This window comes from Monodon monoceros, unplaced genomic scaffold (genome assembly GCF_005190385.1).
Source record: "Monodon monoceros isolate NGI ecotype Baffin Bay Population unplaced genomic scaffold, NGI_Narwhal_1 Super_Scaffold_10, whole genome shotgun sequence".
In the NCBI taxonomy this organism is placed as follows: Eukaryota; Metazoa; Chordata; class Mammalia; order Artiodactyla; family Monodontidae; genus Monodon; species Monodon monoceros.
This window is the reverse complement of record NW_021703766.1, coordinates 17,038,366-17,326,723: the sequence shown is the minus strand read 5'-3', so window position 1 is coordinate 17,326,723 and position 288,358 is coordinate 17,038,366. Positions and strand designations below refer to the sequence as shown.

At 39.0% G+C, this 288,358-nt stretch overlaps 3 protein-coding genes and 2 pseudogenes across 9 annotated transcripts in view; 3 read left to right on the top strand and 2 right to left on the bottom strand.

Annotated features, from left to right (window-relative positions):
• Positions 1–22,719, bottom strand: part of TERF2 (telomeric repeat binding factor 2) — a 37,531-nt gene extending 14,812 nt beyond the window's left edge. For all 3 annotated transcript variants that reach the window (XM_029204978.1, XM_029204967.1, XM_029204986.1), the window contains exons 1-4: positions 22,639–22,719; positions 7,962–8,543; positions 7,759–7,854; positions 7,000–7,130 (exon numbers count right to left, since the gene is read on the bottom strand). In XM_029204978.1, the coding sequence (XP_029060811.1) occupies positions 7,000–7,130; positions 7,759–7,854; positions 7,962–8,460 (726 nt within the window). In that variant the 5' untranslated portion in view covers positions 8,461–8,543; positions 22,639–22,719. The remainder of the gene's footprint in view (positions 1–6,999; positions 7,131–7,758; positions 7,855–7,961; positions 8,544–22,638) is intronic.
• An 18,173-nt stretch (positions 22,720–40,892) lies between these two features.
• LOC114907167 (cytochrome b5 type B) lies at positions 40,893–72,905 on the top strand. The gene is made up of 5 exons (XM_029242532.1): positions 40,893–41,072; positions 56,106–56,234; positions 56,775–56,804; positions 65,962–65,990; positions 68,956–72,905. The coding sequence occupies exons 1-5, from the start codon at positions 40,911–40,913 to the stop codon at positions 69,044–69,046; spliced, it is 441 nt and encodes a 146-aa protein (XP_029098365.1). The 5' UTR covers positions 40,893–40,910; the 3' UTR covers positions 69,047–72,905.
• Positions 51,471–55,995, bottom strand: LOC114904808 (annotated as a pseudogene).
• Positions 72,906–157,453: 84,548 nt separating the features above from the next.
• NFAT5 (nuclear factor of activated T cells 5) lies at positions 157,454–283,087 on the top strand. 5 transcript variants are annotated; one of them, XM_029241198.1, is made up of 15 exons: positions 157,454–157,870; positions 230,314–230,439; positions 243,862–243,923; positions 244,376–244,934; positions 249,651–249,843; positions 252,143–252,333; positions 253,851–254,023; positions 259,723–259,857; positions 259,983–260,035; positions 264,401–264,533; positions 268,421–268,504; positions 276,763–276,911; positions 277,719–280,221; positions 280,878–281,121; positions 281,570–282,691. In XM_029241198.1, the coding sequence occupies exons 4-14, from the start codon at positions 244,405–244,407 to the stop codon at positions 281,111–281,113; spliced, it is 4,380 nt and encodes a 1,459-aa protein (XP_029097031.1). In that variant the 5' UTR covers positions 157,454–157,870; positions 230,314–230,439; positions 243,862–243,923; positions 244,376–244,404; the 3' UTR covers positions 281,114–281,121; positions 281,570–282,691. The 5 variants fall into 5 exon arrangements, with proteins under 5 accessions (XP_029097031.1, XP_029097013.1, XP_029097010.1 ...); XM_029241177.1 differs by lacking the exon at positions 243,862–243,923 and adding an exon at positions 159,588–159,641 and having other exon boundaries at positions 157,487–157,870; positions 268,424–268,504; positions 281,570–283,087; XM_029241172.1 differs by lacking the exon at positions 243,862–243,923 and adding an exon at positions 159,588–159,641 and having other exon boundaries at positions 157,487–157,870; positions 281,570–281,719.
• On the top strand, positions 270,961–272,600 carry LOC114906443 (annotated as a pseudogene).
• Positions 283,088–288,358: the final 5,271 nt, after the last annotated feature.

Here is a 288,358-nt window from a genome sequence, read left to right as displayed (position 1 = left end):
TATGAAATCACACAGCTTAATTTTTAAAGGACGTAGCCTTGAGTCTAGCTTCTTTCCCTCAGTATAATGTCCTGGAGATCTATCTGTATTGTTGCATTATCAGTAGTTCCTGCTATCTTATTGATGAAGCAGTGTTCTGTTGTATGGATGTACCAGTTTGTTTATCCATTCACCCACTGGAAAAACAGTTGGGTGGTCTGCAATTCTGGCGATTATGAATAGAGGTGTTAAAACATTTATGTACAGGTTTTGGTATGACCATAACTTCATTTCTCTAAGGTAAATACCCAGGGGTGGGACTGCTGGGTCATTTGGAAAATGCATGTTTATAAGAAATGGCCAAACCGTTTTCTTGAATGGCTATACCATTCTGCACCCCATCAGCATTGTATGAGGGTTCCAGTTGCTCCACATTCACACTAGCACTTGTTAGTGTTAGTAGTTTTTAAAGTTTAGCCACTGTCATAGGTATGTCCCAGTATTCTCTGTGGTTTTAATTTGTATTTCCCTATTGACTAAATGATGAGCATCTTTTCATGTGCTTATTTGCTGTGTATTCTCTTTGGTTGTTTTTTAAAAATAGTGGTGTTTGTTTTCTTGTTCATTTTGAGAGTTCATTCTCTGAACAGTGTTTTTCTCAGAACAAAAGTTTTAATTTTGATGAAGTCCACTTTATGCTCTTGCAGATCTTGCTTTTAGTGTCATATCTAAAAACTTTTTTGCCTAAGTCCAGGACATGAAGTTTTTTTTTTCAAGTTTTCTTCTAAAAGTTTTATAGCTTTACATTTTACATTCAGATTATGATCCACTCTGAATCAATTTTGGTATGAGTTTTAGGTCAAAGTTCATTTATTTTTTGCATAGGGACATCCAATTGTTTTAATTCCAGTTGTTGAAGACTATCCTTTTTCCGTTGAATATCTTTTTCCATTGAAATGCCTTCATATTTTTTGTTAAAAATTGATCAGTCATATTTGTGTGGGTCTATTTCTGGACTCTCTCTTCTGTTCCACGAATCTATATATCTACAGTCATGAGTACTGTAGCTTTATAGTAATTCTTAAAATTGGGTAGTGAGTCCTCCAGCTTCATTCTTCTTTTACAAAATTGTTTTCGTTATTTTAGTCTTTTTTTTAACCTTACCATATGTCTTTTAGAATCAGTATCTACAGAAAATCCTGCTGAGACTGTGATTAGAATTACATTAAATCCATAGATTAATTGGAGAGAACTGACATCTTAACTATATTAGGTCTTCCAATCCATGAACAGGGTATGTCTTTCCATTTAATAGGTTGTGATTTCTTCATCAGCATTTTGTTGTTTTCCAAATACAGATCCTACACATGTTTTGTTAGACTTATACATATTTTCCTTTTCTTTTTTGGAGCTATTGTAAATAACTGTTTTGGTAATTTCATTGCAGATTTTCATTTTCATTTCATTTCACTGCTAGCATATGAAAATATGATTGATTTTATGTGTTGATCTTGTATCCTGCAGTCTGGCTAAACTTACTTATTATAGCTTTTTTGGTATATTCCATGGAATTTTCTGTATGGATAGCCATGTCATCTGGAAAAAGGGACAATTTTATTCCTTGTTTTCCAATCTGTTGCCTTTTATTTCTTTTTCTTGACTTACTGCACTGGCTAGGTCTTCTGGTATGATGTAGAGTGGAAGTGGTGAGAACGGACACCTTTGCCTTATTTTGGATCTTAAGGTCAAAGCATTCCATTCTTCACCATTAACTATGTTACCTGTAGTTTTTTTTGTAGATGCCTTTTATCAGGTTGAGGAAGTTCCCTTCTATTCCTGGTGTGCTGAGTGTTTTTACCATGAACTAATGTTGAATCTTGTCAAACGTTTTTTTGCTTCAATTGATATGACCATATGGTTTTTCCTTTGGACCAACAGGGTAAATTACATTCACTGATTTTCAAATACTGAACCAGCCTTGCATTCCTGGGGCTTTAGTTTCCCTATTCTGCCACACACTAACTGCATCTGCATCCAGGACTAAGCATCAGGATAGACAGTAAAAAAAAAAAGGAATGGAATCCACTTCAAGTTCTGAGAGTCACAACTCCACTGCTAAAGAGAAAGGGTTCTCTTCCTTTAGGTTTAGGTGCCTGCCCTCCTGCCACTGTCATCACTGGGTCACTGCTGCTACCAGTGTAGTAATGCCTGGGTGCTAGGATAGAGAAGGGAAAAAAGAAAAAAAACAAAAACAAAAAACGAGATTTCTTCCACCCTCTCTGATCCTTAGCAGATCCCCTTTCCTGCTCTTCAGACCAGAGAGAGCCTCTCTTGGAGTTCTTTCTGTTCACACCTGGGGTGCACTTCCAGGTTTCAGGATCCTTCAAAGTCCAGGCCTGGTGATACTGGAAAGGTAAAAAATGGTAATCTACTCATCACCAGTTTGGTGGACCTTCATATTCTGGTCTTCTCCATTAGCTTACTACCCTTTACATTTCTGAGTTCTCCATTCATTCTGTCCGGGATTTATACTTGCATTAAGAAAGACAGAAGAAGGGCTTCCCTGGGTCCAATGGTTAAGACTCTGTGCTTCCACTGCAGGGGGCACAGTTTTGATCCCTGGTCAGGGAACTAAGATCCCACATGCCATGTGGTGTGGCCAAAAATAAATAAATAAAAGAAGAACATGCTTATCTATCTTTCCCAGAACTGGAACACAGCTCTCCTACTATGTTTAATTTGTGAAACAAGAAAGGAAATGTGAATGCTTTCAAAATCTTAATTGAAAGTCTGCCTCCGAAGTTTGTACTATGAGCTTTTTTAAAACTATGCATTAATTTCCTGGGAAGTTTTTTCATTTGTTTTTGTTTTTTAAGAGATCAAACTTTGCTTTTTGAAAACTTGAAAGTTTTTGAAATAAGTATAATTTCTTCTCTTATGTTTCTGTTAAGGTTCTTACCATCTAAGCAATAGCAATGGTCTCTGGCTAACTTAAACAAAAGGGAAATTCCAAGCACAGATTTTCAATATAGGTGAGATAGGTTTATGTTAGAGGCAAGGCCAGAAAGGACATAAGAAGAGAAAACCAAACTCACAGAAGTGAAGAAAGGCTAAAAAAGCAAACTCGCCAAAGAAACCAGGCTGTTATGGGAAGCACAGATGCTCAAAAAGCCTTTACAAAGCTTTTTGTTTCAAGAATTAAAGTTTCAAGACATTGTGTCTGATGCACCAGCCCCTCAAATGTGGTAAGGTCCTCAAAGAAAATCAAGGTGCTATTACCAAAGGTACACAGCAAAAGCAACACCTAAATGCTTCCCAAGAACATGCCATATATGTTACTCTCTCCTGTTCACAGAAATCTGAGGCATCTCTCTTTTAGTTATGAAAAGAAAACCAATGTAGTCTCAATATTATTATCAGCTTACAGAAGCAATTCTCAAACTTTTTGGTCTCAGGATTCTTTCTTTATACTGTAAACTGTTAATGAGGACCCCAAAGAGCTTTTGTTTATGTGGGTTATATCCATTGTATTCACTGTATTAGAAATATAAAACTGAGAAAAATTTTAAATATTTATTAATTCATTAAAAAATAACAAACTCATTACAGGTTAACATAAATAACATATCTTTATGAAAAATTACTTATTTAATAAAAGTTTAATGAGAAGGGTGGCATTGTTTTACATTTTTCCAAATCTCCTTAATACCTGGTTTAATAGAAGAAAGATGGTATTCTCATATCTGCTTCTGCATTTCTTCTGTTGTGATATGTTGTTTTGGTTGAAATATATTAAAAAATCTGGCCTCACACAGATATAAAGTTGGAAAAGGGAGTAGTATTTTAATAGCTCTTTCAGAAAATGTGGACATTCTTCTTTGACTCTACACCAAACTTTGGCAAGTGAACTGTTCATCGTTATTACATTAAAATCTGTTAGTCTGTCTTGCACTTTTAATGGATCTGTTACCCATGAATGATTTTGCAATACAATTCATCGATCATTTGGAAATTACTGGTTTACTGAGTCATGATCTTCCAAATGTTGATACATTCATTAAAAATCTTTTTAAAATCACAGTTGTTAATATCACCATCAATCATATCAGAAAAGTCTGAATATTGGGAAGCTACCAAGCACATGAATATAAGTTTTCCAAAATTCTAATTTTCACCTGAAAGCTTGAATTTTACCTCTGCCAACAAATACTGTCACTTGTTTTCCTTGAAGTGACTGCCAGATTACCACATCTGAATAACCAAAGTTTGTCAGTTATTTCAAGTAAAAATGGTACTCCATTACAAAAGCAGCTAGATCAGCAGCATGCAACTCAATCACACAAGTACTTATCCAGAAGAAAACCATCGTGTTTTTGTATGCAGCAGAAATGCTACAGAAAAACTTCCTATATTGTCAGACTAAATACTGGAAAAACGTCTGCTCAAGACTTAATAAAATTAGTAATTTTTACTGCTTCATCAAAGACATTCTTAATTAAAACTGGCTGTTTTTTATTTTTTAAACTGCAAGCATGTGGCAATGAAGAATACAATGACTACCAGTACAATTTACCACTGCCTTGGTCACGGTCACGCTAAGGCACCAGAAATTTTTACCCATCACTGTTTTTGCATCATCAGTGTAAATGTCAGTGCACTGAAAACCTCAACTAACATTTTGGCATTATTGTAAAGATAGTTTTGACCCCTGAAAGGGTCCCGAAGACCTGCAAAGATCCCTGGATCATACATTGAGAAGCTCTAACTTAATAAACAACTTACTTGATAAGCTTTTTAAAAAATTTAATAAACTTTAAGATAAATTGCTGTGATACTTTAGAGATCTTAAAAATGCATCAAAAAGCTTCAATGAGCCTAGGCATTCCAAGGTAACAAATTCTATGACTAAATGAGAAATTAAAAAAATAAATCAAAGAGACGTGTGATACAGTATCATTTAATAACTTGGATATCAAGGTAACTATGGTAGCCAGCCTCTAAGATGGCTCCCAATGATACCCACCTCCTGCATAGTGCCATTCCACCCACAAATTCCAGCTGGTCAGGTCTGTGTGGCCAAGAGCATATGGCAGAAGTGGTATGTCACTTCTGAGATTAGTTTATAAAAGACTACAGCTTTCTGTCTGGGGCTCTTGTTCTCTGGGATCCTCTAGGGGAAGCAAGCTACCTCGTTGTAAGTAGCCCTACGGAGAGGCGAGGAGCTGAAGTCTCCAGCCAACAACCAGCGAGGAAGTGAGTCCTGCTAACATCCATGTGAGGGAGCATGGAAGCAGACCCATCAGTCCTGGTTGAGTCTTGAGATAACTGCAACCCTGGCAGGCAGCTTGACTATCATCTCATGAGAGACCTCGAGTAGGAAACACAGCTAAATCACTACCAGCTTCTTGACTCTTGGAAACTGAGAGATAATATTTATTGTTTTAAGCTGTTAAATTTGGGGTTGATGATAATATTTATTGTTTTAAGCTGTTAAATTTGGGGTTAATTTGTTACACAGCAGTCAACAGTAATATAGTAAGTAACAAGAGATCTGGTACCTGGTGGAAAATGAAAAAGCAGAAGGGAGTCAACATAAGAAAATGGTTGACTATTTTAAGGGAATTTGGATTTTGCTAATAGATTTTTCCTAATGAAGCCCCCAAACAGATCTATGAACTTAAATAATAAATATTCAACTGAAAGATAAAAGCCCATAGACTCTACCAGAAGACAGATCTATACCCCTTGTGTTCTGAAGGAGTTGCATTTCTGAATTAGCTGGCTACTTAACAGTAGTTACATAAAGTACCCTGAACTGGTACCACTTCTTCCCATCCAAAAGATCCTTAGCTATTCTGCAAGTAGCCCTGGATTTCTCCTCCCTTGCTAATATGTCTTTTCTGGCATTTTACCTCCAGCACAAACCTGACTTACCTATACTAAAAGTCTATTCTTGCAATCGTTCCTCCTTGGAATTGGAATTTCCTAAGCATTCTTTGTAAGACCAACAGTAGTTCCTGCCCAAGGTCCTTAACTGAATAAATAAAATATCTGCACCCCACACAGAGTTTTTTAACTGTTGTTTTTTTAAACAGGGTGTCTGAGTACCCAGCACATAGCCAAGGGACAGAAAGTCTTTGCTAAACAAGGTTTTGTCCCTTCCCCCCCCCCACCCCCAAGATCCCATCCTTTTACGAGGTGCTGTTATCTTTTCTTACCAATTTCCTTACTTTTACCGCCAAGGCAATGCTGAGCTGTTGTCCTTCAGTCCCCACCTCTGCATCTGCTTCCACACCCCCAGCCTTGGTTATTGGAGAAGAAAAAGCTTTTTCTGACTGGTTTCCATGGCTGCTTCAATGTTTTAAATATAAATAAGTTCCACTACTTGAAGCTACCTGAGCCATGACATAGTTCCAGTCCCAAATTCCTAGACACTCTACAAGCTTTTTTCTTGTCGAGAACACTGCCTGCGCCAGCCTTCTACCACTACTGTTTTTCAAAATGGCTGATATCTCAGCACCTCTGATTCTGTCTGTTCAAGGGGAATGTTCCCTAAGCCTCTTTCTGCAATTGCATGAAAGAGCTCAAAGCAGTCCCACATTTCCCAAGGCACCAGCTATTCTCCTTGGTCTATAATAAACAAGGGTGACAAGATCCTAGCCCATTTACTTTTAGCCCTTTCACGATGCTGCTCTGAATGGTAATAATAACCTACAAAATGTCATTCTTCAATGCCAACTCACTTCCTGTGTACTGTGGCCCCTCCTGCCAGGGCCACAAGGGAGACCACCAAAATCACAAAAGCTGAGCCATTAACAGTTCTTTCCAAGTCTGGGCTAGGAAGGGGTCACCTGATGAAATAACATCTATGTGTGTGAGTTATGTGTTCTGAGTGTGCTCTGCTCACTTGCTCTCTCTCCATCCCTGTTTGTCCTCCACCCCACACAAAAAAGATAAGCAGATTCCTCAAAGACCTCTGATCTTTGGTAAAAGAAAAAAAAATTTTAAATAGAGCCTTACAGCCTCCTTGACCAGTTTTCTACTGGATTCGACCACTGCCTCTGTCAGTGTAAATTCCGTTTTAATCATCTCCAGCACATTGATAGCTGATTCCAGTGGTGTGAGCTCAGCCTCCATATCAAAGGAACAGTCTAGGACAAAGAGCACAATTTTCACTTTAACCTATTTTCTAAAGAGCAGAAGAATTATGTTCAAATATATATATATGTATATATATATAGAAAAGAAACATGCAAATATAGTAAGATTTGCATTTAATTTGCTTACATACTGGCTACAGGCTTACAAACATGTTAAGGGTCCAAATTCAAATCCATGAATTTCAAGTGACTAATTTTCAAGAAAGGTAAAAAGTTATTTTTTAACACATGCATCTCAAATGGCAGGATCAGATACAAACGGCCAGAAACTAAAGATCATTTTGCTAAACGGCTGTCAAGTTCAATTTAGGAAAAGAAAAAAAAAGTGCTCATAGTTTAAAAACACTCTACTATGGAGGAAAAATGGCCATCTTCACATAATTCACTTTACATAGCAACAAAGTTGGGGCGAGCAAGAAACAGGTGGGAGGAAATAAAAAACATAGAAAAGCAGCCAAGAGAATACTAAGTGGAGAAAACTAAGGCCAGAGAATAAACACCGTGATTGAAACATAGTAGCCCACCTTAACCCTGAACCCTTCAGTCTAGGATGTAAGTTTGAAAACAACGTAACCCTAAATAAGTGAAGCCCAGAGAAGAACATAAAAAATAGCCATACCTAAATTTTCTCCTTCTTCAATGCGCGACAGACACTGCATAACCCGCAGCAGCCGAGACACGGTATGCTCCTTCCCCAAGGGCCTGACAAGCAAAGCTGGGAGAGAAGACATTGTTGGCTCGGCGACCCCCAGCCGCTACACTCGGGCCCCACAGATCACCTTCCCAGGAGCCCCAGCCTCCTTCCCCAGGCCCGGCCCTCACCCTGCATGATGTCCCGGATCTGCCTGAAGTCCCCGTACCGGCTACCCCGAAAGGCCCGCAGCGCCTCGTGGAAATAGAACTTGAGCACCCAGCGGTTGACTGCCTCCTCCAGCCGCGCCTCCCCCGCGCCCCGCTCCGCGGAGCCCCCCAGCCTCGGTGCGTGGCGCCCCCGCCGAGCCCGCCCGCCACTGCGGGACGCCCGCCTGCCTGCAGCCCTCCCGCTGCTGTCGCTGCTCCCGCCTCCTCCCGCCATCGCGTCCGATCGCTGCGCGCCCTCCCTGCCGGGACGCTTCTTCGACTGTGACGCCGCCGGGTCACGCACAACCCCCGGGCCGGAAGCGGAGCCAGCCGTCCCGGCTCCCGCGGCCATGATACGGACGGCGTTCCGAGCCGCCCGCGGGCTTCTGGGAGGGCAAGGACCGGTCGCTCCCAGCCTTCCTCTTGGACCCCGTAGTTCCCGGTGTGCCGGCCGCAATGCTTGCTGGGAGTTGAAGTCCATGCTGCTCAGATGGGTAAACCAACGGCGGTAGGAGGTGTCAAGTTTGCTCCGAAATTGTGGAACGCTATACTAGAGACGCTGGGCTGTGTATAAAATATTGAAAAATAAAATAAATTATTAAACATTTTTAAAATCGTGAAATGTAAAATGCAGAGAGGAAACTTTATTAAACAAGTTTACATTTTAACAAGTAAAGCAAAAGGCCAGTGTTAACCCAGCCGAGGTCAAGAAATAGAATATGGCCGGCACCGCAGGAACCTCTTAAGGCATATAAGACGTATAATTAGAAAAAAATTGTTTTTCTTTTTCTTAAAATTTTTCCCTTTTTAAATTTTTGTTTTTTCTTTTTTAAATTCTTTTTTCTAAGACATAGTTTTTAAATTACAAAAATAAAACATTTAGAACAATTAGAAAAAATAATCAAAACGTTAACATTTAAATCAGCCATAATCCCACATGAAAAGGTAAGTTGGCATTTAGGTTTATAGCATTCCAATGTCTTGTATACCTATTTGTGTGTGTGTGTGTGTGTGCGCGTGTGCGCACGCAACACTGAGATTATACTATGTATATTTTATATAACCTTCATTTTGCATTTTTCCATGTCATTAATTTTTTGTCTACAGTATCTTTAGCAGCTACATAGCATTCCAATATATGGATGAACCAACGTCTTCTTTCTCTAAACCACTACTGTAAGACGTTTAGGTTATTTCAAAATTTTGCAATTCTAGACAGTCTCAATATTAGAAACATCCTTTTAACTGTATCATTGCAGAAATTCATAGTTATTAGGATAATTTCCTTAAAGTAGAATTACTGAGTCGAAGAATACACAGTAGAACACGGATCAGAACATTCACTCATCACTCATCACTCTTCCCTTTTATTTTGAACATTGTGCAGACTCCTTAAAATGACTTCTTAAGCTTGAAGAATTCGCCTGTTTGCCAACCTCATTTTGGGCTCACGTTTTGTGTGTGTGTGTATACAATTTCTATCATTTCCTTTTCACCTACTACTCAATTTGCCCAGAGCCTTCATCTTGTCCATTCCAGCCTAACTAAATCCTTCCTGTTCTTCAAGCCTCACTTAGAAGACATTTCACCCTTTCTTGACTTTCTGGATTAGGTTAAATCCCCTTGCTGCTCCCTCCTTAGCACCTCCTACTTCACCCTTCCTGAAATACATTCTTCACAGTTAGCTCCTTTGGAGGCTGGTACTCTGTCTTCCTTTTTACCCTGCATCCCAGAACCTAGCCCAGGGCCTGTCACATTTCTTGAGGTTGGATGGAATTGAGTAGGTACGTAAGGATTTTGATACATGTTGAAAAACTGTACCACCAGCAAATTATATTTACTGAAATTTAATTTCATGTCCACCAACAAAGTACATTTACTCAAATAGGGACATTCTTACAGCTGCCTCCCATTTCTTACATGTTTGTGTCATGGTTTTCTAGATACAGAACAGTTGACTACATAATCTTATGACTGCACAGGATAATTTCCCTGAGTTCTTTTCTCCCTTTCTATCCTTGTAGATAGGCCTGGAGAGGTCCCTTTCTCCTTTTCAAGTCTGTTCTTGTCCAACCCCAGTTCCAAATCCACTTCCATCCTCCACCTTACTGGACATGTTCCTGAGCCTTACTTACTTCTTTGCAGTTCTGTGATGGATTTGCCACACTGACCTTGGAGAGCCTGTTCCCCACTTCTTCATTGTGTGTATCACTATCTTCCACATCTACCATATCTTCCACAGGCAGAAGAGTGGGTGAGTAAGGGGCATTTCCAAAGGACTGGATAGGCCTGGAGTGGTGTAGGAAGGAAGTGGGGATATAGGATGGAAGCCAACTATCGGTATCTCTGATGCTCTTGGAATTCACCACCCAGTATCTGGACTAAATAGAGAAATCCCATTTCTGGTGGGTGGGTGTGCCCACTCCATGGGAGGCCAAGTAACTGATCTAGCTTCAAAAGCTGTTCTACCAACCCCACTGGACTAGAATCAGTAAAGATCAAGTTTGGGGCCACTAAAGGACAACTCAGGAGGGCAAGTGGCAGCATCAGTGAGGATGTGAAATGACATGATGGATCCTTGAACGAATTAGACACAGACCTTAATCTGTACAGTATCCTGATCTGACAAAATCTTTGTATGGTGAACATTCCAGAATAGGGGAAGAGGCCTCTCAGTCTGACAGATCTTTGGTGAGTGTGGCTACTTTGTGATCCCAGTCTGCCTGCCTTAACCAGGAGCCAAATTACCTGCCTCAGATCCTGACTGTTCCATTTGCTAGACGTGTAACTTTGAGCAAGTTACTTACTTATCCATCTCTGTGCCCCTGTTTCCTCATCTGTCAAGTACAAATAATAGAGGTACCTCATGGTGATTGTATGAAACTTAAATGAATTACTATTTCCAGTGCCCTTAGTGAAGGGCTTGGCTTGTTGTGAGGACTCAGTAAGTGTGAGCTATTTTTATTAACTCACCCGTTGTCTGCCTGAAAAGTCTTTCCTCCTCTTCTCTATCAAAAATCTTCTCATTTTTCTTTTTTTTTAAGTTAAGGTATAACTCACATAAATTGCATAAATATTAAGTGAAAAGCTTGATGAGTTTTCTCCCCATTTTTCAAAGTCCCACCATTATATGGTTGTCCCAACATCACTCTCTTTCTTATCACAAATACCTAACTCTCATCTAAGGAATCTGATTTGAGGAATTTCAGGGCTTCATGCCCTGTCCATGGGCACCAGCAGGAGGCAGTGTGGTATAGGGGAAAAGCCACAGTCAGCATGTTAAGGACGAAATAAGCTTATCCTGGCCCAACAACTTAACAGGAGTACCTCAGAGATGTTGCAGGTTTGGTTCCAGACCACCGCAATGAAGTGAGTCACACGAATTTTTTGGTTTCCCAGCGCATATAAAAGTTATGTTTACACTATACTGTGATCTATTAAGTGTGCGTAGCATTATGCCAAAAAAAATACCTTAGTTTAATAATACTTTTTTTAATGCATTCTTTTATTAAATTAATTAGTTAATTTATGGCTGCGTTGGGTGTTCGTTGCTGCGCGTGGGCTTTCTCTAGTTGCGGAGAGCGGGGGCTACTCTTCGTTGCGATGCGCCGGCTTCTCATTGCGGTGGCTTCTCTTGTTGCGGAGCACAGACTCTAGGCACGCGGGCTTCAGTAGTTGTGGCATGTGGGCTTAGTAATTGTGGCTCAAGGGCTCTAGAGCACAGGCTCAGTAGCTGTGGCACACGGGCTTAGTTGCTCCGTGGCATGTGGGATCTTCCTGGACCAGGGCTCGAACCTGTGTACCCTGCATCGGCAGGCGGATTCTTAACCACTGCGCCACCAGGGAAGTCCCCTTTAATTATACTTTATTGCTAAAAAAATGCTGTCATCTGAGCCTTCAGTGAATCATAATCTCTTTGCAATAGTAGCATCAAAGATCACCATAACAAATATAATGCTAATAAAAAATTTTGAAATATTGCAAGAATTACCAAAATGTGACACAGAGAAACAAAGTGAGCAAATGCTCTTGGGAAAATGGTGTCTGTAGCCTTGTTCCACACAGGGTTGCCACAAACCTTCAATTTGCCAAAAACACAATACCTGTGACCCACAATAAAATGATGTATACCTGTACTGGCTTGGGTAAGAATTTAACCTCTGGAAGCCTTGTTTTCCCAATCAAGGACAAGAGGCTACCAAATGGACCCTTCAGAGGGTTGTGGTGAAGATGAAATAAGGCCTATAAACAATGCCTGATATATTCCAGTTAAATCAGTAAGGTTCTAACAAATAACTAATACCCAGTGTCAGGGAGGGTGCTGTGAAACAGGCACTTTCAGCCAGTGCTGGTGAGAAGGTAAATCAGTACAACTTTTCTGGAGACCAACTCAGAAAAAAGAAAAAAAAAGCAAGAGCCATAAAAATTCCATTTTTTAGAAACTTATCCTATAGAAAAATCATAAATGAGCACCAAGATTTAAGTACAAGGATTTTTCATCACAGGATTACTTATTATGTACAAAAAATTAGAACTGAAACAATCTGATAATAAAATTATTAACTAAGTCATTCATAGTAAGGAATTTTATTTGGTAATAAAAATTATGCCCCCCATAAAATAAATAAATAATTATGGACCCAAAGATTATTTCATGCTCAAGATATAATAAGAAGAGAAAAAGATAGAAACATATAATCTGACAACAAATTTATGGAAATAATAATCATATAAAAATTTTTTTGCACATTTACTATTTATCACTTACTATGCTAGGGTGCCTTACATCTGTCATTTCATTTAATTTTCACCAAAATCCTATAAAAGAGGTCTCATTTTACCAGTGTTAATGATGAATAAACTGAGACTCCAGGAGGTTAAGTGACTTGTCTAAGATATCATAATGAGTATGTTTGAGTCAGATTTTAGATCCAGATATGTTTGCTATTAACCAAGATAGAATGACAAGAGATTTCAAGTTTTTCTTCCTTAGACTTTCCTATGTTTTCCTAATTTTCTACAATGAGTAGGGGGAAAAGATCTCCAATAATGTTATCTTTTATGAAGCCTTAGTATGGTGCCTGACTCATAGAAGAAGCTCAAGAGAGCTCCAGAGTCTAACTTCCTGTCTAGGACAGCATTTTCTGTCATATGTTACATGAGCTTCTCTTGCATGGTGCACCAACATTAAAAATATTAATAATGATGAATTTTTGAAAACATGCACTTGAAATATGTATATATCAATCAAGCCTGTTACTGTTGGATATTATTGCTCAGGACAAAGCTTGAGTAGGTATTTAGGTTAAAAAAATGAGTAATATAAAGAAAATGTGATGTGGGTACAGGTGGCCTGTGGAGGTACCAAATATTGTGACGGTGACATGTGAGTGCTAAAGGTCTGCAAAATACTGTTCTGGCTTCTGTGGGCTGGAGAACAGCAAGAGGGAATGAAGCCCAGCGTGGACTGGAGTTCTTCAGGCCTTTTGATTCAGCACATGGGACGTTTGTGTCAAGCACACACCTGGCTAGTCCCTCCCAACCCCCCCAGGCCAAAGTTCTCTGTGGTCAGCAGTGAGAGTGACAGAAATTCAATAGAGGGGGGCATTGAGGTGGGATTAGAGGCAGTCTAGTTGGGAGGCTAAACGAAGGAATTGTCTTGAAGCCAAGGGCACCAAGCATTGGATGTTAGCTTGGGAAAACACTCTCTGTAACCAAGAATGGAGGAAGGAACTGTTGGAAACAATGGGAAGCTTAAACTGCAAAGCCGAGCTACTCATTTGCTTCACCTCTTCAAATCTGGGTCCCTTATCCATGCAGGTCAGAGACTTGAAAATGGTTTGTTCTCCATGGGCATTTGCTCTATGTTTATTGAGGTCCTATTTTGTGAGTAGAAGCTCTGTAGGTTCTAGGGATACAACTCTATAGATAAAACAGTAATCTTGCCTTCAAGGAGTTCAAGGTCTGGATGGGGGCGACCAACATGTAAAAATAATGACACTATATTTTAATTCTGAGCAATGGTTATGTATTATTTCTATAGTCCCACCACCACCCCATGCCCTGCAAATAAATTCTTCTGAAATGGTTTTTCAAGCCAAAGTGATAAGGAATAAATTATGATTGTATGGGGCAGGTTGAAAGAATCTAGGCTGGGAGTCAGACATACCTGGGTTAGAATTCCATCTCCACCGCACTCTAAACTGGAGGTTTTCAAACTGGAATTACATGTATCCCTGGGCATGAAGCCTTTTCAAGAGGGATCAGCCTTCATGTGTTCTCATTCTTAAAACTAATCTATCTGAGAACACACCAAGGTCAGAGATCCTGAGTGTTTCCCTGTCCCAATCATCTTTCTCTCACTTTGCAAAAGATAAGGCATTACCATCTAAATTTTACTGTGATGTATGATATTAGCTTAGAATCCGAGTTTAGTTGTAAATAAAGGCACAATTCAAAAGACTAACTAAGGTCCCATTAACTACTCTCTTATTCATTAAGAGATGAATTTTCAGTGGGAATAATTTTATGCTGCTTTGATCAGTATTATTAATGTGTAACTAATAATCATAATGCTAACTTAAGCCCAGAGAAAATTGTTGATATTTAGAGCCTTGTGGGCATAATATATTTTTTAAGGTTAAGTTGTACATTGTTGCAGAATAATAAGGTGATGAATAAGGAACTCTCAAACATAAAAATATATTACATCAGAGTAGTATTTGGTGGGAGACATAGATTTCAAGGAGAAAAAGAATGATTTAAAATGTATGGGGAAAAAAACACCTGGAAAGAAAAGGGGAATTTCCTGGCAGTCCAGGGGTTAGGACTCTGTGCTACAGTGTAGGGGGCACGATATGGTCCCTGGTCCAGGAACTAGGATCCTGTATGCCTCGCGGCAAGGCCAAAAAACCCCCCAAAAAACAGCAAAACAACAACAGAAAACCAAATGACTGTTCGATAAGGGCTTGTCCATATCTTTTCATTTATTTATCTGTTTATTTTTGGCTGCATTAGGTCTTAGTTGCTGCACGCAGGCTTTCTCTAGTTGCAGTAAGTGGGGGCTACTCTTTGTTGCAGTGTGCGGGCTTCTCATTGCAGTGGCTTCTGTGGAGCACGGGCTCTAGGCGCATGGGCTTCAGTAGTTGTGGCACGCGGGCTCAGTAGTTGTGGCTCATGGGCTCTAGAGCGCAGGCTCAGTAGTTGTGGCCCGCAGACTTAGTTGCTCCACGGCATGTGGGATCTTCCGGGACCAGGGCTTGAACCCCTGTCCCCTGCATTGGCAGGCAGATTCTTAACCATTGCACCACCAGGGAAGTCCCTGTCCATATCTTTTTTTTTTCTGCGGTACGCGGGCCTCTCACTGTTGTGGCCTCTCCAGTTGTGGAGCAAAGGCTCCGGACGTGCAGGCTCAGCGGCCATGGCTCAGGGGCCTAGCCGCTCCGCGGCATGTGGGATCTTCCTGGACCGGGGCACGAACCCGTGTCCCCTGCATCGGCAGGCGGACTCTCAACCACTGCGCCACCAGGGAAGCCCCCCTTTCCATATCTTTTTATTTTTAAATGGATGATAGTGGATATCAAGTCAGTATGGTATTTATATTTCATTGGATATATTTATGACAGTGATATAACAATTTTATTTTTAAATGTTAAGACCTGTAATGTGCAGAAATTACATCTTTTGTATCCAGTTAATACATGATGAACCACTCCAGAAAGTTCCGTTATGCCTCTTTCAAGTCAGTCTGCATCCCCAACTGCTCTTTTGGTTTCATACATCTTAGTTTTGTCTGTTCTTGAATTTAATATAAACAGAATCATGTAGAAGGTACTCTGTGTGTCTGACTTCTTTTGCATAACCATGTTTTTGAGATTCATCCCTGTTGTTCCTTTTTATGGCTAAGTAGTGTTTCATTGTATGAAAATACACAATTTATCCATTCTCCATAGATATTTGGGCTGGTTCCACCTTGGGGCACTTACATATAAGGCTGCTATGGGCATTCTTTTTTTTTTTTTTTTTTTGCGGTATGAGGGCCTCTCACTGTTGTGGCCTCTCCCGTTGCGGAGCATAGGCTCCGGACGCGCAGGCTCAGCGGCCATGGCTCACGGGCCCAGCCGCTCCGCGGCATGTGGGATCTTCCCGGACCGGAGCACGAACCCGTGTCTCCTGAATCGGCAGGCGGACTCTCAACCACTGCGCCACCAGGGAAGCCCTATGGGCATTCTTGTAACAATTAAAAAAAAAAAAAAAAAGTAAGATGAAAAACTTTTAGATGTCAACTTTAAAATGTGCAAGGAGATACATATTCTTAGGCAGTAGTTTCTTTTCTTTTTCTTTTTTTCTTGTAAAATATAATATACATTCAAAGAATGCCAAGCTGCTTTCCAAAGCAGTTCCATTTAACACTGCTGTCCAAGCCTAATATTGCAGCCGTCTGTTGAGCATATTGCTATATTTGTTGCAAATCTTTTCTCTCACTCTATGGTTTATCTGTTATACTCTTTTTTTTTTTTTTGGCTGTGTTGGGTCTGAGTTGCTGTATGCGGGCTTTTCTCTAGTTGCGGCGCGCGGGGGCTACTCTTCGTTGCGGTGCACAGGCTTCTCATTGCGGTGGCTTCTCTTGTTGTGGAGCACGGGCTCTAGGCGCGAGGGCTTCAGTAGTTGTGGCACGTGGGCTCAGTAGTTGTGGCTCGCGGGCCCTAGAGCGCAGGCTAAGTAGTTGTGCCGCACGGGCTTAGTTGCTCCGCGGCATGTGGGATCTTCCTGGACCAGGGCTTGAACCCGTGTCCCCCGCATTGGCAGGCGGATTCTTAACCACTGTGCCACCAGGCAAGCCCTGTTATACTCTTTATGTAGTATACTTAAGAACCACTGTGTAATTTTAGTGTAATTGAATTTATCATTCTTTTCCTGTATCATGAGCGCTGTCAGTGATTTGTTGAAGAAATTCTTTCCTTCATAAGTCATGAATATACTATTTTCTAAAAAGCTGTAGATTTTTGCCTTTCACCTTTAAGTCTTTATCCACCTGGATTTGATATTTGTGTATGGCGTGAAGTAAGGTCCAATTTCATTTTTTTTCCCCAATAGGTATACAGGGATCCCAGCACCATTTTTTTTTTTTTTACATCTCTATTGGAGTATAATTGCTTTACAATGGTGTGTTAGTTTCTGCTTTATAACAAAGTGAATCAGTTATACATATACATATGTTCCCATATCTCTTCCCTCTTGCGTCTCCCTCCCTCCCACCCTCCCTATCCCATCCCTCTAAGTGGTCACAAAGCACCGAGCTGATCTCCCTGTGCTATGCGGCTGCTTCCCACTAGCTATGTATTTTTACGTTTGGTAGTGTATATATGTCCATGCCACTCTCTCACTTTGTCACAGCTTACCCTTCCCCCTCCCCATATCCTCAAGTCCGTTCTCCAGTAGGTCTGTGTCTTTATTCCTGTCTTACCCCTAGGTTCTTCATGACATTTTTTTTTCTTAAATTCCATTGTGTTAGCATACGGTATTTGTCTTCCTCTTTCTCACTTCACTCTGTATGACAGACTCTAGGTCTATCCACCTCATTACAAATAGCTCAATTTCGTTTCTTTTTATGGCTGGGTAATATTCCATTGTATATATGTGCCACATCTTCTTTATCCATTCATCCGATGATGGACACTTAGGTTGTTTCCATCTCCGGGCTATTGTAAATAGAGCTGCAATGAATATTTTGGTACATGACTCTTTTTGAATTATGGTTTTCTCAGGGTATATGCCCAGTAGTGGGATTCCAGCACCATTTTTTAAAAAGATCTTTTCCTACTCTCTATGGTGCCTCCTTTGTTATAAATTACATGGCCATAGAAGTGTGTCTGTTTCTAGGGATATACCATTTTTCAAAATCATTTGATGGCATGTGCAAGCAGAAAAATTATGAAAACCACTCTGTTAAACAAATTGTGTGGCCTTTGTCTAGTCATTTAACTTCCCTGAGTTCCCTGCACTATTGGGAGAATATAATGGGGTCGCCCAGTAAAACAGCTAGAAGTTTTGACATAATAAGCCTCAGGTAGCAGTAGTAGAAGATTTGTGGTTTTTTTCCTTTTTTCTTTCTGTTGTTATATTTCAAGTGCTATGGAGTACATGGAAACCACACCTGCTTGTGTCAGGAACTGCCAGAGGATGTGACATTTGGGTGGGTCGCGAATTACGGTGGAATCTGTCATCCTTTTTCATGACCGCAATCTGTTGGCTGTCCATGGCGCATTTCCCATGTGTGTTTCATCTGCATTATATTTTATCTGGCTTAGAAGGTCCTAGAGGGAAAGCACTGTGCCCTGCCCCATGTGTTGCTTGTGGGGACCCCCAGTAGCAGTTGCCTAAGAAGACCTAGAATTGGGCTGGCTCCATGTCTGTTAGACACAGACACGTCACCCAGGGCAGGGCTGGGCCTTTTAAAAATTCCTGCCACTGTAGTGCTGCAGGATTCCTGAGTTTCACCCACACACTGCTCCCTCTCCAAACCCCAGCCAACGGCCAGCACACATACTGCCAAGGAACTCGCCCACTCACCCCCAGCGCTACCATCCACTGGAGTGGTGAAATCCATACCACATCCCCTGTACAGTCTTACCTTTGGGAGAGAGAGCATAGGGTCTTGCACACAGTAGACACTCGATAAGCATCAGTTGAATAACAAATGAGTAACCATATTAAGATTAGGATAGAGGAGCACATTTCCATCTGCTGCAGTGTAGCAAGAAGTGGGTAGGTAATGTGCTGTCCCCAGTCCTGAGTGTGCATTGGAATCACGGTGGGGAGGGGAGGGCTGTTAAATATACAGATTCCCTCCCCCCAGCTAATGAATTAGAACAGAGAAGGAATGTGCAGAAAGGAGTTATTTTAAATTAAATTCTCTGGGAGATTCTGGTTTTGATGCCCAGTCAGGGATGGGAATGATAGGATTATTAAACCTCTGGACCCATTCTTCATTAAAGTACCAATTTGACCATCTATCAAAATTTAAAATTTGCATGCCTTTGAACCTACATTTCTTCCTAGATTTTATCCTATTTCCCAAAATATAGACACAAAGTTATTTGGGGCAGCATTTTTTTTGTTTTGGTTGCGCCAGGTCTTAGTTGCGGCAGATGGGCTCCTTATTTGCAGCACTTGTGCTCCTTAGTTGCAGCCAGCGGGCTCCTTATTTGCGGCTTGCTGGCTCGGGGCAGCATTTTTTTTTTTTTTTTTTTTAATTGCTGTACGCGGGCCTCTCACTGTTGTGGCCTCTCACGTTGTGGAGCACAGGCTCCGGACGCGCAGGCTCAGCGGCCATGGCTCAGGGGCCTAGCTGCTCCGCGGCATGTGGGATCTTCCCGGACCGGGGCACGAACCCGTGTCCCCTGCATCGGCAGGCAGACTCTCAACCACTGCGTCACCAGGGAAGCCCTTGGGGCAGCATTTTTGAAACAGAAAAATACTTGAAACGAGGAGAATGCCCATTCATTCATTAAACAAATTTTATTGAGCATTATTCTCATTACAAGAGACAGCAGTGACAACAAGAAAAATAATAAAGTTCTTACTTTTATAGAGACTTACATTTTATTCCATCAAAGGAGGACTGAATGAATAATTTATGATACACCCAAGCAATGAAATATAATTCTTCCATTGAAAGAAACAAGGTTGGTCAATATATACTGCTTTGAGAAGATGTTCAAGATATATGTCTTTTTTTTTTTTTAAATGAGGGGACTTCCCTGGTGGCTCAGTGGTTAAGAATCCGCCTGCCAATGCTGGGGACATGGGTTTGAGCCCAGGTCCGGGAAGATCCCACATGTCGCAGAGCAACTAAGCCGGTGTGCTGCAACTACTGAGCCTGTGCTCTAGAGCCCATGAGCCACAACTACTGAGCCCACGTGCCACAACTACTGAAGCCTGCACACCGCAACAAAGAGAAAGCCCGCACGCAGCAACAAAGACCCAACGCAGCAATAAATAAATAAATAAAAATAAATAAAATGAAGTATAATTGAAATAACGTTAGATTAGTTTGAATGTATTACCTATTGAAAATCAGTAAAATAAATTAAGGAAAAAAAAAGAAAAGCATGTTACAAAACAGTGCATATAGTATTGTCCTATTTGTGTATAAAATATATATACTTATGCATAGATATATACAAATACACATAAGTAGAAAAAATATGGAAGAATATTCCCAAAAAATTGTTAATGACAGTTATCACTGGGAAATACGATTGAAAGGAGGCAGAGTTCATATTTCTCTTTATACCCTTTCATGCTTTTTAAACTTTTTAACCTAAGGAAATATTACTTTTCTAATTTTTTTGACTCAAAGGAAGTCCACATAACCTGGAGATTTTAAATTTCCAGCAGGGGGCAGCAGTGATTCTCAAATATTTCTGATGGCAGTGCAAAACAGCATCAGTGTCCACGGATTTCCAATTCCAGGCTCAAACACTATACTTGCATCACCAGATTATAAAGGAAAACAAAAAGCGATACCACAGAAAACTTAAAATTCTGTAGAAATTGTTGTGACAAAGCAATTCCTATATGGCTCTTTCTTCTTTAACATCTGTACATGCGTCTACACTGCCTTTTCCCTCTCTGCAGCTCACAGTTTTCTCATCTGGTTTTAACAGATTTTAACTGTCTGTTAAAATCGGACAGTTTGACGAGCTAATTTAAAAGATCTCTTTCCAGCTCTAAAGTTCTATGACTTTAAGAATCTAAATCAGCATCAGGAAGAAACAAGCCCCAGTACCCTCTGAAATTAATTGGCTTGTCGAAGAATCTGCTTTACAGCCCTTAGCTGATCAGGATGAATTATTACCGGTTTATCTGTAGTGTAGATCAAAGAATACTTTTTTGGGGGGGAGGGGAGGATGTTGGTATTTATTCACTCCACTGATGGAGAAAAAGGAGAACTCTCCCACTCTATAAATGTTTAGCATGTGTGTAAAGGTTGAAGGTCTGGTGTTTAGAAATTACACACAGGCTTACGAAAGAATCTTCACTGGGTTGGCCAAATTAAACAGCAGGCAGTTGTAGAGAAATAAACACAAGTTAACATTTAACCACTAGTCCCTGTTCTTGCTGCTGAGTCTTTTTCAATAGGAGGGGCCTGAGAGGGTCAGCAGGCCTGCTAACAAGACACTGAACTCTTCTGGGAAACAACGCATCTACCACTTTTGTAAAATACATATTTAATATATGTATTTAAGCGTCTGAATCATAAACTTTCTCAGCGATTTTTCATGTCCCAACAGCAGTGCTTTTTTTAAATGGATAACCCTTAATAAATTGTAACATTTATTTATTTTTTCTTTTAACATTTGCCTAAGATTACACCCCTAAGAAGTGGCTGAGGCAGGATTCAAACCTGTGACTATTGGGTTCCAAGACCCTCACACTTGACCATGGTCCTATATCAATGAAAGGATTCACTTCGTCTGCTTGCTAGCTGGAAACTGAATATCTGCAAGAATTGTTGGGTTTAAGTATACAAGGTGAATGATTTATTGTGTCACAAAGCTCTGTCTAGCTCACGTATATTAAGCACTTACTATGTGCTTGCCAGTCTCCGTCAGATGCTGGGGGTAAGGGTGTCAAAAGATGAATTAGACTTGATCATTGCACTTTAAGAAACTTCTAGTTTTTGGAGCTGACAAGTATACAAACATAACATGTGAAAAATAATAGGAAAACACAAATAAGGAAGAAGAAATCAAGGCAGCAAAGCAGGATGGTTAAATCAGTGGGCTGTGGAGTCCAGTTCTTAGCTGTGGGACCTCTAAGCCTCATTTTTCTCATCTGTAATATGGGGATAGCCTTTAGGTAATTGCTCTGAGGGTTAAATGATGTAATGTATTATTTTTTTAACTGAAAAAGAATTTATTTATTTATTTGTAATGTATTATTAAATTGCTTAACATTGAACCTGGCAGATGGAAAGACTTGTTAAAATATATTGTTTGATAAAGCTTAAGCAAAATAAGAATCATGCATGCCACCACGTTTCTTGGGTGTTGATGCCCCTTTCTCAAATTCTTCTGAATTTCCCAGCTCCAAGAGTCCCATTTCCTTGAGATTTATTGTTTTCCCTGGCTTAGGTACCTTTTGATCCTACTAGGATGTCTCCAGGAAGGAATGATGTGGCAAAGGGGCCCCAGCCCCCATACACCAAAAGCTTGAGCTACATCACAGGGTAGGAGAGCTGAGACTGGGAACAGCCCTCAGGACAGGCAAATCGGGAGAATCATCCCCAAGTGGTTGTTATAAGACGTCTAGGACCCACTCCCGAGATTTTCATTCTGTTCCAAATTGATTTTTGATACATACTTTACTAATATTTGAATATAATTGTAATCATAGGAAGGGTTTCACATGATTTTATCCAGCAATCAGTTCCCTTCCCAGCCCATTTATTTACTGTTTTCTCCCAAACACTGACTCACCTCCTTCATCCTGAGTCAAGGACACTGCTTTGATATGCTACAGTGGCTGCCCCTTTCAGCCTTGGCATGAGTCTTGGCATGAGGACAGATGAGTTCTTTCATCTGAAACCCTCTGCCTCTTGACAGCCATGCATATGCTAACACCTCTCCTCTCAAACCCACTAAAAACTCACCTCCTTCTGGAAGCCTTTCCTGCTGAGTTCTTTACTTTTGCAGTCCTGTTCTGTGCCACAGGTGCAACTGGGGTTGTTGGGATGTAGTCAGGCAAGTGTTCTTGTGTCTTTGTTTTGTGTGTAAGTTCTGGTTCTTTCCACCAGAGGCAGCATGGATTTGTGGAGAGGGCAGGGCCTCCGGAATCTGGCATGAATTTGTACAGCAGCACCACTCGTGAGTTCTCAGATTCATTCTGGCTGTCCTTTGTCACCTTGGGACTGCTGCTTTATTCTCCTGTGAAGTCGTCTTCCATCCTGGCTTCTCCAGGCAGCTGTCCCCTCCCTGCTCCACTTTCCTTCTCTCCCAGAGTGGACAGAGGGCCCTCTTCTAACTTCCCCAAGCACAATTAAGACCATACGTGTGCCCCACCATTTCCTGTAGTGTCCTCTGTCAAGGAGGGTTGATTTATAGGCCCTTCTTCCCTGAATTCTTGTAAGAAAGAAATGCGATCGGGCATGTTCACGGGACTTGGCATGCAACAGGTCATGGCATATACTTTAGACTGACTGGTTTGCTCCAAATCCATTCCAGCCCCGTCCTAGCTCACTTCCCGAACTGCAGAGGCTGGAGAGATAAACATGACAACATTTCTCAAACTCCCTTGCGGCTCTGGTTCTGTTTATGACTTAGATTCCATTTGTGTGAGACTTTAGAGCTATGAGCTACGTGGAGGGACAGGCAGGTGTGAAGCATCCGTTTTGCTGAGGCCGATCATGGCAAAGGCAATGTGATCCTAGAAACATCAGCTGTGGTGGCAGCTTAGCAGTTCTGAAGCTTCTGGATGATGACAGAGGCTGTGGCTTGTTTGTCAATGAATTCTGCAGTATAATTTTAGGAGTCATTCCTGGATGTTTAGCCTAGAGTCTATTTCTTAACTTTCTTACTGATTCTGTGAGCTAGCCATACCCTTTAATAAATCCCTTTGTGCTTAAATTAGCAAGAGTGGAACCTGTTGTCTGCGACCAAGAAAACTGACCGTTATGTAGGTGCTCAATAAATGTTAGCTGTTACTATTATTTAAATACTGTGTTGAAGTCTTGGTAAATTACATTTCACGGAGGAAATTTTATTTTATTTTATTTTTTTATAAATTTATTTATTTTATCTATTTATATTTGGCTGTGTTGGGTCTTCGCTACTGCACGCCGGCTTTCTCTAGTTGTGGCGAGCGGCGGCTACTCTTTGTTGCAGTGCGTGGGATTCTCATTGTGGTGGCTTCTCATTGTGGAGCACGGGCTCTAGGCACGCAGGCTTCAGTAGTTGCAGCACACAGGCTCAGTAGTTGTGGCTCACGGGCTTAGTTGCTCCGCGGCATGTGGGATCTTCCCAGACCAGGGATCAAACCTGTGTTCCCTGCATTGACAGGCAGATTCTCAACCACTGCGCTGCCAGGGAAGCCCCAGGAAGGAAATTTTAAACTAGCAACTGGATAAGACCATGTAAAATGATTTCTACAGTAGCACTGTCCCAAAGAGCTTTCTTTGATGATGGAAATGTTCTATATTTGCACCCAATATGGTAGCCACTGGTTATATGTGGCTATTGAGCCCTTGAAGTGTGGCTACTATGACTGAGGAACTGAATTTTTAATTTGATTTAATTTTAATTCACTTATATTAAAAAATAAATAACACATGAAGTTGGTGGCTACTGTGTTGGACAGCATAGTCCTCGAGTGTCTCAGCCTTACCTTCCAGAAGGGTCTTGACAGCCTTCTCTGTCTCTAGCCAAGAAACTTCTTCATCAGTTCTTCCTCAATCCCCACTCTCAGGCCACATCTTGATAATCTACAGAGGTTCAACATGCCCGCAACAATGACAACTTTGACACAAGTTTAGGGTCTCATTGTCCCCACACTCCATTCCAGGATTGCAAATTGGCTTTTTATTTGCAAAACCCAAATGTTTATGGAAGTACTTTTGCTAAAATGCAATCTGTCTTGAAAGGCAAATCTCAGCTTTCACTTAGAGAAAGAAAACCATTTATTGTATTAAAAATACATATACAGGGCTTCCCTGGTGGCGCAGTGGTTGAGAGTCCGCCTGCCGATGCAGGGGACACAGGTTCGTGCCCCGGTCCGGGAAGATCCCACATGCCGCGGAGCGGCTAGGCCCGTGAGCCATGGCCGCTGAGCCTGCGCATCCAGAGCCTGTGCTCCGCAACGGGAGAGGCCACAACGGTGAGAGGCCCGCGTACCAAAAAAAAAAAAAAAAAAAATTCATATACATATTTCCCATAACATCTAGGTATTGAGTTCCAAAAATATTGGGGTCCTGTATCAGTTAGACAAGTGGTTCTCATATTTTGCTGTGTATTAGAATCACTATAAGAAAGAAACTACTTGCCAGCCACACTCCAGACCAATTAAATTAGCGTTGTAAGAAATGATTAAAGACAACCAAAACTTTATCTGCAACACTCTAATTTTTTTCAAAAAAAAAGAATGTATTCCTATATTAACTAGTAATTAAAAGTTAATAATAATATAAGAAAAATAATGGTAGGATTTTAAAAGGGGTAATTTATTGTGAGATAAGATAAATAATTATAGACCTGTTATTCAAAGCCAAACTGTTTTTTTTCCACTTTGGTTGACTAGAGGCCACAAGGAGACAGTAATCATAGAGCCATCATCCAACAACTCTGGGAAGCTTCTGGAATACAAACATTCACAAAGAGTACAGATTTCAATCAGGCTCCTCTTCCATATAGCCACTTTCACATGTTATATGAATAAACCCAAACGATAAACCATAAGTGTTTTATAGACCTTCCTTCCCATACAACCCAAGGGAAGCTGAGAAAAAAGATAAGAGGTGTCCAAGTTCAGTGTCAGGTGGTCTTTTTATTATTCTCCCCATCCCTCCACTTCCCTACACACAGATGTTCCCTGTGAAAGAACTTGGCTCTATGCAATTCATTCCCAAATGGGATGGTCCCAAAAAGTTTGACGAGAGGAACTCGCATTTCCTGAAATGATTCTCTTGACATTAATTCAAATTTAGGAAAGAGCTGCTTAAGCCTTTTATAAATACTCAAGATTGATTTTATTTCCTTCTGTCCTCCTGGTGCCTCTTTAATCTTCCCAGAGTGATGCTATGACTTTGGTTCATGACTGCAGTGAGTAACAGATAGGAGCTAGCCCTTTCCTCCTGCCCTGATTAAAAAACAGTAGGGCGTTTCCCACAACTTGAGGGCCCAGGTGCTTGGAAATACTGCCAAATACTTATTCCAACTTAAAAAAAAAAGTAATTATATCCTGGGTTATAATTATGGATTATATTAATAATAATTATTATTATTAATACCTAACCCATTAATTCTGGGCTAGGTAACATATTCAAAATTTTAAGCTTCAGAAGATACAAAGAGCATAAAGTGACATTTGTTCCTCTGTCCATGTCCCCCAGCTTCCCAGTTCCCTTCCCCAGTGCTACCAGTTTCTGGAGTATCTTCTCCAAAGTAGAGACTTTATGCATGTTTAAAAGAACACACTGGGAATCCCCTGGCGGTCCAGTGGTTAGGACTCGGCGCTCTCACTGCCAGGGCTCAGGTTCAATCCCTGGTCGAGGAACTAAGATCCCCCAAGCCTTGAGGCACAGCCAAAAAAATAAAATAAAAGAACATATTAATGTTTTCTTTCCCCTTTTATTCTTTTATATTAACGATAACACACCATACAAATATAATTTTCATTTGTTTTTATTCCTTCTACTCTTGCCACTAGAATGGATGCTGCACGAGGGGAGGGATTTTATGTGGTATAATGTTATATCCTCAGCGTGTAGAGTGGTGCCTGGAATACTGTATTGATAGTTTCTCCATAGATATTTGTTGAATAAGTGAATGAACACACACTGTTCCACTTCTTGTTTTTTTCCCTTTGGAGATCATCTCATTTCAGTGCATAGGGAACCTCCTTACTTATTTTCATGACTGGATAGTGTTCCATTGTCTGGATTCATTATGATTTATTGAATCAGATTCCTACTGATGGACACTAGTTTGTTTCTAATCCTTGGCTCTGAAAAATAGTCCTGACATTCATGTCCTTGTACAAACATCATGTCACACATGTGTGAGTATATCTATCTGTAAGAGAAACTCTTAAATGCAGAAGAGCTGGGTCAAAGGGCGAGCTGTGAGGTACATTTTGCCGACTTCTTTTTAATCAAAAGCACCTTGCCATGTCTAAATAGCGTTACTGTGGTACTGTGGTGCATGGCAGTCGATGTAAGCCTGTTCTAAGGAAATCTATCATTAATGAAATTGCTCTGGTTAGGCCTGAATTTACCACTTCTACTTACTCCTGCAAATCCAACAGAAAACCACCACCCAGGTTGGCACTGTTGGAACAACAGATGCATCTCAAAAACACAACACAGAAAGACAGACGTACACCCTGTGTGATTCCAAAATCAAACGAGACAAATCTAGGTGACAGAAATCAGAACAGCGGCTGCCCAGGGTTGCGGGGCCACTGACTGAAAAGGGGTACTAGGCAAATTTCCGAAGAGATGCAAACACTTATATCTTGATTTGGGTGGTAGTTTACACGAGTGTTTGCTATTTTCAAGATTCACTGACCTGCACTAAAATGTTGACATTCGATTTTATGTAAAATAAGGGTTACTCGAACACTGCAATACGATGACAGTCAATCCGATAACCAGGGTCGGCTACTAAGCGACTAACGAGGTAGCATATAGACAGTGGATACTTGGACAAAGGGATAATTCACGACCCTGGCGGGGTGGAGCAGGATGGCATGAGATTTCATTAAGCTACTCAGAATTGTGCACAATTTAAAACGTATAAATTCCTTATTTCTGGAATTTTCCATGTAATATTTTCGGACCTTGGTTGACTGCGGGTAACTGAAACGGTGGAAAGCAAAACCGTGGATAACGGATGGGGATAACATAGAAGATGGCTGGAATGATACGCATACTGTTATAACCTGTATGAATTATTTTGCAAAACTCAGGTATAAGAAAATGCATGTTTCTCAATTTTGCAGGAGTCAAACTTAAATACAACTCTATCTGTACCTTTCCAGGTGATGGTGGGTGATACAACCTCAGTCATTTTTGGCCACACTGCCCACTTGGCCTCATGAGATTAAAGAAGTATCTGGGGTTTAGGAAATTCAGAAAAACTGGAGAAGGGCCTTTGGTCCACGTGGTGGTCCGTGAGATGCTCATTGTTCTGTGTGGTTTACTTGAAGGTGAAAGGCTCAGATTCAGTGTCGGGCTCGATCATCAGGATCCTCTTGGAGGGTCCCAAAACCTAAGAGATGTTTAGTGCTCAGTCTTCCTGACGCCACCAGCCACCTCCGTCCTGCCACCTTCGTCCTGCCACCTTCTGGGGCTCTATGTGGGATTGTTACTCTGGAACTTGCCCTCCCTTCATCCCCCAGCGGGTTTGCACTTTAAAAAAACTATCTTGCAGAGAATGGGGGCAGCTAGAGAGGATTTGGGGAGACCCATTAAAGCTGGTAAATCCCCAAGTTGGACTCAGCCTCAGCTTTCATTAAATAGCAAATGGGGAAACTGGGAAAGGAGAAAGAAAAAAAAATTTAATCTTCTAAGGGTTTTGCAAACAATTAGAGTAATTAAAAGTTCTCAGAAGTAGCCAGTGGTGCCCTTTTCACCGAGGGAATGTGGGCCAAGCATGATATATTAAAAGAGAGGGAGCTGCTCTATTGAAGTTAAAAATAATCTTCTGTCACATGGCTAATTTGTTGGAATGCAGCAATTAAAGGGCTCTGGGCTGAGAGAGCTGGAAGCAGCTGGGGAGCTTGCAGGCAGAGTGCACGCCCTGGGGACTGTTTGCAGAGAGAGAAAACACTGTCACAGCTGACTTGGGGCACCTTATCAGAAAGCCCATAAAGGGGGCAGGAAGAAGGAAAAGTGGGGTTGAGTTCAGAGCCGTGACCTGTGGGTTTATCAGACAGTGAAGGGATGTCAGGACTTGTCACCTGTGCTCTGGGATGCTGATTCACTCAGCAAGGATGAAGGCTTTCCAGTTTCCCCTTCACTTTGAAAACGCATGCCTTTGAATCCATTTCAAAGGAACACATAACCCAAAGGAGCCCTTTGATCCTAAATCCATGAGAAAAACCAATCTATACAGTCTTTAGGGGCAAAGCTCAGGCCAGGAATATAAATCCTAGATTGGGGAGTTGGGGTGTTTTAAAAGTTTTTGCAATTTTTGAATTTTTTTTTGAATTTTTTTTTTTTGAATTTTTGAGTTGAAAGAGTTTTAAGAAAAAAGTTATCTGGTATAATATCTGAATTTTCCAGGTGAGGCAACAAGCTACGAGAGGCTGATTTGTCCAAGGTCACTCAACGAGCAAGTGACAGAAGCTAGGTTCTAACTCGGGTCTTTAACTAGAGAGGGAACATGGTGGTTAGGAAGTGCAGGATTCCCATGACCCTGATGTGGAATCCTGCCTCTAGGGGCTGTGGAATGCTCTTACAAACCCTAACCCTCTCATCTCAGTTTTACCTTGTGTAGAGTAGGAATAACAGTAGTACCCACCACCTAGAATTGTTAAAATGCACGTGAAGTGTTTAATGTCTAGCCTAGAGTAAATGCTTAATAAAGTGCGAGGAATTTCCCTGGTGGCGCAGTGGTTAAGAATCCGCCTGCCAATGCAGGGGACACGGGTTCGAGCCCTGGTCTGGGAAGATCCCACATGCCACGGAGCAACTAAGCCCATGCGCCACTACTGAGCCTGTGCTCTAGAGCCCACGAGCCACAACTACTGAGCCCGCGAGCCACAACTACTGAGCCCGCATGCCACAACTACTGAAGCCTGCGCGCCACAACTACTGAAGCCCGTGCACCTAGAGCCTGTGCTCCGCAACAAGAGAAGCCACCGCAATGAGAAGCCCGCACACCACCACGAAGAGTAGCCCCGGCTTGCAGCAACCAGAGAAAGCCCTCATGCAGCAATGAAGACCCAACACAGCCAAAAATAAATAAATAAATAAAATTTTAAAAATATATAAAAAAATAAAATGTGAGCTGTTGGGCTTCCCTGTGGCGCAGTGGTTAAGAATCTGCCTGCCAATGCAGGGGACACGCGTTCGAGCCCTGGTCCGGGAAGATCCCGCATGCCGAGGAGCAGCTAAGCCCGTGTGCCACAACTACTGAGCCTGCGCTCAAGAGCCTGCAAGCCACAACTACTGAGCCTGCGTGCCACAACTACTGAGACTGTGCGCCTAGGGCCCGTGCTCCACAACAAGAGAAGCCACCGCAATGAGAAGCCCACGCACCGCAACGAAGAGTAGCCCCCCTGCTCGCTGCAACTAGAGAAAGCCCACACACAGCAACAAAGACCCAATGCAGCCAAAAATTAAAATAAATAAATTTACCAAAAAAATCCCAAACCCAATTAAAAATAAAAAAGTGAGCTGTTGTTCTTCCATAGCTTTTTCTACACCACCCTGCATCAATCTTCTATCGCCATTTTGCATGTTAACTTGCCCACACATCCTCTTTGGGTTGGGTGGGATTGTCTTTCTCTTCTTTCTACCTCCAACTCTCATCCGTTACATATAAAGGAAAAGAGGATCAGTCACTTGCTCCCAGCATTTTCTGCATTCCAACACACCCATATTGTTTGTCTTCTCTCAAGCTATAGGCCCTCCAGCCTGTGCTTTTAGTATGGTTTCCAAGTTGCTGGCAAGCAGAAGTGGCGTCAACATGAAGAAACAAGTATTGGTGCCCAAAATGCAGTAGCCAGAGCTATCTGAATCTTTTAGAATAATACTTGATCAATTTTCAAATTTATAAAGGGCACCACTAACAGAAGGGGCTCTGAACATCCAATGGATGTTTGGGCTTCATAGCCTAAGCACCCCTGGAAAGTGGAGGCCAAGTTCTATGTGTGCACATACATTGCAAGGAACAGACATCTGCCTGACACTAGCTTGAGCCAAAAAAGGGCAAATTTAGTGGCTCATGTAACCACAAGACTAGATTTCGTTTCTGACTACATCAAAGGGTCAAAAACATCCCCAGGGCATCTTTCTGCTTTGTTGGGCTCCATTTTTTAGAGTCTTGCCACTTGGCAGACAAAACAGCTGTGGAGAGCTCCAAGCTTTACTTTTTCTCCAGTTCAGTATTCATATAAAGAAGCAGTCTTCCTGCCCTTAGTCCTGTTCCCTGATTGGCTGCCTTCAATCAAGTGCCCATTCCTAAAACAACAGGGCCAGGGAAATGAGCTTCTCTCACTGGACAGATTGGATCACATGCCCCATCTGTAAGGAGGGGAGGCAGAGCATCTGATTGGCAGCCCCACTAGCTTCACATACACTAGAATAGAAACAATTCCTCGCAGGGAAGATGGGGCACAGAGACCAGAAGAAAGGGAAAGGCAGGCAGATATAAATCATTAATACCAAAGCCCAGCACTTATATGCACTTTTCTGAGGTGGTGGTTTATAACTTGCTTTCTATCCTCAAAATGTTCTATAATCCAAGAAATAGTAAGAACTTCGGGAGAGGAAAATGCTTTTCCCTCACTCCAAATATTTCCTTCCTGTAGAGGGTCATCATGCCCCAGGCTCCTCTTCATGCCTTCCCTCTCCTGCACTTAGGGGAAGGAGACCGTTAGGAGAAACTGGGCATGAGTCTCCCAGTGTCTTCCTCTTCCTGGTCACTTAGGATTGAGATGCTGGGAAGGAACACAAGTTCTCTTCCTCCACATGGGGAGGGCACCCTGGTCCACTGTTGCCTGGGACTGTGGGAAAGTCTGTTGAACTAGGATTCAGGGAAGCCTATTGGGCTCACATGCTCAGCTACATTCTGCGATGTATAGCCTTATCAGAAGATAATTCATCTCCTGACCACTTAGACCGCCAGTTGATTCAGAGCCTGAGTAGGGAGGAGGCATGCTATTTATTGAGCCCCTTCTCAAAAGTCAACAAGAACCATCCACTTAGGGTATCAGGCACCCACAGATTCATCCTCTCACTCTCCCCTTCCTGGCTGGTCCCCCACAGGAGGAGCTTGTCTCTTTGGGAATCCACAGAGATAGTGGAGTGCTGGGAGCAGGCTCAGAGGGAGGCCACAAAAATGATCAAAGGCAAGGAAGCTAGGTTTACCACAATAGGTGAGAGAAACGGGGATTATTTCACTTGGAGGGGGCAAAAAGTAAAGCCAGTGGTGGGGTGATTCAGGGGTAGCCTTGACCAGAACCATGCTGAGGGTGTGGCATCACTGGTATTTTTCCACAGCCTCACCCTGACCCTGAGCATAGTCATATCTGTCCCTTACCTCTCCCGTCCCACTTGTCTCCTTCTATGCCCACCTCTTTGAAAATAAATTGTTCCACTTCCACAGAGGTGTATGAGGCACACAAATCAACTTAAATAAAATAACACTATAGTATAATTTCTTTTTGATTACAAAAGTGATACACAATCTGTGAGAAGAACTGAAAAGATACAGAAAATTATAAACATGAAAACTAAAATCAACTCGAAACCCTCAACCCTGAGATAGCTATTAGCTTTTTAGTCTATTATTGTCCAGCCTTCTCTCGCTACATAATTTTAAATGTACTCTTTATTTCTTTAAAAAATTTATAGAAATATTTTAAATAAAATAGCGGCATGTAGTGTAAAAGATGAAAATGGTATATTATGCTATTTCTCTTACTATTATGATCTATGTGTACTATAAAGTGAATATTTTTTATTGTTACCACTTCCTTTTGTCTCTCCTGGCCTTAGGAATGGTTGACATTAATGGCACTTATTTGAGAGGAAAGTACTTGTGTCCTGAGACCCATTTTAGAGACAGCGAACTGTGACTACCCATAGCCACACCCAACTCCTGCTTGTGTGGCCAGGATCACAGGGCACAGAAACAATTTCCTAACATAATAGATAACTGTTGAGAAAAGGGAGTGAAAAAGGTGGCTTCCATAAGCCAGGGTTCTTGACCTTCCTTCTTTATCAGAAATACCCATCAAGGGGCTTCCCTGGTGGTGCAGTACTTAAGAATCCACCTGCCAACGCAGGGGACACGGGTTCAAGCCCTGGCCTGCGAAGATCCCACATGCCGCAGAGCAACTAAGCCCGTGCGCCACAACTGCTGAGCCTGCGCTCTAGAGCCCGCGAGCCACAACTATGGAGCCTGAGTGCCACAACTACTGAGCCCATGCACCTAGAGCCCGTGCTCCACAACAGGAGAAGCCACCTCAATGAGAAGCCCACACACCGCGACGAAGAGTAGCCCCTACTCGCCGCAACTAGAGAAAGCCCTTGCGCATCAATGAAGACCCCAGGCAGACAAAATAAATAAATAAAAAGAAATACCCATCACATCTACCACGGTGGCCTCCCCAGCTCCAAGATTTTGATTCTGGGAGCATATAGCTGCATGTGTTTCCTTACATTAGTTGGGACAATAAGGGGAAAGAATGAGAAGAAATAAAAGGCCAGTTACTCAGGCCACTTTTAATGAATCACCCCCCAGTGTCACTACCCATCCCCAGTCAGGAAAAGCTTGAGTTTTTCCATGCCAAGAAAAACAGAGGGCAGGAAGAAACAAATTACGACCTTGTTTGTGTTTTGTGTCTTAACTATTTGATTTATAGGCCCAGATCCAATGATTATGGATGAAAGAAAATATCCCAGTGTCCCAAACCTAACCTGAACTTAACTGGGGTGGGTCTCACGTCCACTGCTCAAAGTTAATGCAAAGTTAAAATGCTTTAAGAATAAAGGTTCAGGGTTTGGGGCTGCCTGAGCAGGCCAGTGGCAAGGCCAAATTCTTTTCTCATCACCCCAATTAGGATGACTACTATGAAAAAATAAAAAAATAATAAGTATTGGTGAGAATGTGGAGAAATTGGAGCCCTTGTGCACTGTTGGTGAGAATGTAAAATGGTACAGCTGCTATGGAAAACAGTATACAGTTCCTCAAAAAATAAAAATAGAATTACCATAAGATCTAGCAATTTCACTTCCAGGTACTCAAAAGAATTAAAATCAGGGTCTCAAAGAGACCTACACCTAAATATTATTGTTTTTGGTTGGTCTGTTGTTTGCCCAACCATTATTCCTTGTCCTGGGAGGCAGTGGCTAATACATTTGCCTTTAAATCTATTAATGCCCCCCCAGGTAGCTGCCTCAGACTTGGGAGAGTTCTGAGTTAGGCAAAATGAGGGCAAGTCTTTTGATCTGGCCCTTCAGGGAGCCACCAGACTGGTTGAAATGAACAACCACAATTCTTTAAGAATGAGGTCACTTCTACTACCTCCAGGACTAAGAACTTGTACTAGGAATGGGCGCTGTTTTTGTCAAAGCTTCTGCCAAACTGAAGAGTAGGGGATGGGACAGGGTAATTTAAAACACCACAGAGCTCTCTGAGAATCAACTGTTTTTTCCTTGATTAAGCATTCACCTGGTTGTTATAATCTTTTGCTTAGTTTCCAGAATGCCAATAAAGTTGATTTTGAGAGTAAAAAAGAAAAGAAAAATATCATGTAGCCATGAACTCTCTAGAAAGAAAAGAGAATGATGCGTTGGACCAAGTATCCACTTAGGATGTGGTGGCTCACCGAGGCCTCACCCAGGGGTTGACACTTAACCAGAGATTAGAATGATAAACTCTAAATGTGAAGTTGGGCAGAGAGAATACCCCTAAAGTAAGCTTGTGCTCGGCATGTAGAAATCAAACCATCTCAACTCAAAAGAGATTCTTGGCCATTAAGATTATTTTTCAGATTGATCTAGATGGAAGGTTGATAAATTCATTTCTGACTCTGAAGTATAGAAAAAGTTCTTTGACCTCACTCATAAGAGAAATGCAAGTCAGACCTAGAGTATGATACAGTTTTAAAAATGTCTGACTTTTATACTCCAGAAACTTTGATAACACACTCTGTGGGGCTCTGAGGAAACTGGCACTCATGTGCGTTGCCAGTGAGAATATAAATTTGTACAATTGCTATGAAGGGCAGTGAGAATATAAATTGGTGCAGTTGCTAACAGTACGGATGCATGTGCTTTTGGCTTAGAAGTCCCATTTTTTCTTGTACATGTGTACAGTGATATAAGATCAAAGTTATTAATTACAGCATTATTTGTAATTCCAAAACACTGGAAACCCAAATCTCCATCAGTAGGAGACTAGTTAAATTATGATACATTCATATCAAACTATGAATACTGAACTACTGTAAAAATAAATGAGGAGGCACTTTATGTATTATTATCTAAACATATCTAAGATGTCATTAAGTAAAAATAGCAAGATGCAGAACTGTGATGTTTAGCACCTTTTATATATGTGAGTAAAACTAAGTATAAATATTTATATTTACTTGCATTTGCATAGAGAAACTCAGGAAGGATACACAAAAAGTTATTAAGTGATTATCTGGGGTGGGTGAGTGGAAGGGAATGGAAAGTATATAGAAAAGGTGGTCAAGAGACTTTTTATTGAGATGTTTAATTTTTTTTTCTTTTTAGTTTTGAGGCTTGTGAAGTATTAAGGACTTAAAAAATTAAATTTAAAACTTGTTCCCTCTACTACCCCTTATCTTAATTTATTAATTTATCACTTAATCTGTAACCATTGTTCACTGCCCTCAGACACTCCCCTGAGAAAGTGTCTACTTAAATGAATGTGGATGATGGTTTATAAAAAGTACATTAGTGCATATAAATTATATCTTTAAAAATCTGATTTAGGGACTTTCCTGGTGGTGCAGTGGTTAAGAATCCAGCTGCCGATGCAGGGGACACGGGTTAGAGCCCTAGTCAGGGAAGATCCCACATGCCTCCGAGCAACTAAGCCCATGCGCCACAACTACTGAGCCTGCGCTCTAGAGCCCCCGAGCCACAACTACTGAGCCCGCGTGCCACAACTACTGAAGCCCACGCGCCTAGAGCCCACGCTCCGCAACAAGAGAAGCCACCACAATGAGAAGCCTGCGCACCGCAATGTAGAGTAGCCCCCGCTCGCTGCAACTAGAGAAAGCCCGCGCGCAGCAACGAAGAGATTAAAACAGTCACGGAGGAGCTTTCTGTGCCTTGCTACTCATCCTCTACAGACTAGATAAAGGTCACTGACCAAAGACAACTGAAGCATCCTGAGGGCAAAACCAGCCTAAAGGAAACTTTGTGTTTATGGAAACATTACAGTTTTTCAAAGTGGCCTTTGGCTCAGTAGACTGTAGTAAAAACAATGGCATCATCCAGTCTCTGAACTAGACCATCTTTATCAAAAAGAACCTCTCACAGGATAAAGAACTTATAAGTGTTAACGTCTTTTCACATCCATGTTTTTTGTCGGCCCCACGTCTGGGAAGTATTGTAGCCTTTTTACGTTTTTCAGTCCCCTCCTTATGCCCTTCCCCTAACCACTGAATTAGACTTCTAACACTCTTAAGCTTTGTCTGTTTTTTCCTCAACAGCTTTATTGAGATATAACTCACATACCATGCAAATCACCTATTGAAAGTATACAATTCAGTATCTTTTAGCATAGTTACAGGGTTGTGCAACCATCACTGCAGTCTAATTTTAGAACATTGTCACCGCCCCCCAAAAAGAAACTTCATACCCATTAGTGGTCACTTCCCATTTCTCCCAACCCCCTCGGCCATGTACAACCACTAAATCTACTTTGTCTCTATAGATGTGCCTTTTCTCGAAATTTCACATAAATGAAATCCTACAGTATGTGGTCTATTGTGATTGGCTTCTTTCACTTAGCATGATGCTTTCAAGGTGCATCCATGTTTTAGCATGCTATTTTTACTGCTGAATTATATTTCATTGTAAGGACGCACATACACATATACATGTGCATATATAGATATACATAAATTTTGTTTTTGAAACATATGAATATTTAGTACATGTTAAAAACAAAAAACATTAAAAGGAAGAAAAGTGGGTGTACTGAAGCCAGGAACCAAAATCCAGGGTAGAAAGCATCCTTATGGATGGCTCTTTGCACAGCTACAGTTTCTTTTGATTCTAGAAACTGGGCTGGGCTGTGGGGATGGAGCCCCACAGTCATAAAACTCAATACGATGGTTCTGGGGGAAGCTCCAGAAGAGGCTGCCCAACAGGCCAGAGAGGTCAGGCTGGCCGGGGGGGTTGGAACAACACTAGGATGCTTGGAATCAAGTAACTCTCCCCGAGGCCACATCTTGGACAATATGGGCTCTTAACTTTGCAGTTTCCTGAAGCTTCCCTGATACTGGATGGCCAGGCCTGGCTCTGGGAAGGGGAGGAGAGTGTTGGACTGTGATGGCTTTAAGAGTTTGTCTTCCCACTGGCAGGGGATGAAAATAGGTTGTCAGGGGACATAATACCTTGAGAAGGGTGAGAACAGATTTGAGGGCTACCTTATTGTATTCTATTCTTGGAACAGGAAAGGGGAACTTCCCCCTCAAAAAGAGTGTGAGAACCCAGGAAGTGTGTTTGATGTCTGCAAAAAAATGGGACAGAATCCTCGTTCCTTGCTCTATTCTCAAGGAGCATGCACAGTGTCTTTCTTGACAGTTTCCTGTTCCATTTCCACCATTTATACAAAAGCAGTAAAATGAGCTTGCAAGGTAAATAATGAGTACCCTGGAGCAGCATCTCACACACCAGCCTGTTATCTGAGATAAATTTCAGAGCACACAGCTGGACAGCGATGGGAAGAGGATTTTCTAATACATATGTAAAAACAGTGAAAGTAAAATGTTAATGTTGAAATGTTTTGTATGGTAGTAAAATGTTAATGTTAAAATGTTTTATATGGTAAATGACATCTTCCTCTTAAGGGAGTAAATTTCCTTGAGAACTGGGTCTCATTTATAGCACCTAGAAATTATAACTCCAAACTAGCCAGCATTTACTGAGGACACTGTGGCAGGCACTGTGCTGAGTTTTGTTTAATATATAGACACAGTACTTAGCTGTAGTTACTCAGTAAATATTTATCAAAGAGCTTGAAAAAAAACTATCGAAGACAGTCAAGAAGAGAAAACTGGGGACTTCCCTGGTGGTGCAGTGGTAGAATCCGCCTGCCAATGCAGGGAACACAGGTTCAAGCCCTGGTCCGGGAAGATCCCACATGCCCCGGAGCAACTAAGCCCGTGTGCCACAACTGCTGAGCCTGCACTCTAGAGCCTGTGAGCCACAACTACTGAAGCCTGCGCGCCTAGAGCCCGTGCTCCACAACAAGAGAAGACACTGCAGTGAGAAGCCCACGCACCCCAAAGAAGAGTAGCCCCCGCTCATCGCGACTAGAGAAAGCCTGCGTACAGCAATGAAGACCCAACGCAGCCAAAAATCATAAACAAATAAAATAAAATAAAATTTATTAAAAAAAAAACTGCAGAACAACATTCCTCATGAATATAAGCCCAAAGATCCTTAAAAAAATTGTAGAAAATTGAACTTAACAATATATAAAAAAAGACTAACATTGTAACCAAGTGAGGTTTATCCCAGAAATGCAAAGATGGTTAAGTTTTGGAAAACTATTCAAAGTAATTCACCATATTCACAGAATAAAGGAGAAAAATCAAACGATTATCATCCTAATAGATGCAGAAAAAATGTTCAACAGGCTTCAATCTCCTTTTATGATTTAAAGAGAAAAAAAGAAAACACTTCAGGAAAGAAGGTAGATAGGAGAATTCTTCCCTCTATCAGATGAAGAGTATCTACTGAAAAATCTAGACATCATACTTAATTGTGAAAGACTGAACGCTTTCCTCCTAAGATTGGGAACAAGCTAGAGTTGCTCATTTCACCATTTTTATTCAGTGTTCTACTAGAAATGCTAGTGTAAAATAGTCCTTGTCAGTGATATAAGGAAAAAAAAAAAAGGCATACAGGGCTTCTCTAGTGGCATAGTGGTTGAGAGTCTGCCTGCCGATGCCGGGGACACGGATTCGTGCCCCGGTCCGGGAAGTTCCCACATGCTGCGGAGCGGCTAGGCCCATGAGCCATGGCCGCGGAGCCTGTGCTCTGCAACGGGAGAGTCCACAACAGTGAGAGGCCCGCGTACCTCAAAAAAAAAAAAGAGGTAGTGGGGAAAGTCAGTATATATGTGATTTTGGTGAAGGGGGAGTACATGCAATCAAGCACATATTTTTTGCAGAAGTTTTCTGCTAGTCTTGTGAAGATTACTGCTAGTCACGAGGAGCAGACGTCACCATGAAGGATTTTAGTGCTTTTCTAGATTCGAGGAGATGCAAGAATTGGGCTCATAAAATTGTCTCCTGAAAATATCTATCTGAAGACCTGTTCTGCCAGTTTTTCCCAGAGCACAGAGTGCCTCATTCCTGATCTCCAGCCTAACTCCTTTCAATGGGTGTTGAAGGTCAGCAGCTGCTGACTTTCATAATTTGATCCTTGTAGAGGTAGATGGCAAATGCCAATTTGTAGGCGACATCTTTAATCCTAGGCTTCTTCACAGCATCATGAAGCGTTCTAAGATGGTTAAGATGGAAACTTCAAGGCCTCTTGAAGTCTAGACGTAACTTGCACAGTATCACTTCTGCCACAATCTGTTGGCGAAAGTAAGTAACAAAGCAAGCCAACATTCAAGGTGAGGAGGAGACTCCACGTCTGGACAGGAGGGAATCTGCATTTTCTTTTTGTTTTTTGGCTGTGCCACGTGGCTTGCGGGATCTTCACGTTCAGGAATCGAACCTGGGCCCCGGAGTGAAAGCGCCAGGTCCTAACCACTGGACCGACAGGGAATTCCCAGGAATCTACATTTTTAACATAGCCTTCTCAGTTGACTCACGCACACCGGGGTTAAGTGTGAATTGTTCATTTCACATATATGTGTACAGAGCTGTGTCCCTTTGCATTTGCTACAAATCTCTATTGCTAGCACTTAAATTTATATATATGTAAATGTTTTGTTTCTTTCAGAAATTTCTGAAATAGTAATGTGCTTAGGTACTATATGGAGATAGAATCACCGGAGCTCATAATGGTAGCAGTTTGTGAAAAAGAAGGAATTTCAGGACCTTGAAAGGTGAGTAGGCACTGGAAGGAAGGGGGGTATCTTAAGTGGGTGGACCTGGCATGATCACAGATGTGGGCTTATACCGGTAGGTTTAGGGGTCAGTGGCTGGTGCACAAGACTAAAGGGAATGGTGGAAATGGTTGGGGATGGATTATGGGTATGGGAGAGTGACACGATGAAAATGACATCTCGCCATGACCAGTTTGTCTGTTGCAATGGCAGTTAAAAATAAATAGCTAACAACACTGCATAGAAACCAAACTCATAATTCGAAAATGCCGGAACCTCTAGCCAGCGACAGTTGAGGCGAATACTATTTTAGAACACAAAGAAACGAAAACAGTGTACATTGTCCTGATCACTGAAGAATTCGCTTAAAAATCAGATCCCCACACACACACACTCCGCCCTGAGCCTTATTAAGATAAAACTGACATACAACAAAATCAGATTCTTAGTAGTGGCACAGACTTGGGATACTACATATCGTACCCGCAATCACTTTCTCTAGGCCTCGGCCCACCGCCTGTTATTTATGTATTTATCACTATGTGCCAAGCGCTCTGCATGTATGTGTATACACTCTCTCTCACTTAATCGGCCAGATTTCTCTACAGGGTAGAGTGTATCATGCCCATTTTACTGGTGAGGAGGAAACTGAGCCTAAGAATGGATTTGCCATATCACAGCCTGGAGGCTGCAAAAATGTAAAGCTGGGGCTGGAACAGAGGCTGCGCCGGAAGTGGGCGGGGAAACGAGTTCCGCGTGATTCAGGAGGGATCCACGGCGAAGGGAAGGGAAACGCGAAAATGGTGATTCGGCCCCATCTTCCAGAATTCTGCAGGCCCCTACGACAAGTGAAGAAATTTCTCTTTCAGACGACGTGTCTCGCTTAGGCGCCTTTCCAAAATCACGGTATCTGATTGGTGTGATTGGAGGAGATGGATGGTCCTGATTGGTAAGTTGGACCTCGAACCAGGCTTACGCCCCTAGGATCGGGCGAGGAGTGGGTGGGATTTGAAATTGAATCCCCCGTTTCATTGGTGAAAAGAAAACGAACCAGGAACTATTAGGAAGCGTAATTGGCTGTTGCTAGGAGCCTCCGCTGGCCTTATGGGCCCGGGTTACGGAAGCCGGGGAGGACTGAGCGTGAGGTCTACCTGCAGGAAGTTGGCAACGGAAACCGGGATAGCGGTAGAGAAGAGGTACCTCAGGCCCAATGGCGACTGTGGAAGCAAGTGGCAGCGATGGGAAAGGGCGAGGGGTCGAGACCTCCGTCACGTATTACCGATTGGAGGAGGTGGCGAAACGCAACTCCCCGAAGGAGATTTGGCTGGTGATCCACGGGCGAGTCTACGATGTCACCCGCTTCCTTAACGAGGTGGGGCCCGGGTGGTGGGCGGCCCCTGGGAGCTGCAGCGGCGAGGGTGGTCGGGCCCGGAAACGCTGCTAGGGTGTGTATGGGAGGGAAGTGAGGCCTGGCTGAGGGCGAAGAGACGTACGGAAGGGAATACGACACTCCGAGACGGAGATTGGGGGGCCTTAGGTGTGCATGCATTTCCAGCCGTCACTAAACTCTCGTGCCTTGAGTCACATATTGAGCACTTAAGACGTGCTTGGCTAAACTCTGAGTCACCATTATGCCCACTTTACGGAAAGGGAAACTGAGACTCAGGGTCTCTCACCTAACAACCTAGAGCCATTCGAACTCAGGTCTGAAAGCTCCAAACCTCTGCTCTTTCCACTATGCCTTCTGAAGTAATATCATTTTTTGCTTTTCATTTTTTTGAGAAGCTGAGATGCCTCCTCCTTTCCCCCCATTATGCTGCCTTTCTTTTTTCTATTTTGAGTTGACCTTGAGTCCAGAGGTTATGAGTTGATTTTTTTTTTTTTTTTGGCCATTGACTCAGGTTCTGTCACCCTCTTTTGTAAATCAAGCCTGTTGTATTAGGGTTTTGTTTTTTTTGTTTTGTATTAGGTTTTACAAGTTCTCAAGACCCTGGTACAACTGAGTGATTTTTTTTGTTTTGTTTTGTTTTCAAGGAAACAGACTTTGAATTTGTTTAACTCTACTGAGGTGTAATTTACATACAATAAATTGTGCTTATTTAAAATGTACAGTTTGATGAGTTTTGCCAAATGTATTCACCCATGTAATCACAACTTCAATTAAGAAAGAGCGTTTTCATCACCCTAAAAAGTTCCCTCTTGCTTTTTTGCAGTCATTCCCCTCACTCCCAATCCCTGAGGGTTTAGGATATTTTAAATGCTTATTTATTTATTTGTGGTGTGTATTATTTTATTTTGAGTAATAGAGTAATAATCTTGTGGTTAATTCCTTGTAAGTTCTTGCATAATATAATCCTGCTATAACTGAGAAAAAGTTTCATTTCGCTTCATTCTCTTTCTGGAGCAAATGTACCAGCAAAATTTGTTTTCTACTAGTTTGGGGCTTACGGGATAAAGCTCTACATCCTGATTCATAAATCTATAAAAACTTTTAAAACGTAAAATTTCCCAAAAAGAATATTGTTTTATTTTATTATTTTTTAAATAAATTTTTTAAAAAATTTATTTCTTTTTGGCTGCGTTGGGCCTTTGTTGCTGTTCGCGGGCTTTCTCTAGTTGAGGGGAGCGGGGGCTACTCTTCCTTGCGGTGCATGGGCTTCTCATTGTGGTGGCTTCTCTTGTTGCGGAGCACAGGCTCTAGGCGTGTGGACTTCAGTAGTTGTGGCTCGCGGGCTCTAGAGAACGGGTTCAGTAGTTGTGGCGCTCAGGCTTAGTTGCTCCACAGCACGTGGGATCTTCCCCGATCAGGGCTCAAACCTGTGGTCCCTGCATTGGCCGGCGGGTTCTTAACCACTGCGCCACCAGGGAAGTCCCTTTTTTTTTTTGGTCCCCCCCTTTTTTTTTTTAAGGACATTGTTTTAAATAAATCTTTCTAGTGGCCAATAAGTTAACATCTTAGAATTTAGTAACTTCTTGTATTTGTAGGGTGTATGGCATTTATGCTTTTAAAAGTGCTTTCCCGTTATATCAGCCTCAAATTAGCTAGTTGAGAGTGAGTTGGATAGTAGTGAGCCTTATTTTAACAGGGATATAAGAAACAGGTTCAGAGAGATTTTGGTCAGACAGTTGATTAGTGGCAGGGTGTGCTTTAGATAAATACCTTGGTTTCTCTTGTCTACACAGTATTACTTTGGAATTCTAGACTTAGCTATGTCCTTTGATGTATGCCTCATAATAAGTTTCAAGTGTGGCTTGTAGCATGCCTGGTAAAGCATAGTTCATAATGGGCCAGTAATGTTTTTCATTTGTGGTTTCATTTCCCCCCCAGTTTCTTCTTGATTGATTCAGAATAGATAATGAACTTGGAAGGAACACTCAGTGCGTGTAGTGGACATGAGTTTAATCTTTAATAGTGGTTCCCAGCCTGGTTTACCACATGCTGATGGAGCCAGAGACATCACAGGTGTGCCAGGGGCAGCCCTTCAAGCTTGAGTTGCCAATCTTTACCTGTAGTTAGCCATTCTAACTTACCTGTTCCAGCATCTCTGTCCCTGTGTACTTCTTCACTCCAAGTCTAGTCATTCATTCACTTACTCATTCAAATATTTATCAAGTGTCTACTAAGTGCCAGATGCTGTTCTAGGCGCTGAGGATGCAGCAGCGGAGAGTTAAGCATTTATGCCCTCGTGGAGATTACCATCTATGGGAAGCAGAAAATAAGCAGAGTAAATAACTAAAATATATGCTATGTTAAGTGCTAAGGAGAAAAATAAAGCAGGGAAGAGGTCTGTGGACATGTGTGGGGTGAGGGCGTGAAGATGAGGGGTTGAAATTTCAGGTATGATGGCCAGAAATAGCTTGATTAAGAAGATGACTAGAGTAAAGGCCTTCTGTTAAGGGAGCTGGCCATGTGGATATCTGCAGGAAGAGCTTTCCTGGCAGAGGGAGCAAGTTCAAAGGCCTTGAGGTGTAAGTATATCTAGTCTGTTTGACGAACAGTGAGGGAGGTTATGGTAGCTGGAGAGTATTAGATGAGGTCAGTATGATCAAGGAGGGGACAGGTCAAGTACAGCTTTTGTGAACCTCTGTTTAGAAAGAAAATCATATAAAAATGGTTACAATATCTTATGACATTGACTAGAACATATCAAAGTGCATCTCTCTTAGCAAGGGTAAGTATGATTTTGTAAACCTTTGTTCACAAAGCATGTTTTTGTGAACCTTTGTTTCAGTTAATATTCTTGTTTTCTTACTGTATCACAAGTGAGAAAAGTTTGGAAGCCATTGTTTTATGTATAATTAACCATTTCTGAAAAGAGTAACTTAACACATAGTGCTGTTTTAAAGCTTTCTATGTATTTTATAGTGACTGTTGGCATAAGTGGGAATACTAGATTGGAGGGAAAAACAATACAGAAGGGAAGAAAGTAAAACTCTTTAAACCCCAAGAATTTGTTTGAATCCTTCTACATCGTCCACGCATATACCAATGTATACAGATATGTATAAGTAGAAATGGAATCCTAGTATTCCTTAATTGAATTATAGTGTCTATTAATTGATTTGGTTTAATAATAATAGTATTTCTTGGGTGCTTATTATTCTGGTGGCTTACATGTAATTTCTTTTTTAACCCTCCTAACAACCCATTTTAGAGATTAGAAAGCTGAGGAGCAGAGAAATAACTTTCACAAAGTCATAATGTTAAGTGGTACAGGTGAAGTTTGAACTCAGGCAGTCTGACCAGATAACCTATGCCCACTACATTAGGATTTGCCTCAATGTTTTTTCATGGCTATAGAGTATGGAATTAGGTCTGTTTTACAACCACCTTCTTCCACATCTTAGATATAATTTGGAAGGATTGGGAATGTGATAGAGGGAAGTTAGAATTAGTACCTTTTTTCTGGAACCCAGGTAATTTTTTCATTTTTTGAATAGGTCATACGGGTACGTTGTGAAAAGCCTTCCTCCCATCTGCCCAGTTCGACCTCCTCCTAAAGTTAGCTACTGCTGTTTGTGAATCCTTCCAGAGTTTTGTTTTGCATGTACAAGCAAAAGTGAATGTAGTTCCTCCCACTCTTTTTTTTTCACCCATAAGGTAACAGCATACAATACCTGCTGAAATATGCCTTGCTTTTTTCATGTAACTATATCTCAGGAGTCTTTCCATATCCATACCTGGAATACTTCTTTATTCTTCATAGAATTTGTTGGACTGATTATAATTTGTTTGAGCAGTCTCATATTTATAAACATTTAGGTTGTTAGTAATATTTTGCCATCTAAGTTTTTCCCCTGCCTAAGTCAACTCTATTGAGATCTAATGTACATACAATAAAATGTATAGATTTTATATGTGGAGTTCAGTGAGCTTTGAAAAATGTCTCATCTGTGTAATCACCATCACAATCACTGTATAGAACATTTCTACCATCTATGTTCCCGTACAACCACTGATTTGATTTCGAACACTGCAGACCCGTATGTGTTCTTATTTGTCTAACATCTTTCGCTTAACATATCTGTGAGATTCATCTATATTTTTTCTGTGTATCTGCAATTTATTCCTATTTAGTGCTTCTTATTTCATTGTAACCATACTAAAATTTAGCTATTTGCCTGTTGATTGACACTTGGGTTGTTTCCAATTTTTGGCTATTATGAATAAACCTGCTTTGTACTTTCACGTACAAATCTTTGTGTGGACATATGTTTTCATTCCTCTTGGGTAAATAGCTAGGAGTGAGATTGCTGGGTCATATTTTTTTGTTTTTGTCTTTGTTTTACTTTTTAAGCAACTGCCAGACCTTTTCCCAGTCGCACCAGCAATACATTAGTTTTCCAGTTTCTCCACATCCTCATTGACACATGTTTTGTCAGTGATTTACTTTTAACCACTCTAATGGGTGTGTGCTGATATATAATAATGGTTTTAACTTACATTTACCTGATGACTAATGATGTTGAGTATCTTCGTGGGCTAATTGGCCATTTGCATGTCTTGTAAAGTGTCTGTTCAGTCTTGCTCATTTTTAATTGGTTTGTTTTCTTATTATTGACTTGAAAGCAGTCTTTATATATTTTGGATGCAAGTCCTTTCAGAAATATGTATTGCGAGTATTTTCTCACAGTCTGTATTTTGCCTTTACATTTTCTTAAGTGTCTTTTGAAGAGAATTTTGGTGATACACACACACACACACACACATATATATATATATACACATACATACATACATACATACACACACATTTGGCGATATATATATATATATATATATATATATATATATATATAAAAAACACATTTTAATGGCTGGATGTGGGCTTTGGGGTTCAAGAGTCTTGTTCAGTTTCCTACTTTACCGTAACCTTGGGCAGTTGTGCTCTGTAAAGGCCTTTTTCCATCTCCTCAAGGGAGATAATAGTACCTACTTCACAGGGTTGTTGTTGAGACAATTGATTTAGGTTATTCATATAAAGACTTATCATGGTACCTGGCATAAAGAGTTCAGTAAGTGTTAGTGGTTATTTTTATTAATAATAAAAAAATATATTGTTTTCTGTAGCATCTTTTGAGTGCTTACTAACTAGCGCATGCTCTGAAGATTTAAAGGTGAATTAGATGCTTTGGACTTGCTGGGAAGATGAGATCTGTGTACAAGCAGTTGTCGTGTAAGGTAGAGTGGTCTTGCCTTTGGAAAGATGGAGAATGCAGGCTCTGTTTGGTGCCACCCTAGGGTACCCCTTGAAAGCTTCAGTGTCTGACTAATAACAATTCTTACTGGATTTCTCCAAGCCTGGTCAAAAGAAAGTGCAATTTGATCGTTATCTAGCTTGTGGAATTACCAAATCTGTAGAAAGTATGCTTTCTTTCCTTGAACGGTCTCAAGTGGTTGGTCCTAGGGAAGGCTAGAAAGAAGATGAGGCAAAATTTAAACTCCAGCACTGTCTAGGTGAGCTGCCCTGATCACAAATCGACTTTGGTTTATTTATTCGTGCAGCATACATGCCAGAGAGGGAGAGAGGGCAGATGGGAGGGAAGGAGGGCAGAGTGAGCGCCCCCTAGATCTCACTATGTTCCAGGTTCTATGCTATGTTCAGAAATACAGCCATGAATAAGACAACCATGGTCCCTGTTCTTAGGGAGTTTATAGTCTAGTGGAGGAAGAAAGACATTAAATAAATAATTGCAATTGTGATAGTACCATGAAGATGCCTAAGGAATTGTGAGAATCTGTAGCAGTGGTACCTAGTACAGTGGGGATAAGGGTATGTAATCTGGTGGGAATAAGTTATGTTCAGATCTGCAGACCTGAAATTCAGACCGTGAGCAATTGTGACTGCCAAGGTTACACCATTTCTGGCAGCCATCAAGTTAACCTCTCCTAGGTGACACCCCTGCCTTACTAGGTTCTTTCTAATCCAAATGCAAATACCTATGGACCTGCACCATTTCCTGCTGTTCAACACCCAGGTCTGTTATCTTTTTCTGAGTTGTCAGACCGTTTTTTAGGAAGTAGTTTTTGTCCTCTCCAAAACTTTAACACCCATATCTTATTTTGATGAGGTATTCTGCTAATCTGTTTGGGTAGGCTGGCCTAATTTTGCAGCTTCTGTAATCTTAATGTTTCTAGATTTCATTTTCCAAGTCAGGTGATCTTTTGCGGTACACGGGCCTCTCACTGTTGTGGCCTCTCCCGTTGTGGAGCACAGGTTCCGGATGCGCAGGCTCAGCGGCCATGGCTCATGGGCCCAGCCGCTCCGCGGCATGTGGGATCTTCCCAGACCGGGGCACGAACCCATGTCCCCTGCATCGGCAGGCGGACTCTCAACCACTGCACCACCAGAGAAGCCCCCTATTGACATTTTTATTACATCAGCATGGAATTTCCATTCACAGAGAATTTGTGTAATTTTTTCCCGGCAAGATTTTTATTCTGTAACCGTTTGTCATTCTTCACATTCTCCTCTTTTCTGCCCATCTGTCCCCTATCCTTTCCATAGAATTAGTAATCTGGAAGTATTATTTTCTGTTAGCAATTTGTCCTCTTTCTTTTCTATATTAAAACATAAAGTTTCTGTCCTCCTTTCAGTAATACTTAGTAAATGAACTTAAGGAAAAGCCAAAAGGCTTCCCCTGCTCCCTACCACATATTCCGTGGACAATTGCCCGACTAAAAGCCTTCCCAAGAGGACATTACAAAGTTTCCTTTGTATCTAAAGTATTTCACTTGATTATTGCTGGTCTGAGATAGAAATGAATCGATCACAGGCATTGTTTCATCAATTGAAAGTTTATGATCTTGGTTGCCATATAGTTTATTTGAAATATTTGTAGTGTTATATAAATGCTCATGCATTAAAAGCTGAGACAAGATCCATTAGTCTTAAAACACAAAGGCTATCCAGTTCAAAAGAATCGTTTTTGCAAATTCATATGAGATTTAAAAGCAAAGCACATCCTAGAAAAAATGGGAAATGTGTACTGCCTTATATTAGGTTTACTTAATAAAAATAGGGAGAAACTTATGATTGTCCAATAGATTTGAATAGCACTGGTAACCAACCAATCTAGGTGACTGAGGATAACCTCCAGACTCCTTGGTCTTATTTGTTTTGTTTTGCTGTGATTCAGACAAAAGTAAACTTTTGGGCTTATGTTAATTATAGGTATGTAAACCTAGCTTTGTGTGTGTATGTGGTAAAATATATATAACATAAAAATTTGCCATTTTAACCATTTTTAACTGTACTATTAGGTGGCATTAATTGCATTCACGGTTTGTGCAACCAACATCACTGTCTATTTCTAAAACTATTTCATTACCCCAAACAGAAACTCCGTAACCATTAGGCAATAACTACCCTCTCATCACTCTTCCCAAGCCCCTGATACAACCTCTAATTTACTTTGTGTCTCTATGAATTTGCCTATTCTAGCTACCTGATATAAGTAGAATCATACAATATTTGTCCTTTTGTATCTGGCCTCTTTTACTAGGCATGTTTAGGTTTTTAAATTTTTATTTTTATTATGGTAAAATATACATAACATAAAATTTACTATTTTAACCATTTTTAAGTGTACGGTTCAATGGCATTAAGTACATTCACACTGTTGTGTGTCTGTCACCATCAGCTGTTTCCAGAAAATTTTCATCATCCCAAATTGAAACTGTGCCCATTAAACAATAACTTCGCATTGCCACCTCCTCCCAGCCACTGGTAATCACTGTTCTACCTTATGTCTCTGTGAATTTTACTGTTCTAGATGGAATCATACAGTATTTGTCATTTTCGTCTGACTTATTTCGCTTAGAATAATGTCTTCAGGGTTCATCCATGTTGTAGCATGTATCAGGATTTCACTCCTTTTTAAGGCTGAATAGTATTCCATGATATGTGTATACCACGTTTTGTTTGTCTGTTCATCCATTCTTCAGTGGACACCTGGGTTGTCTCCACCTGTTGGCTATTGTGAACAATGCTACAGTGAACAATGGCATACAAGTGTCTGTTTGAGTCTTTGTTTCCAGTTCATTTGGATATATACCTAGCAGTGAAATTGCTGGGTCGTATGGTAATTATATTATAATTAGCTTTTTGAAGACACTCCAAACTGTTTTCCACAGCAGCTGTACCGTTTTACATTCCCACCAGCAATGGATGAGGGTTCTAACTTCTCCATGGAACACTTGTAATTTTTCTGTTTTTCAGTCATAGCCATCCTAGCAGGTGTAAAGTGGTATCTTTTTGTGGTTCAATTTGCATTTCCCTAATGACTAATGATGTTAAGCATCCTTTCATGTGCTTATTCGTTCTCTGTATCTTCTTGGGAGAAATGACTATTCAAGTTTTTTGCCCATTTTTAAATTGGATTGTTTGTCTTTTTGTTAAGTTAGATTTCTTTATATATTATGGATATTAATCCTTGATTAGATATGTGACTTGCACATATTTTCTCCCATTCAGTAGGTTGTCTTTTCACTTTCTTGATAATGTCCTCTGACATTTTGATGGAGTAAGTCCTTCCATATCAGCAGTTACTTTCAATGTAAATGGATTAAACTCTCCAGTCAAAAGACAAGAGACTGGCAGAATGGATAAAAATACGTGGTCTAACTATATGCCATCTGTAGGAGACTCACTTTAGATTCAGAGACACTAATAGGTTGAAAGTGAAAGAACGGAATCATATTCCATGCAAATAGTAACAAAATAAGAGTAGAGGTGGCTATAATAATATTAGATGAAAGAGATATTAAATCAAAAAAAAGCTTTTAATGGGCATAGAGTTGTTTTGTTTTGGCCATACCCTGTGGTTTGCGGGATCTTAGTTCCCCGACCAGGGATCGAACCCATGCCCCCTGCATTGGGAGCACAGAGGCTTTTTAAAAAATAATTAATTAATTAATTTTTTGAGCTGTGTTGGGTCTCTGTTGCTGTGCGTGGGCTTTCTCTAGTTGTGGCAAGCAGGGGCTACACTTTGTTGCGGTACGTGGGCTTTTTATTGCAGTGGCTTCTCTTGTTGCAGAACGTGGGCTCTAAGCATGTGGGCTTTAGTAGTTGCAGCATGCAGGCTCAGTAGTTGTGGTGCAGGGGCCTAGTTGCTCTGCGGCATGTGGGATCTTCCCAGACCAGGGATTGAACCCATGTCCCCCGCACCGGCAGGCAGATTCTTAATCACTGCACCACCAGGGAAGTCCTGGGAGCAAGGAGTCTTAGTTACTGGACTGCCAGGAAGTCCCCATAGAGTTTTAGTTTTACAAGACAAAAAGTTCTGAAATAGATGGTGCTGGTGGTTGCACTGTTTTACATTCCCAGGGTTATAATTTCTTATGTCCAAATCAACACTTGTTATTTTCTGTTTTTTTGATGACAGACATCCTAATGGGTGGGAGGTGGTATTTCATTGTGGTTTTGATTTGCATTTCCCCAGTGACTACTGATGTTGAGCATCTCTTCATATGCTTGTTGGTCATTTGTCATCTTCAGAGAAATGTCTATTCAACTCTTCTGCCCATTGTATAATCAGGTTATTTGATTTGTTGTTGAATTTTAGGAGTTCTTTATATACTCTGGATATTAACCCCTTATGATTTACATATCTTTTGTTCTGTTGGTTGTCTTTTCACTCTGTTGATTGTGTCCTTTGATGTATAAAACTTTTTAAGTTTTATATAATCCCATTTGTCAACTTTTGCTTTTGTTGCCTTTGCTTTTGATGTCATATCCAAGAAAGTATCACTAAGTCCAATGTCATAAAAGATTTTCCCCTAATTTTATAGTTTTGGGTCTTACGTTTAGGTCTTTAATCCATTAAGAGTTCATTTTTGTATGCGATATAAGTTAAGGCTCCATCTTCACTCTTCTGCATGTGAATAGTCAGTTTTCCCAGTACTATTTGTTGAAGCGACTGTCCTTTCCCTGTTGAGTGGTCCTGGCACCCTTGTCAAAGATCATTTGACTATATATAGAGTATACGCAAAGGCAGTTGTGTCTGTGGTATTTTGGAACTTATTTTCCCACTATTTATATATATTCCTAAGATTTAGCCATATGGTGTCACTCTAGTAAGTGACCACATTTGGATAACCACCATCTAGGACATTATAACATCCTGGAACCTCTCCTCGTAGACCCTCCCAATCACTGCCTCCTTCCTCATTCCCAGAGGTACTAGGTCTCTTGACTTTAACACTATAGATTCATTTTGCCCTTTTCTTTTCTTTTTTTTTTTTTTTTTTTTTTGGCAGCACCGTGTGGCATGCAGGATCTTAGTTCCAACCAGGGATTGAACCTGTGCTCGCTGCATTGGGAGCTCGGAGTCTTAACCACTGGACCACCAGGGAAATCCCTCGTTTTGAACTTTTTACAAATGAGTGTCACAGTATATATTGTTTTGTGTCTGGCATCTTTGGTTCAATATATTATATTCTTCTGTGCATATTGCAGTGCCTCATTCTTTTTCATAGCTGATTAGGATTCTATTGTATGATTATACCTCAGTTTATTCATATTCTCCTTATGGATATTGGGTTGTTTCAGGTTTAGGGTCATAATGAATAATGATGCTGTGATCATTTGTGTGTGTGTATAAGTTCATATATGTATACACATTTCTCTAGTATATACTTAGGGAATTGATTTTATTTTTTTAGAATGAAATTTTTATTGAGATAACAAGATTTATATGCAGTTATAAAAGAAATAATAGAGAGATCCTTTGTACTTTTTACCCATTTCCTTGTACTGGTAAAATTTTGCACAACTGTAGTTGTACAAAACAACTCAAGATATTGATATTGATACAATCCACAGATATTATTCTGATTTCCCCAGTTTTGATTACAGTACTCAACATGCAAATTACATTTAACTGTTGGTATAGAATGGCACACTGCCACTTCCCTAGGACATTTAATTCAGACAGAATTATCCCTGGGCAACCGTTATCTTTGTATCTGCCAGCAATTGCCCTATCTTCCTTCTTATAACAATATGTAAACTCTCATATCCAGAATAACTGGGTCTTTAGTTCAACTGAGTGGTTACATACAGTACAGAACCATTGATTTTTTTTTCCCCCCAGTGGATTTGATATATTCTGAGATCCAGATCAAGAATCTCCCATATTTAACCTATCTTTGGTCATCCTGAAGGCACTTGAGAATCCAGCAGTATATCAGGGTCATCAGCTTTCCCTGGACAGTATTAAGAGATATAGAAGGTTTGCTAAGTCTGTCCTGGTCCTGAGTATTCACTCTGAAAAAGAGTTTATTTGAATAAAGTTTTGACACATTTGCTCTTTATGTCATTCTGTAGGCTCAAAATGAACAATACAGAGACTTGTTTTGCTCATACATAGTTTCTAAATTTTCAGTAATGAAAATTATTAGTTTTTTAAAGGAAGTTATAAAAATACTAGCACATAAGTTAAGCATAAAAATACAGGGTATTCGGATCCCAAGAAAACGGGAGTTTACTGTGGTCTAGAAGTCAGGCTGATTGCACATGATAATTAGTTATAATTGGCAATGTTTCTTCCAAAGATTGAATTTTTGCTAAGTTTTTATATATTATCACTAGCTTGAGTTTCCCCCCTTCTCTGCCTTTCATTTCTGCAGGCACCAGAAGGAAATTTAAAAACATTTAAAAGATAGCTCTTTCCTTATAAGTCACCCAGCACACAGGCCTCGTTTCTTCTAGTTTCAAACATAAAAAAGAACCTGGGTCAGACAAGAATGATCCTTGTTGCATGCCCACCAGTTCATGCATTTTCCTTTTTATTCTGTGAGTCTCCAGTGCAAACAAAAGTTAAAAGGTTAAGGACTACTCCAAGTTCCCAACAGCTAATCCCTGGTTGACTTTCAAAAAGAGGTCTGTAGGGCTTCCCTGGTGGCACAGTGGTTGAGAGTCCGCCTGCTGATGCAGGGGACGCGGGTTCGTGCCCCGGTGCAGGAAGATCCCACATGCCGCGGAGCGGCTGGGCCTGTGAGCCATGGCCGCTGAGCCTGCGTGTCCGGAGCCTGTGCTCTGCAACGGGAGAGGCCAAAACAGGGAGAGGCCCCGTGACCCCAAAAAAAAAAAAAAAAAAAAAAAAAAGGTCTGTTTCATTTTCGAATATGCCTTCCAGGTGGAGGCGTTTGGCCATGTGCTCCTCTTTGACATCACCTGGTGCCCTCTGGTGATCTGTTAGCTCCAAAACTTTTCACTTTGTCTTGAAAGCTTTCTTGGTATCTGTGGTGGGCATGGCCATGGCTGCTGCAGTCATCTGTGTCTCCATCATTCCTGATTGGTCATTGGCATTATCCCACATTTGGAGAGTGAATGCTCTGAAGCCCAAATACACAGCAGAAGTACCAGGATGCAGCTATTAATAATGGGTAGTTCGATTCCTTTCTGTAGCGTAAGCTTACATAGGGTCATTGGAAATAGCACTTTGTGATAAAGCCTAAGAATGTCACGTTGATCCATCCACCAATAAGAATCACAGCGAGGACATTTGTGACATTCTCTTTCATCACGTCTGTGAGCATCGTGGGATCAGTTGTAGGAGAAGGTGGTATTATTTTCCTTTTTTTTTTTTTTGAAAACTCCATCCTCTGGGTTGTTGAAGTAATATTTTTATGTCAAGGACTGTTTGGGAATATAATTTCCATTTTCCCTGAGGACTGTGCTTTGAATTAATTAATTTCAGATATTTGCTCCTGGTTGAGCTTCTTGTCACTCTGCAGTAGGATAGACACCTAGTGGTAGATCACACCCCCAGGTGATGATAAAGATGGGCTGGACCACCCAGAGGCTCATGTTGGAGTTGAGCAGCCCACTGAGAGCCAGTCCGACCAGGGTCACGGGGCTTCTCCTCCCTGGGACACTGGGGCTCCTCTTGGGATTCTCCTCAGGGACTTCTTCTGTCCTGCAGCCTGGGCATTATCTTGGCTCAGGGCTGGCCTGGGCTCTGCTGTGGCCTCAGGCCTAGTGCATTGCCTCTGTCTGGGCTGCTGTTTGATTTTAAATAATGTCTGAAGTTTATAGAGTTCTAAAACAGTAACGAAGGGTTCCCTGAAATATTTTTGCTTGCTCCAAACCATCTGTATTAAGACCACATTTTGGAGTGAGAGTTATTTTACTGAACCCTTTTTTTTGACCGCTCTGACCCTCCTTGGCCTCTATGAAAAATAAAAAGCAGGCTATAAAACAGTATATACCATATGAACTCATTTTTATGAAGACACAAAACCTTTCATCACTGCCTAGTACATTAAATTGTAAGTATTCAATAGAAATTGAAGCATAATAATTGGAATGATTGAATGGACAGGAAAAATGGTTTTATGCACCAAAATGTTAACTAACTGTACTTATTTCTGTTATAAAGCTGTAGTTGATTCCTTATTCTTTTTTTCCCCATACAGTAGGAAAAAAAAGTATTAAAAGAGTTGCTTATTTATTTATTTATGATGAGAGATTGGTGAAAATGAAAATACTTTGTAGTTGTAGAAAGAGCTATGTAGGGAGTCATAAACTCAACCATTCTCTGGAATATCTCAAACCACTAAGACATTTTGTTATCCTTTTACTCTGAAAAGGCAGCATAATAGTTGGGATGTGTCATAAGGAAAAGATGTCTTCCATAGTTTAGGTACATAGAGCAAGTTGGGACGCAATTCCAAAAATAATAGCTTACCAGGGCTGAGAGGGTTCAGATGTAACAACAGATGAGTGGCAGCTGTCTAACTCTTGCTTCAAAACAGCATGCTTAATGCTGGGGTGGGAGACCCATCACTGGGTGGAGACCTTTTAGGAGACAAAAATAGAAGTTTGCTTATCCTCACGGAGCTCAGAGGCAAGTGACTGACTGGGAGGTTACACTTAGAGTTTTTGTGCTTCTGTTGAATTCATCTTTAAAATAGGGATGATAATATTATTCCTGCTTAAAAGGTTGTTATAAAAAGTAACTACTTAAAAGCATTACTTGATATTCCAAAAATATAAATCTATATATGTCTAATAGTGTAAATTCTAAATTTGCTAGTTGTAAGTAAATGTTTTTTTTTTATTTTAGTAAATGTTTATTGAGTGTTTAAGTCAGGGACTGTGCTAAATGCAATTTTTAAAAAATTATTTTCTGAGTAGGTAATACTGTACTTGCGAAACCAGTTTCGGTAGGGTGTACAGTGAAAAGTCTTCCTTGCACCTGTCTCCCAGCCACCAGGTTCCCTTAAATGTTTCCAGAGAGATTTTATGCATATGCATGCATATTTGTATCTGCTTTTTAAAATGATAGATGGTAGCACATTATACTAACTATACCTTTCTCTTGTTGAGTACACAGTATTTCCTATCCTTATCTCATATAGTACTCACAATGGTAAAGATAGGTACTCATATTGTCTCCATTTTACAAATAAGGAAACAAAGACATCTCAATTTCTTAATAACTTATCCAAGGTATATAGCATGTAAGTTATAGATAGAATCTACTTTCTAGGTATAGAGGCAATTATGTTGGTATTATTTATTAATTTAGCTTTAAAGTTTGAAACCATTTCAAACTTACAGAAAAGTTGCAGGAATAGAATAATATTCTTTCTTTGGCTTTCCTAACCTTGATATTTTTGGAGGTCACAGCTGGTCGTTTCGTAGAATATCTCTCAATTTGCGATTGTCCTAGGTTTCCTCACAGTTAAACCCACATTATGCATTTTTGGCCAAAAGACACAGGAGTTACGTTGTGTTCTCCCCATTGCATCCTGTCATGGGGTATGCAGTGCTGATTCGTCCCATTGCTGCCATTAAAGGGAGAAAGGGGAAAAGAGGAGAGGGGAGGGGGAAGTAGCTTACATTAGTTAGCTTTTCAGACAGCCCTCTCTTCAGTAAATATCTTTTCCTTGTAGCATCCTGGCGGAGAAGAGGTTCTGCTGGAACAAGCTGGTGGAGATGCAACTGAAAGTTTTGAAGATGTAGGCCACTCCTCTGATGCCAGAGAAATGCTCAAACAGTACTATATTGGTGATGTGCATCCGGTAAGAATTAGCTGAGCTCTAGGAGTGCTTGTAGAGAGAGGAAGCTATCCAATAGCCACAGATCATGATGAGGGAATGAGTTACTAAAATGGAAATTCGTTCAACCCAGCCATTAGGCTAAATTTTCTCCAAAATCATCTAGCCTTACTGTGCTAAGATAGAGCTTCTTGTCTGTAAATCAACACGTATAGTGTCTATGAAAAGGAACTGATTTTGGAGGTGGGATTATTTTTGATTGATTTTTTTTGTAATGCAGTTAATATCTCTACCTAAAATAGTAGTTTGGTCTTGCAAATTCATTGCTAAAAGTGGTAACTATGGACTTTTAAAACCATACCATTCTAACAAGGGACCCTGATACGCTCAGAGTCAGGGGTGCAGGGGTGGGGGAGTGGGCAGTACCCTTCTGTAGACCCTGGCATCTCCCAGGGAATTACTACTACCAGAATGTAGTCTCATGTTCCAAAGTTAGAAATAAGCAGGTAATGAGAGTTCATTTAGATGTGTCTTAAAATATTATTTGTTTTCCTCTTTAAACAGAATGACCTTAAACCTAGAAGTGATGGCAAGGTAAGAAGTCCTCTGTTTCTCTTGTGTCTTTCAAGTGTTTATATTTCTATTTACTCAAATAAAATTGCTTTTTTTTTTTAATGTATTGTAACAAGAGAAGTGTTTACTTTTCCCCCAAACAAAAATCCTGTTTTTCAGTACCATCTCAGGAAAAAAGTATAGCTGAGTCTTGAACAGTAGGAACATTTTGTTCATGCTTCTATTCGCTTTTCTAAAAAACTGAAACTCTAAAGCCATGCCCCCTATTGCTTTGAAAGAAATTAGTTTATAGGTTCAGTTGTAGAAAAGTATTTCTTGTTCTTACATTTAATAGTATAGATGATAATAATTGCTTCTGTGTTGGAAAAAGAATTGGAAGGTCGGTTTACTCTTGCAAGTCTTAGAATGAGTTGTAGACTGGAACAATTGAGTAATTGACTGGAACAGGCCTTACTGTCCCTATTCCCCTATGGTGTAGGCTCAAATAGGCCTACACACCCTTCCCATTCACACAGTGATACCACAAAAACAAAAGATTAAATATTTGAAAACCTTAATGTGTACTGCATAATGTACCAGGAAGAAAATATGAAAGCCTTTTTGCTTCCCACAAGCTGGATGGTTCATCTCCCTTATTCCCCCACTTTTTTCTCGCTATTTTCCTTGACTTCCCCTACCCTCTAATTTAAAGGGACAGCAGTTAGTTGTCACCCAGAACATCATGGAGGCAATGCTCCCTCCTCTTTTCCTCCTAGCTTCTTGTTTCCCTTTCCTCATTGAGCTGGTATTACTGAACTCATATGACACAGCAATTAAAGTTGGCCTATACATAAGAATTCTTTCAGTTCAAGAGATTGCTTGATGGTATCTGCCACCTGTTGCTCTGCCATCCAGAGTGCTTGTGTAAATTAACGCTTCCGTCTTGCTGCACTCTGCTACTCTGAACTGTTGAATTGTTTATGAAGGGGGCATGAAATAGTTCCTTAAATGCTTTGTGAGCACTGTTGGTTTGTTTGTCCTCCCCTCCTAACACATGTACTATCCATTCTTGAATCTTCACTTGTGTAATTAAGGTAAAATTTGAACTAAGCATGGCTTGTTTGGTATATTGAACATGTCCAGAAACCATTGCTTTCAGAGGTCAACATTTGATTCAAGGGATGTTCCCATTTGTACAAGAGATGCACCTTGTATCCAGGAGGCATAACCCACTTCTGCACAGCACTGTGAGAACACCCATTATATTTAAGACAAAATTGTGGGGGAGTTATAACGTCTAGAAGTCTACAAATTGCTTCTTGTTGTTATTTTTCTTCCTTGGTAGTATAGTATGTAGTTAAGACCATTCTTAGGAATGTAGAGCAGTGTTTTTCAAATTCTATTCCTTGTACCACCTGTATTGTAATCTCTTGGCATGTTTTCTGAAATGCATATTTCCTGGGCTGCCATTACTACTACTGATTCATGATCCCTGGAGGTGGGAATTTGCACTTAACGTAACCCAGATAGCCAAGCACCAGACTGTGCTGAATGACATGCCCATCTTTTCATTTGAAAACTTAGGGAACTTTAGTTCTCTTCTTTGGAAAGCACTGTCTGCCTTCTATATATAGGCCAAAGAATTAACTAGAGATGTCTCAGATAAATTAAAACTGTTGAGCCTTGGACTTTTTGTAAGAAGTAAAGAAAAAGAAACCCTTTTAGCTGGTGAGATTTGGTGAAATTCTGTAAAAATTCAGAAGTCTCCAAATGTAGTTTGGCCCCAGCCTGGCTTAAAGAGTGCTTAAAGGCAGTGTTTTCAAGGCTGTTTTTATCATGTCTGCTATACCCAAAGGATAGTCTCCATTAAATAGAGAGTTTGATTATTGAGTGTTTCCAGTCACACTGCTGTACTTCAGGCAGATCCAAGACCACCTACATAGGTTGTCATAGAGCTATAGTCCAGCCTGATTTTAGTTCCAGGAAGAAATTCTTGATCCTCCATATTTATTTCTTACATGGGTTTTAAAGAGGCACTTCTGTGTCTAGGCTGCAGGTGTCTCTTTTCTCAATTTTTTTTTTGCGGTACGCGGACCTCTCACTGTTGTGGCCTCTCCCGTTGCGGAGCACAGGCTCCGGACGCACAGGCTCAGCGGCCATGGCTCACGGGCCCAGCCGTTCTGCGGCATGTGGGATCTTCTCTGACCGGGGCATGAACGCGCGTCCCCTGCGTCGGCAGGGGGACTCTCAACCACTGCACCACCAGGGAAGCCCTCAATTTTTTTTACATTCACCATGAAGAAGTAAATGTAAAGTTCATTTCATTAATACTTTCCTTTCTTTTGGTTAAGGTTTCAGAACCTCTGTGAGGAAGTGATTTTTTTTTTAATGCCTAATTAAGAGATGTCTTCTGCCTTATGCGACAGAGTTTTCATTTTCATTCTTCCTTTATTTTTCTGCTTCTCTCCTCCCTCCACAGCTCCAAGCTCCATGTCTCTTCCCTGCCTGAAACTACCTCTCTACCCCCTCAAAAAAACTTTTTTTAAAAAAGCACCCAGAACATGCTATTCCAGAGTGTAAATCAGAAACTTCTTCCCAGTATTTTGGAAACTACCTTTCATACTGCTTTTGCTATGACATGAGTAAATAAATAATTGTTGGTCACCTTGTTTCCTTGTTAGACTGATAATGCCTGGGGTTCAAGACCCTGAAATGTTTGTTACAATACTAAAACTTAAAAGCTTAAAAACTACAGATCTGGCAACAGATGTTTTTCTTACCTGCTTCAGTCAAAGATAACTAACTAGAACTAAAAAACCTTTTTGTCTCTAAATCTCTTCCTGGCTGGATTAGTCCCCATGCTGAGAGCCATCAGTCTTTCATTCATACTTAACACTTTTCTGGTCTGCTTTGAGTTATGGAAACTCACCTTAGAAACAATGTTTTCTGTGCCAGTTTGCCTGCCTGCCTACTGTGCTAAAGTAACCTAGACACATTTGTGGTCCATGAGGTCTCTCTTTGGATTATGGGTTTACTTCTTGGTTAACATTTTTATCACTCAGTCTACCTTCAGTTCAGGAGATAAGGAACATACAAATGCTAACCTGACTAAAAAAAGTGGCACCATTTCATTCATTTATTCAACAGATATTATCTAGGTGACAGTTCAACTGCTTCACTGGTCAAATCTCATTACGGTGCATAGACCCAATAACCTGACCATTTTTCCATTTAACTTTTTTGAATGGGTAGTTTGTGGTGTACATGGTTAAAAATTCAAATAGTACAAAAAAGTGTACTATAAAAATGACTGCCATCGCCAACTCTGTCTCCCAGTTCCCCTTCTCCTGAGGTAACCAGCTACCATTTTCTTGTTTACTCTTCCAAAGAGATTCTGTGCATACATAAATATAAATAGGTGGATGGATGGATAGATAGACTGATTGATCAGTAGACAGACCAACCATCCCTTGCTTTAAAAATCTCATAGGTGCTATTCTGCCCCTTCTTTCTACTAAAAATTTTTATCTTGGTGATTGTTCCTTATCCATTTATAAAGATCTCTCTCATTCTCTTTAATACTTAGTATTCCATAGACAAAAGCTTTGATGAGATGACATTTGCTATAACAGGATTTGATCTGTTTTTTTTTTTTTTAAGGAAGTAAGATTGTCTCTATAAAAGCTTAACATGGTTTTTTTTGTTTGTTTGTTTTTTTGGTTGCGTTGGGTCTTCGTTGCTGCACATGGGCTTTCTGTAGTTGTGGCAAACAGGGGCTACTCTTCATTGCAGTGGCTTCTTGTTGAGGAGCACGGGCTCTAGGCACGCAGGCTTCAGCAGTTGTGGCACAGAGGCTCAGTAGTTGTGGCTTGTGGGCTCTAGAGCGCAGGCTCAGTAGTTGTGGCACACGGGCTTAGTTGCTACGCGGCATGTGGGATCTTCCCGGACCAGGGGTCGAACCCACGTCCCCTGCATTGGCAGGCGGATTCTTAACCACTGCGCCACCAGGGAAGTCCCTTAACATGTTTCTTAAACTTCATTTTTTAACTTAAAAAATTTAACTTTTGAAATTTAGTAAACTCCATCTATGTTAGAAGCAATTTATAACTTGCATTTAAAGGCAGATACATTTTTTTCTCCCAGATGCTACAGACTTTTATTATACAGTTTTCTGTTACACGTACGTAAAGTATTATACATACATAACATTCCGCTTACCTTCTCTTTTATGGGAGGGAAACTAAAAAGAATGCATGCTTTATAGTTATGTAATGTAGTTAGTTGGTTGCATCATACTAAAAATTTCCTTTTAAGAATTGTTAAATATTCCTGTCATATCTACAACCTAATTTATTAACGTTTAAAATGGGTAGGCAGATGTCCTTTAGATGAGTAGTGCTTGCTATTTACCAAAGAATTTTGTATGATGGTTTCATTGTTGCCTGGTTTTTTTTCCCCTAACATTTGTGTTTTGTAACGTAATCTTTTGAAATAAAGCATAGAATGTAATGGCAAGATCACTCTTGAAAGACAAAATACCCTTTCTGAGGAATCTGAAGGCTTAGTGTCTTCTTGTAATGCTTTATTTAGAAATGATGTGTAGTTTTGCAAAGCAAGATGTCAGAAGGACAAGGTAACATCTTTTGCAAATCAGCCCTCCAATGTTATAACAAGTTTTTCACTTCTTAGGTCCCAGTAGAAATTAGTGTCTGAGTGTTTTAATTTTTTTTCTTCAGTGATGTCTTATGTATCTTATAATGGGTTCTTGAGAGAGTCGTATAGAAATTTGTTTTAGCAGGTGTTTTTCATCTTTGAATTTGCCCTTATGTACAGGGAAATATTACTTATATGACTGGGCTGACTCTAGGGATTTATGCTTTACAAGACAGTAATTGTTAAACTGTATTCTCATCTAGAAAGAAATTTTAGTACATTAGAGCGTCATGAGAAGGCTGTCCTCAAGATCCACACCACATGGCCATGAAAATATTGAAATCATACACTTTCAAAACTCAGACTTTTTAGGTTGTATGATGAACCTAAAACTAAAATTCATATAGTGTTAGCTAATGTTACACAGTCCATTGTATTATGGGGGGAAAATCCTTTGCAGTAGTGTTTGAAGCCCAAAGTTCCCAAGTTGTTTTTCATAAGTTTCTGGCCACGTAGAAACCAAATTATTCTAAATAAAAAGCTGCAAAAACTACCAGACCACCCAGATACTCATTGAATTTGCTGAAGGTGTCCTATGGTTTAAAATCCACTTCTTCCAATTTTAAATACTTGGAATCCTCTTGGAATGGCTAATATTCAATTTAGGAATTAAAACATAAGCTTCTTATATACCTTATATTTCCCTTTTTTTTAAACCTCTGAAAGTCTAAGTATAAACTGTTTAGGCTGAAGATACACGTAACTCTCTGTCTATATGTTTGAATGCTTCAGAACTATAATTTTGGCGCATTGCTTCCTACGTTTATGTTCTGGTGACAAAGTACACCATTCCTTAAGCATGTGTTCTCCTCCCATGTTCTTTTCATAAACAGGGTTCATAGTGAAATCACCCCCCACTGACCCCCAAATCCCTTCCCATATGTTTGCCAATTATGACATTTCTTTGTCATTCTTTTAACCACATCAGAGAGGGTTGGTACTCACGGCACACTGTCTCAGAAGAGTATCTGAAAGAACACACCTTTACGTACGTGCTGAAAAATAGAAACATCTCTGTGTGATTGTGCTCCTTCAGACTTCCTTCTTGGATGTGGGAGAATGGTTTAACTTCTCTCTAATCTTTAAAAGTCTGCTCTTGTAGGTTTTGCTAAAATGCCCTTGGGTTGGAAAATTGTGTTGAGTTAATTGAATATGACTTTAGAATTCAGGTTCATCTGATTTGAGCCTTTCAGTTCACAGGTGAGGAAACTGATTGAGGATATTAGACATAATTTCAGTTATAATCAGCTTTAATAAAAAGGTTACTCAAATATTATGAAATATTTCCTCTTGTTCTACAAAGTCCATGTTTAGTATTTGTATGTATATAAATATATTTATTTACTTATTTATTTTATGACGGAATTAAAGGCTTAATGAATCTTGAACTTTAGGAACCACTGTATTTAAACAGTTAATTTCTGTTAATTTTGAACTAAAATCAGAGTAGACTTAAAGCAATCTGGTTGTTTGGAATTGGATTCCAGACTCGTTGGAGAATAAAGAAGCATGCATATTAATCACTTGGTAAGGCTTTTGGTAGAATTCTGGATTTGAACTGCTCTCTTGTAACTAAAATCATATAGTATTGCAATTACTACTATACATGCCAAAGATGGAGAGCAGTCACTTCTCCTGACCAATCTTGCATGTAAATTAAAATGTGGGCAAGAACATAACCAGCCAAGATATGCCTGAACACCCACAGGGGTAAATTAAAGTCAATCATAAACTGTAGGAATTTCACCTAAGCATCTGTTAGATGCAGCACAGAGCTCTGGAGTGGAAATGAGAACGGGGGAGCTGTACACGGAAAGAATGGAAGGGTGAAGATGAAGGAAGGTTTTGTGTTAATAGAACCCTTTTCTTCTTAATTTTGTTAAATTAAAAATAACTTATTTGGCTTCTTTCCAAACTTGGCCAAGACACTTGGCTACAAGAGCAGTGCCTTAAAAAACTCTTTCATTTATAGCTGATTAAAAGCGGAGTCACTTTGGCATTTATTTGGCTCTTCGTATTCTAAAGAGGATAAGCTTCCTTCTCTTTTCTTTCCTAGATTGCTCTTAAAACAGGGGTTGAGGTACTTAGTTAAAAGAAAGGGAGGGAGGGAGGCAGGGAGGAAGGAAGGAAGGAAACCATGTATATTTTAAAATTTTTATTGCTTATTACGAACTATTACAATTTCAGTATATTATGGTCTTGATTCTTCTGGCCTCTCTCTCCCCCCTCTCTTTCTTCTCTCTTGCTTACTACGTTGTCTGAGGCTCACTCTAGTTAGCACACACCAGTGCTTTTGGTTGTAAAAGAGGCTAAAAACTTTGAAATCTACAGAATCCATTTATATGAACTAATGGATTTAATGTGGTTATAGATTAAACATCATAATACATATATTACTCCGTTTCGCTTTCACGTAAGCCTTTCAGATTACCTCCGCTTTTTTTTTTTAATACTAAGTCTACATTTTTTTGTTCCATAAATCATTGGTATATGTGTGGATAAAGAAAGCATAAAAGACCGTGGAATTTTCTTGATAGAATTCAATTATTTCTTGGCTACTGTAGTGGAATATTTAAAAAGGCAACGTTGGGCTTCCCTGGTGGCGCAGTGGTTGAGGACCCGCCTGCCAACGCAGGGGACATGGGTTCGAGCCCTGGTCCAGGAAGACCCCACATGCCATGGAGCAACTAAGCCCCTGCGCCGCAACTACTGAGCCTGTGCTCTAGAGCCTGTGTACCACAACTACTGAGCCTGTGTGCGTAGCCCATGCTCCACAACAAGAGAAGCCACCGCAATGAGAAGCCTGTGCACCGAAACAAAGAGTAGTCCCCTGGCGAGCGGGGAGCTCGCCACAACTAGAGAAAAGCCCGCGCGCAGCCAAAAATAAATAAATTAATTAATTAGTTTTTTAAAAAAAGCTTTAAAAAGGCAACGTTGTAAAAAAAAAAAAAAAAGCCAACGTTGTGAGATGCACACACAACCGTCATTACCACCCCAGCCTTCCAAATCTGCAAAACACTTGCTGTATTTCTCAAAGATTGACTGTAACATGTTTTAGCTAGCCTGACTCATTCTATTCAAGGAGAGATGTCCCAGATTGTTAACATCGGGGTCTCAAAGAAGTGTAGTAGTATATTAATAGGATTTATCTAAAACTTTTTATTAGAAGTTTTACTTGCCTATAGGCGATTTCTTTCAGGTTTGGGGCATGTGTTCATTTGCATGACAATGTTTTGGGTATATGAAATTAAAATTTATCTCATGGTCTGCTCTAAAATATCTAGGCCAGTATGTATGTAGGGTTTTTGGGAATCTTGGAGGTTACTGAAATCTGTAGTTATGTGTGCATACCCTGGCATGTTATTGCATATTGGCAAAGATGATCTTTTGGGCAGCAGTAACTTATGCTAATGGGTTATTGTCCTCTGGCAGTAAGTTAGCAGGCTTTTTTGTACTATATAGCTAATTACTGAAATCCATAACTTCATTTGATATTTACATAAAGTGAATTTTAAAATTTAGTATCAGCTTTATTAAGGTATAATTCACATGCCATCCAGTTCACCTATTTAAGATGTATAAGTCAAGGGTTTTTAGTATATTCAGAGCTGTGCAACCATAATCACAAATTAATTTTGGAACATTTTCATCACTCCAAAAAGAAACCACGTAACCTTTAGCAGTCATTTTCCATTTCCCTCCAGCTCCTCTTCTCCCAGCCCTAGGAAACCACTAATCTACTCTTCTGCCTCTCGGTTTGCCTATTCTGAACATTTCATGTAAATGGACTTTATATAATACATGGTCTTTAGTTTCTTTCAGTTCACGTAACATTTAAGGTTCATCAGTGTTGTCGCATGTATAAGTACCTTGTTACTGCCAGATTTTTGTTTTTAAGTTTATTTTGGTATTTTCTTTCCCCTAACTCCATTCTTGGTGTTTTCATTGTGAAATAAGCCCTAAGGTCTCTAATCGTAACTATTTACGATTTCAGAGAGTAAACCAGTTCACTTCTCTAAGCCACAAAGCAGTCATCTGCATGCTTTTGAGCATTTCCCAGTTGATCTCTATGTTACAAGACAGGAGTTCTTATTTTTTAACAGTGTTTTCACAAAATGTCATCTTAGCTACAGCCAGTGGCAAGCCACAGTGAACCAGGCTTACCATTGTGACTGCAAATTAGTTCATTGCAATATAGTTTGTACCAGTGGCTCTTTTTGTTTGTTTGTTTGTTTTTTACAAATAAAAAGAGTTTAGGTCATATTTCTCTATGCTTTCATTAGTGGTTCTTTACTAGGGAATACCTGTATATTATCAGAAAAAGAATTCCTAGTCCTCCCATCACATATGGATTTGTAAACATCAAATGGCATGAAAGATGAAGTTCTGTTATTAGCTTCAGAGTTTGCATGACTATTCGAGAAGATTTATATACTCTGTGTTAATCTTGTTTGTTTGTTTGTTTTTGAATATGCATCTTCTTCAGGACCCTCCGAAAAATAATACATGCAAAAGGTTGGTATTCCCTTAATAGATTTCCTTATGCTCAACATACTGTGTGGCAAAGAGGTTCTTCCATAAATATACATGTGTAACATAACTTAGAGTACAGTTTGACAGCTCATTCTTTTTTGGTCAAAATTATTACAAATTCAGTAGTTCCTTAGCTTTAGAAAAATTAATTTTTACAGTTTTAGTCATCTGAGTAATCTCAAAAAAGTTCTTGCCTTGAGTAATTTTTAAATCTTGTTGTAACATAAATTAGAATCACATGTAGTAAGAGGTAAGTATGCATGGACAAATGCTACTGTTAATTCAGGCCCACAGTCTCTGTAGCTCAGCCAAGCTATGCAACTTCCACTAAAAACTTAATCTCAAAAAAAAAAAAAACCTTAATCTCATTTAATCCTCACAACCACTCTGCACCTACCTTACATATTATAAATGTAATAATAAATGTAAAAATGTATTATTACATTTTACAGAAGAAAAAAATTGTGTATTGCAGTCATGTTCAGGAATGTGTGCTTCCTCAAAGGTTTACTTATCCCTTGCAGTAATGTTACTAACACAGTAGAATTAGCCCTGAAAGGTATACATTTGTCATCCCTTAAGTGTCTCTACTTGAGATAAGTGTAGAATCCTTGGCTTGTAAAAATTTATAGAGATTATATAGAGCTGTTTTATCTTTCTGAGATCCCACTTAAAGCATTTCATAGAGAGAGAGAAAATGTGTCTTTTTTTCCCCATAAAAGTACCATGTCTTTTTTGTTTGAGGTGATGGACAGAATATTTTTAAAAAGTGGAAATTAAAGGAAACTGTTAGTAAATTCAGCTTTCTTAATATTAAGGATTTATGCTCATCCAAAAGCTCCATAAAGAATTTGAAAATACAGGCCATAAACTTGCAGTAGACTTACACTACACTTAAAACTGATTAAAAATTACTATGTAGAATAAATGAAGAATTTTTACAAATCAATTAAAAAATAACTTAGTAGAATATGAGAAAAGGACTTAAACAAACACCTTACAGAAGAGGAAGCACAAATATAAGCATATGGAAAAAAAAAGGTTTAATTTCATTTGTCATCAGAGAGATGCAGATTAAAATCATAGAGTATATTTCACACCTGCCAGATTGGTGAAAATTTTTAAAAATTCTAAAAATAAGAGGCGTTGTTTAGGAAGTGTATTACCAATAATCTTAGGCCCTCTTTAGGGTCTTAGGGAGATGTAAAGGGGTACAGTCCCTGTGGAAAACAATTTGGCATTATTAAGTAAATTTGACAATATAATAACTTCTGACCCAGCAGTTGCATTTCTAGGGATATATACATACTCAAGAGAAGTGTGTGTACAAGTATACCAGTGAACACGTACTAGAATGCTCACAGCAACATTATTCAAGATATTAAAATATTGGAAACAACCCAAATAACTATTCATTAGTAAAATGAATGAATTCATTCTGGGATATTCATGTAGTGGAATACTTCAAAGCAATAAAAATAACTGAGTCACAACTATGTGCAATAACCTGAATAAACCTGAATGAAGAGAGTTCTGTATTATGGCCAGGAAGTTGTTGAATCTGTATCTCCTTTGGTGCATTTCCTCTGGTTCTGTTCTCAGTGGCCGTAAAGTTACAAAGGATTATATGAGGATTGGTGGTCAACCATTCTCAGTCTTGTGCACTGAAGACTTTATCTTCCGTGTTTTGAACTCTTTTGTCCCTTGTGGCTGCTCTGGAAGATATCTGAATTCATTACTTTTTTGGGGAGATTACTTTTTAAGTTTCCCTGTGCCATATTGCTGTTGTACATACTGACCAACTTGCTTGTGTCTTTAAACAAAGCTACCTGGCTGACGTTCTAAACGTGTCCAGAACAGCTTTCTGCCATACTTAAATGTACAAAGTGCTAGGCATGTTTAGGCAAAGAGAATCATTTTTATTATTGAATCTTAGCTGGCTTTTTGGGCTTCAAAGCCTTTTAATACCTAGACTGCATATGTCATAAGTGGAGGGGCAGCCAGGTCATTTGGATCATGGAAGAATTATACCTTAAAACTAGCAGAGCTAATAAGCTCTGTTAGAGAAGAAGGATCTTTTCAGCTGTGTGGCTTGCGGGATCTTAGTTCTCCAACCAGGGATTGAACCTGGGCCACCGCAGTGAAAGCGCAGAGTCTTAACCGCTGGACCGTCAAGGGAATCCCCGGGAAGGATTATTTTAAGGAGAATAATGACTGTCCTGAAACTCTGAGGAAAGCTTCTTACAGGACTTTTTAAGCCAACTACCATTTATTTAACTTTATTAGAATTATCAGTATGTTTTGTGTGTGCATGTGTGTGTGTCCTTATTAGTGTCTGAACTTAAGTAGGGATTAAGAGGATGGGAATCAGGATAGGAATCAGACTGCTTGACCAACTTCCCTTTGTGATTTTGGGTGCAAAGCTTGTATTTCATATATAAAATGAGAATAATAATACCTGTTTCATAGGATTGTTGTGAGGATTAAATTTTAAAAATACATGTGGGGCAGATGTAATATTCAACAGTTGTATCATTGGTTCTAAATTTATAATTATATACATAAAATGGTGACTTTTTCATGCTCAAAGATGTTAATTGTAGAATATGTGAAAAAGCATAAAGAAAAATTTAAAGTCTCCATAATCCTGTAACCCAGAAATAACCACTTTATGTCTTTGTGAAAACATATATACTGAGGTGTGTATGTATATATATTTTTGGTATTACACCATACATTCCATTTTTAATCCTTTTAAAATTATTGTTTAACTTCAATCCAGATCTTTGGATTTTATTTCCCCAAATAAAATTCTTTGCTATAAAAATATTAAAATGTGAAAAATGTTTAAAATATTAAAATGTGAATGTTGAAAGATAGGGTACATTTGATATGAAATGTTCACAATTTTATTGCTTCTCCCCCCTACCCCCCCCCAAACGTCTAGCTACTGGTCGTATTGGATCGTCCCCATCGTAGGTGCTATTCTCTTAGGTTTTCTGTATCGTTACTACATGGCGGAGAGCAAGTCCTCCTGAGGAGACCTTGTTGAAGTCTGGAAAGCACATCTACTTGGGAGTGAGGACTAGACACTTGTTTGGAGGCTGCAGCGGTGCCCTCTTCTCGAATCCTGCCAATTGTATTCTTCTCCCTCAGACCCCAGACTGTTGGCCAGACATCCGCCTCAGCCCTGGGGCCAGTGTCCAAGTCATTTCTCAGAGCCTTACTCTCAAAGCACCTGCTCGTTGTGTCCTTGCCTTTGTTTCCTCTCTTTACTCTTTTCCACGAGCACCTTTATGTTTCAGAACTTTCTTTTATAATTATAGTCTACAGATTCTAGTGACATTGCCCTTTGGTAAAATTGCCTGCTTCCCAATACTTTGAATGCACATTAGACATACTTAACAGGGCATCACACTCTGGTTTTGAAGCTTTTCTTTTTCCCTTTTTCTTCTAAGTAAATATTATTTTTAAAATTATGACTTAATTATCATAAGAGGTTTAATTCATGAAGTCAGGTTGCACACCTGCGACTTAAAACACAACTGCAGAATGATCTTGTTCCTTGTTTATATTTGTTAAAACTGAGTGTAGCAGGGAGCCCTTGCCACCTCCTAAGGCCACCAAATGGTGCTGGGCAGAACTCTGCTTCACTTTTGTTTATGGGGAGTGGAGAGAAACAGGGAGAGGAAGAGATGAATTGGGATGATAGAGTGAATTCACAGTAATCTTTCTTTTGAAAAATATTGAAAAACACTACTTTTAGGACAGGAGTTTAGAAAAAGCACCCAAAATTTTATCCTTTACTTTGGCACCAGTTCCTAGCCATCTTTTTTCTTTTCTTTTTTTTTTTTTAAAACCCCTTACCATCTTGTATTGGTAAAATATAAATTTATAAGTATGTGTTTAGAGCTTTACAGTTTTGTTAAAGGATTTTGCTCTTTTTTTGTTTATCAACTGGCAATTTTTTATTCCCCTTTTTACAAAAGAGACTCCAAATTGATCAAAGGTACAGTATTTAATCTTCTGTTTGCCCCAGTAAAATAACTCCCATGGTAAAGCGGCATTCAGAGGGGGTAGATCGGGACAAGAGAATGTTTTCCATTTCATGTGTATTTTACCTCCATGGCTCCAATTTGTGGTTTTGTTGTTTTTTCCATTGAGAATAAAAAACTGGTAGTTTTTTGTTGTTGTTGTTCTCAGATGACTGTTTCATTGAGGAGAAGGTTATTATTTAGAGTTATGTTACTGTTTCTCCTTGGTTCGGACTTTCTCTGGTGTATTTGACTGCTTTTTCCCCCCCATGGAAGCACCTGAGGAGGCCGTCCACTGGGAGTTTTCTGCCGACAACTGTGGTGATTTTTCTTCCCATCCTTTGAGGATGACCAGTCTACTCTGAGCCATCGTCACATGCAGCAGGAAGCAGCGTGGTTCAGGAAGGACCATGGGCACTGCTCTGTATCCTCCCCTATTCCTGCTTGCCAGGCACTTGACAGGACAGGAAGCTACACAGCACACCAGTGTCTGCCCATGCAAACTATTTAAGAAAAAGTTCAACCCAGGTCTTGTATCCTGTGATTTAGCAGTTGAGTGAATTCACAATTTGTAAAAATCATGTTAACCTGCTAATCGCACACTTGGTTATGACATTATGGAGAAATTTTAGGGGCTTTCTGGCTGACTTTTTATGTCAGGGATATGGGTAAATTTTTTAAACATATCTTTTTTTTTTTTTTTTTTATGTGGCCCATCTTTTAAAGTCTTTATTGAATTTGTTACAATATTGCTTCTGTTTTATGTTTTGGTTTTTTGGCCACAAGGCATGTGGGATCTTGGCTCCCCGACCAGGGATCGAACCTGCACCCCCTGCATTGGAAGGTGAAGCCTCAACCACTGGACCGCCAGGGAAGTCCCTAAAATTTATATCTTTAGAAAATGTTTTGTATGTATTATAAGATGCCAGTGTAAGACAATTTTTTGAAAGAAAAATCTTTGGTTATTGTGTAACAGAGGTGGTGTGACTTGATGCTCCTCCAGGAAGGCAAGGAAGGGTTGCCTTGAATAAGAATTGATATATAATTGCTGTAATCATTAAGTTGCATGATCACATGGGCCCACACTGGGGTAGAAAAGAACAAAGGAGTATTGAGGAGCTGGAACGGGAACATTCAAGCTAAAACTAAGCCAGAAGATAACTTGGGTCAACTAAAAGTGCATTGGCAGTCCCCAAAATTGAATGAAAAACATCTGGCTTAGAAGAAATGTTAAAGAACGATATTCTTAAGTAAAATTTGTGTTTTTTTGATATTTTTAGGGTAAAGACCAATGCAAAAGGTATGTTTTTCTATTTCATATTTGTTGTCTTCTCCTGTTTATATCTGGACTTGTTTTCGTTCAGAGCCAGAGGAAAAGATTTTCAGACTTCGTCTCAACCATCCATGAAATCCATCCAATACCCAGGGCTTCTTTTGATCTCCTGCTAATATCATGTCACTTTGTATTATAAAAACCACTTTTGGGTCCATTTACTATTATTCTGCTGCCTACATAAACAACCAGGTAGAGCTTGTGTGAGTTTGCAGAAGTTTTTTTCTAAACAATAAAGTAATATAGTATGTTAACCGAATCCATCAAAAAGCACTTTTGTTTTAAGAAGTAGACAGGAATTCTCGAAACAGTTTCGACATTGGTGGGTCGTGAAAACCCCTCTGGAGAGACAGTGGAGCCAGTCCCTGTTGGCCAGCCGGGCCTCCTGGGATGTCTCTGGGGTGTTTGGTTGTTTATTCCCAAGGAAGGCTCACTGCTGCTGCTCACCATACTGTACACATAATGGCTGGGGAGCACAAGAGGAGGAGATGAGGGGAAATTAGTGCCCCCAAAATAGGGATGTTAGTGCTGGGTCCCAAAATTTCCTGGCCCTGTCTCTCAGGAATTGGTTTTGGTTTCCAAATGACTTACATTTGTAAAGACAGGAACGTGGTACGGATAAAGTTTATACTGTGTTTAGTTCTAATTTGACCACTTAAGCAGCAACAAAAATGCATTGGAACCTATAATTTGAGCCGTAAAGTTCTTTCAGCTGTTGTCACAAATCCACACGTTGTGAAATAAGAATATTGTTGAGTATATACTCAGTTCCCAAGTGAAGCAGTGAAAAATGCTTTACAGGCCAGATATATCATTACTTACATAGTATCTCATGCTTAAAATCTTAAGTGATGCCTATCTGATTAAATTCCATTTTAGAAATGCAGAACTTTAATGTTCATTACTTCCTTCTCCAGGAGGAATGGATTCAGACATGTCTGAACAGGAGATTGATCTTTTTTTTTTTTTCTTTTCTTTTTTTAACCATCTCGTTCTTTTGCCAAATACCACAGAAGTAATGGGAAGTTTAGTCACATTTGATGGTTGTGCCCTGGAAGAGCTTGGGTTTAGAATTTGTGGGGGTGATCTCAAAGGGAGGTTTCAAGAAGCAGAGAGGTATTTGCCAAGTCACCTACCCTACATCTAGCATCCCACTCATGAATTTTAGGAGCTGCTTTGTGCCTACACCTATATTCTACATTTGCTATTTAGGCAAAACATTATTATGATTATTTAATTTCCTTTTGACTTCACCCTCTGAGCGAGTAATATTAACATTCCTTTTGTGTATTCAGTAATGAAGTTTGTTTACCTATTTTATTTCAGCATATTTTGAACAAAGATCTTTGTCTCTTTCTGCTGGAATGTGCACACAGTGAATGTTTGTTAGAACTACACACAATAAAGATACTGTTTTCCTTTTCTCTCCCTGACTACAGTTATTTTTTTTTTTACATTTATTTAGCTTTGCTCTTATATTTAATTTTTGGCTGCGTTGGGTCTTCGTTGCTGTGTGCAGGCTTTCTCTAGTTGTGGCGAGTGGGGGCTACTGTTCATTGCAGTGCACAGGCTTCTCATTGCGGTGGCTTCTTTTGTTGCAGAGCACCGGCTCTAGGCGCGTGAGCTTCAGTAGTTGTGACACGGCTCAGTAGTTGTGGCTCGTGGGCTCTATAGTGCAGGCTCCATAGTTGTGGCACACGGGCTTACTTGCTCCACGGCATGTGGGATAGTCCTGGACCAGGGCTAGAACCCGTGTCCCCTACATTGACAGGCGGATTCTTAACAACTTTGCCACCAGGGAAATCCCTACAGTTATTTTTTAAAAAAAAATTTTTTTTTTTAAGTAGAAATGTTGGTCCTGCAATTCTCAGGTGTTCTGGAAGAAAAGAATTTGAGAAGCATAAAAGTCACCTGTATCTATGCTACTACTGGGTTTAGTGTAACTGGATGGGGAGTTCTGCAGTTTTCAGGATTCTTACTGCTGCTCTTTCCTTGACCTGAGTTGCGCGTTTGATAATCCTGAGAGGCAGAAATCAAGACTTTTGCTGTATTAATGGATGTGAAGTGGCAACCAGGTAGACAGGTTGGGAGTTCTGTTTTTACTGAAACCATCTGGTAAAGAGAAGCCAGTTCAAGGTAATAATATGTTGTTATCTGTAATGCCAGTCTTCAAATGGTTGTTTTTCTTGGAAACAGCTAAACTGTTGGGGAAAATTAAACATTGAGATCGAAGTTCTAGTGACTATGTTAATAAAACAAGGTAAATAAGCCATTTGTATAATTACCTTTAAAACATACTGATAGCATTCTAACATAACCAATGAGACATCGTTCCTTAGGGCTTGGTTATTTCACTATCACATGAATTGAGGATTACTAACAGGAAAGAAAAGTCCCATTCTTATTACTAGTGTTTGAATCTAATGTTTAACCTTCAATCATAATAATTCACATCACTCTTCCTGATACTGAGTATTTAGCAGGTACTTGACAAATCCTGGTTGATTCCTGAAAACTTGAGGTCGAAGATTGTCATTTCAACTATGTAAATTTAAGGTAAGAAACACCTTACCTTAAATTAAGAAACAAATGCAAATACAAATGCTGTTTGTTACAAGTGTGACAAGTGGCATTTTTGATCCATCAGTGCCAGTCTCAGAGCCGTTTCCTATTGTTTGTTCCTGGTTCTAATCTCTGTGACTGAAACACCATGGACCTGGAAAGAGAAAAATTTTTAAACCCAGGTTCCTGAATTTCATTTTTCTTTAGAGAAGCTTACTTTTGGGATCTTTTTTTTTCTAGTTTCTTCATCGACGTTTTTCAGAAAAGGAGGTGGCATTACTTACAAAACAATAGGATGATGTTCACAATAAAAACGAATCTTCTCACAAACCTGCCCACTCTGATTTATTACCCAAGAAATCTAATAAGGAGCAGCACAGGAAAATGAGCTTTCTAAGACTTCCGATGTGACCCCCTTTTTCTTTTCTGAATCTTTTTTTTTAGGTGTTTTTTGTTTGTTTGTTTTTAGTTTTTGGATTTTTCCTACACTCATTCTGCTCCATCTTGCCCCTTTAAACTGCATACTCTGTCTCATGGTTTACTAATAAGTGACACCTTAGCCACGCTTCTCTTCATTTTTAAGTATTATGGTCCAAAAATGTACCCACTAGCCTGTTGTGGAAAACATTTGGAAGAAATTAAGCTGATTTGTTTTTAAGCCAGACCATGCATGTAAACTAGTGCAGTTCTGTTTGAACATCTTTATTAACCTTCATTTAGGGCTAAAAGTCTACCACTGGACCTTTCATGTATGAGTCAGTAAATTTGCTTTTTGTCTTAAGCTAGTTCAGATTTAGTTTCTAAAACATATCCTAACTACAGTGGCCTCTGCAGCTTACCTGACCTTAAAATGCCTGCCTTGGTAACAAAGGGTTCTGCCTCTCCAAGTATACCTAAGCTCCCATAGGGCAGAGACTCATTTTTTTATTCTGTGCTAAGTCTCTTTGCAAAGAAGAAATATTCTTTACTTTAAAAAGATACACACTCATTATTTTTGTCATAGAATAAGATACATAAGTAAGGAACCTATTTAAGCTAACAGGTAAAAGGGAACTTACTTGTTATGAATCAGTTATGAATGAGCATCTGATGGAACTCAGGGTTAGGAAGCACAACTGGACCTCATGAGAACTAGGACCAGGAATCAGAAGACCAATAGGAATCAAGGTGGCTACGTTAGTTTCCAGTCCAAACCTCTTATGGAAATTAATTCTTAGAAGTGAGAATGTAATTGGCTAGACAGTGTCAAGAGTATCCATTTCTGATCCCATCAAGGGCAGGGGGACCCATTCCTCAGCTTTGAATGGTGGGGTGGATCATAGGGGAAGCAGATACCCAATGCAGATGCTGTTATCACATACTTTGTGTATTTTGTTTAAGTGTCTTCATTAATGGACTATACAACCTCTGAAGGAAGCGTCTTTGCATCCCTCAGGGTGCCCTGCTTTATGCTGGGCCATAGGAAGGGCTAAGCAGATTCAGTATGGTTTATCATGCTGTGTCTGAACGAACAACCTATCCAAATTTGTTGAATTATCTGGGACTCCTAAGTAGAATTCTGAGATGAATCCCAATGCTGCCCACATCACTAACAACCGAAAAACCTCATTGACTCCTGCATCCCCACAAACCCATTCTGTTTTCTCTGTAAATAAATTCAGCTGCCAGTGTTTATTGGTTTCATAGAAATATTTTAAATGAACTTTAATTTTTAGAGCAGTTTTAAATTTAGAAAATTTATGACAATAATACAGAGAGTTCCCATAAACTTAGCACCCAGTTTCCCCTGTTGCTAGCATCTTAAACATTAGCGTGGTACATTGGTTACAGTTAATGAACCAGTATCAGTACATTATTATCAAAGTCCACAATTTATTCATACTTCCTCAGTTTTTACCTAGTGTCTTTTTTTCTGTTCTTCTTTTACACTTAGTCATCATGTTTTCTTTGCCTCCTCTTGACTGTGCCAGTTGCTCGGACTCTTGTTTGTGATGACCTTGACTATTTTGAGGAGTATTGGTCAGGTACACCGTAGGATGCCCTCAATTGGAACTTGATATTTTTCTTATAATTAGACTGAGGTTATAGGTTCGGTTGGGGTGGGGGAAGCCTCTAGATGTAATTTGTTATTATTGCATCGTATCAAGGGTATATACTATCAATACGATTTATGAGACTGACCTTGATCAAAAGGATGAGGTAGTGTTTATTAGGGTTTTTTTTTGTTGTTGACGTATAGTTGATTTACAATATTGTGTTAGTTTGTAGGTGTACAGCAAAATGATTTGATATATATATATATATATTCTGTTTTCCGATTCTTTTCCATTATAGGTGTTTATTAGGTTTCTTTTCTATAAAGTTACTCTTTGAAAGGAACTTTCCATACTGTTTCGTATTAGGAGGAAGTTACTATGGGCAGCCCACACTTAAGGAGTAGGGAGTTTCGCTCCACCTCCTTGAGGGTGGGGTATCTACATAAACCATTTGGAATTCTTCTGTATGGGAGATTGGTTCATAGAATTTTTTTTTTTAAGTTCTCATCACAAGAAAAAAATTTTTATAACTGTGTGGTGATAGATGTTAACTAAACTTATTGTGGTAATCATTTCGCAACATATACATATATCAAATCATGATGTTGTACACCTAAAACTAATACAATGTTATATGTCAATTATTAGCTATCTATTTTATATATTAGTGTGTATATGTCAGTCCCAATCTCCCAATGCATTCCACCACCCACCTCCTGCTTTCCCTCCTTGATGTCCATATATTTGTTCTCTGTATCTGTGTGTCTATTTCTGAGTTGCAAACCGGTTCATCTGTACCATTTTTCGGTTCATAGAATTTTATACTTAATAAATATTGATGGTTTTTGACCACCCCCCAAAAAATAACAGTAAGGGGCTTCAGATTGAACATAGTAGTTTGACAAACTTATCTCTGTTCCCTTCCAAAAGCCACATAAATGATGAGAGTAAGGAATAAACAAAGATACAAAGTGAATAAGAGAGTACACCTCTGTCAGTGAAAGATCTCAGGAAATTTTTGGAAGATCGAAGGCCAGTAAACTGAGATGATCTTGATGTGAGATTACAAGGCAAAGCTGAGGGCCATGGTGAGTGGGGATTAAGTGGAATTTCATACTCATTGCTGAGATACCTCCCAACCTGCACCCCCTTGGCTTGTAGAATACTAACAGTCAAGATTATATCCCCAGGCAGCGGTTAGGAAGGTTTCTCTCTGGAGAAACCCACCAGTTCTAGAGAAAAGGTCAACAGCTACTGACACCTGGTGGCTTCCACAAGGTCACCTGGCAGTGAAATCCTTCAATAAGCTCTTCGGATGCAAAGCATGCAAAAAGATTTTTAGTGCCTTCCTTAACAGTTAAATATAAACAGATAGCCAAGGGCTATCAACCATTTTTGGAAGCTTTAGTACAAAAGATAGAGATCAAAACAAATAGGAAAAAGAGGAAGAAATAATGCAGAAGAAAAGACAAAACTTGCAACTTCAGAGAGATGATATTGTGTCCATGAATACAAACCAAGGATGCTATTTAAAAAGGAACAGAGGATAAGAATTCTAGATATTACAAATTTGAGGCTACTAGTGAATGCTAAAATTAGTAGGCAAAAGCTGAAGAAGAAACGATATTTACATAGAGTATCTCCCCCAAAGCATTTACTAGTTACAAAGAGAAAAGCAGTAATTTTAGTGAAGAAAGCTGGCTGACTTAACCTAGTTGGTCAGGTTTAACATCATCAGTAATAAATAACACATCAACATCATGTACCCTTGAAATGATGCACTGAGAAGAACATATCCTGTCTATTGTATTCCCCAAAATTCGTAACCTCAATCTAATCATGACAAAATATCAGACAGACCCAGATTGATGGACACTCTGCAAAACCCTCAACCAATATTCTCCAAAAGTGTCAAGGGTCATGAAAGACAAGGAAAGACTGAAGAACTGTCACATACTGGAGGAGACTAAGGAGACATGACCACCAAATACAGTGTGGGATCCTGGATTAGATCCAGAAAAAGGACATTAGTGGAATGACTTGTGACATGCAAATGAAGTCTGTACTTCATGGCATTGTTGCAACATTAATTTCTTAGTTTTGATAATTGTACTTTGATTATGTAAGATGTTAACATTAGGGGACTACCTGTGCAAGTCTTTGTAAGCCTAAAATTATTCCAAAATAAAGTCTTTTAATGAGAGCAGAAATAAAAAAAGAAAGCAGTAGAAGAGATGGAAAATAAAAAAGAGGAAATCTCCCACAAGGTAGAACAAAAATGAAAAGATGGGAAATGAGAGGTTATACAAGGAGATACCCATCTCAATTAAGAGGACATCTAGAAGTGAAAAATGAAGAAACTATTGCAGAAATAATACAAGAAAACATGCCAAGGAATTCCCTGGTGATCCAGTGATTAGGACTCGGCACTTTCACTGCCAGTGGTCCAGGTTTGATCCCTGGTCGGGGAACTAAGATTCCACAAGCCACGAGGTGTGGCCAAAAAATTAAAAAATAAAAGTAAAGAAAACATCTCAGAACAGATTATGATTTTTGAGGTTGAAATGACTGAGTGCTCAACACAATAATGAAAAATGACTCTTACCGAGGCATATCATTGTGGAATTTCAGAACAGAAGGGATAAGAAAATCCAAAACCACTGACCATGGCCACATCTTGGATCATCTTGAAATCACCTTGGAACATTAAAAAAATACTAATACCTGACCTTGCCACAGATCAATTAAAACAAAAGCTCTGTTTCAGGGGAACCTGATGCATGGTGAGGGTTGAGAACCATGGTCTTAAAAACTTCCAAAGAGAAAAAGTAGATCACTTTGGAAGAATCAGAAAGTGATATCACAACTTCTCAACAGCAGCATTGTAAATAAGAACCCAGTGGAACAATGCTTTCCGAAAGAAAATGCCTTCTAAGCTAGAATTCTGGATACTTAAGAAATCTCTTGTTCATGAAAATTAAAAATATCACCCATAAGTCTGTTCAGAGGCTTGGGCTTTTTCTAAATGAGAATTTTTTTTTTTTTAAAGCAGATGTACCCAGTCATTTTCGGTATCTGCTCTGCATATTCCTTCCAAGTTATCCTTTCTTAAGCACATTCTTTATTCAAGAATTGCCTAGTTTTCAATATCTTCTATGATTTGACCCAATACTACCTCCCTAGACAATCTGCTCTCAGCCGGCCACTCCTCCTACTGTCTTCTGCTTCCACCTTGCCCTTTCCTGTCTCTTGTACCCTTCAGAGTTCTTTTCCATGAGCCGTAATATCCAACTTACACCCCCACCCATCCCAAATGGGTTTTGTCCTGAGTTTTTTTTTTTCTTTTTGGTCCTGAGTTTTGATTGCAGTTGACTAGACTGTTTGCTTGTAGCACTGCGTGTTTTTTTTTTTTTAAACATCTGTATTGGAATATAATTGCTTTACAATGTTGCATTAGTTTCTGCTGTATGACAGAGTGAATCAGGTATATGTATACATATATCCCCATATCCCCTCCCTCTTGCACCTTCCCAATCCCACCCCTCTAGGTGGTCACAAAGCACCGGGCTGATCTCCCTATGTAGCACCGTGTTTGATCCAAGCTCAGTGGGAAGTGGAGCCACACTGGCAAGCATGAAGAGTGGCAGTGGATAGGCAGCATATTTATCATGGTAGCCTAGCTGACTGATACCTGGACTGCAAAGTCCAACCCAAGTCTCACTTTCTCCATGAAACCTCACTCCAGTCCACTATTCACTATTCCCTTCTCTGAGTGCCTGGCACACACTTATGGCCATTTTCATTCTTTGGCACCAGACGAGTCCCTCTGTTAATCTTCCCAGCTAGAGTGGAGTGTCTTTGAGGACAGAGATTGGGCAATTACTGGGCATTATTTTGTGTTTCTCCACTGTACCTAGTACAGTGCTCTAACACAGTAGATGCTCAGAATACATTTGACTGGTTGGTGGAGTAATAGTGAAGTGGAAAATGTGCCCTCTGCAGGTATGGAAGGAAAAGAGCATTCCTCTTAAAATCTCTACAACCTTGATAATGATTTTTATGGAGCAAATTAACAGAGGCTTTTTCCTAACATTTCATGTCCCCATTAGAAGATCCTTGACTGTATTGGGTCTTGGCATCATGACATATTCAACTTCTTTCAAAATGGCCTAACCTGTACCAAAAAGCAAACTGGGGTAATATTGGATTATAAATAAGATACATTCCCAGTTGACATAAAAGGGAATAGTAAAACATATTTGCCTCGTGTCATTCTTGAGAAAACTGGAATTCTAACAAGAATGAATGTTCAGACATCTAGGGGATATTGGATGGCTGTTGGATATCAAAAATGCAACTAAAATGATTGATACTCACAGGATATTATATTTTTACTCCAGTAAAAAGAGTACATTTTCTGGGCTTCCCTGGTGGCGCAGTGGTTGAGAGTCCGCCTGCCGATGCAGGGGACGCGGGTTCATGCCCTGGTCCGGGAAGATCCCACATGCCACGGAGCGGCTGGGCCCGTGAGCCATGGCCGCTGAGCCTGTGCATCCGGAGCCTGTGCTCTGCTACGGGAGAGGTCACAACAGTGAGAGGCCCGCATACCGAAAAATAAAGTACATTTTCTGAAACATGAGGGTGTTTAGGCGCATTGAGATCTAGTGCGTTATAGTGATGTACTTTCTCATATTAGAACTTTGCATATTAGATAGTTTAATATTTGTGCTGATATGTTGCCTTGTAAAATATAGTAGCAATTAAAATTAGAAACATCTGTGAGAAAAATTTCCTCAAGAGTTAGTTTTGTGGCAAATTTTTCTGAAGGATATGCTGGGTTTTTTACTCTTCAGTTGGAATTACCCTTGTATTCATCGTTTCTTGATGGTGCTAAGAATGTTACCAGTTTTGTATTTATCCACTATGAATGATTATTTGGAGACCTTTTCTTCAAACAATATAAAATTATTAGTACATATACACTTATGTATATAAAATGTATATACATATACAGTGTAATTAATACCTTATCTTTGAAATGTATCTGTCCTATCATCCACAGACATACATGTTTTACCACTTAATGTAAAAATATCACTCTTGTATCTCCCATTATTGTGATTGTTTTTCACTGATGGGTATAGCTTACCTACCCAGATCTTCTTTGATGATAGATTTCACCAACAGGTATTCATCTGTGTTGGAATAATATGTGACTAGCACATTGAAAAAAGGGATGTAAATCTGTTACATTCCCAGCTACTGTAACAAGTGAATATTAATATGAGTCTCATATTTATCATATTTATTCAAAAATTGGTGTTGTAGAGAATATTCAAACATCTAGGGGGACTGAATGGCTGGGGTATCATCGAGGTAACTGAAGGAACTGGAGTGTTCTGAAGAGCCATGACTCACTTTGTAGCATTTAAATGACGGGGTTGGGCTTCCCTGGTGGCGCAGTGGTTGGGAATCTACCTGCCAATGCAGGGGACAGGGATTCGAGCCCTGGTCCGGGAAGATCCCACGTGCCGCGGAGCAACTAAGCCTGTGCACCACAACTACTGAGCCTGTATTCTAGAGCCCATAAGCCACAAATACTGAGCCCATGTGCCACAAATACTGAAGCCGCATGCCTAGAGCCCGTGCTCTGCAACAAGAGAGGCCACTGCAATGAGAAGCCTGCGCACCACAACGAAGAGTAGCCCCCCTCTCCACAAGAGAAAAGCCCGCATGCAGCAACGAAGACCCAGTGCAGCGAAAAATAAATTTAAAAAACTAAAATAAAATAAATGACGGGCTCCGTGTGCCCTTGCCTGCCATCATGTGATTTGTAAAGGGGTAGGATTTGTATACTAAGAGTATACTGAAACATTATGTTCTGTGCTTAACGTCACTGGTAACAGACACTATCCCAATAACGTTAAATATGTTTATGACTCAGTTCCCAAATGGGCAATTCAGAGAGGAAGGATCATTGACGTTCGGGGGAGCGGGGGACAGGAGCGGCTGTGTTTATTTTGCCACGGTCAATTTATTCTCTCCTCCCAGAGAGTTACTTACCTCTAACCTTGAATCTCCAATAGTATGTTCAGCCACAAATCTCCCCTGTTTATGACCCTTGTTACCATTTATCAATATAAAGCATGTTTATACATTAGAGGAGCCAGACGTTTTCCGATTTTATTCTGTGGCTTTCTGTAGGGAGCACTGGGGTGGGCTTCTCAACATCCATCCTATCCCAGATGATAAGTCTGAGACAGCTGGGACAGTTCTATTTCACATGGTTACATATGTGACCCAATTCTTACCAGTGGCATGAAACCTCTGGAAGAAATTTCTTCTCCAGAGCCACAGAAATAACTGCTATGGCTGCCCTGCCTCCAGCCTGAAATGAAGTAAACGCGAAGGTGGCTGCGTGGAGAATGAGAGAACCTGAGACTTTGTTGTCTCCAGCTGCTGATGCAATGAACCCTGAAGCACACCCTGCAGCAGCCTTCCATTTGTATGGAGATCATAAATTCCCTTATTGTTTAAGCCATTTGAGTTGGGTTTTCTATTACTTGCAGCTGGAAGCATCCTTGCTGATAAACTATTCTTACCATGCACTTTCTTTCTTTCTTTTTCTTTTTCTTTCTTTCTTTCTTTCTTTCTTTCTTTCTTTCTTTCTTTCTTTCTTTCTCTTTCTTTCTTTCTTTCTTTTTCTCTTTCTCTCTTTCTTTCCTTCCTTCCTTTCTCTTTTCTTTCATTTTGGCTGCATTGGGTCTTTGTTGCTACGCGCGGGCTTTCTCTAGTTGCGGTGAGCAGGGACTACTCTTCGTTGCTGTGTGCAGGCTTCTCATTGCAGTGGCTTCTCTTGTTGCAGAGCACAGGCTCTAGGCGCGTGGACTTCAGTAGTTGTGGCATGCGGGCTCAGTAGTTGTGGCGCACGGGCTTAGTTGCTCCACAGCATGTGGGATCTTCCCAGACCAGGGCTCGAACCCATGTCCCCTGCATTGGCAGGCGGACTCCCAACCACTGCACCACCAGGGAAGCCCTGATAAACTATTCTTAAGAGGAATGACACATAGGGAAACAGTCCTTCCAGCTTCTGATTAACTCTGGCCTCCAGAGATAATTATCTGGGCCATCAGATACACAAAAAATATGCAGGTCATAAGATTAAAATTAGAGTGGTTACATTTAAGGAGAGGGTGAACATAGTGACTGGGAGGGGGCCTGAGAGGGGTTTCTGAAATGTTGGTAATTTCTTGATCTGGGTGGTGGTTATATGGGTATGTTTACTTCAGGGTAAATTCATTGAGCTGTAGACTTATGATTTGTGTACTTTTCTGCATGTAGGTTATACTTCAATTACAAAAAAAAGTTTACCAAAAGATACTATATTGTAACCAGACCTCCAAACAGACTGTTTATATCTTGACTGGAAGGATATGAATGACACATCCTGGTCATTTTGTTCGGCAGCCAAACTCAGCTGTAAGGATGTGCTTTCTTTGATAGACTTGCAGAAGCTCATTGTAAAGAACCCGTCACTAGTGTGTGGCTAGCCTTCTCTAATCTCAGCCAAAATGTTTTCCCTTAGGGTTCCGATGGGAGGGCCTCACTGCCTTGCAGATGAAGGACTTCATCGTTTTTAGAATTCAGTCACAATGACTATTAAAAACCAAAATGAAGGGACTTCCCTGGTGGTCCAGTGGTAAAGAATCTGCCTTCCAACGCAGGGGACGTGGGTTTGATCCCTGGCGGGGGAAGTAAGATCCCACATGGCGCGGGGCAACTAAGCCCATGCGCCACAGCTAGAGAGAAGCCCGCTCTCCGCAACTAAGACCTGGCACAGCCAAAAATAATTAATTAAATTTAATAAATATATAAAGAAACAAACCAAAATGAAAACTAACAGGCTGGCGTCTGTCCACGTAGGGCTTGGTCAAGCAACAGTCTCAGAGAGGCGTTCTAGTTATGGGAGGGTCCACTCCAGGGAAACCACTGGAGTTTGGCAAATGCACCACGGAACCTCAGGCAGCCTAGGTTAAGACCTCTACTTCATGGAGGAAGAGATGGAATATGTTCAGTTAGTTGTTTGTGGAAGGAGAATATATAGGCTTTACGGACCAAATTATCTGGAAAAAGACTTGGCACCACTAGAGGAAAACCAGGTAAGAAAAGTTACTGTTAAAAAAAAAAAAGAAAAGCAAAGGAAAAAAGAAAAGTTACCGTAAATCGTAGGTTGGAGAGTAGAATTGGACATGGGATAGCAAGTCGTTGGGAATGTCAATCCTCATGACGGAGAGGCTTTGGAGAGTAATCACATCACGATACTAAACGGGGAATCTGGTTGGTGGTCAGACCCATGGAATTCAAATTCCTTAGCGCTGCAGAGCCCTGTCCTGATTGAGGGGTCACATTGATCCACAGAACTGGAAGCTTATCAGAATGTGGAGACATAATTTATTTCTGCTCCCCCTAACTCTTCAAGGTGCTTGCACATTCAATATATCCTCGCTAAACCTTATGAGGTAGGTAATTTAGATATGATCATAAGAGAGACAGTGACTGAGAAAGAAGCCTTTAGAGTCAGACAGACCTGCATTTGAATCCTGTCTCTGTCTTACCCGTGGAGCGGTGTCGTGAAATTTACTCAGCCTGTGTCGGTGTTTCTCACCTCTGGCGGACATTTGGCAACATATGGAGACATTTTTGATCGTCACAACTGGAGGAGTGCTATTAGCATCCAGTGGGTAGAGGCCAGGGATGCTGCTAAACATCGCACAATGCACAGGATAGCTCCCTACCACGACGAACTGTGCAGGCCAAAATGTCAACAGCGCTGCTGTTGGGAAACCCCTGACTCTAATCTGATTCTTAGTCTCTTCATCCATACATTGGGGGGTTTTCACAGTACCTCACTGGGTTGTTATATAGAGTAGATGAGATAACAGTTGATGTTGGGTTGTCGGTTCTTCCACTCTCCCTGCCATTCTAGGAGCTGCGATCTTAGGAATATACATCTATACAGAGTTAAGTTTCCATGGGCTGAACTGCCAGCCATCCATAGTCCCCAGTTTCATGATATTCGTCCCTGGCAGGCTTTTTGCGTGGTATGACTCTGACCTTTGGCCACAGTTCATTGGATCAGAGCAGAGGCTGGATCCAAACTAAAGCAGTAAGAATTCTTTTCCCAACGAACTTTGTAATTTGTACTGAGAGATGCCAGGCTTAGTCTGGCTGGTGTTTTGAATGCAGAAGATATAAACCTGGGACTTGTGAGTGAGATGCAAAAACAACCAGTTTATAGCAGAAGAAAAGTATGCAACAGTTCCAGAGGGAAAAGCAGCAATAAAAGACAGAGTCCCCAGAGTCTGTTCCCCACTGCACCCTGCCTTTAGGTTCTAGAGGCCATTTCTGCAACCATGTAATACTTCTTGCCTAAGCTGGCTTCAGTTATGTGTTTCTTGTGCTCGTGGGATGTATTACTAATAACTGATGACACATGTGAAAACACTTAGCACGGTACCTGGGAACAGTAAGTCCTGAACAAGTGTCAGTTGTTATTATCATTCCCATTTTAGAGATAAGAAAGTCGAGGCAGAGAGACAAATAATTTTTCTTCTGTCACACAGCTCTTTGGTGGTAACCCGATCTAGAATCCAGGTGTCCTGACCCCTAGATCTGGGTTCTGTCTCTTCTCTTTTTTTTTTTTTTTTTTAATTTATTCATTTATTTTTTGGCTGCGTTGGGTCTTTGTTGCTGCGCACAGGCTTTCTCTAGTTGCGGCGAGCGGGGGCTACTCTTCATTGCGGTGCACAGGCTTCTCATTGCTGTGGCTTCTCTTGTTGTGGAGCGTGGACTTTAGGTGCGTGGGCTTCAGTAGTGTGGCACGTGGGCTTAGTAGTTGTGGCTCACGGGCTCTAGAGTGCAGGCTCAGTAGTTGTGGCACACGGGCCTAGTTGCTCCGCGGCATGTGGGATCTTCCCGGACCATGGCTTGAACCCGTGTCCCCTGCATTGGCAGGTGGATCCTTATCCACTGCGCCACCAGGGAAGTCCCCTGTCTCTTCTTTGAATTGTGAAATGAAACTTTCAGAATAGTGAGTAAGTAAGTACCTATGTCCAGTTGAAAATAATTCAAAGTGAACCCTGGTGTATTCATCACCCAGGACAAGAACTAGAAAATTGGCTGCCCTTCAGAAGACCTTCCTGTGTCCCTCCCGCTCTCCCTGCCAGAGGTAACCAATATCCTGTTTTTTGGTTGAAATAACTTTTAATAGTTTTTCTGCCCACATTTGCATCCCTAAAGCACATGATTTCATTTTACTTGTTTTGGAACTTTATATAAGTGAAATTGTACTATACATATTCTCTTTGTGACTTGTTTCTTTCAACACCGTGAGGCTCATCCATACTGTGATGTGTAGCTGTAGTTCATTTATTTTCTTTGATGAATAGTCCACAATGTATTTATGCAAGCTACCGTGAATGGACATTGGGTTATTTCCTATTTTTGGCCAACAGTATGACTGGGAGCATCCTTGTTTGTATATGCTAGTGCATATGTGCAGGGGTGTCTCTTGGATGTGTAAGTAGGAGAAGACCTGCCATGTCTGAGACTTCCTTTGCTCCACATCCTTGTCAGTGTGGGTTTCTTTCCATGCAGATGCCCATACCTCGGGCTACTAGATAAAGAAAGTACTGTATAGTGCTGTGGGACACACATTTAAAACACAGAATCCTTCCTCAAAAAGTTACACATAGAATTACCATGTGACCTAGCAATTCCACACCTAGGTATGTACCCAAGAGAATTGAAAACATATGTTCACACAGAACTTGTGCATGAATGTTTATAGCAGCGTTATTCATAATAGCCAAAATGTGGAAACAACCCAAATGTCCATCGACTGATGAATGGATAAACAAAATGTGGTCTGTACCTACAATGGAATATTATTCAGCATAAAAAGGAATGAAACACTGATATATGCTACAACATTATGCTAAGTGAAAGAAGCCAGACACAGAAAGTCACATATCACTCTGCTTATATGAAATGTCCAGAATAGGCAAATTCATAGAAACAGAAAGTAGATTAGTGCTTAACAGGAGCTGGGAGGAGGGAAAACGGAGAGTGAGCCTAATGGGTACAGGGTTCTTTTTTGAGATGATGAAGATGGTCTCACAAATTTGTGTATATACCAAAAATCACTGGGGGCTTCCCTGGTGGCGCAGTGGTTGAGAGTCTGCCTGCCGATGCAGGGGACGCGGGTTCGTGCCCCGGTCCGGGAAGATCCCACATGCCGCGGAGCAGCTCGGCCCGTGAGCCATGGCCGCTGAGCCTGCGCGTCCGGAGCCTGTGCTCCGCAACGGGAGAGGCCACAACAGTGAGAGGCCCGCGTACCGCAAAAAAGAAGAAAAGATCACTGAATTGTGTGCCTTAGCAGGGCGAGTTTTACGGTATGTGAATTATATCTTAATAGAAATGTAAATATAAACGTGATCAACAAACAGAATGACATGAAGGAGGGCATCTTGGGGCGGGGGTGGCTGGTGGCGCTGGGCAGGGGGACGGACCTTTAGATTTGGTTCCTGGGAAGGTCGTTCCAAGGAGGAGGTGCTGTTTAGCTGGGACCTGAAGGATGAGCCCCAAGGTGATGAAGGTGCCATAGGCTGAGATGGGGAAGCTTGGAGGAGAATCAGAGTTGGGGGAGGAAATCAGGAGACCTCGCTGGGATATATTAAAGATAGAACCTATACAAACGCAGAAGAATAACAAGGCTGAGCAAGACTCCGCAGGGCTCATGGAGAGGCTGAGCAGGAGAGGTGATGGCTGCGGGCTGACACCCAGTGCCTGCCTCTCAGAAGCCAGGACGTGTGTGGACTGCACCCTCCCTGGAGGTTACACCAAGTGCTGGCACAGCGCTCTGGCTCCTGGCCCGCCCGCCTGCTTGTGGGGCTCCTTCCAGCGTTTTTTGGGCCTTCTGCCACGTCCCAGGTCCTCCCCTTACAAAGGCAAGAAGGGCAGGGGAAGGGAGTGTCCCTTCTGAACACCAGATGTGACACATAGCCTTAAATAGGCAGGAGCTCCAGTCTGATAGCTGGGGTGGCCATAGGGAGAAAAGTGGGCTTGCCACCCCTAAAGGGTCCAAAATCTACTTAGAAAGGCACTGAGGCCCGTGATGAATACTGTGGTGCCCAGGGCACCCAGAGGAAAAAGCAGGCCCAACATCGTGGCTGGAGCCAAGTCAAAGGGTCAGGAGAGAACTGAATCTCAACTAGCACATTCTTTCTCACCTAGTGGGTCCTGCGGTAGCAGTCATCACTTTCAGTCAGCACCTTCGGGTGCTTCTAGCCCACACAACATGGCACGCTTCTGTATTTTCTTCCATAAAGGTCTCTCCCCTCTGGCTCTCTGCCCAGCCAGTTGCCCACAGACTGGAAAACAAAGGCTCGAAGCCTTCCCCGGAGACCTGGGCTTAGGGATGGGCCTTGGGCAGGCTGGGCGGATGCTCTGTTGATTTTTTTTCCAAGTGCAGAGAATGTGACAGCCAATTCCTGTTGGAAATAGCTTTTGTTTTCTTTGGAGCACAAAGCACTTTTCCTTTCTCGTGATTGTCTCAGCTCAGGTCATGTTGAGGATGATGATTCGCTAACCTAATTGCATGCCTTCCAGATCCATGGTTCTTAACCTTTCAGGGCATAGACGCTATTGCAACTCTGGTAAGAACTATGGACCCTCTTCCCAAAATGTACATACATACACATGCACATAAATACCCCGAATTTAATATTTAATATCAGTCCTAGCAGGTTCAGAACCCCTGGGTTGCAGAGGGGTGGGTCCTCCCTACCCCACCACCCCTCACCCCCTGCCCCAGCTTTCTTTTCCATCTGGATCTTAAAATTCCCTCTCTTAGCCGTCCTCAGGGGCCAGCATTTCTTGCCTGGCTCCTGCCTGAATTAATCTCATGTATACAGCCCACCGAGGAGCAGGGGCTCTGGCTGGATTGGGGCTGTCTCCAGTTTCAAGTCTCCACTGGTGCTCCAGTGTTTCAGGCAGCAGAGTGTTCCAGTGGGATTTGTAAAATCTCTGTCTCAGCCGTGCCTGGTTATTATGGAGGAGCCCGGCAGCCAGAGTCTCGGCAGATTCTAGAAGAGGTGGCACAGCTTTGGATGAGACTAGGGAGACAGGCGTTGTCTGGTTTTGTTAAATTCCAGAAGCAAGTCACTTTGCCAAAAATGCCAAAAATAAAAGACTGTCTAGACACTTACACACTAGAAGCTCTAATATGAGGAGAGACCATCCCAAAGATCATTGATCTATACTGTAAATGGCAAGACAATTTTTTTTTTTTTTTTGGCCTCACTGCGTGTCTTGTGGGATTTCAGTTCCCTGACCAGGGATTGAACCCCGGCCCTCAGCAGTGAGAGTTTGGAGTCGTAACCACTGGACTGATAGGGAATTCCCTGGGTTAACTTATTTAACAAGCACGAATTACATCCCTGTCCTGTGCCCGGCACTGTTCTAGGCACTGGGGTGCACGGTGAGTCAGACAGACAAGGTACCAGAGAATTTTAGTTAGCGGCAAGTGCAAGGATGAAAATAAAATAGGGTGAAGTGATGGATGTGATGGCGGTGGGGACATGATCAGAGAAGATATCTCAGAGAAGGTGCCTTGGAGCTGAAACCTGCGTATTGAAAACGAAGCATCCATTGGGAGGAAGAGGAGAGCTCCAGGTGGAGGGAGCAGCTGCAAAGGCCCAGAGGCTGGAACCAGTTGGGCTGCTTGAGGACAAGGAAAACACGTGTGGCTGGTGCAGCTTCCGGGAGAGGGGAGGTCGGGGCTGGGACGGAAGAGGTAGGCAGCGGATGGACAGCGTCGGGCTTTGCAGAAAAGACAACGGAGAGTGTGGAGCAGGCGTCTGATGTGATTGGATTTGCATTTTGAGAACCCGCCTCCGTGGAAAGAAGTGTCTTCTGGGAGAGCAAGAGCGGAAGTACGAGGCTGACGAATGATCCAGGTGAGTGGGAGATGGTGGCTCGGACCCCTTGGTGGCGGTACAGATGGCAAGACAACCGTTTTCCAGTGAACACACTTGGTTCATATCACATAATATATGACAATGCACGGCGGTTAAGACCCCGTGGGAACCTTACTTTACTGCGCGGAAGGACCAGAGTTAGGGTGTTCTTACCAGTGCAAGGTTTCCTGTTCGTGCCCTTTCAGGAAAAACAAGAACGAAGATATAAATCCTCCTTTACAGAAAGTTGCTTGGCTGTTTTTGTCTTTGTAGAATGTTAATCTCCTTGGCAGGAAGGAGGTGGGGAGGAGAGCTGGCATGTATTAGGTGCCTACTGCATACCTTGATCTCATCTAATCCCACAGTAACCCTACAAGGCTCCTGGGGTTTTTTGTTTTGTTTTGTTTTTGAGGTGAGGAAACTGATGTTCAGAGAGGTTAGGTATATTGCCCAAGGTCACAGCTAACAAGTGACAGAGCTGGGATCCAAATCCAGGTCTGTGTGATTCCAAGTCTTTCCACAGCATCCCAGGTGAACACACTGAGAAGGCCCTAGTAACCTCGAGACTCCAGGGTGTTAGCTACTCCTTGGATGTAAAACTGGTCTCTGTTGGGGGTCCCCTGACTTTTCTAGAATATGCCGTGTGCTGAATACAATGATGTCCAAGACTAGCATTTAAAGACGTTCCCTAAAAATTATAAAATAAAGACATTTCCTAATGTTTAAAAGATTTAATGATGCCAGAGTATCTAAGGGGGAAAGAAGGATTTGGGTCTTGAGGTAAACAGGCTCATTAACTAGCAACAAATCAATAAGGGTGAAATCAATTAGGGCTAACTGGAAGGTAGGATTTATGTCATCTGGCTTGACTCTCTTGAAATGAGAGATTGATGGTGGCTACCAGTGTATCATGGAGGCGCAATTCAGGGACAAAAACCCTAATGTTGAATTCTGTGCTGTAATCCTCCCCCTGCTGCTCTGCGGCCAGTGTTTGGTAGGAGGGCTCTGGAGGGCTCCAGTGTTTCCAGCAAGACCCCTGGTCTGGGGTCCTTGCACCCTCAGGACTCTTTGTGTCACGAGGACTCCTTCAGGTCTTGAGCTTTCCAGAACAACCCAGAAGGGAATGGCCCTTGCAGGGTCCACCTGGTCTGACTGCCCAGGAGTGTCTCAGAGAAAGGCTGGGGCAACATTCCCAGCAACTGGACACAGGAAAAACCAGCCCATCACACCCAGGGTTATACGCAGCGTTACAAAGAGAAACATCACACTATGTTCCTGTCTTTGGTGCTTCAAGCTCTCTGGTGGGTGTGCACACCTGTGACTCGACTGCAAGCTCCATGCAGGGAGGACTGTGTCCTCTTTTTTTTTCTCTTCTTCGTCTTCTTATTGTTTTGCTGTTCTTGAATGACAGTATCTGAGGTTGACAGATACTGTCTTCATCCTCCAGGATTTGACATTTCAGCTGGAATTATAAACCCATAAAGAGAAAACTGAGGCATTATGGGCAGTAAGTTTTGAAATTAGATCTGGCTTCCAGCAGAGATCGTGAAGCCTTGTTTCCTCATCTGCAGAACGAGTGATGAGGCACGTAATAGAAAGTGGCTGTAAGGCTTGAATGAGATGATGCATGTAAGTGCTGGGCAGAGAGCCCAGCCGCATAGCAACCCTCAGAGCAAGTGCATAACGTTTCTGCCACGACCCCCTTACACCTTCCATGGTGCATGTTTCAGTAGGAACTTTCAGTCCTTTTGACTGTGATTCATATCACAACCCTATAATGTGTGTGTGTATATATCTTTTTTTTTTTTTTTTTTGCGGTACGCGGGCCTCTCACTGTTGTGGCCTCTCCCGTTGCGGAGCACAGGCTGCGGACGCGCAGGCTCAGTGGCCATGGCTCATGGGCCCAGCCGCTCCGCGGCATGTGGGATCTTCCCGGACCAGGGCACGAACCCGCGTCCCCTGCATCGGCAGGCGGACTCTCAACCACTGCGCCACCAGGGAAGCCCGTGTGTATATCTTTAAATATAACTACAATGTAAATTTTATGAACTAGTACCCCTTACTATGTGTGATGAATTCTGATAGTTTCTACTCTATTCAGTGTTGTTGAAAAAAAATGCTGAAGGGGCACAGGGGAACTTTTGGGGTGATGGACATGTTCTATATTTTGATTAGAGTGGTGGTGGCGGCATGGGGGTTCTTGTCAAAAATCATTGAACTCTACATTAAGATGGGAGTTCACATTTTAGTGCAGGTAAATTATATCTCAATAGATTTGCAACCCTCTAAATTACTTTTTTATTGGACACAATTCACATTCCATAAAATTCAACCTTTTAAAGTGTACAATTCAGTGATTATTAATATATTCACAGAGCAACCATCATCACTAGCCAGAACATTTCATCACTCCAAAAAGTAACCCTGTACCCGTTGACAGGCACTTCCCATCCCCCCAACCCTAGCCCCTGGCAACAATTAGTCTAATTTATGTCTCTATGGATTTGCTGGTTCCAGTCCTGTGAGGCCAGGATCAGAGTCTTTGAAGCTGGGCGAGTTACTGGACCTCTGGGGGAAGGGGCACACTCACACACACACACACACACACACACACACACACACACCCCGCCCCAGAACTGAGATTTCTCTCTTAGGTCCAGGTATTGGGCGACTTCCAAGAGCATCAGTGACTCCTGTAGGTGACTCATACTTTTCATCTCCACTTTTTTCCACACTCCAGGCCCACCCAGTCCTCTGGAAATGCCCCTTACTCACTTATTCCCCTCCTGTGGGAGATATGGACAAGGGTGCGCCCAAGGAGGTGTGTGGAACGGACTCTCCAAGGTCAATGTGGGAAACCCATCACAGAATTGCAAAAAAAGATGCAAGTAAGGTTCAGGAATGTGTCCAGCACAGTAGGGGCTGCAAGTGGATTTGGAACTGGGGGTGGACAAGAGGAGGAAGCAAGGGGACTTCCCTGGTGACCCAGTGGTAAAGAATCTGCCTTCCAATGCAGGGGACATGGGTTCTATCCCTGGTCTATCCCTTAGTTCCCTGGGAACTAAGATCCCACATGCTGCAGGGCAACCAAGCCCGCACGCCACAACTACTGAGCATGCGCACCTCAACTAGAGAAGCTGCATGCCGCAAACTGCAGAGCCCATGTGCCCTGGAACCTGCGTACCACAACGAGAGAGAGAAAACCTGCAGGCCACAACGAGAGAGAGAAAACCTGCAGGCCACAACTAGAGAGAAGCCTGCGCACCACAACAAAGAGCCCGTGCTGCAACAAAAGACCCCGTGTGCTGCAACTAAGACCCGACGCAGCCAAACAAAGGAAAAAAAAGAGGAGGAAGCAAGGGGACTGTTACTGGCTGCCTGGAGAAGAAGAAGGGGACCTGTAGGTGACTCGTGCCCCATGTCCCTGCCTCTTCTCTGCCCCGAGGCTCCACCTGGAAATGCTCTTACTCCCTTCACCCCCTGCTGCCTGGGAACGGTGCAGACAAGGAGACACCTGAGGAAGGGAGAGGGTGAGAAGTAAGGGAACTGAAGCTGCAACGTCCGTGAGGATGGGACTGACCTGGACCGACTGATGCCAGCTCTGCCGTCATCTGGAAATGGGTCTGACACATGGGCTTTCAAAGGAGACGTGAAGGTGTTATCAAGGGCCACCTGGAGACATAAGAGAAAAAAGTCCTGGAGCTTTAAAAGCCCACTTTTTCCAGCTGTCATCAACAGGAAGGGAGGTAGGACTCTGGTGATGCCTAAGGAATGAAAGCACACTGACAGAATAACATTTTAGAGACGTGTGAAGCACGCTGCAGAGCGTAAGTGCCCGTGATCCTGTTCATATAAAAAAGATATTATGTGTGATTGTTCATAACGGACCCAAGTCTGAAAGGATTCTCACAAACCTGCCATTAATAACCTTCGGAGAAAGGAATTTTACTGTCTACTATTAATTTTTTTTTACAATCATATGCTATTTGTGTAATTTAATGAGATATATTTTAAATTTATTTTAAATCTATTTTTAAATAGGTGGTACATTCACATGGGAAATCTCCTTCCCATTCTTGTCCTCATCTGCAAAGACACCCACTCCGCGTGCCTTAGGTAAGTAATGTTCCTAATTTTTTTTTTTTGTATCCTTCCAGAATTTCTTTATGCATATGTAAGCAAATTTGAATAGAGATTCTTAGTTCAACTTTTTTGGAGCTCTAATTTGGAAATTAGAATTCAAACCCAATGACCAGACATAAGGGCTCTGAAGTTTTCCCATAATCAGACATATCTACGGGGGGCCAGTGGGCACGAGGTACACCTTTCCAAAGAGGAGAAAGCTTTTAAACATGATATATGTAAAACAATAATTGATAAATGCTCATTATAAAGGGACCAAGAGGGAGTCCCCTGGTGGTCCAGTGGTTAGGTCTTGGTGCTTTCACTGCTGGGGCCTGGGTTCAATCCCTGGTCAGGGAACTAAGATCCCACAAGTGATGCAGCACGGCCAAAAAAATAAATAAAGGGGTCAAGAAATGCAATAAAAAGGAAAATCACCCCAAATTGCTCTACCCCAAAATAACAATAATTAACATCAATAAAACATCACATCTGGACCAGTGATGTCCAGTAGAACTTTCTGCAATAATGGAAATGTTTTCTGTGTTATTACAGTAACCACTAGCTACATGTGCTATGGAGTGCTTGAAATGTGGCTAGTGCAACTGAGGACCAGAATTGTTTATTTTAATTAATTTTAACTTAAATATACACAGTCTTGTATGTCTAGTGCCCGCTGTAATGGGCAGTGCGGTTCTGGACCCCTTTTAGTGCATATGTCTGAGTGGATAGATGTAAAGGGAGGCTGGGGAGGCAGGTTATTTTGGCATCACCTGCCAGAAGCCTCATAAGTGTGATTACTAATTAACCTGGGAGTTCTGCTTGTGGGAATTATCTTAAAGTAATGGTTCTCAAAATCTAGCTCTGAGAGTGTTTATTAACATGAAAAACTGGAACGTTGTAGAAAAATATTTACTGACGTGAGACTATGTTCACCACTGTCTATTAAGTGAAAGGCAGGTTACAAAGCAGGAGGATTTCATTAAAATATAAATTGTCTAGAAAGACACACTTCAAACTGCTCAGCACATGGTAGGCACTCAATGAATATGTGTTAATGAATGAGCGAAGGTTAATAAGAGTCAGCACTGAGTGGTGAAATGGTGAGTGATTTTATATTTTCTTCGGTTTTGTTATTTATGTTTTCTAACTATCTATGGTAAATTCATATACCTTTGTAATAAGAAAAAATATGTATTGAAAAAAGAAGTATAGTTGCCAGGTTGTAATATTTCAGAGCTGGAAGGAACTTTGGAGACAAAGACGCACATGGCTAATTAATGGCAGGAGCCCAGATTTCCCAGCTACACACAAACATCTCCCAGCGCCAGGAGAAAAGATTGCTGGATGGTCTCCTGTTCTGGACTAGCCCTGGCAGGACAAAGTCTCTCAGTGTGGCAGTTCAGCAGTGGATTTAGGGAGGACAAAACAAAGGGTATCAACGCTCTTCAGCAAGATATAAAACATCGTGAAGAATCTCACTAACAAACTCTGGGCGTCGTGATTTTGCTCCAAGTGCACCATTTTGACCCCAGCAGAGACACCCTGCAGGACTCCAGTCCAGCCAGCATGTTGGAGAGAAGTCTCCGTCCCTTGCAGGAGGAAGTCTCCTGGTTGTCTCTACGTTTTGGCTCTTCTTCAAAGGCTGTTCTTTTTCAAAATTCTTGACTGAATCACTCAGTCCCTACCTCAGATGTCCTTTCTTTTTATCCAGGCTTTGCTATTGGCATTCACCCTCAACTTTGGAACTTTACTATATGAAATGCACTTTACTATATGAAACGGTTGATTATTGCCACCTCGCAGCTCTTAGTTCCACGACTCAGTTCATTTTACCACACTTTTTCTGAGTACTGACTAGATCGTCAGCATTGATGGATACAGAAACATACAAAGAGGTGTTTATCCAAGAGAAATGAGAACATACACCCCAAAATGACTTGGACAAAAATGTTCACAGCAGCTTTATTCACAGCAGCTCAAACTGGTAACAGTCCAAATGCCCATCAACAGGAAAACAGATGAACAAGATGCAGCAAATGCATTCAATGCAGTGCCACTCGGCAATAGAAAGGGATACAATACCGACACACACAACAACGTGGGTGAACCTCAGAGACACTATACACAGTGAAAGAAGCCAGAAAAGAAGAAATAAAGAGTGCAAACTATATGAATCCATTTACATGACGTTTCAGAGCAAGCAAAATTAACCTAAGGTGAAAAAATCAGGACAGTGGTTATCTCTGGATGGGGGGGGGTGGATGGTCCTAGAAAATAGGACAGAAAATAGTTGGGGTGGGACACCCCTGGTGGCACAGTGGTTAAGAATCCACCTGCCAATGCAGGGGGCATGGGTTCGAGTCCTGGTCTGGGAAGATCCCACATGCCTCAGAGGAACTAAACCCGTATGCCACAACTGCTGAAGCCCGCGTGCCTAGAGCCCGTGCTCCACGACAAGGGAAGCCACTACAGTGAGAAGCCTGCACACTGCAAGGAAGAGTAGCCCCTGCTCGCTGCAACTAGAGAAAGCCTGCGTGCAGCAACGAAGACCCAACGCAGCCAAAAATAAATAAATAAACTTAAAAAAAAAATAGTGGGAATGGACATGCTTCCTATCATGAAAGGGGTGTGTGTTATGCAGCTGTGCCCACTTGTTAAAACTGTGTAGCCTAAGATTTGCATATTGTAATATGTGTGACTTCTCCCCAGAAAAAAAGGCGGGGGGTGGAGGCTGTAAGAGAAAAGCAGTGAAGAGAGTAGGAGTGGGAAGTGGGTAGAGGAATAGATGAAGCAAGAGTGGCAGAATGTTGGTAATTGTAGCATAAGCCAATATCCCTGATGAACATAGATGCAAAAATCCTCAACAAAATATTAGCAAGCCGAGTTCAACAATACATTAAAAGGATTGTACACCACGATCAAGTGGCATTTATTCCAGGGATGCAAAATGAAGGATAAAAGCCATATGATCATCTCAACAGATGCAGAAGAAACATTTGACAAAATTCAACATCCATTTATGAAGAAAACTCTCAACAAAGTGGTTATAGAGGGAAAATACCTCAACGTGATAAAGCCATGTATGACAAGCCCACCACTAACATCATACTCAGTGGTGAAAAGCTGAAAGTTTTTCCTCTAAGATCAGGAGCAAGACAAGGATGCCCACTCTTGCAACTGTTATTCAACATAGTATTGGAAGTCCTAGCAAGAACAATTAGGAAACTCTCTGTATTATCTTCATAATTTTTCTGTATATCTAAAACCATTCTACAAAATAAGGTGTATTAAAATGTTAATAATCTAGGCCCTGCTCTCAAAGAAGGTAGGGGCTGGAGGCATGAATTCCTAGTTGGTCTCCTGGGTTCAAACCTTGACTCCACCATGACCTTGAAAGGACCCTCTTGGTGGCCAGTTTCTTCTTCTGTAAAGTGGGGTTGATACTCGGACCTACCTCATGGGGGCGCTGTGAGGAGCAAATGAGATAACGATACAAAGTGCTCAGTACCACCCCTGCCTCAAGTTAGAAATCAATGCAGATAAAATAAAGTGATTGAGAGTGTGCATTTCTGGGCCAGGCAGTCTGGATTCAAATCCTGTTTCCTCCAGGGCTTGTTCATAAAATCGTGGGCTGGTCCCTCGGACTGAGCCTCAGTTTCCTTAGCTATAAAATGGGACGAATAGCACCCCCTGCAAGGGGGATTGGAGGATTGAATGGGCTCATGCATTCAAAGCCCCCCAGCACAGTGCATGCCCTCGATCAGTGGGAGCCGTAGGAGGAAAGTAGATGTGCGGTTAGAATCCAGAGCAAATAAAACTGCCTGGGCGTCCAAGAAGGCTTCCCCCAGGAGGCTGTAGAAAGGGGCCCCACTCTGGCTTGTGCACTGAGGCAGCTGATTGGCTGGCTTCACGGTTCTCCAAGGTCCTGTGTGACCTCCTCCTCCACCCTGTGAGGTCCTCCCAGGTCCCCAGCGTTGGAACAAAGCCTCCGTCTGCTGTTCCACTACTGTTCTCTGTCTGAACTCTGATTAGGTCCTTATCTCAGCCGGCTTTGCCCTGCTTGGCTGCCTGTCACATTCAATTCCATTCCAGGGCTTTCATTCTGCCCTGGCTCGAGTGTCTCTGAGTGTGAGGCTTTCGGACACAGGGCCTGGTCTCCATCGTCCTTGGTTCCCATAAGCCTGAGCACCATGTCTGGAATGCAGCAGCTTCTCAGTTCATGGCAGTGGAACAGAATAAAATTATTCTGAAGCCAGCTACCAGGCCTTGATATAGTTGGATTTCAAGGCACTGAGATACACTGGCACACTTCCCCCATCAAAAAATACCTGCTCTCTCTGGACTCCCTCTGGCCCCAGATTCTACGATTAGAACTTCATTGCTTTGGCTTAAGGCAAATTAGGACCTTGTACCTGATAAAAATGCAACACTCTGTATTAGAGTCCTAGCAGGGATCAGACAGTACACTCAAAAGGGTTTAACTGAAAAATAAAATAAGGCAATTAATGGCAGGACAACTTACAGTGAAGTGGGCAGGATGGAAAGAACCAGCAGGGATGGCGAGGCGCCCTGGGACTTGCGACAGCAGGCAGCTGTTAGCATCTAGGGTGGCAGAACCAAAGGGAGCCCAGTGAGAGCTGAGCTGTGGAAGAGCCACTTTGAGGGGGACAAGGCTGTAGAGACGCAGCCACTGCCCAGGGGTGTGAGGCTGCACCAGGCATGAAATATCTCCATGTTCTTCTCTACGTGCCCTCAGATCTCCTGGCAGTGGCCCCATTGGCCAACCCAACCAGAAGCCACAGGGTGAGGGGGCCTGGGTAATGCGGTCCCCAGTGGTCACCCTCCCCACAACTAAGAAAGATAGAAAATGGATCTGGGGTGGGAATGAGGGAGCAAACCGAGAATAAACCTTCAATGGTGACATATTCTAGTTTTATCAGTCATGTACAATTCAATATAAATAAGGGCATCAGATCCTTCAGGAAGCTGAGGGAAAGGAGACTAGGGACCAGGATGCTGAAGTGTTAGAAAGGAAAGAGCGTCACTGACTGGGGAAATGATCCCCCCACCCAAAAAAAGACAAACGTTGCCTGTTTCCAGTGGTGGCTCTGGAATGTCCATATGAGAAGGCTCTAAGGATGGTCATTTGAATGGATGGGAAACAGCCATAGCTATCGCATAGCAAGCTCTGGGGCTTTACTTAGATTTGAATAGCTGGGGGTGGTGCTTGTGAGGATTATGGGGGGCATTAAGTCTCTTCCCCATCTCAGCCATCCCTTCAGCTCCTGTACAAACCTTTGTCCTCCCAGGACTTCTTGAAACCTCTTGGAGATGCTAAAGTGCGCTGTGATCCTGAGTTCTGGGAGATGTGACTTGTAATCTGGGAGATGTCCTTGAACACGGGGGCACCCCACCACACCTCCCATGGGACCAGTGGAGCACACTTTGTGGGAACTGCAGGGATTTGGTAGATTATCTTAAAGTCTGGGTTTGGGAAGGAGAAGGAAAAATGGGATCAGTGTCTAAGGCTGTGTGAAGGGCATTAGGAGAAGCACAGGGGCAGAGGAAGGGAGTCCTCGGGAGGAATGAGGCGCTCTTAGAGCTGGAAAGGGCCAGGGATCATCGAGGACCTTGCTAGTCAAAGTGAGGTCCAGAGACCTTGTGCCTTTTTCGTTAAGAAGGTCATTCAACAAACACTGAGTGACTAGTCCAAGCCTAGCACTGGGGATACAGAAATTAAGAGCAGGCAGAGAAACACATAGGAAACTTCACCTCAGTGTGGGAAATGCTAAAATAAGGATGCTGAGTTTGGGGACTTCCCTGGAGGTCCAGTGGTTAAGACTCCACTCTTCTACTGCAGGGGGCACGGGTTCAATCCCTGGTCTGGGAACTAAAGATCCTGCATGCTGTGTGGCACGGCCAAAAAAAAAAAAAAAGGTTGCTGAGCGTGGGCGGATATGGGCAGACTAAAGAAGGTCCCCCAACCTGGGGGGGGGGGGTGATTGGAGTATACTTCCTGGACTTGTGCCCGTACAACTTGCCCAAATTTCCTTTCCCGATCCCACGCTGCTCCTGCCGTCAGCACCACTCAGTCTGCCTAAAATTATCCTCCTCTGATCATTTCACTGTTTGTGTGCCCAGGTTTCATTTCATCAACTGAATTGGGCTCCTCTTGTTCCCTCCCACTGTAACACCTAGTAGGCCCTGAATCCTCAGTATGAGAGAGTGAGTGAATAATGAATTGGCAGATGGATGATCTGGTACAGTTGATAAGTGTGCTAGGGAATGGTGAGACCCCTCCTTCTTCCTATCATCTATCAACCTGCTTTGCAGACAGACCCCTTATCCATCTCTTCCTATCTATATATGATTTTTGAAATATGATTATTTCCTCATTTATGGGTTCTTTAGAAGCAGCATGTAGAACAAGCCAGGAGGCCTCACATAAGGAAGTGGTTAAAAGCACAGACGCAAGCCAGACGTCAAGGTTCAAATCTTGGCTTCGTTATTTACTAGGTCAGTGCCTTGGGACATGTTACTTTACCTCTCTGTGCCTCAGTGTCCACAACTGCCAAATGGGGATAATAAGAGTACCATGCTCATAGGGTCACTGGGAGGTTATACAAGTTGTTATCTGTAAAGCGACTAGAACAGTGCCTGGCCCTTGGTAAGTACTATGAAAAGGCATGCTGTTCTTGACAACTTGTGTGCTGGACCTGTGATTCACTTGCCTGGTCTCAGGTAGTCAGGAAGGCTGAGAACATCCTCTAGAATGGTGAACAGAGGAAGGTTGATCTTTCCCCACACACATCATAGAATTCAAGCTGGAGGTAAACGGTCTGTGTCCCCAGCAGGTGGCCACTGGGCTGTGGGCTTGCCTGGGGCCATCACAGTCTAGTAACCACGTTCATAAGAACTAGACAGACCTTCTTCTCCTGTCCCCATCGTGGGTTCTGTGATTGAGTCTTGTCAGGAAGCTCCCTGACCTCCTCCACTTTGAAGCCCTTGGGGCTGATGTCCTTTCCACTTCCTCTCACTGCTAATCGGCAGTCGGTGGGTTGGCTTTGGGAGGCAGATGGTGATACTTGGGCTTGGCTGGCATTGAAACTATTTTGTAGAATTCGGATTTAGTGAGTTTGCAAGGCCGAAGGGCCAATGCATTTAACTTGGGCATCCTCTGGACCTTGATTGCATCTGTTTCTTCTAAGTCAGTGGAGCTCCCAGCTGCCTCCTACCCACCTAGTAGGAAAGGAATCAGGGTGTGCACCCTGACATCTGAGACTGAGCATTTCTTACTCTGGGCCAGCTCAAAGACACTTGGCTAGCTCTCTGGCTCTGAGATGTTCTTGGAAACTTGGGGGATTTTGTACTATGGCTTTCTGGCGAGGCTGACTCTGATCTGGAGGGAACAGGAGACGTTTCTGCCTTCCAACCCAGGGCTCAACTCAGCAGAAGGATGCACTCAATCTTGGGGAGCAAGAGGCCAAGTGGTGCCACTCTCCAAGCCTGGGATGTTATGGAGGAGCTGTACAGATGGCTGTCAGACCAGAGGTCAAGGGTGGAGTGAGCTGAGACCTCCACTTCCAGGGGCTGACTGTGGGGTCACAAGGACCATGCAAAGTTTTGGTAATGCTGGGGTTCCTAATAACTGCCAGAAGATGTCAATTCAGACAGTTGTCACCTCCAGCACCCTAGACACAGTGTTGGCTCGTTCATGTGGGGAATTGGTACCCACCTGACCTCGACGATTTACCGTTCCATATTCTGCAAAGGAGCAATGACACCACAGTATATCCTGTTCTTCACAGAAGACCCTCAGGAGTTTCCTTCTTTTAAAAACTTTTTATTTTGAAATAATTTCAAACTTATAGAAAAGCTGCAATAATATAAAGAATTCCCATATATCCTTCAGCCTGTTCACATTTCGCTGCATTTATTCCATCTCTTTCCATGTATATGTGTGTACATATATGGGTGTATATATACAGAATTTTTTTCTGAACAACTTGAAAATAAGCTGTAGACACACTTACCCCTTAATACTTCAGTTTGTGTTTCCTAAGAACAAATTATTTTATTACGTAACCACAGTATAAGTATCAAATTCAGAAAAGGTAACATTGATCCAATGCTATTATCTACTTTACAGTTTGTATTCCAGTTTCACCAGTTTCCAATAATGTATTTTATAACTGTTTTCCCTTTATCAAGGAACTCATCCAGGATAAGCATTACATTTTATAGACAGGCGCCTTTAACGTCTTTACTCTAGAATTGTTCCTCAATCTTTTTTTGTCTTTCATGTCCTCAGGAGTTTTCTAAACGAATTTAAATCTAAACGCATTCTCGTGGCTGTCACTTCTCTAAATGCTAACTCAAAAAGAAAAGACCTTTTCAGTTCCTTACCTTTGAAGCCTCAAGACAGGTGGGTTTGACAACAATCTATTTTGGTCACGTCTGGGCATTTTTGGCTTATCCATCTACACTGGTCTCAAATGATCCTGGGGTTTGCTCTTGGGTACACAGTAGATGCTAATAAGTATTTGCTGATTTGCCAGGAGAGAAAGTGGATTTGACTTCTGGATTAAATAACCTAAACGACATTCCAGGAAGGGTTTTGCTAGAGAGACAAAGTGTTGGCACTTCCAGAGGTGAATACCTGGGGCATCAACCCAAGTACAGCGGCAGGCTTGGAGTTCTTTATCTTATTTCTGTTAGGCACCAAGTACACTAAGGCTCTCCTCAAATTCCCCTGCAGGAGAGTCAGGAAGCTCCATTGGAGGTTCAATTCATCACATGGAGGGAGTGAATCACAGTGATGTTAGGATCCTACAAACTTTGACATGTATTTTTTTTTTTTTTTTTTTTGCGATACGCGGGCCTCTCACTGTTGTGGCCTCTCCCGTTGCGGAGCACAGGCTCCGGACGTGTAGGCTCAGCAGCCATGGCTCACGGGCCCAGCTGCTCTGTGGCATGTGGGATCCTCCCGGACCAGGGCATGAACCCGTGTCCCCTGCATCGGCAGGCGGACTCTCAACCACTGCGCCACCAGGGAAGCCCTGACGTGTATTTTTTTGACCTCCTGCCTGGAGTCTATAAATTTGGATCATCTCCTTAGGAACAACAGAGAATAGAGCTTTGAAGTCAACCTCTTCATAATAGCCAGCCTCCAAGACGGCTCCAACCTTGCCTCCCCTGGTATCCCCCCCTTTTATGTAATTAGTCCCCTCCCACATGAATCAGGGCTGGCCTATGTACAATGTGGTGAAAGTGACACATATGAGGCTAAGTCGTAAAAGATAATGCAGCCTCCATCTTGGTCTCCTGGCTAGTTTGCTTTAGAGGAAGCCAGCTACTTTGAGGACACTCAGGCATTCCAGTGGGGAAGCCCATGTAGAAGGGAACTGAGACTCCCAACCAACTAACTTGCCAGCTGTATGAGTGTCATCTTAGAAATGGATCTTGTAGCTCCAGCCAAGCCTTCAGATGACTGCCACGTAGACCATCATCTAATTGCAGCCTCATGAGAGACCTGGAGGCAGACCCTCCTATTCAAGGTGCTCCCAAATTTCTGACTCACAGAAACTGAGAGAGATAAGTTACTATTATTTTAACTCATGAAGCTTTGGGAGTTATTTCCTGTGCAGGACTACATAATTGATACATTATTCCATTGAAAATCGTAAAGAGGCACATGATCCAGCAATTCCACTCCTAGATATATACCCAAGAGAATTTGAAACATGTTCAAACAAAAAGTTGTACAACATATTCATTGCAGCATTACTCACAATAGCCAAAAAAAGTGGAAACAACCCAAATGGTCACCAGCTGATGAAGAGAGAAATGAAACGTGGTACATTCATACAGTGGAATATTATTTGGCCATAAAAAGGAATGAAATACTGATACATGCTACAATGTGGATGAACCTTGAAAACATTAGGCTAAGTGAAAGAAGCCAGCCACAAAGACCACATATTGTAAGATTCATTTGTATGACACATCCAGAATAGGCAAATCTATAGAGAATAGAAAGTGGATTAGTGGTTGCCTAGGGCTGTGGAGGTACAGGGTTTCTTTTTGGAGTGGTGATGAGAATGTTCTAAAATTGGTTGTGGTGATGGTTGCACAACTCTGTGAGTATACTAAGAGCCATTGAATTGTTCACTTTAAATAGGTAAATTGTATGTGTGAACTATATCTCAATAAGGCTGTTATAAAAAAATTATAAAGAGACAAGCTATCCTAGGGACCTCATAGGGGTTTAGTTCCTGTTCTTTTCAACTAAGATATTAGTGTCTCTTTTGCCAGGTGCTTAGAGAAGGTCCTAAGAGATTTACCTGGCTACATGGTGGAAAAGAACTGCTGGAATTAAAAGGGAGGAGCAAAAGGAATGTTCTGCTAAAATAATTAAAGAATCACTCTAACCTACCAAATGCTGTACAATCAGAATCATGACTCGTAACCCTGACAAAGATTAGACTTTGGGGAGAAAATTAATAATAGAACCTGGATTCCTAATTAAGTCCTGTTAAGAATGTGATATTCCCACCCTCTAAGAATGACAACCACTGTCAAGAGCAGTCTTCTTCCTTTGCCTGCTGAAGCTTTAGCCCTGCCGAAGCTTTAAGCCTCTCCCCTTTTTTTTAATCGATCCAGATCACTGCTGTTTCAGCCTAGAGTGTCTACTCTGAACTCTCTGAAGTTACAGATTAGAAGTAGTCGTGGGACTTCCCTGGTGGTCCAGTGGTTAGGACTCTGTGCTTCCACTGCAGGGGGCGTGGGTTTGATCCCAGGTAGGGGAACTAAGATCCTGCAAGCTTCATGGTGCGGCCAACCTCCTAGACCCATCTCCTAGAGTAATGGAAATAAAAACAAAAATAAACAAATGGGACCTAATGAAACGTAAAAGCTTTTGTGCAGTAAAGGAGACTATAAACAAGATGAAAAGACAACCCTCAGAATGGGAAAAAATATTTGCAAACAAATCAACGGACAAAGGATTAATCTCCAAAATATCTAAACAGCTCATGCAGCTCAATATTAGAAAAACAAACAACCCAATCCAAAAATGGGCAGAAGACCTAAATAGACATTTCTCCAAAGAAGACATACAGATGGCCAAGAAGCACATGAAAAGCTGCTCAACATCACTAATTATTAGAGAAATGCAAATCAAAACTACAATGAGGTATCACCTCACACCAGTCAGAATGGGCATCCTCAGAAAATCTACAAACAACAAATGCTGGAGAGGGTGTGGAGAAAACGGAACCCTCTTGCACTGTTGGTGGGAATGTAAATTGATACAGCTACTCTGGAGAACAATATGGAGGTTCCTTAAAAAACTAAAAATAGAATTACCATATGACCCAGCAATCCCACTCCTGGGCATATACCCTGAGAAAACCATAATTCAAAAAGACACATGCACCCTAGTATTCATTGAAGCACTATTTACAATAGCCAGGTCATGGAAGCAACCTAAATGCCCATCAACAGACAAATGAATAGAGAAGATATGGCACATGTATACAATGGAATATTACTCAGCCATAAAAAGGAACAAAATTGGGTCATTTGTAGAGACGTGGATGGACCTAGAGACTGTCACACAGAGTGAAGTAAGTCAGGAAGAGGAAAACAAATATCGTATATTAATGCATATATGTGGAATCTAGAAAAATGGTACAGATGAACTGGTTTGCAAGGCAGAAATAGAGACACAGGTGTAGAGAACAAACATATGGACACCAAGGGGAGAAAGCAGTGGGGGGGATGGGTGGTGGTGGTGGTGGGATGAATTGGGAGATTGGGATTGACATATATACACTAATATGTATAAAATAGATAAATAATAAGAACCTGCTGTATAAAAAAATAAATTAATTAAGTTCATTCCCATTTGGCATATGCAGACCTGTACATTGGGCTCCAAAAAGTTTTGTAATCATTACTTTTATTTATTTTTAAAATTATTATTATTATTATTATTATTTTGTCCATGCTGCGCGGCTTGCAGGATCTTAGCTCCCTGACCAGGGATTGAACTGAGAGAACGGCAGTGAAAGAAGCACAGAGTCCTAACCGCTGGATCGCCAGGGAACTCCCATTACTTTTAAAACAATATCTGGCTCTGCTTATTCCTGTTTCCTTTTTCAAAATGTTCTTTTAAAAACAATTCTTTATTTTTCAAAATTAGCATTTATAATTTTAGAGATCAAGCATAATCAAGATGGCCTGTAATTATTTAGCATAAATAAAGGACAGAGAAATTATAGGGTTTTTTTACACTCTTGTAGAGGTTTTTTTATTTAGATATCATTAACATTCAGATTAAAAGTTTTTCCTGTTTTATTGAGATATAATTGACATACAACACTGTATAAGTTTAAAGTGCATGGTATAATGGTTTGACTTACACATATTGTGAAATTATTACTACAATAAGTTTAGTTAGCATTCATCATCTCATATAGATAAGTATTATTGTTGGGTTTTTTTTAAGTGACATGGTATTTAAGGTAAATTGTAGCAGCCTTCTACAGATAAGGAAAGTGAGACCTAAGGACATTTAGTGACTTACTCAAGTTGATACAGGTAATATAGTGGGGATTCTCAATCTCAAGTTCTACAGTTACTCCATGTTGCCTATACCCACATGTAATGGCATTGAATAAAAGGGATTCAATATCTCTTTTTTTTTCTATTTATTTATTTTTGCCTGCGTTGGGTCTTAGTTGCGGCGAGTGGGGGCTACCCTTCGTTGTGGTGCGCGGGCTTCTCATTGAGGTGGCTTCTCTTGTTGCGGAGCACGGGCTCTAGGCACTCAGGCTTCAGTAGTTGCGACGTGCAGGCTCTAGGGTGTGTGGGCTTCAGTAGTTGCAGCACGTGGGCTCAGTAGTTGTGGCTTGCAGGCTCTAGAGTGCAGGCTCAGTAGTTGTGGCTCACGGGCTTAGTTGCTCCTCGGCATGTAGGATCTTCCCAGACCAGGGCTCAAACCAGTGTCCCCTGCGTTGACAGGCGGATTCTTAATCACTTCTCCACCAGGGAAGTCCCTCAATATGTTATGAATGGCACCCATGCTGACCATACTCAACCGCTAAGTACTGACCTGAGATTGAATTATTCTATCCATCTGAAGCCTTGAATACATAACAAATACATTAATGTGCATTGTAAGAAATGTAATGAAATATACTCAAATTTCTTTAATTTCTCAACCTCAACCCTTAGTCTTTTATGTTGAAATGAGAAAATTCAGGATCATTTTAATATGAATTTTTACTCTGGGATCCAGAAGTCTTTCAGAGCTCCCACTTACAAAACAGCTAAACGACTGTGCCAAGAACTTACCCAGATTCATCATTTGGCTGTTATTGGTGTCACCAGGAAAACTTTTATTTTTATATATGAAAAAAATGCCTTCTTATCATCATGGTATGCTGGTGGATTTCTTTTGGTGGGATGGGGGTGTTAGAAGGAGGGATTTTAAAGAGGTACTTACTGATGTTCAGGGCTGGTACGAGGGTGAGGCAGGTGCAGAATTTAAGGGCGTGACAAAACCCAAAGCAATCAAGGTAAATGCCATTTTAATGGGATTGTTTTAAAAAAATCAAAATTAATGCAAAGAATCCATGATGAACAAAATGCTAAAATTATAAGTAAAGGCAAGACCCAGCAGGGTTGGGATCAGGAGATGACAAATGATGTGAGTTCTGCAAGTGCAGAGTCAGATTCTGTTTTATTTAAAATTTTGATATTTTGTTCATCACAGAGATTTCTTTTTTTAAAAAGAAAACATTGCAGTGAAATATTATTTATCTTGATTGCTGAAATTTTTGGCACCCCCTTAAATTCTGCACTTGAGGCGAATGCCTCTCTTGCCTCGCCCTAGCCCTGAAGACCTTTCCCAGGGAAAGCTGGAAAGAAGCTCGCACACCACCCACCCCACGTGTGCCTGGCTTTGGTGAGCTGAGCCACACGTGTCTCAGGAAAATTTCTTTCCTTGGTATCACTGATGGTGAGAGGAAACTTTTTTTAACTCTTTCCGTTTGGACACATTTACCTGTTCATGGGGCAGTCTCTGGCTGGTGGGCAGCTTTCCCAGGTGTTGTCATGGAGTCAGCTGACCCCATAGACCAATGCAGGAGGGAATCTTCCTGCTGAGTCTTGACATTCCCCGAATGCAAAGTAAAGCTTCTGAAAGTCCTAATGGAGGCCCAAAGGTACACACTATAAGCTTAATAATACTTGTCAAGTTGAATTAAACTTCTGAATGTTCTCAAATGCTCCACGTTTCTGAGGTTACCTTTCTTCTAACATCCAAATGAGAGACTTGGGCATCGTCATAAAACTTGGGATGCTCCCGAGGGGAAAGGAGGATGGTTTGCGCTGTCTCTGTCCTTTCCTACTCCCAGTTTCTGCTACACTGACTCTCTAACCCTGCAGGACTTCTTGCCCGTGCAGCTGTAGTCCTCTCTGGGCAATGCTCTTTGCCCCATGCAGACAGCTTCTCTCCCCACCTCTCCAAGGTACCAGTAACAAGCCTTTCTGTGGAACAGATTTTTCCTGAAGGTTTGTGGGGAGTAGAGAAGGGCATGACAGCACAGTCCAGGACAGGAAGCTATTTAAAATTTTAAAAAGATATGTTTGGATAAACAAGACCTAAGATAATTCATTGCCAGCAAATCTGCTATGTAAGAAATGCTAAAGGGACATTTCTCAGGGTGAAAGGAAATGATATCTGATAGAAACTTGGATCTCCAGGAAGAATGAAGGGCAACTAAATATAAGAATAAATATTAGAAACCATTTGAAAATACTTCATTTCTTTAAAATACTTATGAATATTTAAAGCAAAACTTTTAACATTGTATTGTGAAGTTTACAACTTATGAAAATGTAACATAATACATATTTTAATATAAAGTGGCACAATATTAATTCTAAATAGACTGTTAAATGTTAAGGATATGTATTTTAATTTCTACAGTGACCACTTAATTTTTTAATTTAATTTAATTTTTATCTTATATTGGAGTACAGTTGATTTACAGTATTGTGTTAGTTTCAGGTGTACAACAAAGTGATTCAGTTATACATGTACATATATCCATTCTTTTTCTGATTCTTTTCCCATATAGGCCATTACAGAGTATTGAGTACAGTTCCCTGTGTTATACAGTAGGTCCTTGTTGATTATCTATTTTATATATAGTAGTGTGTATATGTAAATCTCAAACTCCTAATTTATCCCTCCCGCCCACCTTTCCCCTTTGGTAACCATAAGTTTGTTTTTGAAGTCTGTGAGTCTGTTTCTATTTTGTAAATAAGTTCATTTTTATCACTTTTTTTTAGATTCCACATATAACTGATATCATGTGATATTTGTCTTTCTCTGTCTGACTTAACTTCGCTTAGTATGATAACCTCTAGGTCCATCCACGTTGCTACAAATGGCATTATTGCATTCTTTTTTATGGCTGAGTAGAATTCCATTGTTATATATGTACCACATCTTCTTTATCCATACCTATGTTGATAGACATTTAGGTTGCTTCCATGTCTTGGCTATAGTGAATAGTGCTGCAATGAACACTGAGGTGCATGTATCTTTTCAAATTATGGTTTTCTCTGGATATATGCCCAGGAGTGGGATTGCTGGATCACATGGTAGTTCTGTTTTTAGTATTTTGAAGGAACCTCCATACTGTTCTCCATAGTGGCTGCACCAACTTACATTCCCACCAACAGTGTAGGAGGGTACAGTGACCACTTTAAAAATGCAAAGAAGCATAACAAAAAAAGCTAAAAGATAAAGTAGATTTCTAAAGAAATATTTAATTAACCCAAAAGAAGGCAAGATAGGAAGACAAGAGAAACAAAAAAACACCAGGGGACAAAGAGAAAACAAATAGTAAAATGGTAGACCTATATCCAACCAAATCAATGATTACATTAAAAGTTAATAGTCTGTAACACTTCAGGGACTTCCCTGGTGGCGCAGTGGGTAAGAATCCACCTGACAATACAGGGGACACTGGTTCAATACCTGGTCCAGGAAGATCCCACATGCCGCGGAGCAACTAAGCCTGTGCACCACAACTACTGAGCCTGTGCTCTAGAGCCCGCGAGCCACAGCTACTGAGCCCGTGTGCCACAACTACTGAAGCCTGCACACCTAGAGCCCGTGCTCCTCAACAAGAGAAGCCACCGCAATGAGAAACCTGCATACTGCAAGGAAAAGTAGCCCCCGCTCACCGCAACTAGAGAAAGCCCGCACGCAGCAACGAAGACCCAACGCCACCAAAAATAAATAAATAAATTTATTTTTAAAAATAGTCTATAACATTCCAATTAAAAGCAGAAATTGTCAGAACGGATAAAAATGCATGCTTCAACTATACTCTGTCTACAAGATGCACAAGAAAAATTGATAGGAAATGAATGGAAAAAGATGTATCCTGTAAACAGTAAGCATAAGAAAGTTGAAGTGGCTAAATTAAGATCAAATAAAGTAAACTTCATGGCGGAGACTATTATCAGAGATAAAAAGGGGAATCTCATAATAACAAATAGCACCAGGAAGGTGTAGCAATCATACATAACAGAGTTTCAAAATGCATGAAGGAAAAACAGAATGACAGAATTCAAAGAAATACACAAATCTACTATAATAATTGGATATTTTAGCAGCTTCTCAGCAATTATAAAACAACTTGACAAAAAATTAGTAAAGATATAGAAGATTTGAACAATACTATCAGCTATCTTGATCTAATTGATATTTGCAGAACAATGGATACAACAGAATGCACATTATCTTCAAGTGTCCCTGATACATTCACCAAGGTAGATTGTATGCTGAGCCATAAAACAAGTGCCAGCAAATTTAAAATGGCTAAAATTGTACAGAGAGTGTTATCTGACCACAATGAAATTACGAATCAGTAATAATAGATATAGACAACTCCAAATACTTGGAACTTAAACAGCACAGATCTAAATAATTAATCCAAACAACCTCAGAAGATATTACAAAATATTTTAACTGAATGATTATAAAAATAAGACATACCAAACTGTGAGACAAAACAAAGCAATTCTTAGAGATATATTTATAGCTTTAAAACTGAACAGTAGAAAAAGGCTTAGGTTTCACTTTCAGAACCTAGAAAAATAAGAGCAAAGTAAATCTAAAGTAAATGATAAGAAGGAAATAATAAAGAGGACAGAATTTATAAAAGAGAGGGCAGATAAGCAGTAAATAAATTTAACAAACCCAAAAGTTGGTTATTTGAAAAGGTCAACAAAATAAACCCCTAGATGGACCAACAACTTTCCTCCCACCTCACACAAAAAGAGAAGACAAATAACCAACATCAAAAATAAAAGAAAGGATATCACTACACATACTAAAGACATTAAAAGGCTAGTAACAGGATGTCATAAACAATTTTACGTTAATAAATTAAACCATGTAGATGAAATGGACAAATTCCTTGAAAATAACATCTTACCAAAAACTGACATAAGGTAAAATCGAAAATCTGAATGTCCCTTTAGCTAGTAAATAAATTGAATTCATTATCAAAAACCTTCCTGCAAAGGAAGCTCCATGCCCAGATTGTTAACTGGTGAATTCTATCAGATCTTAAAGAAAAAATATTACCAATGTAACAAAAACTCTTTCCGAAAATAGAGAAGAAAGAAATGCTTTACAATTTGTTTTGTGAGGCCAGTATAACTCTGACACCAAAACTTGCAAAGACATTGGAAAAGAAATTTAAGAAAGGGGGAAAGGGAGAGGGAGAGGAAGGGATCATAACCTGTGGGCTTTATCTCAGAAATGCAAGACTGGCCTAATATTGGAAAATCAATGTAATTCACCATATTAACAGAAAAAAGAGAAAAAAATATGAGCATCTCAAGTAGTAAAAAAAAATTTTCAACATTTATTTATGACAAAAACTCTCAGCAAGTTAGGAATAGAAAATAATTTCATAAATCTGAAAAAGGGTATCTATGAAAAATCTAGAGCTAACATCATATTTAATGGTGAAATATTGAATGCTTTTCCCCTAAGATGAATAAGACAAGTATGTCTACTCTCACTTTTTGTATTCAGTATTGTATTGGAGATCCTAGTTACTGCTGTAAGACCAGAGACATAAAAAGTGGAAAGGAAGAAGCGAAACTTCTATTTGCAGGTAGTATGATTGCCTATATGGAAATACTAAGGAATCTACAACAGAACTAATAAATGGAATTAGCGACATCACAGGATACATACAGTGTTATTATTTTAAAAATCAGTTGTATTTTAATATACCATCAGTAAACAATTGGAAAAATGAAATTTAAAACAACAATTCCATTTACAATAGTATCAGAATCATAAAATGCTTAAGAGTAAGCTTAATAAAAGACAAATCCTGCACACTGAAAGCTATAAATTATTGCTGAAAAAAATTCAAGAAGACCTAATAAATGAAGCGATATACCACGTCATGGCTTGGAAGACCTGATATTGCTAATCTGTCAATTCTACCCATGTTGATATGGAGATTCAACAAAGTCTCTTTCATAATCCTAGAAGACTTCTTTTTAAAATGACAAGCTGATTCAAAAATTTATATGGAGGACCTAGAATATCCAAAGCAATACTGAAAGAAAAAGAAGATGAAGCAAAAAGTTAGAAGGACTCATGCTACTTGATCTCAAGACTTACTGTAAAGCTATAGTAATCAAGACAGTGTGATTCTATCATAAGGATCAACAAATAGGGTACTTCCCTTGTGGTCCAGTGGTAAAGAATCCTCCTTACAATGCAGGGGACAGGAGTTCGATCCCTGGTCGGGGAACTAAGATCCCACATGCAAGCGGGTCAACTAAGCCCACGCGCTACTGAGCTACTGAGCTCTCGTGCCTCAACTAGAGAGCCTGTGTGCTGCAAACTACAGAGCCCACGCGCTCTGGAACCCACACGCCACAGATACAGAGCCCACGCGCCCTGGAGCCTGTGCACCACAACTAGAGAAGAGAAAACCCGCATGCCACAACTAGAGAGAAGGCTGCGCGGCACAAAGATCCCACATGCCTCAACGAAGATCCCACGTGCTACAACTAAGACCCAACGCAGCCAAAAATAAATAAAATAAAATAATAAATAAATCTTTTAAAAAAACGGATCAACAAGTAGATTAATGGAACAGAATAGAGAGTTCAGAAATACACTTATAGGATGGTTTAATTTTTGACAGAGGTAAAGCAATCTAATAGAGAAAGGAGAGTCTTTTCAGTTAACGATGGTGGAACAACTGGATATCCATATTCTAAAAAAAGAACCTCAAACATTATCTTCTGTACAAAAATTAGTTTGAGATGGAGCATGGACCTAAATATAGAAACTAAAACTATAAAGCTTCTGTAAGCAAACCTAGGAGAATATCTTTGTGACTTGGTGGTAAGCAAAGATTTTTTTTTTAGACAGGAAAACGAATAAGCAGGCCATAGACTGGGAGACATTATTTATAAAGAAAGCATTTATCTGACAAAAGGATTGGTATTTGGGACTTAGAAAGAACTCCTATAAGTCAAGAGCAAAAAAGACAAACAACCCAATAAAAAATGGCAAAAATTTGAATAGACATTTCACAAAGGAAGCTAGATGAATGGCCAGTGGGCACTTGAAAATGTGCTCAATGTCATTAGTTATCAGAGAAATGCAAATTAAAACCACAGTAAGGTACCACTACACACCCACCAGAACAGCTTAAATGAAAAAGACGAACACCACCAAATGTTAGCAAGGGTGTTGAACAGTATAAACTTTCCTGTCTTGTTGGTAGGAGTGTAAAATCATACAACCACTTTGAAATGAAGGTCTGGCCGTTTCATATGAAACTAAACATACCCCTGCAACCCAGCAATTTTGGTTTTAGGTTATTTACCCAAGAGAAATGAAAGCCTATGTCCACAAAAAGACTAGTATGAGAACGGTAATAACGTTTTTCTTTCTTTATTTTTTTATAATGTTTTATTTCTTTTCTTCATTTTTAAATTTATTTATTTATTTATTTATTTTTGGATGTGTTGGGTCTTCGTTTCTGTGCGAGGGCTTTCTCTAGTTGCGGCGAGCGGGGGCCACTCTTCATCGCGGTGCGTGGGCCTCTCACTGTCGTGGCCTCTCTTGTTGCGGAGCACAGGCTCCAGACACGCAGGCTCAGTAGTTGTGGCTCACGGGCCTAGTCGCTCCGCAGCATGTGGGATCTTCCCAGACCAGGGCTCGAACTCGTGTCCCCTGCATTGGCAGGCAGATTCTCAACCACTGCACCACCAGGGAAGCCCAGCATTTTCCTTTATAAAGCTCAAAACTGGAAACATCCCAGATGTCAGTCAACAGGAGGATGGATAAACAAATTGTGGTGTATTCATGAGATGAAAAGGAACAAACTACTTATTCATGCAACACCATGAATGAATTTCAGAAATATTATGCTGAGTGAAAGAAGCCTTAGGCAAAAGAGTACATACTGTGTGATTGCATTTATGTGAAGTTCTAAAGGAGGCAAAAGTAATCTATGGTGAAAAATAATGAGAACACAGTGATGGTGCAGGAAAATTGGGAAGAGTCATGAGGGAACTTTCTAGGTGACAATAATGTTTTAGATTTTGTTAGAGGTTTGGGTTACACAGGTGTATGCATTTCACAAACTCACTGAATGATACTGTTAACATGAATACATTTCACTTTGTGTAAGTCTTCCCTCAAAGGAAAACCCATAAATAAGCAGTAAACTTTTGTCAATGATACATTTACTGAAATGCTAGGGAAAGTTCAACTTACTTTGAAATGCATCCAAAGTAATTCATATATAGATGTTCACTATATAATTGTTTCGATTTCCTATGTTTGAAAATTTTCAAAATAAAAAGTTGGAAAAGAAAGTGAATACTAGATTTGTCCAAATATGTTTGTAACGACACTGTTTGCAATGGCCCCCAAATAGAAATAACTTCTATGTCCATCAGTCGTCGAGGGGATAAATCAATTGCATTATAATCATTAAAATGGAAGAGTCTACAGCAATGAAGATCTATAACTGTATGCAACAGTATGGTTGAGCCTCACAAATACAATGTTGAGTGAAAGAAGGCAGATACCGGAACTTCCCTGGTGGTCCAGTGGGTACGACTCCGCGTTCCCAGTGCAGGAGGCCCGGGTTCCATCCCTAATCAGGAAACTAGATCCCGCCTGCATGCTGCAACTAAGAGAGTTTGCATGCCACAACTAAAGATTCCACATGCTGCAACGAAGATCCCGCGTGCCACAACTAAGACCCGGCGCAGCCAAAATAAATAAGATGATAAATAAAAGTAAATAAATAAATATTTTAAAAAGGAAAGAAGGCAGATACTAAAAGTCACGACCCACTTTAATAATATACAAAAACAGGTAAAACTAGTCCATGCTGTTCAAAGTCAGGATAGTGATTGCCCTGGGGTGGAGTCATGATTGGAAAAGAACACGAGGGCTGGAGTGCTTGACTTGAGTGCTGGTTATATGGGTGCGTGAAAAGTTATCAAGTGGTACACATTTCTCTCTATATCTATTACTACTTCGGTAAAAAAGTTCCAGAAAAAAATGAATGTTAGACCTCACTCCTCTTAAAACTCAGCTCAGCCCCACCCCACCCCTGGGAATTCATTGCCAGCCATCTTTCTCCCATCTCTCTTCTCTCAGTTCCCAGGCTCTGACACGCCTGTCTCCCTTACCTGCCAGGGAAAAACTCAGTGCAGAGGAATTTAGTTCTCTACATCTACCTTATTCTAGGTTCCAGAATGGAGCAAACTAGAAAAGGCTCATTAATGACTTACCTAAACCAAGGAGCCATGCAGCCCCAAGATAAATTCCTTTGCTTCCTGATAGCAACAACAACAAAATTGCTGCAGGCGTCCTTTACAAGCAAAATTGTCTTCCCTTTACACAGGTGTCTGCACCTTCCTTTTCTGCCACCTTCACTTTATCCCTCATACCCCTTCTTTTTAAAGCGAGACAGCAGCTTACTCCCTTCACCAAATCTGTGAAGCAGTGACTTGCCTCAGAGATTGTTCTGGTGTTTCAGCTCAGGCCCAAGATTCCCTTGACTGGTGAGTCAACCCCTAGACCCCAGCAAAGTCAGAGGTGGGGTTAGGAGAGGGGATGCACAACAGGGGGAAGGGGAGGAGAGGCATGGGGGGAGGGGAGTAGCGTACAGAAGCACATTGGGGGGCAAATCAATCTCTGCTTCTTCCACCCTTGTGATTGGTTGAGATGTCTAAATGAATACACATCTAAACAAAACAAGAAGACTGTTTAATTAAACATTTCTTCTTTTGATCAATGGGTGAATTTTCAGTCCTCTTGCTACTTGACCCATCAGAAGTGTCTGACAGTTGATTTTTCCCTCTTCCTTGAAAGACCCTTCCAGGTGGCTTCTTATCTCCCTGTCTGTTCCTTCTTGGTCTCCTGCTGGCTCCTCTTCATCTCTTTGACCTCTAAATGTTTAAGCGCCCTGGGGCATGGTCCTTACACCCCACCTCTTTAGTTACTTTCACTCTCCGTGATTTCTCTCAATTTTATAATCTTTTTTTTTTTTGGCTGCTTTGGGTCTTCGTTGCTGCACGTGGGCTTTCTCTAGTTGCGGCGAGCGGGGGCTCCTCTTCGTTGCGGTGTGCGGGCTTCTCATTGCGGTGGCTTCTCTTGTTGCGGAGCACCGACTCTAGGCGCTCAGGTTTTAGTAGTTGTGGCACGTGGGCTCAGTAGTTGTGGCTCATGGGCTCTAGAGCGCAGGCTCAGTAGTTGTGGCGCATGGGCTTAGTTGCTCCGCGGCATGTGGGATCTTCCCGGACCAGGGCTCGAACCCGTGTCCCCCGCATTGGCAGGCAGATTCTTAACCACTGCGCCACCAGGGAAGCCTGATTTCACTCAAATTTGTGGCTTAAAAAATACCACCCACACCCTAATGACTTCCACATTTGTGTTTCTAGCGAGATCTCTTCCCCTGAACTCCAGAACTGTTTATTTAACTACCTGCTCACCTAGATCTCTAATAGGCATCTCACATTTATCATATCCAATACTGAGCTCCTGATTTCCCTCCTCCAAACCTGTTCCTCCCACAGTGAGCTCAGTAAATGGCAACTGCATTCTTCCAGATGCTCGGGCCAAAAACTTGGGTGTCATTCCTGACTCCTCTCTTTCTCTCACCTCCCACCTCCCATCTGTCAGGAAATCCTGCTGACTTCACTGCAGAATACATCCAGACTCTGACTGCTCTCACTACCTTCACTCCCTCCATCCGAGCCACCATCATTTCTCACTTGGATTATCAACAGCCTCCCAACCTCATCCCCCCTTCAGCCTGATCTCAACACAGCAGCCAGGGTGATACTATTAAAATGCACGTCTGCTCGAAACCCTCCAATGGCTTCCCGATTCACTCGGAGTGCGTGCCAGCATCCCTATAATGACCCGCAAGGCTCTAAACAGCCTGGCCTCCTCTTTTTTACCTCTCTCTCCTCATTTCCCACTGCTCTTTGCCTTCACTGGTTCTAGTCCAGCCACACTGGCCTCCTTGCCATTTCCCAAACACCCCAGCCACACTCCTGCCTCTGTGCCTTTGCACTTGCCCTTCCCTCTGTTTCAAATGCCCTTCCCCCTCCACGACTCATTCTCTTGTCTATTAGAGCTTAAGTCTGGTATCCCTTTCTCAGTAAGGCCTGCCCTGGCCACCCTGCTTAAAATTGTACATTTTCTCACGTCTTCTCTCTCTCTCCTTTCTCTGCCTTATTTGCCTCGCTAGCACTTCTTGCCATCTAATATACATATATTTTCATGTATTTATATTTTTAGAATGTGTCTCTCCCCACTGGAATGTAAAGTCCATGAGGGCAGGGATTTTTATCTGTTTTGTTCACTGCTGAGTCTCCTGGAACAGTGCCTGGTCTGTGTAGGCGTTCAGTATTTGTTGCATGAGTGAATGGTTCCTTCAGAATGGCCTGAGAGGTTCTAACAGGTAAGAGGAGGTCAGTCAGATGAGGGAAGACCAGAGAGGCCTGAAGATACCTGGGAGGGGGTGGAATTTTCTTCAGTCTTTGAAGAATGGGGAGTCCTTTGAAAAGTAAGAAGAAAGAGAGAAACCTTATCATAGTGAGTAAGAACTTGGTTTTGGAGTCAGCTGCTATGGGTCCAAGTCCTGCGTTGGTCAGTTACTAGCTGTAGACAAGCCTCCTAATTTCTCTGGGTGTCAGTTTCTACATCTATAAAGTAGAGATAACCATAGCACCAACATCATAGGGTTTTTTGTTTGTTTGTTTTGTTTTTGTTAATTTATTTTATATATTTGTTTTTGGCTGTGTTGGGTCTCCGTTGCTGTGCACGGGCTTTCTCTAGTTGTGGTGCGTGGGGGCTACTCTTCATTGCGGTGCGCAGGCTTCTTATTGCTCTGCAACAAGAGAAGCCACAGGCTCTAGGTGCGTGGGCTTCAGTAGTTGTGGCACGCAGGCTCAGTAGTTGTGGCATGCAGGCTCAGTAGTTGTGGCTCGCGGGCTCTAGAGTGCAGGCTCAGTAGTTGTGGCACACGGGCTTAGTTGCTCCTTGGCATGTGGGATCTTCCTGGACCAGGGCTCGAACCCGTACCCCACATTGGCAGGCGGATTCTTAACCACTGTGCTACCAGGGAAGCCCCCCTCATAGGGCTTTTTTTGTGTGTGGGGGGGTTGTTTGTTTTGTTTGTTTGTTTTTAAGAACTAATGAAATAACATACAAATGATATTTAGTGAGGGTAGATACTTAGGAAGACTTGGCTCAAAAATTGCTGGCTGTTATTATTGTGAAAAGATACCTATAAACCAAGACATCATGTTGAAGGCATTATGGAGCATCTCAAATGGGACAGAGAGATGGAGCTATAGCTGGGCTTGACTTTTAAACTCAAGAGGAACAACCCCAAATGTGTACAACAGCTTCTTCCTCAGAACTCTCTGTCCCTGGACTCAACCAGCTGAGCTGAACCTAACTCCTGTCCTGCGTTGATTAAGTTGGCCCTGCTTACAAACAAAAAGGGAATCAGAATTAGGCACAAATGTGGTGTGAGGCCTCTACTGGGGACCAAGCAGCTCCCAGACGCCTGTCGCTGATGCAATCAGAGCAAAGAGAAATGATTCACTTTGGTCCTGCCATCGACCTCAGGATTTTGGCCAAGTGCAGGTTTGGGGGTTGGTTGGTGGATTATTTTTTCCCTTCCTGAGTAGAAAGAGTAACTTTGTGTTTCAAAAAGGTACTTTCATTATACAGAGAAATTCTGTGGTGAGGGCTCCCTGGGCTCGGTTTGGGATGAACCACCTTTGCTTACGTCTGGGGAGAGAATAAAATCTAGTGCCCCTATTTTTTTTCCCTCCCACCCAGTAAAGACACAGAGCTGAAAGGTGTCTTTCAGAAAACCTGGAGACGAGAGAGTTGACTTGTAGGTAAAAGGACGCTGTACAGGAGGCTGCCAGAGAGAAGTGGCTTCTTGTTTGTTAGCGTGGGTTTGTGGTGAGGAGGTCGGTGAAGCCCTCCCCCCAGAGTATCTGGGACTAAACAGAACAAATGAAACCTCTATTTGTTGGTCTCTACCTTGGATTTAGATGGTGCTTTATGGCCAGGGTTATTGGGATCAACTGAAACCCAGGCTGGTGTTTATTCCTGGGATTGCAAAGACAGACAAATACCTCTCTGTCCTTCCATCTTCCAGGCCAAGAGGGCAGGAGACACTTTCAGTCAAGCAGCCAGGCAGTGAAGAATTATTTTTGAGGTGACCACGGTGTCCCCAATGCTGAGCCACATAAATATAAATAGAAAAAGTACAAAATTGAGGCTCCAGCCCTCAGGGCACATAAAATCCAGTTAGCAGGAGGCGGCATGGTGGGCGAAACAAACTCCAAGCAACTGAACTGACCGTAGTGTGAGGCACTAAGAATTAATCTTACAAGAGGTAAGAGAAGAGGGAGATGAGTGGGAGAAGGCTTCAGAGAGAGTGTTCACAAGACCAGAAGCACCATGGTGACAGCAAGCCTATGTGTTCAGTTCTCTGCTGTAGTCTGGCACTAAGCATAATGCCTGATACAGAGTGGGCATTCAGTAAATAGTAAAGGACAGGAATGAAGAAGGAGGGGGCTGATATTAGGAGGATTAAATAGGTGAGGAAGAGGGAGGAGGGCATTCCAGCATGAGGAAAGGCCCAGAAAATGAGTCAGATGTCTTGGTGAGACCGGTTTAACCACAGTGAAGGGTGTGTAGTGAGGAGTAGTGGGAAATGAGGTTAGATATGGGGCCAGACGGGGGAAGGCTGGAAAGCCAGGCAGAAAAATGTAGAGGAGGTCACGTCAAGCTTTTATTGAACGTGGACCATTTGCTAGGTTCCGAGGCAAGGCTTGATCTGGTAAATTGAGCTGGTTCTTCTCCCTTCCTTTCCGCCTGCAGTGCCTCCTGGATTGTCTCTACCACTTTCTCCATGCGCACCTCCCTTCCCTTGCTTCTCTCTCTTGCTAGGATTGCTAGGATTTTACTCGGGCTCAAGCTTCACACCTAACACCACAGTACCCTTTCACTCCAGGGCCAGTCATTCTTATCAGCTCTCTGAGCCTTTTAGGTCAGAACATCAAGGAAAGAGAAGCTGATTGGCTCAGCTCAGCCTATGGATGGGTACCCTGGGTCCGGTGATCCCTCAGAACCAATCAACTGTGGTCAGGAGGCAAAGTATGTGATTAAAACTTGACTAAGCCTACCAAGACCTGCAGATAAAGGAGGATTCCAAAGAAGGCGTGTGAACCAGGAGGCAATAATAGGTTAAAAATACAGGGAGAAAATCAACTCACTTCGTAGGGGTGGTAAACGGAGAAGGCTATCAGACTTAAGCAAGGCCTGATTTAAAGGTCTGATTTAGGGCTTCCCTGGTGGCGCAGTGGTTGAGAGTCTGCCTGCCGATGCAGGGGACACGGGTTCGTGCCCCAGTCCGGGAAGATCCCACATGCCGCGGAGCTGCTGGGCCTGTGAGCCTTGGCCGCTGAGCCTGTGCTCCGCAACGGGAGAGACCACAACAGTGAGAGGCCCGCGTACCGCAAAATAAATAAATAAATAAATGAAGGTCTGATTTAGTCTTAGGGGAAAAAAGACACCCCAGCTGTGGATGAAAGCAGCATTTTAGAGCGTTTAGGCTGGCTGTGGTCCACAGGACTTTTCCAAAAGTTGAGAGAATGAAGGGACCCAGACCATCAAGAAAGCTTTTGCCTAATCCAGAATGGAGCAATTTAGAAACAGGGATTAAAAAAAATGTAGCCTGAAATTTTTTAAGGGCAGAGTCTGCTTCTCATTTAATTGCTCTAACCCTGGCCTCATGGTTAAGCTCAAAGTAGAAATTCACCACACATTTGTTGGACTGAATAGAATTCCACTAAAACCCAAACAAGGAACACATTGCTATTTGTATTCTGTTCAAGTCGGAGCCCGGACGAGGAACACAAAACAAAACAAAAATCAAAATATGATTTTTTCTGATTCCTGATTCAGGGCTTGGGTCACTGGATAAAGACTTGATGAGAAGCAAGAATGCAGCAGAAGGAGAGTCTGGGCCAAGGTGCCTGGCAGAGGGCTAGATGAACAGATAGCCTGTGCCCAGTGGCTCAGCGGCAGATCAAAGCTGGCTTCCCCAGCACAGGCAGCAAGCATGGCAGGAATCTGGGGGACCTCTCACCCAGTCCCCCATCCACACTCACAGATGGAAAGCCTCACCGTTAGTGGTCACACCTTTGAACACCGCCAGCACACAGGTGTTTGTGACAAAAATTTTATAGTCTAGTAGGTAGCTGTCTCCAGATAGGCAGCTGTGATACAACTGGGCCATGTGATTCCTGGCCTGACCCCCTGGGTTCACAGCACAGGTCTGCCACTTGGGCAACTTGCTTAACTACTTAACTACTTTGTGTCTCAGTTTCCTCATTTGTAAAACAGGAATAATAACCCCCCTTAGAGGGTCAATGAGGAGATTAAATGAGAGAATATATGCAAAAACAATTAAAACAGTACCTGGCACATAGTAAACAATCATTATTACCTTAATTGGTAGCAAAACACTAGACTGCAGAGAAGAGCTTCCCAGACTAGAGGGTCCTGGAGATCATTTAAACCCACAGAGAGCAGCCTGTTGGTGGCTGTGATTTGGACCTAAGACTCATCCCTCTTTTCTTCTGGATTAGATCCATGATTGGTCCAGGAACCGCCACAGAAACCAAGCAAGACCAATCAGAATTCTTCCCTAGGATTTTTCCAATTGGATCTTTTAACTGGTAGAAAAGCAAATATCATCATTACTCACCACTCCCCCCCTTTCCCCCCTTTTGGGGTTCAAAAAATAAAGATGGGAGCCCAGAGCTACATTTCCTCCTTTCCACCTCCGTGTACAGAAGCTGGCCTGAGAGATTAAAGCTGATTTGCAGAGAGAACCTGGACCAGAGTCCTAGCTGGGCAGAGTCTGAGTATCTGAATCCGGTTGACCCTGGATCCAAACTCCCACTCCCAACTTGTCTGTAGGTTGATTACAGAAGCCATTAAATTAATTTCTCTCTCTCTCTCTCTTTCTCTTTCTCATTCTCGCTTTCGCTTTCTTGCTCTTCCCCTCTCCCATTCTCCCTCTTTAAACTGCTTTAGATTACATTTCTGTTTCTTGCAACTAGAATGTGTGCTTGAGGGTCAGTTCAGGAGGAGAACATCTGAGTTTGCATTTTCTTTTACATTAGAGAATGACAATACGTTGTTTTATGGCAAAACAGTATAGATTATTACAGTTTACATTACTTTGTTTTAAAATAAAGAATACTAGTGAAAAGATTGATGGTGCTTTGTAGCCACTAAAATGTTCCTATCTTGGACCATTTGAAAAGGAGCAATCTAGGGACAACGTTTACAAGTTTCATCTCTTAAATTTTTTCTTCAGAGGTTAGAGTGAATTTACACCAAGGGTTGCATACCTCAGTGCTACAGGAGCCAGGCAGGGTAGTATCAATGAGTGAAGTAGATGGATGGTGTAAGACAAAAGGGAGTGATGGGGACTGTGGCAGAGTGGTGAGTGCTTGATCCGTCTTAAAAAGGCTGCTACCACTCAGCCCCAGCCCATTGTTTCCATGTACAAATATGGGGACAGAGTTGCCAGATCCTCTAGTTTTTAAGAGATTCTGGACATTTGGGATGCTTAATGTGAACTTCTAAATTTTGAACTTTGGCTATGAGTTTGACTTTAAGAAGTGGGTGTGTAGGTAGGGTGACCAACTGTCCCAGTTTGCCTAGGACTGAGGGGTTTCCTGGGAGTGTGGAACGTTCATTGTAAACCAGGACAGGTTGGTTACTTATGTGTAGCCCAAACAGAACTCATGTGAGACCTCTGGCTCACACACATCGCCTCATTTCACCCCAGAACGATCCAGTAAGGTAGTATGTGATCAATAAGATTGAGGCCTCTCCCTACTGCTTCCTCTCCATGGCTGTAAAATCTCATCTCTGCTTCGAGAAGACAGGGCCCTCTGGGCAGCCAGGAGATTAAGGAGTTTCCCCCTTAATCCCTCTTCTTTAGGCTGAAAGAAAGGCTCCATGTATAATTACATTACAAGTCGTGAACTTGGACCTGGCCCACTTGTATGCATGTGGAGACCAAGGGTGCAGAGTTGGGAGGTGACTTACTTAAAACACACGGCATGTTGGTGGCAGAAGCTAACCTCCAGTGTCTTCTTCGCTGACTTGGTACCTGTCTCCTCTATTAGGGAAAGGGAAGGGGACCAACATTTGCTGACAGCCTCCTGGTTGCCAGGTCCCATGCTGGGCACTCATATAGCCCTCCTAACTCCCAAGAAACTCCCGTGGGAAGAACTGGAGTCCCAAACCCATGCCCTTTCCAAGCCACCACCCTGCCAATCCAGGCATGCCGGGAGGGTGTTTGGAATTGCCAGGTTGTCATTGCACAAAGGGAGGGGTGTGCGACTCAGGATAGACTGAAATAATAAGGGTCACAAATAGGATCCCTCTGCACAGTGCTCGCCAAGCTCTGTGGGTGGGTTACAGGGAGAGACAGATCCACCCCCTCATGAAATCGTTCTCTGATGAGATGATGCACGTTAAGTGAACTATAAACTTTTAAGAGCATTCCAGACCCACTCATAAACATTAGGAATCATTCCCTTTGGGAAAGCTGGTATTCTTGAGGCAATAGAGCGTACTACCACCCTAGAGGGGGCCCTGCTAGGACTTCCTCTCAACTAGAAGTCTGAATTCTTGTAAAGGAGCCAAAATTAGAAAGTAAGGTTTGTGTTTCATTAATACCTTGAGCCCTTACACCTTATGTGTCTCTGACCTCTTTTAACAGAGGAGCAGAAAGAACTGGATTATATCACAGTTACCAGAGGAGGCTTTTTTTGATCGGATCTGAGTTCAGATCCCAGCTCTGCCACTTACCTGATGGGCGATGTGGGATACAGGCTGCTAAACCTTTCTGGCCCTCAGACTTCCCCTCTGAGAATAACAAGACCAGGACACGGGGCTATTGTAAGGATTAAAAACGAGATGATACATACTTTCCATACAACCCAGAAATCCCACTCCTATATATTTACCCAAGAGAAATGATAATGCATGTTCACACACCAAAAAAAACTGTATTTGAATGTTTGCAGCAGTTCATGCATAATTGTCCCAAACTGCAAACAACCCAAATGTTCTTCAGCTGATGAACGCATAAACAAACTGTGGTACATCCATACAATGGAATACAACTCACCGAAAATAAGGAATAAACTACAGTTGGCCCTTGATCAACATGGGTTTGAACTATGCTGGTTCACTTACATGCAGATTTTTTCAATAGTAAATACAGTATGACACTAACCACCATTGGTAGAATCTGAGGATGCAGAGCCATGGATACAGAGGAACCTCAAATATGGAGGGCCAACTGTAAGTTATACCCGGATTTTCAGCTGGGCGGAGGGTTGGTGCCTCTAACCCCTGTGTTGTTCAAGAGTCAACTGTATTGGGGGCTTCCCTGGTGGTGCAGTGGTTAAGAATCCTCCTGCCAATGCAGGGGACATGGGTTCGAGCCCTGGTCCGGGAAGATCCCAGATCCCACATGCTGCAGAGCGACTAAGCCCATGCACCACAACTACTGAGCCTGTGCTCTAGAGCCTGTGAGCCACAACTACTGAGCCCGCTCGCCTAGAGCCCATGCTCTGCAACAAGAGAAGCCACTGCAGTGCGAAGCCCGCGCACCGCAACTAGAGAAAGCCTGCATGCAGCAATGAAGATCCAACGCAGCCAAAAATAAATAAATAATAAATTAAAAAAAAAAAAGAATCAACTGTATTGATACACACAACATATACATCAGTATCAGGGATGAGTCTCAAATGCATTCTGCTAAGTGAAAGAAGGCAGACATAAATGATTACATATTGGATGATTCCATTTGCGTGACATTCTGGAAAGGAACAACCATAGGAACAAAAATGTATGAGTGGTTGCTAGGGGCTGGAGGGGGAGTGTAAATTGAGTGGCTGGGTTGGGGGTAGTGGATGACTACAAAGGGTCATGGAAGAATTTTTTGAGGGGGTGGTGATAGAACCTTTCAGTATCTTGATGGCAGTGGTGGCTACACAGCTGTATGCATTTGTCAAAACTCACAGGACTGTCCACTGAAAAGGGTGAATTTTCCTGTATGTAAGTTATGCCTCAACAGACCTTTTTTAAAGAAAAATCTTATTTATTTATTTACTTGTTTTTGGCTGCGTTGGGTCTTCGTTACTGCACGAGGACTTTCTCTAGTTGCTGCGAGCGGGGGCTACTCTTCATTGCGGTGCGCAGGCTTCTCATTGCAGTGGCTTCTCTTGTTGTGGCGCACGGGCTCTGTGTCAAAACAAAGGAAAAGGGCCTGGCTCAGTGCCCCCAGGAAGAAAAGTGCTATAGACTCCTTCTCACTAAAGTGTTAGTAACAGTGTGTTCTTCTCTCCAGCAGTTTTACTTTTGTAAAAAGAGCCTGCAACTTTTGTAGAGAAAGAAGGGTGGCAGTCCGTGCCAATGTATATTTATATTTATTTGTGTGTATGAAAAGATAATACAAGAAACTAATAACAGTGGTGAGGTGACCGTGGGAGTGCTGTAGGAACTGGGCAGGTGGGGGACCCAATCAGAGAAAGACTTTTCAGTATAACTTCTGTGTGTGTGTGTGTACTTGTGTGTAATACAGTCACATGGTTTAAAATGTATATCATTTTATATACATTTATATAAATGGTGTATAAGTTTTTGAATTATGTGAACGTATTACCCATAAAAACATTAAATTACAAAACAAATAATAAAAAGGCTTAAAAGAAGGGGAAATCTTTAATCCCTAGGCATGACTCTCCTCCAGTGGAATCTGTGAGGGGGTGGCATTCTGTGGCAGCCACATCACGTGAGCATCTGCTTAGTCGGCCTTGACCCCACCCACCCTGCTAATAGACTGAAGGGAAGACTTAGCTCTTTGGGTCGGTGGGCTCCTGTTCTCAGGAGGGAGCAGAACTGAGAATACTCTCGTTCTCCCTCAGATCGCTCTCCCCATGTGTCTCCCAATGGCAGAAAGCCATTTTTTTGTCTTTCACCCCACAACTGGAGCAGGACTTCACCTACAGATGCTCCCTGAAGGAGTAATTATAGGTCTGAATTCATGCTTTGGTGTAAATGATATCAGATTCTTAGACTCTTTCCCAGAGACATATTTTGGAAGAGAGCAAGCAGACTACCCATATTCCAGATGTCTGGGCCACTTCAGGGCACCTGAAATGTAGGGCAATTGAAAGATGCTAGTTAATTACTTCTTGGTCTTCTCAGGTGTAGACCTAGGTGAGAGCTCTAGGAAAGGCCAAGCTGTGGGGTCTGCCATGTTTGTGTACTGGCTTTGGAGTCAGGCCTGACTTTGAATCTCACCTTGGCCTCTTCCTATTCTTGAGCCCTTGACCTAGGATCTCTGTACTTCAGTTTCCTCATTTCTGAGGTGAGACTGCTGATGACCCCTGTGTTGTGAATGGGTGAGGAGATGAAGTGGGGACCACAGGCAGCATCAGTGAAGGATGCACCTTAGGTGCTCAGCACCCAGGCACCCTTCTCAGTCTGCTCTGCCTGGGCCACCTCGAGGCTCACGTGTGGTTTAGGGGGAAAGGGTGATAGACAGAGAGGAACAGTGAAGTGGAACAATACGAAGAACGAAAGCCCGGCAGCGGGGCTGACTCATTGGCTGACTCATTTCCTTACTCAGGGATGATCTGAGCATCCACCAAGCATCCACCGAGCATCCATCCTCACGTCTTCACACTCTGTTCCCTTTTTGTGGGGAAGACCTCAGGAGGATCGCCCTGCCTCCCTGGAGAGTGGGGAGCAGTGTGAGAGACCTTCCCTTTCATAACCAGGACAAAGGAGAGGTCAGCTAGCTACAAAGTCATTTTCCGATCCACAAAATAACAGTCCCCATATGATGCAATCATTCTAAGAAAGGACAGTTTTTGTCCTGGACTACAGGAGAGATTCTAGACTCTTTGTGCCCGTTTCTAGATATCACAGAGATATCTGCATACCATAGAACACTTGGAAACCACAGAAAAGTGTAAAGAAGCTGAAAAAAAAATTCACCCATAATCCTATCATTTAGACTCAATCATGGTGATGAGTTTGGTATTTTTCCATTCAATTTTTTTCTCTGTATTTTTTTCATTCTTCGGTCAAGTTTATTTGTTTATATTTGAAACAGCACTATTCAAAAGATATGTGAATCACAAATGTGAGCCACGTACGTAGTTTTAAATGTTTTGGTAGCCTCATTAAAGGAAAATGCAAGTAAACAGGTAAAATTAAAAATGTATTTAACCCAGTAAATCAAAAATATTGCCATTTCACCATACAATCAATATAAAAATTATTAATGAACGATTTTACATTCTCTTTAAGTCTTTGAAATATTTTTGGGGGAATTCCTTGGTGGTTCAGGGATTAGGACTCCACGCTTCCACTGCAGGGGGCATGGGTTTGATCCCTGGTTGGGGAAGTTCCCGCATGCCCCGCTGCACAGCCAAAAAGAAATGTGCTACACTATAGCACCTCTCAATCTGGACTAGCCCCTTTCAAGTACTCAACAGACACATGGGGTTAGTGGCAATCCTATTGGGCAGCACAGCTCTATGAAATTTCTATCTTGCCTTAGTTTTTTGCTTAAATTGCATCTTAAGTATTTTTTCATATCATAAAATATCTTTTTTTTTTTTTGCAGTATGCGGGCCTCTCACTGTTATGGCCTCTCCCGTTGCGGAGCACAGGCTCCGGACGCGCAGGCTCAGCGGCCATGGCTCACGGGCCCAGCCGCTTCGCGGCATGTGGGATCTTCCCAGACCGGGGCACGAACCCGCGTCCCCTGCATCGGCAGGCGGACTCTTAACCACTGCACCACCAGGGAAGCCCATAAAATATCTTTTGAAAAAAGTATTTTAAGAGTTTAAGCAACATGTATTCACTATCTAATTCCAAAGGTAATAGATTGGTTTCTGTTTTGTTTTTTGTTTTGTTTCTCCTCACTCAGGGATGGTGTGTGTTAGCCATTTGATACAATTATTTCTAGACTGTATTCTCTGTAAGTATTCATATTGAGCAAAAATTGGACACATACAATATGTTCTGTTTTATAACCACTCTTTTCACTTAATGATACATGTGGACATACAAACAATAATGATGACAATGTCACCTTTGAGCCTCTGCAGAGAGCCAGGCATGTTCAGACACCTGTTCTCATCTCAGTACTGGGAGGTGGGAGCATTTCCATCCCCATTCCTCAAAAGTGATTTTCATTGTTGCAAAATTGGGATTCCACCCAGATCCTCTGATTTTATCTCTAGAGCCTTTCATTTTCACCATATGGTCTCCTTCTGGAGGGAGGCAGGCAGGGGATCCAAGATATGCCAAAGAAGCGTTTACAAATTAACTTTTGGAGTAGGATTCTCAAAAAATTGGAGCTGTCTCTACCCATGGGTTTGCCTAACAACCTCTGAAATTACCCAGTTAAATCCTGTTTCCCCCACTGCACACACATGCCCCCAAGGCTGCCATCTTCTTGTGGGACATTCTTCCGCTTCCATGTTTCTCCTTCTCTGTAACTTCCAAGAAAGAATCCTGAGAGTCTCTCTAAATCCAGATGATTCCTTGCTCGGGGAGGGGAGTGTGCAGCTGTTCTGTGCATTATAGGTTGTTTATCGGCATCCCTGACTTCTGCCCACTAGATGCCAGTAGCACTTCCTGCCAAGTTGTGACAAAAGTGTCTGCAGACATTGGGCTTACCTGGTGGCGCAGTGGTTAAGAATCCGCCTGCCAATGCAGGGGACATGGGTTCAAGCCCTGGTCCGGGAAGATCCACACATGCTGCGGGGCAACTAAGCCCATGCGCCACAACTATTGAGCCTGAACTCAGGAGCCCGCGAGCCACAACTACTGAAACCGGCGTGCCTAGAGCCCGGGCTCTGCAACAAGAGAAGCCACTGCAGTGAGAAGCCTGTGCACCGCAACGAAGAGTAGCCCCTGCTCGCTGCAACTAGAGAAAGCCTGCGCGCATCAACAAAGACCCAATGCAGCCAAAAAAAAGAAAAAAAAATTAAAAGTGTCTGCAGACATTTCCAAATGCCCTGGGTGGTGGTGGTGGGGAACACTGCCCCTGTTTGAGAACCACTGCTCTAAGTATTATCAGATGGAGGAGTCTTTCCTAAACCAGTCATTTGATGTGACCCAGAGATGAGGTAGGACAATTACTTCCTATATAGACTGTCGTCCTCACTAAGATAGGAACCTTTTCTCTCCACCAGGGAGTCTCCAGGATCTGCATCTAATAATTACTCGATAAATGTGTGCACAATGAAAGATGCTGGTGATTTTTGTTGTTGTTGCTGTTGTACCTTATATTAGGCTTTTCAAGACTGAACTAAATGCACCCAATACATGTCCTAGATGATAGTGACTTTCACAGATACTTTTTTCCTGGAGTTCTGTGCCTTTCAGATTCTGATATTCAATCTGTTATTTTCCTATGCCAAAGAGAATAATATGAAATCTTAGCATTTACATTCCTGACTACCACATTACATTTGGATCGTGCACATATGTCCTATGCTAGACTGACAAATATTTCTATGAGGCAAATGAAAGATAATTCTTAACATTTGCATCATATGCCATCTTTTGAGCATACCCTCATCAACTGTTTTTTTAATTTGGGGCATTTAGATAGTTTTCAATTTTTTCTCATTTTAAATAACACTGCAGTGAACATCTTTGTGTATGTACCTCTGCTGTACACTTTTTAAAATAAAGAATTCAAAAGAACAAACTCTTCCTGCTCAACACATAGCCTCCTTTGCTGAATTTTACACCCGGAAATTCCTTCTCTGATTCAGAAAAAAAACCTCCAACATGAACTGAACTAATAAGATACCATTAAATTCAGCTCAAGTTGGCTTCCCTCTTTGTGACTATAACCAGAGTAGTGGTTTTGTAGACAAACTCATTGTCTGTCACTAACTCTTTGAGCTTCAATTTCCTCATCCATTAAATGGGAGTAATAATAGTACCAACTTCATGGCATAAGTGAGATAAGACATGCAAAGTTCTTGGCACCTATTAAAACCAGTAAAAAGTGTTAAGTATAGTAAAATGTCAATGGTAGAATCTAGATGGTGGGTATATGTGCTCCCTATATAATTATTTCAACTTTTCTATGTGTTTGAAGGTTTTCATAATAAAATGTTGGGAAAGGAAAGCTTCATAGATAAATGTAATGTTGTTGATCTCATGGTTGTTTACTAAGGAGAGAATGGAGCAAATCTTAGAAAAAGTCAGGTGCAAGGTAAACACGTAATACCAAGTTTGAAATGTGGAATCTGTTCCTTGGGTACCACATCCAGTGTATTTAGATCTTCCTTGAGTGTAGAAAAGTGTGACCAGAACTTGTGTGAGTGCTGGAAAGGACTGTTGGTTATTTTACCATCTGGTCTCAGAATATAAACCACAGTGTGGGGATAGCATATGCTGTAGAAGTGGTTTATTTTTTTAGGCTTCAGAGATTTTAAAATGTATATATAATTTGTTTGCAAAGTTACTTTGAAACATTTAGAAAAAAGCACCTGCTTCCAAGTCAGACGCATCTGAATTGCAATCCTTTTTCAGCTGCTTAGTAGTTGTGTGGTATTTAAGTGAGTCACCTCTTTGGGTTTCAGTTTCCTCGCCTGTAAAATGGGGACAATAATAGTACATTCAGGGTCTTCCTGGTGGCGTAGTGGTTAAGAATCTGCCTACCAATGCAGGGGACACGGCTTCAATCCCTGGTCTGGGAAGATCCCACATGCCATGGGGCAACTAAGCCCGTGCGCCACAACTTCTGAGTCTGTGCTCTAGAGCCTGCAAGCCACAACTACTGAGCCCGCGCGCCACAACTACCAAAGCCCACGTGCCTAGAGCCTGTGCTCTGCAACAAGAGAAGCCACTGCAATGAGAAACCCATGCACCACAACAAAGAGTAGCCCCTGCTCACTGCAACTAGAGAAAGCCCGTGCGCGCGCAGCAACGAAGACCCAACGCGGCCAAAAATAAATAAAATTAAAAAAAAAATTAACCACTGGTGATGAGGCACCATTTACTTAAAAAAAAAAAGTAGTACATTCGTCACAGAGAGATGTGAGGATTAAGTGAGAGCACATAAAAGCACTTGATGCTGGACTTGGCACAGAGGTGTAGTTTCTTCCTTTCTAAGGGGCAACACTTATACACGTTGTTTTGCCACCGAATTTTTCAGAATGCCGCTGTGCTAATGTAACCAAAGGTGATTTTTCTGTTGGGAAGGTCACAAAGGGCTCAGGAACTGCCCACAGGCCAGCGTTGAAAAACTCAGCATGTTGTTGTTCCGATTTCCTCCTATTCAGAGCCCCTGCACGTGGTGACTGGCTTTATGATTCATTGAGATCCCTCCCAGAAATTTCACTTTGACCTTAAATGTGTGAAAATTCCATTCCTGGCAAGTGGAGCACGTTGCTTTGGGAAAGACAGCTGAACATATTTTGTGTTTTGAGTCCTTTGCTATTAGTTAACATCAGAGGACCCAAAATGTGTGCCCATCATCGGCAGAATATGGGCTTGCCAGTACATATTATGGAGTGCCACGCCCCGTGCTTCCTGATATTTACAGAATCCACCCCTCTTCCCACCCTTCACCACTGGCAACACAAAACACATCGAAAATCACACTCACTATTTTCTACAACAATCATGGCCATGGCCAGCATCGCTGTCCTCTTTGTATGGGAGAGAGGGAGCGAGGAGGGCTGGTGCTACTCCATATGGAGCCTTAATGCCAAGTAAAAGAGGCCCCTGCCTTCCGGGCAGATGCAGCCCTTGCCAGTGTGCATGACTTACAGAGCATAGAGTGGGGCCCCCCCTTAACCCCTGAGTTGAGTGCCCTTGTGCAGGGCACAGCCTCGTGGACCCTGGGAACAGCATGGATTTGGTGTTAGGTAGAGTCTGCTTTGAATCTAGTGCCAGATATTTACTGGTTGTGACCCTGAGCACAGTTACTTACCCTCTCTGAGCCTCAGTTTCCTCATTTGATTGTAATTTCATGCAATTGTTTGAAGGGTTAAATGAGATAGAATATTTTAAAACTGTATGTGTGTGTTTGAATAAACATAAAAGAAAATGCCTGGAAAGAGACACACTGAGCTATTAAAAGTGGTTAGAATTTAGGGACAGAATTACAAGGCTTCTTTCTGTGCACCTATTATATTTCTAGTTATTTATTTACAATTATTTATTTATTTATTTTTGGCTGCCTTGGGTCTTCGTTGCTGCGCGTGGGCTTTCTCTAGTTGCGGTGAGTGGGGGCTGCTCTTCGTTGCGTTGCGTGGGCTTCTCACTGTGGTGGCTTCTCTTGTTAAGGAGCACGGGCTCTAGACGCTCAGGCTTCAGTAATTGTGGCTTGCTGACTCAGTAGTTGTGGCTCGCAGGGTGTAGAGCGCAGGCTCAGTAGTTGTGTCGCACGGGCTTAGTTGCTCCACGGCATGTGGGATCTTCCCAGACCAAGGATGGAACCTGTGTTCCCTGAATTGGCAGGGGGATTCTTAGCCACTGACCCGCCAGGGAAGTCCGTATTTTTATTTACTTATTTTTAATTGAAATATAGTTGATTTACAGTGTGTGTTAAATACTGCTGTATAGCAAAGTGATTCAGTTATACATATATATTCATTCTTTTTTTAAATATTCTTTTCCATTATGGTTTATCATAGGATATTGAATATAGTTCTCTGTGCCATACAGCAGGACCTTGTTTGTCCATTCTATATATAAAAGCTTACATCTGCCCACCCCAACCTCCCTCCATCCCTTCCCCAACCCCTCCCCTCTTGGCAACCACCAGTCTGTTCTCTATGTCCGTGATTCTGTTTCTGTTTCACAGGTAGGTTCATTCGTGTTATATTTTAGATTCCATGTATAAGTAATATCATATGGTATTTATCCTTCTGACTTACTTCACTTAGTATGATAATCTCTAGTTGCATCCATGTTGCTGCAAATGGTATTATTTTGTTCTTTCTTATGGCTGAGTAATATTCCATTGTATATATGTACCACATCTTCTTTATCCATTCCTCTGTTTACAGACATTTAGGTTGCTTCAGTGTCTTGGCTATTGTGAATAGTGCTGCTATGAACATAGTGATGCATGTATCTTTTTGAATTATAGTTTTGTCTGGATATATGCCCAGGAGTGGGATCGCTGGATAATATGGTAATTCTATTTTTGGTTTTCTGAGGAACCTCCATACTGTTTTCCACAGTGGCTGCACCAATTTACATTCCCACCAACAATGTAGGGGTGTTCTACAAGGCCTCTTTCTGGTTTTTGTTTAAATACTTTTGTTTTGTTTGAACTTATTTTAATACACCTTTATTACTTTTAAAAAATAATATTATTGGGGAATTATTTAGGATTTACAGAAGACATTCAGAAATAGTGCTGAGATTCTTTATACTCCTTACCCCCTTTCCCCTACTGTAACATCTTACATAATCATGGAACATTTGTCAAAACTAAGAAACCAATATTGGTAAATTTCTACTACTAAACTTCAGACTTTGTTCAGACTTTACTGGTTTTTCTCTAATGTCTTTTTGCTGTTCCAGGATCTCTCACACCCACATTGTATCACTTCTTAATTTGGGAACAACAAAAGAGTATATGTTAAAATATATATGTTTCAACCAAATGTGGGTGAAAGAGGAGATCAAGAGGATTGAGAATGGCTCTGTCATAAATAGCTGTGCAACTTTGAGTCAGATGCTTCCCCTCTCTGGGCCTTAGTTTTCTCACGTATAAAGTAAATGGGTAGGGCAAGAGATTGCTAAGCTCTCTCTCTTAAGTCCAGCTAACACCGTTTTTCAGCGGAGAAAAAAATCAGGACGTTAAAGTGGGATGCAGAGGCGCTTTTATTTATTTATTTTTTTAACATCTTTTAACTATTGGAGTATAATTGCTTGCAGAGGCTCTTTTAAAACACTCATCTCGGGCTTCCCTGGTGGTGCAGTTGAGAATCCGCCTGCCAATGCAGAGGACACGGGTTCGATCCCTGGTCCGGGAAGATCCCACATGCTGCGGAGCAGCTAAGTCTGTGTGCCACAACTACTGAGCCTGCGTGCCGCAACTACTAAAGACTGTGCTCCTAGAGCCCGTGCTCCACAGCAAGAGGAGCCACCACAATGAGAAGCCCGCGCACCGCAACCACCCGCTCACTGCAACTAGAGAAAGCCCGTGTGCAGCAACAAAGACCTTATGCAGCCAAAAAATAAATAAATAAAATAAATAAAAAAAACACACTTCTCAAAATGTTAAAATAGATGCCTTAGCTCCAAGGAGTCCCTTTTGGCCTCATTAAGGAAAGGAACAAAGATCTGATCACATCTGCCAACTGGGGACTCACCTGACTCCCATGGTCACTGGGGATGGAGGTATTTGGTGATCTAACAGGTCTTTTCCATTTCTGTCTACTAGGATGTATTTTTGTTGGAGAGGGAGATTTTGTCCAAATTCTTAGAGAAATAAGAAACATGGTAAATCCTGTATTCTCAATTTGCTTTATTATTTATGACCTCCAGATCTCTGGTGAGGAGGACAGGACCTGTACTGGGCTCCATTTTTTTACCAGCTGGTTTAGTCTTAAGTTCATGGCAGCCTGCCCAAGCTATGGCAGTTGAGCGAGCTTTAGATAGTAAAAGTCACATCTGATGTCCTTTGCTGCAGACCATTGGCATAAACTTATTTATTCAGAATTGTGTCCATGGCAGGCATATTCCGTCCATGTTTGGCTGAAAGACCAGGCAATATTGTCACATGCTCAGTGAAGCTTTCCTCATCTACCCCTTAAAGATTAGGTCAGGCCCCTGGTTAATGCATTTGTTGTATGAGTTTTTTTTTTTAAATTATTTATTTATTTTTGGCTGCACTGGGTCTTCATTGCTGCACGCGGGCTTCTCATCGCGGTGGCTTCTGTTGTTGTGGAGCAGGGCTTCAGTAGTTGTGGCTCACGGGCTCAGTAATTGTGGCTCACGGGCTCAGTAGTTGTGGCTCACGGGCTTAGCTGCTCCACAGCATGTGGGATCTTCCCAGACCAGGGCTCAAACCCACGTCCTCTGCACTGGCAGGCGAATTCTTAACCACTGCACCACCAGGGAAGTCCCATGAGTTTTGTTTTGTTTTGTTTTAATGAGTTTTTATGTAAATGAATTTTCCAGTTTTCTGCACCTTAGCTCTTGGATTCATTCTTGTTTTGACATCTGTCTACTTAAATCCAGCTCATTCCTTTTATCTACTGCATAGTGCTTCATGATATGACCATTTTATGTTTTATTAGCCACTCTCCTACTGATGAATATTTTAGTTGTTTCTAATTATTATTATTATTTCTGTTACAAACAATACTGCAATGAACATCTTTGAGTGTCTCCTTAGGCTTCTCCTTGGTTGCTCTCAATAGTGGAATTGCTGGGTCATAGAGAATGCCTAAGTTTAATTTCATTGTTTCCTTCCAAAATCATGCTGTAATTTTTTCACCTGTAAAATGAGAGGGATTCAGTGATTTCTAAGGTTTCTTTCCCCCCAGCTCTAAAATGCAATCATTCTGAGACAATAGAGGGGGGAGGCAGACTTTAAACTCTTGGCAATTATCTCATATATACTGTGCTCAGTCAGATGCAGCGGAAACAGATAATATCCAGGGTCATGTGTTCCCTGTTGTTCCCTCTCTAGGTCCCTGGGAAGAGAAAACTCCATAAAACACCAGATCAGATTTTCTTTTAATCCTCTAAGTAATGAAGTGGATAAAAGTTTCTGACAGTGGAAAACTCCAATTATTCAATTACATTAAAATAAATCTGTCACTAGACTTGGAAACTCAAGCTTTCCTTGCTCAGAGAGTTACAAAAGTAAAAAGGTTTCCATGCTATGCACAATTTTTCTAACTTGCCCCACGTGACTGTGATTTAGAGTCATTTTACCCACTCACACCTGCTGTTACCCAACTGTTAATATCAATGCAATGAATGACAAAATAGTTTGTAAGAGGAACCCTATCTAATTCCAATAAATACCTTACTTCTATTTATTTTGAACGTGTCCATTGTCTCTGGGCAGTAACCTCAGTTCAGGATATCAGAATACCACTTGTGCAGGCAAATATACATTATATTCCTTAGAAATTAAAGACACAAGAGACATTGATACCTTGTCCATGACTTATGTCCTCATGACTCCAAGCTCATGAGAGGGCTTTAACCCACTGATCAGGGTGGGGGATATTATTAGGACAGTATGGGCTTTTCCATCACCTATTTAATTGCAGCTACTCAGTACTGGGGATTATATTAAGAAGAATGTTTATAAAAATGCATAAGATGATAGCTCAGTGTTGATTCTGGACTGACATTACCTCCAGATATTAGGATTATGTCTGCTAAAAACAAAACTTTAGAACAAGACAAAAATGATTTGGTGGTTTCGCTCCCATTATAGTTTTGCTTATTACAAAATCTTAGGAAATTATGATAGAAAAGCAGAAGGAAGAATAAAAGGATGATCACTATTACTATTTTGGTGTAGTTCCTTCCCATTTTTTTAAGAAATTCTTTTATATTTTGAGAAATTTCAAAAATACACAAAAGTACAAAGAGTAACAAAATAAAAACCAGACCTATATTCTGACTGCTAACTCAGAAATAACCATTAACATTTTGTAATATTTGCTACCAATCTTTGTTTTGTTTCTTTATTGAAAGAAAGATTGAAAATAAAGCTAAAGGCTGATTTAACCACCATCCCCTATCATGAGGTTGGAATTTTCCCTTCCAGTTCATTCTTTTTTTTTTTTAATATTTATTTATTTATTTATTTATTTGGCTGTGCCGGGTCTTAGTTGCGGCATACGGGATCTTCGTTGCAGCGTGTGGGGTCTTTTAGTTGCAGCATGCAGACTCTTTAGTTCCGGCATGCAGGCTCTCAGTTGCAGTATGCGGGATCTAGTTCCCTGACCAGGGATTGAACCCTGGCCCCTTGCATTAGGAGCTCGGAGTCTTAACCACTAGACCACCAGGGAAGTCCCCAGTTCATTCTTTTTTATTTTTATTTTTTAATTTTATTTTTATTTACTTACTATTTTTTTTGGCTGTGTTGGGTCTTCATTGCTGCACGCGGACTTTCTCTAGTTGCGACCAGTGGGGGCTACTCTTCGTTGCAGTGTGCGGGCTTCTCATTGTGGTGGCTTCTCTTGTTGCAGAGCACGGGCTCTAGAGCGCACGGGCTTCAGTAGATGCGGTGTGTGGGCTCAGTAGTTGTGGCTCGTGGGCTCTAGAGCGCAGGCTCGGTAGTTGTGGTGCACAGGCTTAGTTGCTCCACGGCATGTGGGATCTTCCCAGACCACAGCTTGAACCCGTGTCCCCTGCATTGGCAGGTGGATTCTTTTTTTTTTTTTTTTTTTTTTTTGCAGTATGCGGGCCTCTCACTGCCGTGGCCTCTCCCGTTGCGGAGCACAGGCTCCAGACGCGCAGGCCCAGCGGCCATGGCCCATGGGCCCAGCCGCTCCTTGGCATGCGGGATCCTCCCAGACCGGGGCACGAACCCGTGTCCCCTGCATCGGCAGGCGGACTCCCAACCACTGCGCCATCAGGGAAGCCCGGCAGGTGGATTCTTAACCACTGCACCCCCAGGGAAGCCCCCTCAGTTCATTCTTGAATACGTGTGTGTGTGTGTGTGTGTGTGTGTGTGTGTATTTGTAAGTATATATATACAGAGATACATATATATAGAGAGATACATACGTATATTTTATATGAACAATATATGGTATTCTTTTGAGTGGCTTTTTGAAAAATTTATTCCTAGTTACAGGTTTTTAAAAAATTTCTGGCGACATATAGTGTTGCTTCAAGGTATCGATACTGATACTACAACATTGTTCTTTATCTTAATATCCATCTTGAGGTATAGGAATCCTGAGCAGGATAGGAGAATAAAACCTCCGTTCTCTCATCTGTAAAATGGGAGCAGTAATAGTATCTGCCTCAGAGTGGATGTGATGATTGATGAAATTTAATGATAATATGAATATCGAGAACTCACTCTGTGCCTGGCACGTGTGCTCCCTGCCATTTCCCTCCAGCATTGAGAGCTCTCCAGCTGTTTGATGAGGTTCCAGTCCAACTAATTATGTGACCTTCAGCCACATACCTGAGCCTCGCTTTTCTCATATTTATATTGCAGATCATAATAATATATATCTCTAGGTTGTTGTGACAATGACACGAGATAATAATGTGCCTTGCATGGGGACCTGGAATATTGCAAACACTAAGGAACTGACAGCTATTATTATTATTATTACTATCTTCTTATCCTTTAAAATGAAAACTTTTTTTTTATTGGAGTATAGTTGACTTACAATGTTGTGTTACTTTCAGGTGTATAGCAATGTGAATCAGTTATACATATACATATACCCACTCTTTTTTAGATTCTTTTCTCATATAGGCCATTACAGAGTATTGAGTAGAGTTCCCTGTGCTATACAGTAGGTCCTTACTAGTTATCTATTTTATATATAGTAGTGTGTATATGTCAATCCCAATCTTCCAATTTATCCCTCCTCCCCCCTTGTCCCCTGGTAACCATAAGTTTGTTTTCTACATCTGTAACTCTATTTCTGTTTTGTAGATAAATTCATTGTACCCTTTTTTTTAGATTCCACATATAAGCAATATCATACGATATTTGTCTTTCTCTGTCTGGCTTATTTCACTCAGTATGACAATCTCTAGGTCCATCCATGTTGCTGCAAATGGCATTATTTCGTTCTTTTATTATTATTATTATCACTATCTCCTTATTCTTTAAAACTAAAACTTGATCCTGCTTAACCAATCTTAACGGCTGAAAATAAATCCATGGAAAAAATGTTCCATGGTCAAATGAGTTTGGGAAACCTTGTCTATTCTAGCCAGCCCTTGATTCACAGTGCATAGTAAGATATCAAAAGTAAACCAGTCCAAGGGAAAAAGAGTTTTAACCCAACATTTCCCAAACATACTTGATCGCAAAACTCTTTTGTTCCACTAACATCTATAAACATCCCAAAGAAGTAATGTCCTATGTGGAGCACATTTTGAGTATTGGTTTAAGGTATGACTCCCTCAGATTACATAAAGGCATCTGAACTGGGGGGCTTCTTTTTGTGTCTACTCAAGAAAGCCTAATTCACTCAAGAAAGCTTAGCTGGCTACTCGAAAATCTCTGATGTTAGAATACTGGCATAAATTAGAATATGTGTTGACAACCATTTACTAATTCTCAGATTCTCGGACAGTTTTGAGTACCCTACAGATTACTGGTCCTGTAACAAAGAGCTTTCTTTAGTTATTTTAGAGGCAGTTGTCCGTTCATCATTCATATGTTAGACAGAGTTTTGTGACCTAGGAGCAAATCTCTGTATAATGGATGAGACCCTCCTTACCCAAGGCTTGGCTTTCAAGTCTGAGGTTTTTCAAATGTCCTTGAGACACCATAAACCATGGCAAAGACAAGCTATGGATAGGGAGGAGATATTTGCAATACATATAACCAACAATGAATTTGTATCCAGACTATGTGGAAGACTAACAAAAGGCAAACAACCCAAATGAAGAAAAAAAGAAAAGGCCCAAGGAAACAAACAGGAGAAGACCTTTAATGGTCAATAAATATCTGAAAAAATGTTCAAACTCATTAGTAGTAAGAAAATGCAAATTCAAACAATGAGATACATAGATGTAGTAAAAGTATAAAACCAAGCATGGGATGACACACTCCACCTTCAGAATAGTGGTTACTATAGGGAGAGAAAAAGGAAAAAAGGATGGGAAAGGAGACTTCAGTGTTATGTATAATGTCTTCTGTCTTCCTAAAAAATATGGAGAAATACAGGGAAAAGTTGAATTTGTTAAATCTGAGTGATGGATACACGGCATCTATTTCCTGCATATTTGAAATATTTCCTATTTTAAAATAAACAAAAGAAAAACTTCACCTTGATTATATGAATGCCACTTTGTAAGACATCACTTTATAAAAATATTTTCTTCAGTTTCAAGTATTATTTTTATTTCGTTTCTTTCATTTATTGATTTTGCTCTTTGATCAAGACTTGTCTGGAATAGTTTGTAGACTGTAACCCCAGGGATGTTGGCTGTTGTGGTTTAATTATCCTCTAGGGTCTAGAGTCTAGGCGTTTAGGCTTTGCTTAATAGTTGTTGCCTTTTTCCTTTTTTAAAAAACTGGGCATGGATTTAAATGAACTTGACAATAATACCTAGACGTATCAGTTAGGACTCAATAAGCTTGCAAGTAACAGAAAAATCATTTCAAACAGGCTTAAGGTGGAATTTTGTTTGGCCATGTAATTGAAAAGCTCTGGGTTGCAGGGGAGCTGGTCAGGCTTCAAGCACCAATGGATCCAGCGTTTTAAATGATGACATCTATTCCCACTTTCTAGTTTTTCAATATTACAAATAATGTTGCAATAAGCATGTTATTGCATGCTTATATACATGAGTAAGAGTTTCTCAAATCTAGAAGGGGAATTGCTAAGTCAAGAGTATAGACATTTCCGGGCTTCCCTGGTGGTGCAGTGGTTGAGAGTCCACCTGCCGATGCAGGGGACACGGGTTCGTGCCCCGATCCGGGAAGATCCCACATGCCGCGGAGCGGCTGGGCCCGTGAGCCATGACCACTGAGCCTGTGCACCTGGAGCCTGTGCTCCGCAACGGGAGAGGCCACAACAGTGAGAGGCCCGCGTACCGCAAAAAATAAAAAAAATAAAATAAAATAAAAAAAGAGTATAGACATTTCCAACTTTCCAACCACTATTGCCAAATTTCTACCCAAAGTGAGGGGTTTGTTTGTTCATTTGCTTAATTTTTGTTTTGTCAATTTATACTTCCACCAGCATCAGCAGTGTATGAAAGTTCTCATTTCCTTTCCTTTCATCCTAATTAAATTTAGAATTTTAAGGTCCCTAAATGTTTCAACTCTTCAGCCAGGTGAACAAGGTCAACATCAATATCATAAATCATGTTGATATGTACCCTTGATATGATGTGGTGAAAATGGCACTTTAGCTCTGTGGTCTTCCTCTAAAAAATACATTGCCGGACTCTAATTACAGGAATAACATCAGGCCAATTCCAATAGAGGGGTAACATACAATATACCTGTCCAGCATTTCTCAAACCTGTCAAGGTCATCAAAAACAAGGAAAGTCTGAGAAAATGTCAAGCCAAGAGAAACTAAGGAGACATAAGGACCACATGTAAAGTAGTATCCTGGATGGGAGATCCTGGAACACATAAAGGACATTAGGTAAACTAAGGAAATCTGGATAAACTGTGGACTTCAGTGAATAATGATGTGTCAATATTGGTGCATTAATTGTAACAATGTACCACACTTATGTTAACATACAGGGAACCTGGGCATGAGGTATATGGAGACTCTACTATTTTCTCAGATTTTCTGTAAATCTAAAACTATTTCAAAATATAAGGTCTATTAATTTTTTTCTACTCCTGAAGTTATTTGATCGTTATTGTAATTTTCATTCCTCTAGTTACTGGGGAGGTTGAGCATCTTCTCATATATTTATTGACTATCCAGGATTCTCTTTGATGAATTTCTTGTTCACAACCTTTGCCTTTTTTAAAAAATGTGTTATTTTTTTAAAAATGTTTGTTGGAATTTATATATATTCAGTGTATTAATCTTTTGTTGGGCCATCTATTAATTTTGTTGTGTTGAGTTGCAAATATCTTCAGTTTGTAAGTATCCTTTGATATTTTCCATGGTATATTATCATATTATATTAATATGGTCTGGCAGATATTTAAAATTTTAATGTTATCAATTTTAATGTTTTAATTTATTGTTTTTATTTATTTATTTATTTTTGCCTGCGTTGGGGTCTTTGTTGCTGTGTGCAGGCTTTCTCTAGTTGCGGTGAGCGGGGGCTCCTCTTCGTCGCGGTGAGCGGGCTCTTCATTGCGGTGGCTTCTCTAGTTGCGGAGCACAGGCTCTAGGCGCGCGGAGTTCAGTAGTCCTGGTATGTGGCCTCAGTAGTTGCGGCTCGCAGGTTCTAGAGCGCAGGCTCAGTCGTTGCGGCGCACGCACTTAGCTGCTCCACGGCATGTGGGATCTTCCCACATCAGGGCTCGAACCCGTGTCCCCTGCCTTGGCAGGCGGATTCTTAACCACTGCGCCACCAGGGAAGCCCAAAGTGCTTTTCTTTGTACTTTAGAGTTTTGTGTAGAAAATCTTTCCCTATTCTGATGTCACAAAGATATTCTTTGTTCTAACAATTTTTACAGGTTACGTTTTTACCTTAAAGGTTTTTAATCCACTTGGGATTTCTTTTTTTTTTTTTTTAGTCATCAATTTTATATACATCACTGTATACATGTCAATCCCAATCACCCAATTCATCACACTGGAATTTCTTTTTATCTAGTGTAAGGTAGGAAACAAATTGATTTTATTTTTTGTATTAGTAGCTAATTGTTCCAGCATCATTTATTGAGTTTTTAATCTTTTCCCACTGATTTATAATGCGATTTCTATTTTATGCCAAGTTTCCATGTGTATTTCAGCTGTTTCTGGGCCATTTGTCCCTTTAATCTGTTTGTCTATCCCTAAACAAAAGTCGAATTCTTTTTTAAATATGGCTTTATGATAAATTTTTCTTATCTGGTCTGGTAAGTCAAGTTCCCTCCTCCTTGTTTTTTTCCCTCAAAATAATCTTGGCTATTTTAGGCATACTTGTTCTTTCATGTGAAATTTAAGATCAGTTTATCAAGAGCCATAAAACGGCCTTTTGGAATTTTGATTTTTACAATGAATTTCTAGACTAACTAATATTATAGACTAATGAATTTATAGGCTAAATTATAGACTAATATTGAGTCCTTCTATTCACTAACAAAGTGTAGTCTGTGTTTACCTAAGTCGTTATATCCTTCAGTGTTTTGTAAATTTCTTCTTAAAAGTCTTGTCCATCTTTTGTCTCTTTATTCATGGGTATCTCGTAGTTTTTGTTGCTCTTATTATATTTTTTATCATTAACAACACTCTTGATTTTTGGATGTTGTTTTTACCAGCAAGTTGCTGAACTATTCTGATGTTTTTCTTGGACTTTCTACATAGACAACCATTTCAACTGCAAATAACAAAAGATTTTTCTGTATTATTTTTGAGTCCTTATTCCTCTTTTTTATTTTTTCTTATTTCATTGGGTTGGACTTCTAGGACGATGTTTAATAGCACAGAAAGGAAAGCATCTTTGTCTTGTTTCATATTTTTATAAAATGTTTCTAATTTTTCAGCACTAACCATGATGTTTGCTGTAAGTTTGCTGTTGGTTTTTGGTAGATAGTTGTCTCCCATTATCTGTTTTATTTTTACAGTGATAGAACCCCAGATTTGTAGCTGATCATATAGCTACCCGAAATGCATACTATATTTCTCAGCTTCCCTTGCAGTTGTTAGTAGATGTGGTTATCTCTAAGAAGATATAATTATGTATCACACAGAGGTGGTACATATCCTTGAAGGAAAGGGGAAATGCTTTCCCCCTTCCTTTTCCTCCTCCTTTCTGTTGACAGGTATACCTTCTTCTTCTTCTTCTATTTATTTATTTGGTTGCGCCGGGTCTTATTTGGTTGCAGCAGGCGTGCTCCTTAGCTCTGTGGCTCTCAGGCTCCTTATTTGTGGTATGTGAATTCTTAGTTGTGGCATGCATGTGGGATCTAGTTCCCTGACCAGGGATCGAACCTGGGGCCTCTGCATTGGGAGCGCAGTCTCTTAACCACTGCACCACCAGGGAAGTCCCGACAGGTGTATCTTCTCGATAGCTGATCTTTCGATGATCTTGGAGCTGTCATGCTAGCCAGGATCGCCCAGATTCACATGAGTAAGAAATAAACTCTTATCTTGTTTGAGCCACTGTTTCTGTTTTGTCATTTGCAGGTAAGCTTATCCTAATTAAACCTTTATTCGATAAGAGAAATTCCCTTTTATTCCTAGTTTGCTTAGAGCTTTTGTTTTATATCACGATTGAGTAATGAATACTACACAATGTTTTTTCTGCATTGATTGAGATGACCATAATTTTGTCTCTTTTACAATATTCTTTCCACCTCACCTATAACATTTGTTTACCTTGTAACTTGTTTCTAACCAGGATAGGAAGATTGATTTTATTATTCTAGAACATAGATTAGAAAGATATGTTTCCTGCCTAATTATAAATATTTTGAAAGTTGGGTGAGAATAAACTGATTAAGGGGCATAGAACTCTAAGTACTGTTAACATGGGATGAATTTCTTTAAATTGATTTGCCCATGTAATTCAAAACTTTAAAGAAGTAGAAAGGAAAAAGATAAGACAAAGAGGAAAGACAATTCTTTATACATTTAAAAATTTATTTCAAATGATGTATTATGAATAACAGGAATTTTAAAAAGAAAAATCTGTAAAGCTGTGATCTCGGTGTAAGTATTCTTATTGTTGTCTACTGTCTTTCAGTCCTTGTTCGTATACTGTTGTTTTTTGTGCTTATGATTTTAGTATAGAGAGATTTTTTGCATTTTGAAAAGCTACTTATTTTTATAAAGTTTAGGTCCTTTAAGTTTCCATGTAAGAATGAACATGAACAACATGTTCATGAACATGAACTGAACAACAATAAAAGTTCATAGAATAAGTGTCCCTTCTCACCTGAGTCACAGAATAAAAGAACTTATAGAACTGAAAGGAATTTTTTAACCTCATCTTTTGAAGGTTGATTTAAGTATTTTTTTCTATAAGATATTTATTTTATGGCAGGTTTGATAGAGTGCTCTCAAATCTTTAAATTCTTATATTTAGGATTATATTTATGCGGTCCAATCTTTGTGACAAACTCAGTTTAGGAAAGCCTGAATTTTTCAACACTTCATCAATTACAATAACCATTACTGGTGACATTTGTGTTACAATATTACACTTCACAAAGTGCTTTTTCACAATTTAGCTCATTTTTTCCCTGTAATAACACTGTGAATGACAAAGGTACTATTATGAATCCATTTTGCAGAAGAGGGTATTGAGGCTTCAGAGTGTTTAAGAGATTTATGCATTTAATAAGTGGCAGAGTAGAGACTCAAAACGAAATATTCTGCTTTTCCATCTGCACTAATAGTTTTTGAGCTCCACCAAATCAGATAATGCCAGCCTTTTTTCAGTTTAGAGTAGAACAATAATTAATTAATGGGCCAAACTTTCTCAGTTAAAAATTTTTCTCTGGGCTTCCCTGGTGGCGCAGTAGTTGAGAGTCCGCCTGCCGATGCAGGGGACATGGGTTCGTGCCCCGATCTGGGAAGATCCCACATGCCGCAGAGCGGCTGGGCCTGTGAGCCATGGCCGCTGGGCCTGCGCGTCCGGAGCCTGTGCTCCGCAACGGGAGAGGCCACAACAGTGAGAGGCCCGCGTACCACACACACACACAAAAATGGTCTGATGTGTCTTTCTTTTTTTTAAAAAAATACATTTATTTATTTATTTATTTTCGGCTGCATTAGGTCTTCGTTGCTGCCCACGGGCCTTCTCTAGTTGTGGAGAGCGGGGGCTACTCTTTGTTGCAGTTCGCGGGCTTCTTATCGCGGTGGCTTCTCTTATTGCAGAGCATGGGCTCTAGGTGCACAGACTTCAGTAGTTGTGGCAGGCGGGCTTCAGTAGTTGTGGCACATGGGCTCAGTAGTTGTGGCTTGCGGGCTCTAGAGCGCAGGCTCAGTAGTTGTGGCGCACAGGCTTAGTTGCTCTGCGGCATGTGGGATCTTCCCGGACCAGGGCTCGAACCCGTGTCCCCTGCATTGGCAGGCGGACTCTGAACCACTGCGCCACCAGGGAACTCCCTGATGTGTTTTTCTTAACTGGATACCTCATGCTTGTCTGTACTAGATGCTGGAATAGGATGGTTTCTGATGTAGCATGAAGTTATGTGTTTTGTGATTTTAAGTTTCCCTATCAGCATTTCTGCAGTGTTTTGCAGAGAGCTAGGATTTCCAGGTGTTGAGCCACAGGAATATATTTTAAATTCGTTGCATTATGTTATGCTGAGTAAGCCCTCGAACCTGCAAGCCAAACACATTTTAGGTCCCCAAATAATGGTGAAAAGCTACTATGGACTTGCTTCATTCTCTCCTATTTCATACATTGTTTTTCCTTACTGCTCATCAAAGTAAAACTTATCGAGGGGTATATCCAAGGGAAATAATTAAGAAAAGGCTATAAATACAGATTAGCTACAAGGATGTTCATCTCAGTGGTATTTACAAACGTTTTCAAGAAAGGAAATAAGCTAAATGACAAAAGTAAGTGATTGGCCTGCCTGCCAATGCAGGGGACATGGGTTCCAGCCCTGGTCGGGGCAGATCCCACGTGCCGTGGAGCAACTAAGCCCGTGAGCCACAACTACTGAGCCTGCGCTCTAGAGCCCGCAAGCCACAACTACTGAGCCCATGTGCCACAACTACTGAAGCCCACACGCCTAGAGCCTGTGCTCCACAACAGGAGAAGCCACCGCAATGAGAAGCCTGTGCACCACAATGAAGAGTAGCCCCCGCTCGCCACAACTAGAGAAAGCCCGCGTGCAGCAATGAAGACCCAATGCAGCCAAAAATAAATAAATAAATTAAAAAAAAAGAATCATAAAAAAAGTGAGTGATTGGCTAATAAATTAAGATTGATTCTATAGTCAAGTACTCCTTTGCCATCACACATTATTAAAAATATTTATTGATGTGTACTGATGTCCACAGTTACATCAAGAAGGCAGGATAATAGTATACATAGTGTAGTCAATTTTTGTATGTAGAATGCAAATATACATAGAAAATTTCCAGGAAGATATACGGTAAGTGATCATCTCTATGTGGTGGTTTAGGAGTTTTTGACTAATTGTTATTTATAACTTTTTTATTTATAGTTTCTGCTATTATTTTTGGTTTTTCCAATGAACACGTATTGCTTTAGCAGTATAAAACCCCCACATAACTTTTTTTTAAATTAAAATAAAGAAACAATCCACTCAGCCCTGTATAAAGCATTGGCGAACATGTTACCTACTACGTTCTGTCAACTTAGAGAGTGAAGGGGGAGGACATGGCCGTGCACAGAATTTAATTTAGATATAAGAAGAATTTCCTGAAGGTAAGACCTTTAATCTGTTAAAATGGTAAGGGTCTAGAGAATTCCCTGGTGGTCCAGTGGTTAGGACTGGGTGCTTTCACTGCGTGGGCCCGGGTTCGATTTGATCCCTGGTCAGGGAACTAAGATCCTGCAAGCCATGTGGCAAAAAAAAAAAAAAAAAAAGTAAGGGTCTAGGTGAAACACTTAGGTGAAGGGAGGTGATTAGGGTGCTGATTCCTGAGGCTGACCTGAATGTACAATGCTGGAGAGGATTTAAAGGTAGAAAATCAAAAGCTTTCTAAAGCTGGCTTCCTAGGGTACAAATTTCCTTGGTAATGACCCTGAGATGCAGTCAGTTAACAAGCATGCATTGAGGACAGGAGTTCTGAGGAGAGAAAAGACATAGAAATTCGGATTTCAATTATTCATTCATTCAGCTATTATTATTATTATTATTTTTTGCAGTACGCGGGCCTCTCACTGTTGTGGCCTCTCCTGTTGCGGAGCACAGGTTCCGGACACGCAGGCTCAGCGGCCATGGCTCACGGGCCCAGCCGCTCCACGGCATGTGGGATCTTCCCGGACCGGGGCACGAACCCGTGTCCCCTGCATTGGCAGGTGGACTCTCAACCACTGTGCCACCAGGGAAGCCCCATTCAGCCATTATTGATTGCTCTCTACAAACACCGCATTGTGCTAAGTGTTGGGCTCTGTTCTTTACGAGTTTACAATTTAGTTGGAGAGATAAAAGATGAGGCTCTAAATCATTTGAGAAGTACTGAAACTATGAAGGAGAAATCAGAGAACTTAGTTCAATTAAAGAAGACATCAGAATAGTTGAGATGGGTGGGAATAGGCTTCCTGAAGATTGAAATTTAAAAGTTGAAGGAAGTTTCACAGAAGAGAAAATAAATGTGAAGGGTTTTTGACTAACAATCTGATATCTCACGTGAACCAACGGTCTTTTCATTTATGAGATGTACCGCTACTTCTCCAAAATTTGAGATTTTTAAAATGTGCTCCCTTTATGCAAAATATTTAGCTCTTTTGCATTAAGAAAGGATTAGAGGGAATTCCCTGGCGGTCCAGTGGTTAGGACTCTGCGCTTTCACTGCCCAAGGTGCGGGTTCAATCTCTTGTCAGGGAACTAAGATCCCACAAGCCGCATGGCACGGTGAAAAAAGATAAAAGAAAAAAGAAAGGATTAGGTAATACGAAGTAGAAAGAAGATTAGAATTACAGAATTTCAGAGAGGGAGGTTACCTTTGCTATTATGCAGTCTGCAGCAGGCGCTGTAATTGTCTGTAAATGTCTACCCAACGTCTGTTTTCCCCCTCTTCCTTGCCACCTGACCCCCAATTGTGTTCAGAGAGCATCAGTGTAGCCATCTAATGTACCTACACATTTCCCAGCCTTCTTTTAGCTGGGATGACCATGTGACACAATCCTGCCCAGTGACATGTAAGTAGAACCCACCGTGTGGGTGTTCCAGGGACCAGACTTGTTCCTTTTGCCCTTTACCCTTCCATTTTCCTCTCACCTAGAATGCAGACAGGATGCCTGGAGGTGACAGCCATCTTGCAAACATGAGAACAAGGGCCCAAATCTCAAACCCTAGCAGAGGAGAAAGCCTGTGTGCCTGATGGCATCGTGGGACTTCAAGACTAGCCCTGGATTGCCTAATCCAGACTCCTTGCACGAGAAAAATAAAACCTGTGAGCCACTGGTGTGTGTTACTAGCATCCAAACACAATGCCTGCCTGATAAATAATCTAACCCACTTATTTCACAGAGAAGAGACAAAGGCCCAAGAAAAGTTCCATAAACTTGGGCAGATTGTATCAAGTTAAGACTTTCTCACTTTGAAGTGACAGACAACCCAATCCCAAACCTCTTAAGGAAAAAAAAAAAAAAAAAAAAAGGAATTTATCAATTCAGATCATTGAAGTCAGGCGTGGCTTCCTCCAGAGACTCAAATGACTTTTTCAGGTTCTGTTTTTCCTCTCTCTCCACCTCTTGGCAATGCTTCCTCTGCTCCCTCCACTTCAGACAGGCTCTTTCCTCTTTGTGGTGAGGTGTTGCCAGCCGCTCCAGCCTTACCCCACCCAGGATTAAGTCCAGAGGGAAAGTCAAAACTCCTCCCGGGAGGAAAGTCACACTACTCAGGAGAAGTGTGACTGCCTGCTGGGCATTCCAAAAGTGCACATCCTCTGCTTAGTGTGTGCTTAGAACTAGAACTTAGAGGACTCCTGGTTCCGAGTCAGTTCGCTGGCCACTTCATCAAATAGCCTCTGATAGACTTATCATAAACAGGTGTGTGCATCCATGAGAAATACAGATCTGTCAGATATTTCCTTGGATCAGGCAATTACATGCTTCTTGGGTAGGTTTTGACCACTGAGGTATGTGAACACTGCAGAGAAAATACCAAGTCTATCTAGAAGCAATGAGAACTCTAAAGGTGGTCCCCAACTCTGCAGACGAAGTCAGATTTGGGGCTTAGGGTGAACCTGCTCAAGAGCAGTGATACAGGTTACATCTTCCTCTTTCGCTCTGGAGGGAAATCTACTAGATCAGTCCTCCATGGGTTTTTCTCTCTGTTTTTCTCTTCCTGAATTTCCCCCCTTTTCATATCTCTTGCACCCAAAAAGGATACTTATTTAATAACTATAAAGGGCAGATGATCTATTTGTTCCTTATGGCTCCAGTTCAGACAATCAGGGCTAAGTTCAGAGTTCCCTTAGCCTGTTTTTTACCTGGCTTTTAAATGCTTTTGGTCTAGACCTTACAGAGTAAACCTTAGGTCCATTATTACCCAAGTCTTCCGTGAATGGAAGGTTTGCAAACTGATCCTGTTTAAAGACATCATGGCTGCTTTTTATTTCCACAAGCCTTTTTTTTTCTTTTTTTTTCGGAAGAATTGTTGGCCTTTAGGATTCTTGAAATTCTTCCACATGCAGTTACTCTGAAAGCAAGCATTTAAAGGCTTAAATGTTAATGCTGAAGTATGTTTAGAGTGAAAATTGGGAATGCAAGCTCATGTAGATTTGTTTCTTATCAGTTTACTCTTTTACTGAGTTTCAGCAAGTTGTGTTTACTTGGATTTCCTACTGGTAAGAAGTAAATCTAGGATAATTTCTTTTCTGGTTAGAGTTTTTGCTGCTCTAGATAACTAAGTATAAAGTCTCTTGGGGTAATTCATGTTTAGTGGTGTTTACCTCTGTTAAATATTTTTTTGATAGGTTAATTTATTGGACTCCGACGATGAAGAAACTATTGGTGGATATTTCAAACCTTTGTCCCATTATCTCCTTTCCTTGAATATTCTCAGAATTTCTCTCTCCCTCACTCAACATTTAAGCAGTTTTGAGTTCCTCTAATTCTACTTTCACAATATATACTACACAACGCCTTCTTTCCATTTTTTTCAGACTCTTCTCTTTAGGGCCTCATTCACTCTTGCCTGGGTTCTCTTTCCAGGCTCTCAGATGCCAATTTGCTCTCCACACTGCTGCCTCTGTTATTTACTTAAAATAGAGCTCCGGGCAGGTCATTTCCCTCCTCAGAAACCTTCAGTGGCCCCCCAGTGCCTATAGGATAAAGAACAAAATCCTTGGCATAATGTTCAAAGGCCTTTCACCTCTGCCTTTTTTTTACTTTTTTTTTTTTTTTTTTTTTTTTAACGGTACGCGGGCCTCTCACTGTTGTGGCCTCTTCCGTTGTGGAGCACAGGCTCCGGATGTGCAGGCTCAGCAGCCATGGCTCACGGGCCCAGCCACTCCGCGGCATGTGGGATCTTCCCAGACTGGGGCACGAACCTGTGTCCCCTGCATCGGCAGGCGAACTGTCAACCACTGTGCCACCAGGGAAGCCCCCTTTTCTTACTTTCTTAGTTTCTCCTTTCATTCTATCCATCTCTGTACCCAGTGTCAAATTCCTATTAAAATATCTACAAATGGCTTATTAGAGAGTTTGTTTCATTCTGTCTTGGTGCTAAATTATGTGCTCACAATCAGTTATAAGTATTTAGGGCAAGGATGTGTTTTATTTATTTTGATCTTCTTAGAGACTGTACAACCAGTGTTCACAATATATTAGAGAGGGATCCATGAAATGTAATTCACTGTGATAATTGCTATATTAACAGTTTGAACAAAATGCTATGGGAACCCAGAGGGGAGAAAAATTAATATTGCTTGGAAGGGTTCAGGATGAATTCGCAGGTGAACTAATATCTGAGCTGGACTTTGAAGGATAAGTAGGATTTTTACAGGTAGAGAAACTGAATGAATAAATAAATGAATATTCTCTCTAAGCCTCATATTTTATAATTAGATTCTAACACCTGTGGGTAGATCCCTTGTGTGTCGCTTCGCATGTCTGGAGCAGTCCACATTTCTCTATTCAGCTGAAACAAATGTTTCTCAGGTGGAATATATTATTTCTAAAGTCAGTCTAGTTTATCCAATAACTTCAACTTAGCCCTTCAATTCTGGAGCTTAGTTGTGGATTACCAATTCAACTATTTTATCATTGCATACTTAACCTAAGTATTTAGCCATAATCCTCAGCAAAGCTGAAAAAAAAAGACACTCTGCTTCTTTGACCATCTACTGACAAAGTCCAATGAAGCCCAGGTATTTCTTGGAATATTTGTATCAACACATAATAGCTGTGATGCATCACAATGTAAACATTTGTATGTTAGAACTTTGCCCTGCAATTATCTAGCCTCTTTTAACCACTTTAGGAAATTGGGGTTGGAGTAAAGAGATATCAGCTGTCGGGTATAGCAGGCAGAGGAGAAAGAGTGATGTGTTAGGTGACATTCCTTCCTTTTCCCCTCTATCAGCTAAGAAAGCAAAAGGATAATTTATTTCTAGATACCTGTACAGAACTCTAGCTTAGCACCTGTCACAATGCGAGTTTGTTTACTTACAGGTCATCTCCCTCATCAGGCTGAGAGTAAACTTCTCATATTCGTCTCTGTAAAAATCTTCGTGTTTCCTGTATCTAGCATAGTTCCAGGAGCCCATTTGTGGAAAGAGGGAAGAATGGATTTAATTAATATGGAGGAGTGGTTTTTCATCTTTTCCAGGTTATGGATTTCTTTTTAAGAAAGCTTATGAATGTTAAAGACTTTCATCCCAAAGAAAGAGATGTATGTAGGTACACAGTTGCAAAAATTTGTATACAAGTTTAGGGAGATCACAAATGTCTTGAAGGACATGAACCTCAGGTTAAAACTCCATGAATTGAGAGAGGGTAATGGCAAATTGTAAAACCACTTCTAATTTGTACTCTTGGTCAAACTAATATTACAGCTGAGGTAGGGCTACTAGACTCAATATATATTATAATTAGATATGGAAAGAGCACCATGGCAAACATAGGTGGTGGTATCAAGACCAGTGTGAATAAGAACTTGTGCAGTTTGCATAAGTCTAACCCGCCTACTGTTGGGATGGGATGACCTAGAGATGTCTTCCGTTCTTTGTTTAATTCACTCAGGGGTTTCTATTTTCCCATTAAAATTTCTCCTCCCTAATCCACCCTTTGAATCCCTCTGGCATTTACCTCCTTTCCCACCGCTAAGTCCGCTGGATTCAAACTGATTGCATTGTATCTCAGGACTTGCAATCATTCTAGATCTTGAGAGACTTTTGTTTCCATGAGACTTCAAATGAAAACTCCGACTCAGACCAACCAACTCATAAAGTGCCAAAGTACTTCATCAAAGTGAATTAGATGCTTGATTATCAGATTTGGGCACTTTGAAAGATATAAGAGGTGAGACTATTCTTAACTCAATGGCAAAACTATGGAAACAAATTTCGTCTTCAGAAATATTTGCTAGAACACGTTCTAAGGGTGAAAATTGACACATAGACACAATCAAATAAGAATTTGGTTACAATTTCAGCACAAATTTAGTCACTGCTATTTCCCACCACTATCAATTCTCCATTTTAAAAATTTATTTATTTATTTATTTATTTATTTTTGGCTGCGTTGGGTTTTCATTGCTGCGCGCAGCCTTTCTCTAGTTGCAGTGAGCAGGGGCTGCTCTTTGTTGCGGTGTGCAGGCTTCTCATTGCGGGGGCTTCTCTTGTTGCGGAGCACAGGCTCTAGGCATGTAGGCTTCAGTAGTTGTGGCTTGTGGACTCAGGAGTTGTGGCCTGCGGGCTCTAGAGCGCAGGCTCAGTAGTTGTGGCACATGGGCTTAGTTGCTCCACGGCATGTGGGATCTTCCCAGACCAGGGCTCGAACCCGTGTCCCCTGCCTTGGCAGGTGGATTCTTAACCACTGCACCACCAGGGAAGTTCCAATTCTCCATTATTAAGGAGTGTTCCCAAGGTGGGGCAAAGATAATTTGTGGTCTAAACGTTTTTTTGGTCTGTGACTCGAATCTCTCTAGAAATTTTCCTTTCAGGTTTTGTGTTTGTTTAGCAGGTTCTCTACAATGTACATGTGACTAAAATTATTTCAACAGCCTTAACTGTATTACGATGATGAAGATTCTGTAGATCTTGTGACAACACATTCCTCTGTTCTGTATGAGTTTGTTTAATTCCTTTTCAGTGGTTGATATTTGAACCTCTTTCATTGAGAGCAGATCCAGCTACACAATTCACTAAGGGCCTAAACAGGTCCAGGAGGGGTTAAAGAACATACCATCAATATAAGAACTGCCACTCTATTGCATAATTTACACAACCTTGTAGTTGAATCTGGGCTTCTTGTGACTTTTTAATAAAATAGCTACGGAATGTGATACAACAATTGGGAAGTAACGTAAAGAAATTCTACAAACTACTAAATTTGCTTTATGCTTTGTTCCATGACTCCATTGTAATTTTCAGTGAGAGGAAATTTCCAAAGTTTATATGCTTAAAGTTTTACTTTTCGTTGTGCATAAAGTTTTATGAAGGTATACGATTTGGTGATAGGGTGGTTTTTAAAATATAAAATAAGACTATTTCTAATATCATATAGAAGGGGAAGCAGATGAGATATTTATGACCAGAGAAGGAAATATCATTGGAACTTGAGGTAGCATGTAATTTACTAAAGACACAATGATCAGATAGTTATTTTTGGTAACCCTGAATATCAGGAAGATCATATTGTATTTTGTGATCAGAGCAGAGCAAACACTGTTTACTAATGAATTTATGTGTGTTTTCAGTCACTGAAAATTTAAGTACAAACTGAAAATCTGGGTCTCTATGCTATTGTGAAGCAAGACCATGAAAACTATCCATTTAAGCACTTTTTCCAAAAAATGTATATCTGTAAAAGGATGGGAGGTGGAGTTAACCAGTGAATTTTCAAATATTCATTTAGATATAATCACTGCTTAATGCAGGGCTTGATGGAGTGGGGCCTGAGCTTAAAGAATCCCTGGAATTCACAGTCTAGGTCAAGTCACTCTTTGGGAGACCCCTATTCACTTTGCTCTTACTTAATCAGGGGAAATCTGATTAACATAAAAAACAAAGCATCAGTCCTGGGGAAAAAGAAAATCACAAAAGGGCAGAGAAGTGTTGAGGGAAAGGGGAAGGAAGAGGCTTTGCCAATTCTTGACTTGTTAATTAGAGTCAGAACAGCAATGGGGATTTCCTATACCCTAAGTTTGTTGAACGATTACATAGGTCTGGGGAAGAGGGATACACTCAGAGTGACTCACCCCATTTTTTTTTTTTTTTTTTGTATTGGGGTTTTGCCTGGTGCATTGCACTTTCCTCTCCTCACATTATATATTGACTAATGGAGGGGGGAGGTCTCCAACAGGTGTTTACACCTACTCAGATTCAAAAGCTTTGGCCTAGGCCTTAGCCCGTTGGGCAATGTGGGGTTTGAATCTTCCCCTCTTAAATGAGTGGGACTCGGACCAGTTTTGAAGGGACTTCCGTTGGGACTTGTTACAACAGCGTACAGTGGTGATGTAGACTTGAGGACAGTTTCTTGTTCTGCTTTGCCATCTTGGGGTGGGTCTGAAAAGCTTTCTTACCTCTGACAGGAAGAAAATGTTCACAGGGTTGATTACTATACAGAATGCAGTAAAGAGAATTGGGCAACCTGACTCAGATGTTCAGATGGAAAGATAGGTAGAGTCTGATGACACAAGTTTAAATTCTAGGTCTGCGGGTAAAGCTTTGCAGAGGGACCCACCCCAGAGACATCTGCACAGGGGCCTGCTGAGAGCTTCTCCCCCATCCCCGCCACTCCAAGTCCAGATGAACTGCTCAAATTCCTAGGGGAAAGGCTCTATAAATTGTGTGTGTGTATACATATGTATGCATAACACTGATTTTTAAGCTTTGTAACTATCTTTGTAGATAAAATAAGAGAAACTAAACCAACTCAAATAGCTTAAAAATGTTGCCCCAGTGACCGCTGGCATCAATATTCTACACAAGATTAAAATTCCCAAGTAGCATACCCTGCACTCCAATTGATATTGTAATAACTTGATTAAAAATTTCTCGTAAGTCTATTAGAGTCAGGAAACGGTCTGCTGTGTAGGTGAAGATTTTCAGTTTTTGCAACGGAAACTTTTGGCTGCCATGAACAGAATAGCAAAAACTCAAATGTGTTCTTCCCCCATCCTTGCCTAGTCCAAAGGTAAAAAAATGAAAACCGTTTGGAAGAATGGTTTTTAAGTTTGCTTTTTTCCTCTACAACAGTCACGTGGGTTAATATGATTCAATTTTTAAATCGACTTTTATCTCCCACACCGAATAAACCCGGCCATCCCAGCACAATCAGAAAGACTTAAAAAAAATTTTTTTTTCAGCCCCTAAAGGTTGGGGGAGGGGGGAGAGAAAAAAGGGGAAGGGGAAAGGGTACTTTAATGAAAAAACAACCAATAACGCGAGGTCTTCAGGATATGGTCCGTCATTTCCTAATTAAGAAATGAGTTTGACAGCCTTTTGACCAACTCAATTCAGACATCGCTCTGCAAACCCCAAAGGGGTGGTGACTGTGCAAGCGTCGACACTATTCCCCTGCGAGACCCCAAGCCTGCCCACCCTGGACGTTCCGGCTCTGGGGTCTTTCCCCTCTTCTCGCAGACGCCTCGGCTCCCCCCCTCCCCAGGTCTATCTCCTCCTACGCTCAGCTCGGCGCTGGGCTGGCCGCCTTCGGCTCGCCGCCACCAGGTCGGTGCAAATACCTTTTCCCTCCCCGGGGCCCCAGGCGCGGACACCTCCCAGCCTCCCTCCCTCCCTGCCGGCGGGGACCTTTCCCAGCTCGGGAACAGCAGCCCCAGGCCGCTGTTCGCAGGAAGCGAAGCCCTTGTTGATGCTGTTCCGTGGTGCGCCGCTCCGCCCTCCGGCGCCGCCCGGGCTCTTCCCCGCTCTGGGGCGCCCCCCTTCCGCGCCTGCGCAGTGCCCCGCGGGAGGCGGGGCTCAGATTCCTGTCAGCGGCGGCGGCGGCGGCGGTGGCGGCAGCGACCGTCAGTTTTCGCTGAGGAGAAGCACGAAACGGACCCGTTGGCTCTCCCCCTCCCTTTCCCCGCCCTGAACCCCCCTCCTGGCTCGCCGAAAATTAGTCTCCGTGGAGTTTCCCCTCCACCCCGACGCCGTTTCCTCGGTCCTCGGCTCAGTGGAAGTCACTGCCCTCGAGGAGGAGGCAGCGGCAGCCGCCCTCGCCTGCCGCCCCCGGTTCGGTGCCCGCGGTCCCGGAGAGGAGGTGCCGCCGCCACCGCCGCTCCCCCCCTCCCGCTGCCCTCGGGCCGGGCTGGGTCGAGCTGCGATGCCCTCGGACTTCATCTCATTGCTCAGCGCGGACCTAGACCTGGAGTCGCCCAAGTCCCTGTACTCGCGAGGTGAGTCAGGCTGGGGGCTGGGGCGTGGGGGCGGGGAGGCCCAGCCCCGCGGAGCCGGAGGGGTCCCGGTCGGGGGCGGCTGCCGAGCCCCTGCCGGGATGGCCTGTCTTGGGGGGTGGGGAGAGGCCGAGGAGGTCGGGGGTTGGTGGAAGGGGCCAGGGAGGAGTGGCGGCCCCTCCCCCGCGGAGCCGCCGGCCGCACGGGGCCCAAATGCCGTCGGCCCCCGGGTCTCTGCGGACCCGGTGGCTCTGAGCGCTCCTCGGCGGTCGGGCCCCGCCACCCTCCTCGAGCGGCCGGCCCTGGCCTCCCCGGCTCGGGGATCACCCCGGACTGGGCCCCGCGCTGGGGCCGCCGCGATCCGGCTGCTGCGGCTCCTCTTACCAGGACCATCGTCCCCGGCAAAGTTGCCCCCAAACGGGTGGCATAGCCTGGAGCGGGTTCTGGGTTCAGGGTCACCATTTTTCTTCCTCTCCAGGTTGTTTGTGCGCCGTCTTTCTGCCCCCCTCTCTCTCCGGCCTAGTCCACTCCCTCCCCTTGTTGGGACGGCCCCCCTCGACCAGGCGTCCTTCTTTCCTCGTCATCTTATGGCTGGAAAGAGCCCGAATTTTCTTTCCTTTTCTTTCTTTGTTTTTTTCCTCTCTTTGCACTTCTGTGGCATTCTAATTACTTACTTCTGCCTCTGTTTTACAAAGAGAGGGGTGCTCTCCCTGAATTAGTTTTATTCCTCTCCTGTCCCAGGGGTACCGGCTCAGGCACAGTCGCTGCCCTTTGAGAATTTTCTCTTTCGTTGCCGTTCCAGGGCTCCTTGCAGGGAGGGGGCATCGGACACAGTTTCCCGTTTTAAAACTCTTTTGGCTAAGACCTGAAGGGGATTCCCGGGATATAAAATATTAACACTTGAGCTGATCGCTACTGGGGTTAAATTCCTATACTGGACACCACAAGAATGTGTTAGAACAGGTTCCTTGTGCAAGGGCCATCAAACCAAAATGCTCCCACTGCACTCTTAGTCACTTTTTAAATCACTGGGAGGGGGCAAAAGACATAACTGGGCTATTTTACCATGTTAAAAAAAACATTGTGTGCCATTGTGAACCTCCTTCCTGAGAAATTCAGGGTTTCTTCGGTTTTTGATTTGATGTATCCATCCGCTGATTCCACCCCCTGCTAAAAGGGGTCTTCAGCTTCACATTCATGTATTTAAAATCGTTGAAGTGAATCAGAGTGAGGTGGTTTTCTCTGGAAGGTGCTGGACTTTATAGACTGACGATTGAGTTTGTACACAGAGTCCTACTTAGTAACTGTAGCCATTGTCTGTCGCTCTGGTGACTTTAGTTGGCAGTCACTATCCTGAAATAGTTTGGAAATATTGTAGTTTTGAGTGTCAGAAAGGAAGAGACGATATCTAGAGGTGATTCTTAGAGGAGGGCTAATGTGGTACAGTTGGGTGCTAAGAATAGTCAAAACATTAACACCATTTGTGCAGTAATCATCAGATAATTTTCCATGAAACAAATGCTTTATGAAAATCTAAGTTTAGTATAGAGACCAGTGTAGAGGCAATTCAGCCTTCTTTTGCGAGAATATATTCACAAATAGGGACTTCAGCTCTTAAAATTACGTGACAATTATATAAGAGATGTATGCTATCCTTGGCTTTTTTTTTTTTTTAAGTCATTCAGCATAAAAAGTACTTAATGCTTTTTGTGTTTTTCAGATTCTCTGAAGTTACACCCATCACAGAATTTTCATAGAGCTGGACTATTGGAAGGTCAGCAAAGTGCCATTTTAAAGCATATTGTGTGAGTATGCAAAGGCTTTCTCTGAAATGGAGTTTAAATGAGAAAGTGTTAAACTTTGCAAACTCATACAATCTAGTTTTCTCCTAAAGAGCCTGATCCTTCTTTTAGAGCAGCTGAATGTTTTAGTGGATTTTGTTACTGTGTTTGATGTCCTTGTTAGCTATTTTATCTGTTTCGAGAAGCTTTGGGAAAAAACCCCACAAAACTATTAAAAATTATGTGTTGGGTATTCTACTGTAGAATTCCATATCTTGATTCTAGTTTTTACAAAACAAACTGAATATGAAAAGGCTCAAACATTAAGATCATGAACATAACTAAAAGAGTGACACCAAACACATATTTAGTTTGGAAAGTCAGAATTTAGAACTTTCATATGCTGAGCATTTCAGAATGGCATATTAATTATTTATTACAGAAGCATTGATGTCATTACTCTTGCATCATTTTTAAGGATAAGGAAAGCCAAGTAATAGAGATGATGATTGAGCTATGCTTAGAAAAAAGGGTTTTAGAAAGTTCTGGAAATGTTAGAATGTGTAGCATAATTTAAACAGCTGACGATTACTTTAGAAAACATTATTCTGTGTTGTTTTTAGCATTTTAAGACAAAAAAAGGACTACTTGTTGTTTTTGCAGTTTTTGAAGTGATTTCACGTATGTCATTTTTGAATCATGTAATCCTGGGAACTGGACAGCAAGGATATTAATTTTCCTATTATAAAGATGAGTAACCTGAGGCTGAAATTAAGAGACTTGGGGGAAAAAAAATCATACGGTAGTAGAAACAAACAGTGCTTTTGTGTTGTAGTTGGTGCTCTTTACCCAAAGCCAGGCTGCCACTGTAAAATATATATGTAACCAGTAACATAAGCATTTTATGGTCCACTTAAAAAAGGCCCTCAATATTTAAGTTCGACTTGAGTGTAGGTGTCAAGGGAAAAAGTGGGTTTTGTAATTAAGCTTAAATTTGAATACCAATTTAGCTACTTGTGACCTTTAGCTCTGTGACCTTGGGCAAGTGATTTTACCTCTCTAAACTTTAATGTTCTTTTATAAAAATGTATATAATATCTTAAATTTAGTGAGCTAATGTGTATGAAAATGCCTAGTATAGTGTCTGGCTTAATAAATTTTTTTTCCTTTAGTATCAGCTAAATTGTTTTAACTATAATTTAAAGCATATAAAAGTTCTCAGATTAATTATTGATTATATTTATACTTATAAAAAGTCCATAGGTATATATATACCTGTGGTATGTATTAGTATGAAAATCAACTACACTTTGAGGCAAGGAATTTTTAGAAGTGTTTCTTAGTGAAGTAGATTTGTTGTTTCTATTTGTATTGTTCAATTTGTGACCATGTTGTGGAGTTATATTTGTCTGTACGAAAACTCATCCATTTTCTGGGCAGCAAACCAGAGTGTTATAATCATAGAGATTATCAGGCAGGAGAAAGATAAGAAAAAAAAAACGAGTGTTAATTATTTAAGCAAATATTTTTAACAAGTTGATGGAAATGCAGGCAACAATCTAGTATGTATATTTACATGTTTATGCCAAAATACTTTCACTAATTTTTCATTTTGGTTGCGAGGATACTCAGTTATTTAAAGTAATACCACCCTTTATTGATTATATATAAGTTGTAAAATGTATAAGTATCAAGTATGTCATGTTCTCATATCTTTGATACAAGGTATCATAAGAAAGTTGTTTGCTTGTGTGATGAAAGGATTTAATCTATGTACCCTATTTCTATTTTCAACCTTTTATTATGGACATTTTAAAGAATACACAGAAGTGGAGAGAATAAAATGATGAACACATCATTTTGTTTATTTATGGGTTTATGGGTTTATTTATTTATTTATGGGTTTGGTGGTACCCATCACCAAACTTTAATAGCTATCAAAGTATGTCTACTCTTGTTTTTTTAATCCTCTCTCCTCCCCCCAAGCTGTATTATTTTAAAGCAAATACCAGACATCATAATCATTTCATGTATAAATACTTTTGTATTATAGTGATATTTTTTATATTACTTTTTAAAATACTGTATTCCAGGAAATACAAAAAATTCTTATTTCAGCAAGATATTGTACAGCAGGAGGCTACTGCTCCTAGTGTATAAGAGCAATCTGTGCTAAGTTTGTAGGTTATGTGGTCAGACTTGGGTTCAAATCCTTGTTTGACGTTTGCGTGTGACCTCAGCTTAGTCATTTAATCTTTCTGTGCTTCAATTTTCTCTTTTTTAAATGGGGGCAATAATATCTTCATCAGAGGTGTTGTTAAGATTATTTGAGGCAAATTCGTGTAAAGCATTTAACTTGGTGTATAGTAAGCTCTATAAATGTTAGCTAAATTTGAAAAATTAAATTTAAAATTTTAAAAATTTAAACAGCCATCTATATAGTTCCTACTATGTGCCAGGAACTTTACAAATATGAACTCACTGAATTCTCATAACAGCTGTTTGAGATTGTTACTATTACCCCATTTCACAGATGAGGAAGCTAAGGAGGCATAGGGAGTTTCAGTAACTTACCTAGAGTCACACAGCTGGTAAGTTGTAGAGCCAAGATTCCAGCTCAGGTAGTCTCACTTCAGAATCTGTTATCTTAAGTACCATACTGTACTGACTCCCTACGATATATAATATGAAGTATTATCTAGTAATATTTATGTATGTATGCTTTACATCAATAGTCTAGGTTTCTTTTTTCCTTTTTTTTTTAACAAAGTATTTTTTAACGGTTTAATCCCCCCCGCCACCGCGTTGGGTCTTCGTTGCTGCGTGCAGGCTTTCTCTAGTTGTGGCAAGTGGGGGCTACACTTCATTGTGGTGCGCGGGCTTCTCATTGCGGTGGCTTCTCTTGTTGTGGAGCACGAACTCTAGGCACGCAGGCTCAGCAGTTGTGGCACACAGGCTTAGTTGTTCCGTGGCATGTAGGATCTTCCCCGACCAGGGATCGGACCCGTGTCCCCTGCATTGGCAGGCAGATTCTTAACTACTGTGCCACCAGGGAAGTCCAGTAGTCTAGATTTCTATCTAATAAGTAAAAAACTCAGCCCAGTGTGAAGGGAATTTAATTATTATCATACAATTTGTTAAATTTTTTAGAGAACATAGGTTTTACAAATTAAAAGTTTTTTTTTTTTTTTTTTTAAGGAAGACAAGGTTGGAAAACCTACAGTTGGGTATTTAGCTTCAAAAATAGATTTAAAATCTCTTTACTATTCAGTTCGCATTTATCTTTCATATCAACGCTGATCCTTCTACTCCCTCTCCCCCTTTTCAAGAATAGGAAATTAGGGCTTCCCTGGTGGTGCAGTGGTTGGGAGTCCGTCTGCTGGTGCAGGGGGTGCAGGTTCGTGCCCCGGTCTGGGGGGATCCCGCATGCCGTGGAGTGGCTGGGCCTATGAGTCGTGGCTGCTGGGCCTGCGCGTCTGGAGCCTGTGCTCCACGACGGGAGAGGCCGCAGCAGTGAGAGGCCCGCGTACCACACACACACACACACAAAAAGAATAGGAAATTAGTTTCTTATTTTTTACTTGAGATATAGTTGACATATTACATTATGTTAGTTTCAAATTCACAACAGTGATTTGATACTTATATATATTGGGAAGTGATCACCATAATGAGTCTAGTTAACATCCGTCACCCTGCATAGTTCTGCTAATACCGTTTTATTTAATTTGGTGATTGCCTGACAATGGGAAAAGAGTCTAGCTATTTAATGTAATGATATGTAGCCATTAAAATAATGTTTCTGGTGACCCCATAATTACATGTGAAACTCCTAATAAAATAAGTAAATAAAAGATATTGTTGCAATTATATTAAAAATAGCTTGCATAGAAAAAAATCCTGGACAAAAGTATATACTACAGATTTTTACTTTTTGATTCTATTTTTGCATTTTCCCTACCTCTTTAAAGAAGGTAGTTTGTATATATTTTTTAAAAAATAAAATGGTTTACACTTACAGTGTTCAGACTTTAAGGCTAGGGTTCTTCTTTGGAGGACCTGGAAAAAATGTTCAACTACAGGAAAAAAAAAGGTGCCATTTCTTACACTTTCTGTATTAAAAAATGTTGATTTTGGCATATATAGTTTGCTATATAAAAACTGAGATTAAAAATTAAGCTAAATAAGCAAATAATAAGAGGTCATTCTAGAAGTACCTATAGAGATGTAACATAAGATGGTAGAAAAATCAGATAAAACAGGAAAAATAATATAAGCAAATTGGAAGAAGTAAAGTAATAAAAACAATGGATTAAAATTTTTAAATGCTTTTAAAAGTGAGTTAAGAAATTACATATGGATCAAATTAAAAGAAAATATGAAATATTACATTGAGTAAGGGGAAAATAACCTTTTTTTTAACTACTCTCAATCTGTTTGATATTGTACCATGCATAATTTTACTTTATAGTTCAAAAATGAAAATCCTAAAAATAGTAACAGTTTTTTTACTGATTTTATGGAATATTTCTGAATTGCCATTAAGCCTGATTTATTTTTCCTAGGGCCTGTGTTCGTAAGGTAGTTAGGCCATTAACTCTTCTTTTTTTTTCATAAATTTATTTTATTTATTTATTTATTTTTGGCTGCGTTGGGTCTTCGTTGCTGTACTCGGGCTTTCTCTAGTTGCGGCGAGTGGGGGCCACTCTTCATCGCGGTGCGCGGGCCTCTCACCGTCGCGGCCTCTCTTGTTGTGGAGCACAGGCTCCAGACACTCAGGCACAGTAGTTGTGGCTCACAGGCCCAGTTGCTCCGCGGCATGTGGGATCTTCCCAGACCAGGGCTCGATCCCGTGTCCCCTGCATTGGCAGGCAGATTCTCAACCACTGCGCCACCAGGGAAGCCCCAGGCCATTAACTCTTACATGATGAAATGTATGAAGATATCTTACTGGAAAGGACTTTTTGAAAGTATTTAACATTAAAAGTAATCTATTGGATTCTTTTCTTGTTTAGTATCTGGTATTCTCTATTGCTCCATACCTAATAAACTAAAAATATTATTGAGGAAATAATTATGGAAATGAATTTCAAACATATGACAGAATCATACCTAGTTCCTGCCAACTTTTTGTTTCTAGGATCCATCTCTCTCTGATTTCCTATCATTTGTTTTTGTGTCTTCCTAAACTCTGCTTTTTTAATTTTTATTTTTATTCAATACTGGAATTCTATTGCTTGTTACAATAAGATGATAGAAATTCATATTTAATCAGATGGTCCTTGGTCTGCTCTTGATTCATTCTTGACTCTACTGTATTTATTCCAGGAGTCCCCTAAAACTTGAAAATGGTAGTACAGATAAACATTTCTTATTGTGGTCAATGTTATATATAAAAATAACCACTTTTTATTAGAAAAAGTTGACCCATCAGATTATTTTCTATTAAGAATAACAGGTAATTAGAAAAAAATAAAGATCAAATTAATCTGAGATACCAGTTGGGCCTGATTATGTAGTGACAGGATAATTCTGCTAACTTTATGAGAAGTAAAAGACTTTCTTCAATAGATATGTTGCTTGTTATCTTACGCTCTTTTCTTGTTGCTAAGATTTTATTTCAAGTTACATGAAAGAGAGTCACATCTTTTATTTCCTGTTGCCTTAATAAAAATCAAGGTTAAAAAACTAATGAGGTATATACACTAATTATAAACATGTATTTGAATGAAAAGGTAGAAATAGTCTATGGATTAACTACAGGTAATGATTTCAGCTTCCAAATGTAAATAAAACCTGATGTTGTGATGAAGGATCTACATATTTGATGGTTTGAACTAAAGATGTGATACATGAGATTTTTCAGTTACTTTTATTTATTCTTAATAACTTAAAAATAGATTTTTTCTCTTGCGTTTATTTTTAATATTTATTTGATAAGTAGGTACTGATTATTACTGCTGGCCAGCCATGAATCCTTATCATTTCTTTCCCATTCAGAAATGTTATTATTAGTCCTTTAGTAAATTTGGTAGTTGGTTTTGAAGGTGAGACAAGAACAGAAAAGTTACTAATAAATAGTGAGCCAAGTTGATTACTCTTATCTTTATAAATTTAGTTTTAGTTTTAAAAAATCTATGTAAAGCGGTCTTTGTAGGACATGTCAAAAGAAAGTGTTGGTAAAGAGAATAAAGAATAATAAATTCAGTGTAATAATTGAAGTCATTTTTTGAGCAATTTGTGTGTACCAGCATTTTACAGATATTTTCCACGTTTAATCCTCAGAAAAGTCCTGTGAGATAGTATCAGTATCCCTGTTTCATAAACGAGGAAACTGAGGTACAGAGGGATTCACTGATTTTCTTAAGGTTACATAGCTAGTGGATGAGGCTGGTATTTGAAACTTGACTATTTTACCCCAGAGTTTTGAGTTTATACTTACTTTCTTACAATACAAACATTTGATAATTGGCATTTACACTTCAGGCCCTAAAAAGATTACACCACTGTTCAGATGGTATATAAAGAGTACTTTGTGTAGATTTCTTTAGCTTAACAGTTCCCATAAAGTAAGGAGAGAAATTCTATAAGCCACACAAAAAATCAGTAAAGATTATGATGATAACCCTTTTTAGGAATATTTTAGCACTCAAAATTAGCAAATCATTTCCTGGCTTTGGTGCGTGTCTTTAAGATTTAGCTGAAGCACACTGCTGGTTGAACCACCTCTGTTTTGACTGTTGATGGTGCTCAAAAGTGAAAAGGAAGGGCAAGCCACCACCTAAGGAGAACTGCTTTAAAAACGGAAGATGCCATGGGGCTCTTGATTTCTTTGGCAGTAGTTTTATGGAAGCATAGAAGTCATTGCACCCTATTTCTGCTGGTATGTTTCAGAGCGTAACTAAACCTGAGAAGAGATGAGTAACAGAAAAAGCAGTACTCATAGAGCATTGGGAGTTAGTTCTATTTATTGTCGTGGTTGGTGTTTGTTTTTGAACTTCCTGGAAATTCTGTTAGGCAGTAGAAAATTTGCGTTTTAATTCTAGTTAAGCCTTGAGACCATGTGGAAAATCGTGTAAGCATTCCTTTTCTTCAGCAGAGACATTGTCATCAGTCTTGCTTACCTAAGAGTTGTGAGGAAGAATAACTGAGATAATGTTAGAGGATTTTGAAAACTATGAAATGCTATACGAATAGTGATATTTTGCATAGGGCCCTATTAATTTACTTTGGTTCTTCTTTCCACTGTCTCTTTTTTTCCCCCAATCTTCCCATTCTACCCATGTCTCCATTTTCTCATGGAACTCTCTACGTTTTGCTTGTTGGTTCTGCTGTTCTTGTATCCTTTCTTTCCTCTCTCTTTTAGAAAAACAAACCATCCTTATAGAGGTACACAGGTACACCCATTTCAAGTGTTCCTTGAGTTTTTAACAGGTGTATGCATTTGTGTAATCACTACAGACAAGATACAGAACATTTCAGTCATCCCGTTAAGCTACCTCTTGATCTTTTGTAGTAAATTCTGCCCACTCCAGCCCCTCAGGAAAACTGATGTTTTTCCTTACCAAAGATTAGTTTTGCCTTTCTTTAGAATTTTGTTTAAGTGGATTTATACAGTACACACTATATTTACAGTATACAGTGTGTACTCTTTTCTCTTTAACTTTTGTTGTTCAACCACCATAACCTTCTAGAAAGGAAAACTAGTTTTTTAAAGGACATAAAGTTAATAAGGCATTTTTTATTCTCTTATATATTCCTATATTCTATAATGTAGCCAAGTGTAGTTTTTTAGAGATGATTTTTTTATGCTTATTTGCAAGGTTACTTAGTCATAATATTATTATAGTTATAGTATTACATAGTAATATTATAATAATAATATTATTATTATTCATTCACTCAAAGTGAATTCAGCCATATATCCTGGCCACATATTGCTTATAGTTTAGTAAAAGAGATTGTATGTAAATAAACAGTGTTAACACAGAGTTTTAAAGGGTTTTGTAATTCAATCTGGAATGAAGAATGAAGTTAATATGAAGTTCCTATTTGTTAATAGGAAAATACTTTTGTGCGAAGTATACCTGAGCATATAGTTTGCCCCTATACTTAATAACTGTAAAATGAAGTTTAAAACTTTAAACTTTCTTTTTAAAATAGTTTTAGTCTTCAGAGGGTTATAGAGCTGAAGAGTGTGTAGGTAGGGGGTATGTACTTATTTGTACTTTGATTATTTCTGTAGGTTAAGCATAAATTAGGTAAAAACAATATGAGCTTTCTGTCCCATGTGAGTACTCTCTTGTGCTTAACTGTAAAAATACTACTGTAAATGCTAATTAATGATAAATTAATGTTCACAAGTTATAAATTTATAACTTGTGAACATTATAGGCTCAATTTATAAGTGCCTAGATAATGGGCAGTTATAAGTACTTTAGAAACACTGTAAATCAAAAATTTACTTGAGTAAGTTTTTATAAAATTGTATTGTGACCTCCAAGACTTTTTTCTATATTCCTTTTTCATTTTTATTGTTAGGTCATACTCTCTAGACTATTAGGCTAATGTAGAGTGAATGAATGGGAAATATAAACATATAGTTGAATTTTATAATTTTAAAATTATTTTTGAAGAACTTTTCATTTTCTTAGTTTATTTTTACCTATAATGTTGAGTACAGGATGGAAATTTATATATAATACTTGAATAACATGCTTTGGATAAAATTACTACTTAATTCCTTTAAAAAACTCATTGCTTAAAAAAAAACTGGGTAATGAAGTAGTTGAAGAACAGAAAGTAATTAGTTAACCAAATTACTACTCTGTTATGGTAAACATAAATAACATGTTTATAGTATATAGTAAATAAAAACTAAAAAATAACTTTCTTGAGAATGTTTTTCAATCAAACTTCACAAGAATGGATAGAATCAACACTGTAAATTCTGCACAGAAAAAATAATTTAGTGCATAGTGAATTGCAAACAAATAAACAGAAGAGTTGATATAGAAGAATATGAAGTTTTTCTTAGAAATTAAAAGTGGTAGAGATAATAATAAGTAAATCAAAGTCCCACTTATTTATCTGACTTGTGAATAGAAACCCAGTTTCAAAAACACGCATTACTTAATAGCTGTGTGATTTTAGGCAAGTTACTTAACCTTTCTTCACTCAGTTTGTTCTTCTATAAAGTGGAGATAGTAGACTCATATATTTGTTTTGAGGATTGGATGAGTTAATATTTCTAAAGAACTTGGAATAATGCTTGGCACATAGTAAGCACTATATAAGTGTTGGTTAAATAAGTAAAATAAAATTTATATCTACAGGTAAGTTATTTGGCAAACATACTTACTCAAGATGTAACAAGAAACCAGGATTTTATTACTATGCATAAGCTTCTGAACACGCAAATCAGATGTTGCTAAATTTATATACTAAGGTTTAGGCATTCACAGCACTATGTTGTGCAGGATTCATCTTCCTAAAATACAAATCTAATCATATTGCTTACTTAAAAATCCTGTAATGGTGTCCATGGGCTTTAGGGTGAAATCCACATTCTTAAAGACTTGGTTCCTGATTATCTTTTTATTTTAATTGAGGTGAAATTCATAGAACATAAGTTTATCATTTTAACAGTTTAAAACTTTTTTTTAATTTTTAATTTTTGGTTGCGTTGGGTCTTCGTTGCTGCGTGCGGGCTTTCTCTAGTTGCGGTGAGTGGGGGCTACTCTTTGTGAGGTGCGTGGGCTTCTCGTTGCAGTGGCTTCTCTTGTTGTGGAGCACCGGCTCCAGGCGTGTGGGCTTCATTTGTTGCAGCACACAGGCTCAGTAGTTGTGGCACGCAGGCCCTAGAGTGCACGGGCTTCAGTAGTTGCAGCTCATGGGCTCAGTAGTTGCGGCATGCAGGCTCTAGAGCGCAGGCTCAGCAGTTGTGGCACATGGGCTTAGTTACTTCACGACATGTGGGATCTTCCTGGACCAGGGATTGAACCCATGTCCCCTGCATTGGCACGTGGATTCTTAACCATTGCGCCACTAGGGAAGTCCTCATTTTAACAGTTTTAAAGTGTATAATTCAGTGAGTTATAGTCCATTTACAGTGTTGTGTAACCAGCACCAGTATATAATTCCAGAACATTTTCATCACCCCAAAAAGAAACCCCTTACTCATTTAGCAGTCATTCCCCATTCCTTCCCACATCCCCAGCTCCTGATAGCCACTCATCTGCTTTTTGTTTCTATGAATTTGCCTATTCTAGACATTTCATATAAAAGAAATCATATAATATGTGGTCTTTTGTGACTTCTTGTTTCACTTAGCATAATGTTTTCAAGGTTCATTCATGTTGTAGCATGTATCAGTGTTTCATTTCTTTTTATGGGTGGATAATATTCCATTAGATGGATACATACTACTATGTTTATCCATTCATTTATTAGTTGATAGACATTTGGGTTATTTTGGCTATTATGCACATTTGTGTACAAGTTTTTGGGTGTACAGGCGTTTCATTTCTCTGGGTATATACCTAGGAGTGGAATTGCTGGATCATATGGTAACTGTATATTTAACTTTTGGAGGAACTGCCAAACTGCTTTCTGCAGCGGCTGCACCATTTCACATTTTCAGCAGCAATGTTTGAGGGTTCTGATTTCTCCACATTCTTGTCAACACTTACTCTTAGCTTTTTGATTATAGCTATCTCTAGTTGGGTATGAAGCAGTCTCCTGTGGTTTTGATTTATATTTACCTAATGACTAATGATGTTGAGCATCTTTTCATATGTTTATTGGCCATTAATATATCTTCTTTGGAGAAATGTCTGTTCAAGGCTTGGCTCATTTTAAAATTGAATTATTTGTCTTTTCATTGTTGAATTGTAAGAGTTCTTTATATATTCTTTATACAAGTCCTTTATTAGATATATGATTTGCCAAAATTTTCTCCTGTTCTGTGAGCTGTCTTTTCACTTTCTTGGTAGTGTCTTTTGATGCACAAATGTTTTTAATTTTCTCGAAGTCTACTTTATCTTTTTTGTTGTTGTTGCTTATGCTTTGTGTCATATTTAAGAAACTGCTGCCTAATCCAAGGTCACAAATATTTACACCTGTGTTTTCTTCTGGGAGTTTAATATTCTTGGCTCTTACATTTAGGTCTTTGATCCATTTTGAGTTAATTTTTGTCTGTGGTGTGCAGCCTGTGGTGTGTCATTCTTTTGCATGTGTATATCCAATTGCCCCCAGTACTATTTGTTGAAAAGACTATTGTTTCCCTTTGAATGGTCTTGGCAACCTTGTTGAAAATCAGTTGACTATAGGCATATGGGTTTATTTCTGGATTCTCAGTTCTTTTCTATTCATCTATATGTCTATTCTTATGCTACTAACGCACTGTCTTGATTACTGTAGCTTTGAAATTGGGAAGAGTGAGTCTTCCAATTTTGTTCTTCTTTTATAAGATTGTTTTGGTTATTCAGGATCCATTGAATTTCCATTTGAATTTTAGGATCAGCTTCTCAATATCTGCAAAAAGGAGAGCTGTGATTTTAATAGGGATTGCATTGAATCTGTAGGTCAGTTTGAGGAGCATTGCCATCTTAATAGTATTCAGTCTTATCCTCTATGAACATGGGATGTGTTTCCTTTAATTTAGGTCTTTAATTTCTTTCAACAGTGTTTTGTAGTTTTCAGAGTATAAGTTTTACACTTTTTAAACATTTAAGTATTTTATTCTTTTTAATCATTGTTTTTAAGTGTTAATAAAATTATGGAAATAATTTGGAGAAAGGTCTCTCAAAACTTAGGAGAGCTTTAGTATTTTTTTTAATAAGTTTATTTTATTTATTTATTTTTGGCTGTGTTGGGTCTTCGTTGCTGTGCGTGGGCTTTCTCTAGTTGTGTTGAGTGGGGGCTACTCTTCGTTGTGGTGCGTGGGGTTCTCACTGCAGTGGCTTCTTTTGTTGCGGAGCACAGGCTCTAGGCACGCAGGCCTCAGTAGTTGTGTCTCGTGGGCTCTAGAGCACAGGCTCAGTAGTTGTGGCTCGCGGGCTCTAGAGCACAGGCTCAGTAGTTGTGGCCCACGGGCTTAGTTGCTCCGCGGCATGTGGGATCTTCCCTGACCAGGGCTCGAACCCGTGTCCCCTGCATTGGCAGGTGGATTCTTAACCACTGTGCCACCAGGCAAGCCCGAGCTTTGGTAATAAAGTACTAGATCATGCGTGTGTTCAGGAAATGAAACCGAAACCACAATAAGGTAATTGTACAATATTAGAATCAGCCATGGAATTAAAGCCGCAGTAAACCATAAAGAACATTTAGTAAAGTCCAGTTTTGTTTAAAAAGTTATACTGGATGGTATTTTTCTCAAGGACAGGGACTATACCTCACATTCTCTTAGCATCTGGCACAAGCGCTTATATCCAAAAGGTGCTTGAATGAATGAATACCACATCCAGAAAAGAAGGAAGGAATAGTATTGGAAGTGTGAAATGATTGTGCTCTAGTTATATACAACCATGTAGAAAGCTTTAATTGGAATAATAATTGGATTAAAATGATTATAGGTGGAAACCTAGACCTTTAAAAAATTGGAGCTATTTAATTAGTAAAGACAAAGGTTTAGGTAATTCAGATGCAAATGGAGGTGGATTTGTTCACTAAATCTGGAATACTCAAATAAGAAGGTTCTCTTGAAGCTTGACCACCTTCACCCATTTAATTCACAGCCCTCACCTTCCCTGCCCCCACAACCCCCAATCTGTTCTCTGTATCTTTTAGTTCAATTTTGAAGAAAATAATTTTTTGATTACTCATGTAAGTGATATCATATAGTATTTGTCTTTCTCTGACTTATTTCACTTAGCATAATGCCCTCAAGGTCCATTCATGTGTTAAATGGCAAGATTTCCTTCTTTTTTATGGCTGAGTAATATTCTTGTGTGTGCGCACATGCGTGTGTGTGTGTGTGTGTGTGTGTGTGTGTGTGTGTGTATCACATCTTTATCCATTCATTTGTTAATGGACACTTCGGTTGTTTCCTTGTTTTGACTGTTGTAAATAATGCTGCAGTGAAAATGAGGGTGCAGATATCTTTTCAAGACAGTGATTTTGTTTTCTTAAGGTAAATACCTAGAAGTGGAATTGCTGGATCATGTAGTTCTATTTTTAGTTTTCTGATGAATCTTCATACTATTTTCTGTAGTGGCTGCACCTGATTGGCATTCTTGAGCACAGGAATTGATTATATTTAAATAAAAACATGTCAGTTAAATGAGAGAAACACTTAGGTGACTGGCTATAAACAAATACAATATGAAGAGTCTGACTATACTTCATTTTATTGATTAGGACAACTATTTCTGTATATTTAGTTTAGTAGCAAAATACTACTTGTGCTATTAAACATATTTGTTATATTTAAGAATATATTGACTTTAATATATTGCTAAACATAAATGTTTTAAAATAAAAGCACTGATGCAATAAAAATATGTTAAATATTGATAAGGATATAAAAAGATTTTTCAACATCATTAGTCATAGGGGAAATGCAAAGCAAAACCACAGTGAGATACCACTTCACACCTACTAGGATGGCTATAATCAAAAAGACAGATAATAATAAGTGTTGGCAAGGATGTGGAGAAATCACCTCACACACTGCTGGTGGGAATGTAAAACAGTGCAGCCACTTTGGAAAATAATCTGATAGTTCCTCAAAGAGTTAAACATAGAGTTACCATATCCAGCAGTCTCACTTCTAGATACATACCCAAGAGAAATGAAAACATCTGTACACATAAAATATACATGTATATTTGTATACGTATGTTCAGAGCAGCATTGTTCATAATAGCCAAAGTATGGAAACAACCCAAATGTCCATCAACTAATGAATGAATGGATAAACAAAATGTAGTATATCCGTTTAATGGAATAATATTTGGCCATAAAAAGGAATCAGTTACTGATACATGCTGGAACATGGATGAATCTTGACAGTATGCTTAGTGGATGAAGCCAATCATGAAAGACCACATACTGTATGATTCCATTGATATGAAATCTACAGAATAGACAAATCTAGAGAGGCAGAAAGTAGATTAGTAGTTCCTGGGGTGGAGGGGAGTGAGGGGGATTATAGTTAAAGGGCTCGGGGTTTCTTTTGAGAGTGATACAAATATTCTAAAATGTATTGTGATGATGGTTGCACAACTCTGAGTGTACTAAAAGCTAAGTGTCCACCAACAGATGAATGGATAAATAAAATGTGGTATATACATACAGTGGAATATTATTCATCCTTAAAAAGGAATGAAATTCTGATATCATCTTACAACATGGATTAACCTTGAAAACATATGCTAATTGAAATAAGCCAGATACAGAAGGACAAATATTATAAGTTTCCATGAGGTATCTAGAATAGAGACAGAAAGTGGAATAGTGGTCACCAGGGACTATGGGGAGAGGGCAATGAGGAGTTATTCTTCAATAGGTACAGAGTTTATGTTTGAGGCAATGAAAACGTTCTGGAAGTGAATACTAGTGGTGATTGTTGTACAACATTGTGAATGAACTTAATGCCATTGAATTGTAGACTTAAAAAAATGGCTACAGTAGTAAGTTTTATGTGTATTTTACCACACACACAAAATGTTAAAAAAACAAAAAAATAATTTTAAGACTCTGAGATATACTAACTTTTTTTATAAAGTTATTGAGACAGAGGTAATTGTGTGGTGGCACATGGAAGGGAGACTTTTTTCAGTTTCCCATTTAACACAGTATATTTTAGTTGTCTAAATCATCTAAATGTGCTTTAAATGTAGATAGGGTGATCAAATACTGAGTGTGCTACATCTTGAATAATCAAAAAATTTTGATGAGCAAGATTAGACAACAGATGACTGAAAAATTCATGAAGTAGATTAACCTTGTTTAGTTTGGAAATTTTTTTGACTATTAATATGCATGGTTGATTCATTTTGTTGATTTCCTGAAAGCAAATGTTTAATAGTAGCAAGAGGATTGCAGTTTTCTAATAAATGTCACAGAATTGTGACAGTGAACTAGGAGGAAGAAAAACTGCATAAGTGAAGTGAGATACACTTCTGTAGCAGTGGAAGCTATAAACCCTACTGTCTTGAAACGTTCTCTTTGTATTTGTATTATTAATTAGACATTAGTAGAGGATAATGAGGACCCTGGATAACTGCTAGATTTTTTTTTTCATTTTCTTAATGGTATCTTTTATTTATTTATTTATTTTAACTTTTTGTCTTAGTGTATAGTTGATTAACAATGTTGTGTTAGTTTCAGGTGTACAGCAAAGTGATTCATGTATACATATACATGCATCTATTTCACATACTGCTAGATTAAATATAGGTATAACTGTATTCATCAGAGTTCCTGAGTAAGAGGCATTGCTGGCTAGTTTAGTATTTGTTTTGTGTGAACATGAAAGTGCTTAATTTATTTTTCTTTGATTTGTTATGGTCCTCAACTACTAAAGTATTTTCTGTTTAAAAGGATGTTTTCTTAAATTATTGCCACAGCTCAAGTTTTAAGTTTGAGAATAAGTGAGAGAACTTGAACATGATTCAATGTTGAACATCACTTCAGTTTAGTGAAGTTAAATTTATCTTGACCAGTACTCGTATGTTTACTGGTAAAGGCATATTAATCTGTGTATGAGTAGGCTTTATGAATAAATAATGTTTTAGGTATAAATTAGGCACTTTGGTAATTTATACAATAATTTTCGTAGACTGACTAGTGCTCTTACCGAGTACTAATTGCATCATAGATTCCTCGAGTACCCTATAAGCTTAATATTTCCCCTAATAATAGAAACCAACTTACTCCTAAGAATACTTAAGATTAGGTCTGTAATCACGGTTGCCTTTACTCATGTGTTGGAATTACAATGGGCTGCTTGAGATGGCAAACTTCAGAGGAGAGATGGCTGCTAATTCTAAAAATAGAAAGGTAACCTAGAGCTGAAAGATAGCTACCGAGTCATTGTGTTCTCACCATACTTGTTTGCTTATTTGTGTGAACCCAAAGTGCATTTTCCCTTAAATTTAGATGCGCTTTGTTCTCCTATACATCTATACTAGTATTTCTTGAACTTGTTAGGGCTTTTCAGAAACATCAACTGTCAACCAACATAGAAACAAATTATATTTTGGAATCTCCCAAATCAAATAGATTTAAAAGTGAAATTTAGCAGTCGTTTATTATGTGAGCAAAATAAAACAGAAAAAGTGAACTATGAGAAGTAAGGTCTTTTGGAAAAATCATTGTAGTTTGGACCCTATAATATTGCCCAGAAGAGAGCATATCCATTGGATATGCCACTTTAGAGGGAAATTGGTGGGAAAAAAGGTTCTAGGCCTTCTTCCATTAAGAACTATTTGAATATTCACCACTGTCTAGTTCTGGAACAAAGATAGACCAGAGCATTACAGGGAGGGTCCTTCCCAGTGTGTTGGACCTCTTCTTTTCCTGCTTCCTTTTTAGTAGGATATTGTTCATCTACTTGTCCATAAATTGCATATTGCAGAGATCATGGATTGTAGTAAGCATAGCTCTTCATAAAGGGACTGGATGGTGTGTCCTGTGAGAACAGTACCTTTGTAACAACCAAATGTGGATGTGCTATAATAGGACGGATAAGCAAATCCACATTTGGATTGCTAAAAATCCTTAAATGTAGGTGAAACTTCAACTTGGAAATTCAAAGGAAATTCAACTTGGAAATTCAAAGGATAAAAATAAGAGAGTAAAAAAGTTTTATGAGTTAAAACAGCTATAAATAGACAGTAAAAAGCAATATCCCTAATTCTGGTATTCAACTAAGATTGACTAGAAACTTCAGGATGGTTCAAATCTCTCCTTTGAGTATTCAGGGTAAGGCTCTTGAATTCCAAATCCAGGAAATAAAAGAGAAGTGTCTTTTTTCTTTCTTTTTTTTTTTGGAGCTGCAGCAGGAAGGGTTTGTTTTTGATGCTTTGTTACTTTGTTTTTCATTATTCTCTCTCTGTGTATTTTGTCTTTCATCATAGGTGACTCTGACACCCCAGATATCTAAAGAGCTCCTTACTTTGACATTTGTATGTCTTCTTGGTGCAGATTTTAACGAGTGCTAAATACCAGATGACTTAATACAAGTATTCTGAATGAACCAGTAAATTGACAAATCTTGTTTTAGGCAATTAGGTGATGATATACAACAGAATGATTTCCTGATAATTTTAGGTTTGAGCATTTATTAAAAACCAAAAAACCATATTAGTCAAAGTTCAGGATTTTTCAGGAGAGGTGTTTCACATTACAGAACAGTATTATTTCTTCTTTGTATCATTAAAATAAAACAGTTGCATTTCAGCTTGTAAATATTGGAAAGTTGTTCACAGTTATTTTGTCTCAGGTTAGAAGATTATAAGGAGAAAATAACTTCTAAAGTGGTTTAGACAGTCATATTTTAAGTTTAATGTTCTGTAAATTTCAAGTTGTATTCTATATCTTTTTCTAGCCTTTTCCCCCCTTAGCCTGACCGGATAGAGATTGTCCCATTGTAATTATTTTTCAGTTTTGCTAAAAATTATTTTTCAGTTTTGCTAAAATGCTAAGCAGCCATTTTTAAATGGCTGCCTTTGGGCCAAGGATAAAAAAAGACATTGAGTCTTTGAGACATTGTCTCAAAGGTGAGTTGTTTTCTAACATTTCAGTCAGGTAGTTGTGCTCTATTGCCTCTCAGTTTCTCCATTGAAATAAGGGTCACACAGAAGTTATGTCATGAGACTCTATTCTCTATAGCGGACCCAGTTCCAAGGTCTAATGCCCAACTACATAGGAACATTTCATATCCCATTTTGTGGGGCCAGTATTCTTTTTTTTTTTCTCCTTTTTTCTTTTTTGTCTGCGCCGGGCAGTATGCGGGATCTTAGTTCCCCCACCGGAGATAGAACCCGTGCCCCCTGCAGTGGAAGCATGGAGTCTTAATTAACCACTGGACTGCCAGGGAAGTCCCATGGGGCCAGTATTCTTGTTCAACAGCAGTATTCTTATTCGCTGACCATATAGAATTTAAAAACATAAAGGCAATTTCAAAAAACTTTTCTTCTCATTCTGTTACCATATTCTCTCCCAAAATAATATATTAATAATATGGAGAGGGCAGTGTGTATAGTGGCTAAAGATATGGGCCTTGGAGCAAGACTTCCTGGGTTCAGGTTCAGGTTATATTATACACTGGCTATGTGGCAGTTTGGACAAGTTCATTGACCTCTCTTTGCCTCAGTTTCCTCATCTGTAAGGTGCTGTTGATAATAGAGCTTACAGCATAGGCCTGTGAGAATTAAATGAGTTAATAGAAGTAAAGTACTTAGAATGGGTGCCTAGCATAGGCTACTTAAGTTGATGTTATTATTACTGGAATATAGTTTCTACATATTTTTTTGAAAGGAATAAAAAATATACCTTTATTTTACTATCATTAGTGCCAAAGAAAAAGTGGAAGACATCACATCTTAAATAAAGCAGAATAAACATCGGTATTGGTCTTTTTGGCATTCTATGTTTATGGCCATATTCCTTTGGGTGGTTTCTTGATATATCTGACTTTAGGAATTATAAGAGTACCACAGTTTCTTGGGTTTGAAAAGAATTTGTGCCAGTGCAAGAGAAACTGTGCTGCCAGCCATCTCTTCTTTACTAATGATTGTATTGTCCAGAGTGTCTGTGTTTTAAGGCTCCATTTTCTTATTCTGGGAGAATAAGACACAGGGAAAAAGCTTTAGATAGTTAATACCAGACTGGCTTCTGTGGAAAAATTAACTTACTTTTGTATTTTATTTGCAATTCAGTTAATCTAGAGGTACCTTTGTGGTGGGGGAAAAAGTACAGAATTTATAGTTACGAAACATAGTACTGGGCCTTCCCTGGTGGTCCAGTGGCTAAGACTCCTCACTCCCAATGCAGGGGGCCCAGGTTCAATCCCTGGTCAAGGAACTAGATCCCGCACACATGCTGCAACTAAAGATCCCACAGGCCACAGCTAAGACCCGGCGCAGCCAAAATAAATAAATATATATTTTAAAAATGGCTTAAGTTAAAGCTCTTAAAAAAAAAAAGAAACATAGTATTTTAAAATATCTGTTTCACGTTTTGCTAGTCGTATTTCTTTTTATGCTTTTATCCTCATTTCCTCTTTATCTAACAGGGTTATTATGAAGTTTATATGAAATAATGGTTTTCATTATGCTAGTGCTTTTTTTTTTTTTTTTTTTTTTTGCTGTATGCAGGCCTCTCACTGTTGTGGCCTCTCCCGTTGCAGAGCACAGGCTCCGGACGCACAGGCTCAGCGGCCATGGCTCACGGGCCCAGCCGCTCCGCGGCATGTGGGATCTTCCCGGACCGGGGCACAAATCCGTGTCCCCTGCATCAGCAGGCGGACTCGCAACCACAGTGCCACCAGGGAAGCCCTAGTGCCTTTAAACATTATTTGAATGTGAATCTCCAATTTTCTCTGGATATTTTGAGGAAAAGTCGAAGATACATTGAAAGAAAGAATGTTAATTTTTTAGGACAAGTTATTCTTTTGGGGTGTTTAAGATATTTTTAATAGAAATTTTTTAAAAATTGAAAACTTAATTTTTTCAGATTATAATACAATTATACTTTTATGCTTATTACAAAAAGGGTAGGTCATTGTATGACATAAAGCATATAAAGTAGAAAAGGAAAATAATATATAATCCTACCATACAGAGATAACAACTGTTCACATTTTGACATACAGTATGTCATTCTGTATTCTTTTCTGTGCAATGTGGGCATTTTACATTTATCTATTTTTTTCTAAAATAGAATCATATTGTGCTTTTTTTCTTAGAATGTTTTGGACACCACTCTAGGTTAATAAATGGAACATAATGTAGCTTTTTTTTAAATTATAAAGACTTCAAACAATATAACAAATACAAAGAATAAAAGTTACAAAAGATCCCACCTCTCATAGATAACCACTGTTATATTTCTATGCACATATATTTTTTTTATGTAAATGGGATTATTTTTATATGGTTTTATACTGTTTATAGCCTGCTTCCTTTACTCAACAATAAGTTATAGATGTTTTCTGTGGTCCAAATAGATCTTTGTTTTTATTTTTAATAGCTACATTATATTTCATAATATGGATGTACCATCATTGCCATCATTTATTTAACTACTCTATTGATGACATTTAGGATGTTTCTGGTTTTCATTTTTATAAACAATGCTGCAGAGAGCATTTTTGTATATGCATATCTTTGCAAACTTAACTATATATTTTTTCTTAATTTAAATTTATAAAAGTATAATTACTGGGAAAAAGCATGTACACATTTGAAATACAATGACCCTGTTGCCTTATTGCCTCCAAAAAGGTTTTACCAGTTTATATCCATTAGCAATACCAATTTCCTGGAACCTTTGCCAGCACCAAGTATTATTTTTTAAAGACTATTACAGTTTCATATGCTATGCTGTCTTATTCTTTTAGCCATTAAAATTGAATATTTTTCATGTATATATTGGCCATTGTGTATCTTTTTGAATTGTCTGTTCTTATCCTTTGCTAAATTTGCTATAGGAGTCTTCATTTTCCTCCTAATTGATTTAAAATTTCCTAAAAAGGGAAATTATAATTATTTTCTTTTGCATGAAATGTGGTAATTATTTGTCATTGATGTTTTTCTGTCAAAAATTGGTAAAGTGGCTATAAGCTTGTTATCATCTGAAACTCCAAAGATCCACAGATCTTGAGTATTTTACATGTGCTTTATAGGATTAAGAAACAAGTAGATCGTTGTGTTTTCATTTTTAAAACAGTATAGTGGTGGCACAGAAACAGACATATAGATCAATAGAACAGGATCGAAAGCCCAGAAATAAACCGACGCACTTATGGTCATTAATCTACAACAAATTAGGCAAGGATATACAGTGGAGACAAGACAGTGTCTTCAGTAAGTGGTGGTGGGAGAACTGGACAGCTACATGTAAAAGAATGAAATTAGGGACTTACCTGGTGGCGCGGTGGTTAAGAATCCTCCTGCCAATGCAAGGGACACGGGTTCGATCCCTGGTCTGGGAAGATCCCACATGCCGTGGAGCAGCTAAGCCTGTGTGCCACAACTATTGAGCCTGCGCTCTACAGCCGGCGAGCCACAGCTACTGAAGCCCACATGCTCTAGGGCCCATGCTCCTCAACAAGAAAAACCACCGCAGTGAGAAACCCGCGCATCGCAACGAAGAGTAGCCCCTGCTTGCTGCAACTAGAGAAAAGCCCGCACGCAGCATCAAAGACCCAACGCAGCCAAAAAAAAAAAAAAATGAAATTAGTACATGCTCTAACACCATATACAAAAATAAGCTCAAGATGGATTAAAGACCCAAATATAAGACCAGGTACTATAAAACTCCTAGAGGAGAGCATAGGCAGAACACTATTTGCCATAAATCGCAGGAGTATTTTTTTGGATCCATCTCCTAGAGTAGTGGAATTAAAAACAAAAAATAAACAAACAGAACCTAATTAAACTTAAAAGCTTTTGCACAGCAAAGGAAACTATAGAAAAAACAAAAAGACAACCTATGGATGGGAGAAAATATTTTGAAGAATATCCTTGTTTGCTGGAAATACATACTAAAGTATTCGAAGGTGATGTGGCATCATGTTGGCAACTTACTCTCAAATGGTTCAGGAAAAAAGAAGAAAGTTCTTTGCACTGTACTCACAACTGTTTTATAAATTTAAGATTGTTCCAAAAAGTACATAGAGGCACACGTGCACACACTTTCACTAAAAATTTAAGTTAATTACTATGTAATCCAAATATTCAATTCCATAACTAGTAATTTTACTCTTTAAAATTGCAATTTCCAAAGAAATGAATATATCAAAGAAAACAAGCTTATTTCACATCTTCATATTTGGATACATGATCGTAAAAAGGTAATCTACATTGGCCTCCCTCTCGTCTCACTTCTGCCATTTCTGCCTGAAATCAATCAAACAAAACCAAATACTCTGGTAGAGAAAGGTAGTCTGGGTTACAAAATATATGACAAGTTATCTTCTTCTGGTCATACTTACTTGTTTGTTACCATACATATGTCACACTCACAAGCTCAGTATTTTTAACTATGCCATCCACTCTTCACTAACACTGTCAACCTGATAGACCAACAATTAATTTAAACATTCATTCAACATTTATTTAGCTCCTCTACTGGACTAAGGACACAATATAAGAGGAAATCATTCTAGTGAAGTTCACAGTTGAGAGAAAATAAAATTAGTCAAGTTTAAAGTAATGCAGTATGTGCTTTAATAGAAATATGGGATATTATGCAAGTGGAGAAGAGGGAATCCTTAACACTGTCCGTAAAGGATCAGGGAAGGCTGCACAGGGTATGTGACACTTGAGGTCAGTCTTGAACACTGAAATGGGTATTTGACAGACATAGTTTTAAAATTCAAAATTAATGGTAATTTTATTTTTTTGTGAAGAGTTGAGGAAATGCCAGATTTAACTACATTTTTTCTAGCTATATTAGTGCCAAAAATGAATAAGCTAGTTTTAGGTTACCAGTGTGTTTTGAAGATTATAGATATGTGTATACCTTTACTAAATATGAATAAATGAATTCAGTCTTTCTGCACCACGCGGCATGCAGGATCTTAGTTCCCCTACCAGGGATCCAACCCGTGCCCCCTGCAGTGGAAGTGCGGAGTCTTAACCACCGTACCGCCAGGGAAGTCCCTAAACAACAAATCTTAGTCAGAATTTTATTTTAACTGGTCAAGTTTTTAAAAATGTGACTCTTACTGAGTTCCTATATCTCTCTGTCTTTATAGAAGATGTTATAGTGAAACATAACATCTAAGAAGGAGACTGGAATGGCATTTGCAATAACTTTAATTCACCTCTAGTATTATAGCACAGTTACATTTTTAATAAAGTAATTTTGAGAGCTTCCCTGGTGGCGCAGTGGTTGAGAGTCCGCCTGTCGAAGCAGGGGACGCGGGTTCGCGCCCCGGTCTGGGAGGATCCCGCATGCCGCAGGGCGGCTGGGCCCGTGAGCCATGGCCGCTGAGCCTGCGCGTCCGGAGCCTGTGCTCCGCGACGGGAGAGGCCGCAGCGGTGAGAGGCCCGCGTATCGCAAAAAAAAAGTAATTTTGAGAATATAGATATAAAGGTTGTAATCCTAAAACTGGCAGGTGTGTAGAATAGGATGAGGAAAAGGAAGCAAATTAGAGGAGGAAAATGGTAAATTGAAATGAGTTTATTATTTTAAGAAACTATGACACTTTTTGGTACAGTATAAGAATATAAGATTATCAGCATTTTTTAAATATAAAAACTTGCATTTTAACCTGTTTTCATGTTAGAACTCTTTTCCCAGGTGCTATTTTCAGCTGTAGCTGTTAGAGGGCTGAATTTATTCCAGTCTACCTAGTTGTTCATTAACCTATTAGCACTTAACTAATAGGTTCAAAAAAATCTACTGCTTGTTAGTTGAAACTGCTAAGAGCTGGAATTGGAACTATTCTGCTTCTAGTATATCTTCCAAATCTGATTTCATTTTGAGAAAAGTTCCTTTTAACTTTAATAGACTGACTTACCATGTTATAATAAACAACAAGTAGGATTATTTCTGTTATAGGAGAGTGGGCAAGTAGATAGCTTACATTAGTTTTGTGTTACACTTTGCCCACAACTTTGTAGAGCACTTTGATATACATTACTTCATTTAATCTTTTTGCACCTAAGAGTTATAGTTATCATCTACATCTTATAGATGATAAAACCAAAACCCCAAATGATTAAGAGACTTGCCCAAGCTGGCACTGTTAATCAGAACAGCTAGGTTTAAAAAAGGTATTCTGACTTCTGATCTGTTCCTTTTTTATTTCTCTAACCTTGGCCAAGATCATTTATTTACTGACTGCACATATAATAGTAAAAGACAAAAACATGATTCTTGCCCTAACTGAGCTTACCTTCTAGTTGGGGAGACAGACTAATAAATAATCCGTTAAAAGTAGTATGCTAAGTGCTCTGAAAGGGAAATACAGATTGATGAAGTGGGACGTGAGAAGGTACCAATGTGCCAGGGAATCAGAGAGGGGCTTTTGATAGAAGATAACATCCAAACTCAGTCCTGAAATTATAAAAATTCATCAGGTGAAGGTGGAGGGGCTGTGTTGGAGGAAGAATGTTTTAGGCAAAGGGGAGACTATCATGTTGGAAAATTTGGAGATGAGCAAGAGCTTAGTATGTTGGAGGATTGAAAGAAATTCAGTATAGCTGGATCATAGAGCTAGAGATTGGGGAAGAGTAGAATAAGGGAGGGAAAAGGTATAGCTGTGTAAGATGTGGTAAACCAAGGCTGGATATGATAAGAACCTAAATCAGCAACACAATGCAGAGAAGAGACCGTCAGGTATCATACAAAGCTGAATAAATGTGATAGAGATATCATAGTCAACTAGTGATATTTTATACAGTTATTACATATGTCTTGTGTTTTCTTTGTACAGTGAAGGTCACATGATCCTAATAGTTGAAAACAGGTAACTCTGCACTCTTCACCATGGTGAATCTTGGAGATCACCTCTGGCTATAAGATTCTTTTGCAACCATTTCTACTCTGGCTTCCCTACTCTGGTATGTGTGGGTTAATCTTCCTCCAATGTGTTCTGAAGTAGGTCTTGGACCCACAGTTAATAGAGGATATATAAGTAAGTGAGGGTTACCCTTGATAGACCTTAATAGTTATCTCTGTTGTCTAGAGAAGATGTTAGGGAGAAAGTAGGAATGGAGGGGTGGAAATTATGATTTGTTGCCATAATAGTATTTAGTTAATTTTTAAACATAAATTTAGGTCGTTAATATACTGAATATTAAGATATTTGGGGAGGTGGCCATTTATTCAATATATTTTGTGCTCATTGCTTTAAAGAGGCTTACCATTGTTAATAGGGCAGGCAGACACAATTTCAGCATAGTTTGGTAAGTGCTACTTCAAAATAGTTTCATGCTAAAAATAAGGCAGAAGATAATGAGTTCCATTTTGGATATGTTGAAATTAAGACTGTTGTGGGATATTGAGCACCTACTATGTACCAAGCACTAATCTAGATGCTGGGGACACAGAATTAAAGAAAACAAAGTTCCTGCCTTCACCAGTTTATATTCTGGTAGTTGGAAAGAGACAATAGACAAATAATCAAATGTCAGAGGGTAAGATCAGGCAAATCTATAGAGAGAGAAAGTCAGTTAGTGGTTGCCAGGGATTTGGGGCATGAGGGAGTGGGGAATGACTTGCTAATGGGTATGTAGTTTCTTTTTGGGTTATGAAAGTGTTCTGGAATTTTAGGTAGTGGTGATGACTGTAAAACTTTGTGAATAAACTCAAACCACTGAACTGTACAGTTTAAAGGGTACCCTTTTGTTATGTAAATTATATCTAGATTTTTAAAAAATGGCAGGGAGTGAAAAAAACAAAGCAGGATTAGGAAGGATAATAAAGTGCTAGTGGGTGCTATTTTATATAGGGTGGTCAGAGTGCGTCAAAGGAGTGGTGCCTCATTTGTACAGAGACCTGAAGGAATTGAGGGAGTAAGCTATGGTAATATCTAGGGAAAGAATTTTCCAGATGGAGGAATAGTAAATTCAGAGGATTTGAGGTTGGGAAGGTGCTTGGCATGTTCAAGAAACTACTAGTAAGGAGGCCAGTGTGGCTGGAGCAGCGTTGGTAGGGAGGAGAGTTGTAGAGAGAGATGTTGGTGTGCTGAGATCATGTAAGGACTTTAGGTTTTACTCTGACATGGGAGCTGAGGAGTGATCCGAATTAGGTTTTATTTTATTTTTTTTAAATTTATTTATTTATTTTTGCGGTACGTGGGACTCTCACTGCTGTGGCCTCTCCCATTGCAGAGCACAGGCTCCGGATACACAGTCTCAGCGGCCATGGCTCACGGGCCCAGCTGCTCCGCGGCTTGTGGGATCTTCCCAGACCGGGGCACAAACCTGTGTCCCCTGCGTCGGCAGGCGGATGCTCAACCACTGCGCCACCAGGGAAGCCCCCGAATTAGGTTTTAAATGGATTATTCAGGCTACAGTGTAGATAACAAACTATAGGAGTGAAATAGTAATTCAGTTAGGAGGCGCTTGCATTAGTCCAGGTGAGACAAGTAGACCAGGATTGTGGTAGTGGAGGTAGCAAGAAGTGGTGGAGTTCTGGATATATTTGGTAGGAAAAGCAGACAGGAATTGCTCACGGATTAGGTGTGTAGTGTGAGAGAAAAAGAAAAGTGAAAGATGATAACCAAAATTTTTGAACTGAGCAAACTGGAAGAATGGAGTTCTCATTTAACGAGATGGTAAAGACTCTGGTGGGGTGGGGGAGAAGTAAATGAAGAGATTGGTTTTAGACACATTAAGGATGAAATGTCTATATAAGTATCCAAATGAAGATATTGAGGCAGTATTTATATCTAACAATCTGGAACTGGAAGCAAACATTGATAGTCGTCAACTTATGAATATCATGCAGTTATGGTTCAAGTTGAAATTAACAATAAAGGGAGAAAAATAGGAAAGAAGGTGGTTGAGGATTCATTTCCCTGGGGAAAACACCCAAAATATTTAAGGGGAATGGAAAAAGTAGTAGACTAAAGAGGAATCAAAGAGGGAGGAAAAGAAATAGAAGATAATGGAGAGAAGGGTTTCCAGTAGTAGAGTCAGAAGTTGCAAATAAGTCAGTTAGGAGTTTATTGGTGACAGAGAAATTTTAATGGACTAGTGGGAACAGAAGCCAAGTAGTAGTAGGTTGAGTAATAATTGTAAGTAGACGAAATAGAGGTAGCTAGTGAAGACAACTGTTGTACTGTGTGGTTGTGAAGGAAAGTGGCAACTAGAAAGAGATACAGTAGGAATAGGAATCTTGTGGAATGAGGGAGTTGAAGATAAAGGATAGGAATTTATTAATAGAAGAAACTTTTCAAGGACCAAGGAAGAAAAAGGGATCTAGTACATAGGATTGCTTCTTCTCTTGGACCTAAAGGGACACAGGTAAGGATAATTTGTGTCTGGGAAAGGAAGTATGGGGAGTTCATGCCTTATAGCCTGCCGATTTTCTCTCTGGAGCAATAAACACTCATTTGTCAAGAATGATAGATAGAGGTTGGTGGCTTTAAGATGGGGGAGCTGAGGGAATTCTCTGGCAGTCCAGTGGTTAGGACTCCCTGCTTTCACTGCCAAGGGTGCCGGTTCTATCCCTGGTGGTGGAACTAAGATCCTGAAAGCTGTGTGGCATGGCCAAAAAAAAAGATTTCCTGAGCTACTCTGAGGAAAATCATGAATTCATAGTAGTACTAGTCTGTGTGTTTTTATTTTCTCCATTAAAGAATAGACCGGGGCTTCCCTGGTGGCGCAGTGGTTGAGAATCTGCCTGCCAATGCAGGGGACACGGGTTCGAGCCCTGGTCTGGGAGGATCCCACATGCCGCGGAGCAACTAGGCCCGTGAGCCACAACTACTGAGCCTGTGCGTCTGGAGCCTGTGCTCCGCAACAAGAGAGGCCGCGATAGTGAGAGGCCTGCGCACCGCGATGAAGAGTGGCCCCCACTTGCCACAACTAGAGAAAGCCCTTGCACAGAAACGAAGACGCAACACAGCAAAAATAAATTAATTAATTAATAAACTCCTATCCCCAACATCTTCTAAAAAAAAAAAAAGAATAGACCAGGACTTCACTGGTGACACAGTGGTTAAGAATCCGCCTGCCAATGCAGGGGACACGGGTTCAAGCCCTGGCCTGGGAAGATTCCACATTCCGTGGAGCAGCTAAGCCCATGCACCACAACTACTGACCCTGCACTCTAGAGCCTGTGTGCCACAACTACTGAGCCCGCATGCCACAGCTACTGAAGCCCGCGTGCCTAGAGCACATGCTGCTCAACAAGAGAAGCCCGGGCACCACAACGAAGTGTAGTCCCCGCTCGCTGCAACCAGAGAAAGCCCGCACACAGCAACAAAGACCCAATGCAGCCAAAAATAAATAAAATAAATTAAAAAAAAAAAGAATAGACACTGATTCAGGAATATTGAAGATGAGTGGTTACAGTTATTGAGGATTGGGCATGATTAATAGGGTGAATATGTTAGAAAAACGATAAGGGCTGGGTAAAGGAATTCTTCAAGATACAACCTCATCTCTTCCTTGAAGTTATCCTCCATTGGTCTTTTTCATTTGTGTTTCTTTTCACTGTTAATGCTGCCTTACGTTTAATCTATATAATTAATATGTATTTATATATTTATGTATCTTGAATTTTTTTAATATAGAAGGGTACAAAACAAGGAAGAATCACATGAAAGCCCATTGTATCTAGATATGACCACCATTAACATGTTATTCTTTCAGCCATATCTCTCTGTACTCTATGTATGTATACCCATCTACTTATTTGTACATTTCTGCATAAATGGGATACAGTACATCCTGTTTTCTTATCTACTTCCTGATCTTATTATTTATAGATCTATTATAATTATTATAATAGCTGCAAAGTACAGTATCGCTCAATATCCACCAGGGATTGGTTCCAGGACCCCCAAGGATACCAAAATTAAATGCTCAAGTCCCTTATGTAAAATAGCTAGTATTTGCATATAATCTACACATATCCTCCCATATACTTTAAATCATCTCTAGGTTACTTATAATATCTAATATAATGTAAATGATACGTAAATAGTTGCCAGTCTGTAGCAAATTGAAGTTTTGCTTTTTGGAACTTTCTTGATTTTTTTTTTTTTTTTTTAAACTGTGGTTGGTTGAATCCAATGATGTGTAACCTGGGGATCCCAAGAGCTCACTGTATTCCATAGTGTAATAACAAATTATACTTAAATCAGCCAATCTTTGATGATGGGCTTCTTTTTTTTTTACTTTTTAACTGTTATAAACATCACTATAAAGAACACCGTGGATACTTTTTTTTCTGTACTAGTATAGTTATTTCCTGTGAGTAATAATAGCTAATACTTATGTAGTGTTTTGTCTATGGCGAGCACTATTCTAAGCACTTAAATTTTTTTTTTTTTTTTTTGCGGTACGCGGGCCTCTCACTGTTGTGGCCTCTCCCGTTGCGGAGCACAGGCTCCGGACGCGCAGGCTCAGCGGCCATGGCTCACGGGACTAGCCGCTCCGCGGCATGTGGGATCCTCCCGGACCGGGACACGAACCCGTGTCCCCTGCATTGGCAGGCGGACTCTGAACCACTGCGCCACCAGGGAATCCCTGAGCACTTAAATTTGACTTTTACTTTTAAATTTGTTCTGCTGTTAAATTTCGAGGGAATCCTTCAGGTGTGCATCTTTTAGCTTCATCTTGAGAATGGAGTAACTAAATAAGACTACCCACATGTAATTAGATAAGACCACACCCAGACCATCCTATAATGTTTTGGTTAAGTGCTTAGGCTTTGGAGTCAGAACAGATCTGGATTCAAATTCTTGCTGTGCTACTTACTGTAGTTGTAGGACTCTAAACTTTAGCTTTCCAGTTTGTTAAATGAAAGACATTTAAAGCATAATACTTTTTTCCTTGGGAAAATTTTATAACTAAGAAGAAATAATAATTAGTTTTTAAAAAATTTAATTAAAATCCTTCAGGATGCAATTTAATGTTAGAATTTCCTTTTCTAAGTTAACGGAAGGTAAAGAAATCTTTGTTATCTTTTGTCTATAAAACGTTCATAAGGGCTTCCCTGGTGGAGTAGTGGTTGAGAGTCCGCCTGCCGATGTAGGGGACACGGGTTTGTGCCCCGGTCTGGGAAGATCCCACATGCCGCGGAGCGGCTAGGTCCGTGAGCCATGGCCGCTGAGCCTGCGTGTCCGGAGCCTGTGCTCCGCAACGGGAGAGGCCACAATAGTGAGAGGCCCGCGTACCGCAAAAAAAAAAAAAAAAAAAAAACAACGTTCATAAGATCTATTACTATAAATCATGTATTCAAAGAATAGTTAATGATCAAAGAAAATGTCCATGATGAATGTTAATTTTTTAAAAAGGAAAATATAAAACTATGATCCCAATTTTACTAAAAAAAAAAGTCTAGTAGGCAATAGATTAAAATGTTAGAATGTTTATCCCTGAGAATTGGGATTTGAAGTGACTTAATTTTCTCCTTTATACTTAAAAAAATCCCCATTTTCCATAATGATATATCCTTTATATATCTTTTTTTGCCTATCACTTTTATAATTTAATGAAATATTAAAATGTTAAAATAGGAAGCTTCGTGTATTATTGGGTTGGCCAAAAAGTTAATTCCAGTTTTTCCATAAGATGTTACGGAAAACACCAGAACGAACTTTTTGGCCAACCCAAGAGAACATTGTAACTAACTGAACATTTTCTTTTTAATATTTATTGGCTGCATTGGGTCTTAATTTTGGCATGCAGGAGCTTTCGTTGCAGTGCACAGGCTTCTATTTGTGGCGCACAGGCTCTGGAGTGCGTGGGCTCTGTAGTTGCAGCACATGGGCTCTCTAGTTGTGGCGTGGGCTCAGTAGTTGCGGTGCATGGGCTTAGTTGCCCCATGGCATGTGGGATCTTAGTTCCCTGACTAGGGATCGAACCAGCATCCCCTGCATTGCAAGACCGATTCTTAACCACTGGACCACAAGGGAAGTCCCCCTACCTGAAACTTTTATGATACCATCTTTTTAATTTTTCCTCACAGATTTTAATTTTCAGTGTTTGCATTTATTACAACTCTCTAAGTCCTCCTCATGTTTTTCATTTATATAATGCATTAAAGGACTTAGAATGTATTTTTGCTCTTAAGATCTGCTTCTGTTATGTGTATAATTTCAGGATTGTCATTTCCTTCATATATATTCTAAACAAAAGAACTTGAGATCTGAACAATTTACTTGTCAGTACCATTATATACAAGCAGCTTTTGGTGACTGAGAGAACAACCAGTTACAGATTTCCAATGACATTAATATTAATGCAGTTAGCTCTATTAATGATTAATTATATTATATTAATGACTAATTATATAAATAACAATGGCTAAAATTTGTTTAATTCTTTCAAAGAGCCTGGGTCATTAAATTCTTGAAGTATCTCATTTAATCCTCAGAACAACCCTGTGAAGTGTAGGTAGCATCGTAACTAATCTGTTTTACAGATCAGAAAACAGACTGAAAGTAACTTGTCCAGGGGTACATGGTAGCAAGCAGTAGAACTGGCATTCAGATGGTACTCAATTTGGTACCAGAACTGCCTCTTCCTTCCCCCCCCATGATAAATTTATCTGTCCTGGTTGTTGGTGAGATTTGCTGAGATAATTTATATTTAAAACATCCAGCACTGGGGCTTCCCTGGTGGCACAGTGGTTAAGAATCCTCCTGCCAGTGCAGGGGACAGGGGTTCAATCCCTGGTCCAGGAAATCCCACATGCCACAGAGCAACTAAGCCCGTGTGCCACAACCACTGAGCCTGCACTCTAGAGCCCTTGCACCACAACTACTGAGCCCACACGCCACAACTGAAGCCCGTGCGCCTAGAGCCCATGCTCCACAACAAGAGAAACCACTGCAATGAGAAGCCTGCACACCACAATGAAGAGTAGCCCCAGCTCACCGCAACTAGAGAAGGCCTGCGTATAGCAACAAAGACCCAACGCAGCCAAAATTAAATAAATAAAAGCTAACTCTTAAAAAAAAAAATCTAGCACTGCATTTGTACCTAGTAGGTGGTCTGTGGTTGTGGGATTTTTTGGTTGTTGTTGTTTTGTTTTTAATATTTATAAATAAATTTATTTATTGGCTGCGTTGGGTCTTCGTTGCTGCGTGCGAGCTTTCTCTAGTTGCGGCAAGCAGGGTCTACTCCTCATTGTGGTACATGGGCTTCTCGTTTTGCTAGCTTGTCTTTGTTGTGGAGCACGAGCTCTAGGCATGCAGGTTTCAGTAGTTGTGGCACGCGGGCTCAGTAGTTGTGGCACGCGGGCTCAGTAGTTGTGGCTTGTGGGCTCTAGAGCGCAGGCTCAGTGGTTGTGGCACGTGGGCCTAGTTGCTCTGCGGCATGTGGGATCTTCCCAGACCAGGGCTCGAACCTGTGTCCCCTGCACTGGCAGGCGGATTCTTAACCACTGCACACCAGGAAAGTCGCTGGTTGTTTTTTGGCTTTATTTTTTCCTAATAGGAAGAGCAATTACTTTGACTTAGGTGGCATATTCCACCTGGTGGTCAAATAAGGAATTGTTCTTTAAAAAGTCTATTGCTATGAAATCACATAAATTAACCATTTTAAAGTGATCAATTCACTGTGTTATGCAACCACTATCTCTATATATCAATCTCAAAAACATTTTTATCACCCGAAAATAAACCCTGTATGCATTAAACAGTTGTTCCCCACCTCCGCCTCCCCCTAGCCCCTGGTAACTGCCAATCTGTGTTCTGTCCCTATGGATTTATCCACCTGGTTACTTTACATAAGTGGAATCATACAATATGTGACCTTTTGTGTCTGGCCTCTTTCATTTAGCATGTTTTCAAGATGTATCCACCTTGTAGCATCTATTAGTACTTCATTCTTTGAATACGATTCCATTGTATGGATACCACAATTTGTTTATCCATTCATTTTCTGATGGGCATGTAGGTTGTTGCCACCTTTTGACTGTTGTGAATAGTGCTGCTAGTCACATGCTGTGAATATGCACGTACATGTGTTTGTTTGAGTACCAGCTTTCAGTCCTTTGGGGTAGGTTTTTTTGTTTGTTTTAAAAAAAGTGGCCTTTATTGGATTCTTTAAAATCCTATAAAAATATTAACAAAAAAAGTGGAAAAGCAATATATTAAAAAGTACTGTCGTACATATTTATATCTTTATCATCTTGCGTGGATACTTTAAAATATTAGATGTTTAGTAAATGTTAAATTGAAATACTGGTTTTGAGACTGCTTTCTAATTCTGATTTTGCTGTCAACTATCTGATTTGGGGCAAATTCTTAATCTCTGGCCCTATATAGATAAAGTTTATATATCTATGAACTATATAGATACAGTTCCTATATCTATAACATAAGGAAGTACAGTAAATAAACTCTTTAAAAATCAGATTTTTAAGTTCTGTGAAAGTCTATACTTTTTTTAAAACTACGAACTGTTTTGGTACTGCGTCCTTATTTCACCCTCTGGAAGATCAGGTACTTCCCAGCCTTTGACTAACATATACAGTTTCTTTCTCATATTAAATTTGTCTCTGGAGAGGGATCAAGAAAGTTATGATCTATATGATCAAGAAGGTTGAGACCACTGTTTTAGTCTTTTAAGCTCTTGAAAAGTTTCTTCAGGAAAGACTCATCTTTTATCTTTCCCTCCTCTTATTTCGTAAGAAGATCTCAGTCATAAAACTCCTAGTGTAGATATTGAAAAATCAGATGCCTACAGAACTCAGTGTAATGTAAATCAATGAAATTGGCTGAATGGTACTTTCAGTAACTGGAAAGCACACTAAAAGAGTTTTCCTGAAGATGAGCAAATGAGCCTTTTCGACACAAAGCCTGGGCATTTCTCCCTCCAGCTGCTTCCATGCTACGCCCTGGGGCAGATAGCCTCATCCACCAGAGGGCAGACAGCAGAAGCAAGAAGTACAGTCCTGCAGCCTGTGGAACAAAAACCACATTCACAGAAAGGTAGACAAGACAAAAAGGCAGAGGGCTATGTACGAGATGAAGGAACAAGATAAAACCCCAGAAAAACAACTAAATGAAGTGGAGATAGGCAACCTTCCAGAAAAAGATTTCAGAATAATGATAGTGAAGATGATCCAGGACCTCAGAAAAAGAATAGAGGCAAAGATCGAGAAGATGGAAGAAATGTTTAACAAAGACCTAGAAGAATTAAAGAACAAACAAACAGAGATGAACAATACAGCAACTGAAATGAAAAATACACTAGAAGGAATCAATAGCAGAATAACTGAGACAGAAGAACAGATAAGTGACCTGGAAGACAGAATGCTGGAATTCACTGCTGCAGAACAAAGAAAAAAGAATGAAAAGAAATGAAGACAGCCTAAGAGACCTCTGGGGCAACATTAAATGCAACAACATACACATTATAGGGGTCCCAGAAGAAGAGAGAGAGAAAGGACCTGAGAAAATATTTGAAGAGATTATAGTCAAAAACTTCCCTAACATGGGAAAAGAAGTATTCACCCAAGTCCAAGAAGTGCAGAGAGTCCCATACAGGATAAACCAAAGGAGAAACACGCCAAGACACATAGCAATCAAATTGGCCAAAATTAAAGACAAAGAAAAATTATTGAAAGCAGCAAGGGAAAAATGACAAGTAACATACAAGGGAACTCCATAAGGTTAACAGCTGATTGCTCAGCAGAAACTCTACAAGCTAGAAGGGAGTGGCATGATATACTTAAAGTGATGAAAGGGAAGAACCTACAACCAAGATTACTCTACCCAGCAAGGATCTCATTCAGATTCGATGGAGAAATCAAAAGCTTTACAGACAAGCAAAAGCGAAAAGAATTCAGCACCACCAAACGAGCTCCACAACAAATGCTAAAGGATCTTCTCTAAGTGGGAAACACAAAGAAGAAAAGGACCTACAAAAACAAACCCAAAACAATTAAGAAAATGGTCATAGGAAGATACATATCGATAATTACCTTAAACGTGAATGGATTAAATGCTCCAACCAAAAGACACAGGCTTGCTGAATGGATACAAAAACAAGACCCATCTATATGCTGTCTACAAGAGACCCACTTAAGACCTAGGGACACATACAGACTGAAAATGAGGGGATGGAAAAAGATATTCCATGCAAATGGAAATCAAAAGAAAGCTGGAATACCAATACTCATATCAGATAAAATAGACTTTAAAATAAAGAATGTTACAAGAGACAAGGAAGGACACTACATAATGATCAAGGGATCAATCCAAGAAGAAGATATAACAATTATAAATATATATGCACCCAACATAGGAGCACCTCAATACATAAGACAACTGCTAACAGCTGTAAAAGAGGAAATCGACAGTAACACAATAATAGTGGGGGGACTTTAACACCTCACTAACACCAGTGGACACATCATCCAAAATGAAAATAAATATGGACACAGTAGCTTTAAATGACACAATAGACCAGGTAGATTTCATTGATATTTATAGGACATTCCATCCAAAAACAGCAGATTAAACTTTCTTCCTAAGTGCACACGGAACATTCTCCAGGATAGATCACATCTTGGGTCACAAATCAAGCGTCAGTAAATTTAAGAAAATTGAAATCATATCAAGCATCTTTTCTGACCACAAATCTATGAGTTTAGAAATGAATTACAGGGAAAAAAACATAAAAAACACGAACACGTGGAGGCTAAACAATACTTTACCAAATAACCAAGAGATCACTGAAGAAATCAAAGAGGAAATCAAAAAATACGTAGAGAAAAATGACAATGAAAACACGACGATCCAAAACCTATGGGATGCAGCAAAAGCAGTTCTAAGAGGGAAGTTTATAGCTATACAAGCCTACCTCAAGAAACAAGAAAAATCTCAAATAAACAATCTAACCTTACACCTAAAGGAACTAGAGAAAGAAGAACAAACAAAACCCAAAGTTAGAAGGAAAGAAATCATAAAGATCAGAGGAGAAATAAATGAAATAGAAACAAAGAAAGCCATAGCAAAGATCAATAAAACTAAAAGCTGGTTCTTTGAGAAGATAAACAAAATTGATAAACCATTATCCAGACTCATCAAGAAAAAGAGGGAGAGGACTCATCAATAAACTTAGAAATGAAAAAGGAGAAGTTACAACAGATACTGCAGAAATACAAAGCATCCTAAGAGACTACTACAAGCAACTCTATGCCAATAAAATGGACAACCTGGAAGAAATGGACAAATTCTTAGAAAGGTATAACCTTCCAAGACTGAACCAGGAAGAAATCGAAAATATGAACAGACCAATCACAAGTAATGAAATTGAAACTGTGATTAAAAATCTTCCAACAAACAAAAGTCCAGGACCAGATGGCTTCACAGGTGAATTCTATCAAACATTTAGAGAAGAGCTAACACCCATCCTTCTCAAACTCTTCCAAAAAATTGCAGAGGAAGGAACACTCCCAAACTCATTCTATGAGGCCACCATTACCCTGATACCAAAACCAGACAAAGATACTAGAAAAAAAGAAAATTATAGACCAGTATCACTCATGAACATAGATGCAAAAATCCTCAACAAAATACTAGCAAACAGAATCCAACAACACATTAAAAGGATCATACACCATGATCAAGTGAGATTTATCCCAGGGATGCAAGGATTCTTCAATATACGCAAATCAATCAATGTGATACACCATATTAACAAACTGAAGGAGAAAAACCATATGATCATCTCAATAGATGCAGAAAAAGCTTTTGACAAAATTCAACACCCAATTATGTTAAAAACTCTCCAGAAAGTGGGCATAGAGGGAACCTACCTCAACATAATAAAGGCCATATACCACAAACCCACAGCAAACATCATTCTCAATGGTGAAAAACTGAAAGCATTTCCTCTAAGATCAGGAATAAGACAAGGATGCCCACTCTCACCACTATTATTCAACATAGTTTTGGAAGTCCTAGCCACAGCAATCAGAGAAGAAAAAGAAATTAAAAAAATACAAATTGGAAAAGGAGAAGTAAAACTGTCACTGTTTGCAGATGACATGATACTATACGTAGAGAATCCTAAAAATGCTACCAGAAAACTACTAGAGCTAATCAATGAATTTGGTAAATTTGCAGGATACAAAATTAATGCAGAGAAATCTCTTGCATTCCTATACACTAATGATGAAAAATCTGAAAGAGAAATTAAGGAAACGCTCACATTTACCATTGCAACAAAAAGAATAAAATACCTAGGAATAAACCTACCTAGGGAGACAAAAGACCTGTATGCAGAAAACTATAAGATACTGATGAAAGAAATTAAAGATGATACCAACAGATGGAGAGATATACCATGTTCTTGGATTGGAAGAATCAATATTGTGAAAATGACTATACTACCCAAAGCAATCTATGGATTCAATGCAATCCCTATCAAATTACCAATGGCATTTTTTATGGAACTAGAACAAAAAATCAAAAGACCCCAAATAGCCAAAGCAGTCTTGAGGGAAAAAAAGAGAGCTGGAGGAATCAGACTCCCTGACTTTAGACTATACTACAAAGCTACAGTAATCAAGACAATATGGTACTGGCACAAAAACAGAAACATAGATCAGTGGATCAAGATAGAAAGCCCAGAGATAAACCCATGCACCTATGGTGAACTGATCTATGACAAAGGAGGCAAGGATATACAATGGAGAAAAGACAGTGTCTTCAATAAGTGATGCTGGGAAAACTGGACAGCTACATGTAAAAGAATGAAATTAGAACACTCCCTAACAGCATACACAAAAATAAACTCAAAATGGATTGGAGACCTAAATGTAAGACTGGACACTATAAAACTCTTAGAGGAAAACATAGGAAGAACACTCTTTGACATAAATCACAGCACGATCTTTTTTGATCCTCCTCCTAGAGTAATGGAAATAAAAACAAAAATAAACAAATGGGACCTAATGAAACTTAAAAGCTTTTGTGCAGTAAAGGAAACTATAAACAAGACGAAAAGACAACCCTCAGAATGGGAGAACATATTTGCAAACGAATCAATGGACAGTGGATTGACCTCCAAAATATATAAACAGCTCATGCAGCTCAATATTAAAGAAACAAACAACACAATCCAAAACTGGGCAGAAAACCTAAATAGACATTTCTCCAAAGAAGACATACAGATGGCCAAGAAGCACATAAAAAGCTGCTCAACATCACTAATTATTAGAGAAATGCAAATCAAAACTACAATGAGGTATCACCTCACACCGGGTAGAATGGGCATCATCAGAAAATCTACAAACAACAAATGCTGGAGAGGGTGTGGAGAAAAGGGAACCCTCTTGCCCTGTTGGTGGGAATGTGAATTGATACAGCCACTATGGAGAACAGTATGGAGGTTCCTTAAAAAAGTAAAAATAGAATTACCCTATGATCCAGCAATCCCACTACTGGGCATATACCCAGAGAAAACCATAATTCAAAAAGACACATGCACCCCATTGTTCATTGCAGCAGTCTTTACAATAGCCAGGTCATGGAAGCAACCTAAATGCCCATTGACAGGCAAATGGATAAAGAAGATGTGGTACATATATACAATGGAATATTACTCAGCCATAAAAAAGAATGAAGTTGGGTCATTTGTTGAGACGTGGATGGATCTAGAGTCTGTCATACAGAGTGAAGTAAGTCAGAAAGAGAAAAACAAATACCATATATTAACGCATATATGTGGATTCTAGAAAAATGGTACAGATGAACTGGTTTGCAGGCAGAAATTGAGACACAGATGTAGAGAACAAACGTATGGACACCAAGGGAGGAAAACCGTGGGGGTGGGGTGGGGATGGTGGTGTGATGAATTGGGCGATTGGGATTGACATGTATACACACTGATGTGTGTAAAATTGATGACTAATAAAAAAAAAAGTTTTCCTTGTGGGAATATATACTTAATGTTGCCAGATCTTGTGATTTGTCAAGAGAAGCCAGAAATCTGGATTATGTAAAATCACATTATTAAATGTTGACTACTAATTCAGAATGTAGAACACTGTGCAGGCCAGACAGAACACTTCTGCAAGTCCAGTTATGTACTGTAGAAACTGCAAGACCTGCAGAAAGAAGAGCTGTGCATTTCAAAGTGAAATTAGTCACCTTGAACTGGTCATGAGGTATTCACCCAGTTGCCTTTGGAGTAAAAGATATAATGCTCATAGAATATCTCAATAACACCTCCCCATTGCACACCTTATTGAGGACAGGGATTATGACTTTTATTTATGTTAGTAGCTCCAATTAATATCTCCATAACTCATTGGTTCCTGGTAATCCCTCACTGAATGCATGTAATTTTAGCAGCTGTGGCTCCCTTCATAACAAAGTTTATAGATTTATGGCAGAAACAACCACAGATTATAACCAGTTCACGTGTAAACTTTTGGCACATTTTAGGTTGGGAGATTTTAGGTTGGGGAAACAGCTGCAGTACTGTGTTGTTAGTGTGTGTTTAGCTCTTGTTTACCCTCACGTTTATATTTTTAGCCTTACTAGGACGATAGTAATTATTTGGTTTTTTTTGTTTGTTTGTTTTTTTGTGGTACGCGGGCCTCTCACCGTTGTGGCCTCTCCCGTTGCGGAGCACAGGCTCCGGACGCACAGGCCCAGCGGCCATGGCTCACGGGCCTAGCCGCTCCACAGCATGTGGGATCCTCCCAGTCCGGGGCACAAACCCGTGTCCCCTGCATCGGCAGGCAGACTCTCAACCACTGCTCCACCGGGGAAGCCCTGTTTCTGTATTTTTTACTTTGTTTCGCTTCCCTAAAAAATGAACTGATTTGCGTAAGTAGAACTTCATTGTTTTTATTTTTGTTTTTTAAAGGTGCTGGCCACATCATTAGGTATTTCTCTCTTCTGAGTCCTTTGTATGAAGTTTGAATTCTGTTTCATGCATCCATTCATCTATCCATCCATTTAGTAAACATTATATTGACCTTATCAAAGAGGCCAAGGCCTCGTAAGATCTGCCCTCTACCATCTGCACTAACCTTATCTCATGCTAGGAAGCAGACTCTTGATTACTATGTTTTAACCACATTGTGCACCTTTCAGTTACTCAAACATGCCATGTCTTTTCCTGCCTAAGGACTTTTGTTCATGTTGTTACCTCAGATTATTTTACTTCTCTTTCTGCTCTTTGAGTTGCTGATTCTTCTTATCTCCAGGAACCTTTCAGAGAGGCCTTCCCTGACTCTTTTCTCTTAAAGTATTATTCTTTATTACAGATTCTTATTTGTTTTCGTCATAGCATTCATCCCACTTTGAATTGTTAAAAATTATTTCCTTGTTTTTCTGTTTCTCTCATTACAGAAAAATTCCTTAAGTACAGGGACTTTTTTGTGTTATTCAATTTTGTATCCTTGGCTCCCAGTAAATTACTTTTGAAGAGTTAATTACTTGTCAGCGTAGTAATCATATTGTATGCCTACATTATGCTGGACAATTTGTTCTAGGTATGTTATGCACATTATTGCTAGTGCTCACAACTCTACAAGGTAGATAGATATTACTGTTATATTATAAATGAGACAATCAAAGGCTTACTTTGATGAGTAACTTGCCCAAAGTCAGAAAATAAGTGATAGAGCTGTAATGAAAGCCCAGTTCTCACTACCTTTGCTCTTTCATTATGGCATGCTACTTACCTCTTATTTGTTGTGAACAAATTGGTATCCTGATACAAGGATCATACTGCTTTTATACATTTCTATGTAACCTTGTGGCTTTCTCCTTCCTTACTACCCCCCTCTGCAAAAAAGATTGCAGTAATATTTGAAATACCTAATAGCCATCTGCTATATATAGTATCTCATGATACTGACTTTCTGATTTAAGCCAAATGAGAATTCATGTACTTTTGTTTAATAATAATATTAACACCCCCTGGTATTAGAAGTTTTATACCCTGAGTCTTTTTTGTTTGTTTGTCTTTATTTATTTTTGGCTGTGTCAAGTCTCTTTTTTTTAAATATTTATTTACTTATTTATTTATTTATGGTTGCATTGGGTCTTCATTGCTGCACGTGGACTTTCTCTTGTTGTGGTGAGCAGGGGCTACTGTTCGTTGCAGTGCGTTGGCTTCTCATTGCGGTGGCTTCTCTTGTGGAGCACGTGCTCTAGGCACGTGGGCGTCAGTAGTTGTGGCTCCTGGGCTCTAGAGCACAGGCTCAGTGGTTGTGGCATACGGGCTTAGTTGCTCTGCGGTATGTGGGATCATCCCGGACCAGGGCTGGAACCCGTGTGCCCTGCATTGGCAGGTGGATTCTTAACCACTGCGCCACCAGGGAAGTCCCTGTGTCAGGTCTTAGCTGCAGCTACCCTGAGTCTTAATCCCTAATTCCTCTATATAGTATAATTGGCCCTTTAAACATTTATAGGTATAGAAGGATTTTGTACATTGCCTCTTAAGCATCTGCTTCTAGAGCGCAGCCATTGGCAAAAAGAAATAATTGAATTATCTTCTAGAGGACTTTGAAGTTCTCCCACCGAAGTCCCTCAGTTTTTTACCTGTTCATCTCAAAAATTTGTTTAGGTCTTTTCATTTTCTATTTTCTTTTTCTTTCATGTTAGTAGAAGAAATGCCCAGTCTTTTTCTAAGGCGCCCTCAATCTCCTGGACTTGATTCCATGACATACTTTACCTTGCTTTAATATTTTTCAACTCTTCTTTTTCATTATTTTTTGTCATGTTTTCGTTTCCTTATAGCAGTAGTTGCCAAACTTTGTTTAACTCCACTTTCTATGGAGTTGCCACTGCACATGATACAATTCCAAAAGAAATTATACTTAAAAAGAAAGTTAGAAAACAAATTCCTTATGGTAGTATAATTCTATAACATTGCCCTAGAAAACTGTTTTATTATATTAATTGCTATGCTAATCTGAACTTCTTCACCATCTAACTGTCCCTTAACCCTTTATTAGCACGCAGGCATTCTCACAGAAATTCAGTTATGTTTTCACAGTTGTCAAATCTGATGGTGTTATCTTAATTAATTAAATCTCTTCTGTATGTTCTCTCTTGCATCTTCAAACTTCTCCTCATTACTGGCTGTTTTCCTCATACTGTCAAGCATACATAATTTCTTCTTCCACACAATAAAATAGCAAACCCTTCATTTGGCCCTGTCTCCTTAGGTATTCTTTTCCTTCTCCTTGGAAGGGCTTTGTGAAATAGTCTATATTTCTGCTTACACTGCATTTACTTCCTCAGTTCCATTTGGTCTTCAACTCTTTGCCTTCTGTCTTCTATCCCCATCACTCCCTTGATACTTCCTTGGCAAAGGTATCAAGAAATACCTTTTGCCACATTAAGTGAACACATTCTTTCAAGTTTTTTCTTACTTGAACTAAATGAGCCATTTTCATTTGGGGGCATCCACTTCCAAGATTCTTCTTTTTGACGCTCTATTCTCCAGGCTATCCTCTGACTCTTCTTCTCTAGCTTTTTTCCTGGCTTTTTTTCTCACTCTAACCCTTCTGCCTCTTCATTCATTATATGATCTGTCAGCATTCTTATGTATTTCCACAGTTTCTGTTTTCTTGCTCATTCATGCATTCATCGAATGAGTGCCTATTTGTGCCAGGCACTGTGCTGTTGCTGAGGAGACAATGTGAATGAGATGGACATAGCCACTGTCCTCATGACATGTGTAGCATAATAAGAAATACAGGTAGATAAACTGGTAATTGTGGAACGATGGGTAATAAGTGTTCTGGTAGAGGAAATACAGAGGAGGGATACCTAACTAAGACTGGAGTGGTTGGGAAAAGCTTTTTGGAAAAAGTAACAGTTGAAAGGGGCTGTGGGAAGGTCAGTGTTTCAGGCAGAAACAATAGCATCTGCAGAGAAATAAAGGTAAGGGAGTGCATTGCTGAAGTATTGAAAAATCATTGTATCTTGAGAGTGTGGAGGGAAAGAGCAGAATGGAGAGGGATAAGGTTGCATGGCCATAAAGTAAGCACTCATATAAATATTCATTCAACAAGTATTTAATTAGTGTGTTATTTTATAGTTATACTGCCACATAATTATAGAGTTTAGTAGCCTAGTTTCTTTTCTTTTTTTTTTTTTTGTGGTACGCGGGCCTCTCACTGTTGTGGCGTCTCCCGTTGCGGAGCACAGGCTCCGGACGCGCAGGCTCAGTGGCCATGGCTCACCTCACGGACCCAGCCGCTGTGCGGCATGTGGGATCTTCCCAGACCGGGGCACGAACCTGTGTCCCCTGCGTCGGCAGGCGGACTCTCAACCACTGCGCCACCAGGGAAGCCCATAGTAGCCTAGTTTCACTCTTGCTGCTATGAACAATCAAAACTAGGTTTTAGAAGATATCTGAGTCTATGATAATCGCTTATTGCTGTAGACTGGTCTTATGATAGGTTTGTGCTGCTTATATAACTAGATCTGACGCAAAAGCTTCAAAGACTCTTTTATTGATTATTCAAAACCTTGGCCTCTGATGTCTGAGCTTTAATTATAATCATTGTCAATAATGTATAACCTATTCTTATTCTCTAAATGTTTAATATATATTATTACCTTATTCCAACTAGATTTTCAGTTTTTTGAGGGCATAGCCTACCGTGTTTTTAATTTCTTTTAAATATTCCTTTGTGCATAGAATACAAAGGGTACAGCTGTATGTGTCTTCATGTACAGAGTATTTTTGTACTTTTACAAGATTAAGACTCTTTTTTTTAACCTCAGAGGGCTTAACCCAGTATTTCTTACATAGGGCACATATAATATTTATCAAATATTTAATTAAATAACCTAAAAAAGTTCTTTAAAGTAAAGAACAACTAGTATGGGTTAAAATTATAATGACTTCTGTTTTTAGCCAAGATAGAGTAATAGGGGCCAGATTTACCCTCTTGCCTGAAGCAACTAAAAAGCCAGATAAATATATGAAACAATGGTTCTCTTTACATTTAACATCAGGCAATGAAGGAAAATGATCCTTAAGGAAAAAACAAATGAGATGAGCCCTACAAGGGCCCTGGCTTACTCCCTGGAGAAAGTTCCAGGATTTGGTGTGAAAGAGGGGGAAGTACAAATAGAGCCCAGTAATCTCTCTCAGAGGAGGCGGTAGAGTTCGGAGTCTGGGAAAGCCAAGATAGCTAGAGTTCTCAGGGCAGAGTATTAGAAAGGAGGGAAATGGACACAGAGAATTCTGGAGATCTGCAGAGGGTCTCCTTTGAGCATTCAGCTGAGTGGTGATCATTACATGCATGTGGGAAAACGACCCAAGACTGAGGAAAGAACTACCTGAAAGGATTCCAGGAAGCAGTGCTTAGACCTCACAGAGGGCTGGATATGATGCCTGTTTGCACCAGCAAGAGTAGAAAAACTAACACTTGGGTAGTGTTAAGAAGGGTCTTGCCTCGGTAGTAAAGAAAAATTAACCCTGGACTAAACATGCTCTCGTCATGGCTTGTAACAAAGCTTAAAAAAGCAAGAACTGAAAGGATCAAACTATTCCCAAGTAACTTAACCATATCCTAAAATAAAGCTTAAGAATATTTATAGGAATATGAAAATATCCAGCACACAAGGTAAAATTCTCAATGTCTGGCATCCAATGAAAAATCATCACCGTGTTTCTAAAAGTTTGTTTTATCTTATCAAAAATCACCAGTCATGGAAAGAGGCAGAAAATTACAAAATGTAACGAGAAAAATCAATAAATCGAAACTGATTTAAAAATGACTTGTGGCTTTTTTAGCCTGTTCCCATTGGCATTTCCAGATTATTGGCCTCCCTGATACCCAGTCTGGTATATATGAGGCAAAAAGAAAACCCAGAGAACTTACTGCTGCATCATTCCTGGGTCCTACCATCCCTAGCTGGTCTACCTCTTTTCACCACCTTTCAGTCTTCTTAGGTGTTTTTTTTTTTTAAATCTATGTAATGTCCCAGGTTTTTTGCTGAACTTAGTAGAAGGAATAGGGAAAAGTGTGTCTACTCCATCTTTCCAAAAGTGAATCCCTCTGAGACTATATTTTTGGAGTGTAAACAAATGTTCCTTGATGAATCAATTGGGTATCAATATGAAAAACAATGAACTTTGGCTTCAGTAATACAATAAAACCAATTCCAGATGGATCAGAGATATGAATATGAAAGGTAAAGCAAAAAGACTTCCAGAAGAAAACAGAAGAATATCTTCATGTCCATGGGATGTTGCAAAGATTTCTTAAACAGGACACAAAAATCACTGACCATAATGAAAAGATTGATAGATTGAACTCATTAAAATTAAGAACTCCTGTTGATTAAAGATACCATTAAGGGGGTGGAAAGCAAACCACATATGGGAGAAGTCATTTACAATATGTATATTTGACATAGCATTTGCACCTAGAATAGATAATGGACTCCTACAAATGATTTTTTAAAAAAAGGACAACCAAATTTAAAAATGGGTAAAAGGCTTAAAGAGCCACCTCAGGAAAGAAGATAACCACATGGCCAATAGGCATATGAAAAGGTGCTCAAAATCATTAGTTTTCAGGGAAATGTGAATTAAAACTACAGTGTCATACCATTCCATCTCTACCAGATCACTTATAAAAAAATTATAAAAGCATTTTCTTATGACTGAGCTTGTGGAGTAGCAAGAACTTTCATACACTGATGTTGAGAGTGTATATTGGTACAACCACTTGGGAAAACTATTTGGCAGTATCAGTTAAAGTTGAGTATACACATACCTTCTGACTCAGCAGTTTCAGTCTAGGTATGTATCCAAGGGAAGTACGTATATGCACATATAAGAATGTTTACAGCAGTATTTTTGTAAAAGGTAAAAACTGTAAACAACTCAGTTGTTTAACAGCAGAATGGATTTAATTGTTGAATATTCACTTGACAGAATAATATATAGCAGTGCAAACGAATGAACTGCTGTAAGTATAACAACACTGATAAACTGAACAAACATACTTCTGAGTGAAAGAATCTAGGTACAAAAGAGAGGTATATCCTATATGATTTCTTTATATAAAGTTTATAAACAGGCAAAACTATAATCTGTAGTGATAGAAGTCAGAAGATTGGTTACCTTGTTGGGTAGTTCCTGGGAGAAAGCATGAAGGATGCTTAATCTTAGCTTAAATTCTTCAAGTTCAAGATTTAAGATATGTATACTTTACTATATGTATATATTATGCTTTAATAAAAAATTAAAACACTAAAAAAGAATCTATTCTGAAGTTATTAGTAATTTTAAAATTAGTAATATCTATCTTATTTATATACACTTTAGAGTCAAAGCACTTTACACATATCAATCCTATGATTATAAATATAAAAGTACTTTGTAAGCTCTAAACTGTAATATTATCAGATATAATTTATTTTTAGAACAGTTTTCAATTTTCTAGAGCTGTTTCTGTTTCTGTTTATGGACCACATTGTGGCACAAAGATTTGTGTAAGCTACCCTTTCATTTGCTATTGTAAAATGACAACTGAAAATCATTATCAAAATTAATGAAAAGAGTGTCTTCATTGATCAGTAAAGTGACATCTGGTCAGTTCTCACAATCAAGCTATTTTTTTTTTTTTTTTGCTAGAAACAAAGTATTAAACTTTTATATAACAAGTATTATTTGTATTAGAGAATAGCCAAGAGAGTTTTGGAAGGCTACCATATGCCGTCAGTGGGCGAGTTTTATCCATTGAATTTCTTTGGTTTTTGCCCTTAAGAAGTATTTCTAAATAATTTCTCTCAGGCTCAAAATGACAGATGAGCTAAGTTGTTTCATTATTTTAGGTACTATTAAAGTCTACATGGTTGTATCAAATCTAAATAACTAAAATTATCTACCACCATGTGCAATAGCAATTGTCATTTTAGTCAGGAAAGATAAACAACATTCCTTTCCTCTTTTTGATACGTAAATATACTGTTTAGGAAAAAAACCACTAGCAATATTTAAAGAGACAGTAAACTCAGACCAGTATGAGGCTGAATTTCATGCTTTAAAGTAATGGCTCTCACCATGGAGAACAGTATGGAGGTTCCTTCAAAAACTAAAAATAGAACTACCATATGACCCAGAAATCCCACTATTGGGCATATACCCTGAGAAAACCATAATTCAAAAAGAGTCATGTACCACAGTGTTCATTGCAGCTCTATTTACAATAGCCAGGACATGGAAGCAACCTAAGTGTCCATTGACAGATGAATGGATAAAGAAGATATGGCACATATATACAATGGAATATTACTCAGCCATAAAAAGAAACAAAGTTGAGTTATTTGTAGTGAGGTGGATGGACCTAGAGTCTGTCCTACAGAGTGAAGTAAGTCAGAAAGAGAAAAACAAATACCATATGCTAACATATATGTGGAATCTAAAAAAAAAAATGGTTCTGAAGAACATAGGGGACAGGAATAAAGATGCAGATGTAGAGAATGGACTTGAGGACACGGGGAGGGGGAAGGGTAAGCTGGGAGGAAGTGAGAGAGTAGCATGGACTTATATATACTACCAAATGTAAAACAGACAGCTAGTGGGAAGCAGCCGCATAGCACAGGGAGATCTGCTCGTGACCACTTAGAGGGATGGGATAGGGAGGGTAAGAGAGGGAGACGCAAGAGAGAGGAGATACGGGGATATATGTATATGTATAGCTGATTCACTTTGTAATAAAGCAGAAACTAACACACCATTGTAAAGCAATTATACTCCCATAAAGGTGTTAAAAATAAATAAATAAAATAAAGTAATGGCTCTTAGCCAGAATCATCTGTGGAGCTTCATAAAAATATGCATTATGTGATCCTACGTACTAAAACCTTTATTCAGTAGGTCTATGCTGGAATCCCAGGCATCTTCATTCAGGAAAAAAAAATACGTATTTATATATGCAATTCTGATATTCCTTGTTGATTACCACTCTCTTAAGAGGCAGAAGTAATAACTTGGTCATTTGTTTATTGCCGCTCACAGTAGGCAGAGTTTTTTTTGTTTTTTTTGTTTTTGCGGTACGCGGGCCTCTCACTGTCGTGGCCTCTCCCGTTGCGGAGCACAGGCTCTGGACGCGCAGGCTCAGCGGCCATGGCTCACGGGCCCAGCTGCTCTGTGGCATGTGGGATCTTCCTGGACCAGGGCACGAACCCGTGTCCCCTGCATCGGCCAGCGGACTCGCAACCACTGCGCCACCAGGGAAACCCTAGGCAGATATTTTTGATCTTTGTAAACAATCAGCTTATGTCTAAAAGTATGAGGTTTGCACATTTCTTCTGTTTGTTGTTGATAATCCTTGTGTAGAATAGAAAAGACAAAGTGAGCCTTGTTGATTTCTTCAGTATTGGCTTGAAGGAGGAAAAAAATCAAGTTACATGGGGAATTCCCTGGTGGTCCAGTGGTTGGGACTCAGCGCTCCCGATGTAGGGGACGTGGGTTCGATCTCTGTTAGGGGAACTAATATCCCAAATGCTGCACGGTGCAGCCCCCCCCAAAAAAAAGTATTAAAAAAAATCATGTTACATGAATAGAAAAGAAGAAATTTGATAGGAAATAACTTTAATCACTGAAAATGAATACTCTAAAACATGAAAAGTAGTTTTTATTCACTTGAAAAATGGTTGTTTAGATGATGATAGGGTAGAAGTTGGAAGAAGGGACATGAGGGAATAGGGTATTTGGGGTCAGAAATAATGTAGAAAAATGACATTTTTAGTTGAGGTGGTAGGACATTTTGGTAATGATAGCAATGAAAAAAGGTAGATTTTTGTTCGTTATTTTCTTCTCCCTCACTAAGATTATGAGTATAAAAATAAGAATGATGTTTTAGAATTGTTTGAGTAGAATCAATCAAGGTAGATGGTTCACTCATTCATTCGGTTCATTCACTAAGCACATTATTGAAGTGCCACACACAGTAATAATATAATAAATAAAAGAGATGGAGTTTCTACTTCAGTGTTCTTTCTAACTGCATAGACAGGAATGCTGGATAAAGAATTTATCTTTCAGGGTTTCCCTGGTGGCTCAGTGGTTGAGAGTCTGCCTGCTGATGCAGGGGACACGGGCTCATGCCCTGGTCCGGGAAGATCCCACATGCCGCGGAGTGGCTGGGCCTGTGAGCCATGACCGCGAGCCTGCACGTCCGGAGCCTGTGCTCCACAACGGGAGAGGCCACAACAGTGAGAGGCCTGCGTACTGTAAAAAAAAGAATTTGTCTTTCAGCCAGCTAGTCTCCTGCTCAGGACCCAGCTTTAACCAGTCTTGGCTATGCTAAGCAAATCATAACCTAATTGGAACATAATTTCTTCTTTGTAAAAACCGAGGGTTACACTGAGTACTTTTACCATTTCTACCTCTAAAATTCTATGCTTTTTTATGTGAACTTTAATCTCCTAAAACTACATTAATTCTATTCATACCATTCTTTCCTTGCCATCTTTATATCTGTTTTCTTTTACTTTCCTTATTTGCACATAACATCTGTGGCTTGGTACTGATTCCATTGGTTATTTATGTATTTACTTGCAGTCTACTTCACTGGACTGTGAATGTTTGAAAACAGAGATAGATACAGGTCACTTTAGTGTCTGCACTTACGCACACAAAATGAATTAGTGGTGATTAAATTATGTTTTTCTTCTTTTAGAAAATAAGTTCCTGAGGTACCTTGTAATCCAAGGTCTGTGCAATTAGAAATAACATTAAAGTTAAGACCTCTATTTTATTTACTTTATTATTTTGCCTGGCACATAATGAAATAATGTGCTTTATGAATGAATGAGCAAATCATCATTTATAAACTGTCTTTTCAAGTTCAAAATGAAAATAATATGCATAAAATAATATAACATTAATCCTATTTATCGGGACTTCCCTGGTGGCTAAGAGGTTAAGAATCTGCCTGCCAATTCAGGAGACACGGGTTCGAGCCCTGGTCCCGGAAGATCCCACATGCCGCGGAGCAACTAAGATCCCACGTGTGCGCCACAACTACTGAGCCTGCACTCGAGAGCCCGCGAGCCACAACTATGAAGCCCGCGCGCCTAGAGCCCGTGCTCCGCAACAAGAGAAGCCACCCCAACGAGAAACCTGCGCACCGCAACGAAGGGGAGCCCCCACTCGCCGCAACTAAGAGCCTATGCACAGCAACAACAAAGAAAACCCAATGCAGCCAAAAGAAAAAAAAATCCTATTTATTTCTTTTCATTGATTATTACATACATTGATAAGTACATCATTAGTTTATTAAATATATGATATAAGATGGTTGACTGTTAAGCAATGGAACAGATCTCTATTAAGTAATGGTTTTGGAAACATTAAGCTAAATTATAAGTATGTATATATTATATTGTATATACTATAAAGTTTTAAAATAAATGTGTTTTGAGATGCTTGTACTGCTTATATTCCAGAAATGAACTTATTTTACTAATGCTACAATTAAATGTGAGCTTAGTAAGGGTCGAAAATTACAGGACACTGGAACCCCCTTCTCTTTTTAGCAAGCAAGCAGTTACCATAATTTAAGTACATTAGAGTAGAAGGTCCATGGCACAGATTGTCTGTTTTATGACTGATGTATCCCCAGGAACTAAGAGAGTGCTTGGCTTACATCAGGCAGTCAGTAGATATTTGTTGAGTGAATGAATAAAAGGATGAGAATATTTATTGACTGCGCTTCATTCTCTAGGGGGTACAGTGTTGTCACCACTGATACGTTATTTATTACCTCTTTTATTTATTAGCAGTGTTTCTGAAATAATATGAAAATTAGAAATTTTCCTGAAGCTTATTTCATAACTTAAAATTATGACCCAGTAACCTTTTAGTATTTTAATAACCTCATCAGCAAACATTGAGTGCCTATTGTAAGTATGGTACTGCTAAACTTTAGTCATTCAAATAAGACATACCACAGTTTCTGCCCTTGAAGCGTTTTCAGTTAATTGGAGAGATAGAAAATAGACATAAAGATGATACATAGCAATATGAGGGTGTCAAAGTTACAGTACATATGAGAAATTAAAGTTATGTTCAATGAAAAGTTTGATATTAAGTTTATGTGCATTATTATTCAACTTTTTAAAAATGCATAGAAAAATAGGGAAGGGAAACATAAATATACTAGTGTTTTGGATGGTGAGATCATGGGCAAATTTATTTTTATTTCATACATATCTGTATTTTTACAAGCAAACAATAACTTTAAATAAATTAATAATTTTCTATCCCAGATCTAGGATAGGATTTGTATTAAAAAGAAAAGTAGGGCTTCCCTGGTGGCGCAGTGGTTGAGTCCGCCTGCCGATGCAGGGGACACGGGTTCGTGCCCCGGTCCGGGAAGATCCCACATGGCGCAGAGCGGCTGGGCCCGTCAGCCGTGGCCGCTGAGCGTGTGCGTCCGGAGCCTGTGCTCCGCAACGGGAGAGGCCACAACAGTGAGAGGCCCGCGTACCGCAAAAAAAAAAAAAAGAAAAGTAAAGCAGTCTATGTGCCCAGCATCATCAATCGCTAGATCCCTCTCCTGTTTATACATTCACTAGGATGCCCCATAGGTACCTCAGCCTCATCATTTAAAACGGAATTCATTGTCTTTCCAGATTTACTCTTACTCCTAAACTCTCTATCATGGGAAACTGCACCACCTTCCATTAATTTTCTCGTGCCAGAATTCCTGTGTGCTGATTGGAACTATTTCTCTCCCTCTTCCTCTCTCTCTCTCGCTCTCTCTCTCTCTCTCTCTCTCTCTCACTCACACTCTCTCTCCATCCCCCTCTCTCCTTCTCTCCCTCTCCCTCCCATCGTTCCTCCCTCCCTCCCTTTGCCGCTAGTCATCCAATTCAGTTCATCAGTTTTCTGAGCACCTTTAAATTCGTATCCTATTTGCCATTCTCACTGCAGCTGCCTTGGTTTAGGACCTCATTATTTCTGACTTAGAGGATTGTAAAAAAACTTACTCTTTGCCACCTCTAGGACCTAGTCTATTTTGCATATACCTGGGAGGATGATCATCCTCAAATATAAGTCTGAGCTTATCATGTCTTTGCTTGAAACACTCAAAAGCTCCCTATGTGCTGAGGGATAAAATCTTTATTGCCTAGAATGATTATACAAGGCCTTTCATGATCTAGCCCCTCCATGTCTTTGGGAGCCTCATCTCATGTTACTCCTCCATGTAACTACTGTATTCTAATTTAACTGAATTACTTGAAAAACTGAAGTAACCAAAATACAAATACTCTGTTTGTTCAGATTTGCTTTTAAGTTTCTCCTCCTTCTTCACAAATATGTTTGTCAAATACCCATTTCAGTGTTCAAGACTGACCTCAGGTGTCACATACCCTGTGCAGCCTTCTCTGATCCTTTCTGGATAGTGTTAAGGATTCCTCTTGACTTGCATAGCATCCCATGTTTCTATTAAAGCACATATTGCATTTTTTTAAATTGAAGTGTAGTTGATTTACAGTGTTGTGCCAATCTCTGCTGTACAGCAAAGTGACTCAGTTATACACGTAAAGACATTCTTTTCCATTATAGTTTATCACAGGATATTGAATGTAGTTCCCTGTGCTATACAGTAGGACCTTGTTGTTTATCCATTCTAAATGTAATAGTTTGCATCTACCAATCGCTCCCAGTCCATCCCTCTCCCTCCTCCCTCCCCCTTGGCAACCACAGTCTGTTCTCTATGTCTACTATGAGTCTGTTTCTGTTTTGGAGCTAGGTTCATTTGTGCCATATTTTAGATTCCACATAAAAGTGATCTCATATGGTATTTGTCTTTCTCTTTCTGACTTCACTTAGTATGATAACCTCTAGTTGCATCCATGTTGCACAAATGGCATTATTTCGTTTTTATGGCTGAGTAGTATTCCATTGTATATATGTACCACATCTTTATCCATTCATCTGTTGGTGGACATTTAGGTTGTTTCCATGTTTTGGCTATTGTGAATAGTGCTGCTCTGAACATAGGGGTGCATGTATCTTTTTGAATGATAGTTTTGTCCAGGTATATTCCCAGGAGTGGGATTGCTGGATCATATGGTAACTCTATTTTTAGTTTTCTGAGAAACCTCCATACTGTCTTCCTTAGTGGCTGTACCAACTTACATTCCCACCAACAATGTAGGAGAATTCCCTTTTCTCCACACCTTCTCCACAATTTGTTATTAGACTTTTTAATGATGGCTGTTCTGACTGGTGTGAGGGTGGTACCTCATTGTAGTTTTGATTTGCATTTCTGTAATAATTAGTGATGTTGAGCATCTTTTCATGTGCCTCTTGGCCATCTGTATGTCTTCTTTGGAGAAATGTCTATTAAGGTCTTCTGCCCATTTTTGGACTGGGTTGTTTGTTTTTTTGTTGTTCAGTTGTATGAGCTGTTTGTATATTTTGGAGATTAAGCCCTTGTTTGTCGCATCATTTGCAAATATTTTCTCCCATCTATAGTATATTGCATTATTTTAAACTTCACTAATTTTATTTTCTCCCTGTAGCATATTGCATTATTTTAAACTTCACTAATTTTATTTTCTCTCAACTGTGAACTTCATGAGTGATTTTCTCTTATATTGTGTCTTTAGTCCAGTACAGAAGCAGAATAAATGTTGAATGAATGTTTAAATTAATTGTTGTTCTATCAGGTTGAGGGTGTTAGTGAAGAGGGGATGGCATAGCTAAAAATACTGAGCCTGTGAGTGGCATATAAGGTGTCAAACAAGTGAGTATGACCAGGAGAAGATAACTTGTGATATATTTTGTAACCCAGACTACCTTTCTCTACCAGAATATTTGGTTTTGTTTGATTGATTTTAGGCAGAAATGGTAGCAAGAGTGAGAGAGAGGCCAATTTATAACAGTTGTGAGTACAGTGCAAAGAACTTTTTTTTCCTGAACATTTGAGAGTAAGTTGCCAACATGATGCCTGCCCCATCACCTTTGAATACTTTAGTATGTATTGCCAGCAAACAAGGATATTCTCCAACATAATTACAATATAACCACCAAAATGTAAAAAATTCACATTGATACATTTTTTCCATCTAATCCTCAGACCCCCATTTAGGTTTCTCCAGTTGTCCCAGTAATGTCCTATATAACAGCAGCCCCCAACCTTTTTGGCACCAGGGACTGATTTCATGGAAGACAGTTTTTCTACGGATGGCAGTTGGGGGGGGGGTCGATGGTTCAGGCGGTAATGCGAGTGATGAGAAGCAGCAGATGAAGCTTTGCTCCCTCGCCTGCTGCTCACCTCCTGCTGTGCGGCCAGGTTCCAAACAGGCCATGGACCGCTACCAGTCTGCGGCCTGGGTGTTGAGGACCCCTGCTGTATAACATCAGCATTCAGTTTACAATTACATATCCATTTAGTTGTCATGTCTTGTTAGTTTCCTTCAATCTGAGATAGTTCCTTGGTCTTTCCTGGACTTTCATGGTTCTGATACTTTTGAAAGTTACAAGTCAATTATTTTGTGGAATGTTCCTCATGATTACATTCAAATTATGCATCTTTGGCACAAATACCACAGAAATAATGATGTATTCTTACCAAATCCTCTAGGGTAGCATGCAATTTTGATTTGTGTCATTACTGATGTTACTCACTTTGATCACTTAATTAAGATGGTTTCTGTCAGACTTCTCTACTTTAAAGTTACCCTATTTCTCCTTTGTAATCAGTAAGTATCAATATTTTGTAAGAGTTGTACTTTGAAACTATTTAAATATCTCATTCCTCATCACACTTACAGTTTATTCATTACTATTTTATGTCAGTATGGACTCCTATGTTTTCATTAGATTATAATCTGTTACTATTATTTTTTATTTTTATTTTTTTGGCTGTGCTGCACAGCTTGCCGGACCTTAGTTCCCCAACCAGGGATTGAACCCGAGACACGTCAGTGACAGCTCTGAGTCCTAACCACTGGACCGCCAGGAAACTCCCATGACTTATTTTCATGCTCATATTGTCTCATATTGGTTAGTGAGAGCCTCTTGAAGATGGTTTCTGTATTCTTTTGACATGTCCCCCATAATTCTTTGAGTACTTCCTTACTTTTAGCAAAACAGTATGTATTTCAGGCTCATCTTGTACTTTCCGTATCCCAGTCCTGATAACAACTATTTCTCAAAGAAGCCCTAGCTACTTTAGGTAAAAAAGAGTATTTAGATCTGGATACTAGGTGTGCTTATTTCCCATGAGTATGCTTTTGGAGTACTGCTGCTCACAGAATCTTTCAGAAGACAGAGCTAGGGAAGATATGTATGCTTATATACATAATGTCTTTATTTATTTTTCTATCTTCCTCTCATGAGTTCATACTGATACTTCCAGTTGCAGCTCAGTACCATAGGGTTCCTTCTTGTTTTTCTTCCTATGTTTGTAACTCTTTTGTTCAACATTGCAAAACTTGATTCCCTTTAATTTTAATATATTTACTTATTTGAGCAATCTTCCTCTGTGTAATCAAGCTTCTGTGGCCGTTGCTTCCGTCTTTTGTACATGTTGATACCTAATTATCCAACTTGGACACCCATGACTTGCATCCAGGCTGTGGCTGCTTTCCTCCTACAGGAATGCTCTCTTCATCCCATGTGTGCTATGACACCCAGAGCTGCCCTCCTGCTTATCTGTTGACACCCTCCTCACCCTCCTTGGGTTCTGACTCCCCACACTGGGCAGCCCTTCTAGGCAGATATCATCCTATAGCTCTCACCCTACTAGGATTTTGATACTCTTACCTAAAGGTACCCTTTGCTCCTGCTCCTTCAACCCCCATGGATGTCTTGCTTACCCACTGGAACTCCAGCATATTATGCTGGGCTGTCCATCCATAGGAATGTCCTCTTCATCCTGCTCAGGCTCGAAGGCCTCACACGAATGCCCTCCTCACCCTGCTTGGGTTTCTAATCCCCATTCTGGACTTCCACACTCCTCATGGGCACACTCTGCTTCCTGCTTAATCTTTGACACCCAGCCCAGGCAGCCCTACTATATGGACATTCTCCTTACTGCTTGGGTTCTTACACCCAGTGCCAAGTGCCCTTGTACAAATACCCTTTTCCCCCTGCCCAGGCTCTGCTTCTCTGTGCTGGCTACCCTCCATCACCTCAGTTGCTTTAGCTGTGATACCCTGTGCCATCCCCTTGAGGGTGCATTTGTCACCATGCTCTGGCTCTGACACCCTATGCTAGCTTCTCTGCGTTCCCTCCCATAGATAAGCATCCTCATTCTGCTTGGTCTACCCATCCCAGGAGACTTTTACTTTGCTTGGGCTCTAACCCACCACAGTAGGTTTTCCCTCTGTGTGTCAGGCTTCCCTCTTCTCATCCTGCTTTCTTGGACTCCATCCCACCCTTCCACTCTTCTCCACCCCTCCCCACTCCCCCCAGATATATTCTTCATTCTGCTTGGGCTCTGACACCACACACCAGGCTGTGGATATTTTATTTACATTGCTTGGATTCTGCACCTGATTATCTTTTCCTGCTCACCCTGCTTGGGCTCTGAAACCCTTTGCCAGGCCTCTGCTACCCCCACCCCCACTATGGATTCCCTTCTCACTCCACTGGGCTTCTGACACTCAACCCTGGTCCTCCTTACTCCTCTTGGACTCTGAACTCTACAGTTCTTAAAGCTCTATTGAAAAGTATTCTTGTAAGATCTTTGAAAATTAGAAATAAGCCATAAAGGTTTTAATCAATAGTTAGGTCATAGATAGGACTTTGAAAGTCTTCTGTCTAGAACAGACTTAAGTAATAACATCTTCTGAGAATAATATAAATAAATTAAGAAAGTATATAACAAAAATGGTTAGTTAAATAGTATACTCCATTCTGTATCTTATAAATGTTGTTATGTAGCAAATAATTGTGAAATTTTAAAGTGAAAAGTAATAACTATTAGAAAAAAATATATGATGTACTATGTTAAAATGATTGTGCAACTCAATTTATTTTTCTTATTCCTGAAATTGTTGTAATCTATGCTGCTGTATATTGTTTAAAATTACTGTAGAATACCAGCTTGAGGAAAACTATAATAAAATATAATCAGGAAGAGGTGATATGATTAAGTAAATAAGTAACAGCAAACTAGTAAATTGACTTAAACTTAGCTGAGAAAAATTTATTAAAGCAGAGATCACTTACAAGTTACTTTCAGACTTAATAATCTTTTAGAAAACAAATATCCGGTAGACCTGCAGCCAGTACATTTTCCAGTGGAGATGCCAACTATGATGACTGTCAAGCCTAAAAGTGTTTTTAACAGAATGAATGCTGTCTCTCTTCAACGCAGAACTATGTTGGCACAGTGGAGGTGCCAGGCATTTTGTTTTAGAATGTCTGATGTGAAACCATAGCTTTGGGATTCACCAGCTTATTGAGATAGTTAATAGAGACATGGAAGAGTAAGGCAATTAGTTCCCAAACCATTTGCAAGAACTTTCTGAAAGTCTTTTAACTCTTTTGGGTGCTTAAGTAGCTTTGTATATACAGTTTATTTATTTATTTTATAATATTCTTTAATGTGCTGCTTTTTCTTAACATATATATAAATTTATTCATTTATTTATTTACTTTTGGCTGTGTTGGGTCTTCGTTGCTGTGCACGGGCTTTCTCTAGTTGAGGTGAGTGGGGGCTACTCTTCATTGCGGTGCGCAGGCTTCTCATTGAGGTGGCTTCTCTTGTTGCGGAGCATGGACTCTAGGTGCATGTGGGCTTCAGTAGTTTTGGCACGTGGGCTCAGTAGTTGAGGCATGCGGTCTCAGTAGTTGTGTCACACAGGCTCAGTAGTTGTGGTGCATGGGCTTAGTTGCTCCTCAGCATGTGGGATCTTCCCAGACCAGGGCTTGAACCCATGTCCCCTGCATTGACAGGCAGATTCTTAACCACTGCGCCACCAGGGAAGTCCCTGTAATACAAAGTTTAAAAAAAAAATTAAAAAGGTAAAATCCCATTTTAAAAACAGAATACAAACATTTATAAATACATTTTCCAGTATTAGAGTGTTTGTATCTAATATCAGGGAGCATTTATTACTTGAATAACTAATATCTGTGCTGAGCATTAATTCACCGTTTTTTAGTTTTTTTAAGCATTCCCAACACAAAGTATCATCCTTTTTACCACAAATACTTCCATTTAGCTGCTTGCTCGACAGTTGAATTCAATTTATTTACAGAGCTTCCCCCCGCCTTTTATTGTTCATCTCTGCATGAAGTTAAGTCTGTGGTATTACTTGTGTACAACTTTGAATTGTTATGTTACCTGAAAGTTAATAAGAGTCTTCAGAAAAGTTAAAGAGTAGATGGGCTCTGACAATTCTGGTCTTTACTTTCTGACCCTAAAGCAGCTGAATATTGAATGCTGTTAGCTATCAGGTCAACAAAGGTAAAGTGGCGATAAAAATTCCTAAAAAAGGAATAATAATTTACAGAGGTTTTTTAAAATACTTATTTAATTTATTTATTTATTATTTTGGCTGCGCTGGGTGTTAGTTGGAGCATTCGGGATCTTTAGTTGTGGCTTGCGGGATATTTTTTTTTAAGTTGCGGCATGTGGATGTCTTACTTGCAGCATGTGGGCTTCTTAGTTGCGGCATGTGAACTCTTAGTTGCAGCATGCATGTGGGATCTAGTTCCCCAACCAGGGATCGCACCCGGGCCCCCTGCATTGGGAGCACAGAGTTTTACCCACTGGACCACCAGGGAGGTCCCTACAGAGTTCTTTTTAACAGATCTTATTTAAGCCTTACATAGCAACTCTGTGAGGCTATGCACTATCCATGCATAGCCTTAATTTTTATTGTATTTATTGATTAGATTATATAGTTTAGTAAAAAGAACATTCATGAGCCCAGTGTCCAGACCAATTTATTTCTGCTACTCCTTTGTCCTGTATCTTCGTCTCACCATCAAAGGAAACTAATGTCCTAAACTTTATATTTATCATTCCCTTCTTTTGTTTTATCACATGTGTTTTTCTTTCTTTCTTTTTTTTTTTTTTTTTTACTATTACACAAGTTTCACATTCTTGGTAAAATCGACCTCACATAATTGTTTAGAAATTAAGTGAGAATATATTTACAATGAGCTTTTGCACAGTGCCTGTCCCCACTCCCAAGTGCTCAATAAATGGTAGCTGTAACTGTATTATCAATGTTGTTATTTTGCAAAGGGAAGAACTAGAAAAGCATGCCTTTTCTCAGCTGTTTCATTTGTTTATCTCCCTGGACTCTTCTGGGGTAAAGTGAAGGAGTTTGGGGGTTTGAGGTCTTTTCATTTTTTTCTGGAACTGAGCAACATGTAAAACAAAACAGTAAAGTGGGATTTGGTTGATCAGCAGTTAGGGAACCAGAGTTTCTAAGTGAGAAGAAAAAAAAATGCTGCAGTATTAAGTTACAAGTTTTTCCTTCTCTTTCACTGCCTTGTGAAAGGCAGGATAGGATTTCTCTCTCCTTGAATTTGATGCAGTGTGGTGGGACTCCCACCCTCTTCTCCCCATATAGCCAGTGTTGAAGAGTAAAAGACCGAATTCTCCCAGAAATAATCAGTGACATAAAAAGGATCATTTAGAGTTTACTGAATGACTGAACACATATGGCAATCAGTCAGCCCATTTTTACATTGTTCACCTTCCCAGCAAACATTGGGAAGCATTAGTTTGCTTTCAATATCTGAAAATGATTTCATTCCTCTAATCGCCCAAGGCTCTGCACTATTGCACCAACATAAGGCAAATTCTTGATCTGAACTTGTTTTCTCTTCTGCCTAATTGCTTTTTTCATACACTTATGTTCATGATTTATGTTGGGACTTCCCTGGTGGCGCAGTGGTTAAGAGTCCGCCTGCCAATGCAGGGGACACGGGTTCAAGCCCTGGTCCAGGAAGATTCCACATGCCATGGAGCAACTAAGCCCATGCGCCACAACTACTGAGCCTGCACTCTAGAGCCTGCGAGCCACAACTACTGAGCCCACGTGCCACAACTACTGAAGCCTGCGAGTGACAACTACTGAGCCCACGTGCTGCAACTACTGAAGCCTGCGTACCTGGAGCCCCTGCTCTGCAACAAGAGAAGCCACTGCAATGAGAAGCCCACACACCGCAACTAAGAGTAGCCCCGCGGGCTTTCCTGGTGGTGCAGTGGTTGGGAGGCCGCCTGCCGATGCAGGGGACGAGGGTTCGTGCCTTAGTCCGGGAGGATCCCGCATGCCGCAGAGCGGCTGGGCCCGTGAGCCATGGCTGCTGTGCCTGCGCGTCCGGAGCCTGTGCTCCGCGGCGGGAGAGGTCGCAGCGCTGAGAGGCCCATGTACCACCAAAAAAAAAAAAAAAGAGTAGCCCCCACTCACCGCAACTAGAGAAAGCCCACGCACAGCAGTGAAGACCCAACACAGCCAAAAATAAATAAATAAAAATAAATTTATTTAAAAAAATAATTTATGTTAATTAATTATTTACTTTATCATATTTGATCTAAGTCTATTACATGGATACTTAAGCAGGACACTTATATTGGGATTTTGGTCAACTGAAATTCATAATGAACCATTAAGTGAGTTGATTAAGCATTATTATTGCTCAAATTATTAGCAATGTTAATAGAAAAAAATATGAGACAACAGTCACCCCAATTCTGGCAGACCAAGGAAAGAATTCTTTAGAAAACAAAAGAGAAATCATTCCTAGATTTTGAAAAAAAGAGTGAGAAAGAGAGTGAGTGCATTTAAGTACATTGCACAAGAGCAGTTTTTACCAGATGTTACATTGATCTGTATTAAATTTGATTATTCCTTTGCACAGGTAATTCCAGCCTTTCATTATCTGTGATGAATTATGACATATGATATATTCCTCTTAAGCCTATGTCATTTGCAAATTCTGTATCTTTGTTCAAGTTGTTGATGTAGTAACCACATTCCTCAAGGGGGAACCCATACATTTTGGGGTGGTGGTGTTTAGAGTCATCTGTTTTATGAAGTCTACATTTCTTATCTTGCTCGTAAGAACTTTGTAAGATTTTCATCATTTTACTGACTATAGGATACCTATGCCTGTAGTAATTTCTTGATACAGTAGATGAGCCTTAAAAGGGAAATTAGTGTGCAGTTTAGCCTTCATAATTTCACTTTTCACAAATAGAAACTATGTGAAAAGATATTTCTGTCCATGAAGTTTATTAGGAACATCGAGAGACCTAGCTCGCTCTTGTGCAGTTCTCAGTTGTTCTTATTCTATTCCTCTTTCTCTTTTTTTAAAAACAGCTTTACCCATGTATAATTTACATATCATAAAATTCACACATTTAAAGTGTATAGGAGATTGGCTCAAGATGGCGGAGTAGAAGGACGTGCGCTCACTCCTTGTGAGAGCACCAGAATCACAACTAACTGCTGAACAATCATCGACAGAAAGACACTGGAACTCACCAAAAAAGAGACCCCACATCCAAAGACAAAGGAGAAGCCACAATGAGACGGTAGGAGGGGCACAATCACAATAAAATCAAATCCCATAACTGCTGGGTGGGTGACTCACAAACTGGAGAACACTTATACCACAGAAGTCCACCCACTGGAGTGAAGGTTCTGAGCCTCACGTCAGGCTTTCCAACCTGGGGGTCCGACAATGGGAGGAGGAATTCCTAGAGAATCAGACTTTGAAGGCTAGCAGGATTTGATTGCAGGACTTCGACAGGACTGGGGGAAACAGAGACTCCACTCTTGGAGGGCACAGACAAAGTAGTGTGTGCATCAGGACCCAGGGGAAAGAGCAGTGACCCCATAGGAGTCTGAACCAGACCTACCTGCTAATGTTTGAGGGTCTCTTGCAGAGGTGGGAGGGTGGCTGTGTCTCACCAGGAGCACAAGGACACTGCCAGCAGAAGTTCTGGGAAGTACTCCTTGGCATGAGCCCTCCTAGAGTCTGCCATTAGCCCCACCAAAGACCCCGGGTAGGCTCCAGTGTTGGGTCACCTCAGGCTAAACAACCAACAGGGAGGGAGCCCAGCCCCACCTATCAGCAGACAAGCAGATTAAAGTTTTACTGAGCTCTGCCCACCAGAGCAACAGCCAGCTCTGCCTACCACCAGTTCCTCCCATCAGGAACCTTGCACAAGCCTCTTAGATAGCCTAATCCACCAGAGGGCAGACAGCAGAAGCAAGAAGAAGTACAGTCCTGCAGCCTGGTGAACTGAAACCATGTTCACAGGAAGACAGATGAGACGAAAAGGCAGAGGACTATGTACCAGATGAAGGAACAAGATAAAACCCCAGAAAAACAACTAAATGAAGTGGAGATAGGCAACCTTCCAGAAAAAGAATTCGGAATAATGATAATGAAGATGATCCAGTACCTCGGACGAAGAATGGAGGCAAAGATCAAGAGGATGGAAGAAATGTTTAACAAGGACCTAGAAGAATTAAAGAACAAACAGAGATGAACAATAAAATAACTGAAATGAGAATTACACTGGAAGGAATCAGTAGCAAAATAACTGAGGCAGAAGAATGGGTAACTGACCTAGAAGACAGAATGGTGGAATTCACTGCTGCAGAACAGAATAAAGAAAAAAGAATGAAAAGAAATGAAGACAGCCTAAGAGACCTCTGGGGCAACATTAAACACACCAACATTCACATTATAGGGGTCCCAGAAGGAGAAGAGAGAGAGAAAGGACCCGAGAAAATATTTGAAGAGATTATAGTCCAAAACTTCCCTAACATGGGTAAGGAAACAGCCAACCAAGTCCAGGAAGCGCAGAGAGTCCCATACAGGATAAACCCAAGGAGAAATACGCCAAGACACATAGTAATCAAATTGGCCAAAATTAAAGACAAAGAAAAATTATTGAAAGCAGCAAGGGAGAAATGGCAAATAACATACAAGGGAACTCCCATAACGTTAAGAGCTGATTACTCGGCAGAAACTACAAGCCAGAAGGGAGTGGCATGACATATTTAAAGTGATGAAAGGGAAGAACCTACAACCAAGATTACTCTACCCAGCAAGGATCTCATTCAGATTCGATGGAGAAATCAAAAGTTTTACAGACAAGCAAAGGCTAAGAGAATTCAGCACCACCAAACCAGCTCTACAACAAATGCTAAAAGAACTTCTCTAAGTGGGAAACACAAAGAAGAAAAGGACCTACAAAAACAAACCCAAACAATTAAGAAAATGGTCATAGGAAGATACATATCGATAACTCCCTTAAACGTGAATGGATTAAATGTTCCAACCAAAAGACACAGGCTTGCTGAATGGATACAAAAACAAGACCCATCTATATGCTGTCTACAAGAGACCCACTTAAGACCTAGGGACACATACAGACTGAAAGTGAGAGGATGGAAAAGGATATCCATGCAAATGGAAATCAAAAGAAAGCTGGAGTACCAATACTCATATCAGATAAAACAGACTTTAAAGTAAAGAATGTTACAAGAGACAAGGAAGGACACTACAAAATGATCAAGGAATTAATCCAAGAAGAAGATACAATTATAAATATATATGCACCCAACATAGGAGCACCTCAATACATAAGGCAACTGCTAACAGCTATAAAAGCTATAAAAGAGGAAATCGACAGTAACGCAATAATAGTGGGGGACTTTAACACCTCAGTAACACCAATGGACAGATCATCTAGACAGAAAATTAATAAGGAAAAAGAAGCTATTTAAGAAGCTATTTATAGGACATTCCATCCAAAAACAGCAGATTACACTTTCTTCTCAAGTGCGCACAGAACATTCTCCAGGATAGATCACATCTTGGGTCACAAATAAAGCCTCAGTAAATTTAAGAAAATTGAAATCATATCAAGCATCTTTTCTGACCACAAATCTATGAGTTTAGAAATGAATTACAGGGAAAAAAAACATAAAAAACACGAACACGTGGAGGCTAAACAATACTTTACCAAATAACCAAGAGATCACTGAAGAAATCAAAGAGGAAATCAAAAAATACGTAGAGAAAAATGACAATGAAAACACGACGATCCAAAACCTATGGGATGCAGCAAAAGCAGTTCTAAGAGGGAAGTTTATAGCTATACAAGCCTACCTCAAGAAACAAGAAAAATCTCAAATAAACAATCTAACCTTACACCTAAAGGAACTAAACAAAGAAAAACAAACAAAACCCAAAGTTAGTAGAAGGAAAGAAATCATAAAGATCAGAGGAGAAATAAATGAAATAGAAACAAAACAATAGCAAAGATCAATAAAACTAAAAGCTGGCTCTTTGAGAAGATAAACAAAATTGATAAACCATTAGCCAGACCCATCAAGAAAAAGAGGAAGAGGACTCAAATCAATAAAATTAGAAATGAAAAAGGAGAAGTTACAATGGACACCGCAGAAATAAAAAGCATCCTAAGAGACTACTATAAGCAACTCTATGCCAATAAAATGGACAACCTGGAAGAAATGGACAAATTCTTAGAAAGGTATAACCTTCCAAGACTGAATCAGGAAGAAATCGAAAATATGAACAGACCAATCACAAGTAATGAAATTGAAACTGTGATTAAAAATCTTCCAACAAACAAAAGTCCAGGACCAGATGGCTTCACAGGTGAATTCTATCAAACATTTAGAGAAGAGCTAACACCCATCCTTCTCAAACTCTTCCAAAAAATTGCAGAGGAAGAACACTCCCAAACTCATTCTATGAGGCCACCATTACCCTGATACCAAAACCAGACAAAGATACTAGAAAAAAAGAAAATTATAGACCAGTATCACTCATGAATATAGATGCAAAGATCCTCAACAAAATACTAGCAAACAGAATCCAACAACACATTAAAAGGATCATACACCACGATCAAGTGGGATTTATCCCAGGGATGCAAGGATTCTTCAATATACGCAAATCAATCAATGTGATACACCATATTAACAAACTGAAGGAGAAAAACCATATGATCATCTCAATAGATGCAGAAAAAGCTTTTGACAAAATTCAATACCCATTTATGTTAAAAACTCTCCAGAAAGTGGGCATAGAGGGAACCTACCTCAATATAATAAAGGCCATATATGACAAACCCACAGCAAACATCATTCTCAATGGTGAAAAACTGAAAGCATTTCCTCTAAGATCAGGAACAAGACAAGGATGTCCACTCTTGCCACTGTTATTCAACATAGTTTTGGAATCCTAGCCACAGCAATCAGAGAAGAAAAAGAAATAAAAGGAATACACATTGGAAAAGAAGAAGTAAAACTGTCACTGTTTGCAGATGACATGATACTATACATAGAAAATCCTAAAGATGCCACCAGAAAACTACTAGAGCTAATTAATAAATTTAGTAAATTTGCAGGATACAAAATTAATGCAGAGAAATCTCTTGCATTCCTATACACTAATGATGAAAAATCTGAAAGAGAAATTAAGGAAACACTCCCATTTACCACTGCAACAAAAAGAATAAAATACCTAGGAATAAACCTACCTAGGGAGACAAACGACCTGTATGCAGAAAATTATAAGACACTGATGAAAGAAATTAAAGATGATACCAACAGATGGAGAGATATACCATGTTCTTGGATTGGAAGAATCAATATTGTGAAAATGACTATACTACCCAAAGCAATCTACAGATTCAATGCAATCCCTATCAGATTACGAGCGGCATTTTTTACAGAACTAGAACAAAAAATCTTAAAATTTGTATGGAGACACAAAAGACCCCGAATAGCCAAAGCGGTCTTGAGGGAAAAAAACAGAGCTGGAGGAATCAGACTCCCTGACTTTAGACTATACTACAAAGCTACAGTAATCAAGACAATATGGTACTGGCACAAAAATGGAAATATAGATCAATGGAACAGGATTGAAAACCCAGAGATAGTCCCACGCACCTATGGTGAACTAATCTGTGACAAAGGAGGCAAGGATATACAATGGAGCAAAGACAGTGTCTTCAATAAGTGGTGCTGGGAAAACTGGACAGCTACATGTAAAAGAATGAAATTAGAACACTCCCTAACAGCATACACAAAAATAAACTCAAAATGGATTAGAGACCTAAATGTAAGACTGGACACTATAAAACTCTTAGAGGAAAACATAGGAAGAACACTCTTTGACATAAATCACAGCATGATCTTTCTTGATCCACCTCCTAGAGTAATGGAAATAAAACAAAAATAAACAAATGGGACCTAGTGAAACCTAAAAGCTTTTGTGCAGTAAAGGAAACTATAAACAAGATGAAAAGACAACCCTCAGAATGGGAGAAAATATTTGCAAAGAAATCAATGCACAAATGATTAATCTCCAAAGTATATAAACAGCTCATGCAGGTCAATATTAAAAAAGCAAGGGCTTCCCTGGTGGCGCAGTGGTTGAGAGTCCGCCTGCCGATGCGGGGGACACGGGTTCATGTCCCGGTCCAGGAGGATCCCACATGCCGCGGAGCGGCTGGGCCCATGGGCCGTGGCCGCTGAGCCTGTGCGTCTGGAGCCTGTGCTCTGCAAGGGGAGAGGCCACAACAGTGAGAGGCCCGCGTACCAGAAAAAACAAAAACAAAAAATAAACAACCCAATCCAAAAATGGGCAGAAGACCTAAATAGACATTTCTCCAAGGAAGACATACAGATGGCCAAGAAGCACACGAAATGCTGCTCAACATCACTAATTATTAGAGAAATGCAAATCAAAACTACAATGAAGTATCACCTCACACTGGGTAAAATGGGTATCATCAAAAAATCAACAGACAACAAGTGCTGGAGAGGGTGTGGAGAAAAGGTAACCCTCTTGCCCTGTTGGTGGGAATGTGAATTGATACAGCCACTATGGAGAACAGTATGGAGGTTCCTTAAGAAACTAAAAATAGAGCTACCATATGACCCAGCAATCCCACTACTGGGCATATACTCAGAGAAAACCGTAATTCAAAAAGACACATGCACCCCAATGTTCATTGCAGCAGTCTTTACAATAGCCAGGTCATGGAAGCAACCTAAATGCCCATCAACAGACGAATGGATAAAGAAGATGTGGTACATATATACAGTGGAATATTACTCGGCCTTAAAAAGGAGTGAAATTGGATCAGTTGTAGAGATGTGGATGGATCTAGAGACTGTCATACAGAGTTAAGTATGTCAGAAAGAGAAAAAGAAATATCGTATATTAACACATATATGTGGAACCTAGAAAAATGGTACAGATGAACCAGTTTGCTGGGCAGAAATTGAGACGCGGGGCTTCCCTGGTGGCGCAGTGGTTGAGAGTCTGCCTGCCAATGCAGGGGACACAGGTTTGTGTCCCGGTCCGGGAGGATCCCACGTGCCGTGGAGCGGCTGGGCCCTTGAGCCATGGCCGCTGAGCCTGTGCGTCCGGAGCCTGTGCTCTGCAGCGGGAGAGACCACAGCAGTGAGAGGCCCACGTACTGCAAAAAAAAAAAAAAAAAAGAAAAAAATTGAGAGGCAGATGTAGAGAACAAACGTATGGACACCAAGGCGGGAAAATGGTGGGGGTGAGAGGTGGTGGTGTGATGAATTGGGATATTTGGATTGACATATATGTATGTCAGTATGACTAATACGAATAAAATGGATAACTAATGAGGACCTGCTGTATAAAAAAAATTAAAAATACAATAAATTTTCAAAAATAGATAAATTTGAGCACTGAGTGATATGGTTACAGCCCTGCCCAACACCTTCATTGCAGTTTTGTGAGATCCTAAGCAAAGTACCCAGTTAAGCCATGCCCAGACTCCTGGTCCACAGAAAATATGAGATAACAAATGTTCGGTTATGTAGGTTTTTTGTTAACAATCTTATTCACATATAATACAACTTGCGCATTTAAGGTATACAGTTGAAAGGTTTTTATTCTCTTCACAGTATTGTGAAACCATCACCACAATCAATTTTGTAGTATTTTCACTACTCCCAAAAGAAAGCCCATATTTTTTTAGCTGTCACCCATCTTTCTTTCATTCACCCAGCCCTAGGCTACCACTATCCTACTTTCTGTCTCTATAAATTTGTCTGTTCTAGACATTTCATATAAGTGGAATTCTACAAACAACGTTGAGCACTGAGGGTTGAACAGAGTATTCCTTTTTTGCTAAACTGTAAGTTCCTCTAGGTAAGGAAATAAAAAATAATAATAATAAATAAAGTGTGCAGATTCAGTGGTGTTTAGTTATTTATATTTATAGAGTTGTGTAGCCATTGCCATAATCTAATTTTGGAATTTTTACCACCCCGAAAAGAAACCTTGTAACCATTCTTTCTCTTAAAAAAAAAAAAATCTAGTAGATTCTTTTAAAATCTAGTAGGTTTTTTAAAAAAAAAATGTAGTAGCGGTTATAGTTATCTAAGGAAGTCTTCTCAGGAAACTGCCTTTCCGTTATAGATTTCCCATTCTCTTTCTTCATATTCTTTGCTTATAAATCTAGAATTTCATTCCTCCTTATCTATTTAACTGATTTAAAAGATAATGCAAGAAAAATAGATATGATAGCTTAACATGAGGGAGGACTATTTGTTGTTTTCATGGATTTAAAGGACCTATGCTGTTGTTCAGGAGTTCTCTCATTGGCTAGTGGAGACTGTATAAGCGTTTAATTTGGAATGAATTTAGGACTAAAGGACAATAGTACTACCAGCATAATTTATATCCCTTTAATCTTTTTATGTTTTATGGGAAGCAGGCTTGAGAGTAAGACCAACGTATGTGGTCATGGTGTACAGTTATATCTTGGAGGGAATCTTTGAGATAATGGGGTAAAAGAAGAGTTTCAGTGAGGATTTAAGTCTTAGAGAAGTTGTTTAAAGTAGCAGAGCCAACACAGTTTTGTCTGAAGTCAGAGCCTGTGATGGTAAGGACTGTATTACCTGCTGTTTTCCTTGGATAGATAGGAAGAAACTTCTGACTTCTCTAATTTCCAAACACTTGAGTCAGTTAATCAGAAAATACCTTTGGTGAAGGAATGAATCCATGCTTCCTACACCTTCCACTTGACTTGCTTATTACTTTGGTTTGGGGGTAGGCTATAGGGAAGATTGAAATATAACAAGTTCTATATTTAGTTACTTTCCAATGTATTTTTATTGACATTGCTTTTATACCTCTAATTTAGACTCTATGTCCTTCTTTGGGAAAGTGAAATGTGGTTAGTGATGGGGCTTTTACTAGGTTAAGTTTTTTTTCCCTTGACATAAATGCATTTTGGTAGATCCTTTCTCTTTTTATCTAAGCTAATTTTTATTTTCATATTTCCTCTTTGTTTATTTTCCTACACCCCCCCAAAAAAGGTCTTGAATATGCTTTTCTTCTATGTATAAGGGTCTCGTTTTCAACATGGATTGAGAAAAATAATTGTATTAAAATCTATGTTTGATGATATGACATTTGTTTTAATTAGTTTCTCGTGCTATCCCCCCTATATTATTTGAAAGATGGAAGTAATCTACTTAAGTTATTTAGCAACATTTTAACAAGCTGAAAAATTTTTGTCAGGGCATATTATATTCAGACAGATGTAACATTTGCTAAATGCTTTGAAGATGAAAATTTCAAGTGTTAGGTAATAGTTTTTCGAAAGAAAAATTTTTAAGTGGATTCTTTACTGTGAATGGAGATCATTTAATACTACAACTTCTAATTTTAGCTTTCCTTCATGATATTCTTTCTTATTCCTATCCACATGAAACTCAGGATACGTATTTTAACTGGGAGGATCAAAGTATTTATGAATTCAGTAATCAGTTAACTGACAGTATTGTTTGCTACCAAAGATAAAATGTCTTACAGTGCTACCTTTATTTTTTTAATCACTTAGTACAAATAGTTAATAATCTTCTTTAATTGTTGGAATGTTGCTTTTCTTAGAATACTAGGCAAGTCCCTTAAACTCTGTGCCTCGATTCTTTAGAAAATAGACATATGATTCTAACTGGTCTTTTGAAGTTTCTTCCAACATTGATTCTACTACCTTTAGTGGATATCTTGATAATTATTTCTGTCCAAAAACCATGTAATAATAACTATAAAATAATTTTTAAATAGTAGGTGTAAATTTGATTTTATGGACAATTAGAATATTATAAAATATATTAAAAAGATACAGTACTCTTTAATCTGGGATAGAAAAGTAATCATAATCTAATATAGGCACTTGTGCTTAGTGATTTAAGAGTATCCTATACTTGTGCCTTTCTAGAGTTGGAGATACCTCAGAGTAAGAAGTAGTTCCTTGAGCCATAACATTTCTCTTTTTCTCTTCTTTAGGAGGGAAAAATGCATTATGATAGCAAATTAAAATATTTGATAAAGGTGCTGAGTAAAAGAGCAGTAGACTATTGGTCTAGTTGGAGAAGCCAATTTAAAGCTGATATACACTAGTACATGCCATCTCATATGTAAAGGATGATAAGTTACACTCTTTTTTTTTTTTTTTTTTTCAAAGGAAGATATTGGAGCATCTTGGGTTATTTGACATCTCTTCTGTCTAGTTTTATACAGTTTTAAAATTTTAATAACTTTTTCTGTAGATCATCGTAAGCATGAGGGATAAAACCAAGAAGAAAACAGGGGTTAGAATGAATGGAAAATTCATTATTCAGTTCAGTAAAAGTATATAATAGAAAAATATTTGCTAATAATTTTTACAACAGTAGTTATATGAAGTTTAGTGTATGTGTATGAATAATATAGTTCTTCTTATGAGTGAAAAGACATTAATTTTGTGCTCATAATTAGGTTATTGACTTATACTCTTTTTAAAAAAAGTTTTTTCCCTTTCCCCCAACAGAATCTGTCTATGATCTTCTCCCAAAGGAGTTACAGTTACCTCCATCTAGAGAACCATCTGTAGCATCAATGAGTCAGACAAGTGGTGGTGAGGCAGGCTCGCCTCCTCCAGCTGTAGTTGCTGCTGGTATGCATTTCATTTTACTTTTAAAAGAAAAAGTATTATCTGGTCAACATGAACAGTGCTGGCAAAATTCATATCAAAGAGTGTGATTTGAGGGTTTGTTTTAGGTTGTTTTAAACTACATACTTTTAACATTAAAAACTTTTAATATACAATATTCTTGATACAACTGTTATTTCTTAAAATTTCACGTTGGCACATCTATTAGTGCCATCTCCCAGAATGGACCTTATCTTTAACTATGAGAACAAGTTTAAAGTTTTTTTGTTTACTGCACATAAAAAGGTTATTATAAATACCAAGCTATGGGTAGAAAATTATATTTGAGTCTCTATAAAACAATTATTTTTAAAAATTTGCTCAAAGGGGAAAATGTTTTATTTTGTATAATCTGAAAAAAGGACTCAAGCACTCAAGTGTCTTATCTGTTTGTAGCATGTTACTATAACCTTTTCCCTACATTTAAAAACATATGTGACTTTATACTTATTTTAAATTCAGTTGAAAGTAAATGGAAGATTTGAATGTAATGTTTATATAAAGACATTTTCTTATATCAGTGAAAAAGTATGGAAAATAATGTTTGAAATTTATCAAGTTTATTTTTAATCAGCTCTCAAATCATACACTTTATAATTATATAAAATTGGTTCAAATTTTGATTGAATTAAAAGATTGACAGACAAGCTAATTGAAAAATGTCTTGATTAGTGATAAATTAATAAAGAATGCTTTCAGTAATATTAGATTGCCCAACTGTAATTCTTTTTTTAGTTGGGTTTATAGACTACTAAGTGTGTTTGGTGTTTTAAAAAAGTTAGAAAATTACATATATATACTCTGAAGTTTAATCTATCCTACTAATTAGAGGTTTCTTGCCTAATATGATACCTCTCATCTTTTAAAATGGTACTTAAAATCCATCAAAACATTGTTTTCAGTAAATTCTTTTTGTTTCAAAAAGAACAGTGAAGCGGAAGGTTGTGATTTAAATGAGGATATTGGTACTATAATAGAACTTTGGGTACTTTTCTTATTTGCATTAACCTAAGTCCAGTTAACCTTGTGTACCAATCTTTCCCCTGAGCCGTATAGTGCAATATGCAGCCTTCCTGGTTGAGGGCAGGAAAACTTTAAACATGGCCAAGAAACTTACCAGCCCTGCTCACTGTTCATGTGTTGCCAGACATTTTCTAACAGATTCTGTGGATTTAATTGTGAACATTTTAGTAATTGAATTGTTAAGATGACCTGGTTTCACTTTATATGCACTGAATATTTCTTCTGGAATTTAAATATTTAATCTAGTTTTAAAATAGTATCAGATATTAAAATATATATTTTTTAATTTTAATGAAATATTTCACTTTAAATCCACAGGTAGAAACTGACTAACTGATTTCTTTTGTATCTTTTGAGATTTGTTTAAAGACATGTTGAATCTGTATAGAACTAAAAGTCTGTTTCTTCTGTGCTTTTTAACATCTGTTGACAGTAGATCCAGTTCCTTTTAAAAGCTGAAAAAATGTTAGCTAGGTTTGGAAAAAGAACGACACTTCCTTTGAAATAATACCAAACTCAGTTTTAGAAGTTTTTATATATAAATATTGAAAGTTTTTGAATTTGAGTCACTAATGGAATGTTGAAGGTCCCTCCTTCCCTCCCTCCCTCCATAATCCTCTCCAGATAAATTTGAATGAAGGCTTTGAGTTGAAAAATCATGAAAATAAGAATTAACCAAAGGAAGTATTCTGAAGTAATGAATTCTTATTAGATCAAGAAGTTATTGACATTGTAAAGATTGTGAAGAGAATAAAGAGGTGACCTTGATAATTGTCATATATTCACACACAGAAAGTTTCTACGATCTAAAACCAAGTCATTCGTAATTTTTTTTACACGTTTACTTTTAACCAACATAGTCTTATTCTAGAATTCTAATGTCTTATTGGTAGAATAGAGTCTTTGTCATGTAACATTATAGGTAGGAGAGTTTAAATTGCAGAATAGTTATAGTAGGGATATCAGTTAGTATGTATAATTAGAGTTGCTTTTTTTATTTGACATATTAATGTCCTTAGTGACATAGATGTCAAAGAGATTTGGAGTAACTTACCAGTTATTCAGTGTTTCCTGGCCAAAAGATGAGATGTTTAGGGAAAGATACATTAATTTAGACTTCTTTGATTTTTTTTAATCTATAGCATTTGCTGTTTAAATATGAAATGCATAAAAATGATGACTCTTGATGTAGTTAATTCTTCAGAGTTTTGAAGGAGCCGGATTGGCTGCTATCAGGTATGAGGGCCTGGTGGGAACAGACTTCTAGTTCTGCCATAAAGGTTTGTGTTTCACAAATTCTAAATCAATTTAAATTTTAAAATTTAGAGGCTGGGCATATAGGTGTTCATGTACATTTTAAATTATTTAATTATTAAAAACGTGTTTCTCAGATTCGCCAATCTAGACTTTTTTCCCTTTATGTATTACTGAAGGAATGAGTAAACATGATGCTGCTAATCCACAATCCAGAATACTGGGTAAAAAGAATGTCTCTTAAACCTTTTTTCTGCCTCTACACTATTCACACTTTTACATATTCTCATTAATAACATCTTTTATCTGGTAAGACCCAGAGATGGGAATGGGGGAGAGGTTTACTTCCTTACAACTCCTCCCCTCTCCATAGGGCCAAGTGTCACAATCTGGGAGGTGTAGTTGGAAATCAACAGTCTGAAATCTGTACTCTTCCCCATTTTTAAAAGGCATCTGTTTTTGTCCCACTAGAAAGTTTCTTAGGAGTTTGAGGTTCAATATATAAATGAATAAAAGTTTTAGAAGTACAGACTTTCTGAAGAATATTGTAGGTTCTTAGTAATTAAGACAGAGACTATTTTCCTAACACAAAAAAGTTATCCAGGGACTTCCCTGGTGGTCCAGTGGTTAAGACTCTTCGTTCCCAATGCAGGGGGCCCAGGGTTCGATTCCTGGTGGGAGAACTAAGATCGCACATACTACAACTAAGGCCACGTGCTACAACTACTGAGCCCGCACACTCTAGAGTCCACTCACTGCAACTAGAGCAGCCAGTGCGCCACAACAAAGACCCAAATAAATAAATAAATAAATAAATAAATTTAAAAATTATCACTTATTAAAAAAAAGTTATCTACATGAATTGATAAATTCTGGCAAAATAAGGAGTTGATCAAGAAGAAATGAAAGTTGTGAAAGGATTCTTTTTGTTTGTTTCTTTAATCCTACAGTATAGGTTGGAAGGAACTAAAATATAAGAAGTATTATTAAGGAGAACTAAAACAGTTACACTAGAATTTTGGATTTTTGAAAAGAGATATGGCAGATATTTTTCTTAAATAACAGCTTTATTGAGATATAATTCACATACCAATCAAGTATTTTAAAAAATCTACTTACATGTTTACAGTTTTATCCTTAGATTGTCTTAATTTATTTAAAATAGGGAGTCTTTCACAGAAGTGAACAATAAACTTTACTATTCATTTTAAGAAATCAAATTATTTTCTTGTTCTATCCTAAATTCTATTTGTTTGTCCTCATCTTGGGATGTAGCATCATGTTTATTAGTGTATATCAAAATATTTTGCTAAGGTAATTATTTCAGGTTTCTTTAAAATGTTTTAATTCTAATTCTTGAAATAAACAATGAATTAATCAAACCATAGGTTTTATAATTCAGCCAGAGAATCTTAAGAATAACTAGTTAGTAATTCTTTTGTTGTTTTCATAAAGTTGTTATTTTACTTTCAGGAATTATATATTAGTCCTCTTTAGAAATAATATCTCAGTACATGAATACTTGGTAGCAGTTTTTAACATGTATAGGTATATACACTAATAAAGCACATACAAAAGTTTTTAAAGGCTGTAATTAAAGTTAATAATTTTACATGAAGTGATCCATATAATAAACTTTTCTGTTGGAAGAGACTTATTAAATAGTGCTTTGAATTTTATGCTTACAGCAAGTACCTAACAGGTATTTTCTGTACTGAAAGAACTTAACTGTGTGCTATTTACAGTATAGGAGGGGACACTAGAGAACTAAATAATGTCCTATAATCAAAGAACAGCTATGCTTTAATTTATTGGTTTGGCCAAAAAGTTCATTCAGGTTTTTCCATAAGATGTTAAGAAAAACCCGAATGAACTTTTTGGCTATCTCAATACTTCAGACACCTTAATCACCTAAATTAAAATCATAGAAATTTGTAGACCATCCATAACAGCAAAACTATATAAAAATTGAGTTGAAGAAAATGTAAGCTATCATTTTTGAGTTCCTACTATGTGATAGGAATTGTACTTTACAATTCACATGAAATGATCCGTATGATCCATATCATATCATATGATATGGATATCATATATATATGATCCATCCATCATATCATATCATAACTCAATCCTTCCAGGCACAAGACACCTCTCTTCTTTCCCACTAAGGTCTAAGTTCTTTTCTCCTTGCCATTGTACTTTAGGGAATTTAGCATAATGTTCTGTCACTTCAATTAGGGAAACACAAGATCCTGGACTAGGCAGTGTGTAGGACATTGAGTTGAAAAAGCCATACTCCTTCTCTGCAAGTTTTAGGATCTAAAAAATAGGAATATTATTTCTAGAAGAATATAAATTGTTTATAAAAGTTATTTACAGTAACAGAGTACTTAGCCCATTGAATTTATTGTAACTTGTTTACTAGTGTTAGAAGATACTTGCAGTTATGTAATTCTTATTTTCTTGAGTTGACTAAATTTAAGGAGGAAATTTGCCTTTGACTGCTCTCCTGGGCTAACTAGGTTAACATATTTCAGAATTTGGGCCATTTATGTAGTATATATTCCGAAGATTAAACCCAAAGCCCATTAACAGGAAAAGTAATTCACCTATGTAACCTACATATTGATGTTGTGAGCTGAAGTGTGAATTGGTCTTGGTTATTCCATATGGTCATTCCTACTTTTCCTAGAAAACGGGACCACTTCCAGAAGGAAGTCAGATCCTAGCTACAAACACGTTGCCAAGTAAGCAACATGTTTAAAAACTTTTCTCCTCATTCTGACTTTTAAAATTACATAGTAAATCTAAATACATACATTTATACATATAGAAATATGTGTGTATGTACGTATGTATAGATGTGTACTACTAACATCTGCGTTATTAGAATGGAAAGCATCAGCAAACTTGGGCCATAATGGTTAATTCAGAAACAGTTACCAATTCAGGAGACTATCCATATTATACATTTTCACTGACAGAAAGTACACATGGCCTATTAATGGTTTATTCCCTAAATGTTTACCTTTTTTGGTCCTCTTACTAATATTTAGCAACTTTTATAAATATTGTGGTTTTTTCATTTTCTGGTAGAATAAGCAGATTTTTATATTACCTGAGTCTATAGAATAGCATTTTAAAACTGCACACAGATTCTCAGCCATTCATAGACAAATTACATACATCAAATAGACACAATTTCTCTTTTTGTTTATGTGTTTTGTAGAATTTCACATTAAGAAATTAATGCACAGAAGTAGGCTTACTTTTTTTGTGCTACCAATAAGATTGATAATAAGCAAAAAGTATTGCCATAACTAATTGTTTTATAATAATTAGTTGTATAAATAATAGTAATAAAGTTGTATAAAAACACTCCAGCTGGGACTGGAGTGAGGGGAATTGATTAGGGTAGGATACAACAAAAGACTTCACCTGTTTCTATGACATTATTTCTCTTTTCCCATATGTGAAATATAATAAAATTAGCATGAGCTTTGGAATCATAAAGACCTAATTTGAATCTGATTGCTATCATATCATTTCTATCATATAGACAGAACCTTGTGGAAGTTCAGTAAATTTCTCATATTACCCCTGTAAGTAGACAGTAACAACAACTTTTTCTTAAGATTATTATGAAAGTAAATATGTAAAATACTTAATACTGCCTGATAATCAGTGATCGTTTGGTAAACATTGACCTCCCTCCCACATGGATTTCTCCTTTCATTTTTGTTAGTAAGGTTTTAAAAAATAGATCTTATTTTTATAAAAACAAGTTTTTTAGCTTTATTTTGCTTCTTTCTTTCCATTCTCAGTCTGTTTTTTACCTCATTTTGAAGTTTTGCATATCAGACAACACATGGGCCATGGGATTTCCTTTCTGACTTAACTCTTTAATGTTGACACTCTCACTAGGAGCCCTTGTAAATAAAAGAAGCATTGCTAGAGGATGATGAATCATAGGGAGAACAGACACTTCCCAAAGGGATGATTCTGCAAAGTTGACTGATTAAGTATTCTTCCTAGAATTCTCTTCCCACTTTTTAAAAAATGAAATGATAAAGTTGCGTGATCAATTATCAAAACTTCTAGTAGAGCAATTTATGACTTCTGTTTTTTGTCTAGACATTTTATCTACAATTGGATCTAATGTACACTGTAATCCAGATCCAGTTGTAAAACCATTCTGAATTATTATATCAGAAGATTTTAATGATACAAATACTATTTTCCCTTTTTTGGTCACCTCTGAAAAAGAAGAAATATGAAGACATTGGACTAGAGTTGATAGGAATGACTTTATTATTTAATTTAAACTATTTTAAAAGGTATTATATGATAAAGCATTGAAGTGACCTTCAAATAGCATCCCTCAGAACTGTTTTTTCTCTCCAGTTCTTAAGTTAATGTGGTGGTAATCTCTCTTTTTGTCTTAAAGTAAACATTACCTTTCAAGTAGTATAATTGCTGTCTTTTTGTTTAAAAAACCCTGTTCTTCCTGGGGTCTTTGACAACAATAAATGTAGTCATCAGCTAGTATAGTTATTCCCTTTTGTGTTTAAATTATTTGAGAGTGAGGATTCTTTCTGGGTTTTTTAGTCTCCACCCAGTATCAATGACTGATGCTACCCTGTAGTACTTAAATCACTGGATGATAGAAAGCATCTTTGTCTTCCAAGAGGAAAGGATGTAAAAAACAAATTGTGTAATATGTACCTAGTACCTATTTTACACTGTGATTAAATACTTAGGGTTGAATAGGATAAAATATATATTTAAAACATTGCTCTCAGTGTCAGGACACTTACAAATTTTGTAAGCATTTTATTTTTCAGGAAACATTCTTTAATAAATACTCTGTGAATGTTTATTAATGGCACTCAGACAAGGTAAAAATAATTATTTTAGGAGAATTTAGATTAAAAGCAGGAGGGTAATTATTGTGTAGTATTAGAACTATGACTGGCAGTTTGATGGACTGAAGGAGAGAAGGATGGTCTCTAGTAAATCAGTAACAACCCCTTCAGCTTCAGCAATAGTGCTAATTATTTTTTTTAAATAGAGCCTCTAGGATCAAACGTTTTATGCACAGTAACATATCTAATTTGAAAGTGTAAATTAGGACTTCCCTGGTGGTCCATTTGTTAAGATGCCTCACTTCCAATGCAGGGGCAAGGGTTTGATCCCTGGTCAGGGAACTAAGATCCCATGTTGCACGGCATGGCCAAAAATCTTTTTAAAAAGTGTAAATTAGTAACTTTTTTGGCGGGAGGGGGGGTGATGAGGAAGTGTTTGGAAGTTGGCCTGAGAAATGAAACTACTCTTTTGCTGGTAAAATGTATATATTTTTTAGTGCTTGAGTGTATTGGTCAGAACATATCGTCGTATACTCTTTAAGGGATTTGGGTAAGGGCATAGTTTAAAAACACCTAGAGAGAACATTCTGGCTTATGGATTAGATTGCATTAGTAAACAGGAGAACAAATTGGTGAATATGAGTTAACAAAAATTTTGAATAAGAAATTTACCCACATGCATTTATTTGGATGTTAATAATTTAATTTTTTAAAGTTTGTTTTAAAACATTGCTTATTGTAGCATGTAAACCTATGTTGGGTGGGAAAAGTACAAATGGGAAATTAGAACTGTTTTAAACATGTAAGTTAAATGATCAACCCTACAATTTTGGTTTTTTGGTTTTTTTGTTTTGTTTTTATTTTTGTTTTTTGATAAAGTAATCTGGATTGCTTATTTTATATGCTGGGATGCTAGTTGTTTTTTCTATTAATACACTTAACTTGCATTCTAGCTTCGCCATTCAGAGACAGGCATCGTGTGGTGGGTTGTGTGACAGTGTCTGTCAATAGTGAAGACAAATAGTGCCAGAGACATTTAACCCATCCAATCTCACCCAGGGTATAGGTCGGTCTCGTTTTCAGACTTCTTCTTAAGTCTTTTTTCTTTCTTTCTTTCTTCCTTCCTTCCTTTCTTTTTTTGTTTCTAAATAGTGGATTGATACTGATTGAAACTAAAACTTTTTTGTAAAGTTTTAAACTTTACATTAATATTATAAGAAGAAGAAGAAGAAAAGTAGAAAACGAAGGTTGGCATGTAAGGTGTTGACAAAGCAGGTTTGCAGCCACTTTGTGTGTTCTAGATTTTTCAGTCCCTTGGCAACATGAATGTTGGCCTTATAATTTTTTTCTCTCAATATCTTTCTTCTTTGATCTGAAAATATATTCTTGTATCTGGTGACTTTTATCAGACAAATGTTTAGATTTGAAGTCATTGTTACCAGTAAGAAAAATGGAAATACTTAAAAAGAATTACTGAGACTGAACAGTAAGGGTTTTAGACCAGAAATTGTTTCCAAATGACCTGTGTTGATTTTTATTATTATTTTCTGAACAGTCAGTAGTTTACTCCCTCTCCGTTCCACTATTGGTTCACTTAGCACGCTTGCAAATTTTTACGGCTTTTTTAAGGTAACTCAACTGATTTTGCACTGATGTTGAGAAGTTATAAAATATAAGTGCATATTTAAATGCTAGGGACCACATTTTTATCTTGGAAGCTTAGTTAAATGTCGTTTCTGTCATATTTTTTTAAATCAGTGAAAGGTATTTGTTTCTTTTGAGGACTTTAAAGAATGTTTCTAATTTCAAAGGTTTCTATTAAAAGTTGAGTTAGTTCCACATAAAGTATCATCTCTTTTTTATGGTATTTAAAGCACTAAAATGATAATGATAATTTAAATAATTTCTCATTTACAAATCTAGAACTAATGGTTCTTAATTTTAAAATACAGTTTAAGAAAGCAGTATATAAACTATACATGGGTTTCTCTATGTGGTACCATTTAAAACTCCATTTTCATCTTTCCAATCAAATTAATAATGTAGTTGACCCTTGAACAACACGGGGTCGAGGGTGGTAGGGGTACTGTCCCTTAGCACAGTCAAAAATCCATGTATTACTTACTTTGCACTCAGCCCTCCTTATCCTTGGCTCTGCATCCACAGATTCAAGCAACCACAAGTTGCCTAGTGCTGTAGTATGTATTTATTTTAAAAAAAATTGTGAATAAGTGGACCCACGCAGTTCAAACCTGTGTTGTTCAAGGGTAAACTGTACTTGCAAATTCTGTAATATCCAGGAAGGTATTATCTGCTATTCTTTTTATCCCAAGTGCTTTGAATATTCATAGTGAACCTTAATGATTACATCAGTTCTTGAAAGAAGCCAAATATACAGTTTAAGTTCACCATCATTACTGGCATTTGGCCTAGTAATTGGCTACTGCCAATTAATAAATCTAATAAATCTGAAATATTTATGTTTAGATATAGAATACTATAGATGTGATGCTTTTCTTCACTTATAAATTTAAAAATTATTCTTTTGAGATTATAAATTTCTGTCAGTAAGTTATAAAAATGGTCTATCAGTTTTCTCTTTGGTGTTGCTGTGCTCTCTGTGGTCACAGAAAAAGCTATGGAAAAATAAAATTCTTTTTGGGGACTTTTCTGGCAGTCCAGTGGTTAAGACTTCGCCTTCCAGTGCAGGTGCGGGTTCGATCCCTGGTCCGGGAGCTAAGATCCCACATGCCTCGTGACCAAAAAAACCCCCAAACATAAAACAGAAGCAATATTGTAACAAATTCAATAAAGACTTAAAATATGGTCCACATCAAAAAAAAAAGAAAGAAAGAAAACTCTTTAAAAAGTAAAAAAAAATAAAATTCTTTTAAGTTCAAAGATAAGTTTTTTCATAAAAGAAATAAAAATTTATTCACACATTACTTAGGTGAGTAAATAATTTTAAGAGGAAGAAACTTTCAACTTTATGAAGGATTGGTAAGGGATTTAAAAAACAAATAAATTATAAGGTTATAAAATAGAATACATTATGACTATTCTGCTTGGTGAGAAAATAAAAGCAATTATTAAAACATTTTTATGCTGGAGTTTTTTATTTTAATAAGCAGCAATTAAACATAGTCTCTACATTCCTAACAGATAAAGATGGGCATTCAAAACTAAAAAGGGATGGGAGGGGTAGTTAGCATATTTTGTTTATAAAGGAGTATATAGAGGAGGCAGGATTACATTAGCATTTTAATTCTATGGAATGTCAGTTAAGCTATTTCTTGAAATTTAATAATATATAGATTAAAACGTTTTTGTAAATATTTTAAGAACATTTCTAATATTCCCAGGAATTCATTGTGCTTTTCTGGGAATGCTTAGAAATGACAAATTACTGTTTAGAAATCTAAAATGTTCTTGCTATTATGTTATGCATTTACTTTTTAATAGATAATATTAAGAATTTGTTATTTTTAGTGAATTTATAGATTATACACAAGTAGGTAATTTGGCTTATGTATGTTTCAAGAAAGAAAGTTATTAGCACATTCTTTGTAGAAATAGTGAATAGTTACCATTAAACTCTTAAGTTACTTCTGAACCTTCCCTGTATAAGTTAATGCTATTATAGCAAGGTATAAATCTTTTTTTTTTGACCTGATAATGTGTCCATTATGAACACATTGGTACATTTATTTACCAGTTTAACTTTAATGTAACTCATCATACATATCAAATATTGGCTTCTCATAAATCAATTTAATTAAAAAATTGAATTTTTACTACATGCAAGTCATAGTATGTTAGGTGTCAGGAGGGTCTAAGATGAGAAAGATGTTGTCCATACTCTCTAGGGGCCATAGTTCTTATCCCTTATTACTTCACCACCTCACCTGGCATTATTAATGCACTTAGGTGATGTCTTGCTAACCAGAATGTAACATGCTTATGTGAAGCGTTTTATACACCATTTTCATCATCATCAGAGGGATAATGATACTATTGTAAAGAGTTTTATAGTTTAAAAAAATTTGTCTTATATTCATTGTATTCTTAAAATGAGTAGAACCTTTGTAATTTAGGATCAAACTGAGGTAACCTTTAAAAAGTAATTTTTTAAATTAAATGATACTACTGTCTTTTGACAGAGTTTATGTTTTCAGCTTTATAGTTTTGTGCTAATGAACTTTTTTATTTAGTAAGTATATCCAGGAAACTGCAGGTAAAATATTCATAATGTGTGTTAGGTGTCAAAGGAAAATGTATAGAATATTTTATGTAGGGTATGAGATCACAGTTTGGCATACCTGTCCCAGAACAGATATTTACGTACAGTTATATCAATTGGGTTTTATAACCGTGATTTTTAAATAAGATTTGCAAGATAAAATCACACATACTTCAAAGAGCAATGCTAGGTTATAGCTTGCATATTAAATTCATAAATATATAACTTGCTTTTGAGTTCATGATTACATTTCACCTAACTTTCCGTCTGTCATGGACAGGGATCCCTGAGATGTTCATATTCTGCATTCTCATGTGCATGGTACTTAGATTCAAAAAGAGTGGGTGGGGGAAAGCTGCTTTATAGAAATACAAGTTCACAGAATTCATGCTGCATGCTTTGTGTGTTCCACTGCAAATACTGCATGCTGCATACTTGTATTTCTCTGAAAATGATGAACATAGACTCATACACACAAAAAGTTTAGTTTCTTTTTTGCCAATAGTTGGAACAGATGGAGGAATGTTAGACATAATACCTTCTCTATTTTTTCTAAAATGAATTCTGTAATATTTTTCAAAAAATAAGGAAAAACCTTGTTATTTAAACCCAAAGTGGCTACAAATCAGCTCCTAAACTGTCACTGACATTAGTATCTAGATTTTGTAGTTTTTACAAATCTTTTAAAATATTTATTTACTAAGAAAACATTGCATTAATGCATGATACGAAATTGATAAAAATTTTTCTTTAAATTGGAATGCAGTTTAAAGTGACTGAATTTTCCAATTTCAGCTACTGCATTTGACAAGGATACAAACTGGAAAATGGAACTGGTATCATCTAAATGCTCTAAGTGCTTTAACTCATGGTAGTTGAGAAAAATCTTTCCATGTGGCATTATGTAGATTTCATTATTGATGGCTAATATTAATAACTGTGCTCTTCAGCCTTGACAGCAATGAAAAATTGTGGGTGCATTTAGTTCTTTCAAATGATTTAAGTGTTTTGGTGCATGTTTTCAATTTAAAAATAGATCTTTGGCACTTGGCTTTTGATTATCGAAACATTGGCATTCTGACATTTCACTCTTTATATAATTGATGTGGATGTTGCAATTCCAATAACTGCACATCACAGTTTTAAGTTTATCATATTACACCACTTTAAAACAGTAGCATACATGGCTATAGATAAAAATTAATTTTAGATTTAAACATATTTTTAGTTGTCTGTCGCGTTACCTATTTTCATTTTTGTATGTGTTTATGATTGTAAACCTTTCCTTATCTTATACAAGATAAAATTGTATAGGACTGATAACTTCCAACTTTAACATTATTAGTGTGCCTCTTGATATTATGTTGTTAAGGGTTTAGTAGTAGTATTTTTCAATGAGTTGTTATGCCAGTTGCCACACATTTTGAAAAGATCTACTTTTGGCTTTTTTTGTTAGGCATAATAGGTAAATGGTTTTATAAAAAACCTTTTTATAAGAACTAATTCTGGTTCTCTCCAGAGATTTTTTTCTGTTTAACTCTTTTTTGTTAGACTTCAGCCAATAAAATTTACTGTTACTCATCTGAAGAAATTCCCTTAATAGTTAAAATCAAGGAGGCCTTTTAAAGAGAGAAGAAATGGACAGTGGTAACCAATTGCCAATAAGAAAAATCCATCCAATAATACGTCCTTCTTCTGTTTTTCATTCTGCGATAAAGGGTGGATTTATTTATTTTAGAGATCATGGTTTTGAACTGCCACTTCCAACTTCTGGAGACCCTCAGTGGTTAACTTGCTTATCTTCTACAGCCCAGCATGTTCCAAATCAAACCTTTTTCACTTTTATTCTTGTAGATTTAAAACAATCGTAGTGACGGTACCAGTTCCATTTTGCCTCCAATTCAGTTGATTATATATTTTTTCTATTTATTTCTCATTTTATAATTGATATCTGGAATAATCAGCAGCTCTTTTCTCATTTATTTTCTCATATTTTTATTCCAGGATTTGCCTCTGAAGCAGGGAGTGTCTGCATTAAAAATGACCTGTAGTTCTCTGCTTCATAGGTTAGAAACTTATTTTAATATTTTGTGGCTAAGCACAGTCCCACTTTTCAAATTCTATAATGAATTATTTAATTGGCATTGAATGTGGACCACAAGCATATATTTCATATTGGGGTTTTTTTTTATTATTTTAAATGATTAAAATTCAGTGGAACTATCCAGCTGAGGCAATAAAAGCTTTGTTTTTGCTTTACAGCTTAAAACATTAAATTAGATTTTTAAAAATCTATCAATTATAACACAAGTAAAATAATGCTATTTGGGCATTTTTAAAAATTGCATTTTTTAGGCCTTGTATTGCTTGAAGCATTTATATTCTAAAACTTAACCAAATTCCAACTATTCATTTTGGGGAAAAACAATCAGTTCACAAATCACATTTTCAATGGGACTGCTAGCCAGCATAGGTGAAAACATGTATAGTGTATTTACTCTTAAATTGTACACTGCAGATGCTTCTTCAGCTCCCTCCTCTTCCTCCATGGGCGGTGCTTGCAGCTCCTTTACCACCTCTTCCAGCCCTACCATTTATTCTACCTCAGTCACCGACAGCAAGGCTATGCAAGTGGAGAGCTGCTCCTCAGCCTTGGGGGTAAGTAACCGAGGGGTAAGTGAAAAGCAGTTAACCAGTAACACAGTTCAGCAGCATCCATCAACACCGAAGAGGCACACAGTCTTGTACATCTCACCACCACCTGAGGACTTGCTGGATAACAGTCGGATGTCCTGCCAGGATGAGGGGTGTGGATTGGAATCTGAGCAGAGCTGCAGTATGTGGATGGAGGATTCCCCCTCCAACTTCAGTAACATGAGCACCAGTTCCTACAATGATAACACTGAGGTACCTCGTAAATCACGAAAACGAAATCCAAAGCAGAGGCCGGGGGTCAAACGACGAGATTGTGAAGAGTCTAATATGGATATATTTGATGCCGACAGTGCCAAAGCACCTCACTATGTGCTTTCTCAGCTTACCACGGACAACAAAGGCAACTCAAAAGCAGGAAATGGGTTGGTATTCACATTTTTTTAAAGTTCTCTCACCATTATGCAAAACAAAAAAATAAATCATTCCTCATTTTTCTTAATTGCTCAGCTCAAGTTTGCATCTAAAGCAAAGATACTAGTTTTATCATTGAAATAACATGAAAATTTTGACTTAAAATTATCAGGTTTCACTAGAGAAGAAAATAAAATACCAGTAGATTTTACCAATAGTTATCTTAGTATGGGTAAGATTTAGTAGAAAATGAAAATAATCTGTTTAGAAATAATTTTTTAATTTCAAATGGACTTACACTTTAAAAGAATTTTAAAATATTTTTATTCATAGAAATAACTAGTGATGCAATGACTCCAGCTAAAACAAACATTTACAGAGAGCTAGTTTGTATTCCCTTTCATGTTGTCTCCCCATATGATTCAGTCATTTTCCATTTTTGTGAAGATTTTAGTCTTTATTTCCCTTTTTTCATTTATTTGATGAAAAGAAGAAAAACTAAATTGATAGTTTGACTCTCAACTTAGATTCATGTATTTATTTTAAGCTTTTTCTTTAATATATTACGCCAATTCAGTATTTTTAAAAAAATAAATGTATCACTTTTTTTTTTTTTCTGTGATTCTGGGTTATATATCTAAAGGGTGATAGAACCAGGATCATGGTGCCTGTTTGAGTTTTCATTCATCTCTGCCAGTTTACAACACTCACTAAATATGTTTCAATAGCTATATTATAGAATATTCACTTCTGAAGTAGAGAATACTATGACTTATTTTTAACTTTCTGATTCCTTTAATACTTTTATTGTAACATTTAATTTCTAGACTTTTGATTAGATTTTCCTACAGTATATTCAGCATAGTTTGATAGAATTTAACTCACTGGATCTTGAGAGATTACTTTTTTGGGTGGCAGGGTATGTATGGTCCTTTAGTTGACCCAGGATCTCCTGCAATTTCAGGCTGTCACAGAATATGATGGAGATGCTTTTGATTGTTTCACTATTTGATTACATCATTGGTATATTTTAAGTTAAAAATCTGGTTGAGAGTTATAGAGAATATTCTTAATGTGTATTAAACTTGTCCTTAAATATTTTCTCAGTATATTTTTAAAGTAATACCTACCATTTAAGTAATGATTATTTTATACTACTTTCTTCTCTACTCTCATTTAAAACTCCTTTGGGGTGATAATAGTAAATAAAAATGCACATTTACATATTTTTCATTTTTAGAAAGTCCAGATTAGGAAATTATCTAAAAGAAAACAACATATACCCTTTCCTAAAGTGTTGCCATTAGCAGAGTCAACAATTCTAGGACATATCTGTAGAACTGTTACCTATAGAAAATGCTCTGAAACGCAGTAGCAGAGATTTAAAAGGCTCATATCATTAAATACAGGTATGTGTTTATTCGGGCTTCTGTGGAGAAAGTGTTTTTCTTTTTTAAGTTCCGTAAGAGAGATTTTCATTTTTATACTGAAATAAATGTTAAAGTTCAGAATGAAGAACAAATAAAATTTTGACTTACAGTTAGTCAACACACATGATTTGCAGTTGCTGTTAAAGAGATATCTTGACCTACATCTTTTCTGCTTCTGCTTTTGTATGATAGATATATCTTAGAAATGATTTGAGGTTACCCAGGGAAAGTATAATAACATTTGTCAAGACAAAATCTCTCATGAAATAATTCATGGAACAGAAACTCATCAAGCAGCAGAAGAAATGTCCAGCTTCTTAGGTAATGGAAAAATATTTGACACTAGCATATGAAAATGATAGAAGAAGTTTAAACTTTGAATTTATAAGAACTATATTAAGGAAAGGATAAAACCATATATAAATATAGAAAAATAGGCCTTTGAAAACAGTTGTTAAGGGGATCTCAAACTAAAGTTCTGTGTTCTTCAATAAGGAAGATGTTAGAAACATGAAAGAAATTTTGCCATAAAATTTCTATTTATATAATGCTAAATTATAGAAAATGTACCCTCAAACATGTTGAGTACAGCAGTTTTTATTGATCTTCAAGATGGAAATAGCATTTTTGTATGAATAAAATGTTATATGAAAGAGTTTATTAAGAAAACAAAATCATTTTTAAAAAACTACTCAGTATTTAAACATTCCTAGACATATTTTTCTTAAATTCTTCACCTAAATGTCCTGAGAATCAGTAGCCAGTGTCTCTTTAGATATTCCTAGAAATTAAGATATGATGTCACCTGCATGTGAAACCTGTTTTAGGCATTTTATAGTGAAAATTATTTTTGTGACAGGCAACCAGAAGGATGTGTAGCACAAAGGAATTAGTGTCATTTTAAGTTCTGAATAGAATATTCCAAGACAGTGGATTTTCTTTTTAGATAATCACTTAGAAGTAAAATCCCATACAATTAGCTGCTATTTTCTTGTTTTTTCCTTAAGCCATAATGCATTAAAAATTAGTAATTTGAATGACTGCTTTTCTAAGAATTAGTTGATGTTTTTATTGTTTTACACAGCTAGGGATCTAAATATGTATGTATTCAATTTTTACATTTAAGCCTAGAGAATAAAGTTAGTTTTAAGGGCTTTTAAAAGTATCATTTCAGAAATTATTTGATTACATGTGCTATTCTTCTTTAAGCCATAATGTGTATACTTTATCAACTTAAAATTTTCATCCCAAGTGAAATATTTTGTTTTATTGAAATAGTAAAACTCAATATCATCTATTTACCCTCATAAATGTTAGCTTGGCCAGCATAAATGAATACAAAAGCCACATCTTGCCAAATTAATGATATGCTAAATTTTCCTTATATTTCAGACTAAAGTGTTCCCTTCCTATTATAAAATTAATAGATATTAATTACAAACATTTGAAAAATGCAGAAAAATAGAAGAAAATAAATAACCTATAATCTAATAAATCAATACAACTATTAGATTTTGCTGTTTTTTCTTTTCCTCCCTTTCAGTGCATATTTAGAGAATGTTTTTACATAGCTTAAGTAGATGAATATTTTTGCTTTGATTTTTTTAAATGAGTATAAAACAGTATCATTATAGAATTTTGTATGCAAAGTACTGTACATTGTATTCAGTGCAAATATTTGAATTTCTACCCAGAATGATAAAAAAATAGGATTTATTGCCCTTTGTTCTGACTTTGACTTGATACTTTTGTTCATAGAATTTATTCTTCCAGGGCCTTTTAAATTACTTACACAGGTAATCTTTGACTTAATTATGTCAGACTTCATCAACAAGTTTGCCTTCATCAACAAATACTTTTTCAGCATCTTTTGTTTCAGGAACTGTGCAAGGTTTAGGGAATATGAAGATGATTGAGCAAAGTACTTCCCTTCAGAACCCTTCCTCTCACCCAGTCAGTCTAACTGCATACCTTACTGCATCCTAGCCATGGATTCACCCCAATCCAAAATTCCATTGAGAACATAGCCTTTTCCCTCTTTATTATTGATGACTGAGTCAACAACTTGGTTAGAAATGAAGAGGTAAACATTAGAGCTAGATTTAAGGCTGCTTAGCCACCATTGCTCCTCTATGTTTGAAGTCATAATATTTCTCCTAGGACCTGTTTGCTTTTGGACAGGATTTTGTCCACAGTCATCCCTTGGCTCCTTTATTTTCAATTTGAGTGTAAACTTAGGACTGGGAAAGTGATACAGAAAGCATTATAGGCCCTGACTCTATTTTTAAATATACATAGGTAATTTTTAAACTAATAGTATTGTTTTCTATTTATTTTTATCACATATTTACAGTACTTCAGATTAAATGTGTTGACCTGAAGTCCTAACCACCATTTGAAATATTTTTCTTTGAACATACATTCTGCATAGCAAATGCATAATATACAAATAAACATTAGAAACCCAATTAAAAAAAATAAGTTAGATTGCCTATCTGTAAAGCACAGATTATAAATTTTTTATATGCTGAGGGCTTTAATTATTTAATTAATCACAAATTAAAATACTCTGAAAAATTTAACTTCTGGGAAAGATTGTTTAGAGTAAAGCTAATTTCCAAATTAAAATTGAATCACTGATTTTTTTTTTTTAGTATAATTTTCTCAGTTTGATGTACTAAGGAAAATATCCAAAAGAATATGTACATGTTCCTTCAGTTTCTTTAAGGCCTTTTGTGTTTTTTTGTTTGTTTGTGTCTTTGTGCTACCCCCACTTTTCTTTTGCTTTGTAAGTCCTATTAGAAAATAATAGTAATCTTGTAGCTTTATGTAACACACATATATGTAATTTTTAAACTTTATTTTGAATGAAGTGCAATGTGAAAGGTTATAGTGACATTAGCTATTGTCTTTCCTGTTATTCTTGGTTTATTGCATTCAGTCTTCCTTCCTCCTGCCACACATATGCATTCTTTGTCATCCCTGTCCAACTTTACCACCAAATTTTATTTTCAATTTTTTTTAATTGACGTATAGTTGATTTACAATGTTGTGCCAATCTCTGCTATACAGCAGAGTGACTTAGTTATATACATATATACATTCTCTTTAATTACAAAATTTTTAAAGATACTTTACTTATGGAATGTAGTGTCCCTTAGGCTGTCTTTTATTTTGTCAGTAAGATAATCAGTTGTTTTTAATGTTATTGCCTATTCTCTTTCTTCCTTTATCTTAGATGACTTTTGTAGAAAACTCTTTTTGATACTTTTTCCACTTTGTGCTTTGACTTCTCAGAACATTGGAAAACCAAAAAGGAACTGGAGTAAAGAAGAGCCCTATGTTGTGCGGACAGTATCCTGTTAAAAGTGAGGGAAAGGAGCTGAAGATAGTTGTACAACCTGAGACCCAGCACAGAGCTCGGTACCTAACTGAGGGTAGTCGTGGCTCAGTAAAGGACAGAACACAGCAAGGCTTTCCTACAGTAAAGGTACTTATTTTAGTTAGCAATATATGAAGAATTTTATCTACTTTTACTTATTATTTTGTTTTTAACCAAAAAAGAGCTGCCTAAAATAAAACTAATAGCTGTATATATTAGAAATTAAAGTAAAAGTCTGACTGAATTATAGGCCAAATATTATTACTCTGATGTCCTTTGAATTTTAGTTTAAATGAAAGGAGAGATGAAAGTGTGTTCTAACAAGTAAAATATATGGCAATCATGAATTATCTTCCCTTTATATTTGACATTGGTAGCAACTGTTTTAGATTCTTCTCACAACTTATATTTAAGAAGAAATTTTAAAGTGAGTCCAAAGAAATATTGTAGAAATTATCTTGGACTTGGAAAATAAGGTTTTTGAGATGGCTAAAGCAATCAGGACTACTCAACTCAGAAAATAATTGGTTGATAGGTAACTTAAGTCTTCAGTTTAAAAAGCAGGATATCGGGCTTCCCTGGTGGTGCAGTGGTTGAGAGTCCGCCTGCCGATGCAGGGGACACGGGTTTGTGCCGTGGTCCGGGAAGATCCCACATGCTGCAGAGCGGCTGGGCCCCTGAGCTATGGCCGCTGAGCCTGCGCATCCGGATCCTGTGCTCCACAACGGGAGAGGCCACAACAGTGAGAGGCCTGCGTACCACCAAAAAAATATTAATTAATTAATTAATTAAAAAAATTTAAAACAGGATATCAGTTGAGTCTTTATCTTTTCAGAACTTAGACTAACAGAAGAAAGAGGGGACACTTAAATTTTAGCACCTGGGATACCTTATTGAAAAGACTATTTCTCTTTGAAGACAAACCAAAAGAAGTGGAGTAGGGGATGTTTATTTAACAAGTGTTCCTACCCCTTGCAAAATACTAAACAGGGAGGAATTTTGGCTAGTCACATGGTAGATTCTTATAAATACAGTTTGTGTAAATGTGTTAGTTGAACAATATTTAATTGAACTGCCTTTCATTTTATACTTGAAAGAAATAATGGTAGAAACTTGGGATCAAGAAGCTTACTCATGACCATTATACGGTTTGTTAATAATCACATGTACAGTATCATTCCTACACCTCTACTACTCACCACGCCAATCCTTTTTCAGTCCCCCAATCTTAGGACAAGTAACAGGCAAGTGAGAAATTTAAGTTATGCTTTGTATAAATATTTGTCTAACCAGACATTTTGATAGTTTGGTAAATATTTTTAACCTAATTGCTCTGACTTTAAGTTATGCTTTGTCTAAATACTTGTCTGCAGACGTAGTTAGATTAATTGCCTGTGATAAGGAGTGAATTGGCTGATCTTAAAAGTTTACTTATTCACTCATTCAGCAAATACCGTACCCTTCTATGTGCCAGACACTGTTCTAAGGTACTGCTAACAATTTGGGTAGACTGCTTATTTGCTGCTTATTTGACTCATTATGATGATACCCATAGATACAGAGATACAGTTATTCTTGGATAGATAAGATATATGAGTTTTTTTATAAGCACTTTGATGTGGATTGTACAAGTTATTTTGTGATTTTCTGCATTCTGTATTAGCAGCTTCAATGTTTACAAACCTTATCAAGAACCAGCATTGGAAACATTTGTTCCCAAGTGTTCTTTTAAATATTTATTTATTCTTCAGCATACAAATTATAATTTAATTTATGAAGGCTTGCTAGAGATCTGTAATGACCCATAGATCCTGGTTTGAACCAGCAGTTTTTCAGACCATAATGTTTTGGCCCAGGATTTTGTGATGTTGTATATATGTATCTAGTCTATGAAAATGAGCTCCATACCCCTAGTATTTATATAGCTGCACTTCAAACACTTTCCTACTCAAACAGCTTTAACAGAGTAAAAATTTAGTAGATGTACTCTCATTTGATGATGATGATAATGATGCCACTAGCACAGTTTAGTGAATTTTCCATTAGTGGTGGTGGTAAATCCTGAGTAACCCACATGCTTTGGCAGTCCGTAAATTTATAAATACCTTAAAGGATTGTGTATTCATTCTCATCTGGTTGTACAAATTAATTACAAATGATAATTTATCATTAAACGTCTAAAATTAAAATGTGATTATTGCAGAACTAAAAGAGTTTTCTGCAAAAATTTAGCCAATTTTCCTTTATGAAAATATTTTACCTCTGTTTTTCTGGAAGACTTGTTATTTCTTTATTGTAATCCAGTTATAAATATAATAATATAGAACTTGGTCTTAAATGTTTGATTTTACAATTAGATTATTTGAAATGCTGATTAGTGTTTATGCTCCCTGTTATCTCACTCCAGCTGGAAGGCCATAATGAGCCAGTAGTGTTGCAGGTGTTTGTGGGCAATGACTCTGGTCGAGTGAAACCACATGGATTTTATCAGGCCTGCAGGGTAACTGGGCGAAATACAACTCCCTGCAAAGAAGTGGACATTGAAGGCACTACTGTTATAGAAGTCGGCCTTGATCCGAGCAACAATATGACACTGGCGTGAGTACTTAGTAAAAAAAGTTTTTGTTAATTCGTTACACTTTTGCAGTAGGCAGGAAAATTTTTTAGTTTCTAATGTATAAAAGATATTGAGTATTGTACTGAAATGTTTTAAACATAACAAATAAAAAGAATAGTTTATTGCAGAATGGTAATGGGTGAAAACGAACTCTTTTGCCCTTTGCTAGAGAATTCCCATAGTGAAAGACAAGGATATAAAAGCCAGGTGGAATGCTGGCTTTTTGGAAAATAATACAGACTTATATGTTGGAATTAATAATATTAACATTAAAAAATAAAATTACAAACAATTTGATTTGCTTTCCTAAATTCTCTTTTGTTAGTGTTTGCAGTAGAAACTGACAGAGATCATTCATGGTGCCTTGACCCATCTTGGTATGAAAAAGCATATTGCTGGTCTAAATTTACCTTCTGTTTCTATTTTCCTATGTTAAAAAATTGTCCTGGGACTACCTATTTTTCATCTTATGCATTTTCATTTCCTGAAATATATTAGAAACGATTTAAATTAATTTTTTTCCTTAATCCTTTTATTAAGGACCTTTAATCCTAACAGTAACCATAACAGCAGCAAATATTGATCTGGGATAGACCTGTTCTGTAATTATCCGTATTGGATAGCTAAAGACTTTTCTCTACTTGGTTTTCAGGTTTTGTTTTTTTTTTTTTGAAAACCATTTTGAATAAGTTAGTGAGAGGATAGTTTGAAAAGGGAAATTTTGAAACATATTTAGTGAAGGTTTATTTATTTTTTAACTTTTGAAATTGTAAAAATAAATGTATATGGTGGAAGATAGGGAGTTACTGATTATAAAAATAGTACTTATTCCTTATAAGTTGAAAATACAGATTAATAAAAATCTCAATAAAATCTAGTAGTAATATAAAGCTAAAAACATACCCCTCAAACGCCAACTTCCAACTTAATAGAACTAATTACTGTTTTGACATTTATTTTTCCATCCTTTTTTCTGATAAAATTGCGATGATACTCTACTCACTGCTTTGTAACCTGCTCTTCACTTATCATGAGCATTTTCCCATAACATTAAATATTATTTATAACATATGTTTTAATGGCTGTGCAGTGTTACATTTTGGGGGGGGGGAGACAGTTACTAATTTTTTTCAAATAAAATCCGTTTCTCTATTTTAATATCTGAATTAGGTGCAAAAAGAAAGAGGATAAATTTAATTTTTTAAAGCAAAAGTAACTCTTGTAAACCATTACTTATGTTCAGATTTTGAAATAGTGATTTTACTTCTGTACTATTTTTTCCATTATTATTATAAATGAAAAGTTGACAAGATGAGAAGTTATGAATATTCAGAACTTACCCTTCTCTGTTTTTTGAATTTGGAACCGTATAATTATATTACATACTCAAAAATTAACAAGGAAGCAAATTATTTTTAAAAAGAAAACTTGTTTGATTAAGAATATTGTACTATTTATACAACAGAAAATATCAGTTAATATATTTTTTCTGTATTAGGGTGGACTGCGTAGGGATATTGAAATTGAGGAATGCTGATGTTGAAGCCAGAATAGGAATTGCTGGTTCCAAGAAAAAAAGCACTCGTGCCAGATTGGTTTTTCGAGTTAATATCACAAGGAAAGATGGCTCCACTTTGACACTGCAAACACCCTCTTCTCCGATTTTATGTAGTAAGTAAGAAAATATGGAGATATTAAATATATGGAGTTTTTTTTTTCATTTTCTATCAATCTTTTGATATCTCTAAATATCAGTTGTTTTTCATACTCCAGCTTGTGATCATGAAAAATTTGAAACATTTTCAAAGCTATAGTTAAATTTCCTAGGCTAAATTAAAGGTGGGTAATTTCTAATAAAATTCAAAAGGAATGTAGCATTTTGTAGTTTCATCTTATCATCCTATACTGATTTAAAAAGTAGTTTGAACAGTTTGCCTGAAGTAAATTGCAAAGGCACAGGATTTTCACAGCATCTTCATAGTGTGATAAATCGCTGTGATTCTAAGTGTTTGTATTAGAATGTAAGAAACAATAAGGTAAGCAGAACTTTGTAACTATATAGCAGTTGGAGTTCTGATTACAAATTAAAGTATTATAGTATAGTGGGAAATGAAATTCTTACTTTGCTAACCTTGGCATAGAAAGTAAATGACGTGTGTGCGTAATTTTTTTTTTTTTTGGCTGTGTTGGGTCTTCATTGCTTTGCATGGGCTCTTCCCTGGTTGCGCAGAGTGAGAGCCACTCTTCGTTGCGGTGTGCGGGCTTCTCATTGTGATGGCTTCTCTTGTTATGGAGCACGGGCTCTAGGTGCACGGGCTTCAGTAGTTGTGGCACGTGGCCTCAGTAGTTGTGGCACATGGGCTCAGTAGTTGTGGCTCACGGGCTCTAGAGCACAGGCTCAGTAGTTGTGGCGCACAGGCTTAGTTGCTCCGCGACATGTGGGATCTTTCCGGACCAGGGATCGAATCCGTGTCCCCTGCATTGGCAGGGGGATTCTCAACCACTGCACCACTGGGGAAGTCCGTGTGTGTGTATTTAAATTCAGTCATGTTGTATGTGCTTCAAGATATAGTCTGGTTTCCCTGTAATGAGTATTATTACAAGTAATAAATAGGAAAACTTTTTCCTTTGTACATCCCTTAAGAAGATTTTCATTAACTATTATTTTCTTTGGCCTTGCTTCTGAATTCAAAAGAGCAGAAGAGACTGAGTTCCATTCACTTGAATTTCCTATTGGGTCGTTATGGGTATTATGACCTTGGTACCCCCAGGATACTTACAAAGCCTTTGTTATTTAATTGTAGCTTAGTTTTGTCAAATTATTCACCCTTGGTAAATCTTATTTTTCCCTTCCTTTCTAATTCATCTCAGAAGTGACTATACCCCTATGTTAGCTTGGCAAACACCCTCATTTTTAAAATTTATTTATTATTTATTTATTTATTTGCGGTACATGGGCCTCTCACTGCTGTGGCCTCTCCCGTTGCGGAGCACAGGCTCTGGACGCACAGGCTCAGCGGCCATGGCTCACAGGCCCAGCCGCTCTGCGGCATGTGGGATCTTCCCGGACTGGGGCACGAACCCCTGTCCCCTGCATTGGCAGGCGGACTCTCAACCACTGTGCCACCAGGGAAGCTCCACCCTCATTTTAAAAAGAAAGTAGTAAATATCTTCCTGATCTCAAGAGAGCTCATTTGGGGCTTCCCTGGTAGCACAGTGGTTAAGAATCCAATCCCTGGTCTGGGAAGATCGCACATGCCACGGAGCAACTAAGCCTGTGCGCCACAACTGCTGAGCCTGTGCTCTAGAGCCCGTGAGCCACAACTACTGAGCCCACGTGCCACAACTACTGAGCCCATGTGCCTAGAGCCCGTGCTGCACAACAAGAGAAGCCACTGCAGTGAGAAGCCCGCACACCGCAACAAAGAGTAGCCCCTGCTCACCGCAACTAGAGAAAGCCTGTGCGTGGCAACAAAGACCCAATGCAGCCAAAAAATTTTTATAAAATAAAATAAAAATAAAGAGAGCTCATTTGGATTTCTCTATTTTTCATTATTATGAAAAATTTGTTTTGATACTAGTATTTCCTTGGGCTATTTCTGGATAATGTTCAGTTATAAATATACTGCTTTTAAAGTTTCTAGGTTCCATGTCCATTCTGTTGTGTTCAGATAGGGACAGAATAAATAATCTGTAGATGGTTTATTGAGTTATAAAGCTTTTCTAATTTAGGTGCTAATTTACTGTAAATCACAATATGTCTCAACTTGAATATTATTAGAATGGAGTTTCAATTTTAGTGGGGCATGTGCAGTTCTTCTTTTACGTGATCTAATACTTTGAGCATGACCATAGCCACTCTATGTTCCATTATGGGTTTATGGTTTGTGTTTATTTCCGTGAATATAACCTTTTTGGCAGGTTAGAGCAGTTGGGGTAGAATGAGAGGTGAAAAGGAAATAGGTTAGTAAGAAGGGTTAGAATTGGAATGGGAGGTAGAAGGAAACAGGAAGATGAGAGGGAGGTAGAAAAGGAAGAGGGGCCAAAAGGTTCTAGAGCTGGAAGGGAGGAGAGGAAACAGATACTTGATCTTCCATCTAGAAACACTCAGTGGAAAGAAGGCCTAATGCCAGAATTCATGTTGTGCCTTGTGACCTTAGAAAAACAGTCCTGCTTCTACTTGTTGGTTTAACAGTGGCCATTGGATCCATTGTCTTTTTGTTTGTTTGTTGTTAAGGGGATAGAAGAATCATCCCCTTTTACATTCTTCACACCTTTAGATGTCTCCAGACAATACATATATACTAGATCAAATTAAGAATATCAATTTTCACACCTTTTTAGTATCCACCCTTCTATAATAATTTTTTAATATGGCAAAATTAATCATAGCTTTCTTCAGTATAATGTATTTTAGATTTTGTCTTACTAATGCTTATTGTATTAAATCTTACTGAATTTAATGAGTTCCTACTTTCCTTACTTCTAGCTCTTCCACAACTTTAGAAAAGGGATAATATCATTGAGTAAACTTCTCTTCACAGACATTAAAAAGCCTTACTAATTCTTTTGACAGGTTGAAATATTTGCTTTGTTATTTTTCAGTATTCAGATATTCAGTATTCAGATGTTCATTAATTTTTTTCAGCTTTTTATTTTTGGCTGTGTTGGGTCTTTGTTGCTGCGCGAGGGCTTTCTCTAGTTGTGGCGAGCAGGGGCTGCTCTAGGCATGCGGGCTTCAGTAGGTGTAGCATGAGGACTCAGTAGTTGTGGCTTGCAGGCTCTAGAGCACAGGCTCTGTAGTTGTGACGAATGGGCTTAGTTGCTCCATGGCATGTGGGATCTTCCCGGACCAGGGCTCAAACCCGTGTCCCCTGCGTTGGCAGGTGGATTCTTAACTACTGTGCCACGAGGGAAGTCCCTCAGCTTTATTTTTGTGGCCGCTATTAGAACAGCATCTAAAAGCACATTGTTTTTTATAATACCAGAAAGGTGCCTGCTTTTTTTGTTACAGTTTTTTAAAGCAATGTGATCACTTTCAAGAGTCAGCTTACTAATTACTTAAAGATAAAATTAAAACAGTTAATGCGTAAATAATCCTGACTTCAGTTCTGTTTAGTATGGAGTATGTCCTGTTAGGTAACCATTAAACTTTTTAATAGGAAAGACCTTTTAAGGTCAAAAGTTAGAAGTTAAATTGTCTTGAACAGATTAGTTCTTTGTGTAATGTAAATACAAATATATAAAAGATAAATAAATACACATTGTACCTTCAGAGGGGCCTCATTTGGCCATCTTAAGCCTTTAATACATAAAAGGAAAAAATGAGGTAGGAAAAAAGTTTTGATAATCATGAGTGAAGTGGAATTTCCATATAGTATTTTGAAAGTGGGGGGGGAAGGTTATAGACTTTCCATTCATTTTGTTAATACAATATGTGCATATAATTTTGCACCTCTTATTGTTTTCTAATCAAAATAATGTTTATCATATTTTTCTTGAATGTTGTATAAAAATAAGTATCTAGTTCCAGTGTTACCCCAAAAAGTTATAAATTCACTTAATTCTTTAAAAGGGTATGTAATTACCAGTGTGTGACCAGTAACTGTTTCCATTCTGTTCATACATTAACCCTGTGGGTTCCAGACAGTGTATATGTTTATACAATCACAATTTCTTTTAAACTCAGACATTGCTGAAAATATTATTTGCCATTCAGATATTGAATTAGGATAAGATACTTGTTTGTATTAAAATAAGTGAAGCTAAACGGTGCTACAGTAACAAACAACCAAAAAAATCTAAGTGGCTTACACAACAAAGTTTTACTTCTTCCTCATTTTATGATAATATTGGGTGTAGTTTGGAAGCAGCTCCATTTTCTTCACTCTGGGAACCAGGCTTTAGAAGCTGCCCCTTTCTGGGATATTGCCATTTTTGTAGTGGAGGAAGATGGTAGAACCACGTGGGGCTCTTAAAGCCTGGAAGTGGCACATTACTTCAGTTCACATTTCATTATACGAACAAGTCACATGGCCAGTCCTTACATGAGTGGAGCAAGAATGATGTTGAGTGGAGCAAGAGCCTTCCCGCAAGGAACGGCAGGCCTAGGGAAAGAGGGGCAGTATTTTGACAAGGATAATTTCCCATATTACTTTCTTGTAAAGATAAAATTAACTATTAAATATGTAAGTATTTAATGAGAAAAAAACTTAAACTTTTCCTAAAGTTTAATAGACTATCTCATTAATTTAGAAGTTGATAAGTTATACAACCATGTTAAAGTTTACCTTTGCAGTATATATGTTGTTAGGGTTTACTAAAACAACGAATAGTGTGTTCTGTTTCAAAGTGCTTAATCTTAAGGAAGCAGGTTTTTGAGTACCTAAAAAGTATGTATTTGCATTAACCAGTATCCCAGGGAGTATTCTGGTGGAAAACTAGTCCTTAGGCATCAATATGGAAGAATGTTTCTGGAGTCAGATATGTTGGGGGGACTGTGTACTATACTCACTTCTTGGATATTTACAGTGTACATCAGAATGTGAAATGCTTGGAGAAATCCTATTGTTCATTTACCTTTGCTTAACTCAGTAATTCCCAGATACACTTACTTTGGAACCTGTTTTACTATGCAGTACATATTAAATTTTCTTAAGGAAATCATGACATGAGGAAGTTGGTAGGCCAGTTACAATTTCTTAGATCTGGCTCCTGCTCAGTACTAGTCAACCTCTTTGTTACTTGTACTAGTGGTTAGTTAGTCTTTGTAATTGAAAAACAAGTGCATTTTATCTTTAACCTCAGGATATCCTAGTTCAAGGAGATCCCCTGGTAGAAAGAATTACTCTGAATTGCATTCAGTCTGTTTTCAAGTGTTCTTTTGGTTTAGGGCCTGAGTCCTGGGTCTAGATCCTTAAAGATGCCCTCAATACCACCCATAGGCTCACATTGCCTCAGAAGTCTTGTAATGGCATAGCATAGCTGACATTTTTAAGGTTAAGATTGTGAGATAAAGTTGTTTTTAAATTGAATTTTTAAAAAATATTAAGACAAAAACATGACCAAATTCATATTTTACACCTTTTTTTGTTCATGTAATGAGAAAACAAAGATGACATCTAATAAATTAAAATGTCATCGCAGACATTAATCCATCCCTATAAAATCTTACAATAGTTATTAAAAATTAATACAGACTTTTCTGTTTTTTCTTTGCTTTCTGTTATGGTAAAATTTAATATGCAGAATAAAAGAAGTCAAATTCAGGGGTCAACAACGACAACTTATAGAACTGGATAATTGAGAGTTGATTTTAGATAAGTAAGTGTTGGTGGTTCTTTTTATGGAATGCTTATATATATCTACAGCTCAGCCAGCAGGAGTGCCAGAAATCTTAAAGAAGAGCTTACATAGCTGTTCAGTGAAAGGAGAGGAAGAAGTATTTTTAATCGGCAAGAACTTTCTGAAAGGAACTAAAGTTATTTTCCAAGAAAATGTTTCTGGTAAGTAGGCACAGTACTGCCTTAGAAATTGTTGCGTGTTTCACTTTGTTATAAAGATATAGTTGTAGCTACAAAGTAAAAAATTTTTCACAATTTTAGTAAGTCACTGTTTTTATTTCAATCAGATGAAAACTCTTGGAAGTCAGAAGCTGAAATCGACATGGAATTATTTCATCAGGTATAATTTAAACTTTTTACAGTTTGATTGCTTACTGAGAAATTGAGTTTTGCTCCAAAATTTTCCTGCATTAGCAAATTTCTTCTTTATATGAGGTTGACGTAAATCATTTAAAGTTTCTTTCTTGGGTTTCTTTAACTGAAATAGATTTATTCCACTGATGCTAGAAATGACAGTTCTCTATTTGAAAAAGTTAAGAGCATTAGCAAATTACCATTGTTAATGAATGAAAGATTTCCTAATATTTATTTGCTCTGAGGATTTGGACTATCTTAACGTACTATTTAGTTAAATCACAGGGAAACATTTATTGAGTACCTGCTATGTGCCAGGTGTTTTATACTTGTTAGTTACCTTTTTGCATTCAGAAGCACTACTTGTTACACTTAAAGAGTCTATATTTGTAGGACCTTGCTATTTATTGTTTTCCAAATAACAAGGAAAAAAGTTTGAAAACAAGGATAAAGAACTGACTTAAGAATTAGTATGTAGAGCAGATAAGACCAACCTCATAGAAGTTGAAACTAACAAAAGAGAAAGACAAACTTATGAGTAAATCAGATATAAGGCATACGCAGAAGACTGGTATGTATAAGTACAGTTCATAAAGAACAGAGAAGCAAAAGAACACAAATCAGAGCCAGCCAAAGGGAGAGACTATACATAAAGTAAGGTCTGGGAGGGTCCTGAAGGTGAAGCTTCCTGTCCTCAGGGATGCCTTACCTTCTCAGCACATTGATGTGTGACAACATAGGCAGTACATACAGAGTACTGCCTGTTAGGAAGCTCATCCAAGCTATTGGTATTCAGAGTTTTTATTTGGGTTGGATCACATACTGCCCGTGCAGCTAACCTTTAGTCTCCAGTTCCCCCAGAGGTTGGAAATGATATGACATGTTTCAAAGCTCTCTTCATAAATTACATTGTTAAACTTTACAGTGGCCAAAGCCCCTAAACAAACGAAGATACTTCTGTCAGACAGGACATTCTAGGGGCCTAGAGATCACCTCCCAGTAGACAAGGGAAAAGACTATACCTCACTTTGAGTTAAATGAATTCTTCACTACATAGTATCATTTAAGGTGGAGCTTCCTATATACCTAGACAAATGCTATGCAGAAAGTTTTCCTACATGCTGTCAAGAAGAGATAATAGGACTCAGCAGCCATTCCTTTGTCACATTTACCATCAGACAATCTCTGCTAGACTAGTCTTAACTGAAATTCTAGTACCTTCTTTGTCACTAACAATCTGTGTTACCTGTGTAAGACAAGTCTCTCTTTTGCCCCACTTTTCTAATCTGTAAGATAAACTCTTTTACTAGATTATTTGAGGTTCCTTCTAACTCTGGCATTTTATGATTTCTTGTATAACTTGTTGATCAGACCATTCCCACTTCAGAGCTTGTAAGCTCTGAAAAAGATTATCTGCTGGAAAAAAGAAAGTCGTTACTTTGAATCCAAGCAGATTTTTCTAAGAAATTAAAATTCAGGGACTTCCTGGTGGTCCAGTGGCTAAGACTCCGCACTCCCAATGCAGGGGACCCAGTTCAGTCCCTGGTCAGGGAAGTATTATAGATCCTACACGCATGCTGCAACTAAGAGTTCGAATGCCGCAACTAAAAGATCCCGCATGCTGCAACTCAGACACGGCACAGCAAAAATAAATATTTTTAAAAGATAAAAAAATTAAATTTCATATATTCTTCTCTTTTTACCTCAGAGAACATTCTGCCTGCTCCACAGGTTTCCCAATCCTTTGTGTGTTTTGTCTGTATTGTACTCCTAGCTCAGTGGTAGTTAATTGCTCTTAATTTTTGAGAGTAGTATTTTTAAAAAGCTTACTATCACTATCTACAATTTACTTAGTTTTTAATTCAAACCACTTGTAGAATTTCTGGATTCAGATTGAGGAAGTAAGAAGAATTAGTATGAAAATAGGTTCATTTGGCTTTTAAAAGGTTTCGGGGGCTTCCCTGGTGGTGCAGTGGTTAAGAATCTGCCTGCCAATGCAGGGGGACACGGGTTTGAGCCCTGGTCCAGGAAGACCCCACATGCCGCAGAGCAACTAAGCCCGTGCACCACAACTGCTGAGCCTGCGCTCTAGAGCCCGCGAGCCACAACTCCCGAGCCCGTGTGCCACAGCTACTGAAGCCCACGCACCTAGAGCCTGTGCTCCACAACAAGAGAAGCCACCACAGTGAGAAGCCCGCACACTGCAACAAAGAGTGGCCCCCGCTCTGCGGAACCAGAGAAAAGCCCATGCACAGCAACGAAGACTCAATGCAGCCAAAAAATGGAATAAATAAAATAAAATAAACTTTATAAATAAATAAAAGGTTTCAAATTAGATTTGCTTAAATACGCTCTCCAAAGCAAGTGGAGTAAAAGGTTTGTTTAAATAAAATATGCATCTGACTTTTAGATACTAATTCTGTTACTAATTACCAAGAAACAACTTTTTATTCAGAAGAATAATTTCAGTTATTGAGTTTGCCCAATATGTAATTTTAAGACCGGGAAGATACTTCACAAATCCATCCATTCAACCATCTCCTTAACTGTAGGTAGGACTGCTTTGTGATGTAGTTGCAGTGTTTAAACAAAGGAAGGTGGGCAAGATTTTAAGATTCTGTTTCTTAGAAGTTGGATCACTGCAGGTACATTTTTTGATGGCCTCATGGGCAATTGAGTATGTGCATTCAGATTTTTGCCCCCTAATACCTGTGTATGTACACACATTTATATATGTTTTTGCACCTGAATTAGAAGTGTGATTTTTTTTGAGATGGCTAACTGGACTCAGGAAGCATTCTATTAATGCCATAAATAAGCTATATATATATATTTTTTAATTTATTTTTGGCTGTGTTGGGTCTTCGTTTCTGTGCGAGGGCTTTCTCTAGTTGCGGTGAGAGGGAGCCCCTCTTCATCGCGGTGCATGGGCCTCTCACTATCGTGGTCTCTTGTTGCGGAGCACAGGCTCCAGACACACAGGCTCAGTAGTTGTGGCTCATGGGCCTAGTTGCTCCACGGCATGTGGGATCCTCCCAGACCAGGGCTTGAACCCGTGTCCCCTGCATTAGCAGGCAGATTCTCAACCACTGCGCCACCAGGGAAGCCCCAAGAAGCTATTTTTAAATGTATAATGTGACTATTTCAGAGAGTGTTTTATGATGGCTTAGAAACAAATTAAGCTCAAAAATCAAAATCTTGGCCTCATTTGTCACATGTTCTATTCAACTGAGTCAACCAACTACTATAATCCAACTAAGTAAAAAATGTCATCACATTCACTTCATCCTCAGCTATCACCATTGGCCTCCTGCATATCACATACTCAGTATAAAAAGAATAATCACTACCCCTTGATATTCCTTCCCAATACTATAACATACTAGGGAAGAAGAGAACAAGTCAAATGTGGTTCATTGTGTCTTCTAAGAAGAATAAGTGCTGCTGAAGCATCTATGGAACTCTTCCTTTCTCTTAAAAGGATGCTTCTACCACTATTTTCACATACAAAAAAATGACTTTGATCTACTGAGGTTTGGGTAAACTGAACCCTATTGACTTTAAATGAGAATTAAAGTGGTTAGGAAGTAGTGAACTGCATTGTATGGTAACTGACATTATGCTTGGTGGACATATTTTTTTCCTGAATATATATTCATTCTTTTTTTCAACAAATATATTTGAGTATATTTTGTGTGAGTTGCTTAACCATGGAGATAGAATGAAGAACAGAACATCCTAGGTTCTCATGGAGGTTACATTCTTTTGGTTGGAGAGGGACAAAAAGAAGCAGATAATCACAGTAATTTCAGGTGGTGATAAGTGTTATTTTAGAAATAAACAAGATTATGTGGTCAGATTGGAGAGGGGTGCTACTTTAAATAGGATTGTCAGAGAGGGCTTCTCTGAGGAGATGACATTTGAATGAGACCTGAAAATGGATAAGGAACTAGCCATTTGAAGAGGTAAAGGAAGAGTTTTCCAGTGAGAGAGAACAGAAAGTTGTAAAGGCTCTGAGGTAAAAATGAATTTAGTGTGTTAAAAGAATGAATTTACTGTGTTAGTGTAAGAAGGTCAATGTGACTGGAGTGTAACAAGCTGGAGGAGAAGGGGAATGAGATAAAGTTGACAGGGCAGGGACCTTGTAAGCCATTGTAAAACACTGGTATTTTACCTTAAAAGCAGTTTTAAGATTAATGTCCTGATGCTTTTAAATACTACGTTTTTTCCCCTAGTCAGACTTTTTAAACTTTACAACTAACAGGAAATGTACTTAATTATCATATTTTATTTGAAAATTTTAATTTAAACATTACTGCTTTTCTGACTCTTGTAATTTTCTTTCAATTAGAATCATCTTATTGTGAAGGTTCCCCCATATCATGACCAACATATAACTTTGCCAGTATCAGTGGGAATATACGTAGTGACCAATGCTGGAAGATCTCATGATGTTCAGCCATTCACTTACACTCCAGACCCAGGTATGTCAAAATAAAAAGTTCTGAATCAAAAGGAATAATTAACTTCTAGTTCTTTGGAAGAATATGAAGAAGACCAGCCAACTTAAAAGAGAAAGTTGTGTGCTAAGATGAATTGATATCAGTATTTTTTGAAGATGGCATTATTTCCTAAGAAGATGGCCACCAAACACTGCTTTTACTCTTATATTAAGGGAACTGTTTCTGCCTTATGCTCTAATAATAAAAGAAAAGCTAGAAGTGCTCTGAAGTCAGGCTCTCCAGAGTTGTCATACAAGTTACTCCTTGGTAAGAATTACCATTCATTGAGTACCTCTTATGTGCAGAAAGGTGAAAGTGACGACTTTGAGAAACTGCTAATAGTTTTTAGTCTGGCTGGCTTATAGGATGCATTTTGGGAGAGGTGAGAGATAGCTTGGAATGATAAGTGATAATATCACAAATAGAATCATATGCCTGTAACATTTTCAAATTTGTGTTATCAAAAATATCAAAGACTTCTGGTGAATAAATATTTTATATGTAATTTTAAGCATTTAGGTAAAACAGGTGCTTTAGAAACCAGAGCAGTTGCTTATAAATTTAGATCTCTGGGTAAGAAGTGTCCTAAGAGTTTTTTGCCTACATTAGTTTAGTTGCCTGAAGAAGAGAAGGCTTTTCCTGGAGAAGCAGAGAGAACATTTTGGAAATGGAAGCTCTTCACATGTTTTGTTGACCTAGGCTTGGTTTCTGCCATGCTTACCATGGTTTACTCCATTCCTATCTCAGGAATCTTTAGAGCTAGAAGTTCTTCCATATCTTTACGTTTACCGATATGTTATTCCCAAATAGTTCAGGATTCAGTGAGGTACAAAGTGGAAAATGGTAGCAAGGAAAGAAAGCCCTGGCAACAAAAGTGATGGAAACAGTCGCTAGGACAGAGTTATAACTAGTCTTGATAATTACATTCTATCACTTAATGTGATCTGTTCCCTTTTTGTTCTTTTTAATCATGTCTGAGTTTGACAATATTGGTTATTTCCCACCAGTTTGCTACAAAACTGTGCCATAGTATAGCACTAATGAAATCCTTTTAGTATTTATCTCAGAATAAAAGATCACAAGTAGAAATTTCAGACAGAAAAAGACAAAGTTTGGAAATAATATACTGGCTTCAACAAAACTAGGGAAGAGGATATTGGTTTATACTTAAAGATGAAATAGTTGATTGTTTTCTTTCTAAGAAGGCCTCAAAAATCCAAGAAAATTTGATTTAAAACTAATGGTAGTTAAAGCATTTTAGTAACTGCTAGTTACTAAATATTAACATTTAGTATTTGTGTGAGGAGGAGTTTGCTCATAGGGGGAGAAAAATGGCATACAGTAATTAATTGTGTGGGAAGGGAAGAAGGAAGTGTGTGTGTGTGTGTGTGTATGTGTGTGTGTGTGTGTGTGGAAATAGCCTTAAAGTTTTCGCCATCCTGAAAATACTGAGGTTTTGTTGTTTTTGTTTGGTTTTATGATCAATAATAAAGAACTTCAGGACTTTGAAGTGCTTAGCATCAGCACTATGAATCTTCATTTCTTAGTGATGAATGCTGATTATTAAAAATTTCCCTTTAATAAATTGCCAAATAAAACAGCTTTTAAGTGTTCTGTTTTAAAGCCTACACTAATCGGCTATATTTGGCCACATTTAGGCAATCACTAACATAGTTTATTCTTTTAAGTATTTCCCCCTTGTATACATCATAGATAGCAGTCGCCCTCAGAAACTCTTAATTGAATAAATATATAATATGCAAATTTTATAGTGAGATCCAATGCTTCAGTTTCTGCCTTTATGATATAGCTAATTAAAGAATCTTCCCACAATTTCACTTTTTTTATATTTTATAAAATGTGAGCATCTTTTTAGGTGTTCATGTGAGAGAATATGATTTCAGGAAAACTTGGTTATAGAAAATTTGTACTGTCTCATTATGATAAACTAATTGCTTTTGTGATTCCTCCAGGGACTGTGGTTAAACATTTGAATAGTCAGTGGTGTATAGTAATTGTAACAGCTAGAACAAGGCCCAGCATAATTTTTGTGAGTCAAGAGTAGAAATGGCAACTGCTACACCATTTTGCCTAAATATTTAAAAGTTATAGATAAAAATAACAAATAAATAAAGTATATTCTATCCTCCTAATTTGACCAAAATACCTTCATAATAACCTGGAAGGCCAGATTCGAATTGAGGATTTTCAAACTGCTTGGAGGTCCAAACTGGGATATGACAACATGAAGAAAGAGGAATCCCCAGGCTGGCACCCTTCTTTTCCCTCTCCTGGCTCCATCCTCTACCTGGAGGGCCCTGATGCACTGGCCAGTGCTCGTAAGCTCTGTTCACCCTATAGGCCTGAGATTTCACACATGGTCTATAGAGTAGTTGTGCAGAAAATTTTGGGATCTTGTATACTTGGTACACGGTCTAAAAGTAGGATTGGGGCAGGGGCTCAAGTGTACATAAACTGGCTGGCTCCGCATGCTCTGCCAGACACAAGCCCCTCTAAAGCCTTCTGAGTCTATACTGCCAAAAATACATTGCATGTACATGCTCTTAGGCACTTAACTTTGCAGAGTCATAAAACCTTTGTTTCATTGCCAGTTAGTCACTGAAGCATTGCTTAGCCATTGATTTGTTTTACTTCCATCTATTAAGACACAGAAATCTCCTTAGTTATTTTTTGCAGTGACTCTGCAGTAGTAATTGCTATAAGAAATGGAGGATAAAATATTTATTCATAATTCTTTGTTGCTCTAAAGACAAATGACTAAAACTTGTTTTAAAAGTAGAAATTTAAAATTTTTTCAAAGATGAGTTTCCATTTTTAAATCTGTAATTATTAGAATTAATGTTATGCTTTAAAATTGTCTATGGATTTTTTTTCTCATCAATTCTATTCAATTGATAATTTCATTCAATTGATAGTTCATTCAAATTATCATTTGTTGGACCTCGTGTGCAGCGCAGCATGCTTAGATAAATTTTTTTACTTCATTCTTAGAAGATGTGTACATTTTGTCTCTTTATTCACAGTTAACTGTCTCTTTATATTCTCTATAACCATCATTTTGCATTGTCATGTGAAAAATACATTGAAAATAAGTTGACTCAATTCCCATTTTGAATAAATAAGGGAATAAATAAAATAAATAAATACAATGAAAAATAGAAATTAACATCTATTTAAATAAAATTATTATACAGTCATTTTAAGTAAAAACCTGTTTATTTGGAATTTATTTAACTTTACCATTCAGAACTGATCTCTACTCTCACGCTCATTAAATTTAAAGTTTTCATAGTAGATGTACTTGATATGTATAGATATAGTAGTGTAGTAATTCTCCTTTAATAATAGCAAAGATTATGTTTTCTAAGGCTTGCTAAAAAGAATAATCATAATGTTATAGATTTTGTATATTCATCACAGTTTTTAAAAAAATTTAGCTCAATTGACTCTGAATCAGTATTATTTTAAATAAATCATTTATGTAGGTAAATGTTGAATTTTTTTTTCATGCTAGTGTTACAGTATATTTGGTAAGTTTAAAAATCTCATATCAGTCTTCTACTCATCTCATATAAATATGTGTACTGTTACAAGAAAGATTTTTTGAAGTTGCAGTTGTTTTTATTTTGTTTTAATAAGTAAGCATATGTTTCTGCCCACTGGGAGACAGGTGCATTTTAGAGCGTAGACTGGTGATTATAAAAACTCATCTGAACCTAGAATTTCTGCTAAACAAATAATTTAATAGTGCTTTGTGAGAAGATATTCCAGTTAAAGAATTTTAAGATACACGTTTTGTTAGGATAAGTTTAAATAAATACATTAATCCTTTTTGTTTGTCTTAATAGCAGCAGCTGCTGCTCTGAATGTAAACGTGAAGAAGGAAATATCTAGTCCGGCAAGACCTTGCTCTTTCGAAGAGGCCATGAAAGGTACCAAGTTAATTCTGCTCAAAAATTGTAAATTAGTGATGCTATATATTTTCTCTAGCAAACCTTACTATTTTATTTTCTCTTGTGTACTTGGAACACTTTGCAGGTTATCTTCCATATTGTAAAATAAATACTTGTTTGACTTTACTGAATGCAGAGACTTGCTTCCCAACTTGATATTTCCCTTCATTTACCATATAAACAACTTTTTTTTTAACATGTGTTGGAATAGAGAAGTTTTTGTTTTGTTTTTTATTCCCTAATATTAAAAATCTTAAAAGTATATATAGAATACAATAATGTATATAAAACAGCTTTATAAAGCTTCTTGCTGCCAATAAGAGTAGTTGACATTGAGACTAAAGAGACCAAAATAGAAACTATTGGCATTTGGAAAAGTTGCTTTAGGTTCTTTAGGTACCATTCTTTCTTCTGACACCATTATTTCCAAACAGAAAATGAAGATATCTTCAGGATGTTATAATGTATTTCTCAATTATGATGCTTTTGTGCCATTACATATGAAGATGTCAATTGCATAATGGCCATTGATTTATTCCTGTAATTCTAGCTTTTACTTATATTTTTCTGCCATGAAATTCATAAGTTAAATTAAATTTTAAAATTTTGTATACTTATATTTTTAAGGGGCATAATATGCTTAATACATTTTATCAAATACAGTGGACTTTTTTTCCTATTGTCATAGTAAAATTCAGCATTCATATATGTATTCAGTTTAGTATAGCTTGCCATTATAATTTCTATCAACAGTTCCAAAATAGATTAATTAGGAATTATGCACAAGTAAGTGCATAATGATCTGATTTAACTACAGGAAAATTTACAAGTCTCTGCTAGGGATAACCATGGCTAATGTTTCTCGAACATATATTAAATGCTAGGCAGCATTCCACACTCTTTACCACCATTATCTCATTTAATCTGCCAAGTCTATGAGATAGGAAATTTATGATTGTCATTTCACAGGTGAGGAAATCAAGGTTCCATAGAGGAATTTAAAAAGACAGGTCGAGGGGGCTTCCCTGGTGGCACAGTGGTTGAGAGTCCGCCTGCCGATGCAGGGGACGCGGGTTCGTGCCCTGGTCCGGGAGGATCCCGCATGCCGCGGAGCGGCTGGGCCCGTGGGCCGTGGCCACTGAGCCTGCGCGTCCGGAGCCTGTGCTCCGCAACAGGAGAGGCTGCAACAGTGAGAGGCCCGCGTACCGCACAAAAATAAATAAATAAAATAATAAAAAGACAGGTCGAGCTTTAGTGTATAAGGTAACATCTAAGCAATAATAATTCAAACGATGTTTATTAGATGAATAATACCATAATTAATCAATCATTAAAGAAAGTCAGGGACATTTATGGTCTGTCCTTTGCCAACTTTGATGTGTTCCTGCTTTTCTGCAAAAACTCCTTCATGCTTCTTTCATAGAGTATCAGGCTGGTGGGACACTAATGTAATCCAGTGTGAAATTTCTCATAGTGAAGGTTAAAAGGTTTTAAATGCTATGTTTAATTTTTGGTAATAAAATGATTTAGTCATTTGATCAAAATCTTACAAGCCTAAAAAATGGGTAAGAAACACACATACACATATTATTATTTTTCACAATTCAGACCTTCTTATTTTGACAATTTTATCAACTGAAATCATGTAAAATAATTTTATGAAGATATAAAATTAAATACTAAACTATCTTATCAGTTAAAATTTTTCATTTGTCATTTTTAAATACAGTATCATTAATTGGAGATTCCTGATCAGTTAAACCAACAATAGCTTTCAATAGTTAAACAATAGCTTTCAACTAGGAATTTCCCTTGACAAATAGCTTATTTTTGTGATTCCTCGAAATCAGAGCTTTGGTATAATGCCCAGGTGCCCTCTGAGAGATTTAATTAGGTATGCTTTAATGATGAAGACTGAGCAACATAAATGACTTTTAAATTTGTGTTATGGCATAACCCTCCACATAACATTCTTTAAAATAGCCATCAATTACAGTAAGATTTAGAACTTGATACATAAATAGGACATTATGGCCAGACATTGAAAGCTTTCACTCTGCAACAAGTTTCTCATTCCTCGGAGAGGGTTTGCAGGGGGAGGTGGAGAGTAAAGGGGATAACTGCACAACTGCTCAGTGAGATATTAAGGCTAGTGGTAAAGCATCATGATTCATTTTTCAGTTTTACCCAACTGTGTATATATTAACACAAAAGTAATACAAATTACATAAGATAAAGTGTACAGTGTAAACTATTGTTAACAGCTTCCAGAAAGTTTTCTATATCTATATACGTACAGGAAGATGTAAGTGAAAATTCTAGACAGATCATTCAAAAACTCTGTGATGCAGGTTTAGGACCCAGGGATAGAGTATTGATGTGCAGTCTCTCAGTTTTAGCTTTGTAAAGAGTGGTTAATTGGATGAATGTGAAAAAATAGTTGCCAGCATATGTTTTTCTCTAACTGGTTGCAATTATGTGAAAAGTTTTAGGAGCTTGTAGGAATCATAGAGATAATGTAGTTCAATCTCATTTTACAGGTAAATAAACCAAAATTTAGAGAAGTTAAGTGATTTGCTCAAGGTCACACAGCTAATAACTGACAGAGGTTGCAACTTAGATTTCCCCCAAAATTCTTTATTCTTTTTACTCTATTATTTCCATCCCTTATAAATCTTAATTTGTATTTTAACCAAATGTATTTATATATGACCTAAGTGCTGCTTGATGACAACAAACTTAGCAAAGATTTTTCTAAGTTTCCAAAATTGTTATTATTTGGCATGGATGGAAGGAGAACACTCTTTAAAAATTATTTGGCATAAACTATCAATAACAGTAGTCTTCATAAATTCAAATTGATATGGGGATGGTTAAATATGTCTGTCTAATTTACTTTCTGGGTAATTCCCTGGTGGTCCAGTGGTTAGGATTCCACGCTTTCACTGCTGTGGGGCTCGGTTTGATTCGCTGGTCAGGGAACTAAGATCTCGCAGGCCATGTGGCATGGCCAAAATAAAAATTAATAATTTACTTTGTGGATTTTCTGAATTGGCTTAAAACTTCTCCCCCAACTTCTAGGTAGTACAGACTTTACTTGTTTGTATGTTTTTCCTCCTTCACTAAAATGTAACCTCCAGGTAGTAGGGCTTTATCCATCTTATTCATCACTGGATCCTCATAACCTAGAACAGTGCCTGGAACTTTGTAAGGGCTCATTAAATACATAGTGAAAATGTAGGAAGAAAAGATACTAAAAGCCATTTAGTATTATTTGCAAGTCCGTTAAGATACAGTTGTGGGTTCTGAGAAAAGATAGTGTAGACTTAGCCCAGGCGGTGGTGTAAAGGTGACGAGACATCTGGTTCCTCAGTTTCCTTCTTTCTCCATTCCTGGATTGGAGGAAACACCTGAACATGTGGAATCCCAATGCTGGGCAGCCAGGGCCAAATCCATACCCCCTAACATCAGGTACCCTGGAGGTTGCAATCCTGCCCATCCACCACCTGCCAACCCTACCTTTCCTCCAGGCCCCTTTCCCACTCCCCCAGGATCACCCCAGGGGAATCCAGCTTTTGCCCCTAGTGGACCTGTCATCCTGTGCCACAACCACGTAACCAGGATGCCAACCCACAGGTCCTTACCCCCCCTGCATACCCACCACCTGCCCTTGGCATGCATCCTGTGAATCCTTTGGCTCCTGGCATGGTAGGACCAGGAATGGTGATCCACAAGAAGATGCAGAAGGAAATGAAAAAAGCTCACAAAAAGAAGCACAAACACCACAAGCATGGCAAGCATTTCTCCTCCTCCTCCTCCTCCTCCTCCTCCTCTTCCTCCTCTTCCAGCAGTGACTCTGACTGAATACAGGGCCTGGACTCTTCCCTCAGGTCCCTCCAGTTGTGCTCTCCCATCAAGCTTCAGATGCCATCTTGTACTGGGGGAAATTAGCCCTTGAGTCTCTCCCCTCCCCACCCCAGCAATCTGAGCCTTACTCTGCTTTTTAACCCTAACTGGCTAGGGAAAATGGGAAAAGAATTGCCATGGGCTAGCGAAGGCCGTATTCTCACTGCTTGGATAGAACTTTTTTTTTTTTTCTTTTTTTTGCGGTACGTGGGCCTCTCACTGCCGTGGACTCTCCTGTTGCGGAGCAACAGGCTCTGGACGCGCAGGCTCAGCAGCCACGGCTCATGGGCCCAGCGGCTCCGCGGCATGTGGGATCTTCCCAGACCGGGGCACAAACCCATATCCACTGCATCGGCAGGCGGACTCTCAACCACTGCGCCACCAGGGAAGCCCGGATAGAACTTTTAGCTGATGAGTTTTACAAGAGTTTTACTTTTTGAAGATGGTGAAATTTGAGCAAAATGCTGAAGACAAGTCTAAGATCTGTAAAATGTGATTTTTTACTTCTTTTTGTAATACTTTTGATTGGGGAGATGCTATGGAAATTTAATTATGGAAAACAAAAAAACAACCTGTACCTTTCTTGTAATTGTGGCATGCTTGGGTGATTTAGTGGCAAATAAACATTTCCCAGCAGGCCTTTTATTGATTGCACTTACTGCAAGCCTGCTGGGAAGTGGAGCCCATTTTTGGCTGATGAGCTCTGACTGCCATTTTGGAAACTAATCTCTACTCCTTAGCTCAGTATGCTCCCTCAGGTCCTCCTCTCATCTCCAATTCTCAGTCCAAATAAAGCTGTTTTTCCTGAGGGGGTGGTGGGGGAGATAGTATAGACCCACTTTTCCCTGTTTCTCCTTTCTAAATCTACTTAATACCTTGGAAATATTCAGCAGTATAAAATGACTTTGAAATATAGAAAAAAGGAATAGGACTGGCTAAAGACCTTAGAACTTACAGAACAACACCAAGTGAGTTAACTGGTTTTCTTTTTATCTCCAGTTTATCTGAGTTGGGCAGCGGTTGCGACTCAGAACTGGCAACAGGCATAGACAAAATAATAAATCTGTAAATAAGCATGAAAAGCCTGTTCTCTTTGGCCAAAAGATCAGGAAAGGGAAAGCCCAGTAGAGACTTAGTGAGATGACTCGTACCAAGTGACAGCAGCTGACCCATTAGCAGTGTTTGGGGGCCAGCCCATCCCCTACCCCAACCTGCAATAACAGCAGCAGAATTTGGAAGGGTTTAGCCCACCCCATTCCCCACATCCGCCAACTAGTAATGGACCTGATCTGCCAACAGTGGAACCAGGAGGCCCAAAACACAGGACTCGTATGTGCCAGCAGCAGCAGGTCAGTACGTCTGCAGGAGTGGCAAGGGCAGAACCCAGGGGGCCAACCCATCCTCCACCCCACAGCAGGCAGCAGCACACAGGCTCCCTCCACCTGCACTGGTGGTACCAGTAGGCCCTGTGTGTCTCTATCCTTCCCCCAACAGTGGAGAGAGAACTAGACCTGGCAACACCTGGCCCTCCACCAGGGCCATAGTAAGATCCAGACCAGGTGTCTCCCAACCCTCCATCCAATGGCAGAAGGCAATCCAGGGGCAGAAGGTAAACTAGACCAGGGTCTCCCAAACCTCTGCCCAGTGGCAGAGAGCTATGCAGCCCAGACTCCACAGTTCTTGACCTTGTACCCAGTGGCAAAAGACAGCCCATGTAGTTGCTTCCCTTCCCCAGCAGCACCAACAGTGATATAATGGGAACCCCATTAGTACCAGGAGACCAGAGAACATACCAGGAGAAAGGTTTTCCCTCCTGCAGGTCCAGCACCCCTCACCCCCACCTAATGACACCAGGCAGCCCAGGGAAGCACCTTCCACTCCTTCAGGCAGCACCAGCAGGATTCCAGCTGGAGCTCACGCAAAGCTAACACAACAAGCAGACCAGAATAGGGCTCAGAAAACTAAATTATCATTGGCTGTACAAAGACTTTATGCATATGGCCATAGAAAGACTTGTATCTTTGAGCATTAGACAAAAAGTCCTTTCCTTGTTTGTCTACACTAGTAGACATACCTATTTGTGAATAGTCTCCTTAGGAGAAGTAAAAGACTCTTGCTCAACTTATTCCACCTATTCTCACTTGCCAGAAGAAGAAAAATCACACTAATAAGAATTATTCTCTGGGAATTCCCTGGCTGTCCAGTGGTTAGGACTTGGGTTTCCATTGCCGTGGGCCAGGGTTTGATCTCTGGTCAGGGAACTAAGATCCCACAAGCCGTGCAGTGAGGTCGAGAGAGAGAGAGAGAGAGAGAGAGAGAGAGAGAGAATTATTCCCTAAATAAATTTGGGGCAAATATGCATATAGATCTGTTAAGCAGTAACTGTGTAGGTGATGCATTTGTTTGTCAATGGATATTTATATGCAGTGTCTAATTGAAATGTAATATAAACTTGTTTTTAGATACTGAAATTTTTTAGGCCAGAAATACTGTTAATGAAAATATGTAACACTATAAGATTAACCAAACAGCCCACAACAAACTAAATTGACTACGATAAAGGAAAAGTAAAATTAATTCATTCATTTCTTCATTCAACAAATATTTATTGATTACCTACTATGCATCAGTAAACAACAACAAAATCTCTGCCTTCATGGAACTCATATTCTAATAGAATTCAAAAGCAAGAATAGCAGTTGATATTACAGGATCAACGTAAGACAACACTAATGGTCTTTCAGATTGTCTTGTGGGGTGGGCCTGAATTACTTCTAAATGCCTGCCCTGTGCATGATCTGAAGCTTTGTCTCAGACAGAATTGGATTGTGAGTTGAATCATATTGGTATTGATAGTATCTAGGTGAAAATAGGTCCAGAGAACTCATGAGTAAATAATTAATTTCTTAGAGTAATAAAGCATAGAATATTGAAAGTTAAATGGGCACTTTGCCCTCCCCCAGTATAATCAATTTCCATAGGAATTGTTTCTAGCCAGCTGGCTGTGAGACAAGCTGAATAAAGACTAGAAGGTTTCAAATATTTTTAAATCAAAATATTTACAAAGATAACTATCCTGCTCGTATACCATATTCCATTTTAAAACCCTCTTTGTAGCCAGGATTTCTTCTCAATATCAAATTAAGAAATCTATGTATAAAGATATCAAATCACTATGTTGTATACCTAAGGCTAATATAATACTGTATGTTAATTATAATTCAATAAAAAAAGTTTAACAACTGAGCCTTCTGGGGAATCTATATTTCTTTACACAGGGTCTCAAAGTAGTGGTAAACCTTTAGATCAGAATTTGGCTATGTGTTCAATTTAGAAGACTGCCATTAGTGATTATCAGTATGCTCCACTAAGTGCCAATGGCAGGCTTAAATAGACGAAAAAGAAGAAAGAGAATCAAGAGGGAAAAATAGTTATAATGAAGTGGTAGAACTTACCTATCTGCTATGTATTGCCTTTCCTTGGTTGTTAATCTATAACTACTTCTGAAAATAGAAGTAGATGGAAGTAGAAAAATACTTGCTGGTTTTGCTTTGGAAATTTAATTGGTAAACCTAAAATAGGACTTAAAATTTTTTCTTTTCAGAAGTTTAAGTACTATCTAAAAGAGAAATGTGTTCATGTGTCAACTTGGCAAATTCAAGTTTTCTAAGACATTAATTTAGAAAAGTGAAATCTGTTTGGTTAATTGGTGGCATCTTTTAATGAGAAGCTTGAGTTTTGTTGAGGAAAGAAATGTTCAGACAATCCTATGGCCTTTAAAAAGTTTGGCTTTATACTGCCAGGCAGCCACATACTAAGAGGAGAACATAACAGTTGTAATTGAGTAGCTTGAACCTCCTAGAGATTTCCAAGCTGTATCCTATAATATATTATGGTCATGTTAAGCAGTGTATTCATTCAGGCACCTTGGAAGGGTGCTGGGGAGTATCACTTGATAACTGAAATGCTCAATTGTCGATATTTAACTCATAGTCTCAGGCTCTTACCAGGAGTTCTCAGGGCACTGATACTTAAAAAGAGGGAAGGCAAAGAATTCCCTGGTGGTCCAGTGGTTAGGACTCTGCACTCTCACTGCCAAGGGACCTGGGTTCAATCCCTGGTCAGGGAAATAAGATCCCACATGCCGCGCAGCACGACCAAGAAAAAAAAAAAGGGCACATTTTGATACACCAGTTTTGTATCTCATGCTACCATCATAGCATCAAAAAATAGACGTTTAAATCATGACTAATGTCAACACACAGTAGAATGAAATAGTTGATGATTTCAGTGATTTTAAACTTTTCTTTCTTTTTTTGATATGTGTGCAGCAATGAAAACTGCTGGATGTAACTTAGATAAGGTAAATATTCTTTCTAATGCTCTGATCACTCCACTCATATCAAGCAGTGTGATTAAGAGTGAAGATGTTACTCCAATGGAAGTAACAGCAGAGAAAAGATCTTCCCCTATTTTTAAGGTGAGCTGCATTGACTAGTGCCCCACATGTTAACCTCAAATATAAAAATTGCTATATTTTGAGTAGTTTGATTTCTTTTCCCCATATTTATGCTTTTTACTTCTCCTATTTCTTTTATATCTGTTTCTCTTTGGATTCACTTAATGAATTTTGCTTTGCAGAGTAAATGATTTTATATTCAAATAAAATAGCCTGCGAAGCAACTTCCAAATACATGTTTTTTAACATCTTTATTGGAGTATAATTGCTTTACAATGGTGTGTTAGTTTCTTCTGTATCACAAAGTGAATCAGCTATACGCCAATATACATTTTTGACAAGGGAGGGATTAATACATTAGCTAGACCTTTGTGATGTGTGGTATTAATGAAAGTACTGGTTTTAGCATTTTCAAAACTAGAGACATTTTATTTCCTTTTCTCCACCACTCTTTTCCTAAAGCTCCTTTTCCATTTTACCTTTGTTCCCCCCTCTCAATAATGTTACCAGTGATCCACAAATGGACATATTTTTAATTTGGCTACTAATCCATCAACCATAGAATTATTGTGTTCTTACTCTCCAGTAGCTGATGATTCTTCTACTTATTTGACTATCTTTGCTTATAATACTTATTTAAAAATCCCGATGACAGTAAGACATAATGTTATCACTGAGAATCACAGTCTTACACCTGTTTTCCAAATAATAATATAGAGGGTAAAATTGGCCCTGCATATGTTTTTATAATAATAATAATTTTGAAGTATCATATGAGTTCATTTAATATTTATATGTACATGTTATTTGGCAATTTTTATTTTTTAGACTACAAAGACAGTTGGATCCACTCAACAAACATTAGAAAATATCTCTAACATAGCAGGAAACGGGTCTTTTTCATCATCATCATCATCTTCCCACTTACCTTCTGAAAATGAAAAGCAACAACAGATTCAGCCCAAGGCATACAACCCAGAGACCCTGACAACTATCCAAACACAGGACATTTCACAGCCTGGTACCTTTCCAGCAGTTTCTGCTTCTAGTCAGCTGCCCAACAGTGAAGCACTACTGCAGCAGGCTACACAGTTTCAGACAAGAGAAACTCAGTCTAGAGAGGTATTACAGTCAGATGGTACAGTGGTTAATTTGTCACACCTGACTGAGGCATCACAGCAACAGCAGCAGTCACCACTACAAGAACAAGCACAGACTTTACAGCAGCAGATTTCATCAAATATTTTCCCATCACCAAATAGTGTGAGTCAGCAGCTACAGAATACAATTCAACAGCTGCAGGCAGGAAGTTTTACAGGCAGTACTACTAGTGGCAGCAATGGAAATGTTGACTTGGTCCAACAAGTTTTAGAGGCACAACAACAGTTATCTTCAGTTTTATTTTCTGCTCCAGATGGTAATGAGAATGTTCAAGAACAGCTTAGTGCAGACATTTTTCAACAAGTCAGTCAAATTCAAAATAGCGTAAGCCCTGGAATGTTTTCCTCAACAGAGCCAGCAGTCCATACCAGACCAGATAATTTAATAGCTGGAAGAGCTGAAAATGTTCACCCACAGAATGAAAACACATTATCTAATCAACAACAGCAACAACAGCAACAGCAAGTGATGGAATCATCAGCTGCAATGGTGATAGAGATGCAACAGAGTATCTGCCAGGCAGCTGCCCAGATTCAGTCAGAGCTATTTCCTTCAACTGCTTCAGCAAATGGAAACCTTCAGCAGTCTCCAGTTTACCAGCAGACTTCTCATATGATGAGTGCGTTATCAGCCAATGAGGACATGCAAATGCAATGTGAATTGTTTTCTTCTCCTCCTGCAGTTTCTGGAAATGAAACTGCTACAACCACCACACAGCAGGTTGCAACTCCTGGCACTACCATGTTTCAGACATCAAGTTCAGCAGATGGAGAAGAAACTGGAACACAAGCAAAACAGATTCAGAACAGTGTCTTTCAGACCATGGTCCAAATGCAACATAGTGGAGACAGTCAACCTCAAGTTAGCCTTTTTTCATCTACGAAAAGTATGATAAGTGTTCAAAATAATGGTACTCAGCAGCAAGGTAATGGTTTATTCCAGCAAGGTAATGAGATGATGTCACTCCAATCAGGGAATTTTTTGCAGCAGTCTTCTCATTCACAGGCTCAACTCTTTCATCCTCAGAATCCTATTGCTGATGCTCAGAACCTTTCCCAGGAAACTCAAGGTTCTATTTTTCATAGTCCAAGTCCTATTGTCCACAGTCAGACTTCTACAACCTCCTCTGAACCAATGCAGCCTCCAATGTTTCACTCTCAAAATACCATGGCTGTGCTACAGGGCTCTTCTGTTCCTCAAGACCAGCAGTCAGCCAACATATTTCTTTCCCAGAGTCCAATGAATAATCTTCAAACTAACACAGTAGCCCAGGAAGAACAGATTTCATTTTTTGCAGCTCAGAATTCAATTTCTCCACTTCAGTCAACATCAAACACTGAGCAGCAAGCTGCATTCCAACAGCAGGCTCCAATATCACACATCCAGACCCCTATGCTTTCCCAAGAACAGGCACAACCCTCCCAGCAAGGTCTATTTCAGCCTCAGGTTTCCCTGGGCTCCCTTCCTCCTAATCCAATGCCTCAAAACCAACAAGGAACAATCTTCCAGTCACAGCACTCAATGGTTGCCATCCAGAGTAACTCTGCATCCCAGGAGCAGCAGCAGCAGCAACAGCAGCAGCAGCAGCAGCAGCAGCAGCAACAGCAGAGCATTTTATTCAGCAATCAGAATACCATGGCTCCAATGGCATCTCAAAAGCAGCCACCACCAAACATGATATTCAACCCAAGTCAAAATCCAATGGCTAATCAGGAGCAGCAGAACCAGTCAATTTTTCATCAACAAAATAATATGGCCCCAATGAATCAAGAACAGCAGCCCATGCAATTTCAGAACCAGCCCACAGTTTCCTCACTTCAGAACCCAGGTCCTGCCCAGTCCGAGTCATCACAGACCTCCTTGTTCCATAGCTCTCCTCAGATTCAATTGGTCCAAGGGTCACCCAGTTCTCAAGAGCAGCAAGTAACACTCTTCCTTTCTCCAGCATCCATGTCTGCATTGCAGAACAGTATAAACCAACAAGACATGCAACAGTCTCCCCTTTATTCCCCTCAGAACAACATGCCTGGAATCCAGGGAGCCACATCTTCACCTCAACCACAGGCTACTTTATTTCACAACACTACAGGAGGCACAATGAACCAACTACAAAATTCTCCTGGCTCTTCTCAGCAGACTTCAGGAATGTTCTTATTTGGCATTCAAAATAGTAAGAAACTCTTTCTAATTTCTCATTTCTTAAATGTTATTGGTCGAAATGGTCACATTATTATTACTAGAAGAAAGCACAACATAGTGGTTTTAAGAGCACAGATTGTAGTTAGACACAATTGAGTTCAAATCCCAGCTATACCACTTACAGACTGAGACCTTAGGATATTTGACCTGCATGAACCTCAGTTTCCATATCTAAAGTGGTGGTAATATTACATACTTGAAAAGGATATTGGAAGGATTAAATGTGGTAACATATATAAATGTATGTGTTTGCCATTTTAAGATATAAACTTGAAAGGAAAATGAAGTAAGAATGACAGAAAATTTTTCAGCCAATTAAAGTAAGTAGTTTCCAAGGATGTAGAAAACCATGTTTCTTTAAATGTTTATATAGCAAGGAAATTATATAGGACTTATGGTGATAACTAAGCATTGTTGTATTTTTATACTGCTTAGAGGAAACCTAGGATGAATTCTACTACTGTTCAATGAAAACCTTTTTGGAGGCTGTCAGGTGCGCCTCACTTTTAACTCTATAATGAGCAAACACAGTAATGAATTTATCCCAGCCACTAATAAATACCTTCTTATGAATCTTAACAGAAAATAACTAATCAGGTAGCTTCTCTATTTTAAATATCTCTGCAGACTGTAGTCAGCTTTTAACTTCTGGACCAGCTGCATTGCCAGATCAGTTGATGGCCATAAGTCAGCCAGGCCAACCGCAAAACGAGGGCCAGCCACCTGTGACAACACTTCTTTCTCAGCAAATGCCAGAGAATTCTCCATTGGCATCCTCTATAAACACCAATCAGAACATTGAAAAGATTGATTTGCTTGTTTCATTGCAAAACCAAGGGAACAACTTAACTGGCTCCTTTTAACTGGATATGTGAGTATTGCATTTTGGCTTTTTTCTTATTGAAAAGCATCAATAAATTTTATTATTCTTAGCAGATTTGAGTTAAGTAATAACACTGTTAGGACTCTGATCTTTTAAAATATGGCTTTCTCACAAGATGGTACTTTTTTACCCTAAATAAATTACTCTGAATGATAGCTTAGGTCATATTGTTAATACTGGGCATTCCTTCTGGCTCTAAGCTTCTTTTCCTTGGAATGACAGAACATCCGATGAATGTACTATATATCAGATATAATTATGTCTCATATCTCCGTTCCTCAAGAAATAAATATTGAATCTGAAAAGTCTGACAGTATAAATATGATAAAGTATCATTTGTAGTACTGTAATATACTTTGGGATCATTCAGGGCTACGGGAACTTTGTAAAGGCTTTCCCTCCCTATTGAGTTATATTAAACTTCTTCTTTTTTTAGAAATTCCATGAAGAAAATCCTGATTTCAAGATACCCTGAGATCTTGTGATTCCATGAGGATTATTGAACTGTTACTTTAAAAAGAAAACAAAATATGAAAAACTGTGATTGAATAAATGGATGGATTTTACTCTGACTGCAAAAGAGCACACCTGTGCTGCCTATTGCAGTGATTAACCACCATTGTTAACATCTTTTTATTTTATATTCCTAATAACAGTGATGACTGAGAATCTATTTGAGTTTCCAGCTGACAGAATTAATTGTTGCTATTTTCCTAGGCATTATTTCTTTAAAAGTACAGTTTAAATTGATAAGCTGGATCACTCAGTTATTATTGCTATTAGAAAATAATTCATGTTTCATGTTTACTTTTGTTCTTCATTCAGATTTTCTTTCCTGCATTTAGTCAAGTAGTGGCTTTTGAAAAAGGAAAGTTCAAATCATAACTTAGGCTGTGATTTTTGAATATAAAAAGCACAGCTATTGGCCAAAGTGAAGCAGTCTTCATTCAGTTTTTATAGAGAAACTGAAGGGGTAACATTCTGACAGGTAAGCTGTATTAAGAGCTCTACACAGATAAGAGGACTCTATTTATCACAGACAACACACAAACTGGGAACAGCTGGAATGCTATTGATTTTATTTTTCAGAGAGTTGTTAATTCTCTGTGTTTCTGTTAAGGGTTTTAGCCATAACTGTGCATAGAAAAATATAAACATCTTGCTCTATTTAAAAATGAAGGGGATAATATATGGTAAATTATGTTCTGATATCCTCCTACAATAGTTAAAACTGACAGAGTAATTCAAGTCTGTTTTCTTCTTATCCCAGTCTTGAACTGGTATTCCATTTTTATGTTCAGCGATACTATTCTTCCCCTCTTCTTCACTTTATTTTAGACAATTAGTAATATATTACTAGCTTTGTGATCCTGTAGTAACTTAAATGAAAAGACCACTTTGATCTGGGGTAACCCAGCAACTCCTGCAGCACAGGCCCGGGGGTATCCTTTCAGGAATGAGGGGAGCTGACTCCTGAGAAACAAGAAACAATGCATTTTTTTTCCATGAACGGTGCTGTTCTGAAGTCTTCAAATTTTTCCCTCTAATAGGAAACAGTGTAAATGTTAATCTGAAAAAAAAAAAAGACAAACTAAAATTTCTTGAAACATCACTTCTCCCTGAGCTGCAGTGAGTGTAATTCACTTGTCACCTCAGTGCTTTACAGTTTGAAGTGGTCACTTATCTGATGGTTCCCACAAGCCTTAGGCTTTACAGGGTCATATCATTGACTTAATATGAAGAATTAATTTGTGTTACATCTATAGAGAGCAAAATAACACACTCCAGAACTTGCAGTTGTAGCATTAGTTATACAGATTTGGGTGTTCTCACCACCCATGGGATGCCTGCTTCTCTCTACAACCTGTTGTCTGGACACATGCTTATGTCTTACTCTCCTTTTGGCATGTAGAAAGCTGTTAATACAGTTTAAGGCCAAATTGTGTGTGGCTTCTATATGTAGATAAGATGTTTTGGCATTCTTGTCAGTTTCATTTATTTTTTAAGTGTACAAAAAATAGCCTGTTAATTGTTTGTTGAAGGCTACAATTCTGTTTTTTATTTTTTCTATCCGATACATTTAGCTGAACTTTGTGGAATTGTGGTGTTGGTTTTGTTTATACAGTCAGATTTTTCCCCCTTTTTGTGATGGTCTTCCTTGGTTCTTTGTGCTCTTCTTTAATTTGTTTTTCTCTTTGGTCTCATTTATTCTTCCCTCCACCCCCAACCCTTTCTTTCTCTCTCTGATTGAGAGTCATTGAATTATGTTTTCAGTAGTACAGGCTTCTTGCCGATATGAAGGGAACTTTTCAGAAAGAGACCTACTCTGGGTCATTTAATTTTGAATACAGTTTTCAATCGTTCAAGTTTTGGATGGTTTATATCTAATGTGTGTTTCATTTTTTTGGAAAGCTATATTTTGTATTTAGGAAATGGTATACTATTTTGCTATTTGTACTGAGTGAGTACATTGGCATAAATATAGAAATTTATATATATACATATATATAAACTATTCTTTTTTTGCCACACATTTTTGTGGTAAATTTGTGAGTTTGTCTGATGTTCTACCACAACGTGGCGTCTGATAAAAGTGAGGGGGGGTTTGTTATGTCTTTATTGAGTATTTAAGTATCTTTTGAAACAAATGACCTTTTCATCTGTGGCCATTCCATCAGGCGGTTCCTTGATGTGATTAGTGGGCTAAAGGCAGCTCACTGTGTGTTCGCTGGATCTTTCACTCAGCAAAACGTTAGAGTAAGGAAACCCATCCAGGCAGTTGTGTAAGTTGAGTTTCACAAGAATGAGCCATTCAGTCTTTGCTCACTATATATTTAATATTTTATTGTTGTTGTTATTGTTATTATTAATTGGCTTTCTGTATTCTATGCCTTTTATTTATAAAGACACTAAAAAAAACCCATGTTTGTAATTTTAATAACATTTTCCCCATCTTGTAATATCCAGAGCTACTTTATAAATTCTCTAAACCAAAAGCATTTTCCTCAATATATCTCTCTCTCCCCACCCCATCAGGAAAATTTACCCAGTATAGTTCAGGGTATGAGAAGGACCACACAATCCAGTGCTCCAGTTTTAAAATGTAAAACTCTTAACTGCAGAGGGTTGACTCATGTCAGTAAGCTTATCCACTGGTATAAAAATAAGAAGTAGAAATAAAATGCTGTAAGTTTATTTCTGAGTTTTCTGAATTTTTTCCCAAGAGATTACACAGGAGACTCAGGAAGTCTATTTGTTCATCAAGTTCCAGTTAGAATGTTAACACTGCTGTATGGATAAAGTGGTGGCAAGAAGACTGGCTTGGGTGCTGACTTCTGTTATTTAGCAAGAAGTTTATCATTGTAAAATGCTGATTGCCAATGCCAAGTCAACAGGGACCAATTTTCTGTTTTATAATATCTAAGTTTAGAACAGAACATACACCTGAACTGTAGTGGTTTGATTGGATGGAGGCAGAAAACCCAATTTTTATTTTCATAAGTTTTGTGGTTATTTGTACAAGGGCTGTGCTAAGATACCATATTCTTATTCAATAATGATGAATTTTTTTTTTTACATTGTTAAATGTTCCTTACCCCTAAAAGGTCAATGTTAAGTATAGCATTCAGAACATACTATTTGGTTACAAAAAGTACTCGTCTTCTTATTGAAGAGTTAGCTTAGTAGTCAGTGGTTGATACTTGTGCTAATAATGCAGTTTCAAGATTACTGTTACAAGTTATATCTACATATAGGAGAGACTCCATGAGCCAACAGAGGCCTTGGAAACAACAATTTATTACATTTACTTATGGCAGAAGGACCTAAATAAACTATAAACCACATTTTATTCCTTTTTATTGTTACATTCAATCGTTCTTGCTTTTAGCAACTCACATTAATGCTTGGAGCTTACCTGTGTGTCTGCGTGAGTGTGTGTGCACGCGCGCGCGCGCGTGTGTGTGTGTGTGTGTTTTATTCCTTATTGTCATTCCATTATATATCCACACCAACATGGGAGAAAATAATTAGAAGTCATATTTTGCTTCTGAGCTTTATCATGTTACCTTATTCTAATTACAAATAGAGTATCATGTTGTTATCTAACCAATGCAAATCTGTTTTCGCCAGTCTCCCTAGAACAGGTTTTTAAAGGGCTTTGTTTATTATAGAAGCAGTATTAATGAGGGACCTTCCTTCCTTTCTTTTTTTGTAATACTGTATATGCTGTAGTTGGGAATTTCATTATAGTGCATTTCTTGCCCATCAGAACCTCAGTTAATCTGCCTAGGAAAAATTGTGTCAAAGGGAATGAGAAAAGAAGTTATATTTGAGTCCCTCCAGAACTAAGATAATAATTCCTTTTGACCATTTAAGCCATTATAGATGCTTATTTTGGAAAAGTGAAGTCTGTTTAGATGCGTCAGCAATTATAGACCAGAAATTAAATGCTTTAATAACCAAAATCTCAAATTCAGCATGGTTTATAAACATTCACTAGGAGTAATTTGAGAATGTTTCATCTTTCTGGTGAGAATTTCTGTTCTAGTATCTGTTTTCCAGTTGTTTTTTTTCTAATTAATTGAAAATTATATGAGACCTATTAGCTTTACTCTGCTTCATGACCACAGGCTTCATCCCTAACCAAGACAGCCACATTATATCTGCATGCCTTTGGCTATATGGAGAGCCTTAATGAGAGAGAGAGAGACTGTATATAGTTCATCAGCTTTAGAATCTCATAACATGTATTAGAAAAAGGTTTTCTTCTCTGCTTATTTGTGTCACTAGAGCTAAATCATGAAGATAATGTTCATACTGTAGTAAATATCAGAATAATACCTAGAATATCATTTGTGAATTGTCCCAGTACTCTAATTGCTTCTTTAATCCCCATTTGTTTTCATGTCATTCTAGCCTCATTTATTAATAAAATTCTATTTTTACTCCATTTTCTCTTTCAGGAAATTTTTTTAATTAATATTTTAGAGCTAGATTAAATGCTTATGGAAAAGTGCCTTTTTACCATGTTAGTGCCCCTTTCTTGTAATTTCATTTTTCACTGTTGCCAAAAACACATAGCAAATGACTTTAATAGTCTCAACTTTCATTTTTTCTATTTAGTCATTCTTTTCTCCATTTCTTGATCACCATAGAAACAACTTCATAACTTTCTAACACCCTTTGGCATAGGAGGAACAGAAAAGATACATAGCTAGAATTGTTTCTTTGAAGGAGGCTAAGTAAAAGATCACAAAATTATACTATTTAGCATTTATAGAAATTAGCTAAATTTGTCTTCATCTTGACCAATAATAGGTCTTATCTGAATGCTATCGAAAATTTTACTATATGTGAGACTATGTACACAAATATGGATAGTTAAATTTCAGAAAGGAAGTGTTTGAAGCACCTTCTCTGATCTTTATTATAAGATGGGTGAAAATAAACCACTAACACATAGTTTAGGTAAAGCTTAGTAATGTCAATTTTTCTAACCATACGGAGTCAAATAATTCATTATAGTGTACTTCTCGTCCATCAGAACTTTAGAAATCTGCCTATGAAAAATAGTGTCAAAGGAAATGAAGTTGTATCTGAGTCCCTCCAGAACTAAAATAATTCCTTGCAGCCAAATACAGTTGGATTGAGTATCCCTCTGTTTTTTGTTAATTTTGCCTATGTTCCAGCTCCTTACCATAGTGGTGGTGCCTGAAGAAAGAGCCATCAGCAACAAACAGGTCAGGAGAGTAGTAGCTTAGGGATAGAGCTGCTTTCCCCATGTGAGTATTTCTGTGACTGTTAGTGGCACTAAAGACTTTTTGCAATATTCTCAATACCCTAATGATATTATGCACTTTAATCATTCCAAAGAAGTCAAGAATGCTGTATAGTTATGATTCCTTCTTGATGAGTATATCTTAACTGTTTAGAATATTTATGTCCCTTTTTATTTTGGATAGCCAACTTGGTATGTTATGGAAATATTTTCTAAAAAGTATAGTAGGACTTAAGACTTTGAAATGTAACTGACTATAAGGGGAAATTATTACACTTCAGAAAATCATTTTAGAAACATTAAAATGTTCGGCTTTCTAATGATATGTTTGAGAGTTAATTACAACCAGCCCTCTTCCTATATTTTTTGTTTCATATTAATAGCATTATAGTATATAGTTTTCTATATCTATAGTATGTATAAACCAATGGTTCTCAAAGTGTGGTCCTCAGCCCACCAGCCAACATCCGTATCACCTGGGAACTAGTTAAAAATGCAAAATCTTGGGCCTTATCCCAGACATAGTGAATCAGAAACTCTGGAGTGGGACTCAGCAATCTGTTTTTTAACAAGCCTTTCAGGTGATTCAGATACATGCTAAAGTTTGAGAACCACTGGTGTAAACTGTATACAGTAAGATCTAGAAAGGGCTTTTTTTTCCCACTCACACAGACACAGTTATACATTGTTTTTAATGTAAATTCAATTTAACCTGGTTATCTATAATCATTTATTGGCAATGATAATTTATTCTCAGTACTGCCTATAGAAATACAGTATATTTTATGTACATATACAATTAGTCTAGTTATTGATAATTCAGTTAACTTAGTTTGGCATTTTCATACCACTTACTAAAAAGTTTACATTAAATGACTGATTTAAATATATAGGTGCAATGTTCTGTGTTTATTTTAACTATTATGACAGTTAAGTAGCTAATACAATTGACGGGTGCTAAAGTCTCCTGTTTATCCATAAAATGGATACATTGTGGGCAGTGATAATAAAAGCTTTCTTTTCATTGCCTCTTACTTTACCAGCAGACCACAATTTTGGCCCATCTAGACCAACTCTCAGAACAAAATTATTTGTCATTCCTTATATTTACATTTGTATCTGAGCTATTAAACAACATAGCTAGCCAGGTCAACAAAGCATCTTATTTAATTTCTTTTTTTAATAGATAAATCTTCTTTTAAAATAGCTTGCTTTGTATGAGAATTGATGCACTAGAAATATAACTATCCTTGGAACTTATGCTTCAGACAAGATGTTAAACAAGACACTGTATTATTTAATTTGAGCATTTCTCCCTTCCCAGTTATATGCATCCTGTTAAATGTAAACTAACCATAAGATAAGTAGATTTATTCATTCATTTTAATCTCCCTGTATAATTCAGTACCTCCATAATTGTTGGTGTTTACAAATCACCAATTAATA

Bases quoted from the DNA above. Each gene is read 5' to 3' on its own strand.
- LOC114907167 (XM_029242532.1), top strand. From the start codon at position 40,911: ATGGCGACTGTGGAAGCAAGTGGCAGCGATGGGAAAGGGCGAGGGGTC. The intron at 41,073-56,105 runs GTGGGGCCCGGG...TTTTCCTTGTAG, and splicing joins TCACCCGCTTCCTTAACGAG to CATCCTGGCGGAGAAGAGGT. The intron at 56,235-56,774 runs GTAAGAATTAGC...CTCTTTAAACAG, and splicing joins ATATTGGTGATGTGCATCCG to AATGACCTTAAACCTAGAAG.
- NFAT5 (XM_029241172.1), top strand. From the start codon at position 157,798: ATGCCCTCGGACTTCATCTCATTGCTCAGCGCGGACCTAGACCTGGAG. The intron at 264,534-268,420 runs GTATGTCAAAAT...TTGTCTTAATAG, and splicing joins CACTTACACTCCAGACCCAG to CAGCAGCTGCTGCTCTGAAT. The intron at 268,505-276,762 runs GTACCAAGTTAA...ATATGTGTGCAG, and splicing joins TTTCGAAGAGGCCATGAAAG to CAATGAAAACTGCTGGATGT.